The sequence below is a fragment of the Phalacrocorax carbo genome, chromosome 1 (genome assembly GCF_963921805.1).
Source record: "Phalacrocorax carbo chromosome 1, bPhaCar2.1, whole genome shotgun sequence".
Lineage (NCBI taxonomy): Eukaryota > Metazoa > Chordata > Aves > Suliformes > Phalacrocoracidae > Phalacrocorax > Phalacrocorax carbo.
This window is the reverse complement of record NC_087513.1, coordinates 187,222,888-187,437,398: the sequence shown is the minus strand read 5'-3', so window position 1 is coordinate 187,437,398 and position 214,511 is coordinate 187,222,888. Positions and strand designations below refer to the sequence as shown.

The window sequence follows — 214,511 nt, the reverse complement described above, 5'->3', positions numbered from 1 at the left end:
AGTTAGTAATTTAAGTTTTATCCTCTGAGATTTGGAGCCTGAAACCAAAGGGTGCTTGGCTGTGCTCCGAGCTCCCGGGGTGGGGCTGTCTCCAGGGCTGGATTAACACAGAGACACATGTCCATTGCCTCAGCCTCTGGAGTCACATGAGAACATCGGGCTTCCAGCCTGCGCTCGGAAAAAGTGCCTAATGGTGTATTGATGGGGAACGCCTGCCCTTGACAATGTGAGTGTAACCCATGCAGAGGTGCCCTGCGCATCTGTGGAAATAAAGAGGGTGGTCAGCGCTGTGAGCCGCTCTTGCCTGCACAGTCTGGACAAAGAGCAGCTGAAGACATCAAAACCTGGCTGTAATATGAGGAGTGAGGTTACACCCATACCCCGGTGTTTGCGTAGGCAGAAATGCGGCAGGCCAACACGGAACAGAGTGATGGGCCCCATCCCTGCAAGGCCAGCCTTTTCCAGTACAAGCAGCCAGCGGGCCACAGCGGTAAGTGGTAAGGAGGGCTTGTGAAAAAGGGGTGTGGGTGCATGTGTGTCTGCAAGAGAAGAAAAAAAGCAGTGGTCTTGTGCCAGGCCCTTTGCAGCTTATTGTACAAGAAGCTGATCCTGAAGTAAATACTGCCAACACACCTCAAAGTAGTTGTCTTCCCCAAGCCAAACAAACTTGCTTAGCTATTTGAAGGAAGAAAAAGCAAAAGAAATGGTGAAGGTGAAATTAAGCACCATAATAATATTTCACAGCAGGTGGGGACACATCCCTAATTAAAGGAAAATTAGGTCTTTTCTAGTGCAACTTTGAAATAATGACAGAACTTCCATTTTCTTCTGGTGCATTCAGTCAAGGTGGTTCTTTTGCCTAAGCAACTGCTCCCACCAGGAACACACAATTTCTCCAAAATTAGTATCTGGGAGATGAGTGTGATTGCAAGACACAGTTCATAAGGGTGAGGACAGGGAAGAAGATTGTAGTCCAGAAAGAGAAAGAAGCTGTAGGATGCTTGGGCTGCAGCCTCTCCATTCCAATCCCCACCCAGCATTCGGGGGGGGGGTTGGATCATATGAATGAATCTCTGCCAAGATGCGATGTATGATCCTGCACATAAAACCTTATTTGATACAGCACAGCACCAGGAATCTGAACCATAAGCTTTGGTCCTGGGATTTGGGCAGCTTGTGCCACTAACAGAAATCTGATTAGAACAGCAACAGCCTCCCCTGTCTCTAATGGCATGTAGACCAGCAGGTATGAACCTGGGGAAAGGATGCAGGACTCTGGCCTTCAAGAAATGTGGGCGTTAAGACCGCTTGAGCATCTTAATCTGCATGCTCCAGAGACAAGATTAGATGAAAGGGAAAGAATGACTTGGACCTTGTAATCTAATGATAAAAGCACTTGCATGAGGGAGAGATCTGGATCCCATTTGTTCTCTAGTGCATGCTTTGCTCTTGTCTATGAAATTGGAGCAGGGCTGAGAGAACCCAGGCCTCTTTCCAAAGGGTGCAGTGATGTTTGGTCAGTAGAGAAGCTTTTTCTCTGGGCCAATAAATGCTTCATTTTTCTGTCTGAAGTAGAAGCACTTCAACATTTTGGCTAGAAGCACCTTCTGGCTGAACATCTTATGCCTGGCGGTGAAGGCTGTTAGGAGGCAGAGGGAATATGGATTTTGATCTCCAAGACATGAAAGGGAATTGTACCTAGCTCTCCCGCTTCTTGACTAAGCACTCTTGCATAATATAGGTTTCCATGGCCTTCCACCATTTTGGACTTGCATTTTGGCACCTGCCACTTTCCCTGTGTGGAACTCTTGTTGCATTTGCCTTGAGCATCACCCTCCTGGACTTGTACACACTGCCTGCAGCTGAACAGCATCAAGCAGCTGAGGACTATATAGACCATAAGGATTTGGTGCATTTACTGCCAAGCAGTGATCTGAAAGCCTGTTTCATAGCTCTTACCCTGATGAACCTAAAGTGGCCAGTTGCTTTCCTGTCAGAGCAGATAGCTGGCAGAAATTCTGCTGATCTGCATCATTCCTGGGGTCTGAGCAGGAGACACCCGGCACTCTCTGATGCCTGGTGACAAATGCAGGTTCCTAAGGGCCTTCACTGCTGAAGCCTAAGCTGCTGGTTTATATCAGGTTTTGGTGTAAATGCAGGCCCAGTCTCAGCAACTGACACGTTCCCCCTTCCAGCCAGCACTGTAACAGAGAGCTCAGCCAGTCTTTCTACCTCCAGGGCTCCTTTCCCACTGAAAGATAAGCCCAGTGAGCTATGGAGTTACTCACTCAGGCCCACTGCACATGTCTTCCATAGACATGCACCAAGTGGAGCTGCGCAAGCTGTTAGGACAGAGTGTGAGGTGTCCCGGAGCCTCTAGTGAGAGGTCCAAGCCCCTAGCAAGAGAGGCAATCCAGCTGCTGAGAGCTGCTGTGGCCTAGGTAAGATAAAGAGCTAAAATCATTAAGGTGGGAAAAGGCCTCTAAAATCAAGTCCAACCATCAACCCAACACCACGAGGCCTCCTAAACCGTGTCCTGAAGTGCCACATCTACATGTTTTTTTAACACCACTAGGGATGGTGACTCCACCACCTCTCCGGGCAGCCTGTTCCAATGCCTGACCACTCTTTCAGTGAAGACATCTTGCCTCATATCCAATCTAAACCTCCCCTGATGCAGCTTGAGGCCTTTTCCTCTTGTCCTATTGCTAGTAACTTGGGAGAAGAGGCCAGCACCCACCTCACTACAACCTCCTTTCAGGTAGCTGCAGAGAGCGATAACGTCTCCCCTCAGTCTCCTCCAGGCTAAATAACCCCAGCTCCCTCAGCTGCTCCTCATAAGGCTTGGTCTCTAGACCCTTCACCAGCAACTCAGTGTCCTTCTTGTAGTGAGGGGCCCAAAACTGCACATAGTACTCGAGGTGTGGCCTCACCAGTGCTCAGTACAGGGCCACGATCACCTCCCTGCTCCTGCTGGCCACGCTATTCCTGATACAAGCCCAGATGCTGTTGGCCTTCTTGGCCACCTGGGCACACTGCTGGCTCATGTTCAGCTGTCTGTCAACCAGCACCCCCAGGTCCTTCTCCAGCAGGCAGCTTTCCAGCCACTCTTCCTATCCCATGCTGAAAGGGAGCCTTGCCTCCAGCAAAGGCTGGAATCCCTCAGCCTGTGGTCCATGAGGCCACAGAGTAGCAACAGTCCAAGACAGCTGTGAGCATGATTGGTGCTAGGCAGACAATGTAGGATGAGGCTAAGGGAAAACCCAGGACAAGGTTAGCAGTTTTGGACATGTGGTTCAGCTGTAAGCCAAGCATCTCACAAGGCTATGACTTGGCCTGGCTCCCTGGGAGCCCCAGGGAGAGGCGGGCAGCGAGCCCAGCCCTCCTGACTCATGGTCCTGCACCACAGCACCTGACTTGCACTGGCCCCTCTTTCCAGGAATGTGAAAGGAGGAAAAACCATCAAACACCTTCCTATGGCATCAGTTGTGAGCAGCTTTGCAGAGCCACAGTACAAATAACCTTTTCTACCTCATGCTGTGTCACGGCACGAGTGGCAGGAGCGTGGGGAAAGCCTGTGCCCAGGGTGCAGTGCCAGATGAGCTCTGGCCAAGCCATGGCCATGCCCAGCTGTGCCACAGCAGGGAGCGGGCTCCCCCCCAACACCCACACTGGGGTATTAGTATTGACTGGGGTAATGGGGACAGGGACAGGGGGTCTCCTAGCACACGCTGTGAGACAGCATTCTGCCTTGCATCATGCAGCTGAACACTGTAATTCACCATTGCTACAAGACAACCATGGCTGGTTTTCATCACTATATGGCACCAGCAGCAGCCAAGAAGGCTTTGCTACTGAGCCTTAGCCCAAGGAAAGCATGGCACTGCCCTGGCCATCTGTGCGACTTCAGCTATCTGCTGCAGTGCAGCACATGAGGTATGGCTCAGGTGCATGCCCCATGCCACCTCACCCTCCTCCCTTGGGGTGCTTGTTTTGCTTCTTGCTAGTGCTGCTTGTAGAGGCTGTGAGCCTTTTCCCCATGTGCAGATTTGGGAATGAAAGCCCATTGTCCCATGGCCAAGCGTGTAACCTACTAACCTGCCATGCCAGTAGACACCCCTAGCATGTTGAGGTTTTACAAGTAATTGGTCAACAAGCACCTGCCCACCAAGGTGACAGGCGTGAACAAAATCCTTTGGTTGCATGAGAGGCACCAGCCCAGTCATGGCACCATAGCGCAGCTCCTCACAGTTAAAGAAACAAAACCCACCCAACTCCCCAGTGCAGCTCTCCTGGGGAGAGCTACCAGTCTGCTAATGAATGGAGTTACTTCTTCTGAGGGCACAGAGAAGACAGGATCATGCCTCTGGGGCCATGAAAGTGCCTTGCTCAACTCTTATGAATAAAAGCCCTTTATTTCCAAATTGCTGGGTATGTTACCTCTACTAATGCATGGCTTTGGCAATGCCCTTCAGCTCGCTTGTAGAACAGCTGGCTTGACAAGAGTTCAGAGTGGATTTAAAAATACCCCTGTCAAAGCAGGGCCCGTTGCATCTGTTCAGAGCTTTGTGCAAACATGCAGTCAGGGTTAGCTTTTCGGCAGGCGGCACACCCAGGCGCAGCCCTGCTCCAGCAACTAGCAGGGTGCAAACAACCGCGTCGTTTGCTCAGGCAGATGGTCAGATGCCCAGCGGGCTCTGTGTGCGTGGGACAGGCAGGAGCCTGCAGGGAGCAGGTCTCATGAACTCCCACGGGGGAAGTGGAGAAAGGCACCTCCTCCCTATTTTAAAGCTGGGTGTGGGGGAAAAAATGATATTCACAGATGGACGCGCCTTGTGCCCAAGGAGTGTCGAGGGCAGAGCCACGATTAGCTCATGGGATAGAGCAGGTTGTTGCTGTGGGTTGACAGCAATGTCGCCTGCTTCCTGTCAAAGGCTCAAAGGAAGGGGGACAGGCCTACTGGCAAGCAAGGCAGCAGCATCTCCCAGGGGGTGGCAGGCGTTGCTGAGGGAGGAGAGGCATGTGTTCATTCCAATAAAAGTCCCAGCTCTCCTGCTAATACCATACTTTCAGCCATACAGACAGGCAACTTTCCTTCTGCCATTTTTTTGCTTTTGCTGGATAAATCCATCTTGCTCCATGATGGGCATGAGAGACCAGCAGCAGGTGAATGTACTGGCATCCGTACTATTTTAACTACATCCTTCAGGTATCGCTGAAAGGACATTGGGGTGGGGAATGTGTCTGTGCTGGCATTTGTGTGACATGTCCCTAAGGCCTGGCTGCAGCTAAAGTTATTGTTCAAATGCTTTATGGTTTCCCCGGGCTTCTTTAACCCGTTTTTTCCTCCCCTCCAAGTTAGACATTTAGCTGCCCTGGGGGAAAATCTACTGGCAAAGCAGTGAGGTGACCTCACCAGAGGCAAAGTAAAAAGAGTTGAGCAATGAAGGCGAAGGAGAAAATGGCAGGCAGCCTGCAAAGGCTTTGGTTTTGTTAATATACTTCTATAGTTCCAGTGATTAATATGTTGCAGAAGTACCATCTACATGAAAGCTGGAACAGATGCCATCCCTTCAACAGTGATGGGAGTGCACAGTGGTCCTGTACCTTCAGGAAGCCCACCTGGGTGCTGAGGCGCAGCCTGGCTCCTCGGCAAAACGAAGTGGAAAATTTCAGGTACAAAGAGATGATACTTGGAGTGCAGAAGATAAATGTCACGCTGCAAACTACCCGAGGGAAAGGCCACGCTCAGCTCTTTCCTTTGCATGTCTGTTCCTAGCCCAAACACCGGTAAGCCCGAGCTTTGCGAGGCAAGCAATGCCCTTTACCTCCAGGAGGCTCACGCCGGCCTCATCTTTTTGCTCTTCCCACTTAGTTTTGAGCCGTCTTAAGTGTTGTGGCATTTACAGTGAGCACCGGCGCACCTTTGCCTTTCGCTGTCTGCAGCAGGAGGATTTTTCCTCCCCGCCCCCCCGGTTGCTTTTTGCAATCTTCACGGTAAAACACACCCCTGCAGGGGCAGAGCCGCCACCCCCCCCCACCGCGGCGGAGAAGGTCGGCACCCAGGCGGGTCTCTCGCCCCATTTCGCTGCTGGCAGCGCCCCCTCACGGCCGCCCTCAGTACTGCGCCGCCTCCCGATTCCTGCTGGCGAGCCCCAGGCGCTCTGATTTTTTTGCAGGAGCTAAGGCAAAACAGCCCCAGTGTAGAGCTAGGGAACCAAACTGAGCAGCCGCCCCTGAGTCGGTCTTGTTAAGCCAGGCACAGAATGAGGACAGCAGCTCTTTGCCTCTTCTCTCCCTGCACCAGAGACTTTGCAGTGATGCCCTTCGCCTTCTCATCCAAGGGCTGCAGGATTAGTGTACGGCTGCGACCAGCAGCGTACATCACGGAGGCATGTCTGTACTCCGAGTTGCAAGGGAGCATTTGGGCCTGTCACAAAGGTAATGACCCCTCTCTTGGCCCTATTGGTATCCATCACGTTATCAGAAGGAGGTGGGTTCCAGCGGAATATGTCTTGTGCTGCCAGCCCCTTTCCCCTTCAAAGAAGGCACAAAACTGCAGAACGCTGAGCACCTCGCTCTGCCCGAGAGCGGAAAATGCTGAAAGACTGAAAAATCTGAAAGACTAGATGGTGCCTGTGCCTATGTATGCAGCACACAAAACCGGCACGTTAGATAGCCGTGCAGGTCTGGGAAAGCACAAGGATCCCAAGGAAGATCAGCAAGTGTTTGACAACAGTTCTCTGCAATTACCTTTCTGTGAGAGTGGAGTTCAGCTCTGCATATGTGGCACTGTGACCACCTTCAGTAATGATACAGTAACTCAGATCTATTAGAAAGCGACACGCACTGGCTGCTGCTTTTTCTAGTCTCCAAGCGATGTCACTTACTGTATCTAACAAATTAAAGCCAAACTGATAGTCGAAGTCTGGTTTGCAGACAGAATGGTTCAAACAAAAAAAATCTATTTAGAGGAATGAAAAGCTTTTTCAGAGTAGTGCTCGCATTAATCATGGCTCTGGGAAGCCTGTCCCATTGCCAGCCCAGCCGACCATGTCCCACTGACTGCTCACTGTGTGTCTACAATGACGTTTTTAGTTCAAGAGCACTTCTGAAATGCATCTGCCATCTGTCCCCACTTACTGCGCGTGGCTCCGTGACACAGGCCAGTCTTGGAGCGTTTTGAGTGGATTCCTTTCAGATGAAGTTGAATAGGGAAACGAACTGTAGGAACAGCTGTAATGCACTCTGCTGGCTCACAGGCCTTCACTCCATGTGCCCAGGCTGGAGCTAGGCAGATGTAAAGCCCCTGAAGGGTCAGGCCTTCAGCCACACTGCTGACCAGCGTAGCCCCAGTCACTACAGCGATCCCCTCTGCGGTGACCACGAGTCAAGACTCCTGCGCATGCCCACGCAGGAAATCCAGGGCAGCGAGGCAGGAGGCGCGGCAGGGACCAATTTTACTGCTGGATGGTCAAAGCTTTGCCCACTTTTAGCCTTTCCAACCAAGAAACAGGCCGTGGAGGTGGCAGCTCACGCAATGCTCCCTGAGGCAGCTCTTACTCTCCCGAGGAAGAGGGAATTAATACTCATTAATGCTCGCAGGGCCGAGGGAGTGGACCCCAGCCCTTCCCCTGGGCTGGCAGGAGGCACAGTCTCAGGTTGAGACAAACTCTTCAGGCAGAGCAGAGGAAGGTGATGCAGCTCAGCAAACACGTGAGACTGCAGGAGCAAGGACAGTGCTTGGCTGGTAAAGGGTGTGAGTGTTTCAAAGCACTCTGTAATGTTTCAAATTACCCAAAGCACTTAAAAATACACTTCAGTACTTATTGTTGGATTAATTTATTAGCAGAAAACATGGGGTTTTTTTGCTGTAAGGCAGACAACTAACAGAGAATTTCTTTAATTCTCAGTCAAGAGGCCAAATAATTACTGATAGTTAATACCTGCAATTAAAATGATTGCTCTGAAATGAATGGAAGAGAGCCAAAAAATGCATATGGAAATTTCACACAATATATAAAATATATAACTTTTACATTTCTTAATTTTAAATACATTGTTCTTTTTATGTAAGAAACAAACATCCTAGAGTTCATTTGCGAAATAAGCACCGGAGGAGATGTCCAATCTTCTTTGGCTCTCCCTGGTAAGCAGATGACATGCAGAGCAGCGCCTACAGAGTCCGTGGGTTGAGAAACCCCATTCACATTCTTTTTATTGTCCAGGATGAAGACCCTTCTTTCTAATCCCAGCAGAATTAAAAGAAGTAGAGTTACACTGATAATCAGAGCCTACAGAAATTTGTAAGCCACTGGAGGAAGCTGTAGAAATACAGCAAGATAGAGAAAAAGCCAGACTTCCAAGCCTTCAGCAAGTCCAAGTTTCACACAAAAATTGTCGTTTCAAAAACCATTAAAAGTACAGATCAAATTTTAACTCCTCATGAAGTACAGGTTACCAGCAGCATTCACTGCAGTGCAGTTATTTAATGTGCGTGATATTTGACTTGTATCTTGATTTACCGCTCCATGTACCCAGGCCACCTATGATGTTTCAGGGACTTTTCAATTTCAGCTGTTCCTATAAAGACACAGACTTGTTTACCAATTTTGATATCAGCTGACTGATCAGTATAAAACTTGAAGGGGCCTTAAACCTGCCTGTTATTTTTTCTCTGCTTCTACTTCAAGTAAAAGAGCATTGCTAATGGATTATGGAAACAAGGAGGTTTCAGTGAGCAGGGTGGACTTTTTACTCTAATCTGGACAGTGTTCCGATGTGTAGAAAAAACCAAGAGTAATTATCCTAACACAAGATGCTTGCAAGAAGGAGTCGGAGGGGAAATATGCCTAAGTCAGATATTTATGTTTTAAAACCAGATTATAACCTTGCTTATAGAACACCAACATTTGACTTTAACCTCATATGGAAGTTACAAACAATGAAATTCTATAATCCTTGATGAGAGGAAAAAACTGCCTTTCTGAGGTTTGTACAGCAACCAGACCAATAACCTAATTCCCAGGCCCCGGCCTCTGAATCTGACAGGCAAAGGCATACAGCTCTCACAGCTGGATCTGCTGGTCCTCAGTTCAGGATCCAGGTTCCTCCACGTGAGATTACAAGACCTGGTGAGGTGGCAGTTCACCTCTGTCCACCTGACCTACTGTGGAAAAGCACTCTTTTTGTGGTGTGATGCAAAAACGGATTTCAGCATCCTTCCCTTAGCTGACAGCGTCAGATTTGTCTCCTTCATTCACTACCTGATCCTGGGCAATGAAGCTGTATGCCCCCTGCTTAGCAAGAGAGCAGTGGTGCAGGAGGTCAGACAGCTGCCTGATGAGATTGCTGCTGCTAACTCTGCATGCACTGCACTCAACCAGCAGCCCTCGAGTAGTCTTCAGTCTAACGAGGCTCAGAGAAACAGCAGCTTCTCCAGCTCCAGTGAGAGTGAATTCTCATGGTGGTAAGAGGGTATATAAGCATTCCCCAGTTCTGAAGTCCCAGTGCTCAAGAATAAAGTTATACTGTGAGCCATGGGGAATCACAGCTCCTTGCTGCAGCTCCAAACATCAAGAACCGAACCTTAAGTCATAGCACCAAGAACTGTACCTTAAGTTATAGGACCAGTAGCCAAACTGTGTGAGAACAGACTCCATATAATTAATGCCATGTTAGGATGCTTTGCACGCTATCCAGTCACAGCTTTGCTCTCTAGTTCCAACCTTTCCAAAGCCTAAAAGAAACAAACAGAACCTACAGCAGCATCCTAAGACATGATTCCCCTTCCTGGACTTTAAGGACGGCAGCAAAGACAAGATGCATGAAAGAACTGGCAGAAGGCCATTTATATATCCTACCAGCAGCAGCAGTAAAAGGTTTAAGGTGTTTGCACTTGAGAGCTGAGCAAGAGGAGTGAACAGAAAGTCTTGGGACTCTGCCCAAACAGCCAGCTAGAGGTCATATTCAAAGCAGCAAACAGATGAGAGTAAGGAGAATGACCTCTCAAAAGATGCTGGGTACAGCTCTCTGTTCTGGTTGCCCATTACCTACCTCAAAAGGTAGTAATCAAGTACTCAAAAGTAGGGAGTGAGCGCCCCCTCAAAACTAGCAACAACATTTGGCTGCAGTTTCACTGGCTGTTTTAAAGTCACCCTCGCTCCTCCGTGTGTAGTCTCCCAAGAGACTGGCACTTGAAAAGATTCGGGATGTTCCACTGCTTCCATCCTAGCTAAGAAACAAAACCTAAACTCTAGCAATCTTCACATAGTGTGTAGGGGCCAGTGAGATGCACACAGCCTGTATCTTTTTAGGCCTGCATCCAGAAGCAGAGGAAAGCAAAGCTTATCTTTGTCTACATCAATTCGGCTGGGACGCACTTGAGGAACCACACCGAGCAGCAATGCAAGTACCACAAGACAAAGTAGCTCTGCTGCTGTGGTAGTTGGAAAAGGGTACGTATGAGAGACAAGCTTGATCTCCAAATCACTTACCTAGCAGCGAACACCATCCCAATGGCTTTGTCTCCTTTATAAAAGCAGACTGAGAAGCAAAAGCCACTTTCAGGAACAGGAATAACTGCTAGTGATTATTTGTCTACCATTTGCTAGAAGATTCCCTTGATGACTGTACTTGAAGAACTAGGGCTTATTTCTGCATTCTACTAGCCCAGAACTTAGAAAACCATTCCCTCAATCCATACACCAGGCAAAAAAGATACTGTTTTATTATTACTCTGATCTACCAGCAATAAATTTTCAGTATTTTTAAAAATGTGTTAACAATGATTAGCTACCCAGTTACTTTCACAGAAAATACAAGCAGCATTTTTTCCCCAGGAACTTCTAAATTAAAAAGACCTTCAGGTAATTCTGTAAAACATTTAAGACATCATAAATAAACTTATTCTAAAAATAACTTTCCAAACAATAAATAGAACTCTTCCTTATTTGAAAGTGCAAACAGGCTGCATTATAAAAAGTACAGAGCAAGACTGCAGAAGTGCTTAATTACTCAATAGTGACCAAGACACAGTTTCTTGGTTTGGTGCTGCTGGTCGTCTAGTGATTTTGTTTTCTGAGCCCCATCTAAAGAAAAAAAAAATGTGTGAAACATTAATACAATAGTAAGCATAGTCTAAATGCTCAACACATACAGGCACACTAGAGTAACACTGGGTGGGGAAGCTTGTAATCTTCCCCATACAGAGGAACATGCAATAATCATAGTAAAAGAAACATACTAAGGGAAAACAGCAACTTAAAACAGTTCAGTGTTGAAAATGCAAGCATGCCATCTCAAAGAAAACATTGTTAGAAAAATGAGCCTGGTTTAAGGTTGTCAAAGTAAGTACCCCAGGATGAATATTCCTCCAGCTGGGTCTAAAAACCATTAGCAGAGAGAGGGGCAAACAAACCCTAACATTTTGCAGTGATTACTAACAGCATAAGCACTGTTCCGAGCCCTTCCCTCCTCCCTTTGCCCCCAACTCACAAGGAAATCGCTAACAAAGAGACTTCTCCACTAATCTAGCTCACTACATGTTAGGGATTAGCTTGTAGTACGTGGCTATTCATGTGCTACAAAAACCACCTTCAGTCTTTTTTATGCTCCTAGCATGGTGCCCCACGCTTTGAGTAACTGCCAACTCCCTGTCTTTACACTCCATATCTTCCTGCTTGAGGCACAAAAATTATTTAGCATCTTTTTCCACATTATTTTCCCTTCTGCATAAGAAACGTTTCAAGGACCGGTAGCTGACAGTAGATGCCAACGGTGGGTTCCTTTTGTAGTGCAAAAAGGCTTCAACATAAAACTCATCTAAACTCTGTTTTCAGATGACAGTTCCCTTGCTATAGGGGTGAAGTTGACAAGGATTTTGTGTCCTTTATATTATATATGGGTATATATACACACAAAAATAAATGTTGATTGAAAAGCATTGGCATAGATTCTACTTCATAAAGGAAGCACTGAAATGTTCTGCAGAACATATTTAAATGACTTGGAAGAGTCCAATTTCTCTTGAAATAGAATGGCACTCTTTACAGAGCACAATATAAAAAACCTTAAAACATGATAAATAGTCTGAAATGACTGTGCAGAACAGCATACTGTTGGCCTCGATAATAGCATTACTAGATTCTGTAACCTCTGCGCCAATGCCAAGCATTTGTTAAAACACGCCTGTTTCTGACTTTCCATTAGTTCATCTATTCAAAAAGCTCAGAGAAGTTTTCATAGCAAAATTTAACTAATCAAAATCAAGATTAATTAAGACTAATCAATCCCAGAGGGATTCAGGTTTGTTTAAAACTTGATCTCACTTATTGACTTCAGTCATAATGAAAAAATACTTACTTTCCCTGGCTGTGGGGTCATGGAGTTCAAGGGCATTATTTTGCAATGGTTGCCACTGGTAAAAGAAGAGGAAAAAGTTTACTTTCTCCAGAAGACAGGAGAAAGAGCAGAGGGAGAAAGAAAAAGTACCCTACAGGCCTCCCCCTCCAACACACACTTGCTTTGAGGATAAACCGGTATTAAGGGATGCGTGGCCATTTACTCCCTCGAGAAGGGGGAAGGGGAAACGAGCTTGCTCACACCAACAGTGCTGCAGTTTGTCATGGTTGAGCACCTGAGTGCAGGTGCACTTGCCACCTTCAAAGCCTACTGCAGCTCTTTCAGGAGCTGCTGGAAGGGCCTACAAATCACAGAGTGATCTCCTGTACCAGCTGCCATGCTGTGACAGGGAGGCTTGGAGAGAACTTCAGAGTGCAAAGAGACCACCTCAAACAACAGCAAGTAGAGGGAAATCTGCAAGGCAATTACAGAAAACAGACAGGCTTGGCCCCACCATCTGGCATATGGCACAGCACTTCTCCCCAGTGTCGTGACAGAGCAACCTCTCAATTCCACTCACTTGACTAAACAGCACAAGAAAACACTCCTCTGTGCTGGCTGCAGATGACAGCAGATGACCCTTGCCCCAAAGCTGCCCAGAGTTTTTAGAATATAGTACATTTAGACACTTACTGTAAATTTGCTTACACCCTCAAGTTCACCAAACTTCATATAGGATATGTCTGCTTTCTTTTTGCCAGCATCAGCATCTCCTGCATAGATCTGCTTGATACCAGCCCCTTTAATCAAAGGGACACATTCATCACATGGGCATTTCGTCACAAATATCATGCTTCTCTCATCTGGCTTTATATCCCGACACCTACAAACAGTCACAAAACAGAATTTCAGAGTTTATACGTTGATAGTTTTGAATGGTGACAAACTTAACTCACAAGAGCAAGCAAAGGAGTATTGTGCTATTTACTCTCAGAGGGAACTTATTCTTAATCAAGTGCACAAGTAGACAATGATCTCTGGTTTGCTTTTATTACCTGTGAACAAAACACCCATCCCACCTCTCCACACATATCATTGTTGGAAGCCTCAACAACTGCCACACTTCCAAACTTCAGGTATAAGATGGTCCTAGCAGAAAGCAGCAGCAGTGGCTTGTATCTGAAGGAGAGCTGCCATGCATTGGAGTGAATATCACTTAAGAAATCTGAAGAAACCCCAGGAGCTGGCTGTGTTCATGTTCTCCATCATAGGCATAAACAAGACTGTGACTGCAATCCACACTTCATCACAGTGACATCATGCATTTGTCATGGAAGTGCCTCTGAACCATCTCATTCTTTTCTGTGGTAAAAATAAACCCATTACCTGAACGTCAAGGCGTTCTGCTCCGCATGTATAATGTATCTGAACTTTCTGATTTCCCGATCTTTTTGTTTATCATCCATGTGTGGAAAATCAGCATATTCAGATCCAACAGGAAAGGCATTGTAACCACAGCCTACAAAATACATTTTTCCTGTTCCATCACAGCTTCTCTGCAACAGTAAGCAAAGCATCAAATGTGGATATGTTTAAATTGAGTACTGAGTCAAAGTGTTGTGCAATGTGTACTTGCACATTATCAGTTCATGCCCAGGTACAGCAGTTAGAAGAGAACTCAGTTCTTGCTAACTGCTCCATGTCTGTATGGAACTTTTCCACTAAGCTCCACAGAAGCCATACAGGCAGGCTGTAACACCGCAGGCAACACACTGCACCAGGCTTTAGAGGCTTTCCTTTTAGCAAGTAATACTGACAGCAGGAACAAATAGTCTGAAGGATTTAGTCCTTAAGCCTTTCTGTGATGTACAAAATTAAAGACAGCTGGAGTTAGTCCCTGATGTGCCAGAGACTGTGCTTCACCTGTCTCTCAACAGACCCAGTGACCAGTGGGCTGATCAAGTAGCAATTGCGATTGAAATCAGAACAAGGAACAAAACAGCAGTAAGCAGCTGATGGCTGAAGTGCTAAAAACAAATGAAGAGTATGTTGCAGCTGCATGAAGAATGAGGCTTCCTGGGATTGGTAACACGCGTAATCAGCGGCGTAAAGAAATAAAAACTTTATGTTTGAATGGGAAAAAGTGCGGTAACAGTGTTTGTAGAAAAATACCACATTGATCCAAAAAGGAATGTACTAAAGCCAGTACCACTTTTCAGCTGCAACAAAAATCCTCAACAGATTGTCAGGCTATGATTGCACTGAGACCTCTCCAAAAAAGAGCTGCAAAGAGGGACCATGCAGCAGAGGCACACGCTGCCTGATCAGCAGCTGTGGCACAACTTTGTAGCCAGGACACCTGGAATAAGTGACCATGACTAGGGAAGGAAGCACACCGAAAAGCTAGGCAGAGACATGGTGGTGTTACTAAACTCATTTACACTTCTCCTTCATCTTGATCGCATAACAATGAGCCAGTCATTAACTTAGTTACTAAAGAATGAGAAGTGGAAGCTTTCTATAGCGCTATGCATATGAAAAATGCACATCTAAACTTAAAATAACAAACTCAACACATATACAAGTGTATGAATTGTGAGTGCATTAAAAAGTAACTTTTTCAATACTTACTGATTTTTCTTCTGCCCAAATAATAGCTCCAACTCCCGTTTTATGATCCTCTAAAATACATAACATTTTAGAAGTAAGTAACAAATAAAGCACTGCTGAGTTACCTGTACATTAACATATGACATCCTAGAGTAAGGAATAACATTCAATTTTGCTTCATGGACAGGAGAAAAGAAATGCAGAAAGATTAAAAGCTTCAAAGTCACAAGTCTAGTGCAAAAGCTGGGTGTGCTTTAAGTGCAAGGCCAGTCATTCTAAGACTTTGCTACATACATTTGTTCACACAAAGAAGCAATCAATACATATATCGGATAAGAAAATGTGTGTCACAAATATATGTGGACAGGTTCACTGATGTGAGATGGACTGCTAAAAAACTTCTTGTTCTTCACTGCCTAATTTAATTACTTAATTTCTGCCATCCCTTAAGTTTATGGTTCTGTGGTCTGAATTCCTACCAAAATTATTTGTATTTTATACCTAATTCAGAGACAAAATGTTAACAGTTGGATTTTGGGCGTGTTTCCTATAACCACCACCGGAAAAACGAAACAGAACTTTCATTATGTGACTGGGAAGATTTTTGTGGAACTTGTAAATCTTCCCCAGTAGCTATTGATGAGAGTCTTGACCAGTTAAAACAGAGCGTATCAATGAGAAAAAAATGTTTCAGGCTTCCAGTGATTAACATTGTAGAAGACACTGTTTCAATTAACCATTTCCACCATCCTTAGTGTCACTACCATATACAATCACTCAAAGAGGGACTTTCCTGCCATATATGTTTTATGAGGGCTGACTATTTATATTCTGCATATTTATTAGTCACTGATGTAATTAAGCCAGCATAGAAAACATCCTATGATCTTGCTCCCCTTCTATCTACCTATATAATAATGTAAAGCATCTAAATATGTGTGTGGGTGTTGTTATTTATTTTAATGTCATTACAGGACTGAAGTGGAGTAAGAGTTTGCTCAAAAGCCAGACCTCACTCCAGGCTGAACAGCACAGATAAAACTGAATTTTGCTGCCCCAAGAATAAGTACTCAAGCTTGGTCATTCTATCTCCCTCTGTAAAACAGTAGTTGTACAAGAAACTTAAAACTGCTGCCACAAAACTTCTGAATTACTTCTGAAAATGCAGTCTCCTCTCCAACATTTGGCAACCAAATTTGCGGAGACTACCCCCCCAAAAAAAACCCCAAACCCAAAACAACAACAAAAAAAAGGTTCTAAGATATGAAGGTTCACCTTTACAAATAACAAAGTCTGAGTAAGTCAAAAGGCACATTCAGCACCTGACTTGATAGGTTAGTTTTGTGTATGCGTGTTGGGGGAATAGTTTTGTTTGAAGCTTTAAATAGGTACTATTTATTTGTTTACAAGGGATTTAAAAAACCAACTATCCTATTGAGATGAAAAAAACATCACTAAGGAATACCACCTTAAGGCTTCATATTCTGTTCTCTGGAAGAACTTAGCAGTTTACTGCATTGCCACCCAGACAGAATAAAGTAGCTAACAGAAGCCATCTGTATCAAAAGACAGTCAATAACTACCCTTCCACCCTGAAAGCCCGTACATCAAGACTCCAACATCTTTGCAAAGAAATGCCCCATCAGATATATAATCACTTTCACTAAGAAGATTGGAACTAGGAAATTATATTAACTGTACTTTATGCCTTACTGGAAGGATATTATTTCACTGCTATTTTCTGAAAAAGTGTACATAGTATGCTTAAACTATTGGCACTTATTTGATAATGGAAACATCTTGTGAAACCTCCATTAAAAAAAAGCCTCACAGCATCTTGAAGAATTTAAATGCCATTGTATTCTATTTTCAAATAGGTGCCGGACATGTTGTCAGGACAGACTTTGCTACCACTGTATGTGAAATACCTGCCCCGATTTTCTCTTGGAAAGCTCATTGCTTTCACACACAATACTATGTATCCCTGTGGAGTTTTTACTACTGCTGCTGCTCCTGTTTCACAGATGTAGGAATGGAATTCAGCAGCTTGCTCAAGGAAGTATTTGGAAGAAATAAGACTGAAATCAGGAATGAACTCTACTCATGAGACCCATTCTTCCTCCACTACTGTAACAACTCACCTGTCCGGTATTCAAGTAGTCTGGCTTGTGTCATACAGTGCCTTGCAATTTCTTGGGGCAAACCCTGATGGTCTGTTTCATTTGTTTGCTGTGATTCACTATTGCAAAATCCAAAGCGTCCAAAGACAGGGACACTGGCAGCCACTGTCGCCAAGACCAAGACAAGATCTTTCATATTTTGCCTAAGGTTGCTGAAGTACGGATTTTCACAGAGGTTCTCCAGTCCTATTGTCATCAATATTTGCTTGTGCATTTCCTCATTTGAAATTAGGAATAAATTTTCATACTCTTTTATTCTTTCTTGTCTACATGCAGTATAAAAGTCAGTATTCGAGTTAGGCTCATATTTTGCTATTTTTTGAATAAAATCAAACTTGGTGGAAGTTTCTTCAACAAATTGCACCATATAGCACACCAAGGGCTGAAGCAACACACACACACGAGCACGACTATTTGACTTCAGTCTTTCTACTGCTTTGGCATCTAGCTTTGCATCATCGGTAGTCATAGGATTGGACGCCTCAGTCTGCAAGCTGATTTCAGGATCTGCAGGCCAGTAAGAAATCCTGTTCACCCCAGCTGGAAGAGAAGACAATGCAGCAAAAGGAACCATGCAAACACAGTGGAACATAAACCTCATTTTCAACAAACTATTGTCTAACCCTGTTTTTACTCCTTTAAGGACATGACGGCTGTTTCAGTGGCATCTGGACAACAAAAATGCTAGCACATATGAGTATCAAGAGCTTATCAGACTTGATAATCAGATTATAGACAAAAATTGGAATTTCCTAAGTTCCAAAATCATTGTGGCAGCCTAATTTTGCATCTTACCTAGAGCAGATGCATTAATACCACACAAAAAAGTTAGCACTAACAGAAGTTGCTGCTGAGATTAAAAACCAATACCTGCAGAAGGGCTGTACCTGCAGATCCCATTTCAGGAAATGAATAGTCTGACTTGTCTACTTGTCTTCATCTCACTCAGGAAAAGGAAAGCCTAAAGTACTCCCTGTGATTTCTGCATAAAACCCACCCTTCTTCTGGTGCCACTGACAAGCAATGGGAGGGCAACGAAATATGTAGCAATCTAGGCCTAGCCATCAGGCTTAGGGTTGCTCTGGCAAAGTGCAACAGGTATGTCAGAATCTCAGCAGTGCAACCCAACCAAGAGACAACCACCACCAATAATAGTAGTTGCAGAGAGGAACAGGGTCTTGGTAGCAAACCCTAGTTTCTGGATCATCAGCTCCAGGAAATGCACATTCAGTACTCTTCTCGGCCTTGTGGAAAATATCAGTGCAGGCTACACAAGTTAGGGATTGGCATTCACAACTGGGACAGTCCAAAGGGAAAACAGGCCTTCTGATACCACCAATCACAAGCATAACATTTACTCCTACTCTACTACAGTATTTGTTACTGTATATAATACTATATATACACTGTATATGTATTATACAGTATATACACCATATATTATATATAAACATATAATATATAAAATATAAAAATAATATTTTTAATATACAACAGATAATACTACAGTAATTTCTTACCATTTACAATCATTTTTAAACAAGTTGAACATGGTTTTCTGGAAAAATAAAGATCACAGTTTTTAAGTCTTGATCCGTGTTTAATGAGTGCAATCTGGCCAGCATGCAGGTCTGTACTGGAACAATGAAGACCGATAATCTTCATGTTTTTCACCACAACTAGACCACTCTTCTTTACCTACAGAAAAATGCATTACTATTATTACTATTTCACTTTTTCCCCCCAACATGAAGTCCACAGAGGTGTTACAGCTCTTCCTTGGGTAACAGTAATCAGCCAGGATCAGAGCATATAGCTCTTCAGTACAAACCATGATACGAATCACTAAACAATCTCTGTTACACTTCCCCTAAGCAGTATTTTCTTTTCAGTGGTTTCTACATGTGCATGTTAATACCAGAGTGCTGTGCCTCTGTCAAACTTCAAACAGGGACTGGCTGCAAATTCCTGATTTTCCTGGTCATTGCTTTGCCCATAACAAAACCCAGGAGCAGCACAGAAAATTCTGTCAATCAAAGCTGAAAACCTATCTGAATCATCTGGCATTTGGAAACACTCATGAATTTGATTTCTGTCTTAAGCTTGACCACCCTGGGAGCCAATAGGTTCTCTAGCTTTATTTCTGTCTCTTCATTTATAGAAATGAATCCTGGTTCTAAAGAATCTTCCATAGAAAAAGTCTGCATACCGCAGTCAAGAGCTCTTACATCTGGATTCCCATGTATTGTGAGGAAACTGGATACAGGCTACTTTGATGAAGGTGGTGAAACAGATCTCATTATGCAATCCAGCTCCTACCACGGTGCTGTTGCCTTAGATCTGTAAATTATTCAATTTCTTTGCAGTTGCAGAAATGAGGCTGTACTAAAGCCCTACCTATAACCCAAGTGCCATTCCTAACTGAATTACTAAATTTGAAACTGCTTTTGAAGTCTATATGGCACTGCTCATCTATCCCTCTTTCAGATCTAGTCTGGGACATACCAAGCTCTGAAAATTAGGCCTAATTGTCACTCAAATTATTTTCCCATCTTTTCTTGTTCTGGCTGATACATGTGCTATGGGTCTTAGCACACGGGTATGCTCTGCACAAAGCAGCGATCATTTTAAAGAATACAGTAAGAACTCTGATCACAAAAGGAAACACCCTGTTCCAGGACATTCTGTAAATGCCCCTCTACTTGGAAGTGTAACTGGCAGCTACTTAGAAAACCCATTCTCAAGGACAGTTTCTTTTCATTGTAACTACGGTAGTTATCCGCAAGCTCTTGATCAGCAAATGTTTCAAGCAGTTCTGTGCACCTCCACTGTACAAGAGAACTCTTCCACAGTCATGAACAGCGTCATCTTAAAGAATATCTGAACACCACCAACCACACTGATTTTAAAGTTATAATCAGTATATACTAAGAAGTGCACAGTATACACCATACCTCCTTTGTTGTGCTCTTCAAAATACCCACCAGCATTTTTTACTGTTTGATTCATCTGTTGGGGGTATACCTTACCTTTCAAAGTTTTTCAGAAATAGCATGCTATTGAACCATTTTGCTATTTTTCTCCCACCAGTGGATTTTTTTTCCACTTCTAAGAAATACTTGAAAAACATTTATCAGCCATTCCCCCCCGCCCCACCCTGGACTATCTGTCATGTAAAGAGCAGTTAGGTTAAATTCACTGCAGGAGCTATTAGCATCTATCTGTTCAGAACAACCAATTAATGGTAAATGTAGACATTTTACCTGCGATTTTTTCTGTTGCTCAGCTGAGGGAAAGAGCTCCATCCAGAGACTGAACAAAGTAAAAAGATTGACCTTAGAAAGTCTTGGCATTTGACCTGTCATTAGAAGAAAAAAAGAGAAATATTTATTCAAGAATATTTATAAAGAAACCCCATGTTGCTGAACAATATTTTCCAAGTCTTCTACACCACAGCTGCTACAGAAGCTGGCTCTTCAACCACTTCCGGTATTACAGCGGCTAAATCAACACAGTCCTCTTCAGGGGCACTAGCTATCAACTCAGAAGGCTCACATCTGGATGCAGAGATAAGATCCATGCAACTACAGAACGTGGTGAAACTTTCACTGAAATTCAGTGAGTTTATCCTACTCGGAGGTGAAGAGAAGAAACCACAGATCAGATCCCACATAACTTAGTGTGCTCAAATGATTCACAGATGCTCACAGAAATTTGAGACATAGCTTGTGATTCAGGCTCACCACAGAAGACAGCAAAAATATCTAGGCACACATCATGATCTTACACTGACACCCGCAGCAAAAGTGGACGAGCCATTGTGAAACCTTCCAGTTATATCAGTTCTGGAGAAACCTGCTTCTGGATTTTTACAGTCTATTTAGATTTTGGTTAGATTTTTACAAAAATTTAAACCTATTGCTCAGGCTGTCACTTCTGACTAAATAACCAAAGAGGTAGCGAAGAAGCCCTTTTTGGACCACCACCTTGTGCTGTGTTGTGCTTCTACTCAAAATCTGGGCATTGCCCTGTGAGGGCCAGTGCTCAGCATTACTCAGTGTCCCACAAATGAAAAAGGAGGAAGTACTGCATTGCTCACGAATGCTTGCACCATTCCAGATGTAAAGCTGTCTTGCCTCACAGTTGGCAAGAAGTTAAGTTTTCAAAAAAGCTCCAGTCCCTGTTTCAGGGGTGTTCACAGAGAGCTATAATGAACACACATTCCTCTGCAGGTCTCACGTGTGCTGTCTGACAATAGTATTATTTCTGTTATTATCCCTTTCCGCAAACGTTAAAGCTTTTGCAAAGGAGGAGGAGGCAGAGGCAAGACTAGAACAGAGAAAAACGTTTCTTTAAGTAGTTCCAGTAGTTTGGAAGAGATATAATCAGATCCTAAGATTGCTTCGGTGGAGGAGAGGGATAGTTTAATGACGTGTCTGTGAACCCAAACAATTAGGGCAGCAGATAATCATGTGCAATCCATGACTAGAATACCATTTTCAGAGCAGCTTTCTTTACACAGAAGTGAGAGCAAAATTATTAGGGATTTTGGAAGGCAACTATAGCAGTCCCATCTGATGCCACATCTGATGCCTCAGGCTGCCCAGCTACGCTATCCCACTGTGCACACGCACTGCAAGGGGCACCGGGCACCTGGTCAGCACAATCAGACATGCGTGCTAGAAATGTACATGGCAAGTAGCACACATGGAGATTTGTTATCACCTGTACTAAAAACCAACTGTAAAGGAACTCTACAAGCCACGTCTAAACAAGCAAAATTTGTTTTCTTAAATGGGCATTTGGGTTCATTCTCATTACAGTCTCTGTTCATGCCTGTTGTAGCACATACATGTGCTACAGTTCCCAAATGGCAAGCTAAAATAAACAGTACAATTTCCACCAACTCACACGTATAATGTCTTGTTTTCTAAAATGGATTACAATTTGGCATACAGAGTAGATTTAAAACAGAATACACCAGAAATGAGTTTGAATTACTGTTTGTTTTCTTGGACCTAATCCGAGTGTGACCTTGTCAAAGACATGGGAAACAAACGGAAGAATTTACCGGTTCACAACCCTGTTGAGAATTGACATGAATTTATAATGAGAAGCAGGAAAATATTATGATGAAAAAGGAAAGACCCGTGGTCATAGTTGTTATATCTATGTATCCGCATCTTTATTCACTTATGTAGTTAAATGTTCCCTTAAGTTCAACAGAGCGAAGAGAATACTGATTAAAGTGGCCTGGAAAAAAGGTAGAAGACATCTTACAGAATTTAAAGCAACTACAGAAGGTGGGGGAAGAAAAGGAATCAGACTCTTTGCTACTGAGAGCAAAACCGTGTATGAAAGGAATGCTCTTTTCAGGTGCATCAAGTCCTCACAGCTTCCCTACTTTATACTGCTTCCCTCCTTCACACAAAGGTGTGATTTTATTCCTTCAGGTTAGGGATCTCGCTCCAGTGAGGCAAGGCATACTCCAGGGAAAGCATGCTATTAAACCCTGTATGTGCTCAAAACCTTGATGTTCCTGCACCTGCATGCAAAACGGAGCAGGGTACTGCCCATCCGGATATGGCTCAGATACAGGTTGCAATGTAATAGTCCCTAGTTCCGAGGCTTGTAAGGAGCCACCCTACAAGAACGAAACTAATACTGTGCCTTGACACCATAAGGAAGGAGGAAATCAGTGACATCACTCTCCTCTCTGGGAAAAGGAAACTAGAAATGATTTGCGTGATTTACTTTCTCTTCTCACTGGGAAGCAGGGTTTCCACAAAACTAGAAACAAGACCCATGTACCCATCAAGGAGACCCGGCAGCCCTGTTGTGGAGCTATATACACAGCCCATCGGCGATCTGTACGTATACACTACTCCCCTGGGACTGCAGCGACGGGATCTATGAAATCTGTCAAAATCGCCTTCATCTGGGCATCCCCCGCCTTGTGAGAAAGTTGCTCTCTGCTAAATCCCTAGGGTTGGTAGGAACACCCCTCAGAAAGCAAGCAATTTTTGTACACGTTGCGTTTTATACACATTAAATACACATGGTCTAGAACTGGAAGAAGGAATCATGTTGACGGGCGGGGGCGGGGCGGGGGGGAGGAATGCAAGATACAAGCGTAAGTTATCAAAAGGCCTTATGGGCGCAGGCAAGCGGCGGGCATGGAGGGGGGGATACTTGATTGTCTGTAGCGTGCAGGAGCGCTGTGAGGGCAGGAAGGCAGGAGCCCTCCGGACAGCCCCGGGGAGGCGAAGTCTCACAAGCGCCCTGAGGGGAGGGCAAACCGGGCGGTCCCGGCCGCTTCGTTAAACACCCCGAAGCACCCAGTCGGCGAGAAGAGACCGGCGAGAGGCCGGTGACCCCACACACCTCCCCCCCGCCCCCGGTGCGGTGCGGTGCGGTGCGCTGGGGTGCAGTGCAGCGGGGCCGGGCCGGGGCCTGCCCCGGCTGTGAGGGAGCCGCTGCCCCGCCGCGGTGGGGAGCGGACCGGGCCGGGCCGGGGGGCTCACCTGCCATGCTGTCGGTCTGCGTGCTGGCCGCGCTCACCCGCGGCCTCCCCGCCGCCACCTCCTCTGTGCCGTGCATCGGTGCCGGTGCCGGTGCCGGTCCCGGAGCGGGTGCGGGTGCGGGTGCGGGTGCGGGTGCGGGTGCGGGTGCGGGCGCCGCCCGGTGCCCCCCGCCCCGCCTCCATGGCCGACCCGCTCCTCCCTCAGGGCGTCGCCGCGGCGAGGGCGTCGGCACGGCAACCGCCGCCGACGGGCGGGCGCCTCGGCCAATAGGCAGCAGGAGTGGGGGGAAAGGGAGGGGCTTGCCGTGAGGGGGCGGGCCGGCGGCTGAGGCGCGGCGGCGGCGGCGGCTCCCGGCGGGAGGCGGTCTCCCTCCTCCCCAGCGGGGCTTTAACGCGGAGCTCCAGCTCGCCGCTCCGGTCTGCCCGGCGGAGTTCCACCCCTCAGAGCGCCGGGGCGAAGCCCCGGCGGTGGCTGTCGCGCTGGCCTCTGCCCGTCGGGCTGCGGCGTTGTGGGGAGCGTCGGCTCCCTGTACCGCGGGCCGGGCCCTCATCCCCGGCATGGCCTCCTGGGGAAAATCCAAGCCCTCGGGCATTAAAGGGATCACCAAAATAAAGGGACACCCTGGCTGGGACCCCGGGGCTGGGCCAGCGTCCGCTCCCCGGCAGAGAAGTTGCTTCTGCAGGCGGTTTGCCGAACAGGTGCCTCGTAGCATGGGGTTTTCTGTGTGTCGGGATCATCTCTCTTGTGCGCTGCTAAATGTTTTGCCAGTTTAACCACCTTGGTTAAGTGTGTGGAAAAATCACGTTCCTTTCTGTTGTTGCTGCAGTACAACTGTTCTTCAAGGGAGTTGTTGCACCGGTGAAACCCATCCTTTCCCCTGCGCTGCAGCTTCCTCTGGGAAACAAGACAGAGCTTCCCCAGGTGATGCTTTGTGGGTGGAAACTGTCTTTCTAGCACGGATTTATTATCTGGTGATGACGCCTGTGTAGGAGAATGAGCAAGGCCATACCTGTATAGAGCAAGCTATGAAAACAGCTCTTTTTTTTTTGTCTTTAAAGATATGTGTTGTGGCAGCTGTGACCAGTTGATGGCAGCCAGTAGAGATACCAAAACTTTTCATCATGTATGAATCAATGTTGATACTCAGGAGGACTGGCTCTGGGGTTGCTACTTTGGCTCTCCAAGGTCATGGTGAGAGAAAGGCTGGAAAAGGGCAGAAAAGGGTTGGGTTTTGTTTTTTTTTTTCCTTGTTTTTTTGTTTGTTTATTTGAGGGTTTTGTTGTTTGGGGTGTTTTTTTTGGGGGGGGTAAATAATTATGGGTATATTTACATCTCGGATATCAAGGCATTGAGCTCCTGAAAAGTGAGCTCGTTTGATGGTATTTGACTACCTCTGTTCCTGGGCTAACAGGTTAATGGATGTTACATTAGAAGATACCCAGCCTTTGTATTTAATATCTTTTCTTCTAAAAAAATGACTTGTAATTAACTGGATAATTCTTACTGATTACAAAAGTGCTGTAGTATGCAATAGCTTCAAGATTTTGAAAGTTAATACAAGGGAGTTACTTCATCCTAAAACTGTGTACACTTATATAGAAGCAATCCATGGTTTGTGGAAGAAACATGACACATCCCTGAAAGTGGCTGAGGTATCAGCTGAAAGTACATGAAGGCTTGTGGTCCCAGGAGGGCTGTGGACGGAGTCTGGAATAAAGGAGAACAGGAGGAGAATCAGCTGTATGTTGCAGTCATTAAAAATAAATGCCCAAATCCTTTTCCAGGAAATAATTCTCAAAGAGCAGGCTTTCAGAAGGACACTGAGAGTTTTTGCCTTGTTTTTGTGGGTCAGATCTCTTGATAATGCTGTGGAGAAGATGAAGAACAGACAAGGTACCAGTAGGCAAACCTGTTGCATATCTGAGGTGATGTTAATGTCCCCTAGTTAGTTTGCTCTTGGGTTTCCCTTTCTTTTTCTGTGGCAAGAAACTATTTTCATGAAGCAATGGATGTGGGAGTCAAGGGCAGAAGGTTTTTTCTTCCCTGCGATCTCTGTCAAAAATCATGACTGTGCAGCTGAAGTCATGTTGTGATGTTTCTAGGAATGTTAAATCAGGACGCATTTGATGGAGCTCCTGAAGTAGCTGGGCCTCACCACAGAGGTAGGATCACCTTGTCTCAGAAGTGCTTACCCCAAAGCTTGGGTTCCTTGCCAGGGAAACAGTGCAGCAAAAGTATGCTTGTGAAAGTCATCTTCCCCTGAAAGTTACAGTTGTGGGTGTTTGTGCAAATGCCATGTTTAATATATTTCAATTTCTTTGGACTTAACTCAGATGTGGTTTAATCGTATGTGGTATTTTACCCTCTGAAGAAAATTCAGTATTTGTGCACTGCTATGGAGTGTGAGAGAAGCATGAAGAAGCCCCAGACTGACATACTGCTCCATGCCTATGCAAATTTAACTATTTGTCTGCTGCCTTATCTCCCTGCTCCTAGGAACTGTTGTAAATTGGTGATGTTTGGGTTATGTTGGCTCTTTGAACAACTGTGGTTAGCTGGGAAACAATTTTGGCTGTCTCATGTAGTGGCCAAGAATATAGTTTCAGAGTTTAGTGGTGGTTTCCTTTGCAAGAGATTGTAGCTACCTGCCTGGATGGGTCAGCCAGATTGAAAGAGGGGCCCAGAAAGTTGTTTTCCACAACAGGCAGCTCAGCTGCGCACAGTGCAGTTGGAGGCAAGAGCCAGAGCCTCTGCTACTGTGCTTTACTTCCTGGTGTTATGGGGGATTCGGGGTTTGTGCTCTGGCAGTTTATTCAGCTCTCACTATAGGTGTCTAGAGGGATCAGCCTTCACTAATAAGCTCTGCTGGGCTTTATGGTGTGTATAAACCAAGGCATCTACCTACAACCTATAGGCATTTTGACCAGAGCCTCTGTGGTGGAGTGCTTAATGTCTCTGCCACTTTTTCTAAACATGAGGGCATGTAAAAGCTGTTCCGTGGCCAAATATTCAGAGATAAATCTGGGAACTGCTGTCATGTATGAAAAAAACCTAAATTACTCAGACAGTGACTAAAATCCCATCTTGAAGAGTTTCAGAAGTGAGTCCTAGACTATTTAGACTGAAGGGACTAAAAATGACTAAAAGGATTTGTGAGGACATGACCTAAAGCAATATAGAATCTTTTGTGAGTCTTGAACAAAGTTAATGTAAGTCTAGAAACTAGATGAGGATGAATTAAGTTATGAATTGTTTATTTTTGAGGATCCTTTTGTTACCTGTATGGCCTCAAATGGATCCCTTTGCTGTGCAAAGGGATCCCTTATTGCATGACTAAGATGAACCTCTTTCCCATTTGGAAAAATTCCATTTGAGACCCCATCTTTATTAAATACTACAAAATGACATGTGCATTTTCATTTACCAGTCTCCCAAATGAGTTTGGACCATTGCTGAAAGCAGAGGAGAGACATTTTCTATTAAAATAGATCTGTGCCAAGCTGAAGGGCAACACCTTTCAGAATGATCATCCCCTGGTATTCCAAAACCAAACCAACACTTGCAAGAAGTCTCCCTGCTCTGGTGGTTGGTTTTTTTTTAACTGTGTTGGAGAAAAGGCTGCTTTAGCTGGTAGCTTGTTGATTCAGACCACAGGTTTTTTGATTTGTGTGCTTAAGTGATTCCATTCACAGCTGGGCATGGAGGTGGGGTTTTCAGGGGCAGGCCTAAAGTAAGCAGAAATCAAGTTCACAGCAGCGGTCACCTGTAAGTTGCAATTAGCTCATCACGCTGTCTTCATAAGTAGCCTTCTTCATAAGAGAGGAGGCAGTGTGGTTTATAGATATGCCCCATTCTACGCTGTTCGTTCTTTTTATCTAATTCTCATCTTGAATTTAAAAGCTTTCAGTGTACTGGGGCTAAGGGATTTACTGCTCCTGTCTGCTTCCCACCAAAAGCTGCAGCTAAAAGCCAGAGGGTGGCTGATGCCAGCATCTCTGTGGAGCATGAGGAGGGAACTCATTCACTCCAGGACCAAGAGAGACTATGTCATTTCCTAAAATCTGTCTAAACAAGAATGGCACCAACCCAGTGCAGAAAGCATCCGTGCCCAGGGACTAAGTGTGATGCTTTTTGCAAGATGACAGTGGAGAAGAGGATGGTAGAGGAACATAATGAGGAAAAGGGGTTTGTTGCCTCGCTGTCCCTTTTATATACAATTCAAGGCAATACAGCCTTTCCAGTTAACCAGCATATTAGCCTCTGAGCTGCCATTTTGAGTATGTCACTTCATAGGTCGGCAAGAATTTCTGGATGAGCCTTTTCTGCTTGAGTCAGACCTGCTGGAAAAACCTACTGCTTCTCTCAACTGCTGCAGTTTGTTCCTGCATCCGTGTCTAAAAACCCAAATCATTCAAATGACTGTTTAACACCCTTCTCCCCCTGCCTCTTTCTTTACTTAGAAGACCCATTTGCTAGGATTTCTCATTCTAAGTGGCCTGGAAGGCTCTTGTCTCTGACAGATTATGTTTTGATCTGGTAGATGAGAGAAAGCCCATTCTTAATGCCCACTCTGCCAAAATGTCCTTTGGAAGTTGTCATGTAAAATTGTCATATTGTTTGCTTTCTCAGACCTCTGATGCGTTTCCATTTGTGAAGGTACCCTGTGATACCTTCAGTGCTACGCAGCTGTGTGACTGTCTTGGCTGATGAGCTTCAGGATTTTATCCTTTTGAGTAATTTGATAGCCATTTAATATAGCAGTGTTTGCATTGTTTACTCAGAATTTACAGGGCTGTTTTGCTGGCCTTTTATGGTGCTTCTTGTGTCACTGTTGGTATATTTTTACACTCTCATCTTGATGGTGTCCATGGACTCAGAATATCATTCCTCATCACCACATGCTTACGTATCTTTTGGGCTTGATTTGCTGAGAAGACTTATTCCTGCATCACAGCTGCTTTGCAGTGTCATTCTGCATCTGTGTGCTACAGGTTTTAGATCCTGAAACATGGTTTCCTGCACTACCATTCACCCTCTTAATGCAGATTACTTTACACCTACCCTAAAGTCTTAACTGGAGTATAATGATACACAGTGAAGCTGATCATCTGTTTCAAAACTAGTAAGAATAGCTTACTGTACCTAATTCCTGGGGGTTTGGATCTGTATTGATCTCTACTAGTTCTACTCTGACTTTTGGTCTGCCTTCTGGAATTAAAAAGAAAAATCTTCCTCTTAGAAAGTCTTATCAGTGAGCAATTAAACATTGCTGTAACAGCTACGCCCCATCAGCTCATATAGGACATATCTGCTTGTGCAAGTTATCTTGTTTGTGCTGTGCAAATACAAGCTTCTCTTTTTTTTTTTCCTCTCTGCGAGTCATGGTTAAGGAGTTTCTGCTGGTGGTATGGTTTTTGACAACTCATTAGAAGAAAGCTTTTGCGCTGCTGTCAGGCAGAACTAGATACATCTTCAGCCTCATCACTCTGTTAATTATGAAAAAATACCTGTTAATCTCATAACTGAAATTGCACCAAGCAAGCAAACAATCAGGTATTAATTACATTAATTAAAACAATTAAAAGGGCAAAATAAGTCAATTTCTAAGCAAGATGGCAATTTCTTCCTTCCAGTGCATTGCATTAAGAAGGGGTTGCATGCACCTGTTGGAGGATAGGCTGTAACCTAGGGGTGGAGGTGTCCGCTGTACATCAGCTCAGCCACAGCTCAGTACTCTGATGGGACATAAACCTGGGAGCTCTTATGCTCCAGACTTGAAGTTGAGTTTGCTGGTGCTCTGTTCCTACAGCTGCCACGTTTCACCTCTGTGGCAGATGCATTTGACTCCTTGCCCAAGCTAGCAGTAGTTTGATTCAGCCTCCAAAGGAAGCAAAGGCCCAGGCCATAACTAGGCCAAAAATGTCTCTAGTTCCAACCTGTTCTCTGAAAACCCACACAGCACAGGGTGACATGGTGAGCATCGATGCATATGGGCTTGGAAACTGGAACATGGAGCATACAATTAACACATGAATAGCAGGTGGTTCTTCCAAGACTGATTTATCAAGGAACAAAGAAAGTTGTGGGTACAAGGACTCTCATCCTTATTTTTTTCCATCGTGTGTCATTTGACTATGAGCCAACCACTTTATTCCCTAAATATACAGCCTGAGTGAGCCTTCTTTGAGCTCTCCCTGCTGGGCAGCTGGCTGCATGGCAGTGATCTCCCCTTGAGGCGGGACACCTCTCAAGGTTACTCCCCTAGGCTGAGACCCCTTACCAACTGCAGACCTTTGGTAAGTGACCGATATCGCACATAACCTTGTATTATAGTGCACTAAGATTTTGTGTTGCCGAGTTTGGCTTTGCATTGGTAACTCTGAACCATTATTATATCCTCTGCAGTAAGTAACAGAGGGAGCCTTGCCACTGAACTTTAAGTCTCACTTTACAACACCTTACTAAAATCACTTTTGCTGATGGCTTTGGCAGTGGCTCTTTAAGAGATATAATTCCCCCCCCCCCCCTCCCCGTGACAACCTCAGACATGTCTACTTTCCCATGAAGCTGTCCCTGTGCCTAGTTTGCATCTCCGTTGGAAGCAGTAGAGGGTAGACCTTGCTATAGAGTGAGGGTGTCTTTCTTTAGACACAGTAAAAACATTGTGTTGCTCTGGTATTGGAAAAGCAACCAGTTTTGGGTCATGCCAAAGTTATGAAAGATTTAGGGTGAGAGGCTAATCCCATGTCCATGCCCATATACGGGTCATCTGGAGTAGCTGCTGATTTAGATGCCCAGAATTTATATATTCAGCAGCTGAATAACAAATCATTGTTTTACTGAGCAATATTACCTGACTGCATTTTATACCAGTATTATGCATTTAATCTGCAGTGCTAGCTAAGGTTCTTTCAGATACTTGCACGTGCATACATACATCTTTGCAGATGTGACAGTAACACGAGAATTTATTGAAGCATTGCTACTGTGCTTTGGATCTATGATGTTAATTAACACAAATTAACTTTTCAACTGCCAACAGTCAATGTTGTCCTATACATCAAAATGACAAGACGGGATTTTGTTAGAAATTATGCCTCAGGAAAAGATAAAAATACACCTTTCAGAAGTGGCTGGGATAAATGGCAAACATTTCCCATGTGTTTAAATTCTTTTAAGAAACTATTTGTATAACTCTGATATAGATAACAACCTGGATATCACACAAACGAAACCTGTATAAAAGAACTTGGAACAGACGGTAAAGTGCTTTATAAAGCAGTGTACTAAAGTCACGTGTAGTGGAAAGGAAAATACTGAGTGTGTTGTGGCAGGAGTGTGATTTGTGACAACTGAGATGATGTGCAGGGAAGCCTGCCCTGAGCAGGAACCCCTCCGAGAGCCCAGCCCTGGGGACGTTACCAGCTGATTTCACAGACCATAAGCCAGGGCACATTGGCTATGCCTAGGCTGCAGTATAAGAACAGTCTTTCAGGTGGCTGTAAAGAGAGCATTTTGCTGGTTTCTCAGTTTCCATCTATATAGCTGCTATGCAGTCTTTGCAGGTAGCCACAGTGAGGGTACTGCATGTTGGTTGTTGTTGGACACATGGCATCCCCAGTCCTGTGCAGACAATGCCTGCTACAGGCTTTTAATACAGAGTCTGGTGCTGAGTGTGGCTGTCCGTAAGGTGGCACAGAGCTTGGGCATCTTCCGGCCTGCTCTCCTACCACAGATCACCTAGCCTGGTTTCCATGCTTTTGCCCTGCTGCAAGTGGAGACCGAGGATGGTAACACTGAGGTGGGAGATCCAGGCCCAAGGGCTTGGCTTCTGGGAGCACTTTTTGGCCAACAGAGTTTCAGCTTCTGAAACGCTCACTTAACCAGGAGAAGCTGAGATGATTCTTTTGTGGCTTGTCCTGCTGGGCAAGCTGCAGGGAGGATAAAAAGAAGGGAAGTGAACCACAGACCTTCTCCAAAAGCTTGGGCTTTAAGTCTGTATATCAGACTCTTTGGCATTTGCTGCCTTTTTCATTGCTTTGCAAAACAGCAAGATTAGGAACTGTGTAAAAGTCAGTTTGACAGCAATAAAGACAGCATATGTCAACTCCACAACATGGAGGCAACAAAAATGTCTGTGCAAACCCTCCACCCCTCTCCTGCTGTAGAAATCATAGGCTCTAGTCTCTCACTTGTGAGGGAAGAGTTCAGCATCCTGCCATGCTGGTGGCATGCAGCAGCATTGATGGTAGCTGGGTTACGAACAGCTCTTTCCATGCTGGTCACCAAAAGCAGCTACTGTTGACTTTCTTCCTCCTAACAGGGCCAGGTGCATGCTGACAGCTTGGAAGCGATTGCTGCTGCGTTACCTACAGATACTTGGAATCCAGCGCTCTCCTGGTTATACTTTGCAGCAGACAGCAACTGCTAAGGCACAGCAGACCTATCCTGCCAGGTGGTGAGCACCCCTTGGCTGCGTTAGGGTTGCCCCTGCATGGTGCTGAGCACTAGCGGGGTCCTTTGGACGCTCAGCAACCACTCTGATTTTGCTCAACTGGCTTCAACATGAGAGTATGGTTTGGGGCATTCCACACCACCCTGCCCTGTGGGTCTGTGACCCAAATTCATTCACAGTCCAACTCCCCTGAGCATGGGCATGGGATTTTATTCCTTGTCATTTGTGTGATAAAGCTTGTAATTCTGTTGTACAAATATCCCAAAGGCTGCCCAGCACAAAACCAGCACCCCACCTGCTCTTCCAGTCTGCAAGCCAACAGAGATAATTTCTTCTAAGGCTGTCTTTTTGGACATTGGTTATAGTGCAGTGGTGTGTGCTGTCAAATGGTCTGATTTGGGTTTTTCTCCCATTCTGTGACAGAGATTACCTGTCAATTTTTCTTACTGTTATGTGTTCCCTTTGACAGTTCTGTCCCATGTTTCGGTGACAAGGAGTCAAGAATTCGTTTTTTTCCCTGTTTAGAAAAATTGCAGTATTTCTAGAGCCCAGATTAAAATGAAATACGTTTGACATTTCCACATGGAAAGGTGTCCTGGAGACAGATTGCTCCTTGCACACACACATACGCTTTACAAAGCAAGAAGCGTCTGGAAAGAAAGAAACAAAATGAAAATTAAGACTCTAGCTATTACAAGCTCCTGACAAGAGCTGCTGTTTCTCACCAACAGCTGCAAAATGGCCTGTGGAGACCAAATCAGTTAGTGAAGAGAAAATATGTAAGGAGGGAATAGAATGTATGAGGAAGAAATGGGGCTGGGTGGGTCTCTTCTGTGTGGTAGCGGGGTTCTGCTCCATGGGACCACCTCCTGCTGCTCTTCTGCGTTTTCTTGTGCCTTTCCCAGGCTTGTCTCAGCCAGGGCTGTTTTCAGGAGATTCCATTGTCCCCTGCTTCCTTCCCATTCCCAGGCTCTGCAGGAGGGATCTCCCTTTACAACAGGCAGCATAGAAAGGAGCAGATGTTACTGCTTTCTGGGTCTGTCCATTCTGCATCTTTATGGTAACTTCCAGAGGCAGGAAGAATGTGCTGCTGCTCCGTGCGGGAGCAGCTTGCCTTATCTCAGCTCCCTTTGCCCAGCTTCTCAGTGCAAGGACTAGGTCTGAGGGCACGGATCCTGTGCGATAACTGCTGCACAGGGGTCACTCCTTTCCATCTGGGCATGCGAAGAGCTTGTTTTCATTAAGGTCTTGCTGAGAGAAAAAGCCTGCGTAAGGCAAGGGCTGAACTTGCAGCCTGCCCAGCTGCACTGACCTGCCAGGGCTGGTCCCTCGCGTGATGGTCAGCACACAGGCTTGCTCTGGAGGAGTAGGATGCCAGGGGTAAGTGGGTGAGATGGTTCCCTTGCACAGGTACAGCTTGTCCAGGTCAGTCCAGCAGGCTCTGCTGAGGTCTGTTGAAATGAAGGACTGTGAAGAGGTGATGCCTACAAGCCTCAAATAAGCTCCAGGGCTGGGACTGCTGCCTGACTCACCAGAACTGAAACCCTGGATTGAGAAAATCTTCCCTAGAGAGGGGAAGACTCAGCCTCTCTCTAGATTCCTCCTCTTCTGCAGTTGTGGACAGCCTCTGCTTTCACAGGGTCAAAACACAGCTTGCCTTTGGGGTGTATTTGCACAGCACAGACAAAGAACAGACCTATCTATATTCAAATGAGGGAACTGATTTCCTTGCTAAGATGGGCAAAACGTGTTGGGCCTTATCCTTCCCTTTGTAATCAGTTTAGCTGTAGGCCAGTATGTGCTGATATCTTTGATTTAATAGCAGAAGCCAGGCTGGTTTTTTTCTGTTGCCGTTAAATACTTCCTAGAATTGCTTTGCAGTCTCTGCAGAGCTTCAGAGTGGGGAAACATTGCAGAGTCCTGCAGTGCACAGATATCCCCAATATAACAGCAGACAGGTACTGAGTGTTGAGGAACTGTCATGGGCAGACAGCAGGAGTCTGACATCACAGCTGAGCGCTGACACAAGAGGTGACTCGCTTCTACTGTAGCAAGTGTAAGACCCACTAGTGGCTGCAGGGTGTGAGGGCACTTGGGATCTCACCTTGTCACATAGGATATCTTAAGTTCTGAGAGAAACTAAAAGTTACTTTTATCCTTTTGCTGCCTTCTATCTCTTGCTCTGGCCAGGGTAGCTGCCATCTCTGATAAAGCAACTGCACCACCCTCCGGAGGAACGTCAGTGCCTTGTGTAGCACCAGATGCTGGTGGTGGTTCTCATTCCATTCCAGGTAAATACACCCTCTCATCTTGCTTGCGTTTCTGCCTCTCCGTACTGGTTTCAGTGACTTCTAGGTGGTGCCTCTCAGGCTGGCTCACTGTGCTGATGTTGGGGCCCTTTGTTGCTAATGCCAGTGGTATTTGGTGAAGCCTCAGGTTTCAGACACCGCTGTAGTATGTGATATCTGACTTGCAGCCAGCTTTGGCTTTGGTTTGGAGACTTTTTCACTAAGCATCACAAGAAAGGTGAGTTCTTATGGAAAGATCTGAAGGATGATAATGATTAGCTTGGAGGGCATTTTGGGGAAAACCTCTTCCCAAATATGAAAGCTGGCTGGGGCCCCAATGCTATCGTCTGGGTGCTCCCTCTGCACACCCACAGCGAATGTGGGTGTGGGGATGGGCATCACAGGGTGCTTGGCAGCAGTGTTGGCCTCTGGGTAGCAGAGAGGTGATTGGCCAGGAGAAGGAAAAGCTATGAAGTGGCTTTCCTTCCTTCTTCTAACCTTCCCAGGCTTTTCACACCTGAAAGGTGAAGAACAACTTGGTTTAAAGCTGACATACTTATGTAATGTCTTGTGCTTTTGGTTTTTTTGTTTACTTTTATTTATTGTTTCTATTTGAAGTCCTCGGTCCCTGGCAACTTTGGGGGTGGAGAACACCTTTCCCCTGCCTCCATGTTTGCCAGGGTGGGTGGAGCAGCGGGTGCTGCTGCTTGGTGCTGCTGCAGGAGGAGGTCCAGAGCTCGTCACTGTTAGGTGCTTCCCCAACCTGGACAGCCATTTTCTAGTCCAAGGTTGGCTTTTCTAAATGCCCTGGAAGTCACTGGCTTAGGTGGCGTGCTTGGAGATCTGCATGGCCCATGGAAGCACAGGGTGGCATCAGCCTTGATGTTTGGGGTCACCTAGTGTTCCCACAGTAGGGATGTTCAGCAGAAGACAGCATTGCTTTTGCTCCCAGTGCTTTGAGGCTCATCTGGGGTTCCATCAGTGATATCTGGGTAGGCTCTGGAGATCCTTGGTCCCTTGATATTCACCCCGTTATTGCAAGCCTGTGCCTGCCTTGTCAGAGACACTGAGCTTGCGTTGGTGATAAAGAACGTACAGCATCTGGACTTGACCCTGCAGCAGAGAGGAAATGCTGCACTTTGCCCTGGGAGAAAATGTATTAAGATCTACTGGTACAGAGTGCCTAAAAGGTTTAATTTTGTATCTGCCCCCTCAGCTCCTCAGATGCAAACCTTGCCCCCAGCTGCAGTGTTTTCCCCCAGTTTTCTTCTGAGCTCCAGGAAACCCCTACCAAAGCTCGAGTGCAGCATTACAGGTGCCCAGGAGCATACAGTAACCAGTTTGTAAACTGTTCCCTAAAGCAGTGGAAATACACCTCTGGATACCAATTTTAACATAAGTGGCTTATTTTGGTGAAGGTAAGCCTGTTCCTAAATCAAATAGGAGGTGGTGCCCCAGGGATGCTGGGGCTTGTTCCCATCAGGCTCAACTGTGCCAAGGTATTGTTCAGCCAGTTTAGCTAATTCAGAGCAGTTTGGGTCACACCCAAGTCACTTTATACCTGGCTCTTTTTCTGCTTACTTTGTATAATCTCTCTGTCTGAATTGTGGAGATGGCCTCAGGCTTTGTTTCGTGTGGGGGCAATGCAGCATGGTACTGAATGGGATATTTAAGGGGATGGCTGTAGGGAGAAAATGTGTGTCCCTGTGCCTTGCTGTTTTGCCAGGCCAGCTGCAAAGTGCCTTTTGAGACAGCATTATTTTAGCAAGTAAAAGAGTAGCTTTGAACTTGGAAGGTCTCTGTTCACCAAAAGGTCAATTGCCATGAGTGTGCCAAACTGCTGCTGTATGAAACAAGGAGGGTGCTTATCTTGTGCCCCTCTGGCTAGTTGTCTTTTTTTTTTTAAATTCTAATTGAGACATTAAAGAGAAATGGACAGCAAAAGCCTTTTTTTATTTACTGACCCAGGCCAGGGCCAGCTGAGAGGAGAGCTGTCTGGAGAGGGCAGGTGACACATGGAGGCTGGGGAAGGAGGTGACAGTCCCTTTGCCCTGCCCTGATGCCAGAATTGCCCGGATGGTGGCGAGTGGGGGGAAGGAGCTGCGTAGGATGCCCCAGGGCCGCTCTGCACATATCTGAGTGGGTCTTCACTGCAGCATGTGCTTTTTCCCCTGGAAGGATCCCACAAATGGCAGCATTTGGAAACTGGTGTTTGAAGGTTTCAATTCATTGCAGGAGGCACCCTCAGAAGAAATCTTGTTTGCTTGGTTCACACAACTTCCAAAGAGATGGGGGCAAGGAAAAGAGGATTTGTTTGTCTTTTTGCAATAAAGCACTGTGAAGATCGCAGTAAATGGTAAAACAATTGGTAAAATAAAAATGCAGATACTCCACAAGGACCAGAAGAACCATTTGTTTCCAATCTAGAAAACATTTCAGTTAGAACCACCTATCTTGTACCTCTGTATGTATTTTGCTGAGTGGGAAATAAGCAGTGAACCTTGAAGCATCAACTCACTGGGAGTCAAAGATGCTTTGACTCCCTTACAAGCATCGCCATGCACAGATCAGGTTATCTGATTAAATAGAGGAGAGAAATATTGGTGTTTGCAGTAAGAAACTCCTGGTTTTCCATATTTATTTTAGGATACAAATTCCATTTTTAGAATAGATTTCTAATAGCTATTGTCTGATTTAGATAGCCTAATACATATTTAATTTAGAGTCACATTAAGTGAAAGGGTGACATAGTGTTATCACACTGCAAATGAAGTTAGGTTAGAGCTAGGGACTATCCTACCCCCAGTTACACACTCTGTGTACAGCTGCTTAATGAGTATGGAAATTAGACAGAAAATCGGAAGGGTATTGGGGGTGACTTCCTGGCGCGTGCCCCAGTGTTGCTGGTTGCAGTGGCTGCTGCTTTCCCTGTTTCTGATAAACCGGGGATCGTAAGTGTGAGAAAACTTAACTAGTGTTAGAATGAACCTGGGTCTTATCAGCAGCAAAACTTAACTGAAGGCAACAGAATATGCAAATGTGTTTTCCCAATAACTTCAGCAGCTTTATTTCTGCCTGCTTAAAGGGACAGCAGAGCAGATGTGGCAAACTACTGACTTAAAAGCAGGTATCAATAAACTTAAGTGGTCCCAGCGGCTTTCTGAGCGGGCTCATGGGAAGCTGGTCACACAAGCAGCAATGAGTAGATCTTGTACAAATGATTTGTTCATCAGAGACCATCTTCCTTCTCAGTCACAACTATTTAGGCTGTAAAGCTTTCATGAGCTTTGTGTCTGTATCAGACTAGTAAGATTTTGCAGGTGTAGCCTCCCTCCCAGAGAAGGGTTTCCAAGGATTTTCTGGGCATCTTTTCTCAACTTGCTGTTGAGCTACCGACTCATTCTTTTTTTTTTTTTTTGTTCTATTGCAATGCTTGGCAGCCAGCGGTGGGTGCCTGGCAGCTTTGCAAGCGTGGGGCAGGCGGTCAGCGAGTGCTGCCTGAGACCGCAGGTCTCCAAGAGAGTGGTAGAGGCCAATGCTGTGGCACCAAAGCCTGTGGGACCTGGTGACCATCCCCCTGCCAGGGGCTGAGCTGTTGCTTTAGGCTGTGGGCCATGGGAGGGCTTCCTTTCCACTCTGTACAGAAAAACTGGTTTAAGAACGAACGGGTTTAGATTCCTTTCAAACTTCAGGAGGTTAATTTTGGTTTAACGTCTTCCTAAGTACATTCACCCTCTAACAAATCTCCAGGGTCAGTTGTGGGCTGAGCCAAATCACTGAATTTTCCTTCCTGTGCATTTCAACATAACTAAGTGGTGTCTTAAGACACAGAGTACTTCAACATGCTTTCTTTTTATCATCTGTTCTTTGTGCTTTGCTTTTATGTTCCCTGTGCCCCACCCCCCCCCACACCCCCCCCCACCCCCCCAAAAAAAAATATAATTATTGTCATTCCTTTCTCTCTGCCTGGCAAAGTCGCTCTGTGCCTCTAGTCCATTTTCCCTGGTATCTTATAGCCTGTACAGAAACTATTTCTGAAATATTTATTTTAAAGGTAGCCTGGCTGCACCTGAACACAGAGTTCTTGGGAATAAATCAACACTTTTTAAAATTATTATTTACAACATCCCTCCTTACACAATCCAGTACTGATGGCTGCAGACAGCAGTGCCAGGCCTGGTGGATTCTGAGGAAACTCCCCAAGCTCCAGCTATTTCCTAAGCGTTTGTCCTGGGGGTGCCAGAGCACTATCAAAAAGGCACTGCAAGCTCACAAGTGCCATTTGCTCCATGTGTTATTTTATCAAGTGTGCAAAAGGGATATTTATAACAGGGATGCAAATGACCAGGAACAGAAGCCTTCTGCTGCGGCCTCCCATGCTGAGCGGGAGCAGCCCAAGCCTGAAGCTCCCTGTGGAAACATGGTGACCCCTGCAGTCACAGATGGGGTCCCAGCTGCGAGGGAGCCATGGAGGGCCCTACCCTGGACACCTGGAATGCTTTGGGAGCAGAGGGGTGCCAGGGGTCTCTGTGGGAAGGAACACACCCTGGAAAAGAGGGGGTTTGGTTCAGCATCCCACTAGGGCATTTCCCTGCCTCCTCCCGCTCACACCTTGTGCTTGTGGGACCTAAGGGACTGCTTCTGTGGAAATTTCTGCCGGGGAACTTGCACCTCCCCATGCAAGTTAGTAGCTAGCGATAAAGAAAAGCCTTTACCAGCGGATCACAGGCACGCAGAACAGCCTCCATGGCCACATATCAATGTGATAAAGCTCTTTTTTTTTTTTTCACCCCTCAGTCTGCATACATTTACAAAGATTACTCTTAAAAATAACCTGTCCAAACAAACACAAAATACCAGCTGTTCTGTTATTATAACATTTGAATGACACCACCCCTGCAGGAAAAGCAACCCAACCCTCCCCCAGGATGAAGCCGACAGAAGAAGAAAGCGGAATGCGTGTGCAGTGAGCTAGGGGGTGGGGTTTTTTCTCTCTTTAGTTTTTTTAATTCAGTGAGTCAGAGCTATGGGCAGAGTACAGGAGGAGCTGGAAGGCATGGCACGCCAGGGAAACTATGATGTGGTCACCATCACGGAAACATGGTGGGATGACTCAAACAACTCGAGTGCTGCAATGGATGGCTACAAGCTCTTTAGAAGGGACAGGCAAGGAAGGAGAGGCGGAGGGGTAGCCTTGTATGTTAGAGAGTGTTTTGACTGTCTAGAACTCAACGATGGTAATGATAAGGTTGAGTGCTTATGTGTAAGGGTCAGGGGGAAGGCCAATAAGGGAGACATCCTGGTGGGAGTCTGTTATAGATCACCCAACCAGGATGAGGAGACAGATGAAGTACTCTACAAGCAGTTGGCTGAAGTCTCACAATCTCTAGCCCTTGTTCTCGTGGGAGACTTCAACTTACCAGATATCTGCTGGAAATACAACACAGTACAGAGCAAGCAGTCTTGGAGGTTCCTGGAGTGCGTGGGAGAACCTCCTGACGCAGCTGGTGAGCGAGCCAACCAGGGGAGGTGCCCCGCTGGACCTGCTGTTTACAAACAGAGAAGGCCTGATGGGTGATGTGGTGGCTGGAGGCTGTCTTGGGCTCAGTGACCATGACATGATAGCATTCTCAATTCTTGGAGAAGTAAGGAGGAGGGTCAGCAGAACCACTACCCTGAACTTCAGAAGGGCAGACATTGGATTGTTAAGGCGTCTGGTTAACAGAGTCCCTTGGGAGGAAGTCCTGAAGGGCAAAGGAGTCCAGGAAGGCTGGATGTTATTAAAGAAGGAAGTCTCAAAGGTGCAGGAGCAGGCTGTCCCTATGTGGCTTAAGTCGAGTAGGCAGGGGAGAAGACTGGCTTGGCTGAATAGTGAGCTTTGGCTGGAACTCAAGAAAAAAAGGAGAGCTTACCCCCTTTGGAAGAAGGGGCAGGTGACTCAGGAGGACTACAAGGATGTTGTGAGGTTATGCAGGGAAAAGATTAGAAAGGCGAAGGCCCAGCTGGAACTTAAACTGGCTGCCACCATTAAAGATAACAAAAAATGTTTTTATAAATATATCAGTGACAAAAGGAGGGCCAGGGAGAATCTCCCTCCTTTGTTGGATGTGGAAGGTAACCTTACTACGAAAGATGAGGAGAAGGCTGAGGTACTTAATGTTTTCTTTGCCTCAATCTTTAATAGTCAGACTGGTCATCCTCAGGGTTGTCAGGCCCCTGTGCTGGGAGATGGAGCTACTATGCAGAATGAAGTCCCAGTTGTTGAAGAGGTGGCAGTCACCGACCAGCTCCTTCACCTCGATGTTTACAAGTCCATGGGGCTGGATGGGATCTACCCGAGGATACTGAGGGAGCTGGCAGAGGAGCTCGCCAAGCCACTCTCCATCATTTATCAGCAGTCCTGGTCAACCGGGGAGGTCCCAGATGACTGGAAACTAGCGAATGTGATGCCCCTCTACAAGAAGGGTCAGAAGGAGTATCCGGGAAACTACAGGCCTGTCTGCCTGACCTCAGTGCCAGGAAAGGTCATGGAGCAGATCATCTTGAATACCATTACGCAGCACATGTGGGACACCCAGGGGATCAGGCTCAGCCAGCATGGGTTTATAAGGGAGGTCCTGCCTCACTAACCTGGTCTCCTATGATAAGGTGACCTGCTTAGTGGATGAGGAGAAGGCTGTGGATGTTGTCTGCCCGGACTTTAGTAAGGCCTCTGACACTGTCTCCTACAGCATTCTCCTGGAGAAGCTGGCTGCTCATGGCTTGGACAAGTGCACTCTGCGCTGGGTTAAAAACTGGCTGGATGGCCGAGCCCAGAGAGTTGTGGTGAATGGAGTCAAATCCAGTTGGCGGCCAGTCACGAGTGGTGTTCCCCAGGGCTCGGTGTTGGGGCCGGTCCTGTTCAATATCTTCACTGATGATCTGGATGAGGGGATTGAGTGCACCCTCAGTAAGTTTGCAGATGACACTGAGCTGGGCGGAAGTCTCGGTCTGCTGGAGGGCAGGAAGGCCCTACAAAGGGACCTGGACAGGCTGGATCGCTGGGCTGGAGCCAACGGTATGAGGTTCAACAAGACCAAGTGCTGGGTCCTGCACTTTGGTCACAACAACCCTGTGCAACGCTACAGGCTTGGGGAGGGGTGGCTGGAGAGCTGCCTGGAGGAAAAGGACCTGCGGGTGTTGGCTGACAGCTGGCTGAACATGAGCCAGCAGTGTGCCCAGGTGGCCAAGAAGGCCGATGTCATCCTGGATTGTATCAGGACTAGTGTGGCCAGCAGGAGCAGGGAGGTGATAGTGCTCCTGTACTCGGCACTGGTGAGGCCACACCTCGAATACTGTGTGCAGTTTTGGGCCCCTCACTACAAGAAGGACATTGAGGTGCTGGAGCGTGACCAGAGAAGGGCAATGAAGTTGGTGAAGGGTCTAAAGAACAAGTCTTATGAGGAGAGGCTGAGGGAGCTGGGGTGGTTTAGCCTGGAGAAGAGGAGGCTGAAGGGAGACCTCTTCGCTCTCTACAACTACCTGAAAGGAGGTTGTAACGAGGCGAGGGTTTGACTCCTCTCCCTAGTAACAAGCGATAGGATGAGAAGAAACGGCCTCAAGCTGTGCCAGGGGAAGTTTAGGTTGGATATTAGGAAAAACTTCATCACCGAAAGGGTTGTCAGGCATTGGAACCGGCTGCCCAGGGAGGTGGTTGAGTCTCCATCCCTGGAGGTATTTAAAAGAAGGGTAGACGTGGTGCTTGAGGATATGGTTTAATGGTGGACTTGGCAGTGATAGGTTAGTGGTTGGACTCGATGGTGTTAAGGACCTTTTCCAGCCTTAACATTCTATGATTCTGTGATTGTTAAATGGTGAATTGGTCATATTTTCAAAACGCAGTGAAGGCTCAAGTTCAGCTCTGCCATCTTGAGATCTCTGAGCCAGATCCTGAATTCTACCTTCATGTGGAGCAAACTCCAGCATGTACCGTTACTTTTTTGAACCACAGATGTTAATTAACAAAGGTTAACAGATAACTAAGGGCAAGCGCAGGCATACCACCAGTGATGCTTCTGTAAGCACAGTCCCACTTCTTCGATTCTGGTCCAGATTTATGTTACTGTAGCCAAGAAGGTAACAGGTAAATCAGGTGCGACGGCAACTCCTTCTAGCTCTTCCTAACATCAAGTTCTTCTTCCTAAATTCTATAGCTTAAGTTTGTACTTAAAACCTTTGGAGCAAAATCAGGGAGTTGGGTTTTGACTTGCAGTGCAGCGTTGCTCAGCAGTAAGTCCCGGCTGCAGCACAGCACGTTCGGTGATGGGTCTCATTTGTGGCGAGATGGGTTAACTCGGTGTATTATTTGCAGGCAATTCGTAACGTGACGCAGTGGGTTCAGACCGCTAACGGTAACCAAACGCTATGGATCTATCACGAGGAAGTGGTCAGGAATATCTAAACTCTTACAGATACATGGGACTGGTTGCCTGTGTATGAATAAGAGACCTTATTTCATCACATGGGTCAGACCAAAAGGGTTAAGCTCAGAGGCTGCTGTGCAGAGGAGATGATTTCCCATGGGAAGAGTCAGTGAAACTGTCTGGGAAACTCCCCTTCATGCTTACAGACCAGGTACTAAAAATATACACCTCCTTCTTCCAAGGATGTTCAAGGTGGTGGGCGATTTCTTTTGTGTCCATCTCCTTGCAAGACTGTGTTTTGTAAAATCCCATTTGTAAGAAAACCATTTTAAAATGGCAAAGGCTCTCTGGGGGTTTTACCCATTCTGGCACCCAAGCAGAGCTGCTGCCTCAAACTCCCTCCTCCCTTGCGCTCCTTGACGTTACGTTTTTTTAGAAAATACTAGAAATCGCACAGAACACATGCAATGGACAACACGTAATAAACCGAAACCACAGTTTCACTGGCAATTTACCCCAGCTTTTCCTATCGAGCTATCCTTCACAAACTGCACATCAGCCTTGCTAATGTAAGGTCCCTGCTTGCCCTGTTAACACAAATACGTGTATTTCAAAACAGAAACGATTACAAAATACCACAAAGCCTGACAAATACCCATTCTTCTGTGACTCTCCTGTGAAAAGGAAGTTCCCTTCCTGTGCAGAGAACGCCTGGAAAAGTGCAGGCTGCAGCCTCGGAAGCCGGTGGCGCATCTTGTGCTCGCACTCATCTCTGTAGCCACCAGTGTCTTTTGTTACCGTGAAAGCCCTTTCTGCAGCTCGGTGGGGGAGCTTGTAGGGCTTGCTGCCCTGTACTTTGAAATGAGGTTGTAGAGGATAGGGTTGATGGATGCGCTCAGGTAGAAAAGCTGCAGATATTAAAGTGCTGGGAGAACAGCATCATCCTGCTTCCTTGGGTGTCTATAAATACGATCCTATCAATGTGGAAAGGCAACCAGCAAACTACGAAGGCCAGAACTGTCACAGCTGTAAGACAAAATAACACATGCGATTGTTAAGGAGTGAGTTAACTTTACAACCATGCAGTAAACTACATTTTACGTGGCTGATTTTGCAGGTTCTTCTAACCGGTACAAATGATACATAGAAATAATGGCATTAAATTGTTGGAAAACCATAAAAACAGGAATAGCACCAAGTCTGACTGTTAGTCTTTGGACTAAAAGGGAACTGGTAACATCTTCAGCTAAACCATGAGATGAGTTTGCTGAGAACAAACGTAAACAACCCAACAGTGGTGTAACATCCAGATAACATCAGGCACAACAAAGATTCTCCTCGGCAATGTCTGTACCGCCATGCGTGCGGCATGAAAACGAAAGTCAGCATGAGAAGTGGTACTGTAAAAGACAGTAGTGTGAGGGCTGAACCTCAGTCGCCCCAGCTCCCGCTGAGCTCACGTAAAGGCCCACAGTGTAGTTGGTCTGTTATTTTTTTTTTTCCCACTGAAGCTCATACATGCATCCCCAGACAATTACTGCCAGAGACAGATATTTGACTAGATAGATCTCTAGCCTGAACCATACCAGCTGTTCTCCTGGTCTTGTGCAGCATTTTAACACAATACAACTACAAACACAAACACTCTTGCAATGGCAACACAGATGAGGAGCAACTAAATAAACATACTACTGTATCCATGGTTTTAAGTATTTTTTTGTTTATAAATGCACCTAAGTAAAACGGATAATCATTTCTGGAGCATCCTTTGTGTTTCTCAGAGCTTAAAACCCCCCCAGGGATATACCCAAATCAAGTTTGCACCTGAAATACATCACATGCATAGCACTGCTGGCTCTTTGAGATAAGGGGGAATCGGTCTGGTTCAGTGCATTCTGAGGAGACTGTGGACACAGGTGGTTCTGTTGGAAAACCTTGTGCCTAATCCAGTGTAAACACCTTCCTCCAGTAAGTTAGCAAATGTACTCTTTCGGGCTTATTAGTTTCTTTCCTTTGTGCTACGCTATTTCCATCTGATTATATCCTTGGTAAAAGGCGTCTCCCACATAGCGTGTAAAACCTTCACTAAAGGTAGAAACAAACCAGCCAGAGCATTTTGTTTTATGCTCATTGATCAACAGTTGGATTTCTTTTTTCTTTCCTTTCCTTTTTTTTTCCCCCCCTTCAGATTGGTCACTAGTTAGTTACAAACTAAATCCCCGGGGCAGAGTGCAGTCCCTAACTTTAAAAAGCCTGAACTAAAAATTAAAAGTATCCTACATCAGCGGGAAGCGCTTCGGCGTGATGCGGTCTGTCTGCAAATGGCTCGTAAGGGTTAAGCTGCTGTTTTTCAGCCTGCTTGGGCAAACAGTGGATTTACTCTGATTAGAACCATGAAAGACCACTAAGAAAAGCAAACTTACTTTTCAGAAGCGAAATTTACTACTCAGAGGTGTTGTCATTGGTCCCAGCCAGCACAGGGTCACGAGGGGAAAAGTCCTGCCTAACAAATTTAATCTCCTTCTATGACAAGGTTACCCACCTAGTTGGCCAAGGAAAGCCAGCTGATGCAATCTTTTTGGATTTCAGTAAAGCTTTCAGTACTGTCTCTCAGAGCACCCTCCTGGACACCCGGGGCAGGTGCGGCCCTGCCACAGCCCCTGGCCGATGAAGCTGTAGAGGACATTGAGGCAGATGATGGGCAGGATGGAGCAGGAGGTGCTGACCCAAAACATGGCGGCCAGCCGGCCGGACTCCGTGGCCTGCGGGGTGGGCTTGACTCGCGGCTGGAGTCGGTGCGGTTGCTGGGCTGCTCCATGCTGTTCAGGAGGAAGAAGGGGCTGGTGGAGAGGAGGGTGAAGGCCCGGGGACGCCCATGGCGGCCTTCGCCCGGCACTGGTGACGACCGCCTTGGCCTTGGCGGGGAAGCAGGTGGCGGGGTGATGGTGGCGAGGTGGGGCGGCGGTGCGGAGGGTGGTGCAGCCCTCGCTGAGGGAGCGGGAGAGGCAGCACGGCAGCCGCCCCAGGATCCGGGGCCGGGAGCGCCAGCGAAGGGCAGCCCCAGGAGGGCGAGGCGGTCCGAGGCGGCCGAGCTGCCCGGGCAGAGGTCGGCGGGCACCCTCATGTCGCGGATGACCAGCACCGCCCGGACGCTGCCGGCCACGAAGAGCCCCGGGCAGGCGGCGGCAGCGCCGAGCCGAGCCGCCCGCCGCAGGGCGGCCACCGCCGGGGCTCGCCCTCACCGCCGCGGTACGCGGGGCCGCCCCCTCCGCCCCCGAGGCGGGACGTGCCCCGCCGCGGCCAGCCCCGCTCCGCCGCCCTCCTCCCCGCGCGGCGGCGGGGGCTCGAGGGGGGCGGCCCGCCTCCCGCCGCCCCTCAGGCACCCGCGCCTCCGCCCCGCCGCCTCAGGGAGGCGCCCGCGGCTCGGGAGCGGCCCCACGGCGAAGCCGCCGCCAGGGACGAGGGGCCCGAGGGGCCCGAGGCCGCCGTGAGGGGCGGCCGCAGCCCCCGTCCCGCCGAAGGGCGACAGCGGCAGAAGCCGCCGGGTAAAGAACAGGCGCCCCAGAAGCAGCAGCAGCAGCGCTACCTGCAAACAGGACCGACCACCACCGACAAAAAAAAAAAAAAAAAAAAAAAAGAATGATACTTTTATTTTCCACAGATTTTTAAAGATGCTTTGCTACATAGTTTTATGTATTTCTCTATCAGACTATACAGGTTCGTCTTCGTGGAGCCCGACGTTGTACATTGTAAAGTGATATGTTTGGTAGTGTATCTATAACGTTTTAAAAAGTTTAGTGTTTTTATTTTTTTTATTTATTTCTGGAATGTACAGTATATGAGGTAAAATTAAGATTACATTAAAAACTGTCTTCAATGCAGTAATACGCACTGAGGCTCAAATGGCAAATACACTATTAAATGACTATCAAAAATAGGAGCTCATTTGAATTTTACTATGAAAAACTTAAGTCACTGCAGATTTAACTGTAGTAACAAATCTTACCATTTTAGACATTCAACCGTAAGAAATCTCTGGGCTGTTACACGCAACCTCATTTGCACTGCCAAACATGGCACTTTTAAGAAGGTTTTAGAAAACATCAGTTATCGCGGTATCCTGCGGGAAGGTATCAGCCTATAGGTACAAATGACAAAGTTGAAATAAAATGTAAACTTACAGTACATTTTAAAGACAGATCGTTCTCGCCAAGTGGAGGCCAAGTTCTTCACCACTTCGTTTTTTGTTTTTTTTTTTTTTTTAAGAAAAACAAAACAAAACAGAACGCAGCAACATTATTCTACAGCACAGATCATTGGACGTATAAACAATTACAATACATGCCCGTTCTAGTATAAGATAAATTCTTCAGAGATCTTCAAAGCACAAGACAGAGGTTCCTTTTTTATTATTATTAAGACCGACAGAAGTGTTTAATACCATTAAAAATGCTAAACTGAACACAACTAGGATTCATTAATGATCCACTACTGTAACTCAAATAAATTAAAAATAGCTAATTACAAAGTGTATAACAACATAAGTGTGATGAGACAAGGGTAGGTTTTTTTGTTGTGTGTTTTTTTTTTTTTTTTTTTTAAAAGATAGTTTCACTACAAGCTTTGTGTCACTGGCAATCATTGACATCTAGCGAGATGGTCAATGGGATACTTGATAAAATTCAGTCTGGTCATTCAAGAACTCACAAATGCAAGCTCACAAAACATTGATGAGTTATGCAATTGCAAAGTGCTCTAATGCAACATTAACTACATGCAATCAACAATTTGGTACAGTATCCAAAGAGACATTACATTAAACATTAGGATCTCAAGAAAAAAGCAGCTTTTAAGTCTTCTGGTGCAAATTACTACACTTCGTCTTCTGATTTGGTGCCCCAAAGAAAGACAGACAGACAGACAGAAAGAAAACGGAAAAAAAAAAAAAAAAAAAAGGCAGTGCTTGATTCTGGTGGATATGGCAAGTGAATGTTGGGGAAACAGCAAAAATTCAGTAATGAATTTTGTCTCAAAAATCTATTAACTAAGCCAAAATCAGAGGGCACAGACATCTGTATAAACTGCATCCAATCAAAGGTCAACTTCGGAAATGTGTTTTTCCATTTAAATAATAAGTCTAAGAAGTTCTCTCACACTCTCCCTTCTATATTCGTAAGAAGTAAAAGAGGCGTTTTTGTAAGTAAACATCAAATCCTGGGGGTAAGATAAACCACTTGTGCCATCCCCTTGTAGTCTTTCAAAAACATCTACTTGCAGTGAAGAACTCCACATTTATCAGATAAGAAGCTTCCTTCATGCACACTCTTCCATCCAGTTTATTATTTGCTGCCTGAGAAAAGCCCCTTCTGTTTTTCAGCATAGATCCTGCTTCCCAAATAATTAAGACAAATGAGGAGGTAGAAATACAGCGCTAAATTGCTTTCACAGCATCAGATTAATATCGTATACAGCACAAGTTTGTTAGTGTACGTTTTAAATGCGATCTACACATTCTTCCCTGTTACGGTAGCAACCCTTAAAAGTGTGGGCCAGGAAACCATTTTTGCACTCGTGTTTACTGGTCGAACCCTTTTCGTTACACACCGCTCGCCTGCCCCGTATAGAGTTTGTACTGCAAGAAGGCATATTAAAGAAAAGGTTGTATTTGTGTGGCTTGCGCTCTAATGACATGTGCCAGCCTATACCTACCAGTAAGCGTTTTAAAGTGGCTGAAAAGGTCTGCATCAGTCCCAATGCCGGTGCTAAATGCCTGGTTTTGTAAAAGCAAGAGAACAGAATTACTTTTAGGTTATGGGAAAGTAAAATGTTATGGGCAGCGTTCTAAAATAAATCTCTTTTCTTCACTTTATTACGAAGTACTGAATGATAACAGCAATCAGAATGGAAAAGATAGCAAAAAGTGCAAGGATGACAGCAGCACACACTTGGTCGCTCTGGGACCATTGTGTCCTTGTGGTTTGCACCGTGTCCTTGTTGGTGCTTGCCGGGGGTTCAGTCCTCTGAGAGATGAATAGCACTGGTGTGCTGTAGGGGCCTATCAGGTCCTGATGACCTACTGTCTCTTGGCACTGGCGAATGGCACACACGCGGAAACGGTATTCACAGTTCAGCTGGAGGCCCGTGTATCGGAAAGACCAGTCTGGACCCTTGTAGATCTGGCAATAAAGACAGAAAAGAGACACATCAAGTAAAAGAGTTCATCAAAAGGCATATCAAAAACCCAGACACATCAGTAGGGTGGTGTTGATGGTCAAGGGAACTGTAAAAAGGATGACTCCTCGCCACTGTTTTCACCCATGCAAAGTAAAATGGACAAAAATCTCACAAACGCAATTTAAATGCCAGATAAGGTCTCCGGCCCCCTTTTGGTAAAACACAGGAAAAGAACTGCAAGTGCTTTTACGGCACGATGAGTACGTGCCAATTAATCCCAGCGTTAAGGTGTTTTAGTCACCACTTACAACGTAAGTGCTACACCATGGGGTGTAATATACAGTGTCGTATCACGGGACTTCAGGTAATTACCTCTGTATCAAGCTACTTCATTAAGTCCAATCCAACACACTTCATTGTAGTTAAGATGTCATGTGTTTAAAATATTATAATTTATCCCAATAAACACTGTATGAGTAAAGCCCCAAGGAGTCCTCTCTGATTCTTAATTTCATCAGATGCCAAGACACAGATGACTTATCAGGGTGTTCTCCCAGGGTCTCTCTGTTGGCTGGTTAATGTGAGTTCACAATTCTTCAGCATGGAGTGCCTAATTCAGTGAAATCTATATTCTGGTTTCTCAAATTAATTTATTTCCAGCTACGTAAAGGTCCTGTAAAAGCCAACAAAATCGCACGCGGGTGCAATTTTCTGTTTATAGGCATATCGATGGGTACTGAGCTGTTCGGTGGGTAGCAGAGCACAATTTGATTTCTCTCTTTAAACCCCTTCACCCCCTCTCCCCCAACTTGGATTTCCTTTATTTAATTGGTAGCCAGATACAGAAATATCACATCACGTGGAGGTTCTCCCTACAGTTATGCTATTAGACAGTGCTGCACAAATGCAAACTACCAACCATACAAGGAAAGAAGCAGGAAATCTCTTCTGGTTTTGTTGTCTGAAGAGCTGTTGCTGTGCCTGTGGCTACTTATAGATTTTCAAAGTCCTCTGACAGCCAGGCCGCTGGGTTTTACTGGAACCTACAACCTAGAGACTTTTCTTTCTCTCAGGAAATTGTCCCCGCACTGAGCAGGGCAGGTCACTGGAAGTGCAGCTTCCCCAAAATTCTGCTCATTTGTATCATGCATTTGGTACGGAGCAAACAAGCCACAGAGACACATCCTGCTCTGGCTACAGCTACGCCAGCTGACATGGGTTATTGTCTGCACCTGCTTGTCCCCAGTGCCTTGCCAGACATTGCCTTCCCCTCAAATGTGTTCGCTGGGGTATTTATATGGTTGCTTACTAACCCCTTTAAGAGTTGACTAATGTATGTAACTCAGACAGCAGGCTACTAACTTACTTTGTCTGAAGCATGTAGGGAGAAATGGCATGAGCAACTTGGCTGACGGATCCGGGAGGAGGAGAAGAGGGGAGTGAGGTTCTGGCAGGGAAATGGTAGTAAACAGCTTGGAGAGGACTTCCAGGCAGTTTGGTTTTTGTCCATGTCAAAGAAAATTGTCACCATCATGTCTAAGTATCTTAGAGGCCATTTCCATGGTGTTTATAGAATCATAGAATGCCCTGAGTTGGAAGGGACCCACAAGGATCATCAAGTCCAACACCTGCCCCTGCACAGGACAACCCCAAATTCACATCATGTCTCTGAGGGCCTTGTCCAAGTACTTCTTGAATATGGCCAGGCTTGGTGCCATGACTGCCTCCCTGGGGAGCCTGTTCCGGTGCTCCACCACCCTCTGGGTGAAGAATCTCTTCCTGATATCCAACCGAACCCCGCCCTGGCACATCTTCATGTAACCAGGGTGATGAAGTTAACCAAACATGGATGCTGCTATACCGTCCAACTGAACATTAAATCTGGGGACAATCAGTATATTCTTTAATCTGTATTTTAGTCATTAGTTAATCATTAATGCAATAGATGATGTGTTTCTGTCAGAACCCCTCTCCTTTTAGACTCAAAGCCTAATTTTTAGATCCCAAACCCTCTCTCCTAGTGCTTAGGGTCCAAACCCCTGTTCTAAGGATTATATTAAAGCCTCACTTTTAGCTAGCAATGAATCGGGGTATAAAGGGTTGGGAGTTACTAATACAATCTAGCGTAGCTCAACTAATGCTGGGACCTGGAGCCAAAACTTAGCTAAGATAATGAGGTAGCCGAAACAAGAACAGCCTGCACGACAGAATAATGAGGTAGCCAAAACAAGAAGAGCCTACACAATGACTAAACCGTGTTGCTTTAGGGGAGTCAGAGAGGCCTCAAGATTTGAAGTACCTAAACAAAGTCACGGTGACATTTGGCCATAAGAAAAGCAGATGTACAGAGCCATAAAGATAAGGAACTGCAGAGCAGACACTAAACCAAGAACAGACCATCCCTCAAGGACAGTACATATGTAATCTCAGAACTGAGTTTGCGCAAAAACAAGGGTTAACTAGCGGACACAGGGAGGAAGAGTATGTCCTTCATCCAGAGACCCCTGACGACCACCTGGAGACACCAACAGGCATGCACAAATGACGTCTGCATATAATGAATATGTATATATTTTATCAGAAAGCTAATGAATATGTATACAAATCATGTACTTAACTGGCACAATGAGATCTGACGGTATGCACGTTAGGAGGAGTGAGCGATCTCCCGCAAATGAAGAATGCCTGCCTTTTAACACTAACTCGTAACTGGTGTTACGAGGTTCATTCCCGATTTCGGTGACACTCCTGCCATTCCCTCGGGTCCTGTCACTGGTCACCAGAGAGAAGAGATCAGCACCTGCCCCTCCTCCTCCCCTTGTGAGAAAGCTGCAGACCACAATGAGGTCTCCCCTCAGTCTCCTCTTCTCCAGGCTGAACAAACCAAGTGACCTTAGCCACTCCTCATATGGTTTTTCCTCTAAACCCTTCACCAACTTCGTGGCCCTCCTCTAGACACTCGCTAGTGGCTTTGTATCCTTAATGTACTGTGGTGCCCACAACTACACACAGCACTCAAGGTGAGGCCGCACCAGCACAGAACAGAGCAGGACAATCACCTCCCTTGACTGGCTGCAATGCAGTGCTTGGTGCACCCCAGGACATGGCTGGCCCTCTTGGCTGCCAGGGCACATTGTTGGCTCATGTTTGACTTGCTGTTGACCAGAACCCCCAGATTCCTCTCCACGGGCCTGTTCTCCAGCCTCTTGTTCCCCAGTCTGCCTGTACATCCAGGGTTGCCGTGCCCCAGGTGCAAAATCTGGCACTTGCCCGTGTTAAACTTCATACGGTTGGTGATTGCCCAGCTCTCCAGTCTGTCCAGACCTCTCTGCAGGGCCTCTCTGGCCTTGACAGTGTCAACAGCTCCTCCCAATTTTGTGTCATCAACAAACTTAATTAGTACTCCTTCCAGTCCTGCATCCAAGTAATTTATGAAGAGATTAAAGAGTACTGATGCTAAGATGGATCCCTGCAGAACCCTGATAGTGACTGGCCGCCACCCCGATGTAACCCCATTTACTACGACCCTTTGGGCCCGACCCGCCAGCCAATTTCTCACCCATTGCATTACGTGTTTATCCAGCTGTATGCTGGACATTTTGTCCAGGAGGGTGCTGAGAGAGACAGTACTGAAAGCTTTACTGAAATCCAAAAAGATTACATCGACTGGCTTTCCTTGGTCAAAAAGGTGGGTAACCTTGTCATAGAAGGAAATAAAGTTTGTTAGGCAGGAGTGTCCTCTCGTGAACCTGTGCTGGCCGGGACCAATGACTGCCTTGTCTTTCAGGTGTTTTTCAGAATAACTCCCAGAATAACCTTCTCCATAATGTTACCAGGCACAGAAGTGAGACTGACAGGCTTGTCCTTACCCGAGCCATCCCTGTTGCCCTTCTGAAGACTGGGATGTTTGCCAGCTTCCAGTCAACTGGGACCTCTCCAGATTCCCAAGAGCATTGAAAAATCATTGAGAGAGGTCTCGCTATGATCTCAGCCAGCTCATTAAGTACCCTTGGATGAATCCCATCAGGCCCCATTGATTTACAGGGATCTAGCTGGAGCAGCAAGTCCTGCACAAGTTTGGGGTTGATTGGGAGTTTATCATTCCCACAGTCATGGTTCTCTAGCCTGGGCTCTGGGGGTCTCTGAGCCCACCATTGGTGTTGAAGACCGAGGCGAAGAAAGCATTAAACATCTCTGCCTTTTGTGAGGTGACCATTCTCATGAAGCAAAGGGCCAATGCTATATCTGGCCTGCCTTTTAACATTAATGTATTTTAAAAAGCCCTTCTTGTTGCCCTTCACTGTACTGGCCAGCTTCAACTCTAACTGAGCTTTGGCCGCACATACTTCCTCCCTGCAGTGGTGAACAGCATCCCTGCAGTCCTCCCTTGTTGCCTGGCCTTGCTTCCACTGGCCATATACTTACTTTTTTTGCCTTATTTCTAGAAGAATATCCCTGGTGAGCCAAGCCAGCCTTTTGCCTCGCCTGCTTGACTTCCTACACTTTGGGATTGCCTGCTCCTATGCTCTTAGAAGGTGGCACTTAAAAGATGACCAGCACTGATGGACCCCAGGACCTTCAAAAGCTTTTTCTGTAGGGGACCTTACAAAGTAGTTCCCTGAACAACCTTAAGCCTGCTCTCCTCATATCCAGAGTTGAGGTCTTGCTGGCAGCTTTCCTCCTGTCACCACAGATTTTAAGCTTGACTGCTTCATGGTCACTGTGGCCAAGGCAGCCCCCAATCTCCACTTCACCCACAAGGCCCTCTCTGTTAATAAGCAACAAGTCAAGGAAGGAACCTTTCCTGGTTGGTTCCCTTAGTACCTGTACCAAGAACCATAGAATTATTAAGGTTGGAAAAGACCTCTAGGATCATCAAGTCCAACCGTCAACCCAACACCACAAGGCCTCCTAAACCATGCCCTGAAGTGCCACGTCTAGATGGTTTTTGAACACCACCAGGGATGGTGACTCCGCCACCTCTCTGGGCAGCCTGTTCCAATGCCTGACCACTCTTTCAGTGAAGACATTTTTCCTAATATGCAATCTAAACTTCCCCTGGTGCAGCCTGAGGCCATTTCCTCTCTCTCTATCACTAGTAACTTGGGAGAAGAGACCAACACCCACCTCACTACATCCTCCTTTCAGGTAGTTGTAAAGAGCAACGAGGTCTCCCCTCAGCCTCCTATTCTGCAGGCTAAATAACCCCAGCTCCCTCAGCCTCTCCTCATAAGACCTGTTCTCCAGACCATTCACCAGCTTTGTTGCCCTTTTCTGGACACGCTCCAGGACCTCAATGTCCATCTTGTAGCGAGGGGCCCAAAACTGCACACAGTATTCAAGGTGCGGCCTCACCAGTGCTAAGTACAGGGGCACGATCACTTCTCTGCTCCTGCTGGCCACACTATTCCTGATACAAGCCCGGATGCTGTTTGGCCTTCTTGGCTTATGTTCAGCCGGCTGTCAGCCAGTACCCCCAGGTCCTTCTCTGCCAGGCAGCTTTCCAGGCACTCCTCCCCAAGCCTGTAGCATTGCATGGGATTGTTGAGACTGAAGTGCAAGACCCGGCACTTGGTCTTGTTAAACCCCATACAATTGGCCTCGGCCCATTGATCCAGAGTGTCCAGGTCCTTCTGTAGAGCCTTCCTACCCTCAAGAAGTTTTCATCCAGATGGGTTAGGAACCTTCTGGACCTGTTGGTCCCAGCTGCACAGTATTCCCAGTTGACATCTGGCAATTTGAAGTACCCCATAAGGACAAGGGCAGATGACTTAGAGGCATCCCTTAGTTCCTTAACCAAGAGTGTCATCGGTGTCATCCTCCTGGCTGGGTGGCCTACAGTAGACTCCCATGACAACATCCGCTTTGTCTGTCCCGTAATCCTTACCCAAAGGCTCTCAACTGTGCCATGACCAACTGCAAGCTCCATGCATTCCAGTTCCTCCACTACATACAATGCCACCCCCCCGTCTCGCCTGCCCTGCCTGTCCCCCCCGAAGAGCTTGTTTACTTCTTGACTGTTCCAATTTTAATTTTTGCAAACTATTCTTCTCAATTTATTTTAATTTATTGCACTAAACTGTTCCAGAGAGGCAAAAGGAATCATGGACCTTCGTCTAGTAACCTTTGTTTTCTTGTCCAGCTCATTTAGCAATGCACGTTGCTAATTAAAGCATGATTTGTCTCCGTATCTAGAAGCAACACTGACCACGCCTTGCTTACATACTTAATGTTGCCTTTACAATTTTAAAGTTGCAGTAAAGAATATTCCCATGGCAAGATAATAAACACCTTGGATTATGGTTCATCCTTTACTGAAAAATTTAACAAATGGACAGAGCAAGCATAGCACTACACTAAAAGTTATGAATTGTGAAAATGTTAAGGCCTATTATCTACCAAAGCACAGGCAAAACTTATTTAATACTGACCTTCAATAAAAGTATAATATACCAGAATTAATTGTGTTTCCTTTCTGGAAGGAAGCCTGCTTGCTTAATAGTGTGAAATGGAGTTTCCAAGCCTAATTTCATGTCTGTTATCAGGCAGTTTCTAGGGAAGCAAAATTAGCACTGCACATATTATTTTAAATGCAGACTAATTTGTAGCTCAGTGTTTCAAACTGCATCTTTGGATAATCAAACCTGAAATTATAATACACTCTCAACTGCTCGACCCTTGTAGTTACAGCATGACCTACTACTGAGATATTCCTATGGTGAAAAACTAATCTCTGAATGGTATTAAAAAAGTCTCCCTGCACCTGAATGTCTATGTTGCGTAAGTAGGGGGTCTTTCCTATCTGCAGTTTTCTGTACAGAAGTATGACTTGGACAACATCAAAGCTTTTATAATGTTGTTTACTGCCTTCAAACAGCTCTTAGTGCAAAGAGAACCCTTCGTTCTTTTTCTCATAAGCCTCAATTGTGTACCATTGGGAGGATGTTTTCTTTTTGTCAGTTCTTCCCATTAGTGGACAATTTCCTCACCACTTGAGGTGTCAGGTTGTATTTAGTAAACCTGAGTGTAACTCAGAGAGGCTGCAACTGACTGCAGTACTTATATTACTTAAATATCTCTTCTCTATGACAATAGTTTTAGGAGATACCACCTTGTATTATTCAGTAACAAAAAGTTAGCATAGTGACTAAAAACATACTATAACAATAATCTTCAATCTAAACTAGTTATCATAAATACCAATTGAAGAAAAATACAGTAACTGAAACACATCATACCTGTTTGAATTCTGAGTCTTTTCCCACCATGACCTGAAGACAGTAGATAACTGGATCACCCTTCACGGGCTGCAGAACCTCCCATGCGATTTCACAAGTGTGATCATTTATTCTCTCTATCCTTGGTGCTGAAGGAAGAAACCCCAGACATGACAGCTAGCTCTACTTTCCCCACCACTTAATGTTATACTCTAACGACTTGTAAAATTCTGTATTTTATCTGCTGTTTTGTCTCAGAGAAGCAAAAGATTCAGGTTCTAATGTATTCTTTCCACAATGTTTGCTGGAACAACAACTAACAATTCACATAGGTCTCTATTGCTAGTTTAAGTATCATCCAAGAGAAAGCAAGTAAAATTTGGTGACTGCAAGTGTGTATCATATGCAAAAAAAACCCCAACCCCCAAAACCACAAAAAACCCACCCCAAAACCTGCTATGCTTAAAATTATTCTAAACACACTAGGATGAATTTTCACCTCAAATGACTGTAATGGGCTGGTCACTGTCTCCTGGTAAGCAAGGATTCTAAGTACAAACCTTCTTATGTCAAAGAATGCATAAACCCCAAACCTTTCATTTTTGGAGCAAGTATTTTAGGCTTTAGGCAATTACATGAAAGCAGCATTCCCTTACTATCCCTACCTGCACTTGGAAAAGGGCTTAGCCTTCTAAATACCCCAAATGCAACACAATACCAAAACCAACCTGCCATCCCACCACCCCCAAATGAAAGAAGCAGCACCTTTACCTTTCAAGGCAGCTGGAACAGATTTGGGAGTAGTGAAAACATATTCTTGAGAAAGGGGACCTTCACCAGCTTCATTACATGCCTGAATACAAAATTTGTATGATGTTGACTCACTGAGTCTTTGTACTTTGTATGTATGACACGGTCCTCTGTATAAGGATACAAACCTGAAAATGGAAAGAGTAGCTTATTTTAAACACAGAAAAGGACTTCTGAAGCAGCTGCAGTATCATCTTGAAATCTATCCCCATAATTTCCCAGAATCCAATGAGAAGCCCAGAAATATTTATTTCAGAGTTAAACGGTGTTCTAGCATTACTATAAAACAATAAGCTCGTTTTCCAGGGGCAAGGTTTTGTTTCTCATGTCTGAAATAAAAATCTCTTTTGCACAAAGAGTACTACAGATTGCCTCTCTGCAAAAATGATCCTAAGCATTTCCAGAATCCCTTCTGCACTTGAAACAATGGGAAAGGATAGCAGTTCCCTCTCTCAGTGAGCTGCGAACACCGCTTTTTTTGGCCATCTACTCCCCCAACATCTTCAGCTTTTCAAAATTAGGTACCTAGATTTTAGCTTTTTGTTCCTTTGCAACTCTCCCTTACTACACCTAAGAAAGAGTCACGGATCCAACTGCTCTTGTGCACCACTGTCAGAGATGGATGACTGCTGAAGATCACTCAGATCTGCACAGGAGGCCAGAGTCACACTTGTAAAGCACACCAAGTCCTTTTATAGATAGAATGATCTGGGCAGCTCTCATTTGATTTTCAGTTTTGGTATCCCCAGGACACAGCACAGGTTTATCTTGTTCTGCAGGGGTTATCATCTACTTTGACTTTGTCTTTTAAACAGATGGTACCTGCATGTGACCTAGTCTTTGGTAATGGCAATGAGTTTCTTTCCAGTTAAGACTGTAATTTATTTTCCTCCTTACAGTGGGGCAATCTCACCTAGCAGATCTATTTTGTCTCACTGACAAGACAAAGCTACTCAGATTCAGACATGGTACATAGTGTATCAGTACTGTTCCTTTTATCATTTAGGCAAGGGTACTTGCTGTACCATCTCAGCTTACATTTCAATTTAAGATGAGAGAAGGGATCCCTTAAAATAGTAATTTGTACTATATGAGTTTATTTTCCACTAAAAATAACTGCATATAAAGACAACAGAGAGTAAAGAATTCACCCCCTTCTAATCAAGTATATAAAAACCACGAGACTGATTAGACTTGATACTTTGACAAAATACTTAACCAAACATGACAGGGAGAAAAGCGTGCTGGTACAAAACATTTCATTAAACTCTTCATATTGAACCGTAAATACAAAACTATGAAGTTTTCAATCCTGTACTTCCCAGCACAGAATACTAGAGCCCTTCTTGCCTTGCCAGACGAGACGACATCCTACGGCTGTTGTAAATTCAGCAAAGCACATGGAATTTTACCCTTTGCTGCCATCTCCCAAGGATCAGACCACAGTGATACAGGGCAGAGCAAAGCGATGCCAAAACCAACCTTCCGTTCTTATCCTCCATTTGAAGGTGGTACTGAATGGAGTCAGTTAATGCTTTTGCGGTTCCCTCTCCCCACTTCAGCTTGAGAGTCTGAGAACTGTATGCAGCACATTCCAGGCGAGGTGGATCCGGGGGGAGAGGCTTTGTTTTCAGTTTTATGGTGTGGCTGAAAGGACCTGCTCCAAGACTGTTTAGGGCTTGAATTCGTACTCTAGTATTTTAAAAAAGAGATAATAAATTAACTTGAAATTAGATCCTAAAAAAAATAACAGGTCATTTCCACCATTCACATTCAAGACAGAATAATGGTACCAAATAGACTGTACTTTCCACAATGAAGAATTTTATCAACATTATGCTTTGACAGACTATGAATATCCAGGAGTGTCACTTTCCTTGCCACATTTTAAGGAGCTGGACTGATTCAAAATAAAAATATGTTAGCATATTTGCATCATTCACATTAGTGAAAGGATGCAAAAGCTCTACAGGCTACTTCAAGAGCGGTCCATCTTCCTGACTCCACAGGCCTTGTACCAAAATTTTTGTTAGCCACAAGAGATGAGATGGAGAGATGAGGGAAGGTAAAAAAAAAAGCCACCGCCAAAAGAGGTGAATCCCTATCCTTGTGTGTTTTATCATGTGAGTTCAAGGATGACTACAGGAAAGTTTTACGGGCTTTTTGGAACAGATATGATTCATGTGAAAATAAAGTGATGGTGCCCAGCCACTTCTCTTGCTGTTTTCACTGGTAACACATCTCTGGGTGCCTGCAAACACAAGCCATCTTGGGTCTCCCTGGAAAGAGAGAGGGGGAAGCTAGAAGTCAAAGGACACATGGCTGAGGGGTTTGTAGAATTTGGAATTCAGGGATAATTTTTTTTTTTTATATTCCATGGAAAACAATGCTGGCATTAGGTTTACATGTAAGAATTAAAAGAAGCAGCCAAGAAATTTATTTCAAAAAAGGAAAAAGCAGAAAACAGAGAAATCTGAGGCTCTTTACGTATCTCACAGGTAGCCACAGAGAGCAAAGTGTGCCTAAGCTCATTTTGCAGACTAACACTTGCTGGTCTAAAATAGCATCTAGGTAACTGGAAAAAAGTCACCAAAATAATTAAATTCTGAAACAGTCAATCACACAATTTCAAAATATTGAAGCACAAATGTGTGCACAGGCTTATGAATAAATATTTCTCCTTCACTATAGTAATATTTAACTTTATACTAATTTATTACAGCACAAAACTAAGGTTAATATATGCAAATTTTTGTTTGCGCAAAGAGTTAATAGTGTATTCTATAAAAGCACTTTTGTAGGTAGAAGTACCTAAGTACCTCCGCAACAGAAGCTTCTCTTTTTTCAGTTTGTTGACAGAGAGTGACGGCTCTTCAAAGTGCCAGCATTATTGTTAAATACTTACAAGGCACACAGAACCATTGTAGTCTTACATACAGCATTAAAAAGTAAAACCAAATCTTTAAGGAATCTGAAAACTGCATAGCCAGATGATATCCTAACTATACTGAGAGCAGTGTGGGCTTAAAGTCTGACTTCAGTGGGACTGACATGCTCCTTTAACACTGAGAACACGTTTTTGTAACAGGAACGTGGAGTGCCTTCAGGCAGAATTATTGATTTTTTCATTTGCACTTTTCAGTAACCCTTAGGACAAATGTAAGGGATGATTTTAGCAAATAAAACTCTTCAAAAGAGATTTAAAATTGATTGCTAGATTTTCAAACCGATATTCTTCAGGCTGACTGCCACCCAAACACTTGCTATTTCTGCAGAAAAGGCATTGCAAGTTGCGATGAGCTGTCATTAGATCAGACAATCCAGTCAATAAAGACTGGACATGGTCCTTCCTTGGATGGATTTTATCTTGTCAAACAGATTAGAGGCCATCTACCTATGAAGCAACCAGTCCAAAAATCAGTTATGAATCTGAATTTGTAATCTGAATTCAGTTAAACTGACACATTAACCAGACAGATACAACAATACCACAATAAACAAAGTAACATAAATTGTTCTTAAAAGAAAATAAAAACAGCACAGCTCATCTATTTATGATGATCATCATACAAAGCTTCCTTTTGCTCCATGTCAATGTACTAATGCTTCTCAGAGTAATGCAGAGAATAAAAAAATACAAGGAAACAAACAACTAAAGAATCTGCTCTTGTGGAAGACACAGTAGGCTGTCAAGTAGCTGCGCATACCTGTAGGTAGTATCTGGCTGTAAGCCATCTATAAAATAGGTCAGAACCTTCCCAACAGTTATTGGCTGCTTATCTCCAAAGTCTATGCTGTAGCCAAGGATTTCAGATCCATGGTCACAAGGTTTGTCCCAGCCTATAGCAAGGCATGTGGAAGGAGAATAGTGTGGACTTTCAACTTCATCTTCACTTAGTCCCCGAAGACAAGTTACAACTGCAGGTACAGAGGCTGGAGTCATACATGCCACTACTTCACTGAAAGGACCTGCACCTGCAACATTAACTGCCTGCAAATGAAAAGTAGACCATGTTTTTACAGCAGGGTCAATTCCTGTTTCCAGATTTCACTAACAGTAGTTTTGCGTCTTTACCTGAACCCTGCAATAGTATAGAGTAGCAGGCAAGAGCCCTTTCATTTCACAGTTGAGCCCAGGCCCACAGTAGGAGAGCTGCATGCATCCTTCCACACCGCCCCACTCCAGTCGATACTCCGTGATGTCAGCTCCGTTACTCACTGGAACCTTTAAAATGGATATAAAGAGTTAGAAGTTAAATTCACTGACTAAAAAATATCAGCCAAACTCACTACATCTATATTGTTTTTTTTCACAGGAGTGTTACCCTCCCATTTCTTTGATGATTTTTAATTTAGTACAATCCAAATAAATCAGAATGCATTACTGGCCTTGGGTCACCTATACTTTGAAAACACTATTTACTGTTGCTGAAACTACTCTATAAAAAGTAGTTGTGATTTCAGTTGCTTAAATACAGAGATCATTTAGCATATGGCGTTTGGCTGGGGAGCCTGAACAGTCAATGGCAAGAGATGGTCTTCTTGAGAGGGTGATTTAGGGTACTAGAGTTTTCACTGACAGGGCTACAGTGCAGGTATGACAATATGCAAAAGCACACTGGTGGTACTGTCTTCATCTTACAGATTAAAAGACTCCTCCTTTGCAGCACACCATGGCTCTTGTGCACGGAAACTAGGCTGCGAGCGTAGTGGGAAGCAGAAAATTATGCACTCTGTCTTTTCCCAAGACAGAGTTGTGAAGCAACTGGGAGAGACACGTAAGCAACAATACAGACCTGGACTGAAACGCCTGCTCGAGTAGCCTGTTCTTCCTCACTACCTGCCCTAGGGATCCAAACTTAGCCTCCCAATTTTGGGAATTGAATGGTTTTAATACCCCTTAGAAATAATAATTTGAAGTACAGTTAAAATCACATGTACCAGTGCCAGACTAAGATATGAGACTACAGAAAGATATCAGCAGTCAATGAAGTAATAAAGAAAATGCCAACCAAAAAGCCAAACCAACCCCCTCCCCCAATCGACGAAAAATTTCTTAGATCATGAAGAAAGCAGAAGAAAAATGCTGCTGCTTTTTCAGATTAAATATTGCAAGACAGTAATCACACGAAGGTGCAGATGATAACTGCTCCAAAGCATGTTTTTTTTTTCTTTACCCATCTCTTGAAGTATTTGCTACTTTCAGCACTAGGCTATGTGAAGGTAAGTGACTGAATACAAACAGCATTTCGAAGGATAACATTTGATGCTCCTGAGCTGTGACTGATAAGGACTCCCTTCCCCTTCTCTCATTTACAATGAGATGTGGTTGATGAGAGAACTAATGCAGCTGTCAATGGGTGTGCAACTGTCAGTGAAGATGGAGTCATTTCTCGATGTTACTGCTGTTGCTGCTGTAGATCTAGTGGAGTTCACCTTAACAGAAGTAGGGAAATCCAAGCCAACAAGCACAAGGATGACAACAAACTGGGGGGAAGCATTTGATATTGTGAAGGGTATGGCTACCAGAGGAATTTCAACAAGCAGGATCTGATACAAAATTCATGAAGTTCAACTAAGACAAAGGCAAATACAAAGTCCTGGACCTGGGGTAGAACAGTACAGGTTGAGGAGCAACTTTACCATGAAATAACCTGTGTGTCCTGGTGAGAAAGTTGAATGTGAGTCAGCAGCGTGTGTCGGATGAAGGTGAACTAAATAGTGGCTGTGTTAGCAAAAGAGCAGCAAGAATGCTAAAAGGAGTCATGATTCCCCTCTACTCGGCACTTGTCAGGTTGCATCTTCAGTACCGTGTCCCATCTTGGGCTCCCCAATACAAGACAGACCTTGACCTAATGGAGTAAGTCCAGTGAAGGGCCATGAAGGGGGAGTGCAACACACAACAAAAAGGTAAGGCTTATTTGATATTAAGAGGATAAGGCTAAGGGGAGACCTTACTACTGGCTTAAATTACTTACTGGGAGGGTACAAAGAAGGTTATGTCAAATTCTTCTTTGAGGTGGCACAGTGGCAAGAGTCACGACTTGCACTAAAGGATATTTTGACTAGAGATAAGGGAAAAAAATTCTACAGCATGAGAGAATTTGCCCAGAGACAAATTTATCAGGCTGCAGAACCTTCATCCCTGGAGATACGTAAAACTTGACTGGACACGGCCCTGAGAAACCTGACCTAAATTTGAAGTTAGCTCTGCTTTGAACAGAAGGTTGAACTAAATGACATCTAGAGGAGCACTTGTACCTTGATTACTCTGTGATTCTATAAAGCAGACATCTAACATTGGTCAAATTAATCCTACCTGAACATTGTAAGAGATTTCTTCAAAAGGCTTTGCCTTGTAGATGTTTAAGGAGAGCTCCTCTGATATACCCAGTAGGAAGCATGAATTCTACCTTCCAGGTAAACTAGTTTAATCTTTTTTTTTCTGTACATTTCAGTAACTCGGATACTTCTCTCCATCTCAAGTCACTGAAAAGCTGTGTTTAAACAGTATTCCCAGATAGAATCTTCCTTTCTATAAGTTTAGTTTTTATCTATTGCATTTTTTAATCAGATATCTAAATACTATGGGTTTGTAGGAAGTCTGTGAGGCTTTTTCTACATTACTGATGTAATTATATAAGATTAAATCAGCTTATAAAACCAGCAAATGCACAATAATCTATTATATTATGTGGATGTATTTGCGCTGAGGAAAGATAACTACATCGAAGAAAAATTTTCAGGAGAGCCTGCATCAATCAGAAATGCAGTAAAGCAGTTGTGGAAAACTCCTCAACAGAAGAACAAAGGAAGATCTCAAGTACCTGCAGGCTGCCAACTTATAGCTGTCATATGTGTGATAAATGACGTTAAGGTTTTACCTACCAAGTATTGGATAATCAGGTATGTATGTTTAAAATGTGATTAAAATACAGTCTTAAGCTTTTAAATTTGAACTTAAAAATGTGGAAGACAATCATGTTAAGACAGGAGTAACAAGGCATTCTTACCTCCCATGACACCTGAGCACATGCAGCAGATCTGCAGGCCACTTGAGGGGGCTTGCACTGATCTGGTGGTCCAGGTGCTGTAGTTATTTCACATTTTTCTGAGTAAGGTCCAAACTATTAAAAAGAAAGTTGATACAACTAAACTGTAAAAATAAAATCACTACTTTTTAAGTAATAGTTTACCACAGTAGGGACATATAATTTCAGCCAGCAACTTTGTTTTACTTGCTTGTAAAATACATCTTTGTGGAGTGTGGATTCGGAGTTCATTTCAGTATATGACTATTCTCCAGAATAGCTGTAAGACTCTTCTTTATAGCAAATGGAATCAGAATAAATTTGACACTTTAGGCTCTCACATAAAACAGTAAAGTGCAATCCAAATCGTTATTTTGAAGTTACATAACGCTGCACTGTAACATAACCTGCTCAAGCAGGGGTTGGACAAGATGATCTCCGGAGGTCCTTTCCAACCCCTACCATTCTGTGATTCTGTGATAACAGAATTTGTAACTGCCTATTTATATCTATCTAAAAAAAATGAAGGATTCAAAAAAATGCTTGAGCTATAAACCATTCTTTGTGGGGGGCAGATAAAAAGTTAGGTTGGTGCTTTAAAGCCTTAAGCTGCTGACCTCTCCACATATGATGTCAACTGGTCCTGATAGTTTTTATGAAGAGAACGTTATTGAACAAATACAAGCAGCCCACCTCTCCATCTTTAAATCAGGACTTCGAATACTTAATTAAATAAAGCTTGTCCTACAGCAACAATTGATTTTAACACATTTAATACTCCAAGACAGAAAATATTCTTGTATCTGATAGAGCATATACTCAGAAGTTAAACTAAATAAAAGAAGTCAGGAAATGCTAATTATTATCTTCTAGAACACCAACAGCTGTAAAAATAAAGGTCAGTCAATTTACAAAGCTGTATACAGAAAATAGTTTACTATATTACCTTACTTCACATGAGAATATTAAAGTTGCAACAATGCTTTGATAAAGTACTTAGCATTTCCTAACCATTTCCTGATGCTATTATTCAGATGTAAGACACAATTAGCTATTTTCTCTTCCCTTCATCTAAAACCCATTTGTTATAAACTGATGTTTAACTATCTGTTCCCATACAACAATATGCTGTGTCAATCAAATGACTCTACATTAGGAAATCCTCACTTTAAAATTACTGTTAAATGCTTCTTTTAAAAGAGAAGATTCTTAATAGCGATTGCAGTCTCTGGAACTAATTTAATTTCAGACTGCCTCCTTACCCCAGCCTTGTTAGCTGCTCGCAGTCTGAAGTTGTACATCCTCCCTGGAAGAAGGCTGCCTACTGTGCATTCAACATCAGAGCCTTGGTAAACCTCTCTGTGTTCATCAGTTTCTGTCTGAAACATTTCCAGAGCATAACAGGTAATGGGTGAACCGCCGTCCACCTGAGGTGGTCCTAAAAATAAGAAACAAAGAAATAAAAGCTTGTTTAATTTTAACACATAACACATTTGGATTCCTTACACTCACTAATAGTTGTAACAGAATTACCCCAGCGCAGCTGAATTTCTCTTGCTCTTGGTCTACCCTGTAGCCTTGGAGGCTGGCATGGACCAGGAACCACTGCTGGAGTCTGCACCAGTAAAGGGTCAGATGCCTACAAAAGAAAGATAGATTAATGAAGTCATCTACGCCAAAATGAGCACTATCAATTATGCCACAAGTAAAGGCAAATACTTAAATCAGAAACAGAATCTTCCATTTTTTTAACTACATCTTCAAATACATGAAGATGCTTATGTGATCTGGTATGTATTTCTCATAATACCTATATAAAACATGCTACAGTGATCACACAATATGCAAAATTAACTTTTGCTTTTGTGTTTTGGTACACATGCAACAGGTAGAATTAAAAGCAGTGGTTAATTATCAGTACAAACCTAGTATAGATCCTTGAATTATGACTTGTTCAATGTAAACTCATTCTCTTTTCCATCAAATTGCAATTTAATAATTTCAAGAATCTTACTCTAATGGTTCTATACTTTCTGTGCAAGAACTTCTCAGAAAGTAAAAGTGGGCAGAAATGTCTATCAGAGAGATGAAAAAAACGAGATTTCAACTTTTTCATTGCTTAGTAATACTTATTGTGCAACAAACTTACACCTCTGATTTTTACACCTCTGCGTGCAAAATACATAGCATCACACGCAGCAGATGGCATTGACTGCTGGAAGCAGACAGAAATGAGTCAGAGACAATGCGGGGTTATTAGGTCTGGTGTGATACAGAACAAACACAAAGTTGGTAAGCCTTTTAGTTTACAAAAAAGATGCATCTTAGAGTCTCATTTCATAACTGAGTTGGTGGGGGCCATCAAGAGGGCTTTAAACTAGGTTCAAAGAGGAAAGGTGATATAGCCAGGCCCACTAGAGAGGAGCCTAGGAATGCCATGCCAGGATTGGGGGTGAAATCAATAGCCCAGCTCAAGTGCATCTACACCAATGTGCACAGCATGGGCAACAAACGGGGAGCTGGAAGCCATTGTGTGGCAGGATAGCTATGACTTAAGTCACCATCACAGAGACAAGGTGGGATGAGTCTTACAACTGGAGCGCTGCAATGGATGGCTATAAGCTCTTCAGAAGGGATAGGCAAGGAAAGAGAGGCAGTGGGGTGGCTCTATACGTTAGGGAGTGTTTAAATTACATAGAGCTTGTGATTGTGATGATACGGTTGAGTGCTTACGGGTAAGGGTCAGGGGGAAGGCCAACAAGGCAGATATCCTGCTGGGAGTCTGTCATAGCCCACCCAACCAGGATGAAAAGGTAGATGAAGCATTCTATAAGCAGCTGGTGGAAGTACCACTATCAGTTGCCCTTATTCTAGTAGGGTACTTCAATTTACCCGATGTCTGCTGGAAATACAACACAGTAGAGAAGAAACAGTCTAGGAGGTTCCTGGAGTGTGTGGAAGATAACTTCCTGATGCAGCTGGTACGTGTGCCTACCAGGGGAGGTGCCTCGCTTGACCTCCTGTTCACAAACAGAGAAGGACTGGTGGGAGATGTGGCGGTCGGAGGCCTTCTTGGGCTTAGTGACCATGACATGATTGAGTTCTCAATTCTTGGTGAAGTAAGAAGGGGGGTCAGCAGAACCACTACCACAGACTTCCAGAGGGCAGACTTTGGCCTGTTTAGTACACTGGTTGGGAGAGTCCCTTGGGAGGAAGTCCTGAAGGGCAACGAGTCCAGGAAGGCTGGGCATTCTTCAAGAAGGAAGTCTTGGAGGTGCAGGAGCAGGCTGTCCCCAAGTGCCGCAAGATGAACCGGTGGGAATGACAACCAGCCTGGCTGAACAGGGAGCTTTTCCTGGCACTCAGGAAAAAAAGAAGAGTCTACCACTTTTGGAACAAGGGGCAGGCAACTCAAGAGACCTTGTTAGGTCTTGCAGAGAAAATTAGACAAGCTCATCTAGAACTCAACCTAGCCACTGCTGTAAGGAGTAACAAAAAACGTTTTTACAAATACACTAAGAACAAAAAGAGAATCAAAGAGAATCTCCATCCTCTATTGGACGTGGAGGGGAACACTGCCACCGAGGATGAGGAAAAAGCTGAGGTACTAGATGTCTTCTTTGCCTCAGTCTTTAACTATCAGACCAGTTATCCCCAGGCTGTGCAGCCCCCTGAGCTGGAAGGCAGGGACAGGGAGCGCAATAAACCCCCCATAAACCAGGAGGAAGCAGTTTACAACCTGCTGAGCCACCTGGACACTCACAAGTCTATGGGGCTGGATGGGATCCACCAAAGAGTACTGAGGGAGCTGGCAGAGGAGCTCGCCAAGCCACTGTCCATCATTTATCAGCAGTCCTCATTAACAGGGAAGGTCCCAAATGACTGGAGGATTGCCGATGTGATGCCCATCTACAGGAAGGGCTGGAAGGAGGATCTGGGGAAGTACAGCTGAGTTGACCTGACCTTGGTACTGGGAATGGTTATGGAGTGGTTCAGCTTGAGTGAGCTCACCAGGCAAGTGCAGGACAACCAGGGGATCAGGCTGTCCAGCATAGGTTCATGAAAGGCAGGTCCTGCCTGACTAACCTGATCTATGACCAGGTGACCCAGCTAGTGGCTGTGGATGTTGTCTACCTGGACTTTAGTAAAGCCTTTGATACTGTCTCCCACAGATTTCTCCTAGAGAAGCTGGCGGCTTGTGGTTTGGACAGATGTACTCTTCCCTGGGTAAAAAACTCTCTGGATGGCCAAGCCCAGAGAGTTGTGGTCAATGGACCTAGATCCAATCGGTGACTGGTCACGAGCAGTGTTCCCCAGGGCTGTTTTGGGGCCAGCCTTGTATAATATCTTTATCAACGATCTGGATGAGGGGATCAAGTGCACCCTCAATAAATTTGCAGATGACACCAAGTTGGCTGGGAGTTTTGATCTGCTCGAGGGTAGGAAGGCTCTGGAGAGAGATTTGGACAGGCTGGATCAATGAGCTGAGGCCAACTGTATGGGGTTTAACAAGGCCAAGTGCCAGTTCCTGCACTTCAGTCTCAACAACTTTATGCAACGCTACAGGCTTGGGGAGGAGTGGCTGGAAAGCTGCCTGGCAGAGAAGGACCTGGGGGTACTGGCTGACAGCCGGCTGAACATGAGCCAGCAGTGTGCTCAGGCAGCCTAGAAGGCCAAACAGCATCCAGGCTTGTATCAGGAATAGTGTGGCCTGCAGGAGCAGAGAAGTGATCGTGCCCCTGTACTTAGCACTGATGAGGCCACACCTTGAATACTGTGTGCAGTTTTGGGCCCCTCGCTACAAGATGGACATTGAGGTCCTGGAGCATGTCCAGAAAAGGGCAACAAAGCTGGTGAACGGTCTGGAGAACAGGTCTTATGAGGAGAGGCTGAGGGAGCTGGGGTGATTTAGCCTGGAGGAGGCTGAAGGGAGACCTCTTCGCTCTCTACAACTACCTGAAAGGGAGGATGTAGTGAGGTGGGTGTTGGTCTCTTCTCCCAAGTTACTAGTGATAGAAAGAGAGGAAATGGCCTCAAGCTGCACCAGGGGAAGTTTAGATTGGATATTAGGAAAAATTTCTTCAGGCATTGGAACAGGCTGCCCAGAGAGGTGGCTGAGTCACCATCCCTGGTGGTGTTCAAAAACCATCTAGATGTGGCACTTCAGGGCATGGTTTAGGAGGCCTTGTGGTGTTGGGTTGACGGTTGGACTTGATGATCCTAGAGGTCTTTTCCAACCTTAAGAATTCTGTGATTCTATAACTGCTTTATTCATATGTTCCAGAAAGAGTGGATTGGAAGCTCTGCTGCTTTTCAGTTCCTGTGAGATATGTTGTTGCACTGAACAACCGATGCTACTTAAAAAGCAGAACGTTTCTCAGGAGGCATATGTCCATGACAAGCTACAGAAAAGTTTAAATACATCTTTCTTTACTCTTCTATTGATTTCTCACACCTTCAGAAAGTATTAGGACTTTCTGAAAGCTATTTTCTCTCTGGTACTCAAATGATGCTTATTCTAAACTATCAGTGTTGGGCTGTGAGAAAAGGAGGTTGGCAAAGCAAAACTCTCCAAAGACATACGTGCACTTGTGGTTAGGTGACTGGGAAGTATACTGCCTTCCCCCTTCCCCTGTACAACAGCAAGCTGAGTTATGGCAAAAGGGAAAGCATCGCAGCTGAGCCAGCACTGAAGGAGTCCAGATTTATTCTTAAGACAAGGTGGCTGCGGGCGAGGCTATCTGCAGGGGACTTCTGTGGAGGAAGAACACAGTAATTTCATATAGTAAAAGGGGGCTGGGGAAGAAATGCCAAACACCAAGAATGCAAGGCTTTAAGATTTTCAGGGGATCAGCTTGACAGCTAAGCCCTGCTGGAAATCCGTAGAGAGCCAGGGCTGGCTTTGTTACACTTGCTGCTGGGAAGAAGAGAGAAGAACACAGAGTGACATTTTGGCACTGGAGGCTGAACTACACCACAGAAGTGACAGTGCAAGTGCGTGTGTATGTAATGTGTATATATGAAGGATCATAGTATGGCACACCTAATTGTTCGGGAATACTGAAAAGCAGGGAGGGCAATGTAAACATTTTGATTGTGGCTGAGACAGCACTGGAAGAGCACAGCCCCGTAAAGCCTGAGGAAACACTCTGTCCTCCCCTGCCTGCTGGACTGACTTGGCTGCTCAGACAGGGTACTCCACTGACATCGTGGAAAACGTTACATTTACACTGCTGTCTTAGGTTAGGCCTTAAGAAATTACGTTCTATCAATTATCACACATTCTGACAATGTATCACACAGGAAAAGACAAAGTATCTGTTTCAGTAAATAAGAAAAATGACTTTAAACAAAATATAGTATCAGAAAAGAATATTCACATTTATTTCTTTAAGAAATGCACAGAAACTTGAAACACTGTGTGCCAATGCTGGAACTTTTTTGAGGTACTGATTATGGCTATTTTGTTAGGCACTTCTGTATAGTATTTGCTTATTAACTACTGGATCAGACTTTCTTAAAGAGAGAGAAATGTTATTTCATAAAAACATTCATATTACCGTGCTTTGTCCTCCTTCCCCAACGCAATATACACGTAAGCGATAGGAACAGCCAGGATTTAGTCGGTCACACACATGTTCCCTAGCAGCTCCGCTGTATATTGTGTCCCATTTGTTTCCTGAAAGGTTAGGAATAAGTGTGCAATGATCTGCTGAAGGGAACTATCTTCCTTATTTGCCATTCACATTAACTAGGACAGAATTTACTTTTAATGAAGTAGTTATTACTGGGCCAGCAAGCATATTCAAACATCGTAACCAAATAAATAGGAAAGATACATAAACAAAATTTTCCATGGAAAAGAAACTTTTAATTGCAACATTAATTTTGCAGACTGTAACTACAGTTTACAACTGATAAAGCTTGTTCCTGTGCTCCTGAATGGCCCAGCACTATCTGAAATACCGACTTCATTCTTTGCTATTCAGCCAGACCCTTAAACCAGAAACCCTTTAGCATTACCTCTCTCCTTTTTAAGAGATTAAGCAGGGAACCTGGGGCTTTTAATTAAATCTCCAAAAACTCAATACATCACAGAATTTAGAGGTCTGGGATGAAACATAATGCACAGCTCACTAAATCTGCATGAAAGGCTTGGGTAAATCATTCCAAAAGTGACTTAATGCGCACACGCAATGGAGTAAGGAAAGCGACAGACTAAGTATCAAAAGAACCACAGCTGAGACCTCTGACAGGCTGCCATTACAATCTGGGGAAAGTGTGCTGCCTTAATCCGACACTGCACTGGAGAAGCATAAACTTTCAGTGTGACTGTGCTTCTGAATTTAATGAGGTTACTTGAAGTCTAGATTTTTAAATAATTTAGCCAGATAGCTTTATGTCTGGTTTAGAAATATTGTTAATTTCCCTTCTGTATGAAAGAACAGAAAAGCAAATAGCAGAAACAGTTATCCCAACTGCATCACTGTTCTCCTTTAATAGTGATAAACAGAGCACTAGTTTATCCTTAATTTGATATGCATCCCACATAGTTATGTGACCCCATCTTCTTGCCCTAAAAGGTCTGAAATGTGTAATTTCATTTCCAAAACAGAATACGCCTAATTAATAATTTAAATACGGAGCATCTCTTTCAACACAGTTTTGTGGCATCTTCTTTCTAAGCCAGAGAAAAAGTGCGTCTTGTATATAAGCATCAAAATATCTGTTTTTTAAATGGCAGTCCCTTACAATAACTTTCCCTATCATAATACACATTTTACTCTTCCCACAGCGCACACATGCAGAAAAAACCAACATAGCTGAATGCCAACATACGTTCCTAATACTTACCATTTAAGCCTTCAGACATCTCCACAACATATGTATTTATTGCTGCTCCTCCATTGTCTTTTGGCGGATCTATAAAAACAGCAATATTCCAACTAAGCGAGGTAAATTAAATGGTTTTGTAGCTTTTGGGGAGAATTTACAAAAGACAAAATCAACAGCCAACTGGAGACAGGTGCTTATTTAGAGAGATAGCATCCTAGCTAGCATAGCATGCCAGTTCAAGACAGCTGCGAATCACTCAAATTCTCCACTATGCAAAGCTGCCAGCTCACAACCCTACTGTATACTCTACAGATGAAGAGTGGCAAGTGAATCAGGCACCTGGGAGATGTCACAGCAAACATTTCAGTAAGTCTGAAGTGCTGTGGAAGGCTGACTGATTATGGTTTCAGGGCCTATGTCCTAATCCTAATGGATCCTACAGGATCCTAATGGTCCTGTAATTTGGACTGCATATAGGAAAAGATTCTCATACGGATTTGCATACAAGAATATTTCAAAATTATTTAAGGACAGGATTTCAAAAACCTATATATTCTGGGAGAAGTCAGGAATTCGACACTGAAAATGTCATCTCTTGAATTTTTAATACGTTATTAGAAATTGAGTGCACTTTCCCCCCTGGTACAATACTCATGTACAAAATATGAGCATACAGACCTATCTTTGACACACAATTTTACTACTCTTTCTTAGAGCTGACTTAGGGAACAGCAGAATTAAAATAAGGTGGAAAACCAACATTTTGGACAAATACAAACACAGCATGACATTATGTATGTGTCGGATGAAATGGTGTTGGCTCTTAGGCAAGGGTTACATATCACACCGCACCTGCTAAACAAAGTGAGACTTACTATATGGCACATAGCACTTTTTTGGTTGGAAGGTAACAAATTACTCCAAATGAAGAATAAAATGATTATATTCATTATCACTTATTAAAAAAAAAGAGTATTACTGTTCAAAATAGTGACTATTATAGATTTTATAAGTAAATAGATATTTCAGATAGTTTTCGATTTAGGTATTTCTAATAACTTCATACATTATATATAATCCGTAAAAGATCAAATATCAGGCCCTGATGTAGCCAAATACTCTGGAAATTTGCAAGACTGGACTTGCTGAGTACTACTTATACTTTACAAGTAACTTTCTTAATGAAAAAAAATTAAACACGCTATTAAACAGAAATAGGTAAGAAGTTTAATTACCTGTGACAATAAATAAAACCTTTAACTGATTTTCTGCTGAAGTACTGCATCACGCAGTACTGCTTCACCTTCTCCTATTTCACAGCATAAGGCTAAAAAATCCTGAGCCTAAGGAAAAGTTTCTCAAGATCTTCAGCGAATAAAAACATTCATCTATCAAAACCAAACACTTTTAAGAAATAGGTTGAACTTGGATCTCCTCTTCTGAGAAAACCCCAGAATTTCGTGGCATTTACTTTTTGTGCCAGAGAAACAGAACTTCTTAGTACACAAATTACCACTACTGGGGTTTTTTAAATTATTATAGTCCCCTGCAATAACAGCCCCTATTACAATTTGTATATTATTCTTCCCACATAATTACACTATTATACTGCCACCCTAAGTATTTTGAATCAATATTTTTCTCTTAGTTCCATGAAAATGGATCATAATGGCTCAGTTGACTGAAGTGTTACTGAAGTAAAACCTGGCCTTCTAGATACAAATAATTATGTAAAATATTTTTTATATATATACACAAAGTACAGAGGACATACTCTAAACAGAGCTGGACAACAATCTTACCCCAGATTATTTTAAAACTCTGTGCGTGTATTTTTCCTTTCACTGTGGGTTTTGAAGGTACTCCAGGCTTGTCTGGAGAAGTAATGTATTCTACTGTCTCACTTGGACTGCTTTTCCCTTCTGAGTTATAGGCAATGACCTGCAGATATATAAAAAATATTATAAACAAAACAAGTGCACTGGCTAGCAGTATGCTATTGACTGTTAATGGTAAGGTCAAATTAATGTATACCTATGCTTAGACAGATAGCTCCATAATAAATTATCACAAGAACTAAAGCTATTATATACATTCATTTCACTTTTCCATTAGTTCCCTAGTTAGACAATCACTATACTGAAATCAAAATTTCCTGCAAATTGCTAGCAAAAAACCCCACCTCCTTAAAAATCCCCCCAAACCCTATTAATTGTGAAGCTGAAGTAATACTAATACTACTAATAAATTATTTCACAGATCAAATCTTCCATATCCTCCAAATTTCTAATGTTGGTGCATAAAGATGGGCTTCTAATTAGGACACTTAAGAGTTGCCTGACTGTAAAAGGTAATCAGGACATGCAAATCTCAGCAACAATAATGGAATCTGTGGATGCTCAATATAGCACAAGCCACTTTTATTTCAAGTTAAGGATCTGAACACTTGAAACTCAGAGATCAGATAGGTCTAAGAACAACTCTTTTAGAAGAGTTATGCAATATATCGATAACGAAATATACACGTGAGAAAAAACCTTTATAGAAGCATGGAAACAAATGATGATGAAAAAGACCCTGCAAAGAGGCCACTTTTAATCTTTCACTGCAGGAACTTGGAAGTATTAAAATATTAATTACAATTCCCTTCCCATTGAGGCGAAAATATTTTCATGTAATTAAGTAAAGAGCAAAAAAATGATGCTTTACTAACTGCTAAAGAAACCTGAATCAGTGGGATGAATTAAGTAGAGCTCTTGTGCTGCTCTAGTACCTTCTTTTAAGGAAATATATTCAGAGATAAAGAAGTCTTTATATGGGTAATTTATATTAACAACAGCAAAGATGATACAAACTCCTCAGTCCCAGGGAAAATTATGGCAAAGGTTGTCACGGAGGTTATTTACAGGCATATGGAGGACAAGAAGGTGATTAGATTTATCAAGGGTAAATAATGTTTGACCAACCTAAGTGCCTTCTATGATGAAACAACCTGCTCAGTAGATGAGGGGAGAGCTGTGGACATCATCTACCCTGATTTTAGTTTGACGTGGTCTCCTGCAACATCCACGTAGACAAGCTGCTAAGGTATAGACGGAACAGATGGACCACAAGATGTGTGTGCAAAACCTGACAGAGTGCAAGCCTCAAAGGGTGGTGGTTAATGGTTCAAAGGCAAATTAGCAGCTGTTCATGAGTGGATTTCCTCAGCAGTCAATACAATGTCAGATACTGTTCAATATCTTTATAAGTGATCTGGATGACAGGAGTGAGTGCACCCTCCCCAGGTGTGCATATGACACCAAACCAGGAGCAGAGAGAGACATGCTGGAAGGAAGAGCCACCATACAGACTCTGAGAGGCCGGAAGATTGCATCGACAAGAACTGTGTGCACTCTGACAGAGATGAAATCTTGCACCTGGAATGGAATAATCCCAGCATCAGTACAGTCTGGGGTCTGACTGGCTAGTCAGCTTTTCTTTTTGCAGCTCGGCTGAGAAGGACCTCGGGATTCTAGTGGAGAACGAGCCAACCAAATCAGCAAAGCATCCTGGCAGCAAAGGCAAATTGTTTCATGGGCTGCATCAGCAAGAATCTAGCCAGCAGAACAATGGATGTGATTACACCACTTTACTCGGCGCTTTTTAGGCTACGCCTGGAATACTGTGTCCAGGTTTGGTCCTCCCAGTGCAAGAGACACTGGGAAACTTGAGGGTCCAGAAGAGGGCCAGCATGACGATCAGAGGGTTGGAGAACCTGACACAGGAAGAAAGGCTGCCTAAGAAGTTTCACTGGGGGAGATCTAATCACAGCCTTCCAATTCCTAAAAGGTAGTCACAGAAGAGATGAAGATACTGTCTTCACATGGATCTGTGATGACAGGACAAGAGACAGTGGGCACAAAGTGTCTTAGGTGGAATTCTAGCTGGATATAAGAAAAGAAATTAATCACCACGAGAACAGGCTGCCCAGAGAAATGGTTGAATCTTTCTTGCTGAAAATACTGAAGTGTCAGGTCAACAGGGCTAGGACAGGGTTGAATAACCCAACCCAAGGCCCTACTTTCTACACAGATTTGACCCAGATGATCCCCAGAAGTCCATTCCAATGCAGACTTTTCTGCGAATCTAGGAAAACAAATTGCTGCTACCCTTTACTTTCAAGCTGTGACTGCAGTTAGTTTACTACATATTCCCATTTGTTCCTAGCAAAAACCTGAAAAACCTAAAAAAAGGTTGAATAGCTTTTATATTTGTTTTAAAAATGAGCAGAATTGAAATGACAGCAGTAATGTTAGTACGGATTGAGAAATAGAAATATGAGCTAACATGCCTCTCAGACACTAAGTCTCCTGATACAGTTTACAAGGTTAACAATCATCTAGTTGTCTTTGTACCCTTACAAATGAAGTTAAACAGGCACAGTTAGCATTTACGTATTATAGTAAGGTTTCCAATGTTATAAAGCTTCTTTCAAAAGCCTTAAGGAATATTACTACTAATTAAGTCTTTCCCTGTATAATAAAAATTAAAGACCTGATTAACACATTTGTTTCTCCTTTATACCCTGTGAATGAGTGACAACAGACTTCTGTTTACTGTTTTGTTAAGAAAAATAGGGTATAAACATTGATTTTTTTTCATTTTAATGACAAACTTAGGATGTTTAAGTTAACTATGTATTTACTAGTAATGCGTATGATTAACATGTAGGATTACTTTCGAAGGAAAACTACAATCAAATCTTGCAAAAGCTAGTTCCAAGGTGATTAGTTGTTCTTTAAGTTCATGTGTGGCCATAACCATCCTAGCTTGGTACAGTCCCTGGAATACACTGTGTATTTTAAATCATTTAAATACTAAGTTACGTAAAAAAATCCAAATATTGTAAGATTAACCCATCATAACCTTTTTTGCTTAAGAAAGTAATCATATTCAAAAGCACAAAATATCTGCTATAATTTTAAAAGGACTACCTATATGTTTTAGTGTTAACTCAAAACAAACCAAGCAATCCCTAAACTGCTACCTTTCATGTTGCACAATGGTGCTGCCCTGCAGCAGTTCCCAATTCTTCTTTATGGAACAGTATTTTAGGTGTATGCAAGACAACAGCTATCAACACTTTTCCCTTGTAGACAGAGATGGGATCATTCCGACTCTGCTTCATACTCTGGGACATGTCTTTAGCTTTCTTTCAAAAACCATGCAGTTGTTCAAGAACAACTGATAACACAGAACACCCCAGGTTGGAAGGGACCCAAAAGACCATCTAGTCCAACCTTTCAGGGAAAAGGGAGCCTAGATGAGATTATCTAGCACCCTGTCCAGTTGTGTCTTGAAAGCATCCAGTGACAGGGACTCCACCATGTCCCTGGGGAGGTTGTTCCTATGATGGTTGTTCTCACTGTAAAGAATTTATTTCTTACATCAAGACTGAACCTGTCCTGGTGCAACTTGTATCCACTGCCTCTTGCCTTTTCCATGTGACTCCTTGTGAAATACGAGCCTTATTCCTCTTTGTAGCCACCCTTTTAAGTACTGGAAAACTGGTCCCCCTTATGCCTTCTCTTCTCCAAGAAGAAAAGACCTAACTCCTTCAGTCCTTCCTTACACGGCAGGTTCTCCAGCCCTTTGATCATCTTCGTGGCCCTCCTTTGGACTCTTCTCCAGCCTGTCTGTGTCATTTTTGAGTTGTGGGGACCAGAACTGGACACATTACTCCAGTATGGCCTGACAAGCACTGAGTCAAGTGAGAGGATCACATCTCTTACCTCTACCAGTAATGCCCCTGCAGATGCAGCCCAGGATCAGATTTGCCTTGGTTGCTGCAGTGGTGTACTGCTGACTCATGTTTGACTTGTGCATCACGACTCCCAGGTGCCTTTCAGCAAGGCTATTTCTCAGCCTGTACTGTTTTCCCAGCCTGTACCAGGCTCTTTGGTTATCCTGACCCAGGTGCAGGACCTAGCACTTGTCTTTGTTAAAACTTCATACTGTTCTTGCTAGCCCACTCTTCTAGCCTCTCCAGGTCTCTCTGTAAGATGACTCTACCTTCTGAAGTGTCCACCTCACCGCTCTGTTTGGTGTCACCAGCAAACTTGGTGAGGATGCTTTCAATCCTATCGTCTAGATCATTTGCGAAGATGAACAGCGTAGGGCCCCACTTTGATCCCTAGGGGATCCTACTTGTGACAGGCTGCCAGCCTGAGTAGAAACATTGATCACCACCCTCTTGAGTGTGGCCCGTTGGCCAGTTTTCTACTCATCTCACAGACCACCCATCCAGTCTGTATCTTGCCAGTTTGTCCCGGAGAATACTGTAGGAAACAGCATCAAATGCTTTGCTGAAGTCCAGGTAAACAACATTCACTGCTCTCCCCAGGGCAACTGAAAGTGTTACTTTGTTGTGAAAGGTGATCAGGTTAGTCAGCATGATTTGCCTTTGGTAAATCTGTGTTGGCTTTTCCCAATCACTTGCTTCATTTGGCCTGTAATTGTTTCTGGGAGGACTTGTTCTATTACTTTCCTGGGGACTGAAGTAAGACTAATGGGCCTGTAATCTCCTGGGTTCTCTTTTGGGCCATTCTTGTAGATGGACATGGCATGTGCTGTCTTCCAGTTATTAGGGATATCCCCTGATCTCCACCACTTTTCAAATATTATAGATAGTGGCCTTGCAACAATGTCAGCCACTTCTTTTAACATCCTGGAGTGGGTTCTGTCCTAGCCCATAGACTGATGGGGGTTGAGCCCTTGAAAGAGGCCACAGCCCAGCCCTTCCTCCGTCACTGGTGGGTTGACACATGCCTTGTCACAGCTACTTGGTCCTCTGATCTGGGGTCCAGCTATGCCAGTAAAGACAGAGGCACAGAAGGTACTGAGAACCCCTGCCTTATTGGCATTATTAGTAACTTGCTTCCCTGCCCTGTTCAGCAATGGGCCTATGTATCCCTGCACTTCAGCTTACTGCTTATGTATCTGAAGAACCCTTCCTCATTTTTCTTGACATGTTTGGCCAGTTCTAGCTGATCCTCAGCCTTACTGACTGCGTCTCTGCATCTCCTAGCAAGGTTCTTTAGTTGTCAATGGCTATTTGGCCACCTTTCCATAGCTGGTATGCTTCTGTTTTGCTTTTAACCATACCCAAAAGCTAATTGTTAAGCCAGACTTTATCCTGACCTAACAAGTTCAGCCCTCAAGACTTATTAGAATGAGCCTAGCACCATGGTAATATGAATGATTTACTAATTTGGGCTCAGTGCTATGCTAGCACTGACAGATGGTTTTTTGATCAAAGTTGCTCCTTACCCCAACACCTGCAGTTGTGTTTAGAGACTATCAAAGAACCCCAGAGCTACACTAAGTAATACTACCTGTGTATATGCAACACAGAAGCCAAATAAAAACCACCAATTGTTAAGAACATTGACTTATGACCTGGAATTTCAAGATACCTGCAACTGTGTTATGCCCCCCTTGCAAAAGTTTTCTTATTCCTTCTGCAGAGACAATTAATGAAGCAGGGGTTCAGCCAATAGTTTAAAGAGATTGAAATTGTAAGGCACTGGCATCAAATCTCCTTTTTCTTAAAAAAGGACCTCCCAACTTCTGAGTCAATCTCAAGCTACTCTGGTGCAATCCCACCCCCTACACCCCCCCCCCAAATATATGAAAAAATCTTACCCTAAATTTATATTTTGTACTACGCCTCAAATTCTTCACCGTGTAGGTAAGATCGTCACCATCATATTTTGGCTTGAAACCATATCCCTGCAGGATTAAACAGGATTACTTAAAACATTATATTTGCAGACCAGTCCACATAACATACTTCATACAAATAAATTACTGTTTCAGACTGTAACCATTATGCTCCTCTGAGAAAGTGATAAATACACCTTCATTGCGTAAAGAAAAGATTTTTTTTTTGGAGAAGGGGGAAATTAATTAACCAGTCTCCAATCAGAAAAGGAGGAAAGAACAGTAAAGAAAAACATACAGTGTCAACAGAAATTATATTTAACACTTCCAAAGGGTAGAACAGGACTAATTTTTAAAACAAAGGTGGTATGGCTGAAATGACATTTAAAGGGACCACATATCATGATGCAATTACTTTGATCCAGCTCTTATAAGGCTTCAGTGTCACATGTGAATTCACAAAGTTAAAAGTAATTTAAAAGCCTTTGCAGGATTTGGGCTTACTAACACTAATAATGATTACTGTCACAATAAAAAGGAGAAAGCTACGCAGCTTGGTCACAGCAATGACAAGTCATTAGCTTAATTTCAGAAAATACAGTTCCTTGTAGAATATTCTAGCAAATGTAATAGTTGTTGCACTTAATACAAAATGTATCAAACACACATTATAATCTCTTTTCTTATTAAGAATAAGTATTCTAAACTTACTGAGTTCTCATCCTCCATCTCTAATATATACGAGATTCCTTCATCTGATGGTGTTCCTGAGGGTTTTGTCCACTGTAGGGATAACCAGGTAACTCCAGCATTAATCAGCAAAGGACTTGCTGGTGTGGTTGGGGCAGTGCCTGAGGTATGATACAGGACTTCTTCACTAAAACCACTGTATAAAACAGACAGTATGTAAACTAACTAGACACAATAATTAGTATCTACAAAAAACATAATTCTCACTAGACACAGCTATGACAGTTTCTTGGATGCGTGCGCAACTGGAAATTGCAAGCTGGTACACGGAGACGACTTAACATGCTCATAAGTCTGTTAGTAACAGAACAACTGAACAAAGTTAACCTGCTCATAATCGAAAGATTAATTTGTATGACATAACTACAATGTTTTGCTAACCAAACATTTTGCTTTTTCATATGAAGTTGCTATTCTAAACCAGTAGAGCTTTATATGCAATAATGTACTAATACCACAGTGTTCTTCCTATTCTAAATGAAAATGTGAAGGCATAAAAGCATATATGGGAAGACCTCAAAAAATATTTTGCTTCCCAGGCAGCAATTATGTGCTTCAAGTATACTGTGAAGTACTAGTTTCTCTAGTGATTCAGAAAATAATAGAATAATAGTCTCATTCAATGTTCAGTTACTTAAACAGTTGCCAATATGAAAGTCTTACTGCAGAACAAATGAAGTAGAGTCTACACCAGTGAATCTCCTAATACAACTGTTAGTCTTATCTGATGATGCTTAGATATGTCTTAAAGTGAAAATACAAGTAAGTTACATAAAAAGACCTATTGTGAGACAGAGGGATGCAAAAGTCAGTAAATGGCACAGATGGTCCGACGTGTATCCACCTAGACTAAAAAATCCCCACCTGTTCTCAGCTGGCCTTTGCTGCTTCTATGTCAGATCTGAGGAAACACTGACAGTCTTAAGAGCTAGTCTAGATTTTTTTAACCATATGAAACTAATGTCAGAGATGTAATTTTAATCTAAAAGCTAGGCATTACCTAAGTAAGCATCAGCAAGCCCTGAAAACAAAATTCTCCATATGACTTAAACAACAGTACCAGTTAAATATCTCGTGTGTTGGAACCTGACTTTCCTGAAAAATCTCAATATAAAGATACCTCAACTTCACTTTCTCTCTTACTCAACCAATGTTACAATAACAATGCATGAGCTGTAAATTTTGGTCTGCTGTGAAGTCTTTCTGGCATAAAAAAAATACTACTATTAAAAAAAAAAAAAAATCTTACAGACAACACATTATCAAGAGTGTTGATAGCATCCAAAGCAGACACACAGTCTGCACAGACAGACAGACTGTGAAATAGATTGTGAAGCACCAAGTGAAAAAGTGCAAAACAAGAGAAAAATTTTTACATTTTGGGGGGGGGTGGGGTGGGAAGACAGTAATTTTCTCTTGCAGAAGTCACAAGCAAGAAAATCTATGAAATGAAGATGGTGTGATATATACAATATATCTACAAAAAAAATTTCAGCATTATATAGGTAGGCTACCGAAAGCATAAAAAGAGGCTACACAAATACTAAGTCTATCTCTATTCACAAAACTACTGAAGGAATCAGCTTACAAGAAGATATAAGGCAAAAAACCCCACACCTTAAAAATATTTAGTCTCTTCACTTGATTGAACCACTCCAAAATACACTGAAATCAACTAAAAGAGCTCCAATGATACCCACATTTGAATGACTTAAACAATTCACTGGGAAGTACAATAATGCTATGTATCTTTTAAACAGATTTTATTCTTCCCGTTTTCTTTAGCCACTGTTTCATGTGCGGTTAGAATTAAATCTAAAAGTATGAGTAACTCGAAGATAAAATATCTGCCTTTGTTAGTAAAATCACTTAGACAAAATTCTGTCTCCAAATGCCTAAGGTTCTCAACATTCTTCATAAGGAATAATCAGGCACTCTACCCTAAAAAATATAATTTTGAGAGACATCTTAATTAAATAATACCATAAAGACAATAAAATGCATCTTTACAAAGCTAGGAAATAATGATTTGAAAATCTATTTGGCATGATTAGTTTAAGAAGGGTACTTAACTGCTCAGTGTCTTCTACCAGCTTACGCTGCAGGAATCTGTAACGTGTGCAGGTATTCCTAGAGTGCACATCTACACTCAGATGTAAGAGGGGAACAGGAAGAGAGCCTGAGCACTGAACCCTGCTTAACTGCCAGCTTAGTCCCTGTCTTTGTTTTTTTGGAACAGTTCCAACTAAAACCTCATCGAGACAAAGTCCAGGAGCAGCTTAAGAGAATAATTAATTCCAGAAATATCATCCAGAAGGCAGTAATATAATGAAGACCTGTAGAAGCACACTGAAAGTCATTCTAGCCCACTACAGTGTCCTCTGAGAGTGGCCCAAAGCAGGTGCCTAAGGAAAGACATAGGAACAGGCACTAGATGCAATGCATTCCCTGGGTATTCACCAAAGCCTCCCAACACACGCCTCAGATCTCCTGAGCCAGCTGTAGCTTTCACTCACTTAATAGTCTGCAGAAGATCTTTTCTACCCAGCATGAATTACAATCCCAGGTCTGGCTTCCTATTCTTTACACTGTCCTTCAGCACTGTCCAAGCAGGCATTGTTCCCTCAAGTACCTCCTTGTGCCTGCTGAAGGACACACAACACACATCCTCTATTTCAGGCTATAAAACCACCATTCTCGTGAGCTGCAGCACAATGCTTGTAATATTTCAAATACTGAATTAAAAAACAACTGCAAAATAGCAATTTTAGGCTGGCAGCTAGAGAAGCCCTGTTTTTATGCCTCATAGGACCTCAAAGTCCAAGTACTACTATGGAGTGTGGACACTGGCAGTCTGCTCTAGAGATGATGAGCTCTGGTAGTGTTACTATTAGCCAGGTTTATTTGCTTTGCCTGAAGACCAAGAGGCATTCCCAAGAGCTAATGCACCCAGTAGTGCAAGCATAACTTGAGAAATCAGTAATTTTGTTCTTTTTTTTTTTTTTCAAGTTCTTACTTATATTCTCTATTGAAGTCAGATGTCATTCATTAGAAAATTCAAAACGAAGTTTTGTGCTCTATAACTTCTGAACCACATATCCTAAGCATTCATAATAAGCTCTAGAATTTGAGAAGAATTCAGTGATATGGTAATGTCACGTTCTGTCCATTTCCCAGGGTAACATGAGACTAACAGACACCTTAGATCAAGGGATGTACCCAAGTAGCAGGCATGGCAAAGAGCACAGTACAGACACACCTACAGGTGGCAGTGGGGGTTCTGCCAGACTTACCTCCTGCTCCAGCAGAGCAGCAGAGTTACTGACACCTCTTTATACTGTCATCGCTAGAACTCTTAATTTAAGGAAGGCTGATAAGCCCTGGAAAATTGCTACCTCAGCTTCAGGAACTGCTTTAGAACTAGCACCATGACAAACCTCCCTGGAATCAAGAGCAGCAGAGAGCATGGTAGAAGGTACCCTCTAGTTGGCACAGCAGCAGCACAAGCACTGCAGCATTTAAACTATTCAATTCTGGCCCTTTGGCTGAGTCACTAATCTTTTAGCATGATCCCCAGAATTTTAGTAGAAGTGTTTATTACATCAGACACAAAAGCTACAATTGCACTGAATGCGTCAGTCTTTACAACGTAGCACTTAGCCAAAAATTGTGTTACAAGTACACGCAGTAGGAAACAGGTCCAAGGTAGCAACTTCAGTGGTCAGCATAGGTCTACAAAGACTGAAGCTAAAAACCAGCACAGCCTGAGCTGATTTCATATGAGAGCAGCTGGGTTGTCTGTGCCATGCTCGTGCTCCCCATTCTAGGGGCACTATGTACAAATGTCTGAGCAGGCTGCCCAGGAAACGAGGCTAAGTCTGGCAGAAGTAGCTATACTATCTGCTTCTAAGAGGCGCCAAGATTTGAAGCATTTATATGGTAAGTATGCACATAACATAGTGGTTGTGGTATGTAGCAATACCATGCCTGGACAAAATGCGTTATGCTGGGAATCACAGAATAGTTGAGGTTGGAAGGGAATCTCTGGAGGTGATCTTGTCCAACCTCCCCTGCTCAGGCAGGGTCAAGTGGTTCACAGTACACAGGTAATTTGCAAATTGAATAATCCAATCACATACCATGAATGAACTGCAGTTGGACTAGATGATCATTGTAGATCCATTACAACTGAACTACTCTATACTTTATTTCATCCCTGTTGGACAACAGACTTGTTTCTTTAAATTTCACCATATGCTTTTCCTAAACAAGCACAGACATGTATGCATATGCATTCCATATTTATGTATATAACAGTAATATTTACCTCATTCCCATGTCATTTTTGGCTGCTAGCCTAAAGGTGTACCCCATTGCTGGTGATAGTTTAGTAATCCTATACTGCTTCTGTTGGCCATAATAACACTGGCAAAACTCTCCATTTCCTTTTCCCTAAAAAGGAATAAGTTAATCACATTATTCACCCTATTATATATGCATCCATCCATTAAAGTAACACACAAACGTGAAGTAAACTCATTTTTTTAAATGAACCATAACTCTTGAATCTCCCACAGAGTGAAGGAGTCGTATATGACACTCTGTATATATATTGAATTAGAGGCTTCTTCCCTTCCTTTCCAATTTCCCAGCTCCACAGCGCTGGAAGGAAAAATGTAATGAAGCTTCTGCAGCTCTGCCATCTGAGGACAGCTGTCCAGGTAGAGACTGGAAGATATCTGTGGGGGCACAGTAGATCCACCCTCTGTACAAAAGACAGACTGTTACATGACAATGATCCTTCAGTGTACTGAAGTACTGGACTACAAGTGGAAAAGCCACTATTAAGGGTGGCAGAATCATGTAATGAAGATCCTATTATTTTATAGTCCCCAAGAAAAAAATTGGGCAATAACAATATTTTCAAAATTGCTTCAGGAATTACGTATTTGTCACATGCCTCTAGACAGAAGTCATAATTTTCACACAACTTGATGTGCACACATACAACTACTTTTTTAAAAACCACAAAATTAAAAAGAAAACAGAATAACTTGCTTACTTCATCCCATTCTAAAAGGTAACTGTGGATTTTAGAACCATTATCACAAGATGCCTGCAACAGGAAAAGATGAAAATTAGAGCTCTAACTGGATACAGGACCACTTAAGGAATAAATGCTTGTATAGGTCAAATCATGAGAAGATCAGTGGAAGGCAAATGATGCTCCCCTTACATCATTGTTTCACTTGCCAAGACAGTCCTAGTTCAGTCTCCATCCAGTGAATGCTTGTATCATGTTTATGGTTTTGTTTTTTAATTTAGACCTTGAAAAAGTATTCTGGCAACAGTGTAAAATGCTACAGTACTTTTCTGAGCAGCTCAATTGCAGGTCTGCTCAAATAGTCTTTCCAGACCACTTCATTTGCTTTGCACAAACAAGCCTACGTTCAGTAATAGAGGAAGGAATTGGTTCCACAGTACAGCAGGGGATGGACACTCGAATGACTGTCTCTCACTTGAACTCAGTAACTTTATCTACAAAGGCTCCTTGCTCTTTGGAACTCCTTCTCTTTTTACTGAAGTCCACATTTAACCAATACATGTATTTCCAGTCATAGAACTGTGACTGAAATCAGTATGTTTGACAAAAACTTTCTGTTTCAATGAACTGGCATTTTATTGACAAAACTGAAACAGTTCTGAAGAGTTTAAAATATTTATTTTAAAGGTTTTTTTTAACAATTCCTACCTTCCACTGCAGAGTAAGAGAATTTTTGGTTCGATTAGTTATCCTGGGCAGATTTGGAGTATCAGGTTCACAACTCGTTGTGGTAAAACTCTCCGCTTCTGAAGGGCTTCCCTTCACACAGTTGCATTCTACTTGGACTCTAAAGTAGAAAAGAGCCAGTAACATTTTGCTTCAAAATCTGTATATACAGTTTCCAAAGAAAACTGAGTATTCAGCATTCAGTTACTGCCTTGCTACCTCATTCTTAAAATATCACAGTTATAAATAAATAACTGGTGGAAGCATCTTGGCCAATAGAAGTAATGCAAAAGAAAAGAGTCCTTTACTTTGGATGTACATCATTACCATCAGTCAGCTTTAGTCTCACAATTACATTGGAAATCTGCCTGCTATTTGCTGTACTATGGTTGGGAAATAATGGTAGCATCTTGCAGGCTCGTTATCTGTTGCAGACATATTAATTGGTACTATGAATAATTCTTCTTCTGCATCTGCTTTTGTCAGATGAGCACAATGAAGCTGTTGATACATTTTCAGAGTACCTTCTGCACTCCTTAAAGACCTTGCTGAGTCTGTTTACCCTGCCCTTTCCTTTAGGAATGCTATGAATTAACTCTCCGTGTTCTTCAGATGAGTGAATTCTTGCTTCTGTCTCACAGAGAAATGGTTAGGTTTTCTAACAGCTTTTCTCCAAAATTAAATACAGGATTATTATCTGGCCTCCCCCTGTGCTCTCCCCCCTCACCACCCTCAGCCGTGGAGCTATGCCTTGTCTCCTTCTTGGGTGAACCTGCACATTACTTTCTTCTGACTCAACTGTTCCTTTGAAAGAAACCCCTCCCCCCCTTTTCTCTGATCACTGGTATAAGAACCGTGTTGCCTGCTTATGAAGATGCAAAAGTCCTTACATGTCCTTGTTGAATGAACAGCAAGTCACAGGAAATCTGGCTCTGTCGATGTCATGAACAGGGAGAGGGAGATATTTGAACAGTGACTAATGATGCACGCAAAGTTGTTTGTGCTTGCATACAGTTGCAAATATGTAATTTGTCAGTTATCTTCATAATTCAGTCTTTCTGGTCTTCATTGATTTTGGGCAGTATTTGCACTGGCAGAATTCTGTTTAACTCCTAGTTTAGGAATAGCTTAGATGGCTAAGTCATCTATTCCCATGCATTCTCTACAATGACAAGAATCAGTCAAGAAAGAATCTGAATGTGGCCTGATAAAAAAGGACTTATATAGGAAAAAAAATTCCTAGGCTCTGACCCTTCTGCTCCATGCATTTTCAACTTAAACATCATTGGGTGAAGTGCATAAACACTACTAAAACCAGGAACAAAACCACAGGGGAAGTACCTGCATATGAAGAGCTCTGAGTCAATTTATCATTCATCCTTCTCCTGAGCCTGTGCTGCAAGCCATGTAGTGACCCAAATTAAATAGGTGTGCGACAAAGAACAGACCAACCCTCTTCTGCTTCCAGTTTGGCATCCAGATCAATACCCTGGGAAACAGTGCTAGGAGGTACAGACCCCCTCACACCTAGGACCAGAAATGTGTCTCTCCCATTCGAGCAAATGCTGATCAAAAGACACAACAGAAATCCTCCTCCTCCCTACTGCTGATGTTCTAAAGCTTGTGTGGAAGGAGGCACAACATTTCTGACTTGGATCCTTACTCAGGCACACTTCTGTCCCCTGTGCTTCCTGCCAGCTACCTCTAAATTAGGTCCCTGGTCAGTACACAGGGGCCTTTGGGTTCTCCACAATCAAGACAGCCAAATCCCTCACGTGCTGCTCATTCAGTCACTTCTAAAGCTGCACTATCCAGTTGCAATTATTTCTTTAAAAGGCAGTACTTTTAAGGCAGCCTTCATTTCTGCCTTCACAATGTTATGTATTTATAAACTGCTGTATTCATACTGTTTTTTTTTTAAACCAAGAAATAAGAAAACCCTCCACTATGTAAAAAAGGAGGGAAGAAGAACACCTAGCTACATCTTTCCAACCCTATGCTGTTTCTTCAGTAGGACATAGTGAAGCAGCAGATCCTCCTAGAAGGGTAGAATTGCACTGAGCTAGGAGCATATTTAGTAATGCATATGGGGTCAAATTCACTGGTCTGCTGGATCAAAGTGAAAGCAGCATAACCTGACCTTCAGGTGGCCAGCAGTGAGCATGTTCCTGTGCAAGGTATCCCCCTCTGCTGCCTCTTAGAAACAGAGGAAGCAAGCGGCATCTGTGCCTGGCTTAGAGGACAGAAAAATGTCACCGTTCTGGCATGAGGAGTAAAGAGCATGGACGTTGGATGAGGGTGCAACGATCTCCTGTTTTCCAAAATGGACTGAGTGGTCATCTAAGACAAAAAATGTTGATTTGTGTCTCAAAGGAGGGTGAGATGTGGTAAAGAATCTCTGAAGACTGAATCTTGGATCTGAATTGGATCTGAATACACGGACCCAATGAAACTTTTAAAACATTGCCACTGAATTTAATGAATAGAAAAGGAGATACTCACCTTGCATGGTAATCAGTTGCTGGCCTGAGATCATTTACAGTAACTTTATTTTCTTCTCCACTGGAAAGCAATATGATTTGGTTTAATAGACTGTTTCAGAATCCCAAACATTTATAAAAAGACACACATCATCTAACCCATCTACCTAGCACTCCTTCTAGGAAACAGATTTGCTAACAGTTTGTTTCTGCTGCTAAATATACTAAAATGAAAATGCATTTGTCTTTGAATTTTAGGGGCGGATTGCATTTCATTCCTGTTGTTTTGCCCTGGTAGTTTTGGTTTTTTTTTGTTGTTCTGTTTGTTTGGGTTTTTTTTTTAAGAATAATTACTTTCCTCTTTAGTCAGCAAGATCAACTGTATGTGTACACAACACAAAAAACATTGAAGTAATGGGACCTTTAGAAGCTCAGTTCAGCCTTGCAGAAACTATTATCTAAAACTGGGATATCCAACTTGTAATTTATGTACTGCTTCTAAGAAATCCACGGAAGGTGACTAAGACAAATACAAAGATTTACAATTATTAGACAGCTCTACACCCTTAATGGTAAAATTTTCTGTTATGTTTCTGCAAGTATCTCCAAGTTTCTCCAGAATAACAACTGAAAACCATTGTACTAGGAATGAAACAACTGAAGAGTTTTGTTTGTTTTGCTGCTGCTAGAGCTGTGTTCTGTGTGAATCTACTTACTTTATTTCATATCTTAAGACTGTCTCTTACCAAGGGCATTTTCAGAGAAGGGAGGGATAACTGTACTGGGAGCAGAAGCATGTGCTGAAGTAAATAAGTACAACCACAATTTGTATTTCTCACTACTTGTATATCTCACTAATTGAGAACCCATAGGTTCTAGTGCAGCTGGTTGAAATATAGCTAAGTGATATTAAAACATGCTTCCAACATGTAAGAACAAAGTCTTTAAATTCTAATTGATGGTAGATACTTCTTCAGTAATAAACCAGAACCAATTCTACTGAAAAAAAAAAGTAGTTTGTTTCAGAAGAGAACTTGCACAAAACTGTTAATTACTTAAATCTCTGGACAACAGGCAGATTTTTAATGAGGTTTTAAGCCACATAATTCAACAAAAACAGCAATTAAATAAAAATAATGTATACCTACATGTATACAGTTTTGTACTTTCCATCTTTTCCGGTATTTGAAATCATTACTTCGTAAGTATAAACATCTGGTACATCATTCTTGTCAGCATCTTCTCTGGTATCACTGGATGGAGGGGACCACGTAAGCAGTGCTGTTCTTGCCTGAATGTCTGATACCTGTAGAAACACAACTTTGAGACCTCTACTATTTAAATGCTATTGTATATAAATGTTGCTTTGCCACTTCGGACTAAATAGAAGAGAAGGAAAACAAATAGCATTATCATATCAGATTATTTTTACTGATCTAATAGCTACTAATTAGTTTTTACAGATGAAATCAAGATAGAAATCTAAGAAATGCCATGAGAAAGCTGCAAACCTCGGGCGTAGGGTTGAGTGCAGACAGACTTCTAAGTAACAAATGCCACCTAGTGGGCTACATAAAAATAACTATCATTTATGAAGCACAAGAGATGGCAAGCATATATTGTGAACCTGCCGTTTTATTAGATGACAATGTTTCAGACTTTTTTTTTACATGACCAGTACTGTGATTTTTTAAAATACTTTCTTGCTGTCTTAGTTTTCATATGAACTATACAGCAGCCCAGGAATTTCTCCAAAATGCCTGGCATTACTGTAGCAGGTAACATAACGAAACTCTGCTTTGGGCATTTAATTATGACTGCGACAAGTAGACTCTCCCATTAGATTAGAAATTATTTGGTTAACTACCCCAGCAAATTGGTTTTGATCAGGATATTAAAAGGGATACAACTACCTGAGGCTCTAATCCAGTACTCTGTTAGTGAACAGACTATTACAACTTTTAGCTCAGGTGCTTGCGACAAAGGCATGCTTACAAGGTCCATGTACATATACATATATATACACACACACACATACACATATACAGGCAACAACCTAAAGAATTCCTGTGGCAGTGCTTGCCCGCACATGCACCCTTTGCAGAAAGGCCTGGATAACAACAGTTGGTGTGATAGAAATATGAGCATAAACAGTATGTGTGAATGCAACACCTCCAACTGCCTGAAAAGCGTTCACCCCAACAGACTCCTTGTGCTACAGGCAGTGAATCTCAGGTGGAGTACATGGTAACTGGGGAATCAGAAAAAGACTTCTGAAACGAAGAAGGCATCAGCTTCAGAAGTATAAAAGCAGCATGAAAATTCATACCAGGGATAAGAGATACTGGACTGGAACAGAGCAATGATCAAAACCTGGCCTGACAGCCCAAGAAATTGCCCTGCCACCATTGCTGCCTCCATTCAGGCCTGATGGATACCAGAGTAAGCTGCACCCCAGCTGGTACAACAGCAGTTTGGGGTGCAGTAGGCAGGGACCCACAGATGAGGTGGGTGCATGTGACCTGGCAGAGAGCTTTCTCAAAGTCCTGTGGATTAGCGGATTGTAAGGAACAACAGATTTTTGCGAATAACACAGTTATTGTACATTCAAATGTTATTTGTTATATGACAAATACATGCTTTTGTTATGTTGGATATAATGCTATATAACAATATGTAGTTATTGTACATGCAAAACTAAAGCACTCACATCTCCCAAAGGAGACGTGAAGTGAGGGGCACCCACACTCCCAGAAGAATGGGTGCTGCTTGAAACCCACACATGCTGCAAGGGGCTGGGATGCTTATACCTCTGTAGGTGAGTGCACAGCTGCGTGCATGTGATTACGAATTTCTAGGATCCGTTACAGAAGTCTAGAAATTTGTGGGTGTTTATCAATATTGCACATGTCAGCTATTGTGGTTTATATGTTGCACTTGCCTACTATTACCAACCATTTCATAAGAGAATTGGAAACATGTTGTTATATGAAATGACTAGTTTTACAATATGACTGTAATATGTATCTATTTTGGGAATAATTGCTTTTGGAAATCTATTACCAGAGTATCATAATCAAAATGCTATCTTCACAACTGCTGCTCTTAAATTGCTACTGAACTAAAAACCTGAATAGGTCAACTTCAACAATGAAGCAGAGAGGAGATGACTTACTGATAACAGACAAATGGAAAGGAGTTAAAATCAAACAAGATGAGCCTCAATGTCTTGGAAATAATGTCACTAAGCACTTATATGTTAACAGAACTACACATCATATTCTGAAAGGGATCAAATGCTAGGAAGATTACCCACTCTAAGTTCGGTAAGAGAAATTCCACTATAATCTTGAAGTGGTCACAAACTACACTACCACTAACTACAACCACCTCGTTACAATTCCAGCATTTCTGGAAGTCTTTGGAGTTGTGGGAAGCATCTGGGGTGGTAAAAGCTTCCTCTCAGACAATCTTAATCCCTCCCTCCTGGGTTGCCGACAGTGGCAGGGCAGTGGCAGTGAAGGAAAGAAGTATAGTTTCCTGAAGGACCTACAATGCTCCAGGACTAGTAGATCCACTGTTAAGATAAACTATTCCTATGTTTAGCTACCTTGTCCTTAGTGGACAAGGGAAGAGCCATGGATGTCATCTATCTGGACTTGTGTAAGGCTTCTGACATGATCCCCTCAACATCCTTCTCTCTAAATTGGAGAGATATGGACTTGACGGGGGGACTGTTCGATGGGTGAGGAATTAGTCGGATGATCACATCCAGAGGGTAGTGGTCAACAGCTCAATGTCCAGAAGATCAGTGACAAGTGGTGTCCCTCAGGGGTCTGTATTGGGACCAGCACTGTTTAGTATCTTCATCAATGACATAGACAGTGGGATTGAGTGCACCCTCAGCAAGTTTGCGGATGACACCAAGCTGAGTGGTGCAGTTGACACACCCAAGGGTCAGGATGTCACCCAGAGGGACCTGGACAAGCTCAAGAAGTGGGCCCATGTGAACCACATGAGGTTCAGCAAGGCCAAGTGCAAGGTCCTGCACCTGGGCTGGAGCAATCCTCAGTATCGATACAGGCTGTGGGATGAAGGGATTGAGACCAGCTCTGCCAAAAAGGACTTGGGGTTGCTGGTGGATGAAAAGCTGGACATGAGCCAACAATGTGTGCTTGCAGTCCAGAAAGCCAACTGTATCCTGGTCTGCATCAAAAGAAATCAAAAGAAATGTGGCCAGCATGTCGAGGGGGGGTGATTCTGCCCCTCTACTCTGCTCTGGTGAGACCCCACCTGGAGTACCGTGTCCAGCTCTTGAGCCCTCAGCACTGGAAAGACATGTACCTGTTGGAGTGGGTCCAGAGGAGGGCCACAAAAATAATCACAGGGATGGAACACCTTTCCTATGAAGAAAGGCTGAGAGAGTTGGGGTTGTTCAGCCTGGAGAAGACTGAAGCGAGACCTTATTGCAGCCTTTCAGTACTTAACAGGGGCTAATGAGAAAGATGGACTTTTTAGCAGGGCCTGTTGCAACAGAACAAGGGGTAATAGTTTTAAACTAAAAGTAGATAAATGCAGACTAGACATAAGGAAGAAATTTTTGTGATGAGGGTGGTGGAAACACTGGCACAGGTTGCCCAGAGAGGTGGTAGGTGCCCCATCCCTGGAAACATTCAAGTTCAGGTTGGAGCAACCTGATCTAGTTGAAGATGTCCCTGCTCACTGCAGGGAGGTTGGACTAGATGACCTTTAAAGGTCCCTTCCAACCCAAACTATTCTATGATTCTTAATGGTTGAAATTTTTTTCCTAATGTCCAGGGAGTATCTCTCTTACTAGCAGCTAAGCATACTTGTCCTAGCCACCGTGGCGTTGAACATTCGATCTTTCCTTCCTTTCTGCAGTTGTTTTTCACGTATCTGAAGACTGCTGTGTCTCGCCTTACTTATCCAAATCTCTGATCATTCTGACTGTTCTCCTTATCTCCTACTGTTTCATTGTCTTGAGTGCTTTGCCCAGAACTGCACATAACATCCCATCTAACGCTTTACTAATGCCAAACAGCCTTATACACTTGACAGATTATATTTCCCTTCACACACTTGTCTATCTCCTCTTACACTTGAGAAGTAATGCAGTTGGTGTGAGTGAAAGGTGGCATTACATCTTAATGGAACATTAAAAGATTAGGGGTTTCAACTGTTCACTACACAGAGAGAAGGGAGAGTGTGGGAGGGAGATCAAAGACAACATTACAGACAGCAGAGTAACAGATAACTCACAGGACTTTGACCAGTAAAATTAAACCCAGAGTATTAATGGAAAGAGTAGACAGAGAACAGGGTGAAATGTTCTTTAAGTCTCTGACAGGGTGAAACATTGTTATCCTGAGTCACTTCCCCCATGGCTACGTTTGTTGGTCAACTCACATAAAACTTCCACAAGACTTCTAAAATAATATATGACAACTGTTAACATGGTAACTATAACACAATGAAGCAATATTATGTACGAAGCTAAAAATCAGTGACTACGGAGGTTGTTCTGGTTGCTTTACTTTGTGTAAACAGGGGATGTGACTGAAGAATATTATGAAGAGCTGAAGCTTTGCTGCGGCCAGTTTGCCAAAGCTTAAAAGCAACAGTCAGTGGAATTGAACATGATCAGAAATGCAAAGTGAAAAGTATTCGCAGAGCTGGGAATTAAGGACATCCTTATGGTGGATAAAAGCTGTAATGTATAAAAACCCATATAAATTCTGTATACATACACATGCACACAGATGCATGTGGGGAAAAAGAAGAAATATGCTAGCCAATAAGCTACGATGTAACAGAATTTAGAGAAGTTAAAAGAGTAAATGAAACAAAAACACCTACCAGGATTAAAGACAAAAAGATATTTAAAAAAAATCTCTCAGGAAATCTCTAAATCAGGCACTACTCTATTATTGGTGGATATAGAAAAAAAAAAGTGTAAAATGTAAAATGGGAAAGAAAGAAGCATTTAGCAGTCATTTCCATCCTGCATTTGCAATGAGGCAGAAATCGTACCCATCTCATATAAACCTGTTGCTGGACTAGAAAATTTACAACCCACACCAAAGTCACTGGGGCCAGTAATGGTGCCCAGTGATACTGAGCGGCCTGCAATAAACCAGGTGGTCAGGTTAAACCACTGTTTCCCTGTTGGCGATGTATGCTCATGTTAAACCAGGAAGTTGCAAGAAGCCAAGCCTAAACTAGTAAGCCCTGCTGAGGAGCACTGGGGAGTGAAATACTTATGGAACAAGTGTTAAGAAGCAGGTACCTGAGGCCCTACGAGGTGTTCATGGACAGAAGGAACAGAAAAAGAAGCACAACACTTAATTCCCTGGCAGGTATAAACACCGGAAATAATTTCCAACCCTGTTCCTCACACACCTGAATCCCCCTGAAGTTGCTACCTTCTTCGTTTCTGTGACCCCAGAGAATGGGGATGGGGGACTGTGGGGTCCCCAGAAATACAGCTTGCATGTGAGGGGTCAGTAATCAGACAAAAACAAGAGAGGCAGTAGGAGTGGGACTGAGTAACATCAAAGTTTTTCTACTGGACCTACACTCTATTATAATGTTACATGTTTTGTAAGATCCGGTGCTTTTCAGTAAATTCACATACAGGTGTATGAGTATTTTCAACCACTCTCAGTTGCTAAAAAAAACCAAACAACAGCTGGAGGCACTGACAAGAGAGAATCAGAGAATGTAATTTAAGTCCTTTTCAAACAAAACATTTGGTACTGCTTTCCAGATTCAACCTCCAGCAAAGAGAAGGATTCTTAAAGACAAGTCTAGGTCCAACTATATTCTTCCTCCCAAGACTATCAATAACGGACAAAAGCAAAGTATTAAAAGATTAAGAATTGTTAAACTAAAGATTTCCTGTAAAAAACTTTTCTCTATTATGTATATGCACTATGGCAGTCTTAGATTACATCAGCATATACTATTTTAATAAAAAACTCCAGCTCCACATGATGCAAGCATATGACAGTAATTACTAATTGCTTAAGAAGCTATTATTCAATGTTGTCCTTTATCCTTGAAGTTCAATAATAACCCCGTAGTTGACTTTTTCAACACTAGGCAGAGCTCTATTATGGAAAAGAATTAGTGAAGTTTCAGAAATTCCTATCAGTTCTCAAGCACAAAACACTAGCATATATTAAAAAAAATCTCTGTGATATAAGGAGGAAAGAAGTATTTTTGAAGAACTAAGATTAAGATCAGAAGAGTCCACTATTCTTAGGTGTCCCAAGACACTCAGGAATGGCTTTTTCAGCAAACGTGGCATTACTTATTACTTTGTATGCTTATTCAAGCAGCTGCAATTGATTTTGGTTGCAGCTCTGAACACCATGTTCTTCTGCAAAGCAGAGTGCAATACTTGAATCAGGCCCTAGCACTGAGGAAACTAAAAGACGGGCATGCCTTCATTAAAAGTCCAGCTAGCAAAAGTGACTCTCCTCATTAACTATACTACTTGCCTAAAAGGCATGGATGGTTGAGTGTTGGGGGTAGAAGGAAGTGAAAGAAAGCAAGACAGTACTGGCTTGTAATCCATCTTCTTATGTTGAGCATCATCGCTACGTTACTGGCAATGTTACAAGCTCTTTCTAGATATATTTTTATAACTCTTTTAATACTGGGATTTCACATAGTGGCCAAGAAGAATCCTGCATAGTATCAAGACAATTTTAGCTTCCTAAATGTTAATATACTAAAAAATACTTTGGTCATTTACATTTCAGTGACTGGAAGTTAAGTCAGTTTTCTTTCATGCAGGAAGTTAATGATCCTTTACACTTGGAAAAAGAAAAGGAGGTGTAACTATAAACCAGCAACAGATACATTCTGGTTTTATGAAAGGCTTTATTTACTTACCACTGGCTTGGCTATATTAGAAAGAAGTGCTTCAAGTGCTTTTGTTTCTTCATCCTTTTCTTGAAAAACAAAATCAAAGCAAACAAGAAGTACCCATGAGTATCGTTCAGTGACTTTACAGTGAAATAGCTCTGAATTCAACAACTGCACACAGACTAACGTATGTATAAAATAGAACACCTTGCCAACTTGCATTCATCTAGAGCAACATAAAACCAAAAAAGCTCCCAAAGAAGTTATTCATAAAAAACTATTTCTAAATCTGTTCTATGATTTAATGGAATACAGAAAGCCTGGTTATCTTTCATTAATGTATAGCTTTAAACAAACTACTGCTCTGGAGAACTTAAGCTCTTGGCTGAAATATCTCCTATAGATTTCTCTTTGGATGTAGGCACAGCCAAGTTACAGTACTTTAAATTCATTATTGCACATTGTGTGGAGGCCTACTGGTAACACTGCTGGCCTCCCTCAATTGCAAGGGCAAACCTTAGCTTAGCCTTCAGTTACATCTTAGGGAAAGAATCTAAGGTGTTTTGTTTCATCTGAAGGTATAGCTGAGCTTTATAGAGGACTCAGTAAGTTTACAGAAAGTGCTTTATGTGTTTTCTCTCACACAATATTAAAATTTTATTATCTCAATAGTGTGTGAACAGGCTAATCAATTTTGAATGCATGGCCAGGCATTTTGAATTCACTTAACCATTAAAGACAAATAAAAGAAAAACAAAGCCTGATACAACTATTTTAAAAACATGTCAAATCTATTTACAACTTTATATTTCTAAGTTTATAACTAATTAAATGCATTTCTGGCTTCTGTTTGTTATCACAGGTCTAAGTTGCAGTATATAATTCTCCAAAATTTTCCTTGAAATAAATAATTTTGGAAAGTGGACCTTCTCATCTTTAATATAAAATACTTCTAAGGAATCATTAACATAATTTTCATAACATACATAAGCAACAGTGCATTTTATTACCTGTGCCTTGGTAAAGTTAGCTCACAGATAAACACCAACTAAAGGAAGTAAACTGAAGACAAGACAAACGCCATTCTGGAACTACAGTGACAAGTATTCATTCAAGTTTGGAGCAACAGTTCCCAACTTCTGAATTCAGGTTGTATCTCAAAGGCGTCCCTTGGTACAAAGCTTTCACAGGGTAACATCTACAAATGTTTCTAAGCAGCTCTTTTAGGTTGAGATTTCCTGGTCTTAGACATACTTTCTTCACATTCCTTTTGGCCTACAGCAATCCAATACACATTGGCACAAAATCATCATCCCAAAGCAAACTTCAATGAGTTGAGAAAAATCATGGTTTGTTTCCCTCAACATCACTAGTTACAACTCTGTATTCTGAGAAAATTGTACTTGGCTGATGACAAGTCTTTGATATTGCATTCTGAATCTCAAGTGACCTGGAAGCTGCATAGTGACACATCGTCAGATTCAACAATGACTGTATGACCAAGACTGAGTGAATTCAGTCCATTTATGAGATCACAAGCTTTCTGGTGAAATAAAGATATTAATAATAAACACACTCCCTATGGTAGTGTCTTAGAAAACATGAACTTACATGGACTAGCGTGAGGACCAGTCTTTTCTACAAAAAGGCCTTTCAATAATGAGTTGGTAGGGACAGGCATTATGTGAACTGCCTATAACACTACTATCTTTTTTACAAAATATCCTTTTTTAACAAGTTGAATGTGGGTTTCCTGTATCAGACACCTGGATCTTTCCATGCTTTCTGGAATATCAAGCAGGCCATCAATATTCAGTGATTGTTCAAAATGTAAGCACCAGTAATTCTGGACAAAGAACAGATTTTTCTTGAAACAATGTTATGAGCTATGACTAGTAAGATTTGCTCAAATCTTCATAGGGACTTGCATGTCAGTAGTTTTGTTCTCTTAGGCCCATTGTTCCAATATGAGCAGCAGGTCAATTGCCCTTAACTCCACTCTATGTAAGTCAACTTCAAGATTGTCAAAGTGTGGTGTTCTACCTACAAACGCTACGCTCAGCTAGACACTAGACTTGCGTAATGTATATATACTGGTTTTGTTAACACTTACCTTCTACTTCTGTGTCTGTCTGAGAATTGCTTTTTCCTTTACCCAAAGACTTGTTTTTGGTAGAACCTGTGCTTATACCAGCTGCATCCTGTCCTTTTGTAAGTCCATTAGGTTCACTTGTAGGAGAAGGACATTTCTGAGGAGACGATGGAGGACTGTTTAACTTATCCTTCTGAGTTCCATGTCGATCTTTTAACTTTTTTTGTAACCTTTCATATGTTTTACTAGACCTTTCATCTCTAAAGTTGGATCTTCCATGAGCAGGCAGAGTATCTAAAGGAAAGAAGAAAAAAATTAAAAATAATCACTAAGAACAGAATGTAATTAAAAAGCTATTAAAACTGCTATGTGTGTTAAGTGCACACTTGTGTGTAAAATTACATCTCTAGTCCTACTGGAAAACTGAGGAGTCTAGCAGGTAAACTAATATACACTAAATGGACATTAGCAACATGTTGGGAAGAGAGTGTAATCTTTCCTTCACACATCTTTTTTCTACTTAAAAATTATTCTTAAAATGTTTCTATCATCTTCCTTGAGCTGTAAGGTACATGAAAAGTCAACACAGAAAAAAAGTGCTACTTTATTACATGGGAGGAGGTTTGCTCTAATGCTGAATAAAAAATACAGACGTTTGAAGTTTTGGAATGCAACTACATCTCTATTACTTTAATGGTGCTTCAGCAGAAATCAACAGGGAAAAGGCCCACAAAAGCAAAGGGCAACTAAAAGACACTAGAAGACTGAAGATAGTATGGCTAGGTCATGTAAGTATGCAGTATGCATACTTGTATGCAGTAACCTGAGGCATTGCTGCAGTATCACCGAAGTCCCATCTCTAAGCCAGAACATGGCTTTGGAAAAAAAGTCAGTACCAGACTAATTAAAAAAATTGAACTGCAGATCAGTGAACTCTTCTGTCCAATTCTAGCATTTTTATCCATTTCACCTTTATGCTTAGAAACAGCTTACTGACTCAAGACTTTAAAACAGTGTACCACATAGCACCAACTCTTCCTCAATGTAAGCCTATCTATGATAAATGATAAAAACTTTCAAAAAAATCACTCAGTCTAAAGAATGAAGTTCATTATTTGTTATTTCTTAAGTGCTATGAAGTGTAGAAAACAAGATCAAACAAAAACTTCCTTGCAAGAAGGATAAAATCACAAAACTAGAGAACTTTTCAGTTTCTGGTTTTTTAGGTCAGCTTAATTCCCAGAAAACTTGACAAAGGACTATTAGATCAGCTGTGACTATTTAGAAATTTGATTTTCACTACCAATAGAAATTCAGGTGCTCTTGTTAGAGAACTACCACACTCTAAGTGCATCTGGGGTTTTTTATTTCCCCTTGAATTCAGATTCTTATATAGGAGCCTAACTGTGGGCTTTGACTTCTGAAAGCCACAGCCAAAGTCAGTGGTCCAGAATTAAATATGAAATCTGTAGCAAATATGTAACAAAGTAAAGCATCCCTAGTCCTCTAATTCCCTAAATCCAAGGGCATCCTACATAAATATTTACAACAAAGCAAAACCAAAGAATCCCACTTTATCTTTTTCTTTACATTAGCAATTTAGCAAATTATCACTGAATTTATATTTAAAGGGATATAACCAACAGCAGAAATCTAAAAAATATTATTCCATTAAGAAGTATCCTTTATACATTTAATTATCCTACTCCAATCTCTTAATTTAACAAACTAAAAGCAAACAACTGCCATCTACAGGAAACCAAAAATTTAATATAACTATAAATAAGCACCCAAAGAGCATTGAGTAATGTACTGTTCTAAAAGTAGTGCAAGGAAGAAATAAAGTACAGCTTAAGAATACAGAAACACGCAGGAGTCCAGCAAGATCAAGACATCAGTATACTATTATCTGACGGCTTTGTATATTATGACTATTTAAGCACAGTGACTACAAAAAGGACATTTTAAAGTTATTTTAGTAGTATCACAGAACACTGAGAAACTATGCATCTGCAGTGACATGACAAAGCTGTGTTTAGTCTCCCCCTCCATAGCTTCCAGCTTCTTTCCCTAAAAACAATAAGCTGGCATTGCTCTCTGAAAGTCTTTCAAGGTCAGCACCTGCGTCATAGCAGAAGTTTATCTAAAGAAAAGCAAGTCTGCCAGAAATGTAAACATTAATCTAAGAACCAAATGCCTGAGTTAGCAGACACCTATACTTTGCCACTAAACAATATTGAAGGCAGATGTCAATAGCACTACCAAAGACAACTTCAACTACAGCTTAAGTTTAGGTTGGTGGCACCTGATTCGTCAAGCTGGACTTCAATATGGACATTAGATTAAGTGCATACAGTTTTATGAAAAATAGCAATCTTTCTTTCATAATCAATACTAAGAACTCCTGTTTCATGCTTTAAACAGGATACCTGCAAAGACATGAGATCTCAGAACAGTGCTCGGGTATGGATTTAAACATTTAATCCCATGGGAAGGCATCATCTGGATCACTACAAACACTTCCTGCATTGCTTTCCTGGGCAAATCTATAACTGATATACATAGGAAATAATCTGCATGTTTAATAGATAACTGAATAGACAAGTCAAATTAATGAAAAGAACTTCTGGAATAAGAAGCTTCAGTAAAAACAAGACTGGTATCCTCATAAAACTTTTGTGTGTAGTTCCCATACAAGCTGTAAGTCTTCCTTGACAAAGCCCGTACATCAGCAAAACAGATGCTGGAAATAAGTAGAGCATTATTTCCTTTGATAGAACCTGCAACATTCGATAAGCTACTTACCCAGATCCCCATACACTTGTGAGGTGTGATACTGTGGAATGTACTGCGTTGCCATGTCACCGGCTCCGGTCATGGGTGAGTATATATGACGTGGTGGAGGGGGTATCATGGCTGGAAGAGGAAGGAAGCCAGGCAGTGGGGGATGCGGAGGCCTGTGTATCACTGCATGACCACCAGGATGAAATTCTGGAGCCTGGGGAACCACCACAACCCTTCGAACACCATTATCTTCAATAACCTGTACAGTGAGAGAGACCATGCACCAAAAGACAAATGACAGTCTGGAAGATATGTTTCTATAGATACTTAAACAAAACTAGGAACAGTAAACCCTTAAATTTGAGAGAAGTAGAGCAGGAACGCATAAGAAAAGATAGGACAATTAAAAGGCTATCTATGCTAAGTGTATTAACTGTAACAATGTCATTAATTTCACAATGTGATGGGGAAAAATACGGTTAAAAAAACCAATCTGACTGCCACGTCTTATAAACCACCAGGTATATTTACAGCATAAGCCCAGCTTCTCCCCGGGACTCTGTTTCCACCCTCATTCACATTGCTTGTATGCTACACTGCTCCTAGGATTTGTTCTACAGTATAACAACTAGATTGGTCTCTAGAAGTGATTTGATGGGCGGACAGACCTCACTCCGCATAAATGGTGAGAGAAAAGGCACAACAGTGTCTGGTCTTTGCTCTGTGCCCAACTCGGTTCACCAACACTAACCCCAGAGGAACTTGCCATACTGCACTTGCTGTCGTGCAGCAGCCATCATCTGCAACAAGCTGTTAATGTAACAAAACCTAGTACGATGGTAGAGTCAGCCCTCGCAAGACTTGCTCACAACTCAAGGTGGTTTTTAAAAAGAATCCCCCCCTCCCCTGCATTAGAATGTCTTGCACCCTGAAGGAAGCCCCATGCTGCTCAGAAAATAGGGGCCTTTGTGGCAGCCTCTGACAGACTCCGGACAGCATTCTGCTGAGGGACCCGAGTGCAGCCCTTAGCAATGATGCTAGAGGTTAGAAGAAACAAAAGCAACATATGCAACCCCATGATGAGAACAAGTGTGGTCACATAAGATGCAGGGAACTGAAGTGCACTGTGCATGGTACATGTAGCATATCTGGGGTCTGTGGCATGTAGGGGTCTGGTGGAGAGCAGACACAAAGCCATGAAGTCCTGAAGCAGAAAATGCTTTCACTAAACGAGGGTCGGTCATCAACTGGACCAACAAGCAGGGGTCTCTCCCTGAAGCACATCACAGTCAGGGAAGACTGCCATCACCTCTCTACATGTTTGTATCACCAGTAGTAAATTCACAGAAATAACATGACTGTTGGTAACATCTAGATTGTGCCCAGTAACATCTGGGCACAATTTGACTTGAATCGTGGTGTCAATAATTTAGTGTCTGGGATGCCAACGGATGAATTGTTTTCCACTGCCTCGTAAAATGCTGTAAAAAATGCCATAGCAGGGACTGCTATAGAAGTTTTTAGATGCAACATGTATCCGGAAAAGGGGGAGAAGAAGAAAGGAATCTGGAATATCATGGCTACATTCAACAGCAGGGGACAAGGCAACCCTATGACTTAAGTTTTCACTGATATTTGAAATGAGGTGGGGACATGTACATGTACACCAATGAGTAACCTGGTGCAACAGGAGCAGATCAATAGATCAAAGCACTTAGTGCCAAGCTGCTTTCGATGCCGCTCTTTAAGCTTAAGGGTATTATGCTTGGCTAGATTTAGTCCCATGACCTGGTGTGAATACTTCCATCAAGTCCATGACAGAAAGCTGCTCAGAGAATCAATCATTGGTTTTACCATGTCTCTGTTAGGGGTTGGTGTGCATCTGGTACATCTGCAATAGAGCTTCTGCCTTTGTTTTCTGTGAGAGCAATAGAGTTAGTACACCCCAAAATTATTCTGCTAGCTGAATCAATGCAAGGTAAGTGAGGTTGGTCTAGGAAACTGTTTCAAAACTTCACTACTGTACTGAGACAGTTATGTAGTCACAGCTGTATGCTTCTCGTGTAATGGGAGAATGAAGATCTCTGTGCATATGCAGTAACATTCAGAAGACATAAAAGTATGTATGCAATGGAGCTTATTTACATAAATAGAGAGCGAGAAAGTAATATAAATTACCTAAGTGAACACAGCTTTAAAATACATACATACGCGTGACTTTGGAAAATGGGCTGACTATCTTCAGTATACAGAAATTGTCCCTTATTGGGAAAGAGTAATTTCACTAAAGAAAACACTCTTTATATCTGTGCATCCATAGCTGTGTGATAACTAAAGGCAGGATATATTAACAGTAGGAAACACAGCTAGAACTTCTGCTGTCCAATGACGTTCTCTAAACACTGAAACAATAGTTTTAATTATTTAAGTCCTCTTTGGTTACAGACAAAAACAAAATGCAATTTATCATGAATTTATGAGCAGATTCAGACTATGTAGGAAGCAGCTTCCATATAAAAATAGGCTACTTAGTTTATAATGTATTTGTTTTCTTGGGTCTCCTAATAGCCTAAGTAACTCGGAAATAGATACCCAATTCATAGCAGCAGGAACCTTAAGTTTCATAGTGTATAATGAAGACTTTGACAAGTCTGTAACTGTGCCTCTAAATCAAACATCAACTCAATGGTAGGCCTCTACCAGGCAACCACACAGATAAAGCTCCTCCAAAAAGCATTAAGAGCATCAGGTCAAGTATATAATTAAGTTTAAAAAAAGGTAAACAAGCTATCTATTATCCTAATTGTGTAGTTGTGGCATAGGCCTGTTTGGTTGAGTGTACCAACATCACTGGAAAACTCACTACAGACAGTGAATATAGACAGTTTAGAGAGGATGAATAAAGATGTGCTTTCTATCAGTTTTACAACTACAGTTCCAAAAGCAGAGGAAGGGAAAAGTAAATCAACTTAGGAATTGCTTTTCATTTATGTGATGTATGAAAAATATATGTATGAATATTTATGAAAAATAAATATGCTTTATTCTGTAGTTATTCCCAACTTCTAACAGAGGACAGTACTCTCTATCACTGCCAAACAGGAACTGAAACAAACAGAGGCATAACAGAACTAAATGAAAAGAGACAAAAGATGGTTATGCTGAAGTTGTTCTTCCAGGCTGATGGCTTTAGACATTTAGCTGGTTTCCAATTTCTCTCAAAATGCATCTGCACTTGCTGACATTTAAAAATATACTATGCCTGAAGAAACCATTAAGTTACTTTGCTGGGAATGCATTACATCTGCGATAACTCTTAGCTCAATAGTGTTAGACTTTCCTGTTTGCAAGACTACTATCAAATCTTCTGGGTTGTAACAGGAACTTCCACCATAAACCACAACGCCTGGTATGTTTTGTCAGCAGTAAATACTTCAGAAGCCTTATGAACTGTAGGTTCTCCCAGACTATGACACTTCTCAGATGAAAACAGCAGACATGAGCTCACTCCACCTGTACTCTGCACTGGAGAGATGTGAGGCACCTTCAGCTTCAGAAGTCAGAGAGCTGTGTTAGCACAACACCTGCTTGCACTAAGAAGCTCCAGTGAAAGGCTAACAAGCATGCCCCAGCAAGGCCTAGCCCTTCAGCCTGTCTGCTGCAAGGTGTTCTCAAAGGAAGGATACATTAATTTTACAAATATTATTCAAGTTGGCACAGGTTATGCAACTTTTTGAACATTAAGTACTTCATCAACTGAAATTAAGTACTCAAGAAATATGGTGAAATGCAAAATTTCACTTACCTCAAAAATTCTTTCAGTCCTTTAAAAATGAATTATAATAGATATCAAGACTTTTTACTATAACCTAAAGATAAATGGACTTTCATGATTATTTTAAATTCATTTTTCTTCTGCCTGTTTGGCAACTCAACTATGAAGGATGCATGAATCAACTTGTTAACTTTCAACAGATGAAAGGTAAAACCACAGAGCATTAGCGTGCCTAACCAAACAGCCTTTTCCTTTGCTAGAGGACAATTTCTCATGCAGTTCAGATAATGTGTGTAACATCTGCTGGACACTGTGGGTTTTTTGGTTGCAATTTACGTGCTGTACTCTCTTCTCAGCGTATACCATGAGGTGCATGTGAGTCAGAGGTAGACTGGTCAGAGCAACAGAACGTAATGAGAAAGACTTATATTATGGAGAGTGGTATTCATCTGCTCTAACTTCCAGGTCTGACCTACTAACCCCGTGGCTCGTTCTATAGCTGAGGGTAGAAAGAGGCACCATCTAGAAGGCCACCCATCTCACTATAATACACCGGTCAAAAATAGCCAAGATGAATCATCTGTTTAATCTACTTTAAAGGATGTCCAGGTTATCTAGCTCACATTTAATTTTCAGGCATCTTAATTAGGAATCACGCAGCACAGAAAATCAGAGCCCCATTTTAAGATAAGCTGTAAAAACATGTTTTATACAATAATTTCTCCCCAATGGGCAGCTGACATTTTTTCCATGGTATTTGCTACACTTTTTCTAACTGATCTGTTTTACTCCTCATCTGCAGGGAACTTCCCAGACAAGAACTATGTACGTATACAAAATTATATTGGTACCAAAAGAAAACATCCACTAACCCAGAATTCAGTACAGGTCCTACATACTGAACTATTTGGGTCATGACTGTATTTTATGTTCAGAGGTCATCTGAGTACATTGGTATCCTGAACTCAACAAGGAACTCTGCTTGTTATTGCTGTGCAAGTAGTTAATATATAACTAAACAAGCACATATACAGCATGAGAAGTCTCCCATTACAGAGATACTACAGAACATCTCCCCTTATTTACTTGCTTGACCACGGTGACTCTGGAACTTGATGCATTAATTTACTGGATTAGCTATTTTGATTCTACTCCCATTATTTGCATGAAAAGAAATAAAATAAGAATCAAATGAAGGGACGTACCTGTGGGGCATATCCAGGAGGCACATAAATAGTAGGCACTGAACCATTTGGGGACATCATTGGAACCTGAGCAGGACCTAAATGAATTACAGAAGTATTCAGTACAGCACCAATTAATAATTTGAGAAAGTTCAAGTAACACAGTCTCTGTACAAAGTCTCTGTGAAATATATACAAGATAACATGGATAAACAAAAGCAATGAACTGTACAGATAAAATTACAGCAAAGGGCACTCTCAGAAACCTAAGAAACAGTTAGAAAAAAAACCCAGAAACTAAATTTTAAAAAATTCACCAGCAGATATTTCTCCCTTCTCTGTCAATAAGCTCACAAAAGATCTTATGTCAAAACTTCTTAACAGGTGACAAGTCAAAAGAAATGTCCCAAGATGAAAATACAATAGAAGTCTTTAAAACAGAAACAAAAAAGCCCATGTATTTGAAACAAATTATTGAAATCAGATAGTATTCTATTAAGAGCTATAAAGAAAATTACTTACAAAATTGCTGCAATGTTACTATGGTCTTATCACCTAAAGTGGTCTCAGTACCAGAGGAGTGTGAGGTGACAAACAGGACACTGACTTAAGGTCCCAAGGGAAAGCCAGTGTATTACAAACTAGCAAGTCTACTGCTACTAATGTGAAAAGCTGTCATACCATGATGATCCTTGTACCATGCAAACCAGAAAGAACAGAGTTCGTAGACACTTAGATAAATATGACACAACAGGATGTGTTAAGGTGGCATTTGTAGATGGAAGTACTGCCTGGAAAATGTGGTACCTTCAAAGAGCACAGGGACGCTGTGATATACTTGGATTTTCAAAAAGCTTTTGACAATCTTTCTCAAAGACTCTTAAAGAAGTAATGCTGTCTTTTGTTAAAAAGAGAAAAGGGTTCCTCATGAATAACTAACCGGATTGAGAACAGGAAACAAGAAGTAAATGACCAGCTTTCAAAGTGGCCAGAGTGACCAAAGGAGCCCCAGAGGCACATACAGATGAATCTGTTCAACGTATCAAAAAAACACTCTGGAAAAGGAAATGAACAGCAAGGTGACAAATCTTTGGTGTGCACCCAGAGATCTGCAAAGGATGTCACAGTACTCAGTGACCAGATGATAAAAAAGCAGAAGAAATAATGCTGATAAATACAGAGTAATGCACCTGGACAAAACCAACAGAAGTATTTATTCACAGTGATAAGCTGTAAGTTAGCTGCAAATAAGTGACTATGGAGTTACTACATACACTTCTAAGGAAATACCAGCCAAGTGTTGTTCAGTGGCATTTGCAGAAAGACAGAAAACATTAAAAATCGTTACTAACAGAACAGAGAACAAGCAGAAAACATTATTATGCTACGCTATAAATCTACACTGTACAAACCTCAAGCGCTATGTGCAGTACTCGTCTCCACCTTTCAAAAAGAACACACAGAACTGGAAAAGGACAAAAAAAAAGAGATGATGTTTACAGTGGCTTTCCACCTGTTTATGAGGAAAGATTAAAGAGACCAGGATTCTTCCACCTGAAGATAGTTAAAACGTAAAAGGGCTGGCAGCAGACAAATAGTAAAAGACCTATAAAAAAGTGTCCACAACCTGCCTAAAAATGGGAAGATAGATCATTCAGTTTCTCATGTGCAAAAGCCAGAGGCGTTAAATTAAATCACCAGGTAAAAGGTTTGAAACAGATAAAGGAATTTCTCATTAAATGCACAACTAAATTGTGTAACTCCTTGCTTTAAAAACATTGTGGAAACTAACGATTAGGTTCAGAAGTAGTTATGCAAATTGAGAGAAGTAATCTGTTAAGAGCTGTAAAAAATACACATATTACTCTTGGTTCAGGATGTTAGAAACAAGAAATTTATTTCTGTGTGCTTGCTCCTTCTTATGCTCTCCCTTTTAGTATTTAATACTGGCCTCTATGAGAGCACGCGCATTGGCACAGCCTTCAAGAGGGACTGCCTACAGATGTCCTTACATTCTTCTGCTTAAAATACACAAGGCAACAATCACTGAAGTTTAATTATTAAAGAAAAACTGAAACACAATATAATCTGACCAGGTTGTGCAGCAAGTGCATAAGGTTGGGATTCAGACACTCCAGGTTGCATCCTCCAAATTCCCAGTTCAGTGTAGTGAAGCTACCAAAAGCACTGATCCAACTCTTAGTGAAGTTTCAATAATAGTTCTGACAGGGCGTTTACAGTTCCACATTAATGTCTTATAAACTCAGTTAAGATCTGTAAATGGAAAGTACTAAGTAAATGCAAAGTACAGTATATAAGATCAGCATACCTCATTCTGATTAACTACGAACTTGACAGAAAAATAACTGTCTCCAAATGCCAAGAGCGGGGAAAAAGGAACAAAAAGCATTGTTTAAAAAAGTAGCACGTAATCCAACTTGATTACACATACTATAGGGACTTTTTTAGAATAAGATACAGTAGTTTTGAAATGTATTACCTAAAAAGGAGTCACAGCTTTGTTCTCAAAGTGTTAACCCACAACAAATGGGGGGCAATGAGGGGAAGAGACTTTTTAAGAACAGGTTCTTAATTGAAAGATTAACTGAACTGTGAACTGCGTAACAGCAAAGAATATAAGGGCTACAGTAAGCTATAAATAAAGAACTGAACCTTCTTCAGGTCTTTCTGCTCCACTGAAACTCAAAAAATGTTTCAGTGAAAGTTGTAGTATGAAGTGCTACAAAGAAATGAAAGTGAAGTGAAAAGCAGTGAAAGAGAAGCTGAAAAAGTGCTTTAGAGCATTAGTTTACAAGAGATTCAAAAAGGTCAACAGTAATGGAAGCATATTTAAAGTTGCCATTCAACCAAATAATGGTATAAATTCCTACATAAGAAGGTGGATTTTACACAGCTTGTATATTGTATTGCTTACTTGTAGTTTTTCGATAATGAATGCAAAACACCGACACTTTCATTAAACACCCAATTTTAAACTATGTAAGTTTCACATAATTGAGAATTCAGACCATAGGTACTTGAACTTTTTACAGCAAACTCAATCTCCTCAGGAGATGAAGGAACTCTAACATGAACAGCCCATTTCTTTATGCACTGGCAGGTATCTCCTGGTTTGGCATTTTTGTTTTGTTTTGCTTTAAATGTCTAAAGAATATTGTTTAACAGCCTTTTTAAAGCTTACTTATTTAGTGCTTTAATCTCTCTATCAAACAAACAAACAAAAAAGCAGTTCTCTCCAATCCAGTGCAAAGGTTGATCCACAAAGACATTTTCAGTCTACCCATAATCTAGTAGTCACAAAAATAAAAACATAAAGGCAATGTAAATTACCGCAGTGTTAAAAGAGTTGAATTAGTAGTTCAAAAACCTGCATCCTGCCTTTAGCACTTTAAAGATCCAGAATTAATGAAAATATATTTTTAATATTCAAGATGTAAGGGTGAGCTTTAATTTACTTCTGATTAGATTTCCAGGTGGCTGTGGAATGAAGTTAGATTACAGAGGAACATTCAAGAAAATGGAACGCATGGGAAAAAAGTTGGCAGACTTCAGATACTTTAATGAACACAGGGTCCTTACAGTGAAATTACTGCTTTCTTGTCAGAAAGCATATAACTATCTGGAAAACAAAACAAAACAAAAAAGCAGCTTTCCTTTATCTAAAGATAAAATTCTAGTACACTATAAAACCAGATTTTTTTTTTTTTTTCCCTTTTAAAAACAACTAATGTGAAAACCTTGACTCTACTTCAGTGAAATACACTGCAAGAGGAATTTTCATGCTTTTAGGTCTTGGCTAGACTGATGCATGACAAAGCCAGTGTGTTTTACCATGCAGTGAGACTGATTATAAAGTACTAGCAAACAGCAACATCAGGAATTTCTGTTAAGCAAACATCTAATTTTCTATATTGTACATAAATGGAATAGACTTTACCCAAATCACTGTATTATGAATGTTGATGACAGCTGTAAGAGGAGATCATGAATCTTCTATATACTTTCAGGTAAAGAAGTTCTCTTGCATAAGAGATGGAAAAGAAGTATTGTGGGAGACAAAACAATCACATAGCTGTGTTTTATACTTTATTCTTGGAAAATGACTCTTCAAACACAGTGAAGGTTTATTTAACTCAATTGAATCCAAGAAGCAGGTGTTTCACCACACTTTCAGTTTATTATTGCCCTGAAATTTGCTGTTTCACTACTAGGAAAAACTTGTGGAGTCTCTATGCAAGTATTTTGTCCTAAGTTTTTAAAAAATAAGATAACCAAGATGCCTATCAAAGATCACATGAAACCTGGGAGTATGTGTCCTGAAACAAGAAATACATCAAAAAAAGACTCGACAACGGGAGGAATATCTCCCCCCTCCGCCCAGCAATAGCAGGTGAAGTTCTCCAACGCGTCTATTCGAGCAGACTGTAAAAACCTCATTACAACTACCATAAACGTGGCGCTGCGTAATCGCCAAGATCACGACCAACTGATCTAAACACAGTAATTCCTGACAATCTGAGGAACCGCCTGCCTGACGGGCATACGATTTCTTTTATAATTCGGATGTTCAGCACGGCTCTATCTCGAACCTCCCCCCCGCAAGCGCCCGGCGGAGGGGAGCGCGGTGCCCGCCCAGCGCTCAGCCGGCGTCGCCCATACTCTTCCGGGGCAGTATCCGCCCACAGCCCTGCTCTTATAAAACCCGGGCTCGTAATGGCCTCCCAGCCCGGAGCCTTCCTGCTCTCTCCAGGATTTCGGGGCCACCGCAGCCCCCCACCCCCGGCGGGCCGCCACCCTCGGGAGCCCGCCCACCACAGAGAGAGGATTTAGTAGCGCTCGGATTCCCCATATTTTTTCTTTCCAGCCACCGCAGCCTTCCCCCATCCGCCAGCGCTGGGGCCGCCTGCAGCTCCGCGCTCTGCTTTTGCCGTTTCCCCGCGGCGGCCGGGCTGGACAGCCGGGAGACCTTACCGCTCATTTCGGGCTGGGTAGCGGGCCGGGCCGGGCCGGGGCGGGCCGGGGCCGGGGCCGGGCGGGCGGCTGCTCCCCGGCGCGCCGCGGCAGGCGGGGCGGCGGCGGCGGCGGCGCGCGGGGCGGCTCCCTCACGCCTTCCCGCCCTCACGCCTTCCCTCAGGTGCGCGGCTGCCCGCTCCGCTCCGCCCTGCCCGGGCCGCGGCTGGGACCCGCACCAGCAGCCGCGGCGGCTTTTCGAGGGCATCATCCCCACCGAGGAAGGCTTCCCTACCCACCCCATCCCCAGAGGACCGCTGCTCTAGTTTTTACTGTAGTCGACTAACTGTCATTGCCTGGTGTGATCCAAGTTCTTCAGTTGAAAGCTTTTACGTTAATTAGTGTAATTAAGTTATAAAGGATTACTTCAGCCCGATCCTTCCATAGGATTTACCTTTAGCTGAACTGCTAATCGGTTTACACCTAAGAAGGGAGGTGCGCAAATGGATCTGGTTGCAAACAAACACTTTCTGGCGTTGCGTTTAGAAAGCTGCAATGACTTTGATGCTAATCTGTGTGGATACTGCGGCTCATGAACACTGCTATACTTAGCTGTAGCCTAACGTGAACAGCGATGAATCACTGCTATCCCCAGGAGGAAACAGCATTCAGGATTTACTGCAGCACATTAGGTTAACTATGGCTCTAAAACCGAACACCCACACTTTGACATCACACAGGCAATGATATGCATCACTGACGCAAGCACTGACAGGATCAAACATAAAGGCCACAGCAGTTGAAACAATAGAGCGCACAGCTGACGCAGCAGCACACCCCTCTAACACTGACGGGCTGCAGTAAATCAATAGTCCCAGATGCCACAAATAGTTGCACCGCTCTGCCTTTTACAAATGGCTAAGGCTTCAAAGTTTTATTTTGGGCTCCCAGCAGCTACAATTAATCACAAAAAAACCAGTAACAACCATCACCAATTGGTCTACATTTGTAAGCTGCGCCTGGAAAATACTTCAAAATTACTACTTTAGGTTAACTAAAAAATTGTCAAAAACAATCACCAGCTTTATGTTTACTAGGTGCTATGTAACCAAAGTGAGTAATAACAAAAATGGAAAGCAAACCCAGAACTTACTGTTGGGCCTGAGTTGGGGAAGAGGCACAAGAAGGAACTGTGAACACCGCAAGGACACAGGCCATCAGAAGACTTCAGCTCGCAATGCTGTCAATTTAACATATTCCTTATGCTCTGAATTCATCCTGACAAAACAATCCCCACCCCCATCCGTCTACTTTTGCCGTCAAGGCTGGGGAATGGCAGCTGACGAAGCAGCAACAATTTAAATGTATTCATTGGCTAAAAAAAAAAATTTATCAGTAGACTGCAGGCTGACAAATGCAAGGAGAAAATGGAAGGTAAAACATTCACGAAGTTCTTTTCAAAGGCAGGGGAAAAAAAGCATCAGTTTCATCCACAGAGACCTTGGAATAATGGATAAAAGAGCAGAAAGCTATGAAGCCTAACTACAGTATTTCTAATGATTACATCCTAACAAGATCCTGATCTTTCCCACCATACATACATATTTTGAAAAAAAAAAAAGGATGTGAAATCCCTTCTCATAGGCAAAGCACAGAGATGACAGGTTTCTATAGCACCTTATCATTAGCACAGCTATCCGTTTTCTTTTATAATGGCCTCATGCATGTTCAAAGTGAGAAGGTGACAATGGTTTCAAACGATCAAATGTTCAATGTACTTTCATTTCACCTGTTTCTAAACAATGACCACTGTGCAATTTTGTGATTAAAAAAGGCTGCAAGCCCACACCTTTGAATGGTACAACTTCACAACATGAAGTTAAACCTGGGAGCTTGAAGCAGGATTATTTTAGTCTTTTGAGATACTCCAACAATAAAAAGTTTGAAGCAATTGTGTGGCACATTGATCAACTCTATCCTACTTTGTTAACCGAAAGTCCCAATGAATCAAAGATGCTAATGCGGAAATACAACACAGATTTTGTACTGTGCAACCTAGATTGTTAAACTGCTCTTTTTCATTTGTTGTTTTAGGTTTAGACTTAAGTTAATTATTTAGTAACTATGTGGAAGAGTTATGTAAAAAAATTTTTCTCTCTCCCTCATAGTCTTCCAATTTAAATATCAGGTGAACCATAAATAATTGTATTTCAAAGGAAGTCAAATGTCATATACCATTCTTAACACAGAAGCTTTGATGAAAATGTTTTTATTCTTAGCAGGAAATATAATCTGCACTTGTTCTAATCTAACTGCATCGCATACTTGCTTAGCTTTTTCCTCAAGGAGAGCCTAATTTCCTAGTACCTATGCTAAGCAGCACTGATCTGTAACTATTTCAGACTAATATTTAATATTTGTGCATACTGCTCAGTCATGTTTCATTTAATTCACAACATTCAGGATAAACTAAAATATAAATATCTAACAGTTGTTACCACTAGAATTTGTGGTTTTCTAATGACATTTTTTTTTTGTGGCCATATAGCATTGCAGACCGGAAAGTTAAGTAGTTAAGCACTACTACTGATAGTTGATTGTGGTTAAGAAGTGTACAGCACAAGTGAGTCTCAACATTTGGCAGTTCTTGGTGTGTAGACAGTGGCTTCTACAAAAGAGCATATTGATCTAGAGAAGAGAGATCTTGGAAGGAACAAGCATTGCCTTCAACACCCCCCCCCCCCCCGCCTGGTTGTGCCAAAAAAGAAATTATATAGTATAATTACTTGTAAAGGCCTTTTCAGCATGATTACATTCAACTTATTACACTGATGAGGTTTTTTTTCTGTGCATACTCACTGACTACATTGATTTGAAACTAGAGTGAAAAATCATCTGGCATGTTGTCCTATCTCAGAACTGGTATTCAGAGAAGCCCCCCCTCCTTTGCACAAATTTCACATTATTTCTTCCTTAAATTATTATACACACACGTGTGTGTGTGTGCATGTATCTACATAACAGATTATGATTTGAATATGATTTACTGAATATTACTTATAATATGATGTACTGATTAAGAAAATCAATAGAATACATACAAATGCTGAAACAATTTTACCAAATTGTCACTCCAATCTTCAAAAAGGGCAAGAAGGACGACCCAGGAAACTATAGGCCAGTCAGCCTTATCTCCATCCACGGAAAGGTGATGGAGCAGTTCATCCTGGAGGTCATCTCCAGGCATGTAGAAGAAAAGAAAATTATCAGAAGTAGTCAACATGGATTCACCAAGGGAAGATCATGCTTGACCAACCTGATAGCCTTCTGTGATGGCCTGAGTCAAAAAAGGGAGAGCAGCAGATATTTATGCTGACTTCAGTAAGGCATTCAACACTGTCTCCCATAGCATCCTCACAGACAAGCGATGGAAGTGTGGGCTGGATTGATAACTGGCTGAATGGCAGAGCTCGGAGGGTCGTAATCAGTGGGGCAGAGTCTGGCTGGAGGCCTGTAACTAGAGGAGTTCCCCAGGGATCTCTACTGGGTCCAGTCCTGTTCAATATATTCATCAATGACCTGGATGTAGGGACAGAGTGTAACCTCAGCAAGTTCACCAATGATACCAAGCTGGGAGGAGTGGCTGATATGCCAGAAGGGTGTGCTGCCATCCAGTCAGACCTGGATAGGCCGGAGAGCTGGGCCGAGGGAAATCTGATGAAATTCAAAAAAAAGCAAGTGTAGAGTCCTGCACCTGGGGAGGAACAACCCCCTGCACCAGTACAGGCTGGGGGCTGACCTGCTGGAAAGCAGCTCTGTTGAGAAGGACCTGGGAGTGCTGGTGGGCAGCAAGGTGACCCTGACCCAGCAATGTGCCCTTGTGGCCAAGGTGGCCAACAATATCCTGGGCTGCATTAAAAGGAGTGTGGCCAGCAGATCAAGAGAGGTTATCTTCCCCCTCTACTCTGCCCTAATGAGGCCACATTGGAGTACTGTGTCCAGTTCTGGGCCCCCCAGTTTAAGAAGGACAGGGAACTGCTCGAGCAAGACCAGTGGAGAGCTACCAAGATGATCAGGGGGCTAGAACATCTCCCTTATGAGGCAAGGCTGAGAGACCTGGCTTTGTTCAGCCTGGAGAAGACTGAGGGGGGATCTTATCAATACCTATAAATATCTAAAGGGTGGGTGTCAAGAGGATGGGGCTGGACTCTCTTCAGTGGTGCCCAGTGACAGGACAAGGGGCAATGGGCACAAGTTGGAACACAGGAAGTTCCACCTCAATATGCAAAAAAACTTTGTTCCTGTGAGGGTGCCAGAGCAGTGGAACAGGCTGCCCAGGGAGGTTGTGGAGTCTCCTTCTTTGGCAATATTCAATACCTGCCTGGATGCGTTCCTGTGCCCCCTGCTCTGGGTGTACCTGCTGAAGCAGCGGGGTTGGACAAGATGATCTCCAGAGGTCCCTTCCAACCCCTACCATTCTGTGATTCTGTGAAATTCTAGGGTAGGGTATTTTAAAACTATGGATGAAAATACACAGAAGACACTGTGGCTATAATGAAATTCTGTGCAAACTGTGGTTGAGTGTTACAAAACATATAGTGTCAGAAATTTGAGCAAGAAATTAATACCAGAAAAGGCTGCCAAGAGAAAATCTGGTACCCAACTCAACTCTTTATTTCTGTTCATGGCAGACACCTCTAAAGATGTACTACTCAGTTCCTGGAATCTACTAATAACATGTGCTTTCATTTGAAAACCTCTGAGATGTTTAGGCTTCAATCTAATGATATAAATTAATACAATGCAGATTCAGAAAGTCCATTTAAAATAAAAACAAAGGCAGAACAATAATTACCATGATTATAAGCAGCTGAAGTCCTTCTAATATCTAAAATAAACACATCTTTCTTTAAAGGGACCAATTTGGGAATGGTCACTACTAACTGGAGGACATAAAACTAAGTTAGCAGGACATGAGGTGTCTCAGCTTTCCAGGAATCCCATAATCCAGGATTCTACATGATTCAGCAGAAAGAGAGAAAACCAGGTAAATCCAGAATGACATTGGCTCCACAACTAGAGTTCTAAGGTGCAAAATCAGGGCTAAATCTTATTCTTAGTAAAGGTAAAACGTTAATGATAACTACTGATTTAAAAAAACCCTCACACCCAACTGCTCTGTCCCACTGAAATTTTACTCTCTTAGATATAACCCTTGCATTAGGTAAGTGAGTTTGCTCTTTTGGTCAGATGAAAAGATCTTCTGTAACAATACAAAGAAATGGAAAAAGAGCTCAGTCCTACAGGACTTCCTCTCCACACTCACTGCATGCAATTATTTTTATGCCTACATTAGAGGCATTCACTTGAGTCCACCACCAAAGACTCCACCAACATTGCAGTTCCACAAACAAATGTGCAGATGTAGGTTTCTAAACTGTGAAATAAATTTTGAAGTAATACTTTATTACACAGTTCTGTTTGAAATCATGAGCGAAGAAAACAGTCCCTGAAGCTGATAATTCAGAAGGTGACATTTGGCAATGTGAAATCTTTCTGTCATGACACAAACTGTAGGGAACAAGCCCCAGGCAAATTACACTATCATCACATGACAAAAACAAGACGTAAGACCAAATTGAAAACATCTGATGTTACACACCTTACACTTTGCAGCATCTAAAGCAAACGCTTGGCTTCAGCAGGGTGAATCACTGGCTGTCTCCGGAGGACAACTCTGTGCTTCTTCGCATTTATCAGGGAGCCACCTCATACCAAATGGCACAAATCATTAAGCACAGACAGTGTGTCCTCAAGTAGGTATCTTGTTCAGGCCTGCTCTAGTTACTCTTCGGTCCAATTTCAGTAGAGTACATCAAGTTTTCTGAGAGGAGATACCTACTGTCAGGAAAAGCAGGTCTTCCTCTTCAGTTAATAGGTAGGCTAAATTCTGTGCTGCAGTCAAGCAGATTAACCCCCCAGCTTGCTCCTGTCTAGGAGAGCGCTATAAACACCAGACTATGGAATAACCTGGGTCACCTCTGCTGAAGATGGGCCACTAGAAACTGGAATGCAACACACTAAGCTCCTGTCCATGCTAGAGACGCTTAATTCCTTTAATGTAAGAGCTTCTAAGTGGAAAATACAGAGCCACCCTTTAAAACAGGAACCAGAACCCAGGACTTCACCTAAACCATACAGGAATCCCCATTACATCAACAGAAAAAGGCAGATTGCCTTCTCATGTAGTTTTCCTCTAGAACCTTATCTTTTTTTTTTTTTTGAGGTGAAGATGCCCATCTCCAAAAGACGACATGGAAAAAAGCCAAAACTCAGAATATCCCAGAGTCTTATAGCTAGGGTACTCTACCGGAATTGGGAGCTACAGGTTCAGACCCTGTGGTACTTCATAGAGCTAAAAACCTCAAATCTCCTCAGTTCTGGGCAAGTACTTTAACCAATTTCCTGCTGCTGATACTGTTTGCATTTGGGAATAAACCTAATATAGCCTAAGTAAATAAATAGCCCGTCTTTCTTTTTGGAGAGAGTGAAAAGCAACATTTACATACTGTCTCTATATTGTCTCTATTCCAGCATGCCTTTGACGTCTGACTTCTGGCTGTCCCTGGAAACCTCTTATTTTGTACAATAAGAGGCAAGTAGGGAATGCCATGGTCAAAACAGGAGAAGCATTGAAGCAATGCATTCAATGTGCTTGCTAGGATTAGGTCATGATTCAGTGGGTGACCTAGGCTGTGTCTGAGACTTCTGCAGCTAAAAGCTTCTGAAGTTAGAACTAAAGTGGGATCCAAACACTGTGAATGTGACCCCTTGTGTTTACAGCCATCGCAGAGACATACTTTTTTCTGTCTTTATATAATAACAAGACAAGCCTATCAATGCAGCTACAATATGGGATGCTCTGAAGACAGTGGAAATAAAAGTTTGACTGAAAAACTACTGGTCTTAAAAATTCTTAATGACATTGCACCTGACATGATAAATGCTTAACATTTAGATTAAGACTTCTGATTCTGCTAATGACTTAAGATCGAAACACAAGAATTTTCACATTCAAAAAGCTTTGCAGAAATTTGGTCCCAAATTAATTAACCCAAAATCAGGTTACACATAAAAAAGAACTGCTGTTCTCAGTCAGACTTAGCAACGTAGAAAGGCACCATGCTTACTACCAACACCTGCAGCCTTTTCTGTAGTGAAATGTTTCTACTATCGTACAGATCACTAAACACTTTCAACCAATTCCCACTGCGAGCCTCGTATTTTACTGTTGAAAGTGATTCAAAAGGTGGGGTGTTTTTTTAGGGTCCAGCTTAGCTTAAAAAAAATATCATCACAGCCTAACTAATAAAGGCTTTAAAAATATTATTTAAGGATTTTAAACTTGTTTTAGCATTTAAAACTTTAAATTTGGTCTTTTTGGTGTTTTATGTGACAAAGGCTCCTTGATTCTTCACAATGAACTCTCTACAGATCCCTTCAACAAGGAATGTCTTTCTCAAAATCTGAAGCAAGTTACCACACAGGGAAAAGTATGTAAGCTCAAACATTAAGAGCATCTATGACAAAGGTGGTTGTTGATAAAAAGCTTTCAACAACATTAATAAGTATGTATTATCAGAAAGAAAGTATCTGGTAAAGCAGTGAACAGGGACCAGACACAAAGATAAGCCTATGCTGTTGCAGTGTTCTCAAATTCAATTTGCTCTGTAACCAAATACGTTTTATATAGTAACATACCCGCTGCTTTCACAGCCAAAATGAACTCAGAGCCAGAAAGAACTATGTAAGGAATCTACTTACCTGTGCCAAACAAGAGGCCAGGGATGAAACAACTAACTTGGTTCAGACATACAGAAGTTGTCATTCCAAACCAGAAGGGAAAAAGACACAGGCATATGCTGGAGCTCCTTACCATACATTATATATGGACCAATATATCCTTGTACTAAGGAGCTGAGACAAGAAAATGGTTTAATAGCTAGAAAGTAAACCTGTCCTTTGTGCAGAAACCTTTTTATTGCTTCACTACTGCCTGGATGCAGGAGATCTAAATTTTCTGTTGCTGGACCACCAGGGCTTAAGGACTGAAAAAGACCTCATGAATCAAGTCTATTCACCTGCAATTGCAGCTTCATTCCTCTCCCCCATTATCATACATCAAGATCCATCATAAGTGGATTCTACGTAAAAGCATCAACACCAATCTTAAAACAGTCAGTTCTTTCACCCATACGTCTCCCACTGGAGAGCTGTTCTGGGGCACTGCGCTCCTAAATAGCCAGGAGGTTTCTCGTAATTAGATGAAAGTTATTGACAGCCATTTTACATCCAGCTGGTCTCTAAACCAGCTCTGGCATTAACTTTCTTTGTTTTTTTTCTTTTTTAAATCCCTGGTGTTTACCTACCTATTCCTAACAAAACTAATTTTAGCTACACAAACCAAGCTCTTCTACTCTCCTTTTATAAAATAAGCTCCTCATTTTCCTGCATATCCTAATAGCTCTTGCTTGCAACACCTGGAACCAGCTTCATTTCATCTTTTGTAAACATGAATTATCAAATTACAGCTGAGGTCTCAGCAGAATCCTGTAAAATGCTACTAAACATCCCAACCTGTACTAGCAACAACTGCCCTGGTACATCTTACAATCACAGTAACCTTTACAGATACGTTACACTGAAGATAATACTTACCTTGTGAGTCAAATAACCTGCCTGCTTCCTCCTCCTCCTCAAGTTTCAAGTGAGGAGACACCCATTTTTAATCTTATGCAAGACCTTGCATTGTATATAACTGCATTTCACCCAGTTCAGGGGAACCATTGAAACAACTCCTTTAGACAGTTAATGCCTGTTCTTATTGATCTTTTACCACTTCTGGAATACAGATTTCCTATGCCATTGGAGTTGCTTGGATGAACAGCTTTGCTGAAAAGCCATGTGTTTCTAGAATATCTTGATAGCTGAAAGATACCCGAGTGCATTGGTTACTGAGTGATTAAGGAGAGATATATTTGCATTCTAGGCTAGCTGTGCATCATGCTTCAGCATTCAATCCTTTCCTATTTCATCCACAATTTAGAACCTTAAAAAAATGAGGTTATGTTGACTCTGCTGAAGCTCGATAGAGATCAAAAAACATTCTGCAGTATGCTTTGAATTTTGCAGCACAGTGACAGGCAACATGCAGGTATCTGGCCTCAAGACTCTGCTGTATACATGCAATTCTTTACACCTGCATTTTCTAGTCCTTCCGTTTACTTCCCGCTGGCCTTCATATCCCCCCCAAACTATATCCTATACAGATATAACCTTATCTGACTTCCAGCCTCTTTTTCTATGTGGTGTGTTCCCAGGCACTTCAGACCTCCCATTCAGTGCTCTGAAGCTGCACAGAAATGTTTACCTGCCAATGTACTGCTTGTCCAGACACAGCAGCACAACACCACCATACAACAAGATGATCCAGCAACATAGATTTATGTGCTTCTGAAAAGAATCCCAAACCTAACACCCTTCTACTTAACTACTGTTACCAAGATGAGACTAGATTCCTTCCCATCAAAAATAATGGTTCTATTTTTCAGATGAGAGGATGAGGCTCAGTAACAAAAAAAAAAAATGACAACACACTGAAATTCTATGAACATAATGAACAGTTGGAAGGCTATTACAGGCAAATCAGGGGCCTGGATGGTATTTTAAAGACCTGTCAGAGGATGAACCGGGGAAACAACCTACAGATAAAGCTGTGTGAGCATATGTTGAGGTTTAACCCCAGCCAGCAGCTAAGCACCACACAGATACTCACTCACTCCCCCCCTGGTGGGATGGGGGAGAGAATCAGAGGAGTAAAAGTGAAAACACTCATGGGTTGAGATAAAGACAGTTTAATAGATAAAACAAAAGCCATTCACTCAAGCAAAGCAAAACAAGGAATTCACTCGTTCCCATGGGCAGGCAGGTGTTCAGCCATCTCCAGGAAAGCAGGGCTCGGGAAGACAAAGGCCATTGCTCCAAACATCCCCCCCTTCCTTCTTCTTCCCCCAGCTTTATATGCTGAGCGTGATGTCATATGGTGTGGGACATCCCTTTGGTCAGTTGGGGTCAGCTGTCCTAGCCGTGTCCCCTCCCAGCTTCTTGTGCACCCCCAGCCCACTCGCTGGTGGGGTGGGGTGAGAAGCAGAAAACGCCTTGACTCTGTGTAAGCCCTCCTCAGCAGTAATAAAACAACCCTGTATTATCAACACTGTTTCCAGCACAAATCCAAAACAAAGCCCCATACTACCTACTAGGAAGAAAATTAACTCTATCCTGGCCAAAACCAGCATAGCATATGAATAAGATTCCTAGTCTAGTATGTGCCATATCTTTGCTGGAAAGGAATGCAAGGAAACTTGAGAGTGTATGCAGCTGCAATGAAGACAAAAGATCAGGTATTTCCAAGGTACATTTTCTTCTCTTTTATGCAACCTTTCTTTGCGTAAGAATTAGAAGAGCATAGTAAGCATAAAACCACACCTTTTACAAATATTTTATTGAAAAGGCTATATACACATCATGTCAGATTTACAACCTGTGTAGAAAAGCACTGTTTAAACAAACACAGGCCAGAAGTCCACAGCAAAAAATTATCAAACTGTCAACAATCAATTTCAAAACCTCATGCTGGCCAGTCCTTTTGTACCCATTTGCAGTACAAGTCGGGGAAACAAGTGGAAGTTAGGCTCACGCTAGCCAGTCCTCTGCATCTCTGTTCAGCATTCGCTGATATTCACTTTTATTTTTCAGCTCTCTTAGTAGGTGATTTTTAAAATTCATTCATGCTGGAAGAACTTTAACTGGTTCCAGTTGCTCAGACTGCCCTTGTAACTTACTAAGCATTTTCACTCATTGATGCATTGCTTAGCACTCCAAGGATTGGCATACAGCTTTACTGTCTTTTGAGAAATAGGAGTACAAAGTCAGATGAGATTTCAGATTTAAATGAATTTAAAAGCTAGGTAAGATTAAACTAACACTTTTTTTTTAATCAAACCAAACAATTCTATGCCTGATCACAAAATAAGAAGCAAAATATATGGAAAGCATAATATAAAATAAGAACAAATGAAAACTTAAGTATGTTTCATGTAATTTTCTAAATCTACGTGCTACTTAGTTTTACTGAGATGTCTCTTGACTGCCTAAAACAGTAGATCTGTCAAGTGAGTGGTACCTTTCAGAGCACAACCTCTTCAAGGCTAAAAGCAGCTGAGGATGTTACACAGCAGCACTTCAGTTACACGCTGTCTTTCAAGAGATTATCTTAAAATGCAACTTGGGGGAAAAACAGAGAAAGAGAGAAAGGCTGACAACTCTCTGTAGACACATCTTTCTGTCGTCTTCAGCTTCCATTCTGATTCTTAGAAGAGAAGGCAGCAGTATCATTAAGTCACAGATCCTGGACCTAACAGTTCTTTCCCTGCCCTCTTCCTGGGAATTTGATTGTTTCAACCTGCTTTAGAAGTTTGGCTTTTTTTTTTTTTTTTTGTTAGTTTTTGGACTCGGCTTGCTAAAGCAGTGTTTTATAAGCAGGGCTTTCCTACCTAATTTGGGACTTTGTCTCAGCCCACGGTCCTGTTGTGGTCTTTGTTCAGCACAGTCCTTCTACTTTAAATGACCTCTCTGTATTTCATATTTTTCTAGGCTTGTTGCAACACTTTGTTACAAAGAGATCATAATGAGGAATATTAACTATCCTATTCACAGTAACTTATTCACATCTTATTGAAACTACAGTTCCATATTAACTCCTTTTAAGCACTATTAATGAAGAATTAACATAGACTATTGGTTTGGCATTCATAGTTCTTACTGCAGCTCTTTCTTCGATTGCCTTGGAAGGCACATCCACTCTATATATGAATACAACTGTCAAGATCATCCAAGGGAAACACAATATACATGGTATTTATGAAGATGGCCCATATGCATAGCACCAAAGGGAAAGGATAAGTGAAACTGCGGGAGAATGGGCTACTGGAAAAACAAATTGAGAACAGGCACAGGAGATAAATCAAATGCTAACAGAATGGCTGCTTAATCAAAAGGGAAGGAAGGTATAGTCAGCTTCTCTAGCAGCTAATACCATTAACTTGAGACCCATCTACAAGTTATTGGGTGCTGTATAGTCACTTGAAAAAATGAGGCTCTCTTGATGGTGTCCTAAGGCACCTGCCCCAGTCAACTGCATTTTCTGGAAAGCTCTTTGCAGTGTGAGAAAGCGCTTCTCTTTAGCAAAAAGAAAACAAGAACAGCACTGTGGATAGCTGTATTTACTGCCAGTGATTTTGGCCCTTCCAGCTTTGTTTGAAACCCCACGTAATTACAGTTTCTTAATCACAGAATGGCAGGGGTTGGAAGGGACCTCTGGAGATCATCTTGTCCAACCCCACTGCTTCAGCAGGCACACCCAGAGCAGGGGGCACAAGAACGCATCCAGGCAGGTTTTGAATATTGCCAAAGAAGGAGACTCCACAACCTCCCTGGGCAGCCTGTTCCACTGCTCTGGCACCCTCACAGGAACAAAGTTTTTTTGCATATTGAGGTGGAACTTCCTGTGTTCCAACTTGTGCCCATCGCCCCTTGTCCTGTCACTGGGCACCACTGAAAAGAGTCCAGCCCCATCCTCTTGACACCCACCCTTTAGATATTTATAGGTATTGATAAGATCCCCCCATAGTCTTCTCTTCTCCAAGCTAAACAAACCCAAGTCTCAGCCTTTCCTCATACGAAAGATGGCTTTAAGAGGCTGACCTTACATATCTGTAATTGGTCTTTAACTCACACTACACAGTAGCTGTTTATATTTGTGCACAGCTAGGCTATATATTTGTAATGACCTTTTTATCTTTCTCCTCTTCTTCCTTTCACTCATTTGAATAAACTGCTTTAGATGTAAAACAGATTGCTGCATGTCTGCAAAAGGAAGAAGGGGAAGGAAAGTTATATTATCATGATTTTAATGAAGTTCAAGAGTGTAATGATCATGTAAGTCATGGAAGCTGACAAAACCTCAGTCATTTAACAGACAGTCAAAAAAGACAACTATAATAATTTACTATTATTAACACATGAGCAGCCATATCTATCAAACCATGAGCTGCTGATTCATCCATTAGGAAAAAAGCAAAACTAAGAACTGAATTTTAAAAATCCCTGGATTCAAAGTTGCAACGTGCAGCTAGATATTAAATTCTAGAAAGAAAAGTGTACCTGGACCCACTCAGACAACACAGTAGCTTTGCACAGGTGAAAATGAAGGAGACTCACCTCCTGGTCTCTTTCTGTTGCTGCCTTGGCCCTCTGTCTACACAGCTTTTAGCACTGAAGGAGAAGCATGGAGGCAAAGCAATGTCAGGCCCTGTAAGCTGCTGGTGTGGCTGTGGCAGCCTGGGTGTGCGTGGGGAGTTGCTCTGTCTTGAGGAACTCTGGAAAAATAATGGCTGGGAAAGCTGCTCCACAGGCACAAAGGCTTTGGTTTCCTTCCCAGTCCATCTGCTACCCTTCACAACTACCACATGCCTGACAGTGGTCCACACGATTGTGTGGACAGCCATGACTACTTTTTGGAGTACAAATAGAACAAGAGTAAATCAATTAATTCAAATTAATTAATCGAATTAATTCAAAGCTACTTCTTCGCTAACAGCAATTCTTTGATAGAAGTCTGAATACTTTCACAGCTATAGCTATACATCAAGGATGTAGCAATACAACTTGAATCTTACAGGGCTGAGCTACAAAGAAATTTTCTGGGGTCTCATCTAGCAATTTATAGCATTTTCCAACAGCTGACACACCAGCCTGTATTTGTACTGTACATGTGGTGAAAGAGGTTTTAACAAAAGAAGTCCTCAACGTACAAAGTTCTAGCCTTTCCATTTTTACAAAACCTAGTGGAAAGTCAACTTAAAAACATAAAGTTTGAGTTTCTGTAAAATAAAAGCACCATTTGTTTTTAAATAATTAATCTGATAATGAAATTCAAAAACTTCTTTCTCTATTTAAGAAGTTAGCAATCTTCACAAACTGTATAATTTCAATCAACCACATTGCATCCAGTTAAGATACAGAATATGCTATCAGCATAAAAGTTATTCTAAATGTTAGGATATTAACTGAAAATACCAAGTAAAATCTTTTTCAGACTCCTCTGCCTACATCTCTGATCTTTGATTTAGTTCAAATTGCTAACTTCTTCAATCAGACAACCTTTCTACTTACATTAGAAACCAAGAAGAGATCCTACATAAAATTTTCCCCTCCTTTTGCCCCCACAAAGCAAGTAGTACAGGGCTATTTCTTTCCCATCATCAGCATAGTCAGGGAAGAAAACAGATGAACTGACTGCAGTGCCAGGGGACTATTACAATATTGCCAGACGCAGACCTGTCAAGCTTAACGTGCTTCATACTAGACTCATCCAACTGATTCCAGACTCAGCCCACAGTAGCACCTGACTCTCAGTGGTTTGAGAATACTTCACAGTCTTGTAGGCTAGACATGACTGACCACGGTCATGGAAACCAAGTTTTAGGGGAATTCTCTAGCTTCAACTCAAGGCTTTAACTCCATTCCCAACATGCACCTCCAGGTACTGGTACCTTCCTTGTAAAATGCGAAATGTTAGATGCTCATGGAAATGGATGAGTTCAAAGAGTTCAAATGCTTGAGGACAGAGACATTCACTGTGGGTACAACTGTAATAAATACACTCAAATGAGATGTTTTCAGGATGTAGCCTTACTTATTTCAGCTTATAATAGCCAGGCTTCAGCTACAGAATGGAGACGTCTCATTTAGGTATCTAAAATTGTGTGTCTGCATGCAAGTTAGGACTTCAAATTCCCATTATAGCAAGTGGAGATCTAGTCAGTACAGACAGTAGAGCCTAGAGAGCTATTCAGTGCAAGCTGATGTCAGCTGGAAAGCACTGACTGTACTATAGCTAGTGACTAAATCTTCACTAGTTATAATGGGAGCTTAGATCCAAGGACACATATAGAAACACACATTTAGACACCTAAAATTAGATACCTTCAGTATGCAGCTGAAGCACTGATATTTCATACAAATGTCTCCAGAACCTTCCTACAGTCAGGCTGGGTTTGCAGTGTGGAGCTTGCAGTGTAGTGAAAAGAGGAAACAAAGGAGATTAGAGAAGATACGACGGAAGATTAACTGATCAGAATATAGAGGAAAATGAGCTGGGTAAAGGAGAACCTAACTGATATAGTAAGTTATGAACTCATTCACATCTCAAAATGTGTGAAAGAAGTCAAGACAGAATAAAAGTTAGAAAATATCTAGTAGAAGAATGAGAAAATAACCAAGGCAAAAATATTATAGACATGTTCTTCCATATGAAGATATTAGATTTATTTAACACATTTTAAACAGAAATCAATGACAGAAAAATTAAGTTTTCCCTAAAACACACTACAGCCAACATTGTGAGAGATATCTGAATTAATGCATTTCCCTTTTAATCTCTTTGGGTTTGTGTTTTGTTTGGTTTTTTTCTAATTTGCTGCTGCAGAAGATGATGATATTACAGGTCTAGTTTTGTTTTTAATAAAACTTTTGCCAAGGTCAGTTTATTCCGGGAATAGCATGTTTTAGAAATCTAGTATTTATAATCCTAACAAAATGGGCACATCAGTAACAAGAGCTGCTCTAGCAGAAAATCAGCATGATAAAGGAAGCTTTTCCAGCAACAGCTTCTTGTAGCATCCCTGACTAGCTGCCTCTTTAAGGGCTGGAGGACACTGGGACCACCAAGACCTGGTCAGTTATCAGACTCCTTCAGAGAAGAAGGTCAGGCAGTTCCCAGAGAAGGCTGAGGGAGCTCCGTTAGAAGGCTAATTCTCATGGCCACTCTCAGAGCAGAAAGAGCCAGTTTTAAACAACAGACTTCTGGATTGCTACGGTTTATTCTGGTCAGGGAATGACCTTGTTTTGCACTACTTTGCAAGTTTTGTTTAACAAATTTGACAGATGTTCCTGAAAAGACTGAAGACTGCCACTACCTATTGCAGAAGGGACTACAGAATCAAGTAGACATCACCTGTGCTACCTTTAATTCAGCACAGTCCCAGCAGTAGTACTAGAAAAGCTGCAGCAGCAGGGCTTATGGGCAAGTTTCCCCTGCCAACAGCAATTGAATTATGGACTAGATTTCTCCTACGTGTCAAAGCCAATACATGAGCATTCTACAGGCACTACAGTGAGGGCTTACATCCATCATTATTTCTTTACCTTATCAGAAGGGTACTTGCCATATCTCTACCCAACTTTTATGCTAACCTACCTGTAAAAGGTAGAAGGGTAAGTCTGTTCTAGAAAAATTGCAAGGGCATTCACGCACTCTGTTTATCACTCTAAACTATAAAGAGTAGCTCCTACTTATAATTATTTTGGAACGAAATAGCTCCAAATCAAGCTGCTACAACCACGCTTTATGGTTGCTTTTTCACATCATCTTGTTGCAATGCAGAAGAGAATCAAGTTTCCTCTACAATCATACTCCTCCATAGCTGACCAATGTTCCTATTATTTTAGTTTGACTGTAGGTATCTGGAAATACAAACATCTATGAAACAATTTCTAAAATGTGTATATTGAAGGTCATTTCCAAACAGAGATGCTTTAAAGTTAAGCTACTCCTAGACTCAGCTCTGAAACTCTACATGGACATCCTCAACCAACAGTTAAGTGACTTTAAGTCACTGTACCTTGCTGTGACCTCATACTTTCAGTTGACTTGTCTTAGCTTTCCTCAATGCCTTTTAGGAAGGACCTCTAAATACTTCCGATGGAGATCCTAAAATTAATGTGTAGAAGAGGATGTTAATCTAAGTATCCATATCCAGTTTCAGCATTGCTTAACATGTTTAGACTTCTACAACACTCACAGAGAAAGAATGGATAAGACAACTGAAATAATTTACCATTAGGGTGGGGTTTTGTTGGGTGTTTTTCTGTTGTTGTTGTTTTAGGATTGATTTTTTTTTAACTGAACTGATGTATAAAATCTTACATCTGTGTCTTCAGAAGGCTACAGTGGAGATAAAGCTGTAGAGCATCTTTGAAGACAAAAAAGGAAAGCAAATAAACTTACCCATGTCATCATGTAACATTTCAGTATTTAGAAATAAGAAACAGAAATGGAAACACGGATTATTTTCTTTTTCGGCTACGGAAAGAAAAGATCACCCTGAGCAGCTTCCCTGGGTGGCTTCAGTAAGCTGTTCTTAATGGGAGCAGGAAAACTAAAGCACTAACAATTTTGTAGTACACATCTGAGTTTTCTTTTAAGGGTTCATTATCCAGCCTCTTAAGCCACTTAGGAGACTAGAGATACTCAACAAAAGAATTCTTGTTAACAGTGTTCTATTGGTTTTGCTAGTTTGTTCCATTACTACAGATGTATGTATTTAAATAAATATTCTTTTATTCCTAAACTTTGCCCACTGCTAAACAGGATACCAAGTAACTTAACAAACAAGATATGGTATTTCTAGAGGTGATCTCACCGTTAAAGCCAATATATGGGATACTAATACATTCTAAAATCACCATAGAATGACAGAGCATGCTTCCTCCATTTAACACAGTGGGTTTAAGATTTGATAATAAGGTCTGGTCTCCTTGTGAAAGAAGCATCTTCCAGTGACCATTAGGAACAAGCAAAGTCCCTTCTGAGGGATTTGTGGCAACTTGTACAGAATTTATGACTGGTCTTTAACCACCTCGAATAATAAACTAGTTTCAAATAAAACTCAACACCAAAGCACCAGATGATACTGAGAACAAAATAAAACTAAGTGGTGTTTTGGTTCAAGTCTACTTAAATAGCAGTTGCATTCAGATTTTAAAATGTTCAGAGGTTGCTCTAACACTGTCTGAAAGCAACCATAACCACATGAGACCTGGCAGCAGATAATACATTGAGAGCAGCCCGGCAGAGAAGGACTTGGGGGTACTGGTAGATGAAAAGCTGAACATGAGCCAGCAATACACACTTGCAGCCCAGAAAGCCAATCATATCCTGGGTTGCATCAAAAGAAATGTGGCCAGCAGGTCAGGGGAGGTGATTCTGCCCCTCTGCTCTGCTCTGGTGACACCCCACCTGAAGTAGTGTCCAGCTCTGGAGTCCTCAACACAGGAAAGACATGGAGCTGTTGGAGCAGATCCAGAGGAGGGACACAAAAATGATCCAAGAGCTGGAGCACCTCTCCTATGAGGACAGGCTGAGAGAGTTGGGGTTGTTCAGCCTGGAGAAGAGAAAGCTCCAGGGAGACCTTACAGTGGCCTTTCAGTACTTAAAGATAGATGGGAATGACTTTTTAGCAGGGCCTGTTTGATAGGACAAGTGATAATGGTTTCAAACTAAAAGAGGATAGGTTTAGACTGGACATAAGGAAGTAATTTTTTGTGATGAGGGTGGTGAGACATTGGCACAGGTTACCCAGAGAAGTGGCAGATGCCCCATCACTGGAAACATTCAAGGTCAGGTTGGACGGGGCTCTGAGCAACTTGATCTAGTGACAGATGTCCCTGCTCACTGCAGGGGGTTGGACTAGATCTTTAAAGGTCCCTTCCAACTGAAACCATTCTGTGATTCACTAACAGTTTTGTTCACACAATATTCTGGGTAATGGGAAGCTTTGGTGTTGCAAAGTTGAAGTTAATCTTAGAATGAACTAAAGTTTGTGTTTTACTACTGTAGTCTCAGAATTGATGTGATCTTTTCCTCTTGACTTCCTTGAAAACACTTTTCAGAAGTATTTTATTCCTTATTTTAAAGACAAAAAATGAGGTTAAGATTGCTTAACTTTTATGCCAGAAACTAACCTTAATACTGATATTCATTTCATTTCAAAGCATGAAGTATTTATGACTCATTCTAATTTACATACATTTTCTTATTTTATTATCAAAATGGCAATTTTCCTTTGCAGAGACATACAGAACATGGCCTCTCTTACTATGTCAACTAAGGTTTAATAGCCCTTAGCTGCAACTTGGGACTATTACGAAATGTGCTCAAGATGAGTCATCTTCATTCATTTATTCTGTAATAGGAAGAATTCATGAATGAGTGATCTGCAGTAATTCACTTCTACAAAGAGAGCCCATTCATATATTTCAAACCTGGTTTTCTGAATCACTGTGATGTAGCTGATTATTTCACTTTACCAGAAGAAAATTTTGGCTTAAGAAAAGTTTCCACAGAGGTCTGAGTATTTCTAGTGTGTGAGAACAGTTTCATAGATTTAAAAGAGCTCTTCTGAAAATAAACATTTTGGTCTAACACATTGGTACACAGACAGATATCTTCCTATCTAGCTAGCAGGAAAAGCGCAGTGTCCTTGGAAAGTAAGAGACTGACAAATGGTTTAAATTGAAACTGCATCAAGGGGGAGCAGAAGTTATTGCTATCAGACAAACCACTAGGCAAAGAAAATATTTTATGAAATCAGAAAAATGGCCATTGGCACACAGAATTGCTCATTTGAAGCTATACTGAAGTCAGGAAAAAAGCAACTGAGATCCAAGATTGCTAACTAGAGAAATATAAAGTGTAAGACACTAAACCCCACACTTTACAGAAATGTAAGACACCAAGAATAAAATACACAAAATAGTTTAAGTCATCAAAACTGCACCAAAATAAAGGAATGGGATTCACCAAGGAGAAAAGGTGCCTTAACCACCACTGCTCTTTTGCCAACCTTAAAAGATTTCAAACAAGGGAAGAATCTTAAAAGCCTTTTCACCTAATCTTAAGTGCCACAGAAGAGGCCCGCATAAAGAAGCTACTTCTCACTTATCATAGTTCCCAATTGGTCAAAGCTTTACAGACCATCTGTGAGAGTTATATCAGCAAACAGATGGTAAGTCACTGTAGAGACCTGGGTATAAATGCAGCATTTTCTTCAGAAGCTTAGCTCACAGAAAAAGCACGTGTGTTTCTCCATTAATGGGTGCTTTAAGTTTTCATTACTTCATTGATTCAAGAACAGCTCTAGAACAGTCACTTTATTCACACCTCTCCATTCTCCTAGAGACACACTGACTCTCCTTCTCAGGTTCAGTAGTTTTACCTTATGTATAGAGTATCCAAAGTAAGAATAGTTCTCTTTATAAATAAAATAACTGACAAGAGCAGCACAAAGATTGATGGAGCATTTCAATGTTTCCAATAGACATGGATATGATGCAAGAAAATACAATTAACATTATGGTTAGATTTAGAAATAATCCTCATTGACTTCAGTAGACAGTGCAATCTCAAGGTGAATTAACCAGCAATAAAGCACAAGAGAGATCCAGAATTACTGAAGGAGCAGTGACTTACCAAATCACCCAAACTACTGTGTCTGGGTATCTGCAGTTCTACTGTGGATCCATCCAGAAGCAGCTCGCTACCTCTCGACTTCCATTCCTTCATTTTAGTACTGTACTTACATGGTTTCAATTTAAACATATGCCCATACAAATTTCCTTGCAAGAACCTGAATTTACATTTTATTGTTTCCATCTTTGGTCAATGTGTAACATTCCAAATTCTTACTTTGTAATCTCAAATTATTTATCTTTTTCCTTGGATATCTTTCAGTAAGACTTTATTCCAAAGAGACGATGTATTTGTTAGCCACCATTTTGCTAAGTATAAATTAGAATACAGACTTAGGAAAAAATAGTACTTGAAAAGTTTCTGTTCCTTAAAAAAAGAATTGTACTATGTTCAATGTTGAACTGAAGCCCTTGTTATTTGTAGAATATTGAACATACCACAAAATATGAAGTAGGATGAACTGGTTCAGAGAAGTTCATTTAAAAGCAAACATAAGAAACTAAAAGATATTTGTTTGGTGGTCACTTATTCTATGACTGATAGGTAAGTGTTATGAATTATACGTGTAAGCCTTACGAGCCTCATTTTGAAAGGGATAAGAGAATGTTTGTAACAAAGCATTAAGTGCACTTCATGAAAAACCTTTGCTTGTACTAATGCTTTTCCTCCAGGTGGATTTTTGAGTGTGATACAAGACAAAAGCATATTAATTGCAATATGCAATATATTTGTTCTACATAATTAAAATTTTTCTGTGGGCAATACATGCTGTGGTTTTGCAAAGTAGTATACAGATACACATTTTTAATGTATGTAATACCACCTCTTTTAACATAGTACATCACCGAAGAAGCTGAATATGCATTCTGCACAGAGACTTTTAAGTCATTACAGTCAGAGAAGAGTATAAAGATGGGTAAATATTTACAGGAAAAACTAAGATTGGAAAAAAGTATTAAGAAACATAATAATGACTAAAATGACTTCCCACTAATTGCATCTCCACTAAATTTCAGCCATCTTTGCTTTCTTCATGCCTCTCAAAATAAGCATCTCTGCATGTTTAGAGCGTTTCCTCCAAACCATATTCATTATGTATTTCCGCATCTTTAACTTTGATTTGACCTAATAACTGAGTGTGTTCAGTGAAGAAAAGAACAGGGAACTGTTATGAGCTTTCTTTCTTTAAAGTCAATGCAATAGTCTCCCGTGGCTGTAACACATTTTGCAGACTCATCATCCATTTTGTAGCCAAGTCAAGGGCAAACTGTGTTTGAAAAGTTGTGGCAGAACAAAAAGGACCACCAATTCCGAATTACTTTCTACAGTGTACACCATCTGAAATTTTTCACTTTATACAAATCTATACACAGAAAACAGGAAAGTAGACATTCCTCATTAGTTGCAATACATACAGTGAAAAAGGTACAACATCAACTACTATGGGAATTTCTTCTTTAAGCCAGACAGACCCAACAAGCCAAAAGGTAGAAAGATCCATTGGCAGAGAACTCATAAAACACAGAAATGTCTCAGGAGTGGCAAGGATAGACTAGAAAAGCAATATTTATATCATGTGCAACTCAGATTCTGTTCTAAGATTAGTGAATGTACAGACATGAAAAACCTCTATGCCTTTTGTTTTACAACAAACTATAAGCGATATTTTCATGTCCTGGAAGGGGGAAGGACAAGGAGAAAGTTTATATGAGAGGACATTTGCAAAAGCTGTGGAACTGATTTGGGATGTAGGTTTCTAGATTGCCAGTGCCACTTTTCAGGAAAGTTGTAAAGACTGTACCTTAGCTTACACTTAGTGAGACCCAGGAACAATTGTCTAATAACTGCTCACACTCACTTTCATATTTAAGACATGAAGAAATCAGCAGCTGAATCAAATCACAATAGTGAGCTGCCTACTTGGAAAGCAAGAGGGACCAGGCAAGGATAAAAACTGTACCACAAAAGGTTAAAACTGTATCTATAAAGATATGATCTCAGTATATTTGCAGTTTATCACCCATTTCCTGCTTTTAAGATGGTCGTGCAAGGGAAGTGTCAATTCATTCTCCCCACCCTCAAGTCCATCTAATAAATCAAAATTAAAACCTAAAATGGAATGCATGCCACTCTCCTCAGTATTCTGTGCAACAGAAGTAAAATGCATCATATCTGTTCTTTAAGTTAAACTGTAAGACAAAAATCACTGTTCCCCTCAGATATTGCCACGTAACTATTACACAGCTGTATTTCAATTAAGAATAAAACCTATAGAACTGTGAGCTGCAACGCTGATCCATTTGTGGCTCAAGGGAAGCAACAATGCTATGCAACCAGCACAAAGTTTTGAAAACGGTGCTAATGGACAAGTAAACTTTAAGCATTGTCGATATAAACTTGATTACAATCCAAGGCCTCCTTTTAATCGGTTATTTTGTAGCCAAAGAACCTGCCTAAGACACTGGAAACCAGACCTTCCAACTCTTCTTAGACTGGAGAGAGGGGGGGAAAGGAGCTGGAAAACACTTGCTTCAACTTCCCAGAACAATATCTGCTGAAGCTGGGTCAACATCCAGAAAAAAGAAGGGAGGATTCATTGTCCCAATACAAAACAAGCAAAAAATTGATCCTATAGCTGAATCCTTGGATACTCTCCCATAACACAGTAAAGTGATACTCTAAGCAGCAGCAATATCTGACTGCTTATTTCTTGCAGTTGTAGGGAGGCTTAACTGGTGGCTAGTTTCATTCAGAATAGAAAACAACATCCAAACTGACCACTGCATAAACAGGGAATGCTACACTTAGATGAAGCATTTATTTGTATTTTGAAGCTGCACTTGCTAGAACTCAGGAAGGACACAATTTGGCCCCTAGAGATAACAAAAAACTAGTAGTGGGATAACACACAGCTTCTGCTGGGACAGGCAAACAATGTCCACATGACAGCAAAGAATAAAAAAAACCTCAAACCAGATTAACTGTAGCTTTTAATTTGAGGTATGTGTAATAAATGCAATTAGTCAAAAGTTGCTACCACAGCAGTCCTCTGTTTGCTTTGCAAACTGCAAGTCTTCCCCCTTTTATTACACAAGAAATTTAATTTCATCTAATAAGAAAAAGTAATTTGTTTACGGTAGTGAAATCTAAATCCAATGATCTTTAGCACCTAATTTTTTAGTTCTTTAAACAGCTCTTGTATTTAAAATAATGTCCGTCAGTCTTTTACTTTCAACACCATAAATTGCTTTTTATTCATCCTGATGCAAACTCAGGAAATATTAAAATAAATTTATCAGCTTTACCTGTAATGCACTGAAACTGGCCATCTTCTCTTCTTATTGTAAATGCTTCCCCTGGATTAACTTGCACAAGAATAACCTTAAAAATAAAAGAGTGTTTACAACCATTACACAGGGGTATGTTACAGTCTGGTACATGCAAAAAAAAAAAGTTTTAGTAGGAAAAACCCAACTTTTTTCTCTGGTTAGTAAACACATTTTTCACTTCATACTGCTTGCTGCCTTCATCCCACAGAGAAAGAGAGATAAGAGCAAGAATAAGTACAGATATTTTTAAAGAAACATGTTCCAAAGAACCAAGGAGAGAACAACAACTGAGTAAAACAGTACCTGTAGAAATTTTCTCGTCTGATTAGTATAATTAAAAAGCTATTTGTACAGCTTAAATTATTTCAACAGATTACATTAATTTAAACATTAATCAAGCCATTACTTAAAGTTTTGGAAGGAAGCCTTAAATTCCCAGTGTCGGAATTTTCATAACCACTTGGCAAACAGTTTTCAACATAAGGGAAAAATTGTGTCACTTCCTTCTTTACATGAGCCAAGCATGTTCACACATTCATTGATGATAAAACATTATTCAAAGTCATGACAAAGTAAGCACTCCAGATGCACAGCATGAAACAATATGTATCATTTTATTTGCGGAAAGCTGTTTATCCTAATTTTGTAAACCCATGCAATGCAGAATTGATAACAAAGCACACTTATCAGCCAAAATAAACAAAGTCTGACATGTACCAAAGCAGAAGCCTGTTACCATTTTAGACTTCTGTATTCTCACTTGAAACCTGCCTTTCTGTGAGAGAAAAAGTTTGTTACCATAAAGAACTTAGCTAAAATTATGAACAAAGAAAAAAATCAGAATAGCAGGTACATTTCATAATTTCCTTTCTGGACACATCTTTCTTCAGTTTTGCTTGCATGTGTCTAAATAGAGCGTATGTCCTCCCCTGGCGTGAATCGGAGACAAATCACTATATACACAACTCTTCAACATTATGGCCAAAATCTTACTCTGTTAAATTGCTAAAAGAAAATAAAATTAGTCTTGTTTACAAAAAAAGAAAACAGGAAACTTGAGCGTTACTCATTTTAGGATACCTGAGAGAAAGGAAAGTGTGAGAAGGCGGCAGAAATCATACAAATTCCTCCCCCTCTGGTAGAGCAGCATTACAAATCAATGAAAAGATGGCAAGTTCTACCCTAACATAGCGGCAACTTTGATGAGATATGATGGATAGTCACATCTTCAAACTTGGGCCGTGTGATTCAATGCTGATTTAGCTGTTTTGAGCATGGACTTTAAAAATACTATTTTAAGTTTCTCCAGTAATAGCACTGTACCACATGAAGCAAGATGCCTCCAGAAGCTTGAGGCTCTTGGAGAAAAAAAACCAATTAACTATATCACTATTTACATTGTATGATGCTAATAAATCCTCCAGATCTTGTAAAGTATATCTGAATATAAAATCCAGTAAGAGTTGGCATTCATAGTATAATCTAAACTTAGAAACAAGACGATTTTAGACATAAATTTCAAATAAGACTCACAGGTCTTCAGAAAATATTGTACTTCCAGAGTTTATTCTGAGTGTTTGAAGGTAGCATTTTGACAACTGGCTATCACCTTCAAAATGTGATGAAGGAGAGAAATACGAGTGGATGATTTCTTACAATTTCTTTTTCAGAATCCCCAAGCAGGCGTAACTTTTTGAAGACATATTTCATTGATTTATTTTCCCCTCTCCGCTACAACTGGAAGTTTTAGCTTGACATTTAGACTGGAATAAAAGTACTTAGAAGCTTTGCAGGGGTACATGAGAATGTCTTTCCACCTCTTATGTGTGGGTTGGATAACCACATCTGCCCAAGACTTCTGGCTGATTTAATACGCCTTAACTCCTGGGAGGAGCTGTTCTGGCTGCAGCTGACATGTCAATCGGCACAATTTTCAGCTCAATATTCTTGGTCTCTGCCACATGAACTATGAGAAGCAGAAAAGCTGCAAAGCCCTCAAGTTTTAGGGCAATGGCTGATATAATTCCCCTGCTTCCTACTTTTAAAGGAACAGGGAATGGGGAATGACTGCTATTCCATTTCTTCTGTTATAAGTGCCTGAAGTTGGTAACCTAGGTAATGACCTTGCCTTGGGACTGTGCTGGTTTTCCTCCTCCAGACCTCTGCTGTAGGACATCTGAACTGGAGGCTCCAGCTAGCAAAGTAGATTTCAGCATGGAAATACGCGTACTGGCCCAACTGCAGCAAGTGGGCCCTACGCCTCCCGATTTTCTTTTGTAGCAGTTTCTCCTGTGTGGGAATCTGTTTTTCACTTCACAGCTAGTCCGAGAAAGTAAAGGCTTAGCATGCCAACCATTGTGTAACACAGTGAGAGGGGACACAGTTCAGCAGCGGCTACACCATGAGGCAACAGGTCTCCTCATGGAGTCCAGGATGGAGCCCTGACACTGAGGATGTCATCAAATTTTCACATCTCTGAGGACATCTGACTCAGACTCAAAAGGGTGGGCCAACTCGCTGACGTAATACAGTTTAATTAGATGTTCAGTTCACAGGAATAGAAAATAGAGCCTTTTCGTCAATGGACTATTAGTCTACTATACGCCTGACTGTGTATTTCACTGGCTCCCACTTTCAGCCTCGCTTTTATGTTGTGCATTCACATTTGTATTTTACAACTGTTCCAAGATAGGCTATATTTGTTGCCAAGTGTGCCCTGAATCAGGGCCGAAGTAATTTCAGAAGTTTCAAGAACTGCTGGCTTCAAAAGTCTTTGTGCTTGGGTAACGTTTGTCAGTGTGACCAGCATTGGTTTCTGGACCAGCCTTATCACTGCTGAACCCCATGGAGTAATCACCGCTTTGAGAAAGACATTTTTGACACTTACTTGCCACCTCAGTAGATAGAATTTGAAACAAGAAAAAATAAAGCTATGCACAGAAAGAGAGAGTGATACCTTTCTGGTCAGAAGAGATATTAGCAAAGACAGACAATCACTCACAGGGATTCCGTCTTATCTAATAAATGTCTGCACATAATCAAAGATGCAAGAAAATGTCTCTAAAGGAAAAGGTAACACGGATCTTTCACAGCATCACGTTAGGCAAATAAAATCTACAGGTTGCTTAGTGTTTATAGCTCTTTCATCTCATCCTAGGTGGCTTTGTGCACGCTTGCACATCTCATTGTCCAACATACTACTTCATGAACCCTAACACCAATACTTACGAAAACCAAGGCCCTCGTCTTCCACACTAAATATTCTAGACCTTGATCTCTTTCCTCTTCTGGGCAAAAAATTAATGTTGGCTGGAACTAAGTGAAAAGCTTTGGAAAAATCTGATGATTCGGCCTCTCTTCCCATGCCTCAGTCTCTTTTTGACAAATCCTGTTGCTTTACTCACAGCATCTAAGCTCTGCTATCTAAAGGCTAACATGCATTATCCTATCCAGATTTCCATTTTCCACTCCCTAAGATAATCTGAAAAAACTCATTTGTGATATGTCTGTCTCGGTGGGAAGCATGTTTAAAACAGGCACTTTTCAAATGCCACTTCTCTTTCTAAATCAACAAAACACTATTAAGGACTTCATAACCTTAACAAAATAATGCGAACTTAAGACACTGAGGCATTGATATAAGTCCTTGTAGGACTCTAGAACTTGTAACACGTAACCAACTACAACAGAACCTAACAAAATTTTGAAGTGTAATTTCTCAATGCTACCACAACTTTGACTCAACTTGTTTTTGTCTCAAGTTCAAAATATGTTAAGGCATTGCTATTAAGAAATGGGAGTATTAGGTCAACAACCAGTTTTGTGTAATTTCCACTGGGGCTATAAATTGTTTCCTTTAAACAGTTATTTAATGATGATCCACATGACCTCAATACAGTTCCTGATGAAAAACAGTACAGAATCTCTTGCCAGGTAATAGCATACAAGTTGACAGTATAAGACTACAGCTATACTATTATCCTAAAACTAGTTCTGGCATAAATAAAACAGAATTACCAGCCTATATGACAAAAGTTTGAAATACCCAAAACACAGATGCCAAAGACTGTCAGAATTTTAACAGTTACATTTCATACTTTTCAATGGTACTTAATTTATTCTACACAAGATAATTTAGACGATAAACCCAGATCAAATGAACAACATACTAAGCTTTGTAGGAGTTTAATTAAATAGGTATGGATTATAGAGGTTTCTTCTTAGCACAATATTTAAAGCAAAATCCATCCTAAAAACATAGCAAGGCGTTGCAAAAAGGAATAGCGTTCATTAAACCCCCTTCTTAGCATGGAATACTAGACTTTTTTCCTGACTTTAAAACATGTACTTCGCAGCCCATCCACTGCCAGTTCAAGATACATAGCCCAGATTGACAAAGACCAGCTTCCTAACAAAACTGAGTCGTGGCACACACTAGAAAGCTCAATAGGTTTTTCCTGAAATTGTGGTTTCAACTCAGAACTCAGGCAGCTGCTCAAGTCAAATAAGAACATAAGAAATGTCCTCACTGTTTGTGTCAGCAGTCCATCTAGCCCAGTACTTTGCCTCAAATATATCTATCGGAGATGCTATTTAGGGAGAGCAACTGAGCCAGGCCATTTTCTGCAGTCCACCTCTCTCATTGTCCATGAGTCTACCTAAACTCCTTAAGTTTGCTTACACTTTGAATTGCCTCCACAACCTCCTATGGCAGCAAGTTCCTGAAGTTCACCTTTTAGACATTTTAAAATAATCTCCTACTAGTTAAATGCCCCTAGTTCCTGTGCTATAGGATTTGCTGAACAACAGTTCTGAGTAAGTTTCATCTACCTCCATTATTTTTTAAGCCTTAGCAATTCCCCCCTCCCTGTCCCCAGTCTCTGCAAACTAAGGAGTCCTAGGAGAGATTAGAAATGTTAGAACAACTGCTTCATCCACTTGACCATGTCAGTGGTACCTAAAACCACATCTGTATTAGCAAAGCAAGCAGTGCTCATGAACATCACCTGGAATGAAGAATGTTATATCAGTCCTCAGCACAACACAGGCCAATGCCAATTGCCAATGAGCAGTCTTCTCCCAGACAGTATTGGAAATTATTCTGGAGACCACTCTTAACAGGCAGCCTGCACACAGACACTTTTTCTGGAGGAAAAAATTAGCTTACTAGAACAGACTTAGAATCATGGAATCAATAAGGTTGGAAAAGACCTCTAAGATCATCAAGTCCAACCGCTAACCTATCACTACCAAGGCCACCACTAAACCATATCCTCAAGTACCACCTTCTTTTAACTACCTCCAGGGATGGAGACTCCACCACCTCCCTGGGCAGCCTGTTCCAATGTTTGACAACCCTTTCGGTGAAGAAGTTTTTCCTAATATCCAATCTAAACTTCCCCTGGAACAGCTTGAGGCTGTTTCCTCTCGTCCTATTGCTTGTTACTAGGGAGAAGAGACCATCCCCTGCCTCACTGCAACCTCCTTTCAGGTACCTCCTGGCCCTCGGGTTCCAGAGCCCTGTACCTATTGTGTAAGGGCACATGGGGGGATGAATTCAGTCAGCCAGGAGAGGATTCGCCTACTGTGCCGAGCAGGGATCTGCATCCATCTTCCGTCTCTTGGGTCCCCTCCCTCTGCCTAGCAGCATGAGGGCAGGGGAGCCACTCCTTCTCTTGATGCTTCTATCTGGTCAGCTTGTCTCAGGGATGGTAGGGAGTGGCTGCGGCAGTCTACCTCCCTCTCGCGTTCCCTGATACTCCTCAGTCTTGCAACTTCTTTCAGCTCTGCCACCGTGCTGAGCAGATCCTCCACCTGCTCACACCTCACGCAGGTCCTGTCTCAGGAGCCCTCCATGACTGGAGCAAGGCTCTGCACTCCCTGCAGCCAGAGACCTGGGTGGCCGCATGTTTTAGTGGGAGTTCTGTCTGCATCACCACATGCCTTCTGGCAATAGCTCTTTTCCGAGCGGAGACCATGGCAGCGCAGACCACGAGGACAGCTTGCCAGCTGCCGGCTCGCCCTGCCTGCGTGAACAGCCACGCAAACTGCTGCGCCATGCCCTTTCTGACGCGCCACGCCCTGTTTGCCCGTCCTGTTTGCCTCACTCCTGGTCGCTCGCGCTCCCTAGGGAGCCGTTTAAATATCCCGCCATTGCCCCAGCAATGTCCAAGCTCCGTCCACCTCGCTCGCGAGAGCAGCCGGTTGTTTTTGGTGCAAGGGCCCCACCGGGCTCCTTATCGGGTTCCCTGGCACAGGAAACCCCCTTTTCTACCCCAATCTAGCGCCCAGTTGCAGGACTTACCGTTGCTGCTGCCACGTGCCTCGCTGACTTGTTCCATGACACTTAGCTTCAGTCTCTGGGAACATTCTTGTGCATGCTTAAATTACTAATATATAAACACTGCCCATCAGCAGCCTGAAGAAGCGTTACAACATTTTGCCTTTTTGAAGGACTAGTTAAGAGATACCCTCTTAATTAGCTTTGAAAATCTGTTCTTCACCTTAATCATGATTTGAGCCTGTCTTATATGATGAATACACTCTTAGAATACAACAAATCCATGTAAATATTCTATTTCTCTCCTCAAAGAATTCCAAATTAAAAATATAATTTTATTGTAGCTCAAGTAGTATGATCATGTCCTACAGAGATATGCATCATTGACTTGGACACACTCCTATCAATAGATGTAATGATAATTTAACAATAATTTCATCTGAAGATCTCGTATATGGTTTAAACTTTACTACATCACTATGAATAGAATAAGGAAGTATTCTGATTTTGCATCTAAAGAATCAAAGGCAGTACAAATGTTCAAAGAGAGTGCTCAATATTTCTTATTTCTGCTCAGTAAGCTCTTCATTATCTGCAAAAGAAACTACAGGATATTTCTGCAGGCTGTATCAAGAAAGGAGCTGGATGTTTTTCCAAGTCTTAAGCTTATTTCTAACACTGAAGAAATGAATTTGATAAAGATAGCTAGAGTCAGGAAAAAACCTCTAAGACTAAGAATACAAAAAACAAAAGGTGGAAGGGAGATCTGTGCAAGACAGAGCTGCAGCCACCTTGACTCAGAGGGCTGCTCCAAAAAAGGGAAATCTTAAGGCCAAATGTTAACACTCATATCCAGAAAGGCCTAGAAGTAACTTTTACAGCACGAAACAGAGGTTGCAGAAGCCAAAGTAGGATCCTTAGAGGTATTTTACTCTACCAATGCGGTCACGGCAATGTCTTTTAAAGGCAGAATGGCGACAATACAAGACAGAGCTGATTTATGTCTTACTAATCCTTGTCTTTATGGATACAGAATACTTTCCTAAGCAGCCTAACAATTTGCTTGTGCCAGACAAATATGCAGGTTAAGATACTTCTTCACTGGAGCACAGTGAGGGAAAGAATGGAATTTAAAATACAGAGCTAGCTAATCCTGCTCTGAATATGTTTGTTTGTACACTAATTAAGGCCAAAAAGCCCATTAACTCCACTGAAATAACAATTACTGACAGAATGAGGGGTTGTTTTTAAGATCCACGCTTCTACAAGCACCTCTACTTCCACTACCATCCTACTAACCAAAGTAGCGATGTATTAGCAGATTGACAGGTTTCAAGATAATTTCAGCTAGCTGACGGGAGAGACTGGCAGCATCAGACATGTGGCATCACAATTGCGTACTTACATTACAATATGCAGCAAAAAGTTTTCCCAATGCTCTCAGTCACACACATATATGCAAAAAAAAGACAAACTATAAATAGACTTGCACAATTAATGACTGTTCTCCATCAGGTGGTTAGTAAACAAGACTGAAATAAAACCTGTGGACATTATTGTGATGTACCAGTACCAAAACTGGAATCATCCTGATAAGGGCCACAGACAAGGCGAAAGACTGGCAGAGCAGGAAAACAAAAAAGCTTAGGGCTAATTCACAAGCACATTACTTCACCATTTTAAGGCAACATCTTTCCACAGCAGAAACTCTAAGTACAATTAGAAGTCCAAATTATTTCTGTCTCTACGGAGGAAAGAAAAGCCAATGAAACAAAATATTCAGCCAATAAATAAAACCTGAAATAAGACAAGCTCTAAAAACTAACATAATAAAAGATGTCTCATAGCAAGTTTGACACATTTTTTCTTCCTTTGCTCAGCATTATACATGTGCAAAAGCATCTCTCTGAATAAAACTCAAAGGCTGAAGAACAAGGTTCCCTTCCCCAAATACACAGACATCCCCATGGACAATACAGCCAGCCAAAAACCAGTACTTCAAAAATAATCTGCCACTTCTATCAAATATATATATGAAGTGGATCTGTAAGGCAAAAGCAATTTTATGTGAAAAAACTATATATGCAAAATATTCTTGCTAATATATAATATATACAGAGATAATATTTTAAAGTTTTTGTTTAGGTTCTAGAAGTTTAAATTTAGTCTGAAGCAAAAAAAGTCTAAAGAAATGATTAGGTCTAGACATATCCTAGACGATCTTTCACACAGGCACAAACCAAAACGAAACCAGTATTAAGACAGTTGCTAACATTCTCCTCTGCCTTGCTCCATACAGGTATGAAGACCTACCTAATATGGGGAAATTTTTGCAGATCAGATTTGAATAAGGCTTCAGGAAGAGAGTTTAGCTTATCCTTACCACATAAGGATGATCTAAGTATTATATATTTTAAAGCTGTAGTTCAAATAATACCTCTATTTCTAAAAGGACAGGACTGACAAGACAGCTTCTAACTCTTCTAAGCCAGCACAAACATCAAGAGATTCAATTCAGATACAGTAAAATTTTGTTTACAAGTTTGGTATACATAGCCACATTTTCAAATCTTTCGTAGCAGGTAACAAGTTGTGTTGCCCAAATAAATGCTTTTATACCTAAAAACTCCTCTGTCTGTAGAAAACATTATTAACTACTGAATATACAACATAATTTTAAAATATTTAAGTTTTCCTAATATCTGTGGGTTTATTTCTAACCAGCAAAGTCTTAGCTGAAAGACTGAAACTATCATTTTAGAGTTACTGGGATACGAGAGAAATATTTTTGTATCTGCATTAAAGAAAAAAGTCTATAGACATCAGGTGCTCGCTCTGCCTCTCCCAAATATCACAGCTCTCAAACACATCCTTCAGTATCAAGGAATATCAGCCTTCTAAAGGGGAAAGAAAAAGGTCAAGTTTTTAAATCCTGACTGAGGCTAAAGAAACCAATTATATACATTATATACTTTGTGTCATGTGTGAAGTTGTGGGATAAGCCAACGTGAGAACTGACGCTCTGTTCTCTCCCCAGGCTAGCACTGTCTACCGTCACAAAGGCAAGAAAACCAAAGGAACTGGATTGAATTTCAGTGTAAAGGGATATTTGGAATCCTTCCCTCTCCCCAGCCACCCCACCTCCCACTGAAGGGGAGGGGAACTGAATGAGTTACCTGATATCTTCCTCTAAAAGTAGTTAGTTATGCTTCGTGAATTTACATATTTTTCCAAAACGAGTGAAATCTGGGACAAATTTTCCAACTGAGTTAAAAGCCTCTAAATATACATAGCAAGAATGCTAACAGACCTACCACTAAATATATCATAACAAAAAAAATGCAATCCTTTAGCAGCAAAGCCAGTTCATAGCCTGGCATACACATTAAAACACTGAAAAATGCGGGGACGTCAGAAGGCAAGAAAAAAGTAGAGGGAAAAAAGCTAAGATATGTTACATTAATTTTATCCATTGCTAGAATCATATAAAATGTGAAGAAATACGAGTATGTTATATTGCAACTCTGGTTAAAGCATACTTAAATGAAATAATGTAGTAAGAGACTGTTCTTTACAACAAGAAAGATTACAAGCTGAACCAAAACTACTACTGAAAAGCAGAGTTCTGTTTTTCTCTCATTCTGGAGTGTTTTGGGAGATGTATTGGTTTTTGGAGTTGTAGGGTGTTTTGGGTTTGTTTTTTTTTCCTCCAAACAAACTTCACAGAAACCAAGAGGGTAAAGTGTTCCAAAACATTTCTCTGTACCTCTGAAACCATAATTTAAAGAGAATCAAATCACAATCCATTTCTATACTAGCAGAAACAATGGGGTTTTTTCTGAGATGTTGTACTAGGAAAGAGACAAGAGCTTCAGAGTTGGGGCTCACTTTTTTGGTTTTGTTTCTTATTAATCTGAAAACACCTATATTTAGCATTGTATGGTTACAGGTGCTGAGTCAGTAGCAAACGATTGTCAGCAAAGAAAAAAAATCACAAATAATGGAAAGACTTTACCAAAATTATACTTCTAAATGCACTAGTAATATCTATCACCATAAAAATAGACAGCAGTGGTTTGTCTGAAAATACTGCAACTGAAATTAGCTCAGCAGAACTGATAAGTATTTTTAACCATAAAGAAAAGGTAAATTCATTTTTGAACATTTTACAAATTTTGGAAAACACCATAGCTAATGATTTCGATCATTCTGACTTCAAAAATCTTTAACACACTCAACTAATCTTGGTAAGCGGGGGGGGTACTGCAAAGCCCTTTGTAACATTTAGACTATATCTTTAAGAGTCTGTCTGCAACAAGATTTAAAAAGGGTGTATTTCTGGAAAAGGGTGAATATAATACAACACAACTTCCAGGCAGAGCCACATTTCTGCTCTGTCATTAGGGCACATATTCAGAACAATTACATTTTTCTCCACTAATAGCTCCAATCAAGATGCTAATTAGTGACATGCTTTATCTCCTAAGCCACTTCAAAAGCCTTAGCACTTTGACTTACTGTTGCTCGCATCCTTTTATTTCTCTCATTCAACTGGTGCTACCACAGTGACAAAGGATGAAGGAAGATTCAACTCCGGCTGCTCCAATCTGTTCCATTCACTTGATACTGAGGTAATCTTCGGTGATGTGTTGAGCACTGCCTCTCCCTTCTTTTAACAGGGCACCTTAACCTAAATGCCACGCTGGGGTATCTCCCTTTACCTTCCTCTATAGCTGTGCATCCACAAAGCATGTGGAGGCAGGATGTGAAAGGTAGGATCAATTAACAATATAGTCAGCAATACCTACCTCAAGCCTTCCTTCCTATCAAATTAGGCAACGTACAGTGAGCTTCCTGCTGTACACGAATGTATCATGTCACCATAGCAACTAAATCAACAAATAGCTGCTGCAGCATCTGCTTCTAGATCATCTAACGTCAGTCAACAGAAGGTTCGGGTTTAAGAGAACAAAGCTTCCAAATATATGCCATTTTATAACTGCATTTTTAATTTAGCCTCCTGGTTCCCAGATAGGATATATTAGCTCAGAATGAACCAACTTCTGACTTTATACTTGCATCTGTAATGCAGCTCATGACTTTGGTTTGCAAATAAGCCAGAAAGGAGGGAGAGGAAAAAAAAAAAACAAACCACAAAACCACTTTATAAGAGAACGAAGATATACAGCTAAGAAATAATTAACTGGATTCTACTGCACTTTTTCTTAAACACTATATTACTCTATACTGTACATTTATTAGATACATTAAGAAGCATGAAAAGAAAGAAGTGTTTCCCAGTTTTGTTTTATAATCTACATACATGTCTGCCCTAAATAATACTATAACCAGAAATATCTTTTATTAGATATTAATATTGAAGACATTTCAGATGACTGACAAAGATGGTTTCCCTCTATTAGTTGCCACTAAAAAGCTGAACTGAAAATATCCAGCATTAGTTTCTGGCAACCTCACATCTGCCGTCTTTAACCCCAACAGCAGCAGGGGCCCACCAGCATACCCTCACCTGTGGAAAGACAGCCTATGCAGAGCAAAATACACATCCCTCCCTTCTTGGGAGAAATTACTTCAAATATCACATATTCCTCACTCTGGTTTAAGTCATAACCCATAAACAGACAAGATATATGAAACTGCTTTGTAACAACTTGGTATCTGGAATGTGGCAACATTAAATTACTAATTAAGTGTTGCTGGAGGTATAAAAAAATTTAAAACATTCCTTGGACAGTAATGTCTTCAAAGGTAATAAGCAAGTGTACACACAGAGATACACTTTTATGTAAAAGGACTCAAATCTACAGCCTACTTATAACAAAAAAAGTAACTTTCCACTATTTTAGCTTCAAGTTGAAATTTCAATGAAATTCTTTACCAACTAAAAGCTTTCTAGGCTCAAGGTATCAGTTATTCAAATCCAGTATAATTTTATTGTTTAAAACATTTACTTTTTAGTTTTCAAAGCAGCTGTTTTCCATCTATGTCCAGCCTTTTGTTACAAGGAAAGTCATTACATGTAGGTTGGCTCTGCAGTGTGGTCCAGCGAACAGGGAAAGCTGGACAGACGCACGATGCTATCTCTGTTGTGGCTCCAAAGCAGACTTACAGTGATGCGTGGGTTTGCCACCTCAGCTATGCCAGAGTCCCCCTGTTTGTAGGACTAGTACAACAGTATTTGTATGACCCTAAAAGCTACTGTTCAAAGAAAACTGCAAGACTTGAGTGTTTTTATTCATTAGCAGCACAGGACTTGCCAGATGGAGTCACATCTGTGGTCCAGCTAAGGTGATGTCAGTTAGAAACACAGCACAAGTTGTTTTTCCATTGTTTGTGTGTTCAAAATCTGCTGTACATGTCATAACAATGCTAATGAGGCTATGAACTTCTCTTTTCCACAGTCAAACCCACTAACATTTAGAAAATGGATTAAATGGAAAAATGCAAGAGATCTGTGTAACAGGCATTACAGACAGCATAAGATTATTAAATAGGAACAGCTGACACATCAGTAATGAAAGCTGAATTAAAACAGTGTCTTAAGCCTTTGGCAATTTAAAATAATTTAAGAATTTCAGGCTTGTGAAGAATGTCACTTCCAACTAATTCTTTCATGAAGTCATCTTTCATAAGATTTTTCTGTCTCCATCTTCTTTTAGACTTGCTCCTCCCACCAACTCATATTGGCTAGTAACGAGTAAAGGGTTCTGAAAACTTTAGGTGGAGCTCTCTACTATAATCACACCAGTCTGTTATGACAAGACTAAGGACAAAATGTTTCTGTGGTATCTATAAGTAATGTTAGAATTTTCTTTCTCATCTTGGACTAGATGATGCCTGAGGTCCCTTCCAACCTGTGATTCTGTGATTCTCTTCTGGGTTTAGCATGACAGAAGAATGCAGGGTTCTCATCCTTATAAATAAGTGTCCTATAGACACCGAACATTGTCCAAGTAACATGACGCAATGCTCTCAACCCTAAAGTTCTAAAAATCTTCTATTTTCCACCAAATTTGAGTAAATTCCAATTTATAGGTTTACCACAACTGCACAACTCTCTACCATAGCATCTGCTAATACCAACTGATAACCTAGAGGGATCTAACATAACACCTTCCTAAAGAACAGACCTGGGTAGTAAAGGCTATTAAATCTTAGTTTTCAGGACTAGGGAGGAAATATATACAGAATTAAATAAATGTCACATAATATGTTGCAGTAACAATTTACATGTTTGGGATTTTAAACAAAAAAACCACACACCCCCCAAACTATTTCAGCTCGGACAGGTAGCAGCAGCAGCTCCCAAAGAAAGTGAGAGAAAGCGTCCGTCTTTTCAGTGACATGCTCCTAACGCTTATGTATATTTTCAGGGGAGAGATGAAGCAACTGTGTCATTTTTCTAAACTCAGCTGACACACAGTAAAAATCAGCATTTAGTCTTTAACCACTGCTACAAGATACTGTCAGCACCACTGAATGCACTAAGATGACAGAATGTCCCCAGAAGCAACTAGAAATGTTAGTATCCACACGTAATAGTGTTAATTAATGGTCCATAAGTGTGTCTGTCTCATTCTTTATTTTTGAGAAATACTTATTTTTTTGATCTACTTGTTTCTGCTTTGTCTCTTCTCTTTTGCTTTCTCAGTTCTCAAGGCTTGGCTAAGCAAAGTTTTATTTGTCTCATATACAGCAAACCCCATCTGTTTCATCAGCATTGATACAGTCTGTGGTTAGCGGATAACAGTAAGTAGAAAATTTTCTGTGCACTATTATATTTTTAAATAAGCAAAAGTATAAAATAAGGGTAACAGAACTGTTTCAAAGAACACAGAGAATGCAACAGACAACCATTTGTTCTTCAAAGTTTTAAGCTAATCCTTGTTTACAGGGAAGTAGAAGGAAGCAGTGTTAGGGGCAGTTGCTGAACTCTGGCACCTTTCTGAGGCATCTGGCCCTGGCCAGTGGTTAGACACATCAACCTCCATAAATAAAACCTGGAAGACTTCAACCAGATTACTCTCATTTCACGGTGACTTGTTGTTTGAAGTCTACAGGACTTCAGCTTTACAACGCTAAGCAAAACTGGATGAGACACAGAACTCATACTGCACAGCAAAGCGGTAGCAAGGGCTAAGCTTTCAGCTAATACTTTGCAGGGGCTCATCCCCCAGCAGGCACTTCCTGTGACCAATTTGTGTATTTGTGATGGTCCAAAACAGAATCAGGGAGTAAACTTTCATTTACATTGGATCTAGATGCACTGAAAGGTAGAAGACTGCAAATTTAATTTTGGAAAACGAAGTAATTTAACAAAGATTGTCTGAAGTGAAAGTTACAATTAAAAAACCCAAACTCCCACTTGCTTAAGATGCTACTAAATGTTGAGACTATCAAAAACCTTGTTTCTAAAAAAAAAAAGGCACTGTAAAGTGCTGCATGTGACATTGTTCAAAGAAAGTCAGGCACTTTGAAGACTTTTTTTATCTGATTTACAGCAGGTTTTTTAGGTGTTGTATTTAAAATAAATAAAAAAATATAATCTTCTCTTCCTGTAATAATCCTGTCTTCTTCACAACACGTGTGGAATCAAAACACCCTTGAAATTATATCAACTGAGCATCAAAACTGAAGACACTTTTCAGCTGTATTTCAGCTGTATGTACTTTGCAATTCCCACACTTCGACTGCAAGCTGTACCAGCAGTTGCCATGTAAAATACTTTGCCAAATAGGTATTATTGGCATTTCCCCATGCAAAAAAAAAATACTTCCAAAGACTGTCTACTTCCAGCCTGTATGAATCTGTTGTGAAGATCTTAATGCTGAGAAGAGGGGAAGAATTAGTTTGCTGGTTAGCACATATTTGAAACAAGCTGAACAGTTGTGCCATTGTTAGAGAGTTTTTCTAGTATTTTCCTTCCATATAATACCTACTGATAAATAAATAAAAAGAATCTTACAAACATTATGAAAGCTAGCGAAGATGAACAAAGTGAGGTGGACAATTAACAGACTTGCTGATGATGACGTAAGTCAATGGCGCTTTAAAGAATTTCTTTGTCACTAACATCTGGACATGTCTGAAACTGTGTAACCAGTTATGCATTCACCACGAAACAATATCCAACATTATAAAGCGATCACGATCAACCTTTGGCCTAACAGCTGAATACGTTATTTCAGAAAGGTCATAAAGCTACAATTGATTCTCCCTCTGTAGGCTCAGGCAGAGCCGTTTTGGCCCTTGTCCTGACTTCCTTCACCCTTCTAAGTACAAAAAGAGGACCCAGCAAGCAGGATAGACGCTATTTCTCTGCCCTACAACCAGTAAGTGCCACAAACAGCAGGTTACTGATGGAGATCTTCACCAAGCATGCAGCAGCTGAGCTCGCTCTGGCTGTGCAGTATTCTGTAATTAATATAGTTAATTCAAGGGCTGAAGTGATAGGTGGGAGCGAAAGGTACTACCTTCTCATTTTTTTTAGAGCTCTGCTGAACAATTAAAATAAAAAATTTGTAATAAAAGTCCTTTAAAAACAATCTCCTTCCTGCAATGCAATTGTAACAATTAAGATTAAAATATAAATAAGCAAGCTGAAGCTGAATTTGGACATTGCTTCTGAGGAGTTTAGATTTAGGAAACACAAAAGTTGTTTGTTTAGAAAGTATACGGACTAGAGGAGAATTTTTTTTGTATTTCCCAACATTGCTTCTGAGAGCTCAGATTCTTGTTTGGTGACATAGCAAGTGAAAAGCCCATAATATTTAAGACTGATGGATATATCTAACAATTCTACCTTAAACAGAGCACAAAAGGAAGTGCCAAAGAAAGAACAGTATTCTCCAGTTATTTAAAATAGCATTTTGTTTAAAAAATTAGAGTGTTAAAGGAGTTTCAATAGCACTTCTAAAGTAGCCTTTTTTCCCTCCAGATAAAGTCCCCTATATACCCAGCTTTGCGCAAATCCAGGTATCGTTGTGTATCAACACACTGTGTGACAAAAAGAACCTGAGAAGAAAGAGAAATTAAAGGCTATATCCTCAATGGGATCAGGTTGAGAAGGCTCAGTCAGTGCTGGTCCAAGGGTTTGGTGGGAGAAATCTCTACAACTCCAATACTTTCTCATATATTATCTCCACTATTTTCAACAAGAAAGGGAGAAAAATTAGAGCCAAGGGCCATTTTTGCTATGGTGTGTAACTCTGAGTCTATCTCTTCCTGGATAATGTCATTCTGGTCACTCTATATAAAGTGTATAATTCTGTAGTACACAGAGGGTTAGATGGACTTTGCCCAGTTATAAATAAAGAAACCTCTCAGTCACCAGGGGACAAAACACAGGCTTCAGCTAGCAGGGGATATACTTCAGATTACCCCTCTGCAAAGTGTAGTCCTCACATATTTTAAGAGTGGAGTTTCTGGAGTTAAAAATATGACTTTGCAAAGCAGTTACTTTTTTGTCACAACTTAAAGAAAGATTAAAATAACTGTCCTCTGAGGAAATGTAAGTAAGTAATAAGGGTGAACTTGTAGGTCTTGGACTCTGGCATTCAGGCCCTGGCTTACTCAGCATTATGGAGGAGGCTGAGGGGAGACTTTATCACCCTCTACAACTACCTGAAAGGAGGTTGTAGTGAGGTGGGTGTTGGTCTCTTCCCCCAGGTCACTGGTGATAGAATGAGAGGAAATGGCTTCAAGCCGCATCAGGGGAGGTTTAGGTTGGATATTAGGAAAAATGTCTTTACTGAAAGTGGTCAGGCATTGGAAGAGGCTGCCCAGGGAGGTGGTAGAGTCACCATCCCTGGAGGTATCTAAGAGACATGTAGATGTGGCACTTCAGGGTATGGTTTAGGAGACGTGGTGGTGTTGGGTTGGCGGTTGGACTTTATGAATCTAGAGGTCTTTTCCAACCTTAATGATTCTATGATTTTAAGTGTCCCAAGGCAGAGAGAAGGGGAGAGAAAGGGACCAAGGAACACGCATGAGTCTGGGACACTACTTGGACACAACTGTACCCTCCCAAACCTTACTGACAGAAAAACATGCAGACTCAGGAACCAGGCCCACTTGCAACAGACTGCAGAGAGGAACGAACTGGAGTACCTCAGTGCTTATAACTCCAGGCAACTTGCACCTCCTCATTAAAAAATAGAAACCATACAGATCTTTAGTCACCTTCCTAAACCATGAAAGAAATCATCTTCCGGACATGCTTATTTTTCCCCATTGACTATATTAGCAACCTAAAGTGACTAACTGACTTCAAATCCAACCTTCACGTGTCATCCAATTCTCCCAAATGTCAGTTTCTGAAGAGATTCATTCAGCTGGCGATAGCTTGCCTCAAGTCTCTTGGGAGGAATCTACTGTATGAGAGACCAGCATTAATCTAGGATTCACATCATGCAAATGGGAACAGACATTTCAGAGAGAAAGGGAAGGATTACTCAGAGAAATTTTACAAGGATACTTCATTCCATGAAGTTTCATACCAAATACAAGTAGGAAAGGCTATGAACTACACAGCCTTCACTCTTGTTTCTACATTTATTTTCAGAGAGCAAATATTAAAATAAATATATTTGGATGCTAGTATAAGTTATGCAATAAATCCAATGCTGTTTTCTACTAACCAAGAGCAGCATAGTATTCATACATAACTACACACCAAAGAATTTTGAATCCTCACTTTCTGCTGAGGATGGTGGCTGCTTCTAGGAAATTTAAAGCAAGTTTTCAATGCATATGCAATCAAGGATGCATTTTAAATACATTAGAGAAAATTCTGAGCTCCAAGGCAAACAAAAAATTTTATGCTTAGCTAAGACAAAACTTCACTCTTCCTAAGCAAAAAATACAATTAACTCAGATACAGGAAGGATCTAATAACCTTAAGGCATCAAAGCTCACATCCTCATAGCTTTTTTTGGTGTTTTTCAAAACTCATAGCCAGCAACCAGTTAAAAACTTCTATGGAAGTTTTTTTTTTGTATACAGAAGGTCCCATATAAGTTTGATTATGTATTTTACAGTGATAGCTGCTACACAAAAGTACTAATCAATCCTAGAAAAAATATAGCTTGATAATCAGCTTCTGTAAGTTGGCACTAGAGCATTACACACAGAAGAGTTCTAACGGTTCCAGCAAACAATTCTGGTGTGCTTCAGTGCTATGAAGGATGGAAGAATAACTGTCCACTAAAACAAACTTTAATGGATCTCTGAAGTTAGATGTGTCTGCTAATTCAATAGAGCCAAAGGGAAAAAAAACCCATGCACCCAAACACACACCCCCCCAACACAAAGAACAACAAAAAAAAGAGAGCAGCCACCATGCATCTACTCTGTACTTTGTACTCCATAAAAATCAAAACACAGATAAAGGAAAGGAAAACAGCACAATATGGAAAGCAATGAGAACAGTTACAACAGTATATGTTGTTAAACAACTTTTAACACAGATTTTGTTTCTTGTAGAGGAAAAGATCATGAGACATATGCAGTTCTAGGCTTGATTTTCAGCAGCAAGGCAAAACCAAAGCAAGCTGGAACTTGATAATGTACCATATGCTTTTCAGAAACAGAGGCGTCAGAACTAAAACTGAGGAAAAGCATTTAGTAATCTAAGTTTACATCTTCACCATGATATTTCTGCTGTGACTCCACACAATGTGAACAATCTGAAAGCCAAAAAGGGAATTGTCAGAATTGCTTAAGTTCTTTATATAGCCATTTATTACTCTGCTGACTGAAGACTTCCTCCTATGATAACAGGTTAATAATAACTTTAAGATGAGAGGCATAAGTATTTAAAGAAGAAATTGGTTTTAGAAATACTAACTTGTAGATTTGATGCTAAATATCTATTTCAGTTAAAAGAATTTGCACTTAAACTCACATGCAGTATGTATGTGTGTATATATATACACATACAGACACATACTACAGATGTATACACATGCAGTGGAATTTTTTGGAAAACCCACTACTAAGTATCTAAACCTCTGAATAAAGTTTGGAGGATAAGCAACAAGCTTGCCAAGCTATACATATTACTTTATCACTACACCTTGCTGGGAAATAAAGCTGACTGAAGGTCAAACACTGTGTCCCACTCCCCAAAGAACAGGAAATGGTTAATAGGTGTTGGGCTACTTTGAGAGTCCTATCTACCTTTTTGGTAATAAAGGACACCAAGATTATATAGGGATGCCTCACTTTGCAACTATTAGCTTTAGTTGGAAGGTGCAGAGAGGGTCCAGGACTCCAGGGTTGCTGCAAAATTGTGTCAGCAATTTACTGATTTGTCTTGGAACAGCACTGGGTGCTGTAGAAACTTTCCAAAACAATTTAACATCAGTCTAATATCAGGAAAGCAAAGTGTCTGTTAAAGAAAGTAGTTTGAACTCTTGCCTCCCCATTTTCCTCTCAATCATTAATTTACCTCCCCCCATTACATCAGGACTCACATAATCAAACACATCCTTCCTGTCCAGCCTCAGCAATAACCAGTAAAGCTCACTGCAGTAGTTACCCTTACATGAAAAACCCTCAAGCACTTCTGTCCTCATACCATGTTTTCTTAGTGACACTTGGTTTTTATCAACTCCTATAGACCTTCTCCATACTTCATCCACGACATCACTCACCTCCACGATACATGGAGTACATTACCCACTCACATTGAATACAGTGATGGGAAGGTGCAACAGCAGTACGTCTGTGCTTAAGAGAGAGGGTGGAGCTCACAGGCTTGGTCTTTGCTTTTTTCCCCAGTTTTGTCCTATGAACTAACAGTAGTCCCTTGTTCTGTGGGACACAGAACAAGGCAGTCTCCCATGGCAGCACTGAGCAGCATATGAAAATTCACTCAGTTTAAGCTCTCCATGTTTTCTGCCTGAGCACACACATTCCTCTAACTTTGCGGATTGTTTTGTTTTAAAACATGGTGGAAAGTTACAGCTTTAAGCTGATGAGACACTTCCGCTACTTGAAGCATATGACCTTTCACCTTATCATGTTCAAATATTTGTAGTGCTATTTCAAATTTAAACTGCTAGCAGAACTTCAAGATAATCTATTTCAAATACTTGAAGATATGAACTGTTCCAGAAAGTACTGAACGGTCTATGTCCATCTGGTAATTCAGTTATGCAGTATATGTAACATAAGTCACAATAATTATAATAGTTAATTCTGGGAGGGGGAAGTTGATTAAAAAAATCCTAGATGTTTTACAGCTGAACAAAAACTTGCATGTTTAGGATGTAGTTAACTAGTCTAAAACAGGAAATACCAACATATAAACAAAATATTTAAATAATTTTCTACCAGGTTTCCAATACTTCTTTCAGTCAGGACTGACTAAAACTAATCAGAATAGCTACAGTCCAATCTATACACACACTATGAAGAAAGATGAACATATACATTTATTTACATGGACAAAACAGCTCTAAATTTTGGTTGTGAGAACACAGTTAAGTTGGCAGCACTACAGTTTTTGTTATAGATTATGCAATCCAACAAACCACAATGCTGTTATGAAAGAAACTGGAAAAGTAGTTTTCATATTTTAAGGAAGTAACCCCTACAGAATATGTGTGTTGTAGCTAAGCAAACAGGAGACTTTCAGAAAAGCAAGAAACTCCATCATGAAGGCAAAAGTCTTCACACTTCCTGTAGCTTCAAAGTTACAAAAAAACCCACCCCAAAATCCAAAAACAAACAAACAAAAAACCAAAAAAAAAGAAGGAAGACAATGAACTAATATTCCGGTTAAAATATTTAAAATATATCAAAAAGTCTCAGAATTACAACACGTTGTACTTGAATACATCACAATTTGAAAGTATATGCCCTTTTGATTAGTGTGCCATATAAAACAAATATAACAAATAATTTTAAGACCCATATAAATAAATAAAGGCCTGCCTGACCTTTCTGTGGCCTAAGTCCTACTTGGGCAACCTTGACAGAGTAAACAGTACCTGCAATTCTGGATTTCCTGCATTTCAGATATACAAAGTATTTTCTACTTAGTGATGGCTTTTAAATCACCAGATGCAAAAAGGGTTTTCAGTAAAATTTCCTGCCACTGAACAAAAGCATTTGCAGATTCTTCATGAGTCATTCATCAGATGCGAAGGAAGGACAGAAAATGAAAGTCGCAACTTTCACTAGCCCTTGTGGGACACAGAACAGTAGACAGCATTGTGGTATAACTGCTACTTATCATGAAATGAAGAAAGGAACTGGCCCAATGCTTCTGAAGATTCTCCTTTTTCTTTTTTTAAAATAAATACTGCCACTATCAGTTCCACTTTAGAGAGTATTCTTAATGAGCTGGTTTGGTTTTTTTAAATAAAAAAGGACACTGGCAGCATATATGATGCTTTTCCCTTAAGATGATTAACAGAAACCCCTACAAATTCATTTCTTTGAAGAAATTCTTTGCTTGTTTTCTAGTTTTAAGCCTGCTTGGCAGGAGAAAAAGAGACAACATTTCAATGAAAAAGTATCCCCAAAAGAACATTTAAGCTCATGTCTGACTCAAAATTTTGCACCATTATGGAGTAAGCTTGACAGCACAACATGATAGTCTTATTTTTGCAGAAGGCAGAAGCAACTCAGTCTCAACTATCTTTGAAAGGTCACGAAGATTAGGGGAGGTTCCCAAGTACTGAAAGAATGCAAATGTCACTGCAATCTTCAAAAAAGGGCAAGGAGGAGGATCCAGGGAGCTACAGGCTGGTCAACATCACCTTCAGCACTGGGAAGATGAATGAGCAAATCTTCCTAAGAGCCATTTTCAAACACAGTAAAGATAAAATGGTGATTGGGAGTAGTCAGTATGGATTCACAAAGGGGAACTCATGCCTGACAAACCTCGATGGCGTTCTGCAATGAAATTACTAGTTTGGTGAATGAGGGAAAAGCAGTAGATACTACTTATCATGAGTATAGCAAGGCTTTTGACACCGTTCTACATAACATGCTCACACAGAAACTGATGAGGTACAGACTGAACAGAGGCACTTGAGGTGGACTAAAAACTGGCTCAAAGGGTTGTGATCAGTAGTGCGAAGTCCAGCAGGAGGCCATTCACTAGTTACCTCAGTGGTTGATACTGGGACAGATAATGTTTACTATCTTCTTTAAAGATCTGGATGACAGGACATAGCACACCATCAACAAGTTTGCAAGCAATACAAAGTTGGGACAAGCAGCTGATGCACTCGACGGCTGCACTGCCATCCAGTGGGACCTTGACAAGCAGAAGAAATGGGCCAGAAGGAATCTCCTTAAGTTCAACACAGGGAAATGCAAAGTCCTGTACCTCAGGAAGAATGATCCCATGCACCAGTACATATACAGGGGGCCGACTGGCTGGAAAGTAGCTTTTCAGAAAAAGGAATGGCGGACAACAAGTTGAATGTGAGTCAGCACGGCACCCTCAAATAAAAAAGGCCAAAGCATCCTGGGTTGCATTAGGAACAGTATTACCAGGAGGTCAAGGGAGGTGATCTTTCTGCCTGCCTGGCACTGAGGAGACATCTGGAATGCTGGGTCCAGTCCTGTGCTCCACAGTACAAGAAGGACATGGACATGCTGGAGAGAGTGCAGCAAAGGGCCACAAAGATGATGAAACTGGAGTATCTGACATGTAAGGACAGGCTGAGACAGCTGGGACTGTTCAGCCTGGAGAAGAAATGTACCAGGGGAGATCCTATTATCACTGTGCATGAATAACTGAAGGGGGTGGGGGGAGGGGGGTGATAAACAAAACCGAGCCAGACTCTTCTCAGCAGTTCCCAGTGAAAGGACAAAAGACCATGGGCACAAACTGAAATACAGAAATTCCACTAAAATGTAGGAAATTATTTCACTGTGAGGGTGGATTGAATATTGGGGAACAGGCTGCCAGAGAGGCTGTGAAGTCCTTTATCCTTGGAGATATACAAAAGCCAGCTGGACATAGTCCTGGGTGACCTGCTCTAGTTGACCCTGCTTTGAGTGGGGAAAAGCTGGACTGCACCATCTCCAGAGTTCCCTTCCAACCTCAAGGGTTCTGTGATACATCTATGAATTTTTAAACAATAGTAAAAGAATATTCACAATTGGGTAAAGAAAAAACACTGGTGGTATGTTTAACTTTGCATAGGCACGCTTTATTCTTTTTTGCTCACAAGGCTTTAAAATTGAACTTTTCAAGGCAGAACATGTAAGGAAACAATAACAGTTCTCTTCCATGTTACAGATTACTACTTCTACATGTCATTACTTGACAGAAGAATTGGAAGAGAAAGCAAGTTTGGATACTGTTTTTTCGCTTTTTCTGGAATGTTCTGTCCATACATTCTTTAAAAAGACCTGTCAGATCTGTCTCTGTATTTAAGCTTCCCCACTTCATGAAAATCTCACTGCAGCCCAAACCTTACCTCATGAACTGTTTCAATCCATTCTCTGGTCTCATTTTAGAGCTCCTTTCTATGTTTTTACCCTACAAATTAATTCCTCTTTATGATAAATTATTTCTTCTTCTGTATAAAGAACAAGCATGGGAATGGCAGGCTATGAGGGACTTCTCTAGATCATTAAGTCCAGTCCCTTGCTATCACAGGCAGTGATCTCCAAATCCATTCAGATACTTCAAACCACATTTTTCACTCTCTTCTCCCACTAGAAACCCTCCAGAACTGTGCTTATCTGGGGCTTAAAATATTCTTCCTAGATTAAAGATACGGAGAATTAATACATTTTTGTCAACACTTCTTCCTCACTGCAGCAGACCTCTCTCAAGTGTTCTGAAACCATAATCATAAGTTATTCTATCACTTTGACAGATTTTGTCCAAAAAACAATTCTGAAGAAGTGTCCAGGCAGACGTTAACATACAAAATAAAGTCCCGCAATTCAAGATACCCAGTTGTAAGCAAGTGTCAGTCTAGAGGCCATAGAGTTGTTAGCATATGTTGTGCCTGAGCTAGTAAGCTGTAACATAGGGAAAGGTTTATTAACCTTAACAAGGTCACATGGTAATGTAAATAGACCACTTCCAAATTAGGACTCAAGCACGGCTAGACAGCTTAGCAGCTGTTTGGTCCCAGTCTTCTATGATGATGTTCTTTCACAAGACAGGTTTTCTGCTTCATATTCCTTACAAATCTCTTCTCTGCACCAGTTCTACCTTCACCTCAACCTCAAACACATGCATGACCAAAGCTGCACAAAAATACTCCAGATGAAGGTGTACTGTCTTTTACAGCACCAGTATGTCAATGATGCTGTTGGAAGAAAAAAAAAAAAAGATACTGAAGTTTTCTTACCTGTTGCGCTCCATCTCCACTAACAATAGGGGAAGTTAGAAGAGGGATTTCACTACTTATAATCGAAGTGGTATCCAGTAATGGTGGATGTTCTGCCATCATTGATGGTACACTAATTCACAAGATCACCTGCAAAGAAAAGTTACTCAAATGGTTAAACTATATAAATATTTCTGAATAATTACCCTTAAAAACCAGCCTCACTTTAAAACAAAAAAAGTATAAAATTAGACACCTTGAGAAAGTACATTTCCACAAAATTCCAGCAATCATGTAAACTTGATGATGTATTTTGCCAGCTAATATAAGCCTTATTTATACACAGGGTAGGTTTAGACCCCCTCTAGCGGCCGAACCTTAGAAAAAGGTACATTACAGCCTTGGAGCTAACAATCCTGAATCATTTTAACTTTGATTATAAACCAAAATCTTGTCTAAGTTTGTCCAGCACCGCTGACAAAATACCTACTGGAAAAAAATGGGGAAAAAAGCACAGTTGTTTTAGAAAGAACATAGGTAGTGTTCCTGTTTACATGAAACTGGTAAAAACCTGGAGATCTACAAACAGTGACGCTGTTTTTTTAAATCACGAACCTACTTTTTCTACTGTTCTAACAAATGAGACACTCTCAGGAATGGGAGAATTAAGACCGGAATTAAGACCGGAAAAGCTGAAGATTTACCATTTTTCCATGCTGGAAATATGTATTGCAAGTCTAATAAGCTGCTTTTGAAACTGCATTTCATTTTGTTTAAAAAAAAGTCAGAGTTATATTGGTTTAGTGTACTGGTCTTAACTGCAACCCAGCCAGGCTCAGTACACTTAGTTTTGGGGGAGGGATAAGAAATATTAAATCAACAAGAACTGAGAAATTGATATTTCTTAACAAAGAGACAGATGGAAAGAACTCACTAGAGGTGAACAGTACATTCAGAATTCCCACGAGTTAATCACGTTTTGCATCTGAAAACAGTGCTTAACATCAAACATACACATAAAAATTAAGCTGAGAACAAGCTTGTACAGTATTTCTAAACCTGACCTTCCTCTTTTAGCCAGTACTTACAGTAGCATGGTGAAAATAAGTAGGTACAATTTTGAAGTTACACAGCCTGACAGTCAGTAAAGCTACAGTTTTTTAAAGTTTTGCCTTGATATCATCCGGCTAATGAAACTCCACAAGCACTTCCAAACTTCTAACAGAGATATCCTGTCTGCTCATAAACACAGCTGCTACTAGTTACAGCATACAAACCTTACTTTAAATGAAGAGATACCGGATAAAATTCAAGGAGTGATAAAGTCAGCTTAATGACACTAACTTCAGTACCAAGTTCTAGAGATGATATTTGGTTATTCTGAAGAGCTGCTTACAGTTCAGTACTCAGAAGTGTTCTCTGACACTACTTCCATCCCACCCAATTGACTGCTTTTACTTGTCTGCCCCTCTAAGGCACATGTTGTTGTATATCTGCTGTCGGTTGAAATCTGTAAAACAGTGCTGTCAGTACAAGACAACTCACACAGAACAGACTTCACATTTTCTAGAAAATATATTAAGAAAGCACTCTAAGCTTCTTATACAGCTATACATATACAGTATGATTTAGCTATTCCAATGCTGAAGGTTGTCCTACTATAAACCTATGAACTTGGAAAAAACGCATTCTGAAATAGTTTTGGATGTTTCATTTACTTTCCTGGTACACTTTGAATATTGAAGTTGGGAAAAAAAATCCCTCTAGGTTAAAAGACTTTGAGACCTAACTGTGATTTCTTAAGAATTCATCACCTCTTATGCCAAGTCATTTATACCTGCTTAGCCAGACTAATTAGTCTCCCAAGCAATGAGGACAGAGTTTTATATTCCTAGCTTACTTTAAAAGCTTTCCCACTCATCAAAAAATCCTCCAGGCTACAGCCAGTCCCCATGACTTCTGCAGGTGACAGAGGGCTAATGAAAGTTCCTTGGATCATCTTTCAAGCTAGCAAGTTCGATGGTAGCCTTCCCAGGATATTATCCAATGATTATTTAATGTAAAATGAATGCACAGCCTGGAAGCAGGTGTTAGAAACAAGGCATCCTTACTCCCGTGATAGCTACAACCAGGCTTGCTCTTGTGCCATCTCCTGATTTTGCAGCTCCAAATATTTTATGCTTCTGTCAACAGTGCCCAAGAAAGATGAGTAATTCCAGTACTCCAAGCTATAACTCAACACATTCCCAGACCGAGATGGCTTCAATTTCCCCAGGTTTCAGTTGAATCCAGCTCATTATTCCCAAGCCACCATGCTAATGACTAGTCTCTTACACAAGAAAGCACTAACCTCCTTTGTTGCACACAATGACTTTTGACTGAATCCATGACTTATGATGCACTCGGTGCTATCACCATTTATTAGGCAAAAATCAGAACATGTCTATTGAATTGGACACCAGTGAGAATTAAACATAACCCAAACTGACTCAAATATGACTGTCATGACAACTTGTTAAGCCCTTCCAAGACAGTAGAAACTCTGGACATACATAACATTTGGTCTCAGATTCATTCAGTCTCTTGCACAGGTGTTTAACAATTTGATTTGTATGAAAACTAGGTTCCCACAGGCACCTGTGTGCTTATGTGGGTAGTCCACCTTTGGCACACAGCCTTCAGTGCCTTAACCGGGACACAGCTAAATTCCACGCCTGGATCCAAGTGTTTGATTTATTCTGGAGATGAAGCATGCTGCTCATCAATAAACCCTGACAGGAGGTACTAGGTATACTGTTATTCCTGCCACCCTCTACAACAATAATAAAAGTGCTACCTGTCAGACTGTGTAATCAATCCAGGGAAACAAATAAATCAATGCTTTCTTGACAATAGAGTATTAGATTTCTCTGCAATGCCACTGAACTAGTCTTGAAGACTAAAGGCTTAAACTTCTCACCCATGTGAGTCTATGCTACACATATCAAAGGCCTTTTCGCTATCAGGAGTCAAGAGGCAGCAATCTGTACAAGTCAGTGTACATGATCTGGTCAGACAGTAAGACATGGTATGTCCACCAGTTGCAGGTGCCTTTTCTTTTTATCTATGAGGACAAGTAAAGCCAGATAGGAATTTGAAAATGCAGAAGTACCGCATGGCAGGAGGAAGAGAAGTCAGATAAAATGGACAAAAGGTCGGCATCAAAATAAGCAGAAGTGCTCAATAAACGTATATTGGAAATAAATGTCATTATATCACATTAAATGCAAGGATATCAAACAGGTACAGACAATACTTTTAAATCAGCAGACCCAGATAGCTTGCATTCAAGACTTCTGGAAGAAGATATCTACCTAGATCTTTGAAACTTGCAAATAACTTGAGTCCTCAGAAGGTCTCAGAGGTCTGGAAGAAAGCTAGAAGTCTTGCATTAAATACTCTCTTGTAAAAGGGCAAATGGGACAATCAAGGCCTGTTAGCCAACAGCATTGTGAGACCAAATAAAAGTTAATAGTTGACACTGTTATTTGTAAAGAATTAAAAGACAAGTATGATTGATGGAAAAAAGCTTATCCAATTACCTTGATGAGAATCTTCTGGTGATGGGCATGGCTGATAAAGGTACTAATAAGAGAACTGGAAAAACAATCTTAACCTAATTTGACATTAAACAACATTTCAACAAAAACCCAACAGACATCACATGGATTAAAACTGGACAGGCAGTTTTAAATATTAACAGTAAATATTAAAAATAAATACAGAATTGTTGAGCCTGTGTGTTTCCAATAAGAAGGGAAGGTATCAGTTCTTGGCTTCTCATTACAGAACATGTTTTTAACTCAGCTCTTGGGTGGGGGGGTTGGGAAGAAAAAAAAGAGGAAGTCAGAAGGAAGTCTGGAAGTTGCAAACCATGACAGTGGTAACAGGCCAACTCATTCTACTCCACTAAAACGGCATGAATAGCTTAAAAACACTAGGCATAACAAAAGGTTTTTAACACATAAAGGTAAAGCTATTCTTTCTAAAGCAAAAAAGAATGAATTCAATCCTGTGAAGGGTTGATTCTGAAAAGGACAGGATAATAGAAGTGGACAGCCAAACACAAGCTCCCCAAAAGGCAGTATCAGTTATATCAACAGGTGTAGCTCATTTAGAAACAAGAAGAATAGTTTCCCTGTCTCTGGCTGCAAAGAACTACAGCCTCTACTGGAACAATGTAAGAAGCTTTGTCTCCAATTTGCTGGCTTAAAATGGTTGATACCAGTTCAAGAGAGTAGTATGAGCCACTGCAACGTCTTGAAAATGTTGTTCCATATGGAAAATACTGAAAGCAGAATACGTGCATACCATAGTTTCAGCCTTAGTCCACATAAAACTGTTTTGGATGACGTAACAGTCTTCCAACTCCAGCCAGTTTCCCAATATACTCAGCATTTAATGAGGTCTTGAAAAGGACACAAGAAAGGGAGCCTGTGTTTGGACATCAGGTAAGGCTCAGCCTGCAGGACCACTACAAACAATTCAGTAGCCTATTGCCAGATTTCCTGCACCACTGAAAACTAATGGATGCCTTCAGAGCAGCCTTCAGAGGGGGTAAAGTAACATGTGGGATAAATCTAAGGATTTAAGGCCAACCCACTACACCATTCTTGTGGACATATTAAAAGGGGCCAGACAAGGAAGACAACACATTAGATTAATAGATAGGTAATACACTGTTGCTAAGCTCAGAAGCAGCTGAGAAGTAATTTTCTAGTGGTGGTGCAATAATAGCATGGTTACTTAGAAAGCTATACTGACTCATGCACAGCAACAACTGCTGCAGGCACGGTTATTTCTTGTCTTGCTACTGAATACACTGAACTAGTAGTAGACATTCAAAGTGTAATTCAGTATTACTAACTCATGTGACACTGTTCTTTCAGAATCTGCACTGAGTCTGTGCTAGGATGCAAGGAAAGAACAAGGTCCCTGGGGATTTCAGCCAAGTTGGGTAGGTTAATGCTTTGTACGAGACTTAGGTAGCAAACTACCTATTCCCCACAACCCCCAACTGAACTGCTATTCATTTTCCTTATATAGGAATTTGAAGAGACTTTGAAAGATTTTTCTAAAGGTTATCAAAGCTAAAACAAAGGGAAGGCATCTAAATTTACTGGACATGATTTGTTTAGAGACTCCAGACTTACGCCTGAGGAACCATTAAGGAATGAATTACACTAACAAGCCAAAAGGCTAAATGATGTTAAGGATCAAAGGCTGAGTTCCACTCAATAGTTCAGTAAGCAAGTTTGCCTTCCTGAACTGTAATGACAACTTAACTCAATCCTTAAATGCCTTCAGATTTGGTCCTTTAATGTTTCTGTGGCATCATTGTTATATTCTGAAGACACATACCACTCTGCTTTTTACTTAGTCAGTTGTTCATTAAGGGTTAAGGACTATAAGGCTGAGATCATCGGGCAGTGCATTTCCTCTGCACATGCAAAGCATCAGCATTTCCATCTCCAAGAGACTAGCAGCTGATCTTAACGATAGCCTCTGAAGAACACATCAGCATTAAATCAGCTGGATCACCAAGGTAAAAAACATGAGTCAGCAGCATGCACCCTCATAGCAACGAAGGCTAACAGCATACAGGGCTGTATGAGCAGAAAAGCACAGCCGATGGGTAGAGGGAGGCGATTATTCCCCACTACTCAGCATTTATAAGGTCACATCTGGAATACCACATCCAGTTTTGCTCTTCCCAACCACTACCTCCTCCCCAGTATAAGAGAAATGCCATGAAGACTGTTACTGGGCTTAGGCCAACAAAAATCAAGGCGAAGCTAACAGCACTAGAGTAGACAGGTCACCTGCAGCTGGATCCCACTACTTGAAGGATGCTTGTCGAGAGCGTTAAATCAAACTCTTGGAGGCATGCAGCAGAAGTACAAGCAGTGATGGACACATGCTGCATCACTGGAAATTCTGTCTGCCCGGGAGGGGGGAAGATATCTTCACAATGACAGTGGTGTAGCACCGGCACAGGTTGCCCTGAGAGGCTGCAAAAAATCTCAATCCTGTACATCAGTGGTCTCCAAAGTGGGGGTCCATACACACCAGGGGTGCACAAGACAATCCTTTGGGGTGTGGGAAGAAAATATTTTTTGTCATTGATAAATAAAAATATTTGAAAGTGTTTTTCATCTTTATCTCATCTTTTTTTGTGTATGCTTTATCATGTGCATACTATATTAATAGAGTAACGTATGCATATAATTTTAAAATGTACATATATTGGAGGTGCATGCCCAAAACACCTTTACTGATGAGGTGCATGATCAAAAAAAGCTTGGAGATCACTGCTGTAGAAAGTCAAAACCTGACCATGCAAGGTCCTGACAAAGGGCTGAAGAAGGCAATCTCCAAAGGCTCCTTCTGAGCAGAATTCTTCTATGAATTCCAGAGTATTATTCAATCAAAATACAACATGTAATGCCAAAGTTAAATTGCTTTCAGTAGATTGGAACCCAGAGAGGGGACAGTAACTACTGTCTCCCAAGCTCTTGAAACCTGTCAGATTCTCAATTCAGAATTTCAAAGTAACAACGACAGTACTAATCAAAACTCAGACTCGCAGACTGAAGGTTCAAATTTTGGAAGACATACCTATAGCACTGTCTATAACAGAATTAGTTTTACTCTGACCTTTCTCCTAAGAAAAGGAAGAAAGCTGCATCAGATGATAATTACAAATTTAAAAGTTATACTTTTGTATTAAAGCACACAAGACAAGCAGGCTTTCCATTTTGGTTGGGCTGCTGACACTGCTATGATAAATGTAGTGATAGCCAATAACAACACTGCATACAAAAAAATCCTAAGGAGGACTCCTTTCCTAGAGATTCACTGCTTCTGGTTGTTGAGTTTGATAAAAAAATACAATTGTTTTTCCCACAACTTGAGGCCTTATAAGGCCACACTCCACAGTGGTATCTCTGGTGACTACCTAAGTAGAAATTTGCATTGCTTCTTTTTCCACAGTTTTTGTGACTTAGGGTGGTGCTTCTCTGTCTACCTACTTATTATCACAATACTTACAGCAACTTAATACTCTTTCACATCCTAATTCCATCAAATCTGGTAAGCAACAGGTACAAACAGATTTATTATTAGAGAGGGTTGTCCACAAGAGCCTTGATTCTATACAACATGAGGATGGAAGCTGAAGTGGTGAAAAGACAAAAAGTGCCTAACACAGAAAGGTGCAGCATAAGGAATGGCTCAGTGAAATCAACACTAAATGTTTCCAAACTGCATGTTGCCATTACATGAAAAGTGACAAAAACAGGGCTATTCCACAACTTCTTTGTCACTAGTGCAGTTTCATACACGCTTCAGCCTGTATCACATTACAGATTAAATCTGAGGTTGCCATAAGGTGTGTTTTCCCAGTGGGCTCGGTACAGCAGCACAGGTGTGCATTCCTCCTTCACCCAGGTCCTCCTGCAGCTATGCTTCCCCAGGAACCACGGGTAAGGCTCATTCTCAGGTCCAGACAACTTCCAGTAAGAAGGAAAAGCTTCTCTGAACAGGAGATACTTTCTAGGTTTTGCCAAAGACCAAAGAATGATCTTACAAAACCAAAAAGACCATAAAACCATCACCCAACCTTAATGCACAAATGCTTTGATGTTGACGTCTCCAACATGAAGACAGCAGGCGCACTTTAAAAATAAGTATCTTTCAATCAGCTGAAGTAATAAAGCCCTATTTTATTTAGTTTAGACCCTCACACCTGAGTGACTTTTTAAGAAGATGCAAGCTACTATGTAAACTTTTCCTGTGATTGAGGCATTTACAAGTACTCACCGTGTCCATTCTTTAATGCCTCCTGTGAGATAAATTCATCCTTTACTATTTCCTACAGTCCTTAAAAGATATCTCCTGCCTGCCAATTTGAGACTTGTAAAAATTACTATCGTGATTCCTTCCAATCTGTCAAATCGGCCATTTGGTTCAGAAGCCATCAGATAAGAGTAGACAAATACAAGTGCCCAAGATGTACAAGTATGCTAAAATGAGGAAATTTCTAGAAACAAAATAGACCAATGCCTCCGTAGAGTGACGAGTAAAAGAACAAAGCATATGGAACAGATGTTACTCATGTCACTTAATGCACTACTGGAAAAAGCTCAGATACATTTCTATACCAGCTACATCACTGTATTAGAATATAATTACCCAGAGATCCATAAGGTTGTAGCTGAACTATTAAAGTTATGAAGCATGCTGAAAAGGTTTGTGCTTATTTTTAAGAATCAGAATTGAGCAGAATTATTTTAATTCTCCCCCCGCCCCCACATATTTACCATATTTTCTAGTCACACAGCTTCAGATGTGGCAATTATGGTATACCAGCTTTTCTTTTTCAGTTCTGAACTAATTATTTCAATTAATATGCAATTTATTTAAAAGATGTGTTTTGTTTTCATAAAGTATTTTTCCTCTTTTAGAACAGTATTTCCTGGAAAACTTGATAAAACATTTTTCAGCAGAACAGAGAAGTGTTATTTTTTTGCTAGAAGAAAGGTGTTCTGCGGGAACATTTCTATTTGGCAATCTCGTTTTAAGTACAGTGAAACTGAAATGGTTATTCTCTTCAGTCCCATTGCTCATAATACTAAAGTTGCAGATAGGCAATACAGGAAAATTATAAAAAACCCCATATAGTTTAGTAAAGTAAATCAACAAAGTCAAAGTCTGGCATTCACTAGAAACTATAAATCAAAGTAGTTAAAAATGAAGATACACAAAATATTTTAATAAGCACCGGCCCTCCCTTACAGGAAAAAAAGTAGCTACAGCCTGTGCCTTAAATATGGAAATACTCCAACTGTAGCTCTCCAGTGGTGTCGCAGATACTCACTGAACACAATTCTCAAAGAAGTCTGAGAAACATGATACAAGTATCTGTTCATACTATGTTACCACTGGAAGGTGAACACTAAAAGTTGTAAAATTAATGTAATATTGTTATGAAGAAAGTACTGATTGATGAGCAAATGCAAGTTGCACTTGGATAGCCAAAACAGTTGCTGGATCTAACTTGCCCATTAGTTACTGCCTGTCCCTCTCAAAGCTAGAATGGCCAAGCCACACAACGGCAAAGCTTAGCATTGCAGGACTTAAGCGTACTATAGTAAATCAATACTTCAGGTTACCTTCATACTCCATGTTGTGAACCACAATGATTTAGGATCAGTTTCACATGAAGTTTATGCATTTATATCATAGATACTATAACCTATGAGAGAACATATAGCGGATAATTGGAAACACTCCAGCTGTTCAAGTTTAATGCATTTATATTTATGAGCGAGCATTTTTTGAAACTGAGCCAAAGAGGCCAAGCTCTTCCTAGTAGCTGATGTAGAAAGCTAAACTTTTGAAGGTGAAGACTACATAGAGGACAACTAGACAGTGATAAACCAGTCATCCAGCAAGGCACAATATGTTCATGGACGCTTACCACCTCATCTTGTCCAGCACGACTGTGAAATGCTTGACTGCACATAAGACGACCAGTGCAATGGAGACTACCTGCAAACACCACGTTCTGGTTTTAAATGTTGTTATTTGATTCTTAAAAAAACATCCATGGTCCTTATCTGGATGAAGTACATAGAACTTGAAGTTGTTGCATAAGAAGAATTCAGTACTTTCCAACTATTTGCCCCTCCCTATCATACCTTCAAAGAAGAGAAGCTTAAACTGGTTCCGTAACTTTTAGGAAGCAATAAGTGCAACCACATCACAAATCAGAATTAATCTGTTCATTTTACTCACACCTAATTTGACAGTGTGCATTTTAAATCAGTGAGTAAACTGTCAGCACCAGAGTGCAAACTTAGGCCTAGTCTTAAGCAAGTACATCAACCTGATTCACCACCACACATTGTCTGGGAGCTGTTCTGTGGCCTCCTTTGTCTTACAGGAACAACTTCCTTTTAGAGGAAGCATCCTTAAAAAGAAATGATGAGAGTGAACTACATAGTATATTTTTTGCACCACTTAAAGATCTTCAATGCAATTACACTTTATTTATGCTACCTTGATCTAAACTATGGGGCTGTTTTGTTTTACACTCTTGTTATTCTCAAGAACTTCCTTAAACCCTCCTAGTTTTACTTTTACACCAGCTAAATTAGGTTCTTGTAAGCTTCTGCCAAGACTGGATTTCCTTCAGTTTATTTTCTGAAAATCACATGGGTTCAAAAAAAACTTGGCTTTTCCCAGTTAATCATTACTCTTGCTGTCATTTCTGTTTAAGAACATGCTTATTTTTTGAGAAAACAAGCAAATTCAATGCCAAGAATCAAGCTACTTCCTCATTTGTTATCAACTCCCTCTTTTCAGTAGCTAAGAGTAGCGAAGTCAAACTTTCAAAATATTTTTTCATATGATTCCTTTAAGGCAAATTAAAAACATGGATTTATTTTTATTAATGTGATGCAACTGGTCAGTGAGATAAATTTATTGCAGAGACAGCTGCTGGTGTTGGAGCTACAAAGAGTGCATGATTCAAGCAGAACAAGCAGCTTTTAAAGAACTCTTATGAAATAGCTTTTTCCTGCTCACTCTGAAAAATGAAAACTATGCTATCCGAATGCAAGACAACATAGTATCGATGAGGCTACAAGCCTAACAGATTTTTAAATTTCTCTCCACTGATTCTTTCAGGGAAACCTGTAGGTCTCTGCTTCCATAAGTATCAGGTTAATAGCACAGAACATGACATGTCACGACAGGCATATGGAAACTGCTTCCCCAGAGTCAAAATCCACCAAAAAAGCAAGTGTTTTGAGGCCTAACACACACATTTGAAAGATGTTCTTTTATCAAGAATTTAAACTGCTGTAAGTCAGATCTGCTAAATCGTACTAGCAGCTCACACTTGCACCACTGCAAGCAACTGGCCAACACCACAGTGAATTAAACTGGAGGACAGTTTAATCTTACAAAAATCAGTCAGTTTTAACATAAAACGGTTGCCTGATCCATTTCACTTATGCAAATACACAAATGAATGCCAAGCATAGGAATAAGCAGAGAGGAACTGCTTCTTCCAGTGTCAGTGCACAGCATTCAGGAAGCTACAGGCCACGGTGCTAAAAAAGGTCAAGAGGCAGTCACCCTGGCAGGTGCTTTGCTTCCCTAATATTAAACTTAGTTACAGCGGCACTGAGGCAGTTACTTGGATGCCACATAAAAACAATCACAGTGAGGTAAGTCAAACAGCATCTCAAGCTGAATGCCACCCTTGAAAACTAAATAATTCCACTCATGCAGGAGTCTTCCAATAGCGAATTCTCTACAACTACAGAGGAGGAAGACAGCAAAACAAGAGCAGGTTTCTCAGATGCCACCAGCACTCCCTTCTCCCAAGACTCACCCCATCCTCCAAGAAAAGTTTTAGTCAGTTAAAACACAATGAGACAAACTAGTCTGATTGCCCAATCAAGTCAAGAGGACAAAGCTGCTCTCAGCTTCCTATTTTACCTATGAAGTTGCAACACTGAACAGTTGTCAATTTATTCACAAAAATAAAGCCACAAAAATCAGAAATTAATCTGTTTGGAGCTGTGTTGCCATGATGTACATAATTAAATGTACTGGACTACTTTTATGATGTATTACTTCAATTATGTTCACTTATCCTTACCATTGAAAAGCCATTCAGTGGAATGTGCATATATACTAACACTGTTATATGTGGGCAGTCAACTTATTAGCAAGCCTGAAGAAATTAAAACAAATTACATTTCAGCTGTATCGAAGACTGATCACTGTCAACATTCACTACTCACTTCCACAGCTTCTTTTAGCCCTCATTTCTTAGTACTCTTACTTAGTTTCAACATCTTTGATCTACCTTCATACTAGACTAAACGGGTAAATAAACAGTTTTCTTAAAGTAGGTTTTCCCCATTTACATTATTCATAGATTCTATAGGATTTGCAGAGGAGGCACAGTAACTTCTGTGGCTTATGATATTTACTCTTACTGTGGGAAGTCCCCTAATATCCTGTCAACAGATACATTGAAATATTAGTGAATAATTACAGTCATGGTTCTCTCTCATTGCCAAGACACTGCAAGTCATGGAAGTTTTTCAGTGGACCTTCTTATCTGTTCAATCTTTCCTTACAGAGTAGTTTTTTCAGATACATGTACACTTTTTGCAGACCATTACTACTTGATTTGCTACTACCATGTAAAATGTGTTTCTGCATCCCAAAGTAAAACTAATCCACTTGATACTCTGTTGCTTTTGTCACAGTTTCCTTCTGTCAAGTCATCTAGCAGATACACTTCTTCCAGTTAAAACAACAAACAAACTACAAACAACAAAACCTTGCAGTATGAAAACTGGGTGTTACATAAGAAGGATTTATTTTGTAATCAAAGGAGTAAGATAGGGTATTGAGTATACTACCTTAGCAAGGGGAAACGATAAGCAGCTTGGCAGCAGCCCATGCTTGTAGGATCTTGTATAGGATTTTCACTGGTTACAGGCTCAAGAGTGTGTGAGGAGCTGGAACAGGACCAGATCTCTGGGGGGCAGATGGAACAACAATGACTTCAAAAACATTTGTTCCATCTGAAACTAAATGTAAATTAATTGGAACAATTAAAGATTACAATCTACAAGAAACATGTAATACTATTAAGTGTTACAGACACTTTATAAACATCCTTCTACCCCATCAGCCCTACAAAATACAGACCCCAGGATGACAATCAAAAATATATCTGAACATAAACAAAGCCACTAAACTTCATGGATAGACAAGTTTAAGAAAAAGGCTAATAGTGTTCTTCTACTCGTCTCCAGTGAACATCAGCATTAAAAGGAAGCTCAAAGTTTACTGTATACGACAAAGAAGGAGCAAAAAATTGGTCATTTCTGTAGCTCAGGAAACATTGGCCCCACGAGCAAAATAAACATTGTTTGTGTTTGCTGAACAGAAGAAGCTGCAATGTACTCGTTCTGAACTATTATCTCTTTCCTGAGATACAGGCAGTATCTTTTAGTTAAGCTAAAGAGTTGACAGTCTGAGTCAAATCTATTTTTACTGGATCTGGTCCTACAGGAAAAGTAATGGCTCTCAATTCAACTCGTGCACTATAAACTGCAGCCAAGTTGATTTTTGCTACAAATTACCTGGGAACTTCTCCAAGCCAACAGTGTTAAAGAAACGGATGATAAAATATAGAAGTGTTATTGACAGATATAACAGAGATAATCCAATTCATATTTTAGATCACAGAAATGCACCAGTGAAACTCGACCTGTTACCTGTAGACTTTTTAGCAGACATTGAACTACAAATCCCCTAACAGTTAAAAGCTGGATGTCAAAAAAAGGTACAATATTGCTGGATACTGGAGGGAGACAAGAATTCCTCAGGTTCCAGGAGGCACTGACAGCGAACATCAATGGCTGCAGACAACAACACTGTCTGGGAAGCAGGCCTGCAGACTCACAAAAACTTGTCTTCTCTAGTATCTGTCTGCCTGGGAATGAACAAGACTGTATCTTTGCCGCTTCCCCCCAGCCACTCAAGAAGTGGGACTGGGCTAGGTTATAGGACTTGCCACTTTGATGAAGGTATTGATAGACAATCGGAATACAAGCACTTAACACCTTTCCAGCATTCAATATTTCGGAAGACCAACACATTTACAATATCATACACTATTTCAGAAGCGACTTGCCAGTGAGGTAGATGAGTTAGTTGCCTAAAAGGATTCAGAAGTTAAAATTACTTAAGAGAAAGTATTGACCAAGATGAAAAATTGTACCTCTCCTGCAGTCAGGCTTTAAGGGTTTTGCTTCCCTAAGAGAGAACACTGCAGGAGCATGTTCAGTTAAGTAGTTAAAGTTGCAATAACAATTACGAACGATCTCTCTTGGGTATCTTGAGCCAAAATGATCATCAGCATAACACTGAGTTAGCTGATATAGGTCCAAATTCAAGTTAAATTAAATGGCCACAAGGCAAAGAATATCAAACTAAAGCATCCCAAGACTCCCAGGACTCCCAGCCCAAAGCAATTGAGTTATTAGTCTACACCATAATTCAAGTTTCTGCAATTCCATTACATTATTGCCTATAACAATCTAAAGCTTTTGAGTTTTAAGTTCACAAACTAGTGGAATCTACGACTTGAAAAAAGTAGAAAATGCCACGAACGGATTGAAATCAGATAACTTAAGTGTTATATGTAATGACATGAGCCTCAAGTAACTTATACACCTAGAGCTTGTCATACAGCAAAAAACACTCAGGTGGTTTCCATCTGCCCTGAAAGAACCGAGACACTCATCTAATTCTGTTTTAATATTATAATGTACAGTAGTCAGCCTGTGACTGCTCAAAGCAGATTGCTCTCATTCTGACCAACTGACCTAAGCAACTGATCACCAAGTCCTGGCCCTTCCAAGGACAAGAATCTGCATCTCTCTCAACTAAGGCTTTGTCTGTTAAAATCAGTGTTCAATACCCCAAATGTAACTGATTACCCGTGTCAATTTATGCCCCCAAAGTCACCAGAAAAAACATTCTGGTGTAGTTCACCAAAACACGTCCCAGATTCAAGCCACACACGTCAAGATGACTTGCATACACTCTGTATACACAGATAGAACCAGATGCTGCATTTCCAAACTTCATCAGCACCCTTCCTGCTCCCCCAGGCTTAGCAGGAACACCAGCTACCAAGAACTCTATAGTGCCCAATGTCGCAAATTGGATAGATACTCAGCTGCTTCCAACTTTCACATACATGCACGGCCTTCTCCCTGCCTGAAAGCTTGCTACTTCTCCATTCATCATGTGATTAAATATCATAATTATTTGAGACCATTTCCTTAGAGAAAAAAAGCTAGAAAAAATTTAACTGCTTGTACTTTCTGAATTTTAAGTACTGTTGAGTTGCTGTGATTCATTCTATTTCATGACATAGAATATAAACACATCTACAGATGCAGATTCACATCAGGGCTACAGTCAAATTTCTATACTGCATAAAGCTGAAAGTTACCCATTGCCATAACAACAAAATAGCTTCTTTTAAGCTCAAAGCTTAGCAGGACTGGGACCTATAGATTCTAATACAGAAGCTACCATGTACTTAGCAGCAAAAAATGAAGATATTTGAAGTCTTCATTATAATTTAAGGCATTTATAACCAGGTATGTATTTAGTCCACCAAAGACTTAAGTTCTAAAAACAAAGAGCGTTTCACAGAAATTACTTCATGATGTCAGATGTTCTGGAATAACACTTAACATCCAAGGTAGCTAATAAATTACCTTTGACAAGGTTAAACAAATTACTAACATGCCTTGAGATGTCACACTCAAAGCATGATTTGCTCCTACCCAACGTATTTTCTACCGCTTACCTGCACAATAAAAATCAGCTGAAAAGTTTCATTTTTGCTTTCAGTTGGTTTCACTTTCTAGTTGCCTGGGCACAACAAAAAGTTTCTGTTTAGGTTAAAAACCAGTCTTGGGTAATAGAAAGGGAGGAATCGGGCATGAATCTAGCTAAAAGAATGCCTCTGCTAGCACTCGGTAAGATCATTAGTGTCTTTTCGGGAAGACTTTATTTATCTACATAGAGAAATACACGCTCAGTCCCTTTAGCTGCGAGTTCCGAGGAAACCCTCACGGCTTAGCAGAAGAACAACAACAAATAGAAAGAGGTGTTGAAAACCACCACCTCCTCCCCGCCTGTCACCGCCGGCTCAGCTGTTCTGGCCGCATCCCGCATCTGCTTCTCCTCCCCGCACAGCCGCCCTCCTCGGGCGGCAGCCGCGCCGCAGCCCTGCCCCGCCGAGCCCCGCCGCTGACAGGAGGAGGGTCCCCTCCGCCCGGCCGGCACCGGCCCCTCCGAGCGGCGGAGAAGGAAGGCCGGGAAGGAAGAGAGAAAGTTTGTTCGGCGGGGCTCCGGCCGCAGGCGCCGGCTCCCCGACCCTCCTCCATCTCCTCAGGGGCCGGGCTGCGCCCGCCGCGCCCGGCAGAGGGAGCAGGTGGTAGCGCTGCCCCCGACCCCTCGCACCCCTCTCCCCGGCGCTGTTGAGGGGAAGGGGCCGGTTATACCCGCCGCCTCGGGGCGGCGAGCGCGCCTACTCACCGCCATAGCCCCGCCGGCTCTCCCGGCTAACGGTTCGGTCTCCGCCACCGGCGGGCAGCAGCACCAGAGCGGGGAGCGGAGGGGAGTTCCCGATGGCGCAGCCCGGGCAGGGGCGGCGCCGCGCCGGCCGCTTCCCCCACCCCCTTACCCGCCCACTCGAGGTACCTGCGCTTCGGTCGCCGCCGCTCCGCCGCCTTTTCCTCCCCTCCCCGCGCCTGTCACTGTCTCCCGCGGCCGCCACCGCCGCTGCTGCCGCTGCCGCCACCTCCGCCCCGGCGCCTCAGCGCTACCCGCCGCCTCGCCCGCCGGCGCCCGGCCGCCATCTTGGTGGAGGGCTGGGAGGGGCCGCGAGGGGGCAGTTGACCCCGGCGCGCGGTGCGCCTGCGCGGAAATCTCCCGTTGGGGGGGAGACTGTCGGCCCGATGGGCGGGGCGAGAGCGATGGGCGGGGTTGGGGGCTCGTGGGCGGGGCCTGTGTGGAGGGCGGGGTCTGTGTGGAGGGCGGGGCCTCTGTGGAGGGCGGGTGCGTGTCTGTGGGGCAGAGGTGTGGGTCTGGGGCCAGGGCCTGGGCCTGGCCTTGGCCCTGGGCTGGGCTTTGGCCTGGGGCTGCACCGTGGCCTTGGCCCTGGTGCCTGGGGCTGGGGCCTGGCCCAGTCTGGGCCCTTGCTGGGCAGAGCGAAGGGTAGGAAGGGCTGCCCCTTCCCTGTATGCTGAGGCAGCCGTTAACACAGCAAAAGCCAAAGGGCTTTCAGCCCACCTGCCCTGAAGCCAAGCAGAGCCTCAGTGTCTGTGATCACCAGAGGTATTCCCCACCCAGTGCCCAGGCACGTAGCATCCAACATCCGAGGGGAAAGGGGAAGAAATGTGGTTTTCCAGGCAGTTACGCAGGGAGGGACTATCTTCCCTCAACACCTGCAATGTTCAGCTGATGTCCAGAATGCTAATTTGTGATTATCCTTTGCTTAATGTTTGTCCTTTCAACTGTTATGGATTGAAATGATTTTACTATGGTGTCTGGCTTAATGACCTTCTGCAGCAGTGGACTGAACAGAATGAGATGTTTTATAAAGTGGTTTTGTTAATTTGCCTTAAAGTTCTCTGTTATTAAGTTAATAAGTTGCTATTTCTCTTGCATGTCAGCAGTGTTCATATAATTTTTATAGCTTAATGGCAGGCAGAAGGTAGCTCCCATCAACAAAGGATGAACCAAACGATGTTTTGCCATCCTGGTTGTTCACTACAGGCCCCCTTTCCAAAACTTATAATTTCACCGGTGAAATAGCATCCTAGATTATAGTATGTCAGAACTCAAAAACTAGAGAGACTCAGGCCTGATCAATATTTGGATGAGCTACCTCGTTAGGTACTGCGGAAAGTGCTGCTGGTGATTCATTCAGTGGCATTCGTCTGTCTATGAGTCAGGGCTGAACAAATGCCACTGCACAGCATTTGTGGGTTGTACCATCCAGGGGCATAAAACCGGAGATCTTTGCCAATCGCAGCTGTTAGGAGATCACTCGTTTTCCTACCTTACTCCAGTTTCAATACAGGTTTCTGGAATTAGCCAGCAGTTTCGGTGGAATATAGCAAAGGATTTCCGCAGTTGCTTTTGTCAGGCACCACTCAGTGATGATGGCGGGGCCAGGAAGAGCACCAGCAGCCATGGCCATGGGCATCATTGTAGGCTCCCACAGATCCTGGCTTTCTGTCAGACTCTACCATTCTGAACTGGTGCACGCAGCACCAATTGTACATGCCCTGCTGCCCAAGAGCCCTGGGAGAGAGCATCCCTCATGCCTGCTCCTTGCTTCCCAGGGGTGGTGCTCCCTCACATCCCTTGCAGGTGAAATTAAGCAATATGTGCAATATTTTGGGTGTATATGGGTGCAGACATACATCTGGACAGAGAAAAGCTGAGAGTGTTTTGGGCTTTTCTCCCCATCCAAACACTGGTCCTGGTGTTGTGTAAGTTTACATTGCATGACACAGCCATTCGTCTGCTTCCTTCTTTTTTAGTTCATAGATGTACTATGATATATAAGATATATATGATATACTACAGATTTACACACATATATGTGTAAATAAAATGCCATTTTCTGCTAGAAGACCAATTAAAGTCACCTGAAAGTCCCTCCAAATAATATTAAAAATTGATGGAAGGCATGGGGGAAGTAATATAGCGACCTCCTTATCTCTTTTTAGGGATTTGTGAATAAATAGATTTTTCTAAACCAGAACTATATTAGATTGGGATTATTTGCCAGTCTAAATTGTCTATATGGTTCTCAGTTACTTCTAGATGACTGACAAAATGCTCTTCCTTTCATCCATTGCAGAACTTCCCAGGAAGACCCAGGGAGTCAGAATTTCTTTACAGTATCATACCAGATGTACATCCAAGTGCTAATGATGAACATTTATGAAATTGAGGTAGCTGAAGCCAGTAGAGGAGATAAATCCACCAGGAGAATGTTTTCAAAAGTACCCTCTTAAGATACAGTCTTGACTATATAGCAATGCCCCTCTTCTGTGGCTCTCATTTCTTCTGTCAGAGGTACCATCTCCAGAGAACCATGGAGAACTGTGTTTTAACAGTCATTATTTTGGATTTGTGTTGTGTTTACTCAGCAAAATATGTAGCAATGTAGCACCTGGGATCTGAATTGGACAAATAATTTAAAAATCTATGTCACTTGATCCAGTTCTCCAATTCTCTACATCCGTGCAGGAAATGAGGAAAACCTCCAGTTCTGAAGTTAAAACAACATGGCTTAAGCTGGAGGGTTCAGGAAGTCTCCTCAGCACAGCACCCCATCCCATAGTGACAGACCTGTCTTTACACCTCAGCCAAATTTGTAGGTCACGTGTAGTTCCTATGCCAGAAGGGAGAACGTTGGCCATTCTTGGTAGTGGCAGCTCTGCTGTTGTCACATGGAGTTCCCCGAGCCTGTAAAGGCAGTGGTTGCCAAATGCAGATCAGCAGACTAGCAGTGAAACTTTGTGGCACCTTGTGTCCCACCAACAAACAGGTTTATCATCCAAACTTCAGCTGAAAACACTACTGGCAACATTTACCATGGTCTCACAGACAAAAAGGACAGCAGTTTGGACTGTGGACTAAAAGCCACGAGGCCAGTAGCGCTGCTACCTTCTGTGAGACAAGTAGCATGTGTGTAATACAAAACAATCAAAGTAGTACAGCCAGTGTTTATTTTCTAAAACAGGTGACTAATTCATGAATACAGCTCCCTTAAAATAAACAAGCTGTAAGATGTTAGCAGCTTTATAAGGTGAGTGAGGTTTAATTTTGATGTATTGGTAAAAAAATGCAGAAAACGTATTTACCACAAAAATGAGTAACTGCTTCCTTTATGTCATTTCAGATATAATGCATCTTCACCTGAGCTGCATAACACTCATCATATTTGTCTAGATCACTTTCAAAGAGGCTGCCGATCAGTATAAATTATTTGCTGGTTTCTGATTTGTATGAAAGGATTTGAACTGTAAAAGTCCCACTTTAATATCAGAGTGATGTATCGAAATCAAAGTTTGATGAGAACTGTTTAATGTTAGGCATGATTCATTTCAGTGGAAAAATACGTGTTTCTGGGGAAAAAGGAGTCTGAGATTTAATTGATATGATCAGCTGTGTTTTTCCATAATTTGGCAAACTAGTAGAATTCAAAACACATTGAGCACTGTCATATAATAAAATGTTTTTCGTGTCTATAACTGTTTTTTGACACTTGTTAAGGAATAAATGTTGTATGATATATTATGCCATACATTTATCAAAGTGCTGATGGACACCTTAATAAGTCACAAATCCACAAATCTTTGGCTTCCTAACCTGCTTTCCAGGACATGGATGATGAAGTAAATCATTCTCTGACAGGATTAAACCAGCTAAATTTTAGAATGATAGTACCAAAATGAATGGGAGGATTAAATGGATAAAATTGCTAATCCAGTCAGAGACAACAAAATTCAACCATTCAACTCCCGCATTACAAAAGTAACTCTAACACAGTATCAAGAATTTAGGGGAAATTGCCATTTGTTAAATTCAGTTGGAATCCACCATTTCCCTGCTTACTGATTTGTCTCTTTTACTGGAATAAATTCCACCAATTTCATTGGGATTACTTACAGAACTGAGTGTTCCTTAACAAGAACAGGCATGGTAGATTGTTCACTTATGTTCAGGTGCTAATCCAAATAGAACTCTAAGAGAAAAAAAAAAGTTGGTCAAAAATTTTCAAACTTGGTTCCAAGATTTAGACTTTGAAAACATTAGCTGGAGTCCATCTGACAGAACAGCCTAATTGTGTGGCATTTAATTTCTGATATATTTATTTGCCATCCAGAAAAGCAAAATAGAGTCAGGGATTACATGCACATGCACAGGAAGAAAGCCTACACAGTTTAGACCCCAAATTCATTTATCTCACTTTAGTAAAATAAAAAAATAGGGCATAAAACTATTCATTATAATATTACTTTTTAAACTCAAGTCAAAAACCCCACAAATAAATGGTGAAAAATTCCAGACAATGATGTTCACCTTGGCATTTTTGAAACTGATCATTTTGTACCTTGTAAATCTTTATTTGTTGAAATCATCCAGTAGTTGAACAGTGATTTCCCCATCATGAACTGAAGTTATGATTTCATATTATCTATTGCCTTGAAACAATACTTAAAGCGGTGGTTGTAAACACCAACAAAGCAGTATTTATTGGCCTCATCACTTTTAAAAAACATTGACGTTTGTTTTGGCTTTGTGAGCTGAGATATTTCTGAACCGTCTTTAGTGATCCCTTACTTAACAGTTGGCTTGCAATAGATAAAGCTGAATAATCAGTCAGCCCCAGCTGTAATCAAAAATGTTTACCAGAAACATGCTTTGAGTTTGTGCTTCTGCTTGGAGTTGGACTGAAATAATTTTATAGCCTTCCTTTTCAAACCATGGTGAAAAGTTAGATGTTAAAAGGTCAGTTGTATGGAAACAGAAAGACTTAGAAAATCCATGTGTGGAATTTAAGTGGCTAGGTTACTAATCTGTATTTATTTAGGACCTTTTTCTGTCTTGAATAGTCAGGAATTTCATACCCAAGTTTAGATTTTTCCAGGAGGTTTGCTCTCAGGATAAATGGTAGCTTTCATCTGATGGACCACTGAGAGTCAAGTGTGAGTTTTCTGGAAGATTGGCTTTCTTTTGGTGAAAGAGCTGTACCTGGCAGAGTTTAGGATGGACTGACTGTACTTAGGACTTTTTGACCTAGTTGAGAAGTAAGGAAGTTACCTTTCCCATTTGAACAGCTCTGCCTCTAACCTGAGGAGTTTTGAGACACACAAGATTTCCATTATCTCATCCTGAAATGCTGGGTTTGGGGTTTCTGCTATGACTATTTTTTTCCAGCCCTTTGAAATATCAGGCTCATGTTGTGCTTGCAAACAAAGAAGTTGAAGAAAGTTTTCATCAACCTCTTCACATAAGGGTGTATTTCAAGCTTGTTCAGTAAAAAGGCCTTGCAGTGCAAGTCCTTGTCTGGCAAGATAACAGCCTGAGTTCAATGTGCTCATGGAATACTAATTAGTCTCTTCATTCAGATTTTCCTGTTTTCTTCTTTTTTTTTCCAAGAAGACTGAATATTTAGCATGTCGCCAACATTCTCTGTGGTTTTCTGGAAGAATTTAACTGCTTCATGGTGGCTTGGAGAAAGCTGGTACCTCTCATATTTATTTCAAGGCTTTTTCTTCCAAATGAAGTATCCAGACATTGTGAAAGCATCATCTGTGTGTTTAGACAAATACTGTTTGCACCTAAAAACTCTGTGACAGTGGAAATCAAGTATACTTCACTAGCTTCAGAATAATGGAGCCATTGAAAAATCTTCAAACCAGGATGAGCACAAAGAACAGTCTTGTTTTCTGAAGTTCTGTGCAGGAAAAAGCTCAAGTCATGGTTGATGAGGTGTCTCAGAAATGTTAACAGTGTCAAGCAACTGGCAATTGGTTCCTGTGGCAGGAAATAGCGAAGGCGGCTCAGTGCTACAAGGAGTAGAAGCTGGCCTTATTGTTGTTGGAATTGTAGTTTCTTCCTTTTTAATCATCATGCATTGTAAGTTAATTTGGTTTAGCCCCTGGAGAATACGTATTTTGCTTTTGTGTGGTCTCTGCTCATTTGGTAAGAATGGTACTGGCTAATGTACACACAACTCTTGGGCAAACTGAACTATTTAGCTGGTCGCTTGGTTTATGCAATTGCATTTGTTGCAGAAAAGTTTGGAACATGGCAGGATGAAGAAAGGGAATAGCTTATGCCATGAAGGGCTTCTGAAAACAAAGACACCCCTCTGGGTTAGGGAGTCTCTGAGCCACAGATTACTAAGGGCTGGGAAAATACTGGGCAGAAGTATCACAGTGCAGTTGCCCATTGCATTGCTGTTGGCCATTGATGGGAGGCAGGATGCAGGGCTTTTAAAAAGAACTGCTCTTTGGTCTGACCCATTATGCCTTTTTTCATCTACATCTGCTTTTATATTTTGTCTGTGCAAATAAACTGTAACAAAGAATAGGCTATAAAGAAATTAAATTATGTTGTGTTAGTCTGTAAGGAAAAAGTAACCCTTTGAATTCAAAGGCCTCAGCCAAGGTTTTTGTCTGGTTCTGTATGTTGATATAGTTGGTGATGAACATTAGTGTATGTGAGGCATGAGCAGAAAACAGAAGTACCTGCTATGGTCATAGATTCTTGCCAGGAAAAACTGCTCAATGAAATGAAATCCTTTTTCCTTGAAGCATCTCTTTAGTTCTAGCTGATTCTGTTTTAACACCAAAAACTATTTAATTCTGCTTTAATTTTCTCCCAAGTAACCTGTAAACTTTCCATTCACTTCAGGCAGACACAGAAAGTAGTTAAGCCTTATGCGTGGCTGGTTCTGAATACTGCTGCAGATACTTCTGTGCAACGCAGGAGACTCCACTGACTGTAGTAGTGAGCAGCTTCTGTTTATTTTTGCATGTTCCTACAAACAAATATACAACTGACAAGCGGTCCCTAATGAAGTGTTAAAAGTAAGAAACAGAAGGGAATAAAAGTAGTCTGAACTTCTATTTGATATTTTTTAACTCCGGTGTTCTTTGAATCCAAGCAATGGGAATGTTCAGTGATCATAACTCAAGCAGATTTCTTGTATGCTGACCTTCCAAATGATAGCAGCCTTGTATTTCTTGGAAGGACCTATCTTTGGAAACGAGGGCCACACAGCCTGAAATGTTGCTGATGGTGTAAAAAGAGAAAATGGTATTTCTCTGCGTGGTCTTTGGTCTTCTAGGAATCACTCCCCATTTTTCCAGGGTAGATAAACACCCCTCCAAAGGCCCTGGCAAGTGAGAACAGTCCACGGACACAATCTATGTAGTCAGCATGATCCTCTTGCCTCAGTAGGCCTTAAGCTCTGTGTCATGGTGGGAAGTTCCACCGCTGCCTCACCCTGGATTGTGCAAGAAACACCTGTTCATGTTTGCAGATCAGATTCTCTTTTGGAAAGATGAAACCCAGGATGTAGCAGAGCTCTCTATGGGCAAAGCTGTGATTTGAAACTTCTGTCTGAGAAATAGGCATCAAACCCACAAGAAATGGCAATTATCTTTTACACAATTTTTTCATGAGTGTTTTCTTTCTATCGCATGTACTTCGATGTTCTAAGCATTTATTAAAACACAGACATAGGAACCTCAAAAAATACATGAACTTCATCATTATTATAATGCCTCTTAAGTAATTCTACTCCCTCCCTCTGGTTTTCATAATCTTTTAAGTCTTAAGGTTTAAGTTCTAAGTGTAAGTCTGTGTCCTTCATACCTGTAACTGATGTGAAGCATCAATGTCACACTTCAAATGAAAAAAGATAGATTGCTTCAGACCTCTTGCTGAGGGTATTAAAGCATGGTCCTTACTACAGAAACATTATTCTGGAGTGAGCAATTTGTTTCATGCAAAATTTGAGATGTCTGGGGAAATGTTAATTTTGGATTTCCTGGTAGAAGGCATGAGATTTATGGTTTTTTTCCCCATTTCAGGTTCTAGTCACAGTGTGGCCTGTCATCGAAGACTTGTTAACTCTTTCTCCTCTTTCCCTCCTAGATATTGGGTCTGCAGTCTTACATTAGTCCCTTCCATTTTGGCATCATTTTTTGTACCTTTGGTTTAGACAGTATTCTTATCTTTTATTTTCAGTGCGGTGCAGCCCACCTCATTTTTTTTTCCCTAGTCCATGTTTTTTTTTCCCTCTGACTTTAAATGAGAATGAATAAACACTAAGTCCACCCAAGTTGGCTAGTGTCAGACAGAAAAGTCTCTTAAAAATCTTTCCTTCCACTGGCACTTACTGACTGAAGATATAGAATGATGCAATGTATAAATCTTTTTTTGTTGCCTTCTGTATATCTGTAGGGACTCAGCTTCTCTGGGACTTTTACTTGTTCCACTCTTCAATTTAAGATTATTTTCTTTCCGCTGCTGGCACAATGGCATGTTCATTAATCACTCCAACCCAAGGTGCTTGAAAGAAATTGTCTTTATCTGGTGACACAGCTCCAACAGCTTTTGCCTAGCAGGACATGTGCTTTCACAGAGCTCCTCTCCTGGATATTTTTGTGTGTCTGGACAGAGAGCCCACTGAAAGGTATAACTGACTGTTACAGGGAGAACAGTTTGGCTGCAAGATAAGGAAAGCAGTCTAGACAGATCTGTCTCAGCACACAGGATAAGATTATTTTGCCTATCTAAAGTTCTGTTCCAATCATTTAGTGCATGTTTAGATTTCTAGTGATGACATCCTATTTCTTCAAGGATTTTTATAAGAAGCAATCAGACTCTTCTAGCCTCACAACCTCCTACAAATCATAGTTTGTTTAGGATTTTAGGTCTTGTGCTCTGAGCTGCTGGCCTCACTAAAGATATTTTATTTTGGTGGAGGAAAAATTTCCATATTCCCGCTAAAGAATTTTAATGTGCAATAGCTGAAGAATTTATGTTTATTCTAGTATCAGGTGTTTTGACGTTTCAGGCCGCAGGGGCTTTTGATGCAAGGTTTGTGTCAAAAAGATGTAGGGCTACTTCAGGAATGCTAGAGGCTAATGTGGACCATGTTATGATAGTAAGTTGTTGCGGGATCAATCAGTGCCTCTCTTGGAACAGATTTGCGCATACCACATGCGTAATCCCCAAATACCTGCAAGACCAGACTTGTGGGCTGTTAGACAGAGAACCTGTAATATTGTCTTACACACACTTCTTAGACCATTTTTTTCACTTTTTCAGGCATGTTTTTGTTGCCTGCAGACAGTCTGCCAAGGAGTCTTATGTTAGTGGAAGGGGAGACTATGTCCAGCAGCATTTTAGAAAACCTTGTTGGAAAGTGATATAGCTGGAGTCACCATGTTGAACTCTGATCCTCTCTGAAATAAGACTACAGCAGAAAAAGGTTTAGAGGAAGCAATAAAAATAGGCTGCTGTGTGAGGCAGAGGCAGAAAGGTCAGGTTATTAGATGCTGTGAAGAAACAAACAAGGGATGATACAGTAGGTATATGCAAAATTTTCCTTAGTTCCTGCAAAAGCATGAGCTCAAGGGAGTTCCCAGTGAGGTTAAACTGGCAATACACTTCAAACTGATTAAACGTGTCTCTCCAAAAAGCACACAGACTTTCAGAACTCGTTACTCAGGCGAAAGTTTTAGGAGTCAAATAAGAATTTCTGCTGCTACTTTAAATAGAAAATAACATGGAAGAAGTTATAAAACTTCATGTTCCAGGATGAAAGTCAGCCATGTCCTATTTAGGGTCAGGAAGACACTTCCTTTGGAGGTACACTATTAAGGATTGTCTATTACAGGATTTTTTAGCTTTATATCTCTGTCCAAATACTGTCAGCGACAGTGTTTTCCTAGGTGAACCACTGTTTGGTAACTGCTGGTCTAAACTTAAACCCCATTTGCAAATGTCTCAGACCATGCTTCCCTAAAACTATTATTTTTTTTCTTTGTCATACATAAGCATAAGAAAGAGAAAGAAATCATTTCCCTGCTGATCTGAATACGTACCTACTATCTTGTCTAATTAGAGAGACAGTTTTCTGATCATTTCTTTTCCCTAAAATACTGCAGGCTAAATTGTGTCCACCCTGGGTGACAAAAGCCAAATTGAAGCAATGGTCCTTAATTCGGTACCCATGTATTTGTAGAACATTTGAGAGCAATAAAACATTCCTACATTTTTGCTGTGGCACTTACTGTGAGTGAGCAAGCTGCTAGTTAATGGTGTTACTGACTCACCTTCCCATCCACCCTGACCTGGGGAGATAGAAAGTGGATGGGACGTTGTCAGAATGGACAACTGCAAGCAAACGCCTTCTGATAACTCACTAATAGGACATCGAGAAGTCATCAGTGCAGAAAGCGGAAAAATGCAATTAATCCTCTAAATATGAGAAAATCTGCTGTCATTTTCCACAAAATAACCTCAGTGAACTGAAAATTGCTTCAGCAATTCTTTTAAGCATTAAATATTAAGTAAATGCGTTTTTCAGAGACTCTAATGTCTGATCTGCTTGAAAGGGTAAACATGAAGGCTATGTAGTACACCCTCCCTGAAATACTTGGAAGGAAGAGTCTTGTTCACGAGGAAAACAACCTCTTTTCCTTGATCCTCTACACCAAATGATCTCTATTTGCCATCACTATATTAGCAATGGCACACATGTTTTGGGCTGTATGGCAAAGCTCAGGTAAAGAAAGCTGAGGTAAATGGTATAAAAAAAGGCTTTGGTACACCAATAAAGCTGAATCTCTGGGTGCTAAAAGTATATAGGATTTTATCTCTTATTTTATTAGGTAGATTAATTACAGGGTTGTAGCTATCAGCCCACTGTTAAATCACACAAGTCTTACTTATTTTTCACTCTCTTGCTCAGTCCTCTAGCTACTTAAATCTCACTCTCAAAGTGAATTTATTTTCCACGTGGAACATTAAAATGCACTCTCCTGAACTATTATGCTACCAGGAGAAGTAGCATCTATTTTAAAATATAGATATATTCCTATGGGTTTACGCAGTCAATAACTCAAAATAGCTTGTGTTTCCACAGCACAGCTATCATGGACTTAGTGATTCCCACAGAGGGTCTTTGTTACATTTGAAAAATACTGATTTTGAAATCAAAGGATCTGGTTCTTATTTACACGACCATGCCAAGAGGCCTTATAGTGGTTGCAGATGACATTGGACAGAACTGCTGGTCACAAGTGCTGAGACATGAGACTTTCACAGCATCACCCTGCTCAGACTTCCCACAGTGTATGACTCTTCTTCTGGCTGGGGCACAGCAGAGCCCTGTGGTCCATTCCCCAGGGTGCCGGGTGGAGCCCACCCATGGTCGATGGGCCCTTTTATGAAATATTTCAGCTGGTTGCTCCTGATGGTACCATACAAATTTCTTTACATTCTCAATATTGTCTCACCTCCTTGTTACCATCTGACTTTTTTTTTTTGCCACATCTGGCTATGTCATGATTTCATATGTGTTTGTGCATTTGTGTTACTTCATCACTCATAATGCTGAATAAAGTTACCTTTTTCCACACTCAGAGAGAAGTAGTTGCTTACCAGGTTTGTACGCATTGGGTTCCCACTCACTTCCAAGCAATGTCTCTTCAGCACGGAGTAGCACTTCTCCAAAAAGTGTTGAGCCAGGTCATTAGCTGTAACAGCAATTTTCATTTCTCAGTGGGGGTGTTCACTGCTCCAGCCGTAATGTATGAGCAGAGATGCCTCTAATCTGCAGCCCCTGGAGCAGGAGTTTCTATTCCTTACCTCTGATACCTACTTAAGACTACTTGAGATCAGTAAGTTCTGAGAAAAACATAGATATCATTATTAAACAATTTTAGGTCATTTGCCCAGATGTTAACATGACATTTGTCATGGAGTCCTGCCTGCCTGTACCCAGCATCTGCGACCTGACTGTTGGTATATCAAGAGACGCCCAAAAAACGCCTGTTTTCTTGTGGACTTTAAAGGGGACTTAGAAGAACTGACTGATGTGTAAAACTAAGGCCCCAGGGAATGGCAGGAAGATGTGCCAGGGGAAGTTTAAGTTGGATATTAGGAAAAGGTTCTTCACCCAGAGGGTGGTGGAGCACTGGAACAGGCTCCCCAGGGAGGCAGTCATGGCGCCAAGCCTGGCCATATTCAAGAAGCACTTGGACAGTGCCCTCAGAGACATGGTGTGAATTTGGGGTTGTCCTGTGCAGGGGCAGGAGTTGGACTTGACGGTCCTTGTGGGTCCCTTCCAACTCAGGGCATTCTATGATTCTATGAACAGCAGCAGAGGATTTACAGTCAGGTTAATTACAATTGAAGTGGCAACAGGTATATAATGGGACCATGTGATGGGTCCATGCAGGGACCACAAGGCCTGCCTGCACTTGGTGGTCTCCTCCTTCTTCTTTGGAGGACATAAGCATGCACAAATATTGCTGGAGACCAAAAGAAAATTTTTGATTTCACATATTTTTGTTTATCTTGTTATAAAAAAAATATTCCATAGGATAAATGATTTAATCTGGCTTTCAGCTTAATATCTGTTTATATGGTGGCAATTTCCATCTCCACTATATTGTCTTTCAGCTGTAATATTTTCTTCACTTTGCAGCCAACTTATTGAAGTAATTTGCCACAGAAGGTCTTGAAACATATTATTTATGGCTCCAGTCTGTCACCCTCAGACAATATTCTGAGATGATGTAATGCAGCTGTACATAGCATTTCTATGTTTTTCTTTGATAGTTTTTTCTATACTTTGCCCTTTAAAAATATAAAAGAAAATATTTATTTTCTCTTGTGTTAAACTTTTGTAAGAAGTTACATAAGTGTAATAGAAATTATCTTCTCTGTTCCATTTTTGAGGTTTTTAGATTAACTCCTATAGTGCAAAAGGTCTAAATAAGTTCTGATCAGTTCAGCTGAGTATTTAAGCAAACTCCATACTGCTTTGTCTTTGTTATATCTGGATTTGGGATTTCAAAGTGCTTTTGAGACTATTTTCATTGTTAGGAAAGGAAGTGACACTTTTTTAGAATCCTTGAATGAATGAGTTCACAGTTAGCATGAATATGAGACTCATTTCCTCATTTGTTACTTTTTTAAACATATACTTATCCTCCCACTGTTCCTGAAAAAGTTCCGTTTCTTGTAGATTCTCCGTCAAAAAAAAAAACCAACAAAGTATAAAAACTAATGTAGCTCCTTAACCTGGCAGACAGTGGGCAGTAATTCATTTGAGTAATGAATGGGAATGGTTGATGCCTGTGAAGGTCATGTCTCCGTGGACATTTTGGTAGGGGTCCCTTTGGCAATGCTGTGCATGTTCTATGTACCAGCCAGGTACTCTAGGTTTCCTTATAGTCAATGGAGAGGAATGGGCACTTCTTGGTTGCATTTTGTCCACATTGAAGACAGAAGTGTAAAAGAGGTTGTTGGGTTACACTCTAACTATAAAAGGAAAGTTAGTCATTCCTCTGCCTGGGAGTTCCTCTCATTCCCTGGTCCTGAAGTCAATCCCTGCCCAGTTCCTGCCATAGCTCAGAACTTCTTAGAGCTGCAGTACCTACCTACAGCTGGTTGGAAGTACCGTGTTTTCATCCCATCTGCTTCTGCTTTTTCATGTCATGCTATTGTGTGCTCTTCTGGACTTCAGAGAATTTCATATGTAAAATCTCTCACCCTGGGTTTAGTCTTTCTTATAAAACTGTGAGCAGTCACAATATAGGAAGAATAAAAAATAATGGAGTAATGAAGAATAAGAATACTGACTTGCAGAATGCTATTTAATGCAAACTTGCCAAGTGTATCTTCTTCTAGAGATTTAATGAAAACCAAAGTTGTTTGTGATGACCATGTAATTAAAAGGAAAATGTTCTCTTCTCTCGTGGTCACTGATGTATTGATATGGTCGCTTGTGGCAAATTAAGTTGCATCTGAAATTTTGTTTCCTTCATCATGTTTGCTGGGAGAGCAGCACAGAATGTTTTAAATTTATTTCCTCATTCTAATTTTAACCGAGTTCTTTCATTTCTATTACTTGTGGTTTGTAAAATCATTCTGGTTAGGTTCTTTTCATTTGCTTTGAATCTCTGATATACTTCCAGCCTGAATTAAATCCACATTTTATTCATCTTACTTTATATGTAAATCATTGTTTTCTCAAATTGTCCTTTTAGGAAAGTATCAGGAAAATAATGCTTAACCTCTGTAGAAAACTGTCTCGTAAACAGAGAGTTATTTGCTGTCTTGCAGACGAAACAGCTACTCTCCAGTTGCTTCAGTGCAAATGTAGTTATACAGTCCTAGCAATTTTTTTCTAACAGAATCATAGGTAAAATAGTGGGGTTTGTTCCTAGGAATTTCTAAAATGGGACTGTAATATTTTTCTTTCTCCTTCATAGCTTTTATGGAGGAAAATTCCTCCCAGCAGAAAAAAAATTCAAAAATTTTGATGCTCCTTCTATACTTTTTCAAGCAATGCTTCTGCGCATAGTTTCCTGTATTGATTTTACAGTCCAAACTCTCTCAGTGATAAATACACCTGATAGAGTTATTTGGCTAAAATCTAGCAATTAACAGGCAAGATAGTGTTCTTAAGATTTAGCAACTGGTTAATTAAATACAGTTCTTCACTAGGTAAGTCATATATGATTTTACTATAAACTCTGTTTTTTCTAATTTGTCTTTTCCTTGTTCTATCTGGATATTTGATCATAGCAGTCGATTATGGGTATAAACAGGAGATATAGACAAGTTATAAGGGATGCATGAGTCCAAGCTAAGCTCAGCTACACCGTGTTGATTGCAGAGAGCATGGTCAAGGCTCCCCTGTGATTCTCCTATCTTACCACAGAGAGAAAGGTTTGAGGATTTTTCAGACCTCGTAATTTGCTGGTCTGCAGGAGAGCTACTAAAGATGTGAACAGAAGCCATCAATACTAACAACAGTTTTGGCTTTAACTGTAAAATAGTCCTGCCTCTTTAAAATTATTTTTCAGCCCCGGTGGTTTAGAGCAGTCAGGTTGTCAGGTTATTGGTGTTGCAGAGACGACTTCTTCAGATAAGAAATTAGAAGCAGAGGGAAGAGAGGTACAGAACGTAAGTGTGAATATCTGAACCAGATCTTCATCTTCCTATACCATTAACGGAGGATAACATGCCCTAGTACTAGTTTCTTTCTTTGAGATGTCCTTGGGAACACCTTTCCCCTTTCCATTGACTGCCGAGGGAGCTAGGGAGGAAGGTTTTCTAATTTAGGCACCTAAGTAAGGTACTGAAAATTGCTAAGACAGGAATGGTGGCACAGTAATGGGTTTGCTCTTGTGAATTTGCCTGTGAGATGTGCTAGCCAGTAAATACTGGCAGTGGTATTGATGAGGAATCATCAAGCTTCGAGCAGGAAATCAGAGCTGGCATCTTGGTGCCACTAAACTCTTGGATCCTCAATCCACTGGAACTGGTATTTCACCCCTGTGGGTGAAATGCAGCAAGATACACACCCATCCTCTCCTAGCCTTCCTAACAGGGTGCTCGCTGCCAGAACTTTGGGCCGTGTAGCGAAAAGATGCCCTGATCCACAATTTCAGTTTACCCAACTCACACAGAGGGGATTCAATTGTCTCCATTACTGTCGGGAAACACAGAGGTGGATGGAAGATTTAACTAAGAAATGAACACAGAAAGCAATTTGTTGTTTTCATGACCAAATCTGTATGACAGTGATATTATCTTAATCGACAGCTGTGTTTTCCTGCAGAAGTCTTTCTTTTCTACCCTGCAAAGTTCATTGTGGTTGCTAGAGAAAACAATCTTTGAAGAGACTTTAATGAATGTTAAAGTCTGCTTTTACTGAGAGTTTCCCATGACTCTCTCACAATATAATTAAATGGTGGTCTGTGTAACTGATTACTATGAGCTATTACTGGACATATCCTGATATTTTCCTTAAGATCAGAGGTCACACGCATAGTTTTACCAGAATTTTCAACTCAGAGGAAAAGAGCTTGCCAAGGGGTTAGGATGCACCTGAGGGCATGTCTGGACTGTGCATGGTGTTAAAAATCCCTGCCTTAGGTCTGTGTAGCTGGATACACACACAGGGAGCAGTGTGATGCCAAGGGGAGACACTAGCTTGGGTCCCAGAAGCAGAGTCTTTGCAGTGCTACCTCCAAGGTGTCTTGTACATCTTTTGGAAACAATGTTGCACATGCAGCTACCCTGTTCCTGGCTCCAGATCTGGTGTTTTCGGGGTTGGTTTGGTGATCTCAGCGCCAGAATTCTCTGTGCACGTAGCCCTGTTGTGCAGAATTATTATCCCTGGGCTTTAAATGTAAAACCATTGAGTAGGAGCTAACAGAAAGTGGCTTATCAGGTTCAAAGTGATGCCTTATTCCTTAAGGGATGGAAACAAGATGGAAACAGAGTTATCCAGCAACTTAAATATTCGCACTTGGCATAAGGCAGCTTGCTCACAGATCTTGCCAGAGTGGGTAAAGAAAGAATAAGATAGCTGGCATGAAAAGGTACACAGCAGATGGTCCACAAACTCCCCTGAACCTTTACTCTTGAGTCACCCTCTAATCCTACTGCAGCCACTGAACCCTGACTGCCGTGTTAAAACAAATACACCTGAGGAAGAGGGATCAGCTACTGAGCGAGGCTTTTTCCCTAGTTCTGCATCTGTACCTGCCAGGGCTGTTTCGGCTGTCCTAGCAAGGTGAGATCAAAGAAGCACCTTCCCCATATCCAGGGGAGATTAGTTGCTGGATGTGTGTGTGTGCTTTTTTAAAGTAATTTTTTCCCTGAAGTTGACTTGTATGAGTCAGCCAGACCCAGAAAAGGGAGAGTGCGTGGGTGTGAAAGGTTTGTACAAGATTATTACACTCTCTCAATATTCTGTGTTTCTTGTCATCCATCTGTAGTTTCAGAGAATCCAAAAATTAACCTTGGACGGGAAGTAAAGCACAGCTCTTAAATGCTTATTTTTCTGGTGTCTTTTCTTTCATGTTCTGAGGTGCTTTTCTGGAAATATACTTAAGTGACTGGCTACACAAAACACTTGAGATTTGATTTATACAGAGAGGATGTCTTGAGCCCCTCCCTGGGGGCACCGCACACAGAAGTGCCGTGTTTGGCTTGCAGGGAAACAGAGATGGGTGTTTTCATCTTCTGTCTGGGGAAACCCCACCTCAAGATGTTACCGTATTTTAGGGAGGGGGGACTCTGTGGTTTGCTCAGGAGTTTTTGGGAAGGATTTCAATAATAATAATTATTATTTAAAGGTGGCCACTGGGAACATGGTAAGCAGCAACTTCTAAAAGGAGGACACAGATGGAGATACCATTAGGTTATCTGACAAGATCAGTGTATGTAGAAAGGGAGAAACAAAGTTGGAGTGAAGACACAGCAGAGTTCCCTGAAGGGGAAAGACCTCTGGGATATCTTAGCAACTTCACTCACAATTTAGAAGTATTCTGGTGGCAAAAGAATAATGTCACATGGCCAATACCAACAGGTGGGACAAAGGACAGGTTTTTCCATGGAGGAGGAAAGAGGAAAAAGCTTCAAACTCTTGGCCAGTTATTTAGGGACACAGTGAATGCCAGGGAAAATCAACTGGGAAGCAATAGTGGAGAAACAGCCTGGCGTATGGAGCAATAGGAAGCCATGTGAAAGCAAAAAAAGGTTTAGCACACAAAAGGAGACAAAAGACACGGGTGAGAAAATATGAGAGGATGGGGAAGGTAGGAAAAGGGACTTAAAAGATTGTTATTTATTTTCAAGGAGGGAGAAGAAAGAATAAGAGCGGAAATAGTAGCAGTGAAAAAGAGGCTAAAATCAGAAACAGAGTTAGAAAAAATGGATTTTGTAAGAAAAGTAGGGTTAAAGAAATGTTATTGGAGATCAAACAGTAAGTAAATTTAGTAGAGTATTAAAAAAATGGGAGAGTGAAAAAGAAAGTTGCAGAAGGAAGAATTAATAAGTAAAGGAGAGTAAATGAGAAAAGGAAAACAAAGTCAAGGGATACAATGCTTATGCTCTATAAAGCTTGATTCTGACCTATTGTGATATAAAATATCTTTAGTATATATTGGACAGACTGTACCAGAGGAGCTTTGTGGGGACTGGGGAAACCCATCTACCTGACCCTAGAAGATGATGATGCTGGCTGAAGCTCTGCAATGGAAAGGGGACACAGTGGCTCTGAATTGATGATCCCAGCAAGTAAGCCTCACTGACCTTCGCAAACTTCTGTAGGGCCTTTTACGAGGCCCCCTCTGCCAATGCAGGGGCCAGATTTCAATTTTTAAGCTACAATAACACCATCTCAAACCACACTTAGAACTCTAATAGGTGTGTCCTCTGCTCTGCTCTGGTAAGGCTCCATCTGGAGTGCTGCATCCAGCTCTGGAGCCCTCAGCACTGGAAAGACATGGACCTGTTGGAGTGGGTCCAGAGGAGGGCCACAAAAATGATCCAAGGGCTGGAGCACCTCTCTATGAAGACAGGCTGAGAGAGTTGGGGTTGTTCAGCCTGGAGAAGAAAAGGCTCCAGGGAGACCTTACTGCAGCCTTCCAGTACTTAAAGGGGGACTATAGGAAGGATGGGGGTGACCTCTTTAGCAAGGCCTGCTGTGACAGGACAAGGGGTAATGGTTTTAAACTAAAGGAGGGTAGATTCAGACTGGATTTAAGAAAAAAAAATTTTACAATGAGGGTGGTGAGACACTGGCACAGGTTGCCCAGAGAGGCAGTAGATCCCCCATCCCTGGAAACATTCAAGGTCAGGTTGGATGGGGCTCTGAGCAACCTGATCTAGTTGAAGATGTCCCTTCTCACTGCAGGGGGGTTGTACTAGATGAGCTTTAAAGGTCCCTTCCAACCCAAACCATTCTATGATTCTATGATTCTATAAACCTGGTGAAGTCAAATCACTGCCTGGGCTATACATCCTTATTTACCAAAGTGGGATTAAGTCAATAGGCTGACCAGGATGGTATGTGCTGGCTGCAGAGAACTGAAAAGAAGGAGAAAAGGATAGAATAATAAAATAATTTAAATGCAAAGGGGCCTCTGCACACCTCCAAAACAGAACCAGTGCTGCAACCCCAGGCACCTTGGTGGTGCTCTGCAGGAATTGCTCCAGTATATCAGTGTCTGTCTTGTACTGGGGAGACTGGAATCACACACAGTACTCCACATGAGGTTTTGCAACAGAGGCACAGGCTTTTGGGGTTACATGTGTAAGAGCGAAAAAAACCCTGAAGGTTATGAAGACAGTGCAAATATTCAAAAATCTCTGTAGCTACTCTGTTATTAAGCTTTCAAAATCCAGGCATTTCCATTTTAGCATAACTGTGTTCAGTGTTGTAACTCTGATCCAAGAAAAACACTCTTGTAATAGTCTAAAAGCATGCAGTTTAAAAATGATGCCCACTTAAGAAGTAATTGCTCTCATTTGATATTTAACTGCTTCCTTTTTCTCAGATTCCAGAGGGCTGTTTGGAGGGAAAGGAAGTTTTGCTGTATCACATGGAGATTGTGGGGATTGAAAATAGCAAAGTACACCAGCCAAATTTAGCATTACCTTGTGCTAAAATATGCTGGTGCTTATCTACTCTTTTACTATGAAATAATACAGTTTAGTGTCATATATTTATGGCTCACCCACTTTTGATCAAACAATACCCTCTTACTCGAGGCAAGAGAAAGGTCTATTAAACACAGATACAGATACCAGATGGCTCAGGATATTTGTCTTTTTTGAGGCTAATGTTAGAGTGTGGAGCCAAAACTTGGTTCAGAGTTTGCTCTGAGGCCCCTTGGGGTTACATTTTTTTAGAAAGCAGCCAATAACCCTTGCCTCCAGAATGACAAAACTCATTTCACTGACTCATCTTTCCAATAACAGTCACATCATCATTTTGAAAACAAGCAAAACCAACAACCAAATCCAAACAATTTCCTTGGAAGGAGTGGCAGTGAGAGGCCGAGCTTCTATTCTACCTACTAGCTCTATAGTGACAGTCAGATGTTCCAGGGGGGCGGGGGGGCACCTCAGGGATGGGGGAATGCATGTGAGATAAAATTGTGGTAGGTGCTACCTTATGGAACAAGTATCCCTGTACCCTTAAGCAAACCGTGCTGCTATCAGAGGGAACTTTTGCACTGCATTACCCAATGCATACCATTTGCATTCCAAAAACCCATTACATAAATATTTGTCATCCTCATTTGTTTTGCTACGAGCTGTGTAAGCTCTTTAGGGCTGCGCCTCGTGATCCAGACACCGGGTTCATTTAGTCATGTTCAGTTCTACTTCCCTATGACTTCTCCCGTGACTTTTGATGGTTACCGAAGTTTCTCTGTACTTCAGCTCACAGCTCATAAAATAGGAGCCAGTGCTCTTGCTGGCCAAAGAAAAAGCCATTAACCCTTATGAGGATCTTGCATACCCAGGGAACGAGGCTGTGTCCAGAGGATTTTGGAGGACCATTAGATTAAAAACCTGATATATTGAGCCCTCTCTGACTGGGGGTGTCCCTTTCACCAGGCACATAGATACCCACCAAGCAATGAGAAAAGGGGTCTTCAGTTCCTCCCTATGAAAATACTTAGATGCATTTATCAGGCTGTGTCTTAAAAAGTTATAGAAATAACCACTTTTTACGTCTCCTGTGGTCCAGTTAATACATTTCTGAGCACTATAAAATGCTCACAGTAGAGATATTGCAAGGTAGATACAGGGGAAGATAGATATAAGATTTCATGCAATTTTGGCATAGTCCAGTGTACCTAAAAGATCATCTTTATCCAAAGAAAAAGATCAGATTCACTACAGGCAGATCAGCAGATGTGCTGCTGGTGTGTACACCTAAGGAGGAGATGCTACATCACAGGAAAGATTTAAGACTCTTTGTAATCTGGTTATGTTAGTATGATTTGCGTTTGGCCTTGTAGGAACTGAATAATAACCTGTCTTTGAGAAAGGATGCTGTGAAGATACCCTGTTTTTTAACCACCCTCACTAATGCTTATAAAAGATAAGATGGTATCTCACACCATCAGTGTAGCAGAAATCAATGAGCTTACATTTCTTCACTGTGGTACCTGCTAGCATCAAAACACAGGACACAATCGTTACCTTCTTCTGAGTTGACATCAGTGTGGCCATTTTCACAGCAATATTCCTTGAGGAGTAGAGAGAAGATTCTCAGGGTATTGAGGTCTTTGTCATAATTTTTCTTTTCTTACAGGTTTTTCTTTGAATATGGAGTTCACAAAGTGATGGACAAGAAGCACCACCGACACATGGAGAGAGCAAAGGCATTACTTTTTCAGTCTCAGGGTCTTTCTCAAGATATTTTAAGATCAAGATATTTTCAGTACATGGTAAAATAATTGGAGGTGACGCTTTTCCTTTTTAGAATTTTTCAATAGGACCTGGCTATTTCCATAGCGCTTGCTTTAGAACTGAGCTAGTTTCACACAGAAGGAAATTTAAAAGAAAAGTTTGTCTCTTTTCTCAGTGCCTATTATTTTCTAGGTTTCAGGAGGGGTTGCTTGGAACATAACGATTTTGCAGACAGCATGAACATTATGTCAGTGTTGGCAACAAAATATGATATCATTGTTCCTTGGAAGGTGGTTTTTTTAGGCTGTTTGTGTTCCCTTGTGGTGCACCTTCAGTCCTCACCCACACCTGCTGCCGTGTCTGCTCTGAGGGTTGGAAAGATTGATTTTGTCTAATTTTACCACCCACTCTGAAGCTGTTGGTTCATAACCTCTGCTGAGACTCTTCACTTCATGCCAGATTTTTTGAATGGCGAAGCTGCCTACAAGCCAGCTTCTTAAATGTTGAACCCCTTCTTTATAGAAAATTCCTTACAGAAAAGTAAACTGGTCACCCTTTGAACTCACTATACGTATGGTGGTGGCCTATATGGTTTATTTCATTTTCCTCTCTTTTTCTATCCCTACACACATATTTGCGCGCACACACGCACACTCTCACATTTTGAGGACTAGCAGAGCAATTCAGTGTTACAATTCGTATCCCTTCTCTGAGCTGTGAAATTGTTAACAATGCTGACAATTAAATCAGTATCACAGCCATCTGACTGGGAATCCGCTGAAACTAAAACTCAAAACTTGCAGTTCCAGGTGCTTTGCAAACTCCAACTATTTCTGCATCAGGCATACACATTTCATATTTTGCAGTTTTTCCAAAGCCACCAGAAAAAAGCGCTTTGCTTTTTCGAAAAATAAACTAAAACAAGAGATTTTTGAAAAAAACGTTATGTTTATTTGCTAATGAAATAAAAAGTCAAAGGCTGGAGAATGTCTATAGTGTTTATCAGCATCCAGGTCCTGTTCTGTTTCCCTTGGGAAATCGAGGTCCTGTTGTATTTCCCTAGAGGCAAGCTCCACACTGAGCAAAATAACATTTCAGCCTGGCAGGAGCTGCTATGTGTGTCTGTGCAGCCTAGAGATTCACAACTATAGCAGCCATGCTCCCTGTGCCTTGGCTTGTAGGAGCCCAGGGTAGGCTGCCTCTGGCTCCCTGCTGCTACCCAACTGATGGCAGCGCAGGAATCCCCTCTCTGTCAGTTTTTGGGAGCTGTGAGACCTAAATAACCCTAGAATAGAATGAAAAGGGAACCAAACAAGTACTCAAGAGCTTTATGATGTGAGGGCTATTCAGGCTTCCCTTTCCCAAACTGAATTTGTTCAGTACCAGACAAGTTTATTAGAAGTGTCACAGGATGTTTAAAGGGCAAGCATTAGTCATGCTGGTGCAGAACAGTGTGGTGAGACTAATATGAGGCTTGATTCATAACCTGGATTAACACAGGATTCTTTTCAATGAGAAGGTGAAAGGGGCAGCTCTAACATGAAAGGGAACACAACACAACTACTCTTCCGCTCCTGCAAAGAAATCAATTTGTGGTATATATATGAAATGAATTAAGACGGCAGTGCCCATCATCATGTGAAATGACATGTGATTTGGTGTTGGCAGTTATGTCCATCATGGACAGAGTCTTCATACAGCTGTTTTCGGCTTTATGGAAATCTTAAAGCATGTGAAGTTGGATAAGATTAATAAAGGGCTCTATAGCAAAATTTGCTTTGAGGAGGAAGACTTCATGCTAAAACTGCTGGTCTGAATGAGACATGAAAAATAAAAATTACTTGTTTCAGAGCTCTAGTGTGAAAAATGCATCAGCTTTGCCTTTTGCTTTGACCAGTTCTACAATGAATGGTGACATTTGACTGGCTTCTCACTGTGAAGGGAAATTTAGGACAACTGTGCTGGTGTCTTAAAGGTCAACTGTCCCTCTCTGACATTCCCTCCTTTAGTAAGAGAGCTGGCATCACTGCATGTGGGAGCGGTCAGGGTCTTCTCAGGGTCTGCTCCTGAATAGCCACCAGTATTGTGCACAGCTGCACAAGTCCATTAGTACGTCCCTCTCAATTGCCCATCATTTTCATTTAAAGATCATTTAAAGATCAAGTATACTTTCATCCCATGCAGATCTGTCTGCCCTCTCATTTTTAGTGTGGAGAATTCTTTGCATCAGAAATATACTGAGGTTGCAGAAAGAGCTCACATGATTATAGAAATGTTGGTTGCAAAGGGCTCTAGTCTGACCTCCCACTTGAAGCAGAAATATCATCAGCGCTGGTCACATCAGACATAGCTTTGTACAGCCAAATCTTGAAAATTCAAGGCTGGAGATGCCAGTGTGTCTCTGGGTCCTTGTTCCAGTGCTGCACTACCCTCCCATAGCAATAGAAGTTTCCTGTGTTAATGAGATTTTTATTTTGTCATGTGTCTGGAGTCCTCCATTTGGGACACACTCAGATGACTGGTATGATTTGGTGTTGCCTTTCAACACTGTAAATTAAAAACCTGATATGAACTTAGACAGTAAGTTTAAAGCTTGCAAAGATTTGTAGCAAACAAATTAGTTGTGCAATGACATCATTAATCCATAGCGAGAACTTCTGTTTGCTTTTCATTGCATTAAATAGGTGGGAGTCCTTGGAAGGGAGCACAGAATGACTCATGAAGTCACTTTATGCAGTGTGGAAAGCTTAGGGCTGTTCCAGTTTCTATTGCAGGGGAGAGAGAGGCATCTAACCCCTGCCTATTTTTCAGGCCTTTCACTGGGCCACTGTTTCCCTACAGAGTAGAAAGGTGGTTCTTCAAGCAGGTATCTAACCAAGATGCTGAATCTAAGCTCCCTCGATGGCTTCATTAGTTACCACATGTCAGCTGAGCTGCTGTCATCTATATGCATGGCGATATGCATGATCTTGTCATCTTCAGCTGTGAGGTGATGTGACCTAGTTGTAGCTAATGCTGGGTGGCATTTCTTGCCATGGGGGTGAGCTAGGAGCATGCTGTGGTCTCACAACTCTCCTGCTGTGCAGTGGTGTGGGGAGATGCTTGTAGTTCTACTGGAAATGCTAGTAACTCAAATGGCAGATTTACAGAAGTGCGTTTCATTTCTTGCCTGAGGTCGTGGTGAAATGTTACTTGCACTCTTAAGCAGCTGAAATGCAAGAGGGCTGCATTTCAGAGGTAAGTGAAAGGATCTCTTTGTGCAACTAATCTTGCAAAGCACTGTGGAGTTTGTCATGACGCATGACTGCTACCTAACGAAGACCAGTCACTCAGCATAGTCCATGGGTGTTTAAATTTGAAAGTTCCATTAATGTTTCACTTGGTCTGGGGAAAAAACCAAAAGAAGGTGCGTAAAGCAAGCTAATATCACTACATGAAATATAAATCTTCCCTGTTTGAGGTGCAAAAATCTCAGCAAACTTTATTTATTGCTTGCTTGCATCTACATAGTTGCTTCTGCTTCTCCATTAGTGGAGGAAGCGGCAAACTGTTTCCTCAGCTTAAGACTGCTTGTGAGGTCCCTGCTGCACCTCTCTACATAGGAAATGGTGCAAAATTCCTCTTCTTCTGAGATGTCACACTTGGGTTTTTGCACACATAAGATGTGCAAGTCTTACTGTTTTGTAAAAAGCAGCAAGGCCTGTGATTATGTAGCCATCATGGAGTACACACCTTTCCATTTTCCCCGTAACTTGTGCTTTAACGCTCTGCTGATGGGCTCTACCTGCTCCTGGAGCCATGTGTTCAATTCCTGTTGACTTTAATAAAAACTGTATGGGGTTTCTGAGACAGAAGTAATTTCATAATATCGTTTTCCTTTCTGCCCCATATTGCTGTATTCTGTAGCATCTGTTTAATAAGCTTCTTTTTCCCACTGGAGATTCTCCTCAATCCACAGTGGACTGATGGCTGCAAGCCAACCAACTTTTTTCATTCGAAACATTTTAGCTGAATATTTGGGTCACAAAGAGTGAGATCTCAGCCATGAATTTGCTTTATAGATGTCCACCTGCCTCCAGTGAATTCTTCACAGGATCCAGCTTGGAGTGTTCACCTGAAAAGTTCATGCGGACCTTTTTCTTTTAGTTTTTTAATGGCAGGAGACACAGTTAAATTTCACTTAAATTTCACTTAAAGACCCCTACTCTGCAGCCTTGTAAAGGTGGGGTTTGTGCCTGAGGCATACAAGAAGCTATTATTCCAGTATTGAGTGGACAGCTGGCAAATACTTTAGTCAAGACTTCACCTAGAACTTCTTGGTTTGGTTTTTTTTTTTTTTTAATTTCCTCCATTTTTGAGCACAGTAGTGCAGATATCCATATTCAGTCATGCAGCAACTTGGGCATTGAGGCTTAAGGGTGTTTGTTTGCATGTTCAGGCTTGTTTCTGTTTCCCTTCAGTCCTACTGTTCCTCCAGAAAGCCTGCTGTCCTTGGGAACCCCAATGGGTTTTGCTGGGTTTTCTCTAGAGGGTATATGTGCATAAAACTGTGGGGTATAACCACTCCTTGGGACTGATGTCCGCTAGCTCAGCTGTCACTTCCCTCAGATGGCAGCTTTTTCTGGGTTACTGTCAGGGAACCAAGCATTTCCTTCCCTTTCACCTCTCCTGTGCAGACCCAGTGGAAGCAGAAGATGACTGCAGGGTATCAGAAGCCTTCTCAAAGACAGGTACTTGCTGCCCTGGGCATGAAGCAGGCCGTTTTTCAGTGAAGGCTTCACTGATGCTCACAATGAACAAAAGTTCAGTTAGAAGGAGGCTTTCCTTCATATGTAAGAAGTCAATTGCTTTTTAAATTGAATTTATTTTGTATAGAAATGCCATTTCTAAGGGTGAGTGGCTGACAAAGTCTTTTCATCCTACGTGACTAATCCAAACTCTGCCCACATCTGTTGTGACTGAACATTTTACCAAGCCATGGTTGCTCAGTGACTTATGTTAAAAGAGTGTAGGTGATTCAGTTGAAATGCTAGCGACCTCACGGTGAGAGGTAATGCCACGGTTGGCCTCAATGAAGTGAATTACAGCAGGGATGGATGTGCTTTATGGAGTGAGGCTTCCAAACAAGGGCTGCAGGTAGCCTGCCAGGGTAGGCCGAGGAAACTTTTGCTGTTGGTATTAACACCAGGTCACCTGGGTAGTCTAGGAGATGGTGGCAATCCAGTGCCATCCGTGTGCATTGTGTTCAGGCAAAACGATGAGAAAAAAGAGCCTCTTAGGAATGGCTTATGCTGGGCAGCACAAGACCAGGGATTGCACAGGGTTGATTCTGTGTCCTGTTTCATCCCTGTTCGAGCTCAAGGAGGCCGCTCATGCAGGATGTTTGCACTTTTCCATCAGAGGTGTGAAGCCATAGGAAACAGACCTTTCTCAGCTTCTGTACCAACAGCATGCCAGGTAACTCAGAATATAGAAGGATTTATTTTGCTGTGTAAGTTTGGGGTTTGTGTTTGCTTAGAAAAATAATCAACTTAAAAAATTATAGACTTTGCTTTAACCTATGGGATAGCTGAGATCTTTATTGAATGCTCCATGATTTGCCCTACTTTGTCGTGGATGCTTCTTCAGGTGCTTCACAGAGGCTCTGTCCACAGCAAGTAGTTTCTAGAGCTTCACCTAGGCTTAACTCATCTTCACTCTCACAGTTCTTCTATGCTGAGAAGTATTACACAGTAGTTCTCCTGACCTCTTTCTTAAAGGTATTTCAGCCCTAGGGTAGATTACCCTGGACCATTTAGCTACTTTTATTCTGTGTGCATAGCAAAGCTGTGATCATGCAGCTGAGCATGTGTGACTGTCTATGTGAGTAAGGAGAGAAAGGAGTTAGGGTTTCCTGGGTTTTCTACACAGCAAGGAAAGGCAATCCCATGCATCAGGACTGTCTGGAGTTGCTGGGATTGCATGCGGAGTCTGCTCTCCTCTTTTGCACCAGTTTTCTGCTGGTTTAAGCGCTCTGGTACTCACACATACACTTGTGTGGACCTGTCTCAGGAGGAGTCAAAGGAGGCAGTGGCTCCTGCTCTAGGCTCATAGAGAGATCCTCTCTCTATGCCCAGCGTTTTCCTCCAGGTTTCATACAGCATGAGGGGATTTCGACTCAGAGAGAATGGAGAAAACCTCTTGTGAACAATATACTCAGTGTCATCAATAGGTACCGAGGAAGTAGAACAACTTCCTAGCACCATTTAATCCCAAAGAGAGGGCAGGAGCCAGAGACAACTCACCAGGCTTCGCTGTTGCTAGTAGCGTAGACAAAAATAAATGCTAGCAGGGTCCTACTATAGAGGGGAGCAGTGAAGGTGTGTTGCAGGTATGTTCTTGCAGTATATTGGCAGTTGAAATCAAAGTGAGGAGGAGGAGGGTAGGAAGTACTGCTGGATTGCCACCACCATGCCATGACAGCCCAAAAAACAAACCATGGGATCCCCTGCCCTCAGGAGCCCAGAACAACTGCATGTGCTGCTCAAGGTCAATGTCTATGGGCAGGACTGAACTGTGCCTCAGCCTAAAAAATTATCAATGCCCACTTTCAACTCTGTAGGTGACTGCAAGCATTTTGGAAGTTAATGCCATCTTTCTGTCAAGGTCATGTGGCCTTAAGATCTAGGCCAGTCCTTGCTACAGCCCTGCTTATGGTAACAGTGCATGAGGCTCTCTTATTGACCCAAGGGAAGTCCCTAGTGTGTTTGGTCATGATATTATAGTGATGAAATAATGACTATAGGACTTTGCCTAAGATTTGATGTCACTGAGAAACATGTTTATCTAATTGCTGTCAGGTGAGCTCTTGGTATAAAAGAGCAATGGACTGAAACATCCCTCTGCTGGCATTCCAACTGTTTAGCTCTTACCCTGTTATTTTAAAAATTTATCTTGTAACCAAAGCAAAGCCATTGATTTTCTTAAAAATCATTTTCCTGACTAAGCAAGGGGCTCTGTTATCTCTGAGCCAGAGAAGCATTCAGTCGGTATTCATTCTGGACAGTGCAATGATTCATAGGCGTTACAAAAAAGAAAAAAGCTCAAAGCAAGCAAATTAATTTAAATTCACAAGAATCAGACTGAGCTGGCTGCTTTGGATCACTAAGATGTTGATGTGTTGCTCTATGTTACTGAATTGATGGATCCCAGCTTTAAACCTTCCGCTCACTTCTAATTTTGTCATTCCTCCAAACCAGAACCACAGGTGCCTTCTTTGTAATCATTTCTGGTAGAGTTGCTGGGGAGGAGATGCTCAAATTGCAGAACTGACTGTACAGCTCAATGCTGTGTTTAAGATCTTGCTTTTTAATAAGCTGAACAGAAAATTGAGTCCGTTTATCTACACACCGTAGAGGCTTGAAATCCACCTTAAAACAAACATCTCAATTTTGTGGTTCAGGCTACATCCTGACTTGGTGATCTCAAGAACCACTATTTAGTAATTATACTGCATGAGTAGCATAATGGGGTTTCTTTATTATCATGAACATCTAGGACCAGATGTGTTCCTTGCTTTACTTGATTTTAAATGACTTCACATTAGGAACAGGGCTTAAGTGAATATGCCCCAGGCACTCATTATCTAACTTGGGTGTCATCGCCATGACACTTAAAGATGTAGCAGGAGCATAACATTGATTTACGTGGAGACACTCCAGGGGAAAGAAGTGGAGGAGGTGAAGGGACACCTTCATGGCACCTGGCACGGAAAGGCAGTATCTTAATGTTATCTCATGCTCTGTGGGCAGCACAGAATCCTCTTTTCAAGTCATCTCTGACCAGGTGCTGGCAGGACATGCTCACCGGCTTTTGCGGCAGCAATTATTTCCCATGTTGCTTCATATGACCAGCTGCAACTCCCCTCTCTGTCTTAAAGGTCACCAGGATGCTGAAAGCTGGCGATAATCCTCAAAGAAGTGTGTGGTAGCATTGCATCTTTGAATGCCCACTTGTTTCCTGCATATCCCTCAATCCCTCAGCAGAGGCAATACCCTGAGATTAGGATGCCCACAGGCTAGGTGTCAAACCTCTACCTGCCTCTGCGCCACCTCTACAGCTGAATCATTACAGGGCATGTAGACAGAAGTTTGTAATAGGTTGCAGCAGTAACCAGAGATTTCTTCCACTTCTAACACATTTGCTGTTTCATTTTAGGATGGGTAAAATAGGGATTTCAGCTTCCAGGGGAGAAGATATACAGTGATACCCAGACTTTTCCTCCCGTTTTCCAGCAGTAGGTTCAGCCACAGGTAGTCTTTGCGCCTTTCTCAGGAGCCCACCTAGAGCGAGGAGCCAGCTGGACCAGTAAAACAGGAAATCTTTGATTCAGCTGACCTGTTGTCCTCTTTCTTTGGGTCACAGGTCAAATATGTCTCCGTTCACCAGACAGAGCCTTGTATTCCAGTGCCCCTGTGCCCTGCCTAGGGCAGAGTCTCCCTATCCTCTATGTGCAGCTCATCATGACAGAGCCTTGCTTTGTATAAAGTTCAGTGAGTATCGCAGCTTATCTAGAGAGCTGAACACACGCAGTGTTTTTCAAGGTTAGTGGGCTTACAGTGTTCAGCATTGCTGAGATGGTAGTTTAACGCAGATTTAGAAGAACTGCCTTTAAATCTGGAATATATATTACCGATGAATCCATATATTGTTATTGTACTATTTGACGATAATTTAATTCACTGAATAGCTGCATAATTGCTGAATAGCTTTTTTACAGAGGAAAAATCTCAGTAATGGAACTGAAAAATGTGGATAGAACTTGCCTGGGTTTGTGTAAGCCCAGGGGAGAATGAGTGCCCCTGTCAGGAGAAAGAGCTGAGCTGGGATGGAGCCCCAGCAGCAGAGCCCTGGAGAGTTGGACTTGCTCTTCCTGCTGCCACCAGGCATATGGGAGATGAGGTAGCAGTGATAGCATTATAGGTATTCCAGCTTGCCTAGCAATAGCCACACATCCACACATGCATCTGTGTCTTAAACTTCAGCAGCAGTGAGCCTGGGTTTGCAAAGCTTTTCTAGTAAAAGTAAAGGGGGCAGCAGGATTGTGACCCTTCAATACTCCCTGCAATCTGCTGTCATGGGCAATGGCTTGTCTTGATTTTGCAAAAAGCTTGCTCTGACTATGGACCACCTCTGAACAATGCAATAGGTATGTTGATTAGCATGGATTTACGCCTGACGTTTTTGCACCTGGGACAGAAAACCCCATATGACTGTTCAAGCCGAGGGCTGACTGGCTAGATAGCAGTTCTGCAGAAGAGGACTGGGGGTCCTAGTGGACCCCAAATTGAATATGTCAGCAGTGTGCCCTTGCAGGGGTGGATGCATACTGGACTATGTATCAAGAGAAGAGCATAGCCAGCAGACCAAGGGAAGAGATTAGTCCTCTCTACTCGGCACTGGTGAGATTGCATATCAATTACTGTGACCAGTTTAGGTACCCCAGTGCAAGAACGATATTGCAAAGCTGGAGCAAGTCCAGCTGAGGACCACTAAGATAGCCAAGGGTCTGGGATTAACCTGAAGAAGAGGAGGCTAAGGACTGTTTTCTTAACGTAAAAGAGAATAGCACAGCAGATAGAGACAGGCAGTTCTCTGGGTACACAGAGAAAGATGAAAAATGAGTTGCAGCAGTGGAAATCACAATTAGACAATGGAAAAAATTTTCAGTGAGGGTGGTCAAACGCTAAAGCAGGTTGCTCCAAAACCCCACAAAATCTTTGTCTTTGGAGATATTAAAAACTTGACTAGACAAGACCCTGAGCCAGCTGATCTAACTTTAAAGATAGCCCTGGGGAGCGAGAAGAGGACAGCCTCTGTGCCTGGCACTGACAACCAGTGACTCCCAGAAGCCTCTTCTTGCATAATTCTAAGGGGTTTTTCTCTTTCCGATATCCTGGATGCATTCATGTGCTCTGTGTTATGGGCCAGTGTATATTTAGGCAAGCTGAGTGCACACTCCTTGGAAAGTAGCATTCCCACAGTTTAAGAGAGAAAAGGCCCCATTCATTTCTACAAGAAGCTCCCCAGTGTGCTGAGGAAGGGGGAACTTATGTCATCCTCTCCCCCATCCTCTTTAATGAGGTCTCTAGCACAGTCTAACACTTACATGCTGAGTTAAAGGCAACAGGCAAACTTGTACTTATTTATTCTAGAAAGGTCACTTCAGACGTTGTATCTGGATTCTGGGAGGTCCAGCCATGACTCAATCTTTCAGCTTAGCTGATTTAGGTAGCAAAAAGCCAACTGCATTGCTCATGTTCACACATCCAGCATGAGTCAGTAGCTTGGCTTAAAGTTGTAACTGCAAGCCCCTGGCTGCCAGAGCTTTAGCCTGTCACCTGATGCCTCCTGTTTGGTTTGACTTGACCCCAGTCCTAACTCAGTGCTTTCAGAAACCAGCCATAGCAGTGTGACCTCTAATATCTTAAACCTGCACGATCCCAGCAGCTGAAGAAACTACTGATCTGCAGCAGAGTTCCCAAGCACACGGGTTTGAACCAGGCAGGGTGTCCATCCAGTGTGCACTGAAAGCCCATTCTCCATCGTCTGCTCAGCCCAACGGCTAGCTCGCAGGGAGCGAGGGTGAGCCGGTACCCCTCGCTGCTGGGCTAGGGTGCAGCAGGCACCCCCAGCATGGGAAAGGGACAATCACCACACTGTCTGGGAGTGGGTCCAGGCAGGTCTGGCAAGCTCAGTCGCCACTGCAAATGCTGGCTTGAAGGGAGTAGTCATATCCCGGAAGTGAGTCCACTGAAATTTCCAGATAAAGAGTATATTTTTGTGTCATTTACAGTCCTTGCACTATGCTTCATAACAGACCAAGTACACCCTGAGCAAAAACCTTCAAACCATGCTACTTGCTTGCATAGCCCTGCAGAATGACTTGGGCATGTTGCTTTGGGCCTTTATTTGAGGGCATTTGAATTTCCTAGTCAGGAACAGTTTCAGGAGGAATTAATGTTTATATCTGTGAAACACAACATGAAACTCTATGTTTTAATCGAGGCAATCTGTACTTCTTCTGAAGTAGAAGGTTGTTGTGATTTCATTTGTCCAACCTTGGAGCTTTTGAAAACATTTTATATATTTAACATTTGTTAAAATGAACCTTGTGCGGACAGACTTTCTGATGTCCCTGTTTGTTTTTGTTCAAGCACTTGGGAGGGAAGGATTGCCCTGCAGTGCTAACTAGGGATAAGTTCAGGGTTCTGGGGAAGCTGCCTGGGGAAGCATAACTGCTACAAACCCACACTGGCGTGGATAAGGTTGAGAAGTCATTTGACTGGAATCATCCCTGTGTTTAGCCATTGGTATTTCTCCATCCACAATGGGCAAATAAGACAATACGTGGTTAAGAAAGCCATGCTCTGAGTTTTGTTTTACAATCCAAACCCACAACAATGGTCACATGCAGTTTCTGTTTCTTCTAGATTAGCGAAGTTCTGGAAAATAAAAAGTTTGCAAGTTGGCACAATGAACATGAAACCAGCAACTGTATTCTTCCTTTACAATTTTTCTTTTAAAATAGGCTGCCAGAAGAGATGACCTTCCACCACAGCTTCCAAGTCTTCCATTTACTAAGTTTAGTTTACTTTTAACCAGATCACATTCTGCAACCCTTCCTTAAATCATCCTCTTTCTGCACAGGCGCTGTCTCCTTCTCTTATGAATGGCTGGTCCCCCTGATGATTAAACAACAAATATAATTTTCTCATAGACTGTGTAATTGCTATGCAGCAATGGAAAGAATAGAATAAAATGGAGCTATGACTCAGTGCTTGGCAGACTGTGGAGAAGAGGGGTGTACGAGAAGTGATGAATATGTTGGGGATTTCTACGCAGAAATTCAGTTTTTAAACACACACTTAGCTGATACAATTAATTAAAAGATAAAGTGCTTAAGTACTTGACTAATCTATCTGGGACAAGGGAATAAAGCAGTTTATATTTCTCTAACAGTCTGCAAGTCAAAATAGCGGTATCTACCACTATAGATAAATGCCTCGGCAGAATTCCTGTGATAACCCTGATTCCTAAGGCTTTCTAAGTCAGCTTTTTTCCTTTCCATAGCACATAGTCAGCTGATCCCTCCAATATTTTTAATCCCAAATCCATTTTTAATTAATTCCTCTCTCATTTCTAAGAACAACCAGTCACATTTTTCCTCAGGTATATATGCATAATTCCCATTGGTTTTTATGGCAGCTGGCAGTTATAGAACTGAGAACAATTTGGTCCTATTTATTTAAAAAAAAGCCAAATGAAGCTTTACTCTGAGAAGACTGTGTCTAGATGAAGCTTCCAAAAAAGTGCTGTGTTCATGGAATTTCATTCTCAAAGTTAAAAACCTTCTTTTCTGAAATAAGGAGACAGCTATTGGCAGAAGCACTTAACTTACTGGCTGACTTTATTACTAAAGGAATGAACGCTTGTGTCAGAAATTTTTCCCAGCCTGCATAAAACAAAAATGCCTCCAAGGAACCAGCTGTCGGTCATTTTCCTTTCCATAGAGCTGTGACTAGATTTGGTGCCTTTGTAACACTAGATGAGAGCTAGGCCAGTGACAGAGTCCCAGGGCAACAATAACCTAGATGAGAATGATGGGTTCAAATCAAGAAAAAATGTGCTGCTGACAAACTCAGAATGAATCAGTTAAAAACAAGATGCTGTGTGAGTCTGTGAGGAGACAGATTAAATACCAGTAAAGACTCACCTAGAAGAAAACTAGAATGGTAGATTTCATTGATTATCTTAAAGTCACCCACCCATGAAAAGCTACTTGCTGTTTGGGTAGCTGGAGCTCTGGGAGGTGTCCTCCACCTCTGTCATTCCCTGGGTCGCTGTGACCTTGAGCTTGGAAACTTTACTGGGAGTGTCTGCTTGGCTCATTCTAATGCCTTACATGTGCCCATACACAAGTCCTTGTGTACCAAGCCCGTGCTTTGCGGTGTGGAGCTGAGCACATTGCCCTTCTGGCTTCACAGTGGATCCCAGGCTAAGCCTTGTGCAGCCACAGAAGTGAAAGAAGATCATCACTGAAGGGCATGGAGGAGAAATAATTTCAAACAGCTTATCTGCTGGGGTGAGGGACTTGTCCTTGTCTCTCCTGGTGACCTTGTGTGTTGGGTCTGCTCCTTCACCCCAGGGTCAGATGGGTGCACTGGGTCACCACTGTGGTGGTGACTGAAATCATATTAATTGGCATAATCTGTATGCACTGCTCCTGAAGTCCCCATACACTTAATGTACTGCTCTTATATCTCTTGTATTATGTCACTTTCATATCGTATAGTGACTCTTGTGGGGACCCAATGCCCTGAATTACACTTGGAGCATGTGGTCTCCCCAGGCAGTTTGAGAAATATCTGCAACTCGTATTTTCTTTAAGACTAAGAATGAAAGGGGGCTCCCATGCCAAGTGGCTCCTGTTCTTCCAGTGCTATGGAGCTGAAATTAGAACAGGAAGCACAATAAGTGACATGAAATATAAACTGTCAGGAATGTGAGTAGAGAAATTTCAGCCATGTCTGGAAGTAGCAGAGCTGAAGTTTTGCATGAGGTGTCATGTGTTTGTGTTAGTTGCTACGTGACATGGAAAGCAAAGACAATGTTGTACTGGAGAACTCTGTTTCAGTCAGTCCAGCAAGACCACAGAATCATAGAATAGTTTGGGCTGGAAGGGACCTTTAAAGCTCATCTAGTACAACAACCTTGCAATGAGCAGGTACATCTTCAACTGGATTAGGTTGCTCAGAGCCGTGTCCAACCTGACTTTGAATGTTTCCAGGGATGGGGGATCTACTGCCTCTCTGGGCAACCTGTGCCAGTGTTTCACCACCCTCATTGTAAAAATTTCTTTCTTATGCCCATTCTAAACCTACCCTCTTTTAGTTTAAAACTGTTGTCCTGTGTCCTATTGCAGCAGGTCCTGCTAAAAAGTCTGTCCCCATCTTTCCTATAGTCCCCCTTTAAGTACTGAAAGGCCACAGTAAGGTCTCTCTGGAGCCTTTTCTTCTCCAGGCTGAACAACCCCAACTCTCTCAGCCTTTCTTCATAGGAAAGGTGCTCCCGCCCTTGGATCATTTTTGTGGCCCTCCTCTGGACCCGCTTCAACAGGTCCATGTCTTTCCTGTGCTGAGGGTTCCGGAGCTGGATGCAGCACTCCAGATGGAGCCTTACCAGAGCAGAGTAGAGGGGCAGAATCACCGCCCCTCGACATGCTGGCCACATTTCTTTTGACGCAGACCAGGATACAAGTGGCTTCCTGGACTGTGAGCGCACATTGTTGGCTCATGTCCAGCTTTTCGTCCACCAGTACCCCCAAGTCCTTTTTGGCAGAGCTGGTCTCAATCCCTTCATCCCACAGCCTGTATTGATACAGAGGATTGCTCCAGCCCAGGTGCAGGACCTTGCACTTGGCCTTGTTGAACCTCATGTGGTTCACATGGGCCCTTCTTGAGCTTGTCCAGGTCCCTCTGGGTGACATCCTGTCCCTTGGGTGTGTCAACTGCACCACTCAGCTTGGTGTCATCCGCAAACTTGCTGAGGGTGCACTCAATCCCACTGTCTATGTCATTGATGAAGATACTAAACAGTGCTGGTCCCAATACAGACCCCTGAGGGACACCACTTGTCACTGATCTTCTTCTGGACATTGAGCTGTTGACCACTATGCTCTGGATGTGACCATCTGACTAATTCCTCATCCACTGAACAGTCCCCCCGTCAAGTCCATATCTCTGCAACTTAGAGAGAAGGATGTTGTGGGGGACCATGTCAGAAGCCTTATAGAAATCCAGATAAATGACATCCGTAGCTCTTCCCTTGTCCACTGATGTGGTCACTCATCACAGGAGGCCACGAGGTTGGTCAGGCAGGATTTGCTCTTGGTGAAGCCATGCTGGCTGTCTCAAACCACCTCCCTGTCCTCCATGTGCTTTAGCATAGCTTCTAGGAGGATCTGTTCCATGATCTTCCTGGGAACGGAAGTGAGGCTGACAGGATGGTAGTTCCCAGGCCTCTCCTTTCTACCCTTTTTTAAAAATTGGTGCAATGGTTCCCTTTAACCAGTCCCCAGGGATTTCACATGACTGCCATGACTTTTCAAATGTCATGGAGAATGGCTTGGTTACTATGTCAGCTAATTCCCTCAGGACTCTGGGATGCATCTCATCAGGTCCCATAGACTTATGTATGTTCAGGCTCCTCAGGTGGTCACGAACTTGATCTTCTCTTACAGTGGGAGGGATTTTGCTCCCCCAGTCCCCATCTTGTGGTCCATCTACTTGAGAGGTGTGGGAAGAGAGACTGTCAGTGAAGACTGAGGCAAAGAAGTTGAGTACCTCAGCCTCCTCCTCACCCGTTGTTACCAGTTTGCCAGTCTTGCTGATCAGGGGCATACATTTTCTTCGATCTTCCTTTCTGGCTTTCATGGATCTTCCTTTCATTTCCTTTCATACCTGCAGAAGCCCTTCTCATTATTCTGTGAATCCCTTGCCAAGTTCAGCTCCAGCTGCGCCTTGGCCCTTCTGTCCCCATCCCTACACAACCGAGCAGCGTCCCTATACTCCTCCCAGGATGCCTGTCCCTGCTTCCACTGTCTGTGAATTTCCTTCTGCCCTTTAGTTTGACCATCAGGTCTCGACTCAGCCATGCTGGTGTCTTACCTTCCTTTCCTGATTTCTTACACCTGGACATCAAGAGCTCTTGTGCTCTACAGAAACTGTCCTTAAGATCGGCCAGTTCTGTCTGCTTCCTTGTCCCTGAGGGCAGTTTCCCAAGGGGTCCTATTGGCTAACCCCTTGAACACTGGAATTTTGTTTTCCTAAAATTCAGGGTCCTGAATTTTCACCTGATCCATATCCCTCAGGAGCGCAAACTCCACCAGTGCACGATCACTGCAGCCCAGGCTGTCTCCAACCTTGATGTCACCAGTTAACTCACTTGTGTTGGTGGCCAACAGGTCCAGTATCCCATCACCTCTGGTAGGGCTGTCTATTACCTGGCTTAAGAAGTTATCCTCAATCATTCCAGGATTCTCCTGGATTGCCTACAGCTCTCATTTCTACTTTTCCAGTGGATGTCAGGGTGGCTGAAGTCTCCCAGCAGAACAAGAGCCTGCGAGCATGATGCTTCCTGTAGCTGGAGTAAGAAGGCTTCGTCAATAGGCTCCCCTTGATCGGGTGACCCATAGTAGACACTAACCACAAGCTTCCTTTTGTTTCCTCTGTCTCTAATTCTTACCCATAAGCTTTCAACCTGCTTGTGGCTATTCTTCAGAGACAGCCCTTCACACTCTATCCATTTCTTGATGTAGAGGGCAACACCTCCGCCCTCCTTCCTCACCTCTCCCTTCTGAACAGCCTTCAGTAGCTGCACTCCAGTCATGGGATTTGTCCCAACAATTTTCAGTGATGGCAGCTAGGTAGTAGCTTTTGGTGGCTTCCAACTCCTCCTCTTTGTGGCCCATGCTGCATGCATTGGTGTAGAGGCACTTCAGCTAGGCTGTTGGTTGTGTCACTTTCTTAGAGGAACACCCCTTCATTCCTTTGAGGTATTTCACTGGTGTTTCCCTGTTGGCTGCTATTACTTTAGGAGCCCCTAGCTTATCTCTGTAAGACTTCAAGTGTGCCCCAGTGTGCCCAGCATATCTCAGAGCAACAGGCTGAGGGCCCTCGGTAGCATCCTGACCCTCTAACTTTGGCATGTTGTCCCACAGTTTGTCACGGGCAAGCCTGATATTATCCCCCTCACCCTTCAAGTCTAGTTTAAAGCTCTGTCGATGAGCCCCGCTAGCTCATGAGCAAAGACCCTCTTCCCCCTTTCAGAAAGGTGAATCCTATCTGACACCAACAGGCCTGGTGCCATGTAGGCCATCCCATTTTTGAAAACCCCAAAACTGTGGCAGTGACACTAGGCACAGAGCCATGTATTAAGCCTGGGTCTGTCTGTTTCTTCCAATATCACTGCCTGCTACTGGAAGGAGAGAGAAAAAAATAACCTGTGCTCCAGATTCCCTTATCAACCGCCTCAAGGCACTGAAACCTTTATTGATCACCCTTGGACTACGTGTTGCAGCTTCATTGCCACCCACATGGAAGAGCAGTAATGGGTAATAGTCCGAGGTCTATACCAGTCTAGGAACTTTCTTGGTGATGT

At 41.8% G+C, this 214,511-nt stretch overlaps 3 protein-coding genes across 9 annotated transcripts; all 3 read right to left on the bottom strand.

Moving 5' to 3' along the window:
• Positions 1–7,832: 7,832 nt before the first annotated feature.
• Positions 7,833–23,844, bottom strand: CDADC1 (cytidine and dCMP deaminase domain containing 1). The gene is made up of 9 exons (XM_064440887.1): positions 23,657–23,844; positions 20,396–20,490; positions 18,653–18,830; positions 17,094–17,672; positions 14,974–15,023; positions 13,729–13,898; positions 13,036–13,225; positions 12,364–12,418; positions 7,833–11,090 (listed from the first exon to the last, which is right to left on the bottom strand). The coding sequence occupies exons 1-9, from the start codon at positions 23,730–23,732 to the stop codon at positions 11,017–11,019; spliced, it is 1,467 nt and encodes a 488-aa protein (XP_064296957.1). The 5' UTR covers positions 23,733–23,844; the 3' UTR covers positions 7,833–11,016.
• Positions 23,845–43,497: 19,653 nt separating this feature from the next.
• On the bottom strand, positions 43,498–47,144 carry MLNR (motilin receptor). Its single transcript, XM_064448196.1, is given in 6 exon segments — positions 43,498–43,717; positions 43,720–43,827; positions 45,401–45,580; positions 45,583–45,677; positions 45,679–46,204; positions 47,138–47,144. Coding segments are annotated over 6 exon segments (1,038 nt in total). The 3' UTR covers positions 43,498–43,595.
• FNDC3A (fibronectin type III domain containing 3A) lies at positions 46,433–176,147 on the bottom strand. Of its 7 annotated transcripts, none has more exons than XM_064440877.1 (27): positions 176,010–176,087; positions 172,136–172,253; positions 159,669–159,797; positions 135,009–135,084; positions 106,323–106,399; positions 101,364–101,601; positions 98,580–98,852; positions 96,494–96,552; positions 89,722–89,879; positions 88,596–88,655; positions 86,076–86,214; positions 85,386–85,439; positions 84,651–84,775; positions 80,285–80,459; positions 79,556–79,642; positions 73,672–73,810; positions 71,888–71,956; positions 70,594–70,712; positions 65,567–65,672; positions 65,296–65,471; positions 64,016–64,129; positions 61,078–61,227; positions 60,710–60,993; positions 58,485–58,694; positions 56,964–57,130; positions 56,214–56,341; positions 46,433–48,977 (listed from the first exon to the last, which is right to left on the bottom strand). In XM_064440877.1, the coding sequence occupies exons 3-27, from the start codon at positions 159,768–159,770 to the stop codon at positions 48,663–48,665; spliced, it is 3,600 nt and encodes a 1,199-aa protein (XP_064296947.1). In that variant the 5' UTR covers positions 159,771–159,797; positions 172,136–172,253; positions 176,010–176,087; the 3' UTR covers positions 46,433–48,662. The 7 variants fall into 7 exon arrangements, with proteins under 7 accessions (XP_064296947.1, XP_064296949.1, XP_064296946.1 ...); XM_064440879.1 differs by lacking the exon at positions 176,010–176,087 and adding an exon at positions 175,845–175,929; XM_064440876.1 differs by lacking the exon at positions 172,136–172,253 and having other exon boundaries at positions 176,010–176,147.
• Positions 176,148–214,511: the final 38,364 nt, after the last annotated feature.

What these genes read in the sequence shown, in the direction of transcription:
- CDADC1 (XM_064440887.1), bottom strand. Translation starts at nt 23,732, where the DNA reads ATGCACGGCACAGAGGAGGTGGCGGCGGGGAGGCCGCGGGTGAGCGCG. An exon ending in GCAGACCGACAGCATGGCAG is followed by an intron (nt 20,491 to 23,656) that starts GTGAGCCCCCCG and finishes TTCTAATGACAG; the next exon opens with GTCAAATGCCAAGACTTTCT. An exon ending in TTTAAAAATGATTGTAAATG is followed by an intron (nt 17,673 to 18,652) that starts GTAAGAAATTAC and finishes CTTCTCTTCCAG; the next exon opens with CTGGGGTGAACAGGATTTCT.
- FNDC3A (XM_064440876.1), bottom strand. Translation starts at nt 159,770, where the DNA reads ATGATGGCAGAACATCCACCATTACTGGATACCACTTCGATTATAAGT. An exon ending in CTCTTACTCTGCAGTGGAAG is followed by an intron (nt 85,440 to 86,075) that starts GTAGGAATTGTT and finishes TTCCTGTTGCAG; the next exon opens with GCATCTTGTGATAATGGTTC. An exon ending in GATGTCTGAAGGCTTAAATG is followed by an intron (nt 70,713 to 71,887) that starts GTAAGTATTAGG and finishes CTAACCTTTCAG; the next exon opens with GAAACAAATGGGACACAATA.